Source organism: Pelodiscus sinensis, chromosome 21 (assembly GCF_052426305.1).
Source record: "Pelodiscus sinensis isolate ZL-2025 chromosome 21, ASM5242630v1, whole genome shotgun sequence".
Taxonomy (NCBI): domain Eukaryota; kingdom Metazoa; phylum Chordata; order Testudines; family Trionychidae; genus Pelodiscus; species Pelodiscus sinensis.
Genome location: NC_143072.1, coordinates 28,219,139 through 28,502,529, shown reverse-complemented (window position 1 = coordinate 28,502,529; position 283,391 = coordinate 28,219,139). Strand labels below are relative to the sequence as shown.

The window sequence follows — 283,391 nt, the reverse complement described above, 5'->3', positions numbered from 1 at the left end:
ACATCGCACCGACGGTGAACGCTTCCTATGGAAATGGAAAACAATTCTCAGCGTTAAGGCACACGCACAAAACGCAAACTACCTCAGCTTCCAAAACACGCATATGTGCAACATATCACAGGTGAATTTCCCCAGTGACATGCACCCGGTGAACCACATTTCCCAAGCAAAACGCAGACCACACATAAAAAACAAAATCCCTGATCGGGACCATACTTAACTTGCAAATCCGAAGGCAAATCCTATGCAAAGTCTTCATCTTCCAAACCAGCAAAGACACACCAAACTCTTTGCCGGTCATGGCGAAGTCTTCACATCGCACCGACGGTGAACGCTTCCTATGGAAATGGAAAACAATTCTCACACTTAAGGCACGTACAACAAACATACACACACTACGTTATGTATGTGAATTTTCCCAGTGACATGCACCCGGTGAACCACATTTCCCAAGTGAAACACACAGCGCACACAACAAACAAAACCCCTGATCGGGACCGTACTTAACTTGAGAATCTGAAACCAAATCTTCCAAACCAGCAAAGCAGAGTCAAACTCTTCTTCACTCACAGAGAAATCTTCAGACGGCACCAACACGGAACACTTCCTATGGAAATTGAACACAATTCTCAGCGTTAAGGTGCACGTGCAAAACACAAACTACCTCGGCTTCCAAAACACGCATATGTGCAACATAACACAGGTGAATTTTCCCAGTGACATGCACCCGGTGAACCACATTTCCCAAGCAAGACGCAGAGCACACACAAAAAACAAAATCCCTGATCGGGACCGTACTTAACTTGCAAATCTGAAAGCGAATCCTATGCAAACTCTTCATCTTCCAAACCAGCAAAGACACACCAAACTCTTCTCCGGTCATGGCGAAGTCTTCACATCACACCAACGGTGAACGCTTCCTATGGAAATGGAAAACAATTCTCACAGTTAAGGCACGTACAACAAATGCAAACCTTCGCTTCCAAAAAACACACGTGAATTTTCCCAGTGACATGCGCCCGGTGAACCATGTTTCCCCAAGTGAAACGCAGAGCGCATGCAACAAACAAACAAACATCCCGATCGATGGCCGTACTTAACTTGCAAAGGTGAAATCAAATCCACTTCAATGAGGGAAAAAAATTCCCCTGCTCACCAACGGCATCACTGGTTTTCCAAATTAGATATCATTGTAGGTTCTGCCTCCAGAAGATGACAAAAATTGAACATGACAAACAGCCTGTGCACTAAAGACTATTGTAAGCCAGTTACATTTATGGAAATGGCATCTATTTCAACATGACTCTGTCCCACTCCCCCACAAACCCTTAAATAACTACATCGATAATCACATGTCACGAGACCCCTCGCCACGCTAGTATCGCGATGATCCCCCCCCCCCACGCACATTTCACACAGCCCTCCTCACCATTATTCCCATGCTTCCAATAATACCGACGAATCTCCACACCTATATCACACATCTGCGATCCGTTCAAAGAAAGTGACAAAACTCGACACATTCGATCGTACGGGACAACGACCACACTGATGACCAGACGACAGCACACCACCTTAGAAGCGACGACGGGCGTGGAAAAACAGCATCCGAGTTTAATTAGCCGAGGACCCTTTCGCAATTAGCCCGCCTCACCTAACGCAGAAAAGGCCACGTTCCGTTGGTCAAGGCTGCGCTGAAAGCTCTAACTTAACACTTACCTCACAGACGCCACCAGTTATGCCGCTTCCGCTTGCGTCTCCATTGCTTCAAACCGCGAGGACTGAACAGGATTGACTTGCCATGCCTCGCTCCCTCAGCTCTGTACTCAAATCCTCCTGTGGCACATCAACAACAAATTCCGCATTATCACTAAAAGCGACGATGCTATGTTATCGCTCTCCGTTTGCTAAAATAACCAAGAGCCCGAAAGACCCCTGACACAATTGTATCTATGACAAAGATGCAACTCGATTCCTGAACATAGCCCTCCACATTTCCCACCCCGCTGCAGCCTCTCGCTAGCTAGGACGCTCGCATCTGCCTCAGAAAACCACAACTGCATATAGAACCAAAGACAGAGATAGTGGTGATCACTTGTGCAAACCCAGTGCATCTCTAGTGACATTCTTGCATAAATTGCTAACTTCGTCCCCTGCAGGCTAGTTCAATTTGGCTCAAGAAGACAGTCACGCTTGCAGGCTGGGTCCAACTCTATTTTATTGTTTGCAAACAAGTTGGGCCAAGGAGCTCGGTGCTCAAAGCAAGGTCGACCTTGAGCATTGCCTGAGCTGAAACTTTTATAGATTTCACATTCCTTCTGGTCAGCATGTCGCAACGTGATTAGTCACTGCAAGTTTACTCAGTTCCCTGGCAGAAAGTTTAGCAGCTTCTACGACATACACAATCAGCTAAACGATACCTGCTGTTTTGAGCTTAAGCAATGCAGGGGAAGAAGCACACTTAGTTTTTACTACAACATGCACATCGCTCTCTCAGGAGAAATACTCACTTCCTCCGTATAATGACCCCCCCGCTCCCATCCCTCTTCACAATAGCCATGTGTGACAGGACTTCCATTCCTAAACAATGAACCTCAGCCTCACAAATCCTTCTGACCATCCAACTCTCGGAAAGACGCTTAACTTTGATGTCCCCTCCTGCTCTCAAGGTCTTCTTTTCCTTTGTCTACAGGCCATCGCTCTCGTACGTCGTCGTCCCTCGGTCGGTGACGTCTTCCCGGACGAATGAACGAATGGTCACAATCCTCCGTGGAATGTGACGACCAGCATCCGCATCCGGTACCATTCTTGCCGATGAGCAAACTTCAACCGCCTACTGCTTCATTAACAAAAGACATTTCTTTTACAAAGTATACTCCCCATACCCCACTGCCACACCCCCTCGATCGTTTTTCAGGACACGGAAAATGGCTACACTTCTACATACTCCTGCTCATCCTCCCTCTCTCACTGCTACAGTAGCCCATCGTTAACTAAGATGCTCTCGTGCTCTGCAGAAAACCAACACCCAGAAGAGGATGAAAGAAAAAAGTAGCAGTGACCAATTATGCAAGCCCGGTGCAGTGTAACAGACAGGAAACTGAGAGTGAAGCATCTCTAGCTACAGATGGGTCACTGGCCCAGAAACACCCTTTCCTCCAGAGGAAATGCATGGTCCCTTCCTACAATGACCTTCCACCCACACGCCTTTCCTACTCCCGTTAGCAACAGTCACCATTTAGAGAGCTTCTATACCAAAATGAGAAGACGCAACCACAGGAATGCTTCTCATCATCAAACCCTTTGGCAGATACTTAACTAGGACGATTTGACGGGCGTTTCCCATCTCGATGTCTCGTTCCCCTCGGTAGTCGAGGACTCACGGACCTACGAGAAAAATGCATAAAAATATTCACGCATCTTGAAAATGACAACACCGATCCATACAAAATGGGTTTTATTTGCATTTGCAAGTATTGTCCAAACTGCAAACCTAATTGCTAACTTCAGCTATATTTTTTTCCCCCTTTTCTTTCATGTTCAGTCATCTAAAGCCCCACAAGTACAATGAATCAGAGAGAACTTGCATTACACATTACAGTAGTCTCAGAGCAGCCCCTGCCTAACCCAGCCAGAAAAGTGCTATGCTTCTGCAGCAGACACTCTAGAAATCCTATTGATGCTAATGATGTGTGTTTTGCAGAATGGCTATCAGAAACAATTCCCTGTATCATCTTCCCACATGCATTAAATACGCTACAAATAACATAAAACGCAATTAAATGACAAATCAAAAATGAGAACAGAAGAATGGTACTTTAACCAAAAATACAGCCCAGCGTTACCCAATATCAACACTCACCATGATCGTAGGAGTACCTAGCTACATCTTCTCAAAGGAACCCAAAGCTGAATGACTCCCTAGGCCTAGATGCCCAGCTTAAATGCTACCATAAGCTCCGCCCCTTAATATCCCAGCATGCCTTGCAGGCCAAAGGAAGGTATAAATGCAGACTCATCAGCCCCAGACTCCCTTTACTCCATTTCTACATTAGCAGCAGCAAGAGCAGCTCATGCTTAAGCATTTATCATCTCTTCTCCTAACAAATACTAATCTCAACAGACTCAAACTCTGTGACCAGGTGAGGCTACAGTCAACCCTCTTTCTGGGGGCAAGGTTTTCCTTTTAGGAACCTGAAATAGGGTTTCTCAGGGCGTACATAGCTACTGGGTGCTGAAATAGCTACTTTAGATGTAGTGAAGAGGGTGTTGGAACTGGAGTATATGCAGAGTGCAGGAAACATTACTTGGCTGGTGCCAGAGAGGATACACACTGCCTCATTCTCAAGATGAAGGGGGGTGGTCATTCCCTGTTATAGTGCCAGGCCACCTGATACAAACAAGAAACCCACCATGCCCCCCAGAGCCAATATGATGGCCAAATGGCAACCTGTGAGAACTTGTACTCTGATGATATGAGGTTCAACACTGGCCAACGCTTCCTTTCAGGCTCCCTCCCCCCATCTCCTCTAGACCCCACTGCCTCCCCCAATACTTAATTTTCATACACAAAGGTCTCAGACCTCAATCCTGACACAAATTAGAACATGGGTGGCCAAGTATGGAGCTGCAGCTGCAAGGAGAGTGCTCAGTTCTAAAGGCAACCCAGCCCTACACACACACACACACCCACACCCACCCCAGCACCACTGGTAAAGGACAAAGGTACCAATTACCTAGGAGCCATTCCATTTCAAATGTCCCATGGGCCCGAGACAGTGGAGGTAAACACAAAACCCTGCCCCAACCCACACACCTCAAAAATCTCACCCAGACCCAGACCCCTTACTCTTGCCCAAACCCGAGGCCCAGTCTGAGGAAACTGAGTGTACGTGCAGGACAACTAGCAACAGACACAGGACAAATTGAGTGAGCATGAATTTGCCTGTTATTTTAAAATACCTCTGGGGAATAGTTGTCTACACTGGCCAGTTTTTCTGGAAAAATCAGCCACTTTTCCAGAAAAACTTGCCAGCTGTCTATACTGGCCACTTGAATTTCCACAAAAGCACTGACTTCCTACTGTAAGAAATCAGTGCTTCTTGCAGAAATACTATTCTGCTCCCTTTTGAGCAAAAGGGCCACTGAAAACAGCTCAGATTTGTTTTCCGCAAAAGAGCCCCAAACACAAAAATGGCGATTGGGGCTTTTTTTGCAGAAAAGTGCATCTAGATTGGGACAGATGCTTTTCCACAAAACCACTTTTTGCATAAAAGCATTCTTGCCAATCTAGATGTTCTGTTCTGAAAATGCCTTTAACAGAAAATTTTTCCATTAAAAGCATTTCCGGACAATCATGCCAGTCTAGACGTAGCCTAAAGGTGCATCTAGACTGGCAAGATTTTGCGCAAAAGTGGCTGCTTTTGCACAAAATCTTGGCAGCTGTCTAAACTGGCTGCGAGAATTTGCACAAGAACACTGACGATCTACTATAAGATTGTCCATGTTCTTGTGCAAGAACAGTGATGCTCCCGCTTGGGAAAAAGCCCTCTTGTGCCAATGTACACAGTCTACACACAGCCTTAGAGAATTGTACCCGCAATACCGCAAATGGCCACCAAGTGTCACTGTGGAGGCGCTACAGAATTATACGTGCATTACCGGCAATGACCACCGAGTGTCACTGTGGAGGCGCTACAGAATTATACGTGCATTACCGGCAATGACCACCGAGTGTCACTGTGGAGGCGCTGCAGAATTATACGTGCATTACCGGCAATGACCACCGAGTGTCACTGTGGAGGCGCTACAAAATTATACGTGCATTACCGCCGGTGACCACCGAGTGTCACTGTTGCTCTGCTAAGGGCAGGTATTTCGGAATGGGGCATTTCTACCCTAATAATATTTCCTGTTTTAAATTCACATGGATTCAGTGTATATGCTCAGATGATCTTATAAAAGATTGTTATTTGAATGTAAGGCTTGTGCTGTATAACAAAGTAAGGACTCCCCACAGTCACTCAAAATGGAGTCCCAGGAAGCACTGGGGAGTAACTATCAGCACGTCTATAAGACATCACTTTAGAAAAGTGGGAACGTGAGCATCCAGAGGGGAAGCCCGTTATTTTGAACATATTTCAGAATAACAGGCTTCTTATTTTTTGTGACATGAGACTTTATTGTTCCAGAATAATGCCATTGTTGAAATTGCTATTTCTAAATAGCAATATTGTGTATGATCCACTGTCGCTATTTACAAATAGCTCCTTCCTAGGACCATTAAAGTAATTACGCTCTAGTGTTTCCTGGGGCTCTAAATCAAGGTAGCACATCCACTTTAGGAAAGCCTCCCTCAGATGGGGAAATGCTATTTCAAAATAGAGTAATTACAAGACTTCTCTATTACATTTTGGCAGGTTTTATTCTGAAATACTTGTTAAAGTATGTCTACACTACATTGACTCTTAGAATATGCTATGTAGCATGTCCTTACTAAGGGAGCCTACCTGTCACAAATTTTGATGCTTCCCTGATGTGGGAACACAGTATTTTGAAAAATATTTTCAAATACTTTATTTGAAATAACCCCCAAAATACCTTAATTCCCCAGTGTGAACATAGCCAAACATTACAGCTACACTGCAATGCTATTTCCATATACCCAAGAATCCCAAAATATCAACCCCTCATCTTCATAGCAAACTTGGTTTTTTTGGATTCATTATTCCAAAGTCCCTGTAAATATCATTCTATGAGGCGAAATGGACGTTTTCTTAGAGCACCTTATTTTGAAATTTGGCATCACGTAGACGGCGCCAAATGATGAAACAAGCCATTTTGAAATAGCATTGAGATAAGATACTCAAAATACACAATTTGAGCTATACAAATTATTTCAAGTACTCTGAGACGCTCTTTACCCCTCCTTCACCCTCAAAGGTTCTCCCTCCACCCACTTTCCTCTCCCAGATTCTTTCCCCAGCCCCTCTCCACCTACTTTGACCCCAAATAAAAAACACACCCACTTTGTTTCCAAAAAACAATGTCAGTTTTATTGTCTCTGCAAGTGAGGAGGGGGAGGATTAAGAGAGGAAAGGCAAAGAGGGGCAAGGCACAGGCCCCTAGTGGGGAGATCCTTGGGAGCGTGTCACTGGGGTCCTTGTGAGAAACTTTCCCTCAGCGGCTCCCAGATGTGCACCCCCACCTGATGAGCCTGCTGGATGGCAGCTGTGCACAGCTGTTCAAAGAGCCTGCTGACCTGGCCTGCCTTTGCTCCCCCACCCCCCGCCCAGGAGGAACACTTCCCCCTTCAGATCACAAATATTGTAGAGCACAGAACACTGGCCACTACTTGGGGGAATGTTTCATTCCCCAACATCCAGCCAGGTGACAAGACATTTCAACCTATGGGGGGAGGAATAGCTCACTGGTTTGAGCATTGATCTGCTAAACCCAGGGTTGTGAATTCAATCCTTAAGGATGGGATTTGGAGCAAATCTGTCAGGGACGGTACTTGGTCCTGCCACAAGGACAGGGGAGTGGATTCAATGACCTATCAAGGTCCCTTCCAGGTCTATGAGATAGTTATAGCTCCATATATTTAGTTAATATAAATAAATATATGGAGCTATACCTACCTCACCTTGAGACACCCAAAGGCACCCTCCACTACAGGGCAGGCCCAGCCAAGCCGGGAATTGAAGCATTCCTTGCTAGGGTCAAGGTGCCCAGTGTAAAGCTTCGTGAGCCAGGGCAACAGAATGTAGGTCACATCCCCCACAAGGCACAGTTGCATGTACACATCCCCCACCCTGATGATGAGGACAGGGAATAAACTGCCTGCCTCCAGCTTCTGGAAGACTCTGGAGTCGCAGAAGATGCAAGCGTCACATGCCTTCCTCAACCAGCCTAAGAAAATGTCAATAAACTGCCCACAGTGGTTGAGAGGGCCTGTGGGACCATGGAGAAGTAACCTCGTGGTTTATATACATAGATGCCTGGTAGTCGGCGTAGTCGGTGCTTGGACAGGGATGTGGGTGCCGTCAATAATATCACTGCCACACGGTTCCATGTTGCTGAGGTGGATGACCCTGAGCAGCTGGCTGGTGTCGATGGCCCGCATGTGACATAGTGCGGGTGCTGTCTACTTTGTAACCCGGTGTTCCCTCCTGGCTGTGTTGCTATGTGTGATTCCCAATGAGCCACTCCTCATGTGTATTACCCCAGACACCTAAGTCTCAGCCTGAGCAGATAAGGCTGTTCCCAGAGGGTGAGACAAAAGAAGAGAAGCAGGGTTAGCCATCAGGCCGGGGGGTAGGGCCTGGGAGTTGAGTTGGTCTAAAACATCCTCACTCCACCTAGCCCAGCCGAGACTAAGAAACGGGGTGAAGCCCCTTCCCCATGAGAGGACTAAGGCTGTCTGCCCTCGCTCCTGTGTTAACATCTCTCCTATGCTATGCTGTGTTGCTGAGAAGAAATAAACCCTTTAACTCTAGTGGCTGGCCGAGACACACATCTGGCTAGAGATGGGGGCCCAGGTTCGGGGGCTCCGCGACACACCATCACACCGCACCACCTGTAGCAGGAGACCAACAAACAGAGAATCACTGGGGTGCCTGAGCCCCGTGCACATCCCCCAGCTCACCCCTTCCCTGCCCACACATATCAGGAGCCACCCCCTACATAGCCTATCCCTGGCAGGGCTCTGTGAGTGTGGGACTGAAAAATTGCCTGGGAAAGGGGCTTCTCCACCACCCCCAACCACCCTTTCCCTAGGATTCCCCATTCCAGCACTTCACACCCCTCTTCCGGGACCTTAGCTGGAGAGCACCACGCCTGCATGACGTGGGCCCTGACAGTCGACTTTTGCGCAACAAACTGATTCCCGAGACATCGGTAGCTGTCCAGCGTGGTGACCTTCCACACGGCAATGGTGACCCTCTTCTGCAGAGGGGAATGTAGGTCGCATACGTGTGTCCTGTCGTGTGAGGGCAGGGGAGAGCCAGGAACACAGCTCCAGGAAGGTCTCCTTCCTCGTGCACAAATTCTGGAGCAGCTGTTGGTCATCCCAGAGCTCCATGTCGAGCCAGTCCCACCCGTCAGATCTAGTCTCCAGCGCAAGAAGCGGCGGTGCACAGCATGGTGGTTGCGTTTCTGCATGGCCAGGAGGGCAGCCTGTAGAAACTGCAGCACGATAGCTAAGGGCCGTTGAGTGCCCAGAGGCAGCTCTAGCTCCACGACTGGCAAGCTGAGGTGTCCGCAAGGGCAACCAGAGCAGTCAGAGCAAAGGCTTTGCTGTCCCTCCAGGGAAAGGAGAAGCACCCGAGAAATGGCTGTACCAGGGGCAGGGTCACTTTGCTACCTTCAGAGGGTCCCTTATCCCCCTTCTCTAACACAGGACCTAGGCCCATCCCTGAGGCAGATGGTGTGGGCAGAGGGGGGTGGGATCAAGCCCACCATTCTGTGCTCCCCAGACAAATCCCTGCCCTATCCCTGAGTTCACTGGAGATCCCACTCTGTCTCCCTGCCTTCAGTGGGTACCTTCTCCTGCCTTCCTAATGTGGGAGCCAGCTCCATCCCTGGGGGGGTCTATGTTGGCTGTTTGGCCACTCCCAGGGTGGGTGGGATGGGCCCACGAGCCTGCCCTGCCAGGTGAAAGGGTCTCAGATAGCCTCAAGCAGGAGCTCCCAGAAGTAATTGCTGACCCCAAGCCCTGCCTGAAGTGGTTCTGAGTGGCCTTAAATGCAATTCTGCATCCAATCAGTGTGGAGCTTTAGTTTGAAATCGCTAAGTGCTTTTTGAAATAAGCCTGCAGTGTAAACATACCCTAAGGGTACGTCTTCACCGCAAGTTTCGTTCGGAGAAAGCTATTCTGGAAGATATCTTCTGGAAAAGCTGATTTTGGAAATAGCACATCTACATTAGGGGAGCTTATCTCAGACTAATTTTGAGGCTTCCAGGGAGTGTGGACGCTCTATCTCGATTTAGCACCCCAGGATGCACTGGAAAGGACTAACTTTAGAATGAGGTGCTATTTTGACATAGCAGCACTGGAGCATCCAGTTGCTCACCCGCTGCAGAAAAAGCTTTTTCAGAAGAAGCGTTTTTCCAACACTGGTACACCTCATTCCCTGAGGAATAAGCCCTCCATTGTTTCAATTTTCTTTTAAAATAACGCAATTGCAGTGTGGATGCTACTGTTGTTCTGCCAGAATAATGTCCCTTATTCCAGAAAAATGGTACAGTGTAGACACACCCTTAGGGTATGTCTACACTGCAGCACTAATTGGAACTAACTTAATTCAATTTAGTTAATTCAAACTAAGCTAATTCAAATTAGTGCATCTAGACCTAAAAACTAACTTGAATTAGCATTTTGCTCATTCAAAAGAGCATATCCACATTGAGTGGACGCTGAACCAAACTTAAGGCTGGCCAGAACCAGTGCCTGCACGGCATCACGTTAGGATTTAGAGTGTGCAGCTCCTAGCCGAGGGTTGTGCTTAAAGGAACCCGACCCCCACCCCGGACAGACAGTTCTCAGGGTTCCCCACTTGCTTGTCTACCTCGATGAGGGACACCAAAGCAGTCCTGTCTTGGAGGCACATCAAAGCACTTGGCCATCAGCCCGGCTGCACTTGCCGCAGGCTGCCATCCAAGGTGATCAATTGGGAGGCTGTCAGGATCCAGGAGGCCCTGCAGGAGAGCTTCCACCCCAAGGAGCCCACAGACCCACCCCAGTCCTCCCCATCGAGGACGCATGCCCCATTCCTCCCTAACCTCCTTCCACTTACCCTTCCTGATGTAAAAAATAAATGACACGTGTGTTGTTAAATAAAGAGAATTTCTATTTTTGAAAACTGATGGGTGGGGATTAACCTCTGGGGAGACTGGGGAGAGAGGGTGGGAGAGGGGAGGTGGAAACCTGGGAGGAGGGAGCTGGAAGGGGGAAGCCAGGGGAAGGAGGAGAAGGGGAAGTATAAAACTATGGTACACCATATCTTCAGTACTGTGTACAGATGTGGCCTCCTCACCTCAAAAAAGATATTTGGGCTTTGGAAAGAGTTCAGAAAAGGGCAATTGAAATGATTAGGGATTTGGAACAGGTCCCATATGAAGAGAGGCTAGAGAGACTGGGACTTTTCAGCTTAGAAAAGAGGAGACTGACGGGGATATGATAGAAGTCTATAAAATCATGAGTGGTATGGAGAGGGTGAATAAAGAAAATTTCTTCATTAGTTCTCATAATAGAAGGACTAGAGGACACCAAATGAAATGAATGCACAGCAGGCTTAAAACTAATAAGCGAAAGTAGTTCTTCTCAAAGCACATAGTCAACCTGTGGAACTCCTTGCCACAGGAGGCTGTGAAGGCTAGAACTATAACAGAGTTTAACGAGAAGTTAGATAAATTCAGGGAGGGTGGGTCCATGGAGTAGGAACAGTGTCCCTGGACTCTGTTTGTGGGAGGCTGGAGATGGATGGCACGAGACAAATCGTTTGGTCATTGTCTTAGGTCCATCCCGTCCGGATACCTGGTGCTGTCCCCTGTCGGCAGACAAGCTACTTGGCTAGATGGACCTTTGGTCTGACCCAGTAGGGCCGTTCTTATGTTCTAAGCTCAGGGCCGGGAATCTCACTGGACCAACTTGATTTTCATGAAAACCTGCTCATGGGTTCGCATGTGACCTTTGGTGGCCAGGCTGGCAGCTATCCTGCCCTAGATGGCCATATTCCTGTGCCTAGTGTGGAGATCGTGGATGTTGGAGGCCTCCCCCCGAACCTTGATGAGGTCCACGATCTCCGCACTAGATCAGGCGGGCGCCCGCCTCTTGCGGCCCCGGGCAGGCTCCTGGGAGCCGTCAGCCTGGTTCTGGGAAGAGGCAGACGGCTGGGCGGCAGCCGGTGGCTGGCTCGTGCCGTGCCAGGTGCAGGGTCTGCTGGCTGGGTGCTGGCAGGCTTGCAACTGGCACAAGCACTGTAGCCAGACCATGGCCCTTTAAGGGCTCCGGGGCCAGGAGGAGGGCAGAAAAGTTTCCCTGGTTTGGCCCAGAGTGGCCACCAGGGCAACCTGGGAATGGCTTGCCTCCAACTAGTTCGAATTAAGTGGCTACACAGCCCTTAATTCAAACTACTTAATTCAAACTAGGTAAACCTCACTCTACGAGGAGTAACGCCTAGTTCAAATTAAGTGGTTTGTATGTATAGCCGCTATTAAAGTTAATTTCAACTAATGGCTGTTTGTTCAAATTAACTTTGTAGTGGAGACACACCGTTAGAGATTTGTGCCTGTCTATCAGCAAATGGCCACCAACGGTGCATCTAAACTACACGCCTTTTTCAACAGACGCTTTTTCTAAAGTATTTTTCAAAAAAGCCTCTCTTGAAAAAGCTTCTACATTGATTTTTTTGCTCCGCATCATGCTATCAGCTTTTTTGAAAAAGAGCGTCCAGACTGCCGGATGCTCTTTCAAAAAAAAAAAAGGCACCCAGAAGTGCTTCTGGCAGGGCACGGGGGCAGCCTTTATTTCCAGGTATTGCTGCATGCCCTTTGCAGAGACACGTGCTTAAAGGGATCCCCCGGACAGCCGTTGCTCTGCTCCTGCTTCTGGCTTGCCTACCTCCTGGACGGAAAGCAAAGCTGCTGCAGTTCTTGCTCTGGTTGCCCTGCTTCCTCGGACACCACAGCAGTTTATTTTCAGGTTCAGGGTTTTTTTCTGCTTTTCACTCTGTTGGGGAGAATTCACAGACATTTGCGTCGGGTGGTCAGGCCGAGCACGCAATGCCCGCATCTTCCAGAACTCATACCTGTACCACAGCCTGCAGGCTGGGTCATTCTTTCTGGAGTGAAACTATGCAGTCGGGGATGTGCAGATACCTACGTGCATTGTGGCTGACACGGCGAACCCCCTTATGACCTGGCTCATGAAGCCATTCACTGGACACCTGGATGCGAGCAGGGACCTCTTTAACTCTCACCTGAATCGGGCTCGCTTGGAGGTGGAGTGCGCCTTTGGCCATCTGAAGGGCAGGTTTATATGCCTTCTCCCTCAGCTGGACATGGGGGAAAACAACATCCCCGATGTGGTTGCTGCATGCTGTGTGCTGCACAACCTAGTGGAGAGAAAAGAGGAGGCCTTCCTCCCAGCGTGGGGGACACGGGCTGCTGTGGAGGGGAGGCACTTTGAGCAGCCCCAGACAGCTGCCATCCAGCAAGCCCTCCAGCTGGGATTGCGCATTCGGGAAGCCCTGAGGGAGCGATTCTCCCAAGGAGCCCAATGAGTATCCCCAGGGCCTTCCAAATGTAGGATTGCCCCATGCCTCCAGTGCCTCCCCCCCCCCCGTCCAAAGCCCCTCCCAGCCCCACATTCACACTGAGAACAGAGACAGGCTGTGACAGACCGGGCTGGGTCTGGGCACAGCTGACATCATCTGCTCTGGGCAAATTGCTCAAACTAGGGGCTCCTTACAGTCCCCAGACTGGTGACCTTCCCAAACAGGCCACAAACCAGTCCCAAAAATAAATTGTTTGTTAAAGTAAAGTGCTTCCCTTACTGACTCTCACAGATGGGAAGGGGAATGTCAAGCTGGAAGGGAGGAGGGAGGCTCACGGCTGAGGGTGCCACCTGGATGACGAACCCCTGCCACCTTGGCTGCGGAGGCCGGCTTGGAGATGGCTGCGCATGCGAGCTGCGGCTGGGCAGGAGGTGCAGCTGTACCTGAGTCTGGGATGGCAGCAGGTGAAGGGGAGGCAGGGGGGTGAGGGGAGGGGTGGGGGAGCTGGTGAGGGGGGAGGGTAGGCTGAGCAGGAGGAGCAGGAACAGACACAGGACCGGGGAAGGCCATGGCCTCCTGGATAGCAGTGCAAATAGCAGTGCGCTGTGTTGCAGAAATCTCACTCCCCTGGGGTACAGAGTCCCCAGAAAGGTCCAAGGCTGGAGGTCAAAGCAGTGAGGCAGGAGAGAAATCCAAAAGGAAAATTTTATTATGCATGCAGGCTGACAGCTACGAGACTGAGAGCAGCAGCAGCCCTGAGAGAGAGTTTCCGGGATCCTTTATACAGTATGTTCAGACAGTTTAGTTGTTGATTAATATGTTAAAGAAAACAAAGTCTCAGCAGAAGTACTCTGAGACGTTTCTGTTCACACCAGGTGTGCTACAAGTAAGTTTTACAGAACAAAGGCACATGAGAACCTGAGTGAGGAGTCTACAAGGCAAACTGTGACAAAGATAAGAGTTCACATGACAATTTGTGACAGACTAGGAGTCTCGTGAAGTTGAGATAGGCATTGTAAGGGTCTTGATTAGAGTTAAAATGATTTCTCTCTGTTACAGGGAGAGAGGCCTGGAAAACTTTTAACCCTTACAGCAGTTTTCTGTTAGAGAGTTTTGATTTCCTGCACAGTCCCTCCTTAGACACAATTGGAGTTATTTGATTTTTTCCCACAGCTGCTGCACAAACTCGTCCAGCAAGCGACTGCGCCGCTCTGTCTCTGCCTGCATCCTCTGATTACATGTCTCCTGCATCCCTTGCAGGGCCAAGATGTGCTTCCGCACCAGGTCCAAATACTTGCGCCAGTGCCGATGGGTTCCCTGCAGCCGTCTGGGAGGTGGGAGAGGTGTGGCCCCCCACCCTCCTGGACAGCTGGGCTGGATGTGGAGGACAAGAGGGAAAAGTTATCAGTCATGCATTCTCACACTTTCCCTGACAGACAGCATGCCCTCCTCAGCAGTCAGTGCCTGTCCTCTAGGATCAGCGGATGCTCATGTGGTCTCAGCAAGCAGTGGTATTCCCTGAGCAGCAGCCACGACCTCTCTGAAGCCCAGACAGTGTGCAGGCCACCATCCTGCCCCCCTCCCCCCACCCCATGGCCAAGCAACACAGACAAGTGCCAGGCCACAGTTGGGGTTCCCGCAGGTTGCTAAGAAGCCTGAAGCTGTGTGGCAATTCCCAGGGTCCCAAACCCCTGCCTGTACCTGGCATCAGTGACTGTAGGAGCAGGTGGTTCCTCGCAGCCACGCGGCTGCAGGGGTAGGACGGCCCTCCCTGAGGTCACTCTTGTGTGTGCCCCCCTCCCCCCAGGATGTGATCAGCATGACATGTCACAGTACTGCACCATCCGCTTTGCTCCCGCCTCCCCTGCCCTCTGTGTGTGGGACCCTCACAGCACTCACCTGATGTTCCCTCCCCGGTACCCAAAGTTGTCTGGCCAGGATCAATAGAGATGAAAGCTCTGGCAGGAGTGTCCACCAGGGCTTCTACCCGGAGGCCTTTATTTTCGACAAAATATCTTCCCCGCGTCCACACTTCCCTTTTTTTGACAGATCTCCGTCAAAAATAGTGTTATTCCTCGTAAAACGTAAAATGAGATTTACTGCTGTCAACAAAACTGCCGCATTCTGTTGATTTACTGTCGACAGAACGCGGCAGATGTCTAGACACAGGTAAAGATTTTTTGAACAATCCCTGTAGTCTAGACACACCCCGAGTGTCACAGTTGCTGCATTACAGAATTGTGCATGCATTGCCAAAAGTGGCCATCAAGTGTCAATGCTCTGTTGCGGCATTTTTACACTAGGCACTTAGGAGTTATGAAATAACAGACTAATGACTCCTGTTTGTGATGAGGAATAACCTCATGTAGAAATTGTTATTTTGAAATGTCTTCAGTAGATATGCTCAGCTGTTCTTATTTAGAAATAACTACTCCCCAGAGTCATTCAAAATAATTACTCCCCAGTGCTTCCTGAGACTCTAAATCAATGTAGTACGTCAACATTAGGGGAGCCTGACTCAGACTAATTTCAAGGCTTCCCTGTAGTTTGGATGTTCTATTTCAAAGTAGTTAGCTGATTCTGACATAAGTGTGTAGCGTAGACATTATTCAAAATAACTTATACCTTGAATCTTTTAAACTGCCAAACTCATTGCACTAGCTGGCTTCCAGCCCTAGTGATGGGCTCAAGGCTTTAGTCTCTGCCACAAGTCAGCCATTCTTTCATGAATCCAATGCCACTGAGAACTGAAAAGAGAATGAGAGGAGACTTGTAAACTCGACCACCACTAGTGGTCAAAACACAGACATAAACATGTGCATCACCTAACTGCTGGTCACTGGAGACCCCTTCTTTATTCCTCTCCAGCCTATCCAGGTCCTAAAATGCTCATAATTTATAAGAAACTATGACCATCTCCACTTTACCACACCCTCAGTCCACTATACCCACACCCTGCCCAGAATACTCTGGTCCTCTGAGGGACGTGATGATTGAGCAAGCAACTGGAGAACAATGTGATGATGTCCACTGACTACACGGACAGATGCTCTGTAGTTTGTCGTCCCTCCCTCCCTCCCTCCCTCCCTCCACATCGCTGTATTTAAAGGGCAGCGACCCACGTGCAGCTACTTACAGACAGGAAAGGACAATCCCAGACAATTACCAGCCACGGGCAGAGCTCTGCCTTCCCCAGGATCTGTCCCATGGAAATCACAAGCATCTCTCTGCTCGCAAGGAGGCACCTCACTGCACAGACACTGGCTGAAGATAATTTCACAAAACATACACCAGCTCCTACACCGTCACGAGAGAGCTCCTCAGCTCCACTGTCAATAGGAACAACAGGTGACTCAGACTCACTTCAGGCAGATGCCCCTCATCTAGCTGGATCTCCAGAGTGGCTCCGATTGCCTACAGCAGGCCTCTGCAAGAACAGCAAATAACCCATGGAAGAAGTATCACTGCCAAAAATGCTACAGCTGCATGAGACCGTCCAGTACCTGCCTCTCTCTCCAACCCTTTCTACAACATGGCTGTTCCGCTACAAGACACGGACTGAACACAGACGGGTCAGTTGGCTGTAGCTCCCCGCTGACATCAGGATTATGCCAAGAGACCCACTCATCTTCCATGCGCTCGAGTCCAAGACAGTAAGAATGCAAACACACCTCACATGCCGCTTCCTCTCTTTTTTCTGTTGTGTTGGCTAACACGGATTCATATGCTCTTGTGTTGCCCAAACGTCCAGTTTTGTGAGACCCCTTTTTAACTCATTCCTACCAGCTTTGGATTAGGGATGTTAAAGACGAGTCTATCCCCATAAGCAAATGCTTATGGGATAGTTGTCTGTTGACTAGTCAGGTAGTCGATTCCCCACACCTTGCTGCCTCTCTGAGATTGAAGTACTCCTTCTCCCCTGCCCCCGCTTTCTAAGTGGCAGCACTGCATGGCTGAGCTGGGGATCAGCTGTGAGGCAGCTGCCCCTTTGAAAAGCCACCTCCACACGTTTAAAGGGGCAGCCATGGACCCCGGGGTCAGCTGAGAACTCCCCAGCTGATCCCCAGCTCTGCGTAGCATTTCCCCAGCTGGCCCCAGGTTCCACACGGCATGACCTGTGGCTCCTCGTGGTATGCAGCACGGCATGGAGCCTGGGGTCAGTGGGGGACTCAGAGTCCCCAGCTGAACCCAAGCTCCATTACTTTGAAATGCACAAGAGTCCCTGCTGGGCTCTTGTACTTTTCAAAGGAAGAATGGGGAAGTGCCTATCGACTTTGATTTAGTCACTATTTATCCCTTTAGTCTCTCCTTTTTCAAGAACATTTGTGAGACGTATAATAGCAGTGGTCCAAATGCAGATCCCAAAAGCATAACACTCATTCCTACTCTCCCCGTCATAGCCACCAGGCTGCTGGTCAGTCCTCATGGTTAAGGGGTTATCCTAGCCACATATTTAGTCAGCCAATAACAATGCAGGTAGGGATTTCCAACTGGGAACAAAGGAATTTTTAACTTTTTCCTCCTCTGTCTGAGGCAGAGTGGGTTCTTCCAGGTAACAGGGAGCTGCGAGGCTGTCTCGCTCTCTCTAAGAAAAGTCTTTTCACAATATGTAAGTAGGGCAAAGTTTAATTAATCTATCAGGTTTTTAATTGTTTTATGGTTTGGGAATTTCAAATTGATGTTAAAAGTGGTTTTTTTTCTCTTTTGTAATGAAGCTTTCTAACCCACAGAATTGTCTCTGGCTACGTCTAGACTGGCATAATTTTCCGGAAATGGTTTTAACGGAAAAGTTTTCTGTTAAAAGCATTTTCGGAAAAGAGCGTCTAGATTGGCACGGACGCTTTTCTGCAAAAGCATTTTTTGCGGAAAAGCATCCATGCCAATCTAGATGTGCTTTTCCGCAAAAAAGCCCTGATCGCCATTTTTGCGATCGGGGCTTTTTTGCGGAAAACAAAGCTGAGCTGTCTATACTGGCCCTTTTGCGCAAAAGTTTTGCGCAAAAGGACTTTTGCCCGAATGGGAGCAGCATAGTTTTCCGCAAGAACACTGACAATCTTACATGAGATCGTCAGTGCTTTTCCGGAAAAGCAAGCGGCCAGTGTAGACAGCTGGCAAGTTATTCCGGAAAAGCGGCCAGTATAGACACAGCCTCTGAGTATACAAATTGGTGGCCCTTACCATCTAGCCACCTTAACTATACTTGCAACGGCAGTATTGTTTTGATAATAAAAAGTTTGTTTTCTTTTCTAATTAACCTGCTATAGGTTTATTTTGGTGTCCTAGTTTTATCTGTAAGCTCTCTGTCTGACTGGCTGGGAGTCAGCTAGCACAGACTGCAGCTTGTTTTTCTCTTTTCTTTTTCAAGCTCTGAGGGGAAAAAGAGCTTGAGATACCCCTGAGGTTTCAGGGAGGAGGTTTCCCAAGTGATCTCATCCCTAGTTTTCTTGGACTACTTGGATGGTGGCAGTGGATATTCCCTAAAATTTGGGTTTTAGGATTTTGGGGGGAAGTTTTTGTACCAAAGCCTGGAGAGATCAGGTTTTGGGGTACTTTTGCGGGCCCCTGCTCCTGCATTTGTTGTGCCAGAGTGGGTTACCCCCCCATCTTTTACGGGGAGTACCCAGCAATGTTTTTATGAGGATCTAACAATACTTCAACTGCTTGAATGTCCGTCCATTTGTTATAAAGAACGAGAGGGGCGGGGTGATTTAAGCATAATAAAGTCCATGCCCCAAAGGCAAAGCCGCATCAGCTCAAACTCTGTTGCATTTAAGAACTGCCTCTGGAGTTAGGACATGGGCTTTAAGCACACCTCATGTATGAAATCCAGGGTTTCAAACTCAGGAGGGGGGCTACTGCCCTCCTACCCCATTTCTCTACCCAATTCTACACCCATAGGACCAAGGGCACCTACCCCCCTCAAACAATGGTGCCCTTGGCCTTATGGGTGGAGAAAGGGCACGGTTAGGAGTGCACATTGCCATGGGCTGGGGGTGTTAAAAGGAAGAGAAAGGAGGGGTTGAAGGATCCACTGGATGGACGGGTGGACTGGAAGGATCAAGAGCGTGTTGGGCTGGGGGCCGTTAGGGAGGAAGAGGAGGATGGGTGAGGGGGTCCTTATGTATTGAAAGATGAATGGGGCAAAGGTAGGGTGAGGGTTGAGGTGAGCTGGGAAGGTGGCTGTGACGGACCGGGCCAGGTCTTGGCACAGCTGAGGGCGTCCGCTCAGGGCGAATTGCTCAAAACTCGGGGCTCCTTACAGCCCCAGACTTGAAGCCTTTCCCAAATAGGCCATAAACGGGTCACACTGAGTGCTTTAGCGGCCAATCTGGCCAGCCAGAAGCCTCAGGAGCAAAACCCCTCAGACACTCCAGCTCTCCCTGTGCCACAATTAGCCCCGGGCCTGCACACAGGTGAGGGGGTTGTAGAACCCAATCTCACCTTCCTCGAATGGGTCTTTCCGGTCCCAAAGAACCAGCCACAAATCCCCGGTCAGTTTACACTTTGGATCTTACCCACAAGATCACGCTGGGCCAATCCTTTAGAATCTAAAATCTAAAGGTTTATTAATAGAAGAAAGAAAAGCATGAGAGTAACGTTGTTAAGGAGAATACATTACATGCACCAGTCACCGAGTTCTCGATGCAGGCTCTCAGCAGAGATGTTATAACTGCTATCTTAAAGGTCTCTGGTGTTCATCCTATGTCAGGATGGGTCGGCTCTCTGTTCCTTGCAAGGCTGCATCTAGGGTCAGTAGTAGAATTGAAGACAAGATGGAGTCCACCTCATGGCACTTGTATATCTCCCCGGTACCTTTCAAGTGGACCAGGTCACATGGTCAAATGACTTAGCTGTTTCATATGTCAGCAGCCATTTTGCCCTGGCTGGGTTGCATGTTCCCAGACACAGTCCTCAGTTGTGTATTGGGCACCTTGAGAGCCATTATCCCTGGACCAGTGCTAATTAGCATACTCATTCAACGGACAATCCTCCTTTACAACAGGCAGTGCAGGCCAATATCAGCACAGACTCCATATTCATAACTCCACATACAGATATCATACAAGTACATGAGTAGCATATACAGAATCAGTAGAACATGAGCTTTCATTTGACATCTCGCATGGCCCCCTTTGTATAGACTTTGGGGCAAACACCTCCCCCCAATTGGTGCAGCAATGATCTGGCTGCTCCCCTTAAAATCCAGTAACGTGACACCCAGACAAAAGACCAGAGCCTCTGCTTTCCTATTCCTTTGAGGCCACTCCCTACTACCCACTGCTCGGACTTAAGGACAAAAGCAATTGTGTAACTGTTTAACTTCAAAAAGATCTCACCAAATGTAGTGATTGGGCAACAAAATAGCAAATGAAATTTGCTGTGGATAAGTATAAAGTAACGCACACTGGAAAAAAATAACCCCAACTATACATACCATATGATGAGGGCTAATTTAGCTACAACTAATCAGGAAAGATATCTTGGAGTTATCGTGGATAGTTCTCTGAAAATGCAGTATGCGGTCAAAAAAGCAAATAGGATGCTAGTAATTATTAAAAAAGGGATAGAAAATAAGATGAAGACTATCTTAATGCCCCTATATAAAACTTCTGTACACAGTGTTCAAGATGTGGGCGTACTATATGTGGTCTCCTCACCTCAAAAAAGATACTGTACTTTGGCATTAGAAAAGGTTCAGAAAAGGGCAACTAAAATGAAGTATAAAACTATGGTACGCCATATCTTCAGTACTGTGTACAGATGTGGTCTCCTCACCTCAAAAAAGATATTTTGGCCTTGGAAAGGGTTCAGAAAAGGGCAACTACAATGATTAGGGGTTTGGAACAGGTCCCATATGAAGAGAGGCTAAAGAGACTAGGACTTTTCAGCTTAGAAAAAGAGGAGACTGAGGGGGATATGACAGAGGTCTATAAAATCATGAGTGGTGTGGAGAGGGTGAATATAGAAAAGTTCTTTACTTGTTCCCATAATATAAGAACTAGAGGACACCAAATGAAATTAATGGGTAGCAGGCTTAAAACTAATAAGCGAAAGTAGTTCTTCTCACAGGACATAGTCAACCTGTGGAACTCCTTGCCAGAGGATGCTGTGAAGGCTAGGACTATAACAGAGTTTAAAAAAAAACTAGATAAATTCATGGAGGTTACGTCCATAAAAGGCTATTAGCCTGGGGAAAGGAAGAAATGGTGCCCCTGGCCTCTCTTTGTCAAAGGCTGGAGATGGATGGCAGGAGACAAATTGCTTGATCATTGTCTTCGGTCCACCCCCTCTGGGGCATCTGGCACTGGCCACTGTTGGCAGACAGGCTACTGGGCTAGATGGCCTTTTGGTCTGACCCAGTATAGCCATTCTTATGTTCTTATCAGTATCAGAAATGCACCGATGGATACGGAGCACGTAGCTCCGCGGGATCTGGTGCTTCTGGGGCGATGACTTAAAAGTCAGCTCCCCACGCACACAGGCTCTCACCTCCCCCCAGCCCTTGCTGACTCTGTATTAGAGACAGCAAGGGGGAGGGAAGCGTGTGTAGTTGTCAGGATTAACCGATAAGCCCAGGCTTATCAGTTAATCGTATACACGACTATACGCTAACATCCCATTCACCGACTGTCACTGTTAGCATTTCTGTAACGGAGTATGTGCACTGCTGGGAGCAGGTACGCCTTGAAAGGCCTCCAAGCTTACCCAGTACATGGAGAGACCTTTTCTCAAAGGCCCAGCTTCTGATGGGTTTGGTCCTCCTTCTGGGATGCCACCGGATGTGCTGAGATTTCACTGAGACTACTTGCTCCACTAGCCTTGCCTGCCTCTCCCTGTTTTGCTGACTTAGGCTCTCTGGCCTCTGGGAGCCCACGCAAGTTGGGATGCACCAAGTGTAGAAACACAGAGTCTGCAAACAGCTCTGTACAGTAAGGCTTAGCTAGAAAATCGTCCAGCACTCAATTGCAGTTCCCCTCCAGAAAGTACACCCAAAATAATATTATCTGACGCGGGAGAGAAATCACTACAATGTAAGCTCATACGTTTGCCCATCCCCTCAATGAGGAGTAACATACGCACAACTTCTCCCGCTCCCCTCCTGCTGTTAGAAATTACACAAACTACATTTGTTTTATTAAAATCTAGCTTTTACAGCTGAGAGATTGCTGTTGATTATCAAAACAAAATAAAGCACGCATACCGTGCATGGGTGTAGGCATGGATGGAGGAAGGGCAGCGTTAAGAGTGCAGGTTGCCATGGGATGTGGGTGTAGAAAGGAAGAGAAGGGGGGTGGGACCCAATGGATGGGAGCATGGATTGGAAGGGTCTGGAGAGTGGGATGGCATGGGATGGGGGCTTGTTGAGGAGGAAGAGAAGAGTGGTTGAGGGAGTCCTTACATGCGGAAGGAGGGCTGGGGGGAAGGTAGTGATGGGGGTCACATGGCAGGCGGGATGGGAGTGTGGGGGGAGTGACTCTGGGTTGGGAAGGGAAGAAACGGGGCTGAAGGGTCTTATAGATGGGGGAAAAGTAGGGATAGGGATAAAGAGTGGGATGGGGAGTGTTCTAGGGAGGAAAAAGAGGGGCTGATGGAAACATGAATGGAGGGATGCTCTGGGGGTGCAGGTTGCTCTGAGTCTGTGGAGAGAAGAAGGGAAACTGACGGACACCAGGAATAGGGGGTATGGGATAGGGAAGAGCACTGGTGGGGGTGCACGTTGTGTGAGGGGGAAGTTGAAATGTACTGCGGGAGTGGAACCTCCATTCGGACTCGCTATCCAAGCAAACATGACATCACTTCCTAGACCCGAGTGGGCCGTAAGCCGAGAGATTTCCAGACCCGACACTTATCTCCCGGTCAGCGATGGCTGCTCCGCTCCCAGCCGGACGGTTCTCGCCTCGCTTTGACCAAGCTCCCGAGCTCGCTGTTCTCGTTTCCGTTTCATCCCCAGACGGGAGGACATCGGGAGGGTTGACTTCTTATCGCTCGCTACCGAACACAGCAGAGGGGAAAAAACAAACAAACAAACTTAGCTTTTCAGTCCGCAAGGACGCAGCATCGCTTCTCCTCCCACCATCGCACCGCAGCCTCCCACCATCGGCCACCCCCTCCTGCTGCCACTCCAGGAACGCGGAGAGAACGGAGGCCTTGAATCTCTATCCACGCTCTGTTGAACCACCTACCCCCCCTTCACCAGTCCCCAAGCCACCGGGCTCCGTGCCCCAGCAGGAAGCTCTCTGCCTCAGAAGAAACATACTGCCTGGACGCTTGAAGATTTCAAAGCACGCACCTCTTACTCACACAGAGCCATGGGAAGGCCGAACGCTGAGGACCCTTCACGTGTTCCGAGAATCACGTCCAGGCAGCTCAAGTCCATCTCGGACAGTATCTTCTCAGCCCACGGCCCCGCACTGATTCCTCTGCAAGGGTGGCCGAAAAAGCCCAGCGTGAGCTCTCACTCACTAAGGTCTGTGGCTGTGGGAATTCTATCCTTTAGCCCTTTTCCCCCTCTCGCCTATGTATCGGGCCCTCTACAAGAACACTGAGTCAGTCAGCCATGACGCACCACCGCTCTCCCTTGCGCGACTGGCGTACCTGCAGAATTCCCGTTGGCTCCTGAGCCCTTAACCCTTGAAGATGCTCACCTGGAATGCCTGCAAGTGTGCTGTACAAGGACACGGCAAAAGCAGAGCAAGGACAAAGACACAGACAGAAACAGACAGACAGAACGTATTGGCCAATACGAGAGAGCAACAAGAGAGAAACACATAAGTGGCAGTCAGAAACCTTACCACCTTGCGTCTTCCTCCTCGAGCCAAGCGTCTGCTGAGAAGGACACCGTGTTCCAGAGAAACCAGCACCCCTGACAAACGGAAGCCCTGTTTCTCCCGCTACCAAGGAAGCACCTCGGGAACCTCCGCTCGGACTCGCTGTCTAAGCAAACGTGACTTCCCTTCCTAGACCCCAGTGGGCCGTAGGCCAAGAGATTTCGAGACCCGACACTTATCTCCCGGTAAGCGATGGCTGCTCCGCTCCCAGCCGGACGGTTCTCGCCTCGCTTCGAACAAGCTCCCGAGCTCCCTGTTCTCGTTTCCGTTCCATCCCCAGACGGGAGGACACCGGGAGGGTTGACTTCTTATCGCTCGCTACCGAACACAGCAGAGAGGAACAAACAACTTAGTGTTTCAGTCCGCAAGGATGCGGCATCGCTTCTCCTCCCACCATCGCACCGCAGCCTCCCACCATCGGCCACCACCTCCCGTTGCCACTACAGGAACGGGGAGTGAAAGGAGACCTTGAATCTCCATCCACGCTCTGTTGAACCGCCTACTGCCCCTTCACCAGTCCCCAAGCCACCAGGCTCCGTGCCCCAGCAGGAAGCTCTCTGCCTCAGAAGAAACATACTGCCAGGACGCTTGAAGATTTCAAAGCACGCACCTCTTACTCACACAGAGCCATGGGAAGGCCGATCGCTGGGGACCCTTCACGTGTTCAGAGAATCACGTCCAGGCAGCTCAAGTCCATCTCGGACGATTTCTTCTCCGCCCACGGCCACACACTGATTCCTCTGCAAGGGTGGCCAAAAAAGCCCAGCGTTAGCTCTCATTCACTAAGGTCTGTGGCTGTGGGAATTCTGTCCTTTAGCCCTTTCCCCCCCTCTCGCCTATGTATCGGGCCCTCTACAGGAACACTGAGTCAGTCAGCCATGACGCACCACCGCTCTCCCTTGCGCCACTGGCGTACCTGCAGAATTCCCGTTGGCTCCTGAGCCCTTAACCCTTGAAGATGCTCACCTGGAATGCCTGCAAGTGTGCTGTACAAGGACACGGCAGAAGAAGAGCAAGGACAAAGACACAGACAGAAACAGACAGACAGAACGTATTGGCCAATACGAGAGAGCAACAAGAGAGAAACACATAAGTGGCAGTCAGAAACCTTACCACCTTGCGTCTTCCTCCTCGAGCCAAGCGTCTGCTGAGAAGGACACCGTGTTCCAGAGAAACCAGCACCCCTGACAAACGGAAGCCCTGTTTCTCCCGCTACCAAGGAAGCACCTCGGGAACCTCCGCTCGGACTCGCTGTCTAAGCAAACGTGACTTCCCTTCCTAGACCCCAGTGGGCCGTAAGCCGAGAGATTTCGAGACCCGACACTTATCTCCCGGTAAGCGATGGCTGCTCCGCTCCCAGCCGGGCGGTTCTCGCCTCGCTTCGACCAAGCTCCCGAGCTCCCTGTTCTCGTTTCCGTTCCATCCCCAGACGGGAGGACACCGGGAGGGTTGACTTCTTATCGCTCGCTACCGAACACAGCAGAGGGGAACAAACAACTTAGTGTTTCAGTCCGCAAGGACGCGGCATCGCTTCTCCTCCCACCATCGCACCGCAGCCTCCCACCATCGGCCACCACCTCCCGTTGCCACTACAGGAACGGGGAGTGAAAGGAGGCCTTGAATCTCCATCCACGCTCTGTTGAACCGCCTACTGCCCCTTCACCAGTCCCCAAGCCACCAGGCTCCGTGCCCCAGCAGGAAGCTCTCTGCCTCAGAAGAAACATACTGCCAGGACGCTTGAAGATTTCAAAGCACGCACCTCTTACTCACACAGAGCCATGGGAAGGCCGATCGCTGAGGACCCTTCACGTGTTCCAAGAATCACGTCCAGGCAGCTCAAGTCCATCTCGGACGATTTCTTCTCCGCCCACGGCCACACACTGATTCCTCTGCAAGGGTGGCCAAAAAAGCCCAGCGTTAGCTCTCATTCACTAAGGTCTGTGGCTGTGGGAATTCTGTCCTTTAGCCCTTTCCCCCCCTCTCGCCTATGTATCGGGCCCTCTACAGGAACACTGAGTCAGTCAGCCATGACGCACCACCGCTCTCCCTTGCGCCACTGGCGTACCTGCAGAATTCCCGTTGGCTCCTGAGCCCTTAACCCTTGAAGATGCTCACCTGGAATGCCTGCAAGTGTGCTGTACAAGGACACGGCAGAAGAAGAGCAAGGACAAAGACACAGACAGAAACAGACAGACAGAACGTATTGGCCAATACGAGAGAGCAACAAGAGAGAAACACATAAGTGGCAGTCAGAAACCTTACCACCTTGCGTCTTCCTCCTCGAGCCAAGCGTCTGCTGAGAAGGACACCGTGTTCCAGAGAAACCAGCACCCCTGACAAACGGAAGCCCTGTTTCTCCCGCTACCAAGGAAGCACCTCGGGAACCTCCGCTCGGACTCGCTGTCTAAGCAAACGTGACTTCCCTTCCTAGACCCCAGTGGGCCGTAAGCCGAGAGATTTCGAGACCCGACACTTATCTCCCGGTAAGCGATGGCTGCTCCGCTCCCAGCCGGGCGGTTCTCGCCTCGCTTCGACCAAGCTCCCGAGCTCCCTGTTCTCGTTTCCGTTCCATCCCCAGACGGGAGGACACCGGGAGGGTTGACTTCTTATCGCTCGCTACCGAACACAGCAGAGGGGAACAAACAACTTAGTGTTTCAGTCCGCAAGGACGCGGCATCGCTTCTCCTCCCACCATCGCACCGCAGCCTCCCACCATCGGCCACCACCTCCCGTTGCCACTACAGGAACGGGGAGTGAAAGGAGGCCTTGAATCTCCATCCACGCTCTGTTGAACCGCCTACTGCCCCTTCACCAGTCCCCAAGCCACCAGGCTCCGTGCCCCAGCAGGAAGCTCTCTGCCTCAGAAGAAACATACTGCCAGGACGCTTGAAGATTTCAAAGCACGCACCTCTTACTCACACAGAGCCATGGGAAGGCCGATCGCTGAGGACCCTTCACGTGTTCCAAGAATCACGTCCAGGCAGCTCAAGTCCATCTCGGACGGCATCTTCTCCGCCCACGGCCACACACTGATTCCTCTGCAAGGGTGGCCAAAAAAGCCCAGCGTTAGCTCTCATTCACTAAGGTCTGTGGCTGTGGGAATTCTGTCCTTTAGCCCTTTCCCCCCCTCTCGCCTATGTATCGGGCCCTCTACAGGAACACTGAGTCAGTCAGCCATGACGCACCACCGCTCTCCCTTGCGCCACTGGCGTACCTGCAGAATTCCCGTTGGCTCCTGAGCCCTTAACCCTTGAAGATGCTCACCTGGAATGCCTGCAAGTGTGCTGTACAAGGACACGGCAGAAGAAGAGCAAGGACAAAGACACAGACAGAAACAGACAGACAGAACGTATTGGCCAATACGAGAGAGCAACAAGAGAGAAACACATAAGTGGCAGTCAGAAACCTTACCACCTTGCGTCTTCCTCCTCGAGCCAAGCGTCTGCTGAGAAGGACACCGTGTTCCAGAGAAACCAGCACCCCTGACAAACGGAAGCCCTGTTTCTCCCGCTACCAAGGAAGCACCTCGGGAACCTCCGCTCGGACTCGCTGTCTAAGCAAACGTGACTTCCCTTCCTAGACCCCAGTGGGCCGTAAGCCAAGAGATTTCGAGACCCGACACTTATCTCCCGGTAAGCGATGGCTGCTCCGCTCCCAGCCGGACGGTTCTCGCCTCGCTTCGACCAAGCTCCCGAGCTCCCTGTTCTCGTTTCCGTTCCATCCCCAGACGGGAGGACACCGGGAGGGTTGACTTCTTATCGCTCGCTACCGAACACAGCAGAGAGGAACAAACAACTTAGTGTTTCAGTCCGCAAGGATGCGGCATCGCTTCTCCTCCCACCATCGCACCGCAGCCTCCCACCATCGGCCACCACCTCCCGTTGCCACTACAGGAACGGGGAGTGAAAGGAGGCCTTGAATCTCCATGCACGCTCTGTTGAACCGCCTACTGCCCCTTCACCAGTCCCCAAGCCACCAGGCTCCGTGCCCCAGCAGGAAGCTCTCTGCCTCAGAAGAAACATACTGCCAGGACGCTTGAAGATTTCAAAGCACGCACCTCTTACTCACACAGAGCCATGGGAAGGCCGATCGCTGAGGACCCTTCACGTGTTCCAAGAATCACGTCCAGGCAGCTCAAGTCCATCTCGGACGGTATCTTCTCAGCCCACGGCCCCGCACTGATTCCTCTGCAAGGGTGGCCGAAAAAGCCCAGCGTGAGCTCTCACTCACTAAGGTCTGTGGCTGTGGGAATTCTATCCTTTAGCCCTTTCCCCCCCTCTCGCCTATGTATCGGGCCCTCTACAGGAACACTGAGTCAGTCAGCCATGACGCACCACCGCTCTCCCTTGCGCCACTGGCGTACCTGCAGAATTCCCGTTGGCTCCTGAGCCCTTAACCCTTGGAGATGCTCACTTGGAATGCCTGCAAGTGTGCTGTACAAGGACACGGCAAAAGCAGAGCAAGGACAAAGACACAGACAGAAACAGACAGACAGAACGTATTGGCCAATACCAGACAGCAACAAGAGAGAAACACATAAGAGGCAGTCAGAAACCTTACCACCTTGCGTCTTCCTCCTCGAGCCAAGCGTCTGCTGAGAAGGACACCGTGTTCCAGAGAAACCAGCACCCCTGACAAACGGAAGCCCTGTTTCTCCCACTACCAAGGAAGCACCTCGGGAACCTCCGCTCGGACTCGCTGTCTAAGCAAACGTGACTTCCCTTCCTAGACCCCAGTGGGCAGTAAGCTGAGAGATTTCCAGACCCGACACATATCTCCCGGTCAGCGATGGCTGCTCCGCTCCCAGCCGGACGGTTCTCGCCTCGCTTTGACCAAGCTCCCGAGCTCGCTGTTCTCGTTTCCGTTTCATCCCCAGACGGGAGGACATCGGGAGGGTTGACTTCTTATTGCTCGCTACCGAACACAGCAGAGGGGAAAAAACAAACAAACAACTTAGCTTTTCAGTCCGCAAGGACGCGGCATCGCTTCTCCTCCCACCATCGCACCGCAGCCTCCCACCATCGGCCACCCCCTCCTGCTGCCACTCCAGGAACGCGGAGAGAACGGAGGCCTTGAATCTCTATCCACGCTCTGTTGAACCACCTACCCCCCCTTCACCAGTCCCCAAGCCAGCAGGAAGCTCTCTGCCTCAGAAGAAACATACTGCCAGGACGCTTGAAGATTTCAAAGCACGCACCTCTTACTCACACAGAGCCATGGGAAGGCCGATCGCTGAGGACCCTTCACGTGTTCCGAGAATCACGTCCAGGCAGCTCAAGTCCATCTCGGACGGCATCTTCTCAGCCCACGGCCCCGCACTGATTCCTCTGCAAGGGTGGCCGAAAAAGCCCAGCGTGAGCTCTCACTCACTAAGGTCTGTGGCTGTGGGAATTCTATCCTTTAGCCCTTTCCCCCCCCCTCTCGCCTATGTATCAGGCCCTCTACAAGAACACTGAGTCAGTCAGCCATGACGCACCACCCCTCTCCCTTGCGCGACTGGCGTACCTGCAGAATTCCCGTTGGCTCCTGAGCCCTTAACCCTTGAAGATGCTCATCTGGAATGCCTGCAAGTGTGCTGTACAAGGACACGGCAAAAGCAGAGCAAGGACAAAGACACAGACAGAAACAGACAGACAGAACGTATTGGCCAATACGAGAGAGCAACAAGAGAGAAACACATAAGAGGCAGTCAGAAACCTTACCACCTTGCGTCTTCCTCCTCGAGCCAAGCGTCTGCTGAGAAGGACACCGTGTTCCAGAGAAACCAGCACCCCTGACAAACGGAAGCCCTGACAAACGGGAGCTACCAAGGAAGCACCTCGGGAACCTCCGCTCGGACTCGCTGTCTAAGCAAACGTGACTTCCCTTCCTAGACCCCAGTGGGCCGTAAGCCAAGAGATTTCGAGACCCGACACTTATCTCCCGGTAAGCGATGGCTGCTCCGCTCCCAGCCGGACGGTTCTCGCCTCGCTTCGACCAAGCTCCCGAGCTCCCTGTTCTCGTTTCCGTTCCATCCCCAGACGGGAGGACACCGGGAGGGTTGACTTCTTATCGCTCACTACCGAACACAGCAGAGGGGAACAAACAATTTAGCGTTTCAGTCTGCAAGGACGCGGCATCGCTTCTCCTCCCACCATCGCACCGCAGCCTCCCACCATCGGCCACCACCTCCCGTTGCCACTACAGGAACGGGGAGTGAAAGGAGGCCTTGAATCTCCATCCACGCTCTGTTGAACCGCCTACTGCCCCTTCACCAGTCCCCAAGCCACCAGGCTCCGTGCCCCAGCAGGAAGCTCTCTGCCTCAGAAGAAACATACTGCCAGGACGCTTGAAGATTTCAAAGCACGCACCTCTTACTCACACAGAGCCATGGGAAGGCCGATCGCTGGGGACCCTTCACGTGTTCCGAGAATCACGTCCAGGCAGCTCATGTCCATCTCGGACGATTTCTTCTCCGCCCACGGCCACACACTGATTCCTCTGCAAGGGTGGCCGAAAAAGCCCAGCGTGAGCTCTCATTCACTAAGGTCTGTGGCTGTGGGAATTCTATCCTTTAGCCCTTTCCCCCCGTCTCGCCTATGTATCGGGCCCTCTACAGGAACACTGAGTCAGTCAGCCATGACGCACCACCGCTCTCCCTTGCGCCACTGGCGTACCTGCAGAATTCCCGTTGGCTCCTGAGCCCTTAACCCTTGAAGATGCTCACCTGGAATGCCTGCAAGTGTGCTGTACAAGGACACGGCAAAAGCAGAGCAAGGACAAAGACACAGACAGAAACAGACAGACAGAACGTATTGGCCAATACGAGATAGCAACAAGAGAGAAACACATAAGAGGCAGTCAGAAACCTTATCACCTTGCGTCTTCCTCCTCGAGCCAACCGTCTGCTGAGAAGGATACCGTGTTCCAGAGAAACCAGCACCCGTGAGAAACGGAAGCTCTGTTTCTCCCACTACCAAGGAAGCACCTCGGGAACCTCCGCTCGGACTCGCTGTCTAAGCAAACGTGACTTCCCTTCCTAGACTCCAGTGGGCCGTAAGCTGAGAGATTTCCAGACCAACACTTATCTCCCTGTCAGCGATGGCTGCTCCGCTCCCAGCCGGACGGTTCTCGCCTCGCTTCGACCAAGCTCCCGAGCTCGCTGTTCTCGTTTCCGTTCCATCCCCAGACGGGAGGACACCGGGAGGGTTGACTTCTTATCACTCGCTACCGAACACAGCAGAGAGGAAAAAACAAACAAACAACTTAGCTTTTCAGTCCGCAAGGATGCGGCATCGCTTCTCCTTCCACCATCGGCCACCCCCTCCCGCTGCCACTCCAACAACGCGGAGAGAACAGAGGGCTTGAATCTCTATCCACGCTCTGTTGAACCGCCTACTGCCCCTTCACCAGTCCTCAAGCCACCAGGCTCTGTGCCCCAGCAGGAAGCTCTCTGCCTCAGAAGAAACCTACTGCCAGAACACTTAAGATTTGAAAGCACGCATCTCTTAGTCACACAGAGCCATGGGAAGGCCGAACGCTGAGGACCCTTCACGGGTCCCGAGAATCACGTCCAGGCAGCTCAAGTCCATCTCGGGCGATTTCTTCTCCGCCCACAGCCCCGCACTGATTCCTCTGCAAGGGCGGCAAAAAAAGCGCAGCGTGAGCTCTTACTTGCTAAGGTTTGTGGCTGCGGGAATTCTAGCCTTTAGCCCCATGGTCACCAACCAATAGATCACGATCTACCGGTAGATGTTGAGGCTCTAAGAGTAGCTCTTCAGCCCTCTCTGAACTGCGTGCGTGCGCAGTACATTTACATTAGATTTCCTCATATGAGGAGCAGCTACTCACCGAGCAACAACACAGGTGTGTAACTGCAAGGAATGGTGGGAGCTGGGAGGTCTGGAGGGCTGAAACACCCCAGCCAGCTGACTGTGGCTTTCAGCAGAAAGACGCTGCCCCGCGCTCCAGCTGATCGGCGGCTTCTCCTCTGCACCTGCCCACGTGGAGCTTGGTGCACCCTGGCTGAGCGCCATGACCAGCTCTCCGGGCAGCCGCTTCTCTTCACTCCAGCCTGGCTGCCCTGCGGTCAGTCCGGAGGGAGCGCGGGTCGGAGGCTTCCCTCCTTGGCTTGTGTAGGGAACTCCCTGCCCCCAACCTTGTTTCCTCTCCTCTGCCCCAAACCTGTCCCCCGCCCTCCTGGCCCCGTTCCCTCTCCCTTGCCCCCCCGACCCCGCTGTATAACCCTTCCCCACTCTGCAGAAACTTGTCCCACGGCACCCTGCCCCCCCTGCAGGAACCGGTTCCCTCTGGCACCCTGTCTCCTACTGCAGAAACCTGTCCCCCTGCCTTCCCCACTACAGAAACCTGTCCCCCCCCTCCAGCACCCTGTCCCCTGCTGCAGAAACCTGTCCTGGCACCCTGCCCCCTCTCCTCTGCCCCCACTGGCACCCTGTTCCCTGTCCCAGAACCCACTAGCACCCCTCCCCAGTATTGTGTCCCCTGCTCCCAAAGGACTTTTCTATGCGTCAGTGACCCCTGACTCAAGGCAGGTTCCCTGCCATTCTCATAAATAAAGACAATGCAGAAACTTTTTGTGCTTAACATAGTATTTTATTTAAAAATGGAGCTTGGCCAACAAACCCCCAATTGGGGCCAAGCCCCCATCTGGCCACAACCACTCCTGCACTCCCCCTTCCCCAGACCCTAGAGCTGAGCCCATCAAACACTGGAACCCCCTGCCCTGAGCCCTTCACATACTCCAACCCAAATTCCTGCATTCTCACATCCACAAGCCTGTGACTTGCTTAGTATCCCAACACCGCCCAGCCTGGAGCCCCCTCCCCGAGCCAGTGTCCCCTTCTCCACCTCCTCCTGCATCCAGATTTCCTCCCAGAGCTTGCACCTCTCACCCCTTCCCACACCCAAATCCCTCATTCCCACCGCAGAGACTACACATCCTGTCTCAACCCAGCGGGGGTCCGGCTAGACTGCAGGAGTTTTTCAGGATTCTGGAGATATCTCAGAAAAACTCTTCTGCATCCAGGGTTGCGTTTGTTCTTCCGCTTTTTTAGTGGAAGAGCAATCAGGCTCTTTCGGTCAGCCCTATATTCCTCTTTCCCCAAGGAATAAGGTGGCTTCCAAAAGAAGGGGTTTTTTTTCTGACATTTGGTCCAGTCTAGACAGGCCAAATGTTGGAAAAACCTCATTCTACAGAAGAATTGTTTTTTTTAAAGAAAAGTAGCAGTATAAGGATTGGGGACAGCAAGTGATGGAGAGGAGGAGAATAGAGAGAGCGGGGCTTCAAGGAAGGGGCAGGGCAGTAAATCTTGGCTTGGTCTGTCATTTAAAAGTGATCTTGGGTGTAAAAAGGTTGGAGACCACTGCTTTAGCCCCCCCCCCTCCTCCCGCCCCTCTGTATCGAGTCCATTACAACAATACTGAGTCAGTCTGCCATGACGCACCACTGGTCTCCCGTGCTCTCCCTTGCGCGACTGGCGTACCTGCAGAATTCCCCTTAGCTCCTGGGCCCTTAACCCGTAGAGATGCTCACCTGGAATGCCTGTACGTGTCCTGTACAAGGACATGGCAGACGCAGAGCAAGGACAAAGACACAGACAGAAACAGACAGAACGTATTGGCCAATACGAGAGAGCAACAAGAGAGAAACACATGAGAAGCAGTTTGGGTGGCAGGGGAGGGGTTGAATACACTTGGTGGTCAGGGAAGGGGGTGCAGAATGGACTGGGGGGTGGGAAAGAGGGTTGCAGATTGGGCAGGGGGTGCAGAATGGACTGGGGGTGGGGGAACAGGGTTGCAGATTGGGCAGCGGGTGTAGAATGGACTGGGGGTTAGGGAAAGGGGTGCAGATTGGGCAGGGGGTGCAGAATGGACTGCGGGGTGGGGGAAGAGGGTGGCAGATTGGGTAGGGGGTGCAGAATGGACTGGGGGGTGGGGAAAGGGGTGCAGAATGGACTGGGGGTTGGGGAAAGGGGTGCAGATTGGGCAGGGAGTGCAGAATGGACTGTGGGGTGGGGAAAGGGGTGCAGGTTGTGCAGGGGGTGCAGAATGGACTGGGGGTGGGGAAAAGGGTGCAGATTGGGCAGGGGGTGCAGAATGGACTGGGGGTGGGGAAAGGGGGTGCAGGTTGGGCAGGGGGTGCAGAATGGACTGGGCGGTTGGGGAAAGGGGGTGCAGGTTGGGCAGGGTGTGCAGAATGGACTGGGGGTGGGGAAAGGGGTGCAGGTTGGGCACGGGGTGAAGAATGGACTGGGGGGTGGGGATATGGGTGCAGATTGGGCAGGGCGTGCAGAATGGACTGGGGGTTGGGGAAGAGGGTTGCAGATTGGGCAGGGGTGCAGAATGGACTGGGCGGTGGGGAAAGGGGTGCAGATTGGACAGGGGGTGCAGAATGGACTGGGCGGTGGGGAAAGAGGTGCAGATTGGGCAGGGGGTGCAGAATGGACTGGGTGGTGGGGAAAGGGGTGCAGATTGGGCAGGGGGTGCAGAATGGACTGGGGGTGGGGAAGGGGGTGCAGGTTGGGCTGGCAGCGTGGAATGCACTGAGGTGGAGAAGGGGGTGCAGGTCGGGTGGGGGGGGGGGCTGTGCATAGGGCGCGGGCAGACGTGAGCAGGGCCTGAGTAGCGCTGCGGGGACGTCCCGAGATGCAGTCGGGGGCGGAGAGAAGCTGGAACACGCTGGGCGGGGCTATGATAGGGGCGGGGCGGACTGCGACATGCCCCGGGAGGCAGCGCTATGAGAACTACAAGTCCCAGGATGCGACAATGGCACTTGGAGTGACACGCGCGCGGGACCAACCGCGTCGCTCCCTGGTCAATAGCCGCGTTGTGATGTCACTTCCGCTGCACCCGCCCAACCGAACAGCGCCGGGCCTGCCCTGGCCCTGCAATGGCCGATGGGAGCTGCGGACAGCGGCACTCAGTTTCCCACAAGCCACGGCGGCTACTTTCCATACTCCCCCTCATCCCGCCCCGCCCCATTGCTGGGCGGGGCTCCTGCTTCAGAGACGGCAGCGTCCGCCGCTGATGCCACGCCCCCACTCGGGAGAGGAGACCCCGCGGCAACCGCTCCCCCCCCAAACTCCTCCCCGCCCCGTGCAGTCTGCTCCCCCCCCACCAAACTCCTCTCCGCCCCGTGCAGTCTGATCCCCCACCACCAACAAACTCCTCCCCACCCCGTGCAGTCTGATCCCCCACCACCAACAAACTCCTCCCCGCCCCGTGCAGTCTGATCCCCCCCACCACCAACAAACTCCTCTCCGCCCCGTGCAGTCTGATCCCCCACCACCACCAAACTCCTCCCCGCCCCGTGCAGTCTGATCCCCCACCACCACCAAACTCCTCCCCGCCCCGTGCAGTCTGATCCCCCCCCACCACCAGACTCCTCCCCGCCCCGTGCCGTCTGATCCCCCACCACCAACAAACTCCTCCCCGCCCCGTGCAGTCTGATCCCCCACCACCACCAAACTCCTCCCCGCCCCGTGCAGTCTGATCCCCCACCACCACCAGACTCCTCCCCGCCCCGTGCCGTCTGCTCCCCCCCCACCAAACTCCTCCCCGCCCCGTGCAGTCTGATCCCCCACCACCACCAAACTCCTCCCCGCCCCGTGCCGTCTGCTCCCCCCCCACCAAACTCCTCCCCGCCCCGTGCAGTCTGATCCTCCCCCCACAAACTCCTCCCCGCCCCGTGCAGTCTGATCCTCCCCACCAGACTCCTCCCCGCCCCGTGCAGTCTGATCCCCCCCACCACCAAACTCCTCCCGGCCCTGTGCAGTCTCATCCCCCCCCACCAAACTCCTCTCCGCCCCGTGCAGTCTGATCCCCCCCACCAAACTCCTCTCCGCCCCATGCAGTCTGCTCCCCCCCTGCACCAAACTCCTCTCCGCCCCATGCAGTCTGCTCCTCTCCCCCCCCCGCACCAAACTCCTCTCCGCCCCATGCAGTCTGCTCCCCCCGCCCGCCCGTCCGCACGCACGCACGCACCAAACTCCTCTCCGCCCCATGCAGTCTGCTCTCACACCCCCTCCTCCTCCGGGCCAGACACCAACAAGAGGTGGGCTGGGTGCGGGGCAACTTCGCACTCGGACCCAGGATTCGCTCGCGCCCCCGTGCGCTCCTCGGACCTTCCTGTCATGGCGGCGCCGGCCGCCCAGTCAGACAACGCCCCCCTGCGACAGCCCATTGGCCGAACCAGAGGCAGGATACCCTTTGCTGACAGCTCATTGGGCGACACTATCCTCCGCCAAGGCTGTCTTCCGAAAGCCCATTGGCTGGCACACAGCCAGGAAACACCCCTAAGTCACAGACAATTCGAGGACAGAGCAGTCCATTAAGATCCACCCCGGACAGCCTATTGGTCGAGAGCAGTGGCAGGTCGTTCCCCCTAGTCACACCGCATTCGCAGACAGAGCTGTCCGTTAAGACGCAGCCGGGTCAGCCTATTGGGTGCCTCTGATTCAGAACACGCCCCTTAGTCACAGCCCATTCGCGGACAGAAGAGTCTGTTATAATCCACCCCGGACAACCTATTGGCCGCCAGCAGCCCCAGAACACGCCTTTAGTCACCGCCCATTGGCGCACGGAGCAGTCCGTTAAGAGTCACCTCGGACAGCCTCAGATTGGGCGCCACAGATTCCGAACACGCCCTTTACTCTCAGCCCATTCGCGGACAGAACAGTCTATTATGATCAGTCTGGGACAGTCTCTTGGCCAGCCTTAGTGTAGGGATAACATATTCAAGTATTAAAAATGATTCCCCCAAGTGGAAGTGACTCCCCAGAATTTGTTCCCCACAACTAAAAGTCTAAGTAGGATAAGTTTGTTAAGTAGAAGAAGCATAGAAGTGTTTAGATTTATTCTTGTGAAAGTGTTTAGATTTAGTGTTATCAAGCTTGATAAGTGTTTAGATTTATTATTATGATTTTATTATTATTATTATTATTTGTTAGGATTGTTTAATTATAAATCTAAACATTTTTGCCCCTCTAGAATATAATTTGTTAGGAATGTAATATTAGGTCATGTAACTTCAAACTGTTAAAAATATACTACTATGTAGCCAGAAACAGCTCCCCTCTCTGTGTGCCAGGGCACGCTCAAACTTACTGTTACACAATTGACAACCGTTCTCTTCAAAGCATTGTGAAGCACTTAACCCTAATCGCAAAGTGAAGCATCGTAACTATAACAGTAACTAACTCAGCGCTCAGAGAGAGAATGTTTTAAGAAATGCCACCCAGAAACTTTTGTAACTTTTTGTAACTACAACTCTTGTATTATTATGCAAAATACTGTATGGGAAACATTAATTGGGGAATGTACGTAAGAGAGAGAGAGTGCTTGGACGATGAATGAATGGTTCTGAGAGGTGCCAGCCTGAGAATGCAGCAACAAAGGGCTGAAGAAGGTGTCAGGTGCCAGTGCAACCAAAAGGTGTCAAGTGGAGAAAACCAAGTACTGGAGATCCACCCGATGAGATCACTGACGAGCACCTGGCAGCCACCCTGGACATCAGCATGATGCAGCAATTCCCATAGACTGGCATAGGAAGAAATTCCTATAAGAACTGGACTAAAAGACTATGGAGTCAGAGTCCAGGACTTCGCTCCCTACTCCCATCACTTGTGTACAGAATACCTGGCCAGTATTCGGTCACAAGCAACTGCCAGGCTGGGAACTATAACAAATACACAGAACTTGAATGAATGGATGAATGATTGACTGAATATTTATATATATAAGTGTATAAGGGTTAAGCAGTGACAGGACTAAGTAGCTAAACAACGTTGTTTGCTTCTATCTTTTCTTTATCTTTACAATAAATGTGGCTTTTTGCCTTATCCCCCTCATAAGATCCTGCTTGCTTTTATTGGTACAACATTTGCATTAGGACACGCCCCTGAGTCACGCTCCATTGGCGCACAGAGCAGTCCGTTAAGATCCACCAGAGACAGCCTTTTGGCCGACAGCAGTGTCAGGATGCGCCCCTTAGTCACACCCCATTCGCGGACAGAGCAGTCCGTTAAGATCATTCCCGGGTCAGCTTATTGGTCTCCTCAGATAAAAGACGCGCCCTTTAATCACAGCCCATTTGCTGACAGAGCAGTCCGTTAAGACTGACTGGTTGGAGCTGGGCAGGAGCACCGGCCAGGGTGCAGTTTAGGGGGCGGGGCCGCGGCTGGTCCTGCGGGTGACGGGCGGGAGTGGCCGGCCGGGCTGAAGCGCAGCCTGGGCCCCACTGGGGAGCGAGAGGCAGGTGCCAGGTCCAGGGGAGGGGATGAGGTGATTGCAGAGGAGGAAACTGAGGCACGGGGGGGAGAGCCAGGGAAAGCAGAGCTGGTGGGGCTGAGGCCGGTCCATGTCGGTTCACAGAGCAGCCGATGGACTCCTGAATTCTCAGCGGCTACTCGGTGACGCCGCAGTCCCAGGGCCGGTGTGACGTCACAAACAGCTGCCGTCGCAATTGGCTCCCCGTAGCCGTTTCTGACACACACACGAGCCGCTCTGATTTGGCTTCTAACACTTTTAGCTGCTCATTTCTGCAAGCGCGGAGAGGAAGCCGCGTATGATAGATGGAGGTTCTCCGCGACACATTTGGCAGCCTGGACCCCCTGCCTCTGGTCCAAAGGGTCTCAACCAACCCCCGACCCCATGACCCTTGTTCTCCGTGATTCCGCCAGCTGCTTGGTGCCTTTAGTACCCGGCCCCCGCTTGCAAAGTCCCCCCCCAGCAGCGCGACCGGAGAGCAGCGCTAGAGACCTCCCACGAGCAGCGAAACCCGAGAGCGGCGCCGGAGACCCCCCTCGGCAGCATCACCCGAGAGAGGCGCCAGAGACACCCTCCATCAGAACAACCCGAGAGCAGCGCCAGAGACCCCCCAGCAGCAAAACCCGAGAGCAGCGCGAAAGAACCCCCGCGGCAGCAAGACCCAAGAGCAGCACCAGAGACCCCCCCCAGCAGCGTGACCCGAGAGCGAAGCCAGAGACCTCCCCCAGCAGAGTGACCCGAAAACGGTGCCAGAGACCCCTCCCCAGCATCAAGACCCGAGAGTGGAACCACAGACACGCCCCCAGCAGTGCGACCCGAGAGTGGCGCCAGAGACCCCCCCCAGCAGCATCACCCGAAAGCGGCGCCAGAGACCCCCCCAGCAGCCTGAGCTGAAAGTGGAGACAGAGACCCCACCCCCAAAGAGCGCGACCCGAGAGCGGCGCCGGAGACCCCCCCAGAAGCATTACCCGAGAGTGGAGACAGAAACCCCACCCCCAGCACCACTACCGGAGAGCGGCGCCAGAGACCTCCCCGAGCAGCATCACCCGAGAGCGGCGCCAGAGACCCCCCCCACAGCAGCGCGACCGGAGAGCGGAGCCAGAGACCCCCCCCAGCAGCATGATCCCAAGGAGGCGCCGGAGACCCCCCCAGCAGCGCGACTCGAGAGCGATGCCGGAGACCCCCCCCAGCAGCGTGACTCGAGAGCGGCGCCAGATTCCCTGCAGCAGCACGACCCGAGAGTGGTGACAGAGACCCCCGCCGGCAGCAGGACCCGATAGAGGCGCCAGAGTCATCCCCAGCGGCATCACCCAGCAGCATGACCAGAGAGCGGCACCAGAGACCCCCCCCCCAGCAGCACGACCCGAGAGGCGCCAAACTCCCTCCCAGCAGCGCGACCTGAGAGTGGCCCCAGAGACCCCTCCCCCCCAGCAGCGAGACCCGAGAGCGGCGCTAGAGACACCCCCAAGCTGCACCACCCGAGAGCGGCGCCAGAATCCCTCCCTGCAGCGAGACCCGAGAGCGGCGTGACTGAAGAGACCTCTCACTCACTAAGGTCTGTGGCTGTGGGAATTCTATCCGTTAGCCCTTCCCCCCCCCCCTCCCGCCTATGTATCGGGTCCTCTACAAGAACACTGAGTCAGTCAGCCATGACGCACCACCGCTCTCCCTTGTGCGACTGGCGTACCTGCAGAATTCCCGTTGGCTCCTGACCCCTTAACCCTTGAAGATGCTCACCTGGAATGCCTGCAAGTGTGCTGTACAAGGACACGGCAGAAGCAGAGCAAGGACAAAGACACAGACAGAAACAGACAGAAAGAACGTATTGGCCAATACGAGAGAGCAACAAGAGAGAAACACATAAGAGGCAGTCAGAAACCTTACCACCTTGCGTCTTCCTCCTCGAGCCAAGCGTCTGCTGAGAAGGACACCGTGTTCCAGAGAAACCAGCACTCCTGACAAACGGAAGCCCTGTTTCTCCCACTACCAAGGAAGCACCTCGGAAACCTCCGCTCGGACTCGCTGTCTAAGCAAACGTGACTTCCCTTCCTAGACCCGAGTGGGCCGTAAGCCGAGAGATTTCCAGACCCAACACTTATCTCCCTGTCAGCGATGGCTGCTCCGCTCCCAGCCGGACGGTTCTCGCCTCGCTTCGACCAAGCTCCCGAGCTCGCTGTTCTCGTTTCCGTTCCATCCCCAGACGGGAGGACACCGGGAGGGTTGACTTCTTATCGCTCGCTACCGAACACAGCAGAGGGGAAAAAACAAACAAACAACTTAGCTTTTCAGTCCGCAATGATGCGGCATCGCTTCTCCTTCCACCATCGGCTGCCGCTGCCCCTCCAACAACGCGGAGAGAACGGAGGCCTTGAATCTCTATCCACGCTCTGTTGAACCGCCTACTACCCCTTCACCAGTCCCCAAGCCACCAGGCTCCGTGCCCCAGCAGGAAGCTCTCTGCCTCAGAAGAAACCTACTGCCAGAACGCTTGAAGATTTGAAAGCACGCACCTCTTACTCACACACAGACATGGCAAGGCCGAACGCTGAGGACCCTTCACGGGTCCCGAGAATCACGTCCAGGCAGCTCAAGTCCATCTCGGGCGGTTTCTTCTCCGCCCACAGCCCCGCACTGATTCCTCTGCAAGGGCGGCAAAAAAAGCGCAGCGTGAGCTCTCACTTGCTAAGGTTTGTGGCTGCGGGAATTCTAGCCTTTAGCCCCATGGTCACCAACCAATAGATCACGATCTACCGGTAGATGTTGAGGCTCTAAGAGTAGCTCTTCAGCCCTCTCTGAACTGCGTGCGTGCGCAGTACATTTACATTAGATTTCCTCATTTGAGGAGCAGCTACTCACCGAGCAACAACACAGGTGTGTAGCTGCAAGGAATGGTGGGAGCTGGGAGGTCTGGAGGGCTGAAACACCCCAGCCAGCTGACTGTGGCTTTCAGCAGAAAGACGCTGCCCCGCGCTCCAGCTGATCGGTGGCTTCTCCTCTGCGCCTGCCCACGTGGAGCTTGGTGCACCCTGGCTGAGCGCCATGACCAGCTCTCCGGGCAGCCGCTTCTCTTCACTCCAGCCTGGCTGCCCTGCGGTCAGTCCGGAGGGAGCGCGGGTCGGAGGCTTCCCTCCTTGGCTTGTGTAGGGAACTCCCTGCCCCCAACCTTGTTTCCTCTCCTCTGCCCCAAACCTGTCCCCCGCCCTCCTGGCCCCGTTCCCTCTCCCTTGCCCCCCCGACCCCGCTGTATAACCCTTCCCCACTCTGCAGAAACTTGTCCCACGGCACCCTGCCCCCCCTGCAGGAACCGGTTCCCTCTGGCACCCTGTCTCCTACTGCAGAAACCTGTCCCCCTGCCTTCCCCACTACAGAAACCTGTCCCCTCCAGCACCCTGTCCCCTGCTGCAGAAACCTGTCCTGGCACCCTGCCCCCTCTCCTCTGCCCCCACTGGCACCCTGTTCCCTGTCCCAGAACCCACTAGCACCCCTCCCCAGTATTGTGTCCCCTGCTCCCAAAGGACTTTTCTATGCGTCAGTGACCCCTGACTCAAGGCAGGTTCCCTGCCATTCTCATAAATAAAGACAATGCAGAAACTTTTTGTGCTTAACATAGTATTTTATTTAAAAATGGAGCTTGGCCAACAAACCCCCAATTGGGGCCAAGCCCCCATCTGGCCACAACCACTCCTGCACTCCCCCTTCCCCAGACCCTAGAGCTGAGCCTATCAAACACTGGAACCCCCTGCCCTGAGCCCTTCACATACTCCAACCCAAATTCCTGCATTCTCACATCCACAAGCCTGTGACTTGCTTAGTATCCCAACACCGCCCAGCCTGGAGTCCCCTCCCCGAGCCAGTGTCCCCTTCTCCACCTCCTCCTGCATCCAGATTTCCTCCCAGAGCTTGCACCTCTCACCCCTTCCCACACCCAAATCCCTCATTCCCACCGCAGAGACTACACATCCTGTCTCAACCCAGCGGGGGTCCGGCTAGACTGCAGGAGTTTTTCAGGATTCTGGAGATATCTCAGAAAAACTCTTCTGCATCCAGGGTTGCGTTTGTTCTTCCGCTTTTTTAGTGGAAGAGCAATCAGGCTCTTTCGGTCACCCCTATATTCCTCTTTCCCCAAGGAATAAGGTGGCTTCCAAAAGAAGGGGGTTTTTTTCTGACATTTGGTCCAGTCTAGACAGGCCAAATGTTGGAAAAACCTCATTCTACAGAAGAATTGTTTTTTTTTAAAGAAAAGTAGCAGTATAAGGATTGGGGACAGCAAGTGATGGAGAGGAGGAGAATAGAGAGAGCGGGGCTTCAAGGAAGGGGCAGGGCAGTAAATCTTGGCTTGGTCTGTCATTTAAAAGTGATCTTGGGTGTAAAAAGGTTGGAGACCACTGCTTTAGCCCCCCCCCTCCTCCCGCCCCTCTGTATCGGGTCCATTACAACAATACTGAGTCAGTCTGCCATGACGCACCACTGGTCTCCCGTGCTCTCCCTTGCGCGACTGGCGTACCTGCAGAATTCCCCTTAGCTCCTGGGCCCTTAACCCGTAGAGATGCTCACCTGGAATGCCTGTACGTGTCCTGTACAAGGACATGGCAGACGCAGAGCAAGGACAAAGACACAGACAGAAACAGACAGAACGTATTGGCCAATACGAGAGAGCAACAAGAGAGAAACACATGAGAGGCAGTTTGGGTGGCAGGGGAGGGGTTGAATACACTTGGTGGTCAGGGAAGGGGGTGCAGAATGGACTGGGGGGTGGGAAAGAGGGTTGCAGATTGGGCAGGGGGTGCAGAATGGACTGGGGGTGGGGGAACAGGGTTGCAGATTGGGCAGCGGGTGTAGAATGGACTGGGGGTTAGGGAAAGGGGTGCAGATTGGGCAGGGGGTGCAGAATGGACTGCGGGGTGGGGGAAGAGGGTGGCAGATTGGGTAGGGGGTGCAGAATGGACTGGGGGGTGGGGAAAGGGGTGCAGATTGGGCAGGGGGTGCAGAATGGACTGGGGGTTGGGGAAAGGGGTGCAGATTGGGCAGGGAGTGCAGAATGGACTGTGGGGTGGGGAAAGGGGTGCAGGTTGTGCAGGGGGTGCAGAATGGACTGGGGGTGGGGAAAAGGGGTGCAGGTTGGGCAGGGGGTGCAGAATGGACTGGGCGGTTGGGGAAAGGGGGTGCAGGTTGGGCAGGGTGTGCAGAATGGACTGGGGGTGGGGAAAGGGGTGCAGGTTGGGCACGGGGTGAAGAATGGACTGGGGGGTGGGGATATGGGTGCAGATTGGGCAGGGCGTGCAGAATGGACTGGGGGTGGGGGAAGAGGGTTGCAGATTGGGCAGGGGTGCAGAATGGACTGGGCGGTGGGGAAAGGGGTGCAGATTGGACAGGGGGTGCAGAATGGACTGGGCGGTGGGGAAAGAGGTGCAGATTGGGCAGGGGGTGCAGAATGGACTGGGTGGTGGGGAAAGGGGTGCAGATTGGGCAGGGGGTGCAGAATGGACTGGGGGTGGGGAAGGGGGTGCAGATTGGGCAGGGGCTTAAGAATGGACTGGGGGTGGGGAAAGGGGGTGCAGGTTGGGCAGGGGGTTCAGAATGGACTGGGGGGTTGGGGAAAGGGGGTGCAGGTTGGGCAGGGGGTGCAGAATGGACTGGGGGTGGGGAAAGGGGGTGCAGGTTGGGCAGGGGGTGCAGAATGGACTGGGGGTTGGGGAAAGGGGGTGCAGGTTGGGCAGGGGGTGCAGAATGGACTGGAGTGGGGAAAGGGGGTGCAGGTTGGGCAGGGGGTGCAGAATGGACTGGGGGGTGGGGAAAGGGGTGCAGGTTGGGCACGGGGTGAAGAATGGACTGGGGGGTGGGGGAAGAGGGTTGCAGGTTGGGCAGGGGGTGCAGAATGGACTGGGGGTGGGGGAAGAGGGTTGCAGGTTGGGCAGGGGGTGCAGAATGGACTGGGGGTGGGGAAAGGGGGTGCAGGTTGGGTAGGGGGTGCAGAATGGACTGGGGGTGGGGAAAGGGGTGCAGGTTGAGCACGGGGTGAAGAATGGACTGGGGGTGGGGGAAGAGGGTTGCAGGTTGGGCAGGGGGTGCAGAATGGACTGGGGGGTGGGGAAAGAGGTGCAGGTTGGGCAGGGGGTTCAGAATGGACTGGGGGTGGGGAAAGGGGGTGCAGGTTGGGTAGGGGGTGCAGAATGGACTGGGGGTGGGGAAAGGGGTGCAGGTTGAGCACGGGGTGAAGAATGGACTGGGGGTGGGGGAAGAGGGTTGCAGGTTGGGCAGGGGGTGCAGAATGGACTGGGGGGTGGGGAAAGAGGTGCAGATTGGGCAGAGGGTGCAGAATGGACTGGGGGGTGGGGAAAGGGGTGCAGAATGGGCAGGGGGTGCAGAATGGACTGGGGGGTGGGGAAAGGGGTGCAGAATGGACTGGGGGGTGGGAAAGAGGGTTGCAGATTGGGCAGGGGGTGCAGAATGGACTGGGGGTGGGGGAACAGGGTTGCAGATTGGGCAGCGGGTGTAGAATGGACTGGGGGTTAGGGAAAGGGGTGCAGATTGGGCAGGGGGTGCAGAATGGACTGCGGGGTGGGGGAAGAGGGTGGCAGATTGGGTAGGGGGTGCAGAATGGACTGGGGGGTGGGGAAAGGGGTGCAGATTGGGCAGGGGGTGCAGAATGGACTGGGGGTTGGGGAAAGGGGTGCAGATTGGGCAGGGAGTGCAGAATGGACTGTGGGGTGGGGAAAGGGGTGCAGGTTGTGCAGGGGGTGCAGAATGGACTGGGGGTGGGGAAAAGGGTGCAGGTTGGGCAGGGGGTGCAGAATGGACTGGGCGGTTGGGGAAAGGGGGTGCAGGTTGGGCAGGGTGTGCAGAATGGACTGGGGGTGGGGAAAGGGGTGCAGGTTGGGCACGGGGTGAAGAATGGACTGGGGGGTGGGGATATGGGTGCAGATTGGGCAGGGCGTGCAGAATGGACTGGGGGTGGGGGAAGAGGGTTGCAGATTGGGCAGGGGTGCAGAATGGACTGGGCGGTGGGGAAAGGGGTGCAGATTGGACAGGGGGTGCAGAATGGACTGGGCGGTGGGGAAAGAGGTGCAGATTGGGCAGGGGGTGCAGAATGGACTGGGTGGTGGGGAAAGGGGTGCAGATTGGGCAGGGGGTGCAGAATGGACTGGGGGTGGGGAAGGGGGTGCAGATTGGGCAGGGGCTTAAGAATGGACTGGGGGTGGGGAAAGGGGGTGCAGGTTGGGCAGGGGGTTCAGAATGGACTGGGGGGTTGGGGAAAGGGGGTGCAGGTTGGGCAGGGGGTGCAGAATGGACTGGGGGTGGGGAAAGGGGGTGCAGGTTGGGCAGGGGGTGCAGAATGGACTGGGGGTTGGGGAAAGGGGGTGCAGGTTGGGCAGGGGGTGCAGAATGGACTGGAGTGGGGAAAGGGGGTGCAGGTTGGGCAGGGGGTGCAGAATGGACTGGGGGGTGGGGAAAGGGGTGCAGGTTGGGCACGGGGTGAAGAATGGACTGGGGGGTGGGGGAAGAGGGTTGCAGGTTGGGCAGGGGGTGCAGAATGGACTGGGGGTGGGGGAAGAGGGTTGCAGGTTGGGCAGGGGGTGCAGAATGGACTGGGGGTGGGGAAAGGGGGTGCAGGTTGGGTAGGGGGTGCAGAATGGACTGGGGGTGGGGAAAGGGGTGCAGGTTGAGCACGGGGTGAAGAATGGACTGGGGGTGGGGGAAGAGGGTTGCAGGTTGGGCAGGGGGTGCAGAATGGACTGGGGGGTGGGGAAAGAGGTGCAGGTTGGGCAGGGGGTTCAGAATGGACTGGGGGTTGGGGAAAGGGGGTGCAGGTTGGGCAGGGGGTGCAGAATGGACTGGGGGTGGGGAAAGGGGGTGCAGGTTGGGCAGGGGGTGCAGAATGGACTGGGGGTTGGGGAAAGGGGGTGCAGGTTGGGCAGGGGGTGCAGAATGGACTGGAGTGGGGAAAGGGGGTGCAGGTTGGGCAGGGGGTGCAGAATGGACTGGGGGGTGGGGAAAGGGGTGCAGGTTGGGCACGGGGTGAAGAATGGACTGGGGGGTGGGGGAAGAGGGTTGCAGGTTGGGCAGGGGGTGCAGAATGGACTGGGGGTGGGGGAAGAGGGTTGCAGGTTGGGCAGGGGGTGCAGAATGGACTGGGGGTGGGGAAAGGGGTGCAGGTTGGGTAGGGGGTGCAGAATGGACTGGGGGTGGGGAAAGGGGTGCAGGTTGAGCACGGGGTGAAGAATGGACTGGGGGTGGGGGAAGAGGGTTGCAGGTTGGGCAGGGGGTGCAGAATGGACTGGGGGGTGGGGAAAGAGGTGCAGATTGGGCAGAGGGTGCAGAATGGACTGGGGGGTGGGGAAAGGGGTGCAGAATGGGCAGGGGGTGCAGAATGGACTGGGGGGTGGGGAAAGGGGTGCAGAATGGACTGGGGGGTGGGGAAAGGGGTGCAGATTGGGCAGGGGGTGCAGAATGGACTGGGGGTGGGGAAGGGGGTGCAGGTTGGGCTGGGAGTGTGGAATGCACTGAGGTGGAGAAGGGGGTGCAGGTCGGTCGGGGGGGGGGGCTGTGCATAGGGCGCGGGCAGACGTGAGCAGGGCATGAGTAGCGCTGCGGGGACGTCCCGAGATGCAGTTGGGGGCGGAGAGAAGCTGGAACACGCTGGGCGGGGCTATGCCGGGGGGCGGGGCGGACTGCGACATGCCCCGGGAGGCAGCGCTATGAGAACTACAAGTCCCAGGATGCGACGCTGACACTTGGAGTGACACGCGCGCGGGACCAACCGCGTCGCTCCCTGGTCAATAGCCGCGTTGTGATGTCACTTCCGCTACACCCGCCCAACCGAACAGCGCCGGGCCTGCCCTGGCCCTGCAATGGCCGATGGGAGCTGCGGACAGCGGCACTCAGTTTCCCACAAGCCACGGCGGCTACTTTCCATACTCCCCCTCATCCCGCCCCGCCCCATTGCTGGGCGGGGCTCCTGCCTCAGACGGGAGCGTCCGCCGCTGATGCCCCGCCCCACTCGGGAGAGGAGACCCCGCGGCGACCCCTCCCCCCCAAACTCCTTCCCCCCCCGTGCAGTCTGCTCCCCCCCCCAAACTCCTCTCTGCCCCATGCAGTCTGATCCCCCACCACCAACAAACTCCTCTCCGCCCGGAGCAGTCTGATCCTCCCCACCAGACTCCTCTCCGCCCGGAGCAGTCTGATCCTCCCCACCAGACTCCTCTCCGCCACGTGCAGTCTGATCCCCCCACCGCCAAACTCCTCCCCACTCCGTGCAGTCTGATCCCCCCCCACCACCAAACTCCTCCCCGCCCCGTGCAGTCTGATCCCCCCACCAAACTCCTCTCCGCCCCGTGCAGTCTGATCCCCCCCACCACCAAACTCCTCTCCGCCCCGTGCAGTCTGATCCCCCCCACCACCAAACTCCTCTCCGCCCCGTGCAGTCTGCTCTCCCCCCACCAAACTCCTCTCCGTCCCATGCAGTCTGATCCCCCCCACCATACTCCTCTCCGCCCCATGCAGTCTGCTCCCCCTCCACCAAACTCCTCTCCGCCCCATGCAGTCTGCTCCCCCCCACCAAACTGCTCTCCGCCCCATGCAGTCTGCTCCCCCCCACCAAACTCCTCTCCGCCCGGAGCAGTCTGATCCTCCCCACCAGACTCCTCTCCGCCACGTGCAGTCTGATCCCCCCCACCGCCAAACTCCTCCCCACTCCGTGCAGTCTGATCCCCCCCCACCACCAAACTCCTCCCCGCCCCGTGCAGTCTGATCCCCCCACCAAACTCCTCTCCGCCCCGTGCAGTCTGATCCCCCCCACCACCAAACTCCTCTCCGCCCCGTGCAGTCTGATCCCCCCCACCACCAAACTCCTCTCCGCCCCGTGCAGTCTGCTCTCCCCCCACCAAACTCCTCTCCGTCCCATGCAGTCTGATCCCCCCCACCATACTCCTCTCCGCCCCATGCAGTCTGCTCCCCCTCCACCAAACTCCTCTCCGCCCCATGCAGTCTGCTCCCCCCCACCAAACTGCTCTCCGCCCCATGCAGTCTGCTCCCCCCCCACCAAACTCCTCTCCGCCCCATGCAGTCTGCTCCCCTCCCCCCACCAAACTCCTCTGCCCCGTGCAGTCTGATCCCCTTCCCCACCAAACTCCCCTCCTCCCCACCAAACTCCTCTCCGCCCCATGCAGACTGATCCCCCTCCATCACCAAACTCCTCTCCGCCCCATGCAGTCTGATCCCCCCCCCCCACCAAACTCCTCTCCGCCCCGTGCAGTCTGATTCCCCCCCAACACCAAATTTCCCAGCCGGCTTGTGCGGGGACGGGCAGCGGGACAGGCTGATGCTGCTGATGCCTTCAAAAGTGCAGCGGGGAGCATGAGGCGGGTGGGGGGGGAGGGGGCAGCTGCCTCTGCTGCGTCCCGTTCACAAGCTCAGAGGGGCCGCGCGAGGATTTTCCGGAGACCCCGAGGAGTTTTCTGCCGCTCACTTCTGTGTCCCAGCTGAGTTCCTGCCAGTCAGTGGCCCCATCCCCAGACCAGGCACCGCCCCTGCCATTAATGACGGAGCCTGGGACCCGTCTGTGTGCGACACAAACCCACGTGTCACTCGCCGGGGAGCCGATAGAACGTGCCCCGCGTTCCATCATTTGCATGCACCGCGCCAGGGCAATGACGTCACTAGTAGTGCACTGCTGTTCGTAGCTGGCAGTGGCAGCTTCGCACCAAGCCGGGCCATGAGGCAGCGGGCGCAGCGCTGGGGGCAGCGCTACAGGGGAGTGGCCCGGCCGGGCGGGGTGCACACTCGGGCGCCCAAGGGCTGAGATCCGGGCGGGGCACACTCACAAACGCGAATTAACACATTAACACGCCTGAGCGCCCACTCATGCCCTCGCTCAGATGCGCACACACGCATCTGCTCAATCTGCCTGCACGCAGGCACGTGCACACACACGCAAATGGACACTTGCGGACGCACACACTTGCACTCATACTTACATGCGCACGCATGCACACCAAGTAACAGTCGCCTAGAAGGACTCACCAATAATATTAAACTCAAAAGCCAAAGATTAGATCAATTAGGAGACAACTATTCCCACGAGGCCCTAATCCATGTCTGGGGCTCCTCGGTGCTGCTGGGAGACCAAGTCTTTATTTCAATCCCAGTTTTGCCAACTCTCAGCATGCGTGACGCTAGGTCAATTGGCAGCCTACTCACTTAGTTTTCCGTATGATCCTAGACACGTTAAGTATCGCCAGATTCGGGGGGCGGCGGGGGGGGGGGATTAATGACATTTTTAAAAATACAAAAATCGGTGTTCAGTTTCTGTTGTAGATAAATCTGTGTACTTCATATGACTTGACATTGTGCCTCTCCATATAACCTTGTAACTTTGTATTAATCCATATGACCTTGTAACTTTGTATTAGAACCTGAATCCATAGAACCTTGTAACTTAGTTTTCTACAAGTTTTCTATATAGGGTTCTAATACAGCGTATATAGTTAAAGAGGTAAAAATGTCATTTGCTAGGAGTAGAATAAGATCTTTCCCCCACTCTCTCCCCCCACTCTGTAATCAATTGCCCAGTTAAATGAATGAGGTGTGAATGAGTAACACTTGGGAGCCAAGCACCTCCAGAGAGCTACACCAGTTGAAAAGGGGGTGGAAGCCAGACCCAAGGTGTCAAGAGGGCTCAAGAAAGAAGAGCAGACATATTGAAGGCCTTGGGGATTAGAAGCAAGCACCTTCTTTGGAAAACACCCTCTCTTAACAGACAGCACCCACAAAGGGACCAAAGGACACAGACCCAGATTTTGAATCTGGGATATATTTGCATAAGAAGGAAGCTGCTATAAAAGTGAGTTGTCTTGCAGAGGACTCCGGGTCTCATCTTGTCACCATCGGAGCATCGATCCGGATCAGCAGAAGCCCGGCTCCACCCCTCCCCCATCTAACTCACTTGGCCAGTGAAGTTAAGGGGAGCAACAAGTTGGTAACAACAGCAAGACGGAGTGTGCTTGTGCATGAGTGTGTGTGTGTGTGTGTGTGTGTGAGTGCATGAGTGTCATAGAATAATCAATACTTATCATATGCATGTGATAAATAAATAAATTATATATATATATATATACAATGTGTGTGTGTGTGATCAATAAATGTGGCGTGTTGCCTTATCCCTCTGAAAAAGACCCCGAGTACTTCTTTTAAGTACAACACTGTGACTTTTGTACTTCGTATTTTCAAGTTCTTCCACCACAAGCCAGAGGGCCTTTTCTCAGGGACCCGTGCCACGCTCGCAAACGTCTGTGCGGCCCTCCCTCGATACTTACCTTGAGCCAATTGCTATTTGCTCTTCTTCCATAGATCGCTGTCTGGTTTCCATCTGCTGGCAGGGTCTCGGGGGGGTGGCTCCATTCGGTCTCTGCCACCACGTGGCCAGCCTCTCATCTCCTCCAAGTCTACAGGGATTGAAAAAGAGACAGAGAACGCTTAGGAGCTAGGCCACCCCAGGTGTGTGGAAAGGACAGACACGTGCGTCACCTGGCTGCTGCTCACTGGAGCCCAGTGTTGCCTCTAACATTTCCCCTCCAGGAGCGGAGTGAGTTTTGTCTCCTGCTCCAAGATCGAGGTCACGTGCCCTTCTTCGGACGCCTGCCACCCAGGCGAAGACATGTCTCGTCTGTGTTTTTAAAACGTTCTGGAAGAAAGAGTACTAACACAAGGGAGAATTAACAAGGTCATTTAAACTGTAAATATTTGTTTGATATGAAGTCAAATAAAAGGAAAATTAATACTGCAACATTTTCAGTGGCCAACCTCCTCTCCTCTCCCCTCCCCTCCCCTGCCCCCTCCAGCTGGCCTAGATGATCTCTCCGGGTCCCTTATGGTAAAGCCCGCCCCGGGACCCTGTGCTGAGGTGACAAGTTCTTCACAAGATACTGGGTATGGAAACTTTCCTCCTTTAACATACACATATCAATGTTGTCTCCTCAGGATTGTCTTGAAAAACTGTATGTTGGCAGACTCCAGCCATATGAGCTGATCTTAGCTCACATGACCACTAGATACAGGCTACATCTACACTGGCATGATTTTCCGAAAATGCTTTTAACGGAAAAGTTTTCCGTTAAAAGCATTTTCGGAAAAATCGCGTCTAGATTGGCAGGACGCTTTTCCGCAAAAGCACTTTTTGCGGCAAAGCGTATGTGGCCAATCTAGACGCGCTTTTCTGCAAAACAGCCCCAATCACCATTTTCACGATCGGGGCTTTTTTGCGGAAAAGAAACCTCTGCTGTCTACACTGGCCCTTTTACGCAGAAGTCTTTCGGAAAAAGACTTTTGCCCGAATGGGAGCAGCATAGTATTCCCGCAAAAGCACTGACAATCTTACATGAGATCGTCAGTGCTTTTGCGGAAATTCAAGCAGCCAGTGTAGACAGCTGGCAAGTTTTTCCGCAAAAGCAGATGATTAGCACACTTTCCTAGTTGAAAATCCAAGGAGAAGAAAGGGGAGAATTGCAAATCAAGACTCTCTTAAGGTGTCTGAAAGCTACTTTGGTCTGGGCCGGTACTCAGTGGTACCATGGCAGACTTTTCGGTGGCTCGGTTGTCTAATGCCACACTAGAACAAGTCTACCACACCGAACGAAAGAGCAGACAATTACATGAAAGGGAAAAAAGGTGGCTTGGCAGAGAATTTGCTTCCGGACAAAAACAAGAGACTGCGGTGGTTAAAGAAGAACGGGAGGCATACCTGTGCATAAACCAATTCACCAGAAACCTTCTGAACAACCAGTTCAGTCACATGTCCTTACAGGGACAAGCACCTTAATGACGGTCGCCCTGACATTTTATTTTGCAGACGATTCTACTTGTGGAAGGGCTGCTGGAGTGAAACTTGAGGCCCAAGCAGGAGGAAAGTTTGATTTTCTAGTACCAAATAGAAAAACAATAATAGAACAAAAAGGCTAAAAGATGCCTAAGGGCAGAGATAGGGTCCAGAATGACTTCGACAAATTGGAGGATTGGGCCACAAGAAATCTGATGAGGTTCAACAAGGACAAGTGTAGAGTCCTGCACTTGGGATGGAAGAATCCCAAGCATAGTTACAAGCTGGGGACCAACCAGTTAAGTAGTAGTTCTGCAGACAGGGACCTGGGGGTTACAGTGGATGAGAAGCTGGAGATGAGTCAACAGTGTGCCCTTGTAGCCAAGAAGGCTAATGGCATATTAGGTTGCATTAAGAGGAGCATTGCCAGTAGATCCAGAGATGTCATTATTCCCCTTTATTCAGCTTTGGTGAGGCCACATCTGGAGTACTGTGTCCAGTTCTGGGCCCCCCACTACAGAAGGGATGTGGACACATTGGAGAGGGTCCAGCAGAGGACAACCAAAACGATTAGGGGGCTGGAGCAATTGCTCTATGAAGAGGCTGAGGGATTTAGGTTTCTTTAGTCTGAAGAGGAGACCATGAGGGGGGATTTTATAGTAGCCTTCAACTTCCTTATAAGGACACAGGAACGCAAGGTAACCTGTTCTCCCAACTCTCGCTTTCAGACGGGGTGGGGAACCTTATTGGGGGGGTGGAAGGCACACACTAGTAGGGTTGCCAGATGGTTTCAGCAAAAAAAAAAAAAAAAAGCGCCAGGAACATTTTTATTGAGGAAAAAAAGCCAACCAAACAAAAAAACCCCACCAGGAACATTTTTGTTGAGCAAAATCCAGTTGTGACCCCTTTAATTAGTCAGCCAATCTCCCCGCCCCCGGTTTATTTCTGCTGGGCGCAGAGGAAAAGCAGAAAATACTGGACATTTTGTATGTCCGGTATTTTCTAAATTTATTTACCGGACAAAAAGTGCAAATACCGGGCTGTCTGGCTCAGTGCTAGAGACCTGGCAACCCTACACACAAGTGTGAAGAAAAAAAATCCCAAACCCCACCATCCGCATTAACACATGCCCCAACTGAGAAGGAGGAAGAGGCTTCCCACATTCCCCTCGCACACCGGAGCTTGTGAGAGGGCGGGGGGGGGGGGGCAGGCTAGCAGATTTTGTCTGCTCCAATCTGGAGGGGAGCTAGAGCGTTAGTGTGGGAACCTTGAGTCTCCAGGGCCACACTCACGTGAGCTGGGGTATTAGGTTCCTCACCCCTGCTTTAAAAACAAAACCTCTTACTCTTAAAAATCGATCCCCATATCTCTGGTTGGACCAGCTTCATGCAGGTCCTCGTGGATGGAAAACTGCAGCAAACTGTATGAACAGAAACAAACAGAAGCCCCAATAGCAGCTGGAGGTGGGGCGAGGCTGCCCCAGCAGGGACACAACGGGGCAGCCGCCCTCCACCAGATCAGGAAAACAACCGCGCCATTCCCCGTCCAGCAGGAAGGCGAGTGCCGCTGCAAGGCTCCGCAACGGAGGTGGGCGGCAGAGGGGTGTTTGTGCGCGGCCGCGCGCCTTTAGCGGCAACTCCCCTGGAGCCCCCTTCTCTAGTCCAGCCAGGGCTTAAAATGCTCATTGCTTAGAAGGCGGGTGGGGAACCTAAGGCCTGGGTGCTTGGGGCTCCTCCACCGTTGCCCCCTCCCCACCCCGTGGGGCTGGAGCGCACAAAGCGACTAGGCTGGGCCCTGCAATGCTCTGGCCGCCAGGGGGATGTTTCTCCCGTTCAGCTGGGGGCCAGGCAGGGAGGCTTTTCTGTCGGTTGGTTTGTCTGTCACCTGTTTGCCCCCCAATTCTCAGCCACTCCAGCCCCCTCTCCCCACACGCCCCCACCCAGGATGCTCTCGGCCTCTGCAGGAGGCACAGCCGGGCACTGGGCAGCTCTGCGGGCAGCCAGGGCCAGAGCATCCCCCCCCCCCACAGCGCTCCCCGCCGAACGCCCCCCCCCCCCGGGCACAGGGGGGATTCAGCGGGCACCCGGCCCTGCTCCCAGGCAGCGAGCAGCGCGGGGAGCAGGGCTCAGGCCACCCCGCCCCCCCGTGTGCGGGACACGTTCTGTGCGTGCCCCGCCCGCGGGAACCACCCCTCGAGGGCGCGCGGCTCCCCGGCAGGGGGGAGGGGGCACGTGACACTCCCGCGCCCCGCTGGCCTGCAGCCCCCCCTCCCAGAGACACCCACGTGGCTGGAGCCCGGGTCAGCTCCCGCGCCCCAAAGGGGGGGGGCACAGCCCCGTTCCCCCGGCACCACGTGGGGGGGGGTCACAGGGGCGGTGCTCCCCGGGGAGGCTGCAGCGCCGGGGGGGGGCAGAAATCGCCCCCCCACCTCCTCCAGGGGCCGCCCCGCCGATGTCCAGCCTGGGGCCCGGAGAGAAGCAGGCGGGGGAGGGGGGGTTCCACGTCACTGCCAGCTCCCGCCCCGCCCCTCAGCGCCCCCCGCAGTGTTTTCCCGTTCAGGGGGCGGGGTCGCGGCTGGTCCTGCGGGTGACGAGCGGGAGTGGCCGGCCGGGCTGCAGCGCAGCCTGGGCCCCGCTGGGGAGCGAGGGGCAGGTGCCGGATCCAGGGGAGGGGATGAGGTGATTGCAGAGGAGGAAACTGAGGCACGTGGGGAAGGGTGGCAGCCAGGGAAAGCAGAGCCCGTGGGGCCGGGGCCGGTCCACGTCGGTTCACGGAGCAGCCGATGGACTCCTGAATTCTCAGCGGCTACTCGATGACGCCGCAGTCCCGGGGCCGGTGTGACGTCACAAACAGCTGCCGTCGCAATTGGCTCCCCGTAGCCATTTCTGACACACACACGAGCCGCTCTGATTTGGCTTCTAACACTTTTAGCTGCTCGGTTCTGCAAGCGCGGAGAGGAAGCCGTGTCTGATAGATGGAGGTTCTCCGCGACACATTTGGCAGCCTGGACCCCCTGCCTCTTGTCCAGAGGGTCTCACCCTGCCCCCGACCCCATACCCCTTGTTCTCCGTGATTCCGCCAGCTGCTTGGTGCCTTTAGTACCCGGCCCCTGCTGTGAGATCTCTGTAGAGAGACGGGCCACAGGGGCACCTGCAGAGACCCTAGGAGACCGTCCGTCCGTTTGATCTTTGAGGCCAGCTGGAATGAGGGATGTAAAATCCTGTTTAACTGGTTAGCTAATTAACGGGGACAGGTGGACAGGCTGGCGGCTCTCTGCCTGCAGTGCAAGAGGCCCTATGACAGTGAAGCAGATCTCTGCCTATGGGGGGCGGGGTGCTGCTCCAGGCCCGCCCCCCCCCAGTTAACTGGACCCACTGGATGAGGCTCCTCAGCGAACAGGTTGGCCGAACTTGTCACACGCTGCCGAGACACTTTTCTGTCCTCTCTCAACACTTCAGCGAATGTCCATTTCCCTTCCCTCCTTAGCTATTTGTTTTCATTCCTCCGGGAGGGGCTCAGGGGCCTGCTCCTTCTCCTTCTCCCTGCTGCGGGTTTGCCAAGATCTCATCTCCCCAGGTCACTCCCAGACCATCTCCCCAGACCACTCCCAGAAGAATCACCCGAGAGAGGCGCCAGAGACCACTCCCAGAAGAATCACCCAAGAGAGACACCAGAGATCCCCCCCAGCAGCGCAACCCGAGAGCGGCGCCAGAGACCCCCCTCACAGCGCCACCCGAGAGCAGCGCCAGAGACCACCCCCCAGCAGTGCCACCCGAGAGCAGCGCCAGACACCGTCCACAACAGCGCGACCTGAGAGCGGAACCAGAGATCCCCCCCCAGCAGTGTCACCCAAGAGCAGCGCCAGAGACCCCCCCACAGTAGCATCACCCGAAAGAGGCGTCAGAGATCCACCCCAGCAGCTCCACCTGAGAGCGACACCAGAGACACCCCCCAGCAGCGTCATCCGAGAGCGGCGCCAGACACGCCCCCCCATCAGCATCACCTGAATGTGGCACCAGAGACCCCCCCCAGCAGCGTCATCCGAGAGCGGCACCAGACACGACCCCCCATCAGCATCACCTGAATGTGGCACCAGAGACCCCCCCAGCAACGCGACCCGAGAACGGAGCCAGAGACCCCCCCCAGCAGGAAGCCCCGAGAGCGGAGCCAGAGACCCGCCCACAGCGGCGCGACCCGGGAGCGGAGCCAGAGACCCCCCCCAGCAGCGAGACCCGAGAGCGGAGCCAGAGCCCCCTCCCCCAGTAGCGGAGACCCTCCCCCCCAGCAGTTCCAGGAGATTGGCGCCAGAGCCCCCCCCCCAGTAGCACAAACCGAGAGCGGTGCCAGAGACCCACCCCAGCAGCATCACCTGAAAGCGACGCCAGAGACCCCCGCTCAGCATCACCTGAATGTGGCGCCAGAGACCCCCCCAGCAGCGCAACCCGAGAGCAGCGCCACAGACCCCCCCAGCAGCGCGACCCGAGAGCAGCGCCAGACACCCCCCTCCAGCAGCGCGACCCTAGAGCAGCGCTGGAGACCCCACCCCAGCAGCGCCACCTGAGAGCGAAACGAGAACCCCCCCAGCAGCGTCACCCGAGAGTGGCTCCAGAGACCCCCCCAGCAGCGCAACCCAAGAGCGGCGCCAGAATCCCCCCCCCAGCAGCGTCACCCAGGAGCGGCGCCAGAGACCCCCCCATCTGCGTCACCTGAATTTGGCACCAGAGACCACCCCCCCCAGTATTGCGACCCGAGAGCGGCGCCAGTGTCCCACCCCAGCAGCATCACCCGAGAGCGGCGCCAGAGAACCCCTCCCCCCAGCAGCTCAACCAGCCTCGCTTTGACCAAGCTCCCGAGCTCGCTGTTCTCGTTTCCGTTCCGTCCCCAGACGGGAGGACACCGGGAGGGTTGACTTCTGATCGCTCGCTACCGAACACAGCAGAGGATGGAAAGCCACCCAAACAACTTAGCGTTTCAGTCCGCAAGGATGCGGTATCGCTTCTCCTCCCACCATCGCACCGCAGCCTCCCACCATCGGCTATCCCCCTCCCGCTGCCACTACAGGAACGCGGAGAGAAAGGAGGCCTTGAATATCTATCCACGCTCTCTTGAACCGCCTACTGCCCCTTCACCAGTCCCCAAGCCACCAGGCTCCGGGCCCCAGCAGGAAGCTCTCTGCCTCAGAAGAAACCTACTGCCAGGACGCTTGAAGATTTCAAAGCACGCATCTCTTACTCACACAGAGCCATGGGAAGGCCGAACGCTGAGGACCCTTCACGGGTCCCGAGAATCACGTCCAGGCACCTCAAGTCCATCTCGGACAGTTTTTTCTCCGCCCACGGCCCCGCACTGATTCCTCTGCAAGGACAGCAGAAAAATCCCAGCATGAGCTCTCACTTGCTAAGGTCTGTGGCTGCAAGAGTTCTATCCTTTAAGCCCTTTCCCCCCCCGCCCGCTGTATCGGGCCTGCTACAAGAACACTGAGTCAGTCAGCCATGACGCACCACCGCTCTCCCTTGCGCGACTGGCGTACCTGCAGAATTCCCATTGGCTCCTGAGCCCTTAACCCGTGGAGATGCTCACCTGAAATGCCTGCACGTGAGCTATACAAGGACACGGCAGAAGGACAGCAAGGACAAAAACACAGACAGAAAGGCTACGTCTACAGTGGCCCCTTTTCCGGAAGGGGCATGTAAATTTCACTAGTCGTCGTAGGGAAATCCGCGGGGGATTTAAATATCCCCCGCGGCATTTAAATAAAAATGTCCGCCGCTTTTTTCCGGCTTTTAAAAAAGCCGGAAAAGAGCGTCTAGACTGGCCCCGATCCTCCGGAAAAAGTGCCCTTTTCCGGAGGGTCTTATTCCTACTTTGAAGTAGGAATAAGACCCTCCGGAAAAGGGCACTTTTTCCGGAGGATCGGGGCCAGTCTAGACGCTCTTTTCCGGCTTTTTTAAAAGCCGGAAAAAAGCGGCGGACATTTTTATTTAAATGCCGCGGGGGATATTTAAATCCCGCGCGGATCTCCCTACGACGACTAGTGAAATTTACATGCCCCTTCCGGAAAAGGGGCCAGTGTAGACGTAGCCAAACAGACAGACAGAACGTATTGGCCAATACGAGAGAGCAACAAGAGAGAAACACATGAGAGGCAGCCGGAAACCTTACCACCTTGCGTCTTCCCCCTCGAGCCAAGCGTCTGCTGAGAAGGACGCCGTGTTCCAGAGAAACCAGCACCCCTGACAAACGGGAGCCCTGTTTCTCCCACCCCGAAGGAAGCACCTCGGGAACCTCCGCTCGGACTCGCTGTCTAAGCAAACGTGACTTCCCTTCCTAGAGCCGAGTGGGCCGTAAGCCGAGAGATTTCCAGACCCGACACTTATCTCCATGACAGCGATGGCTGCTCTGCTCCCAGCCGGACGGTTCTCGCCTCGCTTCGGCCAAGCTCCCGAGCTCGCTGTTCTCGTTTTCTTTCCATCCCCGGACAGGAGGACACCGGGAGGGTTGACTTCCTATCGCTCGCTACCCAACCCAGCAAAGGGGGAAACCAACCAAGCAACTTACTTTTCAGTCTCCCTGTACCAGGGAAACCAGTACACCTGACAACGTAAAAGGGAATACGTTGGCATCTCAGTCCGTAATGTCGCATAACCTCTTCTCACATCTAAATTATGCTGCTGTCTTCTACCCTCCCACTCCGCCTCTCCCTGGCACTGCAGAAATACCAGTGGAGAAGAGCGCTTTGAGCCCACATCCAAATAGTCTCCTTACAGAGCAGACCCAGCAGAATTCTTCGTACCCAAAAGGAAGCTCATGGCCTGTGATGAAACCGACTGCTAGTTGTCCTCTACTTTTTTGAAGGCTCCCAAGACCACATCTGTGGAGATGTTCACCCAGCAGTCCTGCCCATGTCCTGTGGAAGGAGACAGCAGGACTGCGAAGAATAGAGTCTCAAAGGGGCTGATCAGTGGAGAAGTTCATTTCCTATTTTGGTCTCTACGTGGGCGCATCTAGACTAGCAAGATTTTGCGCAAAAGCGGCCACTTGTGCAAAAACTTCCCAGCTGTCTACACTGGCCGCTTGAATTTGCGCAAGAGCACTGACGTTCTAATGGAAGAATTCAGTCCTTCTTGCGCAAACACTTTGACGCTCCCGCTCAGGGATAAGCCCTCTTGCGCAGGAATACTCGCACAACAAGGCCAGTGTAGACAGGCACCGTAATTTTTTCTGCAAGAAAGCCCCGATGGCTAAAATGGCTATCGGAGCTTTCTTGCGCAAAAGCGCGTCTATGCTGCGCACGGATGCTCTTGCGTAAAAGCACTTTTTGTGCAAAAGCATCCCTGCCAATCTAGACGCTCTTTTGCAGAAATACTTTTAACGGAAGAACTTTTCCGTTAAAAGTATTTCCGCAAAAACATGCCAGTCTAGACGCAGCCCCTAAGTATGACTGTCTTGAATACATGGTATTGGGGGCTGCACTGTGGAGGGGAGAGGTCTGAGGATCCCAGGGACACTGACAGTTTGGGGGATTTAGAGGCCCCAGAGTTGAAGAATAGCATGGAGGAGTGTTTGAGGGCCCTTGGTTGGCGGGCAAAGTCAACTCAGCAAGTTCATGGGGAACAATAATTGGAATTGGGGAGAGCTGGGGCTTAAGGGATCCCATGAATGGAGGGAGAACCGGTGCGGGGAGCAGATTAGGGAAGGATATGGCAGGCTGCCAGTGTTGGGAAGAAGGAGGACTGAGGGCGCGGACGAAGGAATAACAGAGGCTGACAGGTTCCAGGCCTGGCGAGACAGGGGTGTGTGGGTTGGGAAGGAAGGAAGAAGGGAGGCTGGAAGGTCGCAGACCTGGCAAGACAGGGGTGTGCGGGTTGGGAAGGAAGCCAACAGGGAGCTGAGAGGTCCCACGTATGGGGGATGGGAAGGAATAGGGCGCAGATCGGGGTGAGCTTGGGGGTGTTGCAGGGAGCAAAATGGGGGACCGATAGACCCCATGAATGGAGAAAGGGGCTAGAGGGGACATGTTGGTTTGGGCGTTGTGGAGAGGAAGGAAAGCGAGGGACCCGAAGGATAAAAATATGGTTGAAGCGAGGGAGGGTACTCATGGGGGATAAGATTGGCTTGGGGGTGTTGTAATGCACTGGGGAAGTGAGGGAAGGGAGGTGCCAATTCGGCTGCAGCACAGATAATGGGGGGGCAGGTTAGGCTGCGGTAGGAGGAGTGGGGGTGCTGTTGGACTGGGGGTGTGATGGATTGGGGGTGGAGTGAAAGGGGGTGTGGGCTGGGTGTTGGAAGCACTGGGGGCAGAGGAAGAGGGGCAGGTCGGGCTAGGGATGCAGGTTGGACTGGGAAGCGGGGGAATGGGGGTGTACGTTGGACTAGGGGTGCTGAATGGACTGGAGAGTGAGAAGAATGGGGGTGCAGGTTGGGTTGAGGTGTAGAGTGCACAAAGAGTGTGAGGAGGGTGCAGGTTGAGCTAAGGATATTGAATAGACTGAGGGTAGGGTAACGGGGGTGCAGGCTGGGCAGGGAGGTATAGAATGGACTGGGGAAGAGGGGTGCAGGTTGCGCTGGGGGTGTTGAAAGGACTGGGGGCGGGGGAGGGGGTGCAGGTTGGGTGGGGGGTGTTGAATGGACTAGGCGGAGCGGGAGGGGAGTGCAGCTGGGGCAGAGTGTGTTGCATGCACTGGGTGTGGGGGGGTATAGAATGGACTGAGGGTGGGGGAGGGGCTTGCAGGTTGGGTGGGGGGTGTAGAATGGACTGGGGGGCGGGGGAGGGGCTTGCAGGTTGAGAGGGGGGTGTTGAAAGGACTGGGGGGGTAACAGGTGCAGGTTGGGTGGGGGGTGTAGAATGGCCTGGGGAGGTAACCGGTGCAGGTAGGGTGGGGGGTGTAGAATGGCCTGGGGGGGGTAACAGGTGCAGGTTGGGTGGGGGGGTGTAGAATGGCCTGGGGGGGTAACAGGTGCAGGTTGGGTAGGGGATGTAGAATGGCCTGGGGGGGGTAACAGGTGCAGGTTGGGTGGGGGGTGTAGAATGGAGCGGGGGATGCAGGTCGGGTGGAAGGTGGGGGAGAGGGGTGCAGCTCGGGTGGGGGCTGTGCAGAGGAGGGGGGCTGAGGACCGCGGGGCGGGGGCAGACAGGGGCGGGGGCTGAGGACCGCGGGGCGGGGGCGCCCTACGATGCAGTTGAGGGCGGGGAGAGGCTGTAACACGCTGGGCGTGGCTATGACGGCCGGGAGGGGCGTGGCTATGATTGGGGCGGGGCGCACTGAGACACGCCCCGGGAGGCCGCACTGTGGGAACTACAACTCCCAGGATGCATCGCTCACGCTGGGCGTGACACCGCGCGAGACCAACCCCTGGATCAGTGGCTGGAGTGTGATGTCACTTCCGCTGCTCCCGCCCAATCGAACAGCCCATGGGAGCTGCGGATTGGGGCACGGAACGTTTCCCACAAGCCACCGCGGCTACTTTCCCTGCTCCCCTCGGCCCCCCCGCCTCAGAGACCCCCCCCCCACCAAACTGCCCAGCCGGCTTGTCCTGTGGCGTCAGGACCTGCCAACCCCCCCCAACAAACCCCCCTGTAGTCTGCCCCCAACCCCCCACTCTGCCCCCCCCGCACTCTACTCCCCCCAACCCCCCCTGCAGTCTACTCCAGCACCACCAAACCCCCCACTCTGACCCCCCACCAAACCCCCCTGTAGTCTGCCCCCAACCCACCACTCTGCCCCCCCTGCACTCTACTCCACCCCAACCCCCCCTGCAGTCTACTCCAGCACCACCAAACCCCCCTGTAGTCTGCCCCCCAACCCACCACTCTGCCCCCCCTGCACTCTACTCCACCCCAACCCCCCCTGCAGTCTACTCCAGCACCACCAAACCCCCCTGTAGTCTGCCCCCCAACCCACCACTCTGCCCCCCGCACTCTACTCCACCCATCCCCCTGCAGTCTACTCCAGCACCACCAAACCCCCCCACTCTGCCCCCCCACCAAACCCCCTGTAGTCAACCCCCCACTCTGCCCCCCCGCACTCTACTCCACCCAACCCCCCCTGCAGTCTACTCCAGCACCACCAAACCCCCCCACTCTGACCCCCCACCAAACCCCCCTGTAGTCTGCCCCCCAACCCCCCACTCTGCCCCCCCGCACTGTACTCCACCCCAACCCCCCCTGCAGTCTACTCCAGCACCACCAAACCCCCCCACTCTGACCCCCCACCAAACCCCCCTGTAGTCTGCCCCCAACCCACCACTCTGCCCCCCCTGCACTCTACTCCACCCCAACCCCCCCTGCAGTCTACTCCAGCACCACCAAACCCCCCTGTAGTCTGCCCCCCAACCCACCACTCTGCCCCCCCTGCACTCTACTCCACCCCAACCCCCCCTGCAGTCTACTCCAGCACCACCAAACCCCCCTGTAGTCTGCCCCCCAACCCACCACTCTGCCCCCCGCACTCTACTCCACCCATCCCCCTGCAGTCTACTCCAGCACCACCAAACCCCCCCACTCTGCCCCCCCACCAAACCCCCTGTAGTCAACCCCCCACTCTGCCCCCCCGCACTCTACTCCACCCAACCCCCTGCAGTCTACTCCAGCACCACCAAACCCCCCCACTCTGACCCCCCACCAAACCCCCCTGTAGTCTGCCCCCCAACCCCCCACTCTGCCCCCCCGCACTGTACTCCACCCCAACCCCCCCTGCAGTCTACTCCAGCACCACCAAACCCCCCCACTCTGCCCCCCACCAAACCCTCCTGTAGTCTGCCCCCAACCCGCCACTCTGCCCCCCCTGCACTCTACTCCACCCCAACCCCCTGCAGTCTACTCCAGCACCACCAAACCCCCCCACTCTGCTCCCCCCACCAAATCCCCCTGTAGTCTGCCCCCCAACCCCTCACTCTGCCCCCCCCGCACTCTACTCCCCCCCAACCCCCCCTGCAGTCTACTCCAGCACCACCAAACCCCCCCACTCTGCTCCCCCCACCAAACCCCCCTGTAGTCTGCCCCCCAACCCACCACTCTGCCCCCCCGCACTCTACTCCACCCATCCCCCTGCAGTCTACTCCAGCACCACCAAACCCCCCCACTCTGACCCCCACCAAACCCCCCTGTAGTCTGCCCCCCAACCCACCACTCTGCCCCCCACACTCTACTCCACCCAACCTCCCCTGCAGTCTACTCCAGCACCACCAAACCCCCCCACTCTGACCCCCCACCAAACCCCCCATAGTCTGCCCCCCAACCCCCCACTCTGCCCCCCCCGCACTCTACTCCACCCCAACCCCCCCTGCAGTCTACTCCAGCACCACCAAACCCCCCCACTCTGCCCCCCCACCAAACCCCCCTGTAGTCTGCCCCCCAACCCCCCACTCTGCCCCCCCCGCACTCTACTCCACCCCAACCCCCCCTGCAGTCTACTCCAGCACCACCAAACCCCCCCACTCGGCTCCCCCCACCAAACTCTTCATTCAGTCTGCTCCTCCCCAACCCCCCCACTCTGCTCCTCCCTACCCCCAGCAGTCAGTTCCCCCCACCAAATACCCCCCCCCCCACAGACACCCAACTGCCCAGCGGGCTTGTGTGGGACAGGCAGATGCTGCTGCTGCCTTACAAAGTGCAGCGGGGCAGCGTGAGGCGGGTTGGGGGGGGGAGGCTGCCTCGGCTGCCTCCGGTTTGAAAACACTGAGGCTGTGTCTGCACTGGCGCCATCTCGCGCCAAAGCGGCCGCTCTTGCGCGGAAACTTGCTGCCTGTCTGCACTGGCCGTGTGTGCTTGCGCAAGGAAACTGACGTTCTCCTGTGTACAACCAGGGCTCCTGGCGCAAGAACTAGGATGCTCCTGCTCAGGAAGAAGCCTCTTGCGCAAGAGCCCTTCCGGCACAGGCCAGTGCGGACAGGTAACAGGAATTTCTTGCGCAAGAAAGGCCGATGGTTAAAAGGGCAATCGGAGTTTATTGCGCAAGAGAGCGTCCACACTGGCACGGATGCTCTTGCGTAAAAGCACATGCCAGTGCAGACGCTCTCTCAGAATCCTAGAACCACAGAGCTGGAAGAGACCTCAGAAGGTCATCAAGTCCAGCCCGCTGCGCTAGGCAGGACCAATCCCAACTAAATCAACCCGGCCAGGGCTGTGTCAAGCCGACACTTAAACACCTCTAGGGATGGAGACTCCACTACCTCCCTAGGGAACCCATCCCAGTGTTTCCCCACCCGCCTAGGGAAATAGTTTTTCCTAATATCCAACCTGGACCTCTCCCACCGCAACTTGAGACCATTGCTCCTTGTTCTGCCATCTGTCACCACTGAGAACAGCCTTTCTGCAGCCTCTTTGGAACCTCCCTTCTTGTGACAAGCTGACTTAGCTGATAAAAGCTGTCTTCCCACAGGTAACGCCTCCTCCCTCCTTGCTGCCTCTGACAGACAGCGGGTGAGAGGGGAGAATGCGTGTAATCAACAGGATTTACCAATAACTTGAGGCTTATTGGTTAATCGTGTAGTCGTCTGTACGTTGACATTCCTAGAGAAAAGCACTAAATCTGGTGTGCTGAGCTTAGCCCCTAACCAGCCAGCAATACCGCTGAGCTGATAAGTGCTGGGAACAGAACAGCTAAAAAGTCAGTGATAACATCTAACTCTAAAATGGTGAGCAATAAATTAAAACAGAAGCTCTTAAATATGAATAAACTGCAACACCCGTGCAAAAGAATATGAACAGAACACCAGGCATTTAGCTTTATTTCCAAAGTAAAAGGTTTGTGTATTTCTAGGGTAAAACATACATAAAAACGTGATGTTAAACTCATGTAAGTGATTGCTGGAACATGGATTACAGCAGGGGTTCTCAACATTCGTGATACCACCACCCCCTAAAATGCTATACGAATTTGTGTGGCCACCCACCCTCACTGCCCTGGGTCGCTTCCTCCCCCCCTTCTCACCAGACTCCTTGCCCTCCTGGGGTTCCTTCATGGCACGTGCAGTCCTTAACGCCCTCCCCCCTGCAGGCTCCTTTCCCCCATCTCTTTCTCCTCTGTGCCTCTTTTCTGCTCCGCATCCACTCTCCCGCTGCCTTGCCGCCTCCTGCAGCTGAGCCACACTCCTGAAGTCCCATGGCCCCGGCCACGCTGTGCAGCTTGCTGGCAGCTGCCTTCCGCCGCCCTGCCGCTCTTCACAGCCCGGGGGAGAGGAGTCACAAGTGAAAAACCCAATCCAGCTGCAACACCCCCCCCCCCCAAGTTGCTCACGACCCCCCTGGGGTTTGCGACCCAGTTTGAGAAACGCTGGATTAGAGACTACAGTAAGAACTTCCAGTCCCCCTTAGCACTGGTGCCTGCAGGACTAACTATTTGCTAGGTGATGCTTAATTTATATCTAAGGCAATAATGCAATGAGCCTGTAAGACAGTACTCGAGCCAAATAAAGACACAAGGTGGAAAAAGCCTTAAGCATAAGTAGTAACTAAAAATAACCCTAGATAATACCGTCTTAAACACTAAGATGCTGTCATGACTGAAGGGGTGACAGGTAGCCACGGGATGCTAGTTCATAGCATCTGGAAATAAAAGAAAAACAACAACAACAAATGGTCTGGTAGCACTTTATAGACTAACAAACAATGTAGCTAGGATCATGAGCTTTCGTGGACTCATGATACCATCTACATAAGAACATAGGGACGGCCGTACTGGGTCAGACCAAAGGTCCATCTAGCCCAATAGCCTGTCTGCCGACAGTGGCCAGCACCAGGTGCCCCAGAGAAGGTGGACCGAAGACAATGATCAAGCGATTTGTCTCCTGCCATCCTTTTCCAGCCCCTGATCAACAGAGGCCAGGGACACCATTTCTATCCTGTGGCTAATAGCCTTTTATGGACCTGACCTCCATGAAATTATCTAGCTTCTCTTTAAACTCTGTTATAGTCCCAGCCTTCACAGCCTCCTCTGGCAAGGAGTTCCACAGGTTGACTACGCGCTGCATGAAACACTTTATTAGTTTTAAACCTGCTACCCGTTAATTTCATTTGGTGTTCTCTAGTTCTTCTATTATGGGAACTAATAAATAACTTTTCTTTATCTGCCCTCTCCACACCACTCATGATTTTATAGACCTCTATCATATCCCCCCTCGGTCTTCTCTTTTCTAAACTGAAAAGTCCCAGTCGCTTTAACCTCTCTTCATATGGGACCCGTTCCAAACCCCTAATCATTTTAGTTGCCCTTTTCTGGACCCTTTCCAAGGCCAAAATATCTTTTTTGAGGTGAGGAGACCACATCTGTACACAGTATTCAAGATGTGGGCGTACCATAGTTTTATACAGGGGCAGTAAGATATTCTGGGTCTTATTTTCTATCCCTTTCCTAATAATTCCTAGCATCCTATTTGCCTTTTTGACCGCCGTTGCACACCGTGTGGAAGTTTTCAAAGAACTGTCCACAATAACTCCAAGATCTCTTTCCTGATTTGTCATAGCCAAAGTAGCCCCCGTCATTCTGTACATATAGTTGGGGTTATTTTTCCCGATGTGCATTACTTTACACTTATCCACATGAAATTTCATTTGCCATTTTGTTGCCCAATCACTCCGTTTGGTGAGATCTTTTTGGAGTCTCTCTCAGTCTGCTTCTGTCATGACTATCCTAAACAGTTTGGTCTCATCTGCAAACTTTACCACCTCACTCCTTACCCCTTTCTCCAGATCATATACGAATAAGTTGAAAAAGATTGGTCCCAGGACTGACCCTTGGGGGACATCACTAGTTACCCCTCTCCATTCTGAAAATTTACCATTTCTTCCTACCCTTTGTTTCCTGCCTTTTAACCAGTTCTCAATCCAAGAAAGGACCTTCCCTCTTCTCCCATGGCCATGGAATTGACACAAGAGCCTTTGGTGAGGAACCTTGTGAGGAACCTCAGGAGGCGGGAAGGGCTCGAGACGCCTCCTGGGCATGCGTGGCTCAACAGGGGAAACTGCTATACAAAGCTCTGATCTGAGGCTCAGGGCGACCCTTCACCTACAGTGGAGCACCCACTGGGACACTACGCGGAGAACTACGACTGGATCCCCCTTGTCTGCATGTTTGTTAACCCCTTCAGAGAACACTAATAGATTAATAAGACATGATTTCTCTTTACAGAAACCATGTTGACTTTTGTCCAAGAAACTATGTTCGTCTACATGCCTCACAATTTTATTCTTTACTATTGTTTCAACTAACTTGCCTGCTACCGAAGTCAGACCCGATGGTCTAGCTATCCTCAGAACCATACTTCCCTTGGGATCTGGCTGTGACGTTACCTTGATAAGGCATATTTACTCTCCTATTTCCAACCCAATAGCAACAGAAATGAAATCCAGGACCCCTACCAGCATATCCCCTTCAAACCCTCCCCATCCAAATCCCCAGCCCGCGCTGACCGCAAGGCAAGCAGGGACGTTAGGCAGCCATGAAGTGAATAGTCCTGGAAGCGCACAAAATACTGTCAGTTCCACAACTATTCGATAGTCTCCTGAGGTGGGGCCGACAGCCAGTGCGCTCCCAGCCCCCACTCCCAGGAAGCCCCCCCCCCCAGCAGGGACTGCTTCCTTTGACGCTGCCCCGGCATCTCACACAGCTGCCTCCGTCCGCAGTGAGCCCTGGTGACCCCCACCCCGCCTGCCACTGCTGCCTGCGATAGCTGGCACATGCGGGGAGCTGGCTTGAAACTTCATGCAGGTACTGGCTTCATCTGCCCCCCTCGCCCTCCGCGCCACGCCTCTCTATCAGCAGTAAAGTGGGGGGAATGGGAGCCAGTGCCATGGAGAGCCACCTGTGCCCCCGCCCCTCCCTCCTGTGCTCACGCCCCTGCCCCTTCCTGCGGCTGGGCAGGAACTGGGCGGTGAGCGCTCCCCCGCCTGGAGGCTAGCGGCTGTGCTGGAACCTGGGGCGGTGAGTAGCTATCCCCCCCCCCCGCACCGTAAACATACCCCCAGCAAATATACCCCCGGCACAGAAAAGTCTTGTATGCTCTGCGGGTTATATTCGTGTGCGGGGTATAAAAGAGGTTTTTTTACTCAAATAGAAAAAACTGCAGGGTATATTCGGGTGCGGGATATATTCGCTAAATTACGGTCGTTGATTCAGCTCCACTGAATATCCCTAGCGTCACCCGCTGATACTCCACTGTCCATGCCGCAGGCCTGGCCAGCTGCACCCCTCCCGCCCACCAGCTATTCCTGCCTGGCCTTCCTGAGCAAAATCCTCCTGCTGTAACTCATTCAGCTAAAGCCTGAGGCACCACAGCCTCTGGAGCAGAAACCCTAAATCCACAAACCCTCTATAGTCTGATTAGCCCGTGGGCTTCTGGTATGCCGGGGGGCCCTCCCCGCCCAGCCTGGGCAACAGGGGACTCTAGCGTCAGCTCTAATGTCCCCTCCGCCCCGTGCCCGTTTCTCAGCCGGGCCAGAGCCCCCCCATGCCCATTTCTAGAGGGCCTCTCCCGCCATTGCTGCCACCTACCTGGGGCGACGGAGCAGGAGGGGAAGTCGGTGAGGGTGGCGTGAAACTGGAGCAGCGTGTAGAGCCTGCCCAGATGCACGTTTCCCATCACCTGGCTCCTGCTGAGGGGCGAGTGGATTCGGCCCTGGACAAGCAGAAAAAGAAGGAGCCGGGGGAGCCGCATCACGAGGCTGAGCTGTGACCGACCCGCTGCCCTGCCCGCCAGCTCCGCCCCACGAGCAGAGAAGCGAGCAGGGCAGGGAGGTGATGCAGCGTCCATGAGACTGAGATTGGAGACTGCAGCCTGCTTCAGGGGCCACATTTTGAAAAGCTGTTGGAAACTTAGAGACGGGGCAGCAAAGAGCAAAAAGTCTGGAGGGCTGCAGAGAAAGTCCTTCTCCTCTGCTCTTGAGCTCCGTGTGGTTGGCTTGTACAAGGAAAAGCTGAGAGGTGACGTTACTCGGGCGTCTAAGGGCCTTTCCGGAGAGAACATGTCGGGTACCAAAGGGCTGGTTCATGGTGCGGAGAAAGGCAGGACAAGAGCCAGTGGCTGGAAGGTGAAACCAGACACGTTCCTCTTGGACATAGGGCACCAATACTTCACAGGGAGGATGATTCACCACTGGCACAAACTACCAAAGCAAGTGACGGGTTCTTCATTTCTTGATGTCTGCTACTGGACATCATTGGAAGTTTTCTGACACGCTCTAAATAACCTGTCCTAAGTCTCCCTCAAAAAAAGGAAAAATTCCTTGTTTGCTCCTAAAAGAAAGTTAACTCTCTATATGACGCTCTTCCATTCTCACACGCCACATGAGAGGGCAGGTGAAAGGGCGGGGGTGGGGGAAAAGCCCCAAGGCTCCCTGCCGGATCCAGCTTACAAGGAAGAAGCGGAGCTAGAATCGGCTCTGCACACTGCTGCTTCCCTTCCTCCTCCCCCTCCCACAGCAGGGCATGGACCCGCTTCCTGGAGGATTTTCCTGCTACTCCCATTTGCCAATATCCTGCCAATGGGAGCAGCGGGAGGCTGATCCTGGGCCATGGTGCTGGCAGCACTATGAAAGAAGTTAGTGGCCCCTTCACTCTCCCAGGCTGAGACCCCGCGCCCCCAGCCTGCTCACACACACCCTCCACTGAGACCCCTCACACCCAGCCTGCTCCTACACCTCACCCCTGTCCAGACACCCCACCCCCAGCCCACTCCCCCACCTTCCCTCGTGCCCCCTCCTCCCCCGGGCCAGACACCCCTCCCCCAGCCCGTTCCCCCACCTTCCCTCGCGCCCCCTCCTCCCCCGGGCCAGACGCCCCTCCCCCAGCCCGCTTCCCCACCTTCCCTCGCGCCCCCTCCTCCCCCGGGGCCAGAAACCCCTCCCCCAGCCCACTCCCCCACCTTCCCTCGCGCCCCCTCCTCCCCCGGGCCAGACACCCCTCCCCCAGCCCGCTCTCCCACCTTCCCTCGCGCCCCCTCCTCCCCCGGGCCAGACACCCCACCCCCAGCCCGCTCCCCCACCTTCCCTCGCGCCCCCTCCTCCTCCGGGCCAGACACCCCTCCCCCAGCCCTCTCCCCCAACTTCCCTCGCGCCCCCTCCTCCCCCGGGCCAGACACCCCTCCCCCAGCCCGCTCTCCCACCTTCCCTCGCGCCCCCTCCTCCCCCGGGCCAGACACCCCTCCCCCAGCCCTCTCCCCCAACTTCCCTCGCGCCCCCTCCTCCCCCGGGCCAGACACCCCTCCCCCAGCCCGCTACCCCACCTTCCCTCGCGCCCCCTCCTCCCCCGGGCCAGACGCCCCTCCCCCAGCCCGCTACCCCACCTTCCTTCGCGCCCCCTCCTCCCCCGGGCCAGACGCCCCACCCACAGCCCGCTCCCCCACCTTCCCTCGCGCCCCCTCCTCCCCCGGGCCAGACGCCCCACCCCCAGCCCGCTCCCCCACCTTTCCTCGCGCCCCCTCCTCCCCCGGGCCAGACGCCCCACCCCCAGCCCGGGGGAGGAGGGGGCGCGAGGGAAGGTGGGGGAGCGGTGATAGGACTAAGTAGCTAAACAATGTTGTTTGCTTCTATCTTTTCTTTATTCTTTATCTTTACAATAAATGTGGCTTTTTGCCTTATCCCCCTCATAAGATCCTGCTTGCTTTTATTGGTACAACATTTGCATTAGGACACGCCCCTGAGTCACGCTCCATTGGCGGACAGAGCAGTCCGTTAAGATCCACCAGAGACAGCCTTTTGGCCGACAGCAGTGTCAGGATGCGCCCCTTAGTCACACCCCATTCGCGGACAGAGCAGTCCGTTAAGATCATTCCCGGGTCAGCTTATTGGTCGCCTCAGATAAAGGACGCGCCCTTTAATCACAGCCCATTTGCTGACAGAGCAGTCCGTTAAGATTGACTGGTTGGAGCTGGGCAGGAGCACCGGCCACGGCGCAGTTTAGGGGGCGGGGCCGCGGCTGGTCCTGCGGGTGACGGGCTGGAGTGGCCGGCCGGGCTGAAGCGCAGCCTGGGCCCCACTGGGGAGCGAGAGGCAGGTGCCAGGTCCAGGGGAGGGGATGAGGTGATTGCAGAGGAGGAAACTGAGGCACGGGGGGGAGAACCCGAGAGTGGTGCCAGAACCCCCCCCCCAGAAGCGCGACCAGAGAGCGACGCCAGAGACACCCCCAGCTGGGCAACCGGAGAGCGGCGACAGATACCGCTCCCCCCCCCCAACAGCATCACCCGAGAGCGGCGCCAGAGACCCCCCCCCAGATAGGAGACCGGAGAGCGGCACCAGAGACCCCCCCAAGCAACGCGATCCGAGAGCAAAGCCAGAGACCCCCCCCCAGCAGCGCGACTGGAGAGCGACGCTAGAGACCCCGCCCAGCAGCATCACCCATAAGTGGCGCCAGAGACCCCTCCCAGCAGCATGAGCTGAAAGTGGCGACAGAGACCCCACCCCCAAGGAGCGCGACCCGAGAGCGGCGCCGGAGACCCCCCCAGAAGCATTACCCGAGAGTGGAGACAGAGACCCCCCCACAGCAGCGCGACCGGAGAGCGGCGCCAGAGACCTCCCCGAGCAGCATCACCCGAGAGCGGTGCCAGAGACCCCCCCACAGCAGCGCGACCCAAGAGCGGCCCCAGAGACCCCCCCCAGCAGCGCGACCGGAGAGCGGCGCTAGAGACCTCCCCCGAGCAGCGAAACCCGAGAGCGGCGCCGCAGACCCCCCTCGGCAGCATCACCCGAGAGAGGCGCCAGAGACACCCTCCATCAGAACAACCCGAGAGCAGCGCCAGAGACCCCCCAGCAGCATGACCCGAGAGCGAAGCAAGAGACCCCCCCCAGCAGCAAAACCCGAGAGCAGCGCGAAAGAACCCCCCCGGCATTGCGACCCGAGCATTGCCAGAGACCTCCCCCAGCAGCAAGTCCCGAGGGCGGCGCCAGAGACCCCCCCAGCAGCAAGACCCGAGAGCAGCACCAGAGACCCCCCCCCAGCAGCGTGACCCGAGAGCGAAGCCAGAGACCTCCCCCAGCAGAGTGACCCGAAAACGGTGCCAGAGACCCCCCCAGCAGCAAGACCGGAGAGCAGCACCAGAGACCCGCCCCCAGCAGTGCGACCCGAGAGTGGCGCCAGAGACCCCCCCCAGCAGCATCACCGGAGAACGGCGACAGAGATCTCCCCCCCCCCCAGCAGCACGACCTGAGAGGGGAGCCAAAGACCCCCCCCAATAGTGCGACCGGAGAGCCGACAGATACCGCCCCCCCCAGCAGCATCACCCGAGAGTGGCGCCAGAACCCCCCCTCCAGCAGCGCGACCAGAGAGCGACGCCAGAGACACCCCCAGCTGGGCAACCGGAGAGCGGCGACAGATACCGCCCCCCCCCCAACAGCATCACCTGAGAGCGGCGCCAGAGACCCCCCCCCAGATAGGAGACCGGAGAGCGGCACCAGAGACCCCCCCAAGCAACGCGATCCGAGAGCAAAGCCAGAGACCCCCCCCCCCCCCCCCCAGCAGCGCGACTGGAGAGCGACGCTAGAGACCCCGCCCAGCAGCATCACCCAAAAGCGGCGCCAGAGACCCCCCCAGCAGCATGAGCGGAAAGTGGCGACAGAGACCCCACCCCCAAGGAGCGCGACCCGAGAGCTGCGCCGGAGACCCCCCCAGAAGCATTACCCGAGAGTGGAGACAGAAACCCCACCCCTAGCACCGCTACCGGAGAGCGGCACCAGAGACCTCCCCAAGCAGCATCACCTGAGAGTGGCGCCAGAGACCCCCCCCCCGACAGCACCGCGACCCGAGAGCGGCCCCAGACCCCCCGCAGCAGCATCACCTGCTAGCGGGGCCAGTGACACCCCCCCTCTGCAGCGCGACCGGAGAGAGGCTCCAGAGACCACCCCCAGTAGCGCGACCTGAGAGCGGCGCCAGAGACCCCCCCCAGCAGCACGACCGGAGAGCGGAGCCAGAGACCCCCCCCCAGCAGCATGATCCCAAGAAGGCACCGGAAACCCCCCCAGCAGCGCGACTCGAGAGCGACGCCGGAGACGCCCCGCAGCAGCGTGACTCGAGAGCGGCGCCAGAGATTCCCCGCAGCAGCAGGACCCGAGAGTGGTAACAGAGACCCCCGCCAGCAGCACGACCGGATAGCGGAGCCAGAGACCCCGCCCCCCAGCAGCAGGACCCGATACAGGCGCCAGACTCCCTCCCAGCAGCACGACCTGAGAGTGGCCCCAAAGACCTCTCCCCCCCAGCAGCGAGACCCAAGAGCGACGCTAGAGACACCCCCAAGATGCACGACCCGAGAGCGGCGCCAGAATCCCTCCCTGCAGCGAGACCCGAGAGCGGCGTGACTGAAGAGACCTCTCACTCACTAAGGACTGTGGCTGTGGGAATTCTATCCTTTAGCCCTTCCCCCCCCCCCCTCACCTATGTATCGGGTCCTCTACAAGAACACTGAGTCAGTCAGCCATGACGCACCACCGCTCTCCCTTGCGCGACTGGCGTACCTGCAGAATTTCCGTTGGCTCCTGAGCCCTTAACCCTTGGAGATGCTCATCTGGAATGCCTGCACGTGTGCTGTACAAAGACACCGCAAAAGCAGAGCAAGGACAAAGACACAGACAGGAACAGACAGACAGAACGTATTGGCCAATACAAGAGAGCAACAAGAGAGAAACACATGAGTAGCAGCCAGAAACCTTACCACCTTGCGTCTTCCTCCTCGAGCCAAGCATCTGCAAAAGAAACCAGCACCGCTGACAAATGGGAGCCCTGTTTCTCCCACTACCAAGGAAGCACCTCGGGAACCTCCGCTCGGACTCGCTGTCTAAGCAAACGTGACTTCCCTTCCTAGACCCGAGTGGGCCGTAAGCTGAGAGATTTCCAGACTCGACACTTATCTCCCTGTCAACGATGGCTGCTCCGCTCCCAGCCGGACGGTTCTCGCTTCGATCAAGCTCCCGAACTCGCTGTTTTCGTTTCCGTTCCATCCCCAGGAGGGAGGACACCGGGAGGGTTGACTTCTTATCGCTCGCTACTGAACACAGCAGAGGGGAAAAAACAAACAAACAACTTAGCGTTTCAGTCCGCAAGGACGCGGCATCGCTTCTCCTCCCACCATCGCACCGCAGCCTCCCACCATCGGCCACCCTCCCCGTTGCCACTACAGGAACGGGGAGTGAAAGGAGGCTTTGAATCTCTATCCACGCTCTGTTGAACCGCCTACTGCCCCTTCACCAGTCCCCAAGCCACCAGGCTCCGTGCCCCAGCAGGAAGCTCTCTGCCTCAGAAGAAACATACTGCCAGGACGCTTGAAGATTTCAAAGCACGCACCTCTTACTCACACAGAGCCATGGGAAGGCCGATCGCTTGGGACCCTTCACGTGTTCCGAGAATCACGTCCAGGCAGCTCAAGTCCATCTCGGACGGTATCTTCTCAGCCCACGGCCCCGCACTGATTCCTCTGCAAGGGTGGCCGAAAAAGCCCAGCGTTAGCTCTCACTCACTAAGGTCTGTGGCTGTGGGTATTCTATCCTTTAGCCCTTCCCCCCCCCCCTCGCCTATGTATCGGGCCCTCTACAAGAACACTGAGTCAGTCAGCCATGACGCACCACCGCTCTCCCTTGCGCGACTGGCGTACCTGCAGAATTCCCGTTGGCTCCTGAGCCCTTAACCCTTGGAGATGCTCACCTGGAATGCCTGCAAGTGTGCTGTACAAGGACACGGCAGAAGCAGAGCAAGGACAAAGACACAGACAGAGACAGAAAGACAGAACTTGCTGGCCAACACAACAGAATGAGGAGAGAGAAACACGTGGGAGGAAGGCAAACAACTCACCACTGAGCATCATCATCCTCAATCCAAGTCTCTGCTAAGGTGGACACACTGTTCCCCAAAGAAATGAGCAGCACCTACAAATGGAAACCCCATTTCTCTCATAACCAAAGTTGCTAGTCGGGAACCTCAGCTAGGGCTGGCTTCCTAAGCAAACAGCACGTCACTACCTGCATCCAGGTGGGCCATAAGCTCAGATTTCTTTAAATTAAACACTTATCTCAGTGACAGTGGTGGTAGCTCTGCTTTCAACTGGACAGTTCTTGCCTCCCATTCATCATTCTCCCAACCTTACTGCTCTCATTCATGCTGTCTTTCCTTCGCGTGATGGGAAGAGACTCGAATGGTTGACTTCTTATGCCTTGATATTGAAGTCAGCACAAGGGGGAAAGAACAAACAAGTTAGCAGCTCAGTCAGCAATGGTGCATAACCTCTTCTTCTCGCATATAAGATATCACAGACTCCTACCACCAGCCATGCCCTTTCATGGCCACTGCAGGAATACAGCTAGAGTAGAAAGACATCCAAATTAGTAACGCTAGAGTAGACTACATTGAGCCGGTATCCAAAACAGTGACTCTACAGAGTAGACTACTGTCCCTTTCCCAGCCTCAATGCCACAGGGCCCCATGCCATAAAAGAAGCTCATGGCCTGTGAAGAAATCTACTGTCAGGTGTGCCCTACTTTTTTGTGGTTCCTGAGACCACCTCTGTGGGGAATGCATTCCAAGCAAACTCCCCCCTGTTCTGTGGAGGGAGACAGCAGGACAGGAAAGGGGAGAGTCTTAGCTGGGCTGAACAATGGAGACGTTCAATAAGCAATTTAGGTTCCCCACATAAATATGTCTATCTTGAATTTATGATACAGGCAGTCTCCGAGTTACGCGGATCCGACTTATGTCGGATCCGCAGTTACGAACGGGGATTTTCTCGCCCCGGAGGACTCGAGCGGTGGGATGCCTGGTCCCGCCGCCCGCCTCCTCCGGGGCAAGAAAAACTGCTCCCCGTCTCCCTGGTCTGCTGCGGGAGCCAGCAGACCAGGGAGACGGGGAGCAAAGCGGCGGAGGACCCGGGGCCGGACCCGCGGCCGCTTCCAGATCAGCTGGGAGCGCCGCGGGTCCAGCCCCGGGTCCTGCGCCGCTTTGCTCAGCATCTCCCTGGTCAGGGAGACGCTGAGCAAAGCGGCGCAGGACCCGGGCCGGACCCGCGGCGCTCCCAGCTGATCTGGAAGGGGCCACGGGTCTGCAGACCAGGGAGACGCTGAGCAAAGCGGCGCAGGACCCGGGGCTGGACCCACGGCGCTCCCAGCTGATCTGGAAGCGGCCGCGGGTCTGGCCCCAGGTCCTGCGCCGCTTTGCTCAGCGTCTCCCTGGTCTGCTGGGGGGGACGCAGCTAGTGCCCCCCCCAGCAGACCAGGGAGATGTGGAGCAAAGCCCGGGGCCTGTGGTAGAGCAGGTGGGACGCTGCCGGTTGGTCCCGCAGCACCGCTCCTTGGCACTACTGGACCAACCCGGCAGCACCCCAGCTGCTCAGCCCCAAGAGTCCTGATTCAGCCGCTGCTGATCAGTTTCAGCAGTGGCTGAATCAGGACGCCTGGGGCAGAGCAGCTGGGGTGCTGCTGAATCTGGATGCCAGTTCCGACTTACATACAGATTCAACTTAAGAACAAACCTACAGTCCCTATCTTGTACGTAACCCGGGGACTGCCTGTATTGGCGGCTATACTGTTGCGTGGAGGGATCTAAGTACACAAGGGCACTGAGGGATTGGGGTGATTTAGAGGCTCCATGATGAAGGGCAGGGTGGAGGAGTGTTTGAGGACCCCACATTGGCAGGGAAGGTGAACTTGGCAAGGGGGAACAAGAATTGGGGAGTGTTGGGGGTTAAGGGATCCCATGAATGGAGGGATCCACTAGAGGCAGATTAGGGAAGGATATGGCAGGCTGGAGGATGTCCGGGAGGAAGAGGAGGACTGAGACGGGAAGTTCAGGGTGCTAGGAACAGAATGAATAAGGGAGGCTGACAGGTCCCATGGCTGGTAGGATAGGAGCCTGGGAGGAGGGACTGTGGTTTGGGAAAGAAGCAAATTAGACCAAGGGGGTCCTACGAACAGGGGAAACGTAGGGACAGAGCTAGGGTGCAGGTTAAGGTGAGCTGGGGGATGTCGTAGGGAGGAAAAGGGCTGATGGACCCCACAAATGGGGGCATGGACTAGGGGTGCATGTGGGGCTGGGTGTTGTGGAGAGGAAGGGAAACTGAGGGGCCCCTGGGATAAGAGTATGGACTGGAGGGAAGGACAGTGATGTGGGTGCAGGCGGGACTGGGGGTTATTAGAAATGGACTGGAGAAGAGGGGGGGATTGGGATGCAGGCTGGGCTGGGGTTGGCTAAGGAAGGGAGGGGTCGGATGGAGCCAGCCTGTGATGCAGTTTGTGGGCAGGGCTGGGCTGTCATGCTGGGTGGGGTGGGGGCTGCAACACACTAGTGACGCTCGGACCCGAGGAACCAGCATTGTCAAAACTACAACTCCCGGCATGCATCGCTCATGCAGGGAGTGACTCACGCACAACGAGACCAAGCCCCTAGCGACCCAGGCTTGGCATCAAGACTGCTGATGTCACTTCCTCTTCCGCCACCCCCTTGTCATAGCCTGGAATGGCAAAAACCTCCCCCCGCAGACTGTTACTGGAGAGGGCCCCCAAACTGCCCCCCCGAGGATGTTCAGCCCCCTCACCGCCGCGACGTGGGGCCGTGCTGTGCGGAGCTCCCGGGCGCCTAAGGGCTGAGACCCAGGCGGGGCACGGCGCGCAGAACCAGAGCCTTCACGCTAGGGGCAGGCTCGGCGCTGGCAGCATCAGGCTTTGATCCTGGCTGCGCCTTGCGCTTCTTCGACCTTCCTCCCATGGCAGCACCGCCCGCCCAGCGCCGCGTGCGCGGCCACACCCTGCTGCGCGGAGCCCCACGACGCCCATGGTGCCATGCGGCTGCAGGGGCTGACGGGATACAGGCCCAGCGGCACTACAACTCCCATGGTGCCGTGCGGCTGCAGGGGCTGACGGGATACAGGCCCAGCGGCACTACAAGTTCCATGGTGCCATGCGGCTGCAGGGGCTGACGGGATACAGGCCCAGCGGCACTACAACTCCCATGGTGCCGTGCGGCTGCAGGGGCTGACGGGATACAGGCCCAGCGGCACTACAACTCCCATGGTGCCGTGCGGCTGCAGGGGCTGACGGGATACAGGCCCAGCGGCACTACAACTCCCATGGTGCCATGGGGGCCGCAGTGGCTGACGGGCGCTTTTGGCTCAATGGGACACCAAGCGCATCTTTCACCACGCAGCGCCTCGCTCGCCCAGCTTCACCAGGGCGTGAATCTCTGGCGACCCGCTCCGTGTGACGTCATGACTCGCAACAGCGTTCGAGTGAGCACAGCGGTGCATTGTGGGAGCGGTTCCGCTTCCTTTGCCCCCAGCTGCTGTCTCTGCTCCGCACCCCACGTGGCCACCGGCTCCAGCCCCTCTCCGGGCTGAGCGCCCCAGTCTCACCCTTTGCCAGCCCTTGGCCAGCAGGCAGAGTGAGAAGCTCGTTATTCCCAAGGAAGGGGCTTGCTGTGCAGACGCGCCCTCTGCTACATTGAAATAACGCTGCTGTGCTGACATGCCCCGAGAGTCAATCCGGAGGGGGCTAGTTGCAGAAGCCAGGCGGGGCCAGCAGGGGCCATATATAAAGGGCACTGAAGAGGCATTCTCTCCCTGGCCTGTGGACTGGCTGTCTAGGAGCACTGTGGTAGGGCAGAGCAAGTCAAGGAGCATCTATCCAGACTGAGACCCTATAGGAAGGGCAGACAAAGTGCTAGAGCTACAATGGAAGAGGCCCAGGGAAAAGAGGCCACAGAAGAGGAGCAGTGAATGGCTGACAGCTATAGGGGCCCTGGGTCAAGACCCAGAGTAGCAGGTGGGCCTGGGTCCTAACCCAGGGACCCTATAGCTGGCAGAGGGGTGGGGGGCCCTTGCCACTGAAAGAAGTGGCCAGCTCAGACTGCGGTTTGCACTGGCATAAGGGACTGGACATGTGTCACTAGCAGGCCCCCAAGATGAGTGTCTGGATTCTGGGCTGCCGGCCCCTCAAAGGGTGGAGGCAACAGAGCAGGGCACACCCAGAGGGCAGTGCCGGGGGGGGGGCACTGTGGTCTGGGAAGCAACGCAGGTCACAGAGTGGGAGCAATGGCAAAGGTCCCATGGAAGGACCTGAGCTAATTCCCCAAATAACCAGCAGGAAGGGCCATGAATTTGGTAGGGTCCTAGACAGGAGTGAGCCCCTCTTTCAGTCTGACCTGCAGATGACCTAGGGCTGTCAGGGGCAGGCTGAGGTTTTCTAACAAGGCTGTTCGTTACTGGCCTGGATGGAGTCCCAGAGTTACAATTCCACTCTGGCTTCTTGTCCACCTGGCAGTTAGAGCTTGGGTCAAATCCATTCCTAGTGAAAGCAGGTTCTTCAGAACCCCTCCCCCCCCACACACAGCTTTTTGGGGGTGGGGGAGATCCTAGGGTTGGAGATGGGTCCCAGGTCTGCACAAACTCCAGCCCTCCCTCCCAAGCAGGATTAGAGTTAACCCTGGCCAGGAGCAGCCCCAGGTCAAGCTCTGGCAGCAGTTCTCAATGCCCTTCCCCTGGTACAGCACCTGGCTAGACACCAGACTCTCTGTCCCCACAGGTGCAAACCTCTTGGGCAGCCCCATCTGCCAATACGCTGAGAGCTCCTGGGCTGGTCTTCATTCTCCTCCCCTCTCCAAATCTTCACAGGCTTGTTCCCCATCCCCTTCTTCCCCATCTATTCATTGGCTCAAGCTCTCCATGATGGCCATAACTAAGCCACTGCCCTTGTTTGGCTGGGGGAAGGCACTGATGCATTCCAATCAGGTGTGGCTAAGCATCAAGGCTGAGGAACACACCTGTCCCCAGGTAGCCCAAGCATGCCCCATGGCTAGGCCATGTCAGTGTGCCTCTCAGCCAAGTAGGGGTGCCCCCCTTTGACCTAGGAGAATGTTGGGCAGCTCCTGCCTCATTGCTCTTTTTTCCTCCTCCTGCCCATGTTCCCAGTCTGGCTTGGCTACCTCCTCTCTGGGTCTCCCATGGCTTGAGACCTGCCTGAGGCCAGGATCACAGTCCTGGCACTTCTACTGGGGAGTCCTGCAAGCCCAGTGCTATTGGGGGTGCTCAGTGGAGGCAGGCAGATGATATTAGCCGGGTGGTCAGCTCTGGCTGACCCATGGCTCTGACAAGTGCCTGGTATTGCTAGCATAAGCCAGTGTCTTGTGGGTAGCTCTCAGCTTGGCTGCCATATAGAGAGCACAATGTCTTGGCCAGCTGTGACTGAAAGGGCAGCCCTTGGGCACGTAATGCCTGGCAGGAGCAGCTGCAGGGCTGGACGAGAGTGCGCATGGTGGCGGTTGCTCTGGCCGTGACTTCCCTGATGTGCGTAGTAACAAGGAATTTGATACAGAAGTCCCCCTTCCCTTTCCTGTTTCCGCTTCTGCCAGGTCCCATTTGGACTCTGCATGAAGGCAGTGCACTATCTGGTCCTTCCTCCCACCATCAGCCCTGCTAGTGCCCTGCAAAACTGACTCTCAGCCCCTGCTAGCCATGCCCTGGCTCCTCTGACCTCTTCCTATGCCTGACAAATTCCACCCACAGCCCCCTGGTAGCCCAGCAATGGCCCCTCTGACTTCTTTCTGTGCCTGGCAATCTTGACCCTCAGCCCTCTGCTAGCCTAGCCCTGGCCCCAGCGCAAGCAGCGGCCCTGCTCCACCACCGGAGATTGCTATGGACTGGGAGATAACATTTGGGGGTTGTATAACCAAAGCCAAAAACGGATTTTAGACAGACTGCCTGGCTGTGTCTAGACTGCATCCCTTTTCCATAAAAGGGATGCAAATTAGACACATCGCAATTGCAAATGAAGTAGAGATTTAAATGCCCCCCGCTTCATTTGCATAAACATGGCTGCCGCTTTTTTCCGGCTCGGAGCTTTGCCAGCAAAAAGTGCCAGTCTAGATGGGGATCTTTCGGAAAATAAAGCCTTTTTCGAAAGATCCCTTATTCCTTCTTTTAAGAGGAATAAGGGATCTTTCGGAAAAGGCTTTATTTTCCGAAAGATCCGTGTCTAGACTGGCGCTTTTTTCCGGCAAAGCGCCAAGCCGGAAAAAAGCGGCAGCCATGTTTATGCAAATGAAGCAGGGGGGATTTAAATCCCTGCTTCATTTGCAATTGCGATGTGTCTAATTTGCATCCCTTTTATGGAAAAGGGATGCAGTCTAGACACAGCCCCTGTGTATTGGTGAGTGATTAATCCTCTGACAGTAATCTCATGGGAGTGACATTACACCATATTCTTTATGGAAAATAACTTCCACAAAGTTTACTGAGTACAATTTTCCTAGTTGCATGATTAGGTCATAAGTCAGGAATATTGACTAATGTATCTTATTTCAGCTATGCTGTTTTGGGTGATGGCCACTGCTAACCTTTCAGGTGCAACAATGGAAAAGCCAGACAGGGCTGATAGCCTATCAGCAAGGATAATGAATCGTGAAAAGGTTTGGACTTCTGTAGACACTCCATACTGCCACTGACTCATGGATAATGCTACAATCAGGTGATCTAGTCACCTGACACTAACCTCCATCTTAGACTGCTGAACTCTTCCACTGGAAGGTGGGGGGAATTGAACAAGTGATTACTGCCTTCTGGAAATCCTATGTAAGGGTGGGGAGCAAAACAATCAGGGTCTTCACTTTGCTTCTCCCCCAGCTCCCACGCAAAGCGATACTTGAAATCACCTGGAGAGACAAAAGAGACAAACTGAGGGAGTAGTGGGAAAGGCTGCTGGACACAAACTAAAAAGATACCCTGAGCCTGTGAAGGAATCTATTTAAAACAGCATCTAGGGTGGGGAATTATTTCTTGTAACCAATTTGTTTAGTGAATCCAGCTTAGTTTGCATGCTTTGTATTATTTTGGTTGTAACCTGCTGTGTTCTGTTTGCTTTTTCTTTAACCACTTAAATACACCTTTGGAGCTAACAAACTTATTTCTGGTGTGTGATAGAAATTATATAAATGGGGTTATAGCTGGAAAGAGGGGGCAGGAAGTTGGCATACTTTCCTCCACACACAGAGGCAAATTTCATATAATGTTAGGTTTGCACACCCAAGGCAGGTGAACACCTGGGGCTGGGGCAAGTCCCTTAAGATGAGTCTTCCTAGAGCTGATCTCAGTGTCTATACAAGGGGTGGGCAATAATTTTTGATGGGGGGGGGCAACTCCAAGGTTTTGGAAAGTGGTCAAGAGCTGCACTCTTCCATGATATTAATGGAGGAAATGCAGAGTCTGTGAAGGAGGTTGGGTGCAAAAGAGAGACTGGGGTGCAGGAGGGAGACTGGAGTCTGGGAGGGAGTTTGAGTGAAGGAGGCAGTTGTGACTAGGGCAAGGGACTGGAGTGCAGGGGTTTGGGATGTAACCTAAGGTAGGAGGGTATTGTGATTGAGAGGGGGTATGGGTGTCAGAGAGGGACAGAGGGTTTGGGTATGTTGAGGGGGGGGTGGGAAAGGGCTGGGGTGCCAGAAGTAGGCTGTGGCCAAGAGACTTACCTGCCAGCTGCCAAACTTAGCCTGTAGAGCTAAGGCTTGCAGAGTTTAAAACCTTTCCCAGACAGACTGCTTGCTTACCTGGCCATGTGCTTCATTGAATAACTAGAGAAGGGGCGTGGTTCTTTTTGGCTGTCTGTTATTCCAACAAGCAGCTCCTATTGGCTGGTTTCTGGCCAGAAACTGACCAGTGGGATTGTGTTGGGTGCAGAGCAGCTCCTGAAACTTCCCCCTCCCCTCCAGTTTTAAAACAGAAATGGAGCCCTGCAGACATGTGTCTGCACAGCACACAGGGCTGCGAGTCAAGTAGGGGAGCCTGCCTGGGGCTCCCTGCTGCCTCCGTAGGCCAGATCTGGTGGTTTCGTAAGCCGCATCCAGCCTGCGAGCTGCATCCAGCCCGTGGGCCGTATTTAGGGTTACCAGATGGTTTAACCAAAAATACCGAACGCCTCTCTTCCCCCCCAAAAAAAACACCAGGGAAAAAATTCTGTTGAGGGGGAAAAAAAAAGGGGGAGAGAGGGAACCAAAGTTGTTGAGGAAAAAAAACCAAGAACCCTGAGAGTTACTAAGCAAAAAACAAAAAAACAAAAAAAAATATATATATATATATTTTAAAAATAGCATGGCCCCTTTAACAAATGCTTTTGAGGCTTTTTAGCCCTAACAGGCTGCTGGTGGCCACTGGCCGCCCTCCACCATCTCGTCTTCCTGCTCCAGCCCAGACAGCTCCCCTGCGGAACCAGGTAAGCACCCAGTATTTTCGCCTTCTGGCCAGGAAAAAAATCAGAAAATACCAGACATTTTAGGTGTCCGGCATTTTCTGAATTTTTTTACCAGACAGGTGGCAAAAATACTGGATTGTCCGAACCTTAGCTGTACTTTGCCCAGACCTGGTCTATACATTTCTGCAGTTGGGTGTGGCCATGCCAGGGTGCTTGGCTGCTCCTTGAGAGTTTCTGTCCAGAGGCTCTTGGAGATAGTTTATTGCTCATCCGCCCTGGCAGTCACTTCTCCCCAGTTGGTCCCAATAGGCTTTCTCCACTGCATTTTCTATCAGGTTCTTACTGGTCATTATCTCCACCGTACCTCGGTGCAGCCATCTGTTCAAACATCTTTTCAGTCCTAAAACAGTCTTGGCACCATCCCTCAGTTGTGCAATCCTTTTAAAAATTTATCCCCCTAACACACTGGTGTCTGAAACCAGACCACTTCATGGGAGGGTGTGCAAGTGACAGCCAATTCAGCTCCAGCCATGGCATCCAGGTGGGCTAGAGGGGATACAGCCATATTGTTCCCATCCTGCCTATCAGCTGCTTATAGGGAGAGAGTTCCCCTTAAGCCTCTTAGTCAATGCAGATTTTGGCCTTCACCAGCCAGATGAAGGGCTATATGGGGGAGGGGATGTCATACAGAGTATCACCAACATCAAGAGGAGCCGACACACAAAAAAGCCCAGGCATGGGTAGAAGTGTGCAGGGATAGATTGGCATTGGGGCAGCTTTAAGACATATGGTACTTAGAACGGCTATACTGGATCAGACTAATGATTGATTCAGTCTTGTATCCTGTCTTGCAGCAGTGACTAGTGCTAGATACTTCAGAGGGAATTAACAATACAGGCAGTCAATGATGCATCCCACAATCAAATCCCAGATTCTGGCAATCAAAGGGTTAGGGCCGTGGTCACCAACAGGTCAATCACGAGGCCTCGACCAGTCGATCATGAAGCATGCAGACCACCCCCCCATTTTCCTCCCACCCCCGAGGAGCCCCACTACCTACCGCCAGCGAAAATGGAGGTAGTGCCAGCTCCCCGCAGGTGGACGGAAGTCCCGCAGCTTAGCGCCACTTCCGGGGGTTCCGGAAGTTCACTGGCTGCTCTGCTGGGCACACTGTGGGAGGGGGCGTCGGCCCCGGAGGAGGAGCACAGCGACTTCCCTGCACCGGTGCAGGCGGGAGGAGTTGGCCCTGGGGCAGGCGCGCGCGGGGGTTTCGGCCCCGGGGCAGGCGTGTGCGGAGGTTTCCCTGTGCTGCAAGGGGGTTCCCTGCGCCCCAGGGCAGGCACGCGAGGGTTTCCCTGCGCCGCAGGGGGGGGGAAGGGGAGTCGGGCCCGGAGGAGGCACGTGCTGGCTTCCCTCAGGGGGAGGAATCCTGGGAGGAGGCAGATGCAGGGGACTCTCTGTCGCCACTGGCACCCTGTCCCTACTCCCCTGCCCCCGCTGGCACCCTGTCCCCACTCCCCTCTCCCCAGCCACAGAACTCTGTCCCCACTCTCTTGCCATAGAACTCTGTCCCCATTCCCCTCCCTACTCCCCAAACTCTGTCCCCACTCCTCTGTCCCGAGCCACAGAACTCTGTCCCACTGGAACTCTGTCCCCTGCTGCAGAACTGTCCTCTGTCCTCCCAGCACCCTGTTCCCTCTCCCCTACCCCCAGCCGCAGAACTCTGTCCCCACTGGCACCCTGTCCCCTGCCAAAGCACCCACTACCACCCTTCCCCAGTACTATGTCCCCTTTTCCCACCAACACAGTTGAGGCCACATTAGTGAAGCTTGGGGGGGGGGGAGTGTTGGAGGAGGTTTTCTTTGCATCTCACTTGTGTGGCCCCAACTGACTTTTCTTGGGTCAGTGACCCCTGACTCAAAACAGGTTCCCTGCCCTTCTCAGAAATAAACACAACGCAGAAAGTTTTTGTGTTTGACAGTATTTTATTTAAAAATGAAGCCTGGCCAACAAACCCCCAACTGGGGCCAAGCCCCCATTTGGCCACAGCATCATAACACTCCTGCACTCCCCCTTCCACCAGACCCCAGATCTGAGCCTATCATACACTGAAACCCCCTGCCCTGAGCCCCTCATATAACCCAAACCAAATTCCTGAACCCTTACATCCACAAGCCTGTAGCTTGCTTAGTACCCCAACCCTCCATCTGACCCCAACACTGCCCGGCCTAGAGCCCCCTCCCCAAGCCAGCGTCCCCTTCTCCACCTCCTCCTGCGTCCAGATTTCCTCCCAGAGCATGCACCTCTAACCCCTTCCCACACTCAAATCCTACACATCCTGTCTCAACCCAGCAAGTGTACGGCTAGACTGCAGGGCTACGTCTACACTGGCATGATTTTCCAGAAATGCTTTTAACGGAAGAGTTTTCCGTTAAAAGCACTTTCGGAAAAGCGCATCTAGATTGGCAGGACGCTTTTCCGAAAAAGCACTTTTTCCGGAAAAGTGTCTGTGGCCAATCTAGACGTGGTTTTGCGCAAAAAAGCCCCATTCGCCATTTTAGCCATCGGGGCTTTTTTGTGCAAAACAGTACTGTGCTGTCTACACTGGCCCTCTTGCGCAAATGATTTGTGCAAGAGGGCTTTTGCCCGAACGGGAACAGCACAGTATTTCCGCAAGAACACTGACGATCTTACATGAGATCGTCAGTGTTCTTGCGGAAATTCAAGCAGCCAGTGTAGACAGCTGGCAAGTTTTTCCGCAAAAGCAGATGATTTTGCGGAAAAACTTGCCAGTCTAGACACAGCCCAGGAGTTTTTCAGGATTCTGGAAATATCCCAGAAAAACTCTTCTGAATCCAGGGATGCATTTGTTCTTCTGCTTTTTTTAGTGGAAGAGCAAACATGCTCTTTTGGTCACCCCTATATTCCTCTTTCCACGAGGAATAAGGGAGCTTCCAAAAGAAGGGTTTTTTCTGACATTTGGTCCAGTCTAGACAGGCCAAATGTTGGAAAAACCTCTTCCTACAGAAGAATTGAAAAAAAAAGCAGCAGTATAAGGGTGGGGGATAGCAAGTGATGGAGAGGAGGAGAATAGAGAGGGCAAGGCTTCAAGGAAGGGGCAAGACGGTAGATCTTGGCTTGTTCTGTCATTTAAAAAGTGATCTTGGGTGTAAAAAGGTTGGAGACCACTGCCCAACATCATCCCACTCACACATCCAAAGAGGCTCACCAGGGCCAGGAAACCAGCGTTGCAGGGGATGGAAGGGGGATAGTGACATCACAAAGGCCTGTTGCAGGATCTCAGCCTACTGGGAGATAGTGATAGGTCGGTGGTGACCTCACAGAGAGACCCTAACCTGACATCTGCCAATCAGAAGAGAGGTACAAGGCAGGGACAAGCTCAGAGATTCTAATGGCTTTGCAGCAGCAAGGCTCCTTCTCAAGGTCTCGCATTGAGGGCGGAGAAAGAATTAGGATTAATTATGGGAGCATGAGGAGGAATCTCGTCAGAGTTTTCTCCTTCCCTACCCACGGAGTTGATGTTACCTGTTCAGAAGGTAAGAGCCGCAGAGAGGTTTGGAGCCTGTTCTGTCTGATCCACCTGAGCTCTAGGCATAGAAATCACTAAGTTAAGGTTGAGCAGGATCCTGTGGGTGGAATTGCTCTAGCGCTCATTAACCCGTTACCCCTTTACATGTCTATCTGAGAGTACTGTATTCTTATCAGTCAGTGTGTCCCGAGGGGCAGGGGTGGACTAGGGGCAGAACGCCATCCTTGCAGGAGACGGTTGGGGTGGGGGGGCGATGACATCTCAAAGGCCTGTTGTAGAATCTCAGTCTATTGGGGAAAGGCGATGGGGAGGCGGTGACCTCGTAGAGAGATCCTGACATCAGACACACGGGACAGAGGTGCAAGGTGGGGGCAACCTCAGAGACCCCGCCTTATGGCTTTGTGGGAGGCTCTCCCAAAGAGGCAGGGCTGGAATTGCTCTGAGACTGATCCCCTCAGATGGTGAGCTGGCCCATCCTTTAGGACATCTGCTGTGACCTCTCAGCCTCCGATCAAGTCTCAATGCTGATTGGGAAGACTTCTGCTCCCTGTCATTAGCCCCCTGCCCAGCCAGTTTCCCAGCTGTTACCCAGTCTGGAGCCAGCAAAGCCCTCAGGCAGGAGTGACAGCAAAGGGCTAGGACCCAGAAGCCATGCCCAGGGGTCAGTCTGGAGTGCTGTACAGAGCCCAGGACCATCCACATATCCTGTGTGGTGCAACCTGCTGAGTGGAGACAAAGGCTCAGGGCTGCTCTCATACCCTGATCAGACACTTTACTGAATGTGGTGCAGGGAAAAGGTGGACTGATGGCTCCCATGAATGGGGGTGCAGATTGGGGTGAGGAAGGGCCCCAGGATAAGAATATGGATGGGGGTGCAGGCTGGGGAGAGGAAGGGCCCCGGGATAAGAATATGGACGGGGGGGTGCAGGCTGGGGAGAGGAAGGGCCCCGGGATAAGACTATGGACAGGGTGCAGGCTGGGGTGAGGAAGCAGGAGGGGAGGGGGCTGCGCGGAGCCTGGAGTGCGGGATGAGGGGGCCGTGGGCAGGAGGGGAGAGGGCTGCGCAGAGCCTGGTGTGCGGGATGAGGGGGCCGGGGGCAGGAGGGGATAGGGCTGCACAGAGCCTGGATTGTGAGATGAGGGGGCCGTGGGCAGCAGGAGAGAGGGCTGCGCGGAGCCTGGAAATAACGAGCTTCTTACTTTGCCTGCTGTCAAAGGGCAAGACTGGGGCCACGTGGGGTGCGGAGCAGGGACAGCAGCTGGGGGCGATGGAATTATACGTGCATTACCCACAATGACCACCGAGTGGCACTGTGGAGGCGCTACGGAATTATACGTGCATTACCGGCAATGACCACCGAGTGGCACTGTGGAGGCGCTACAGAATTATACGTGCATTACCGGCAATGACCACCGAATGGCACTGTGGAGGCGCTACGGAATTACACGTGCATTACCGGCAATGACCACCGAGTGGCACTGTGGAAGCGCTACGGAATTACACGTGCATTACCGGCAATGACCACCGAATTGCACTGTGGAGGCGCTACGGAATTACACGTGCATTACCGGCAATGACCACCGAGTGGCACTGTTGCTCTGCTAAGGGCCGTTATTTCCAAATAAAAAAGATTGTTCTTAGGGTAGAAATGCCCCATTCCGAACTAAGACCCTCTGAGCATAGACACTGAATCCATGTCAAACAGGAAATGGTATTTCAATGTAAATGTTCTACAGCACAAGCCTTACAAAGTACGTACTCCCCGCAGTCACTCCAAATGGAGTCCTAGAAAACACTGGGGAGTAACTAACAGCACCTCTATAAGACGTTCAAAATAACGGGCTTGCCTTGTGGATGCTCACGTTATCACTTTTCTAAAGTGATGTATTTCAGAATAACAGGCTTCTTATTTTTTGTGAAATGAGAGTTTATTGTTCCAGAATAATGCCATTGTAGAAATTGCTCTTTTTCAATAGCAATATTGTGTGTGCTCCACTGTCGCTATTTACAAATAGCTCCTTCCTAGGGCCATTAAAGTAATTACGCTCTAGTGTTTCCTGGGGCTCTAAATCAAGGTAGCACAGCCATTTTAGGGAAGCCTGCCTCAGAGTAATTAAAACCAGCCAAAATATCGGAGAAGCCTTGTATTCTGAAATAGAATATGCTATTCTGAAATTGTAATGGGGAAATGCTAAAACAAGTGTGTAGTGTAGACATACTTTGAGTCAAAGTAGCATGTCCTTACTAAGGGAGCCTGCCTCTCACAAATTTTGATGCTTCCCTGTTGTGGGAACACACTATTTTGAAAAATATTTTCAAATACTTTAACCCCCAAAATACCTTATTTGAAATAATTCCCCAGTGTGAACATAGCCAAACATTACAGCTACAATGTAATGCTTGGCTATTTCCATAGATCCAAGAATCCCAAAATATCAATCCATGCTTTTCTTTCTTCTATTAATAAACCTTTAGATTTTAGATTCTAAAGGATTGGCCCTGCGTGATCTTGTGGGTAAGATCCAAAGTGTAAACTGACCGGGGATTTGTGGCTGGTTCTTTGGGACCGGAAAGACCCGTTCGGGGAAGGTGAGATTGGGTTCTACAACCCCCTCACCTGTGTGCAGGCCCGGGGCTAATTGTGGCACAGGGAGAGCTGGGGTGTCTGAGGGGTTTTGCTCCTGAGGCTTCTGGCTGGCCACATTGGCAGCTAAAGCACTCAGTGTGACCGGTTTATGGCCTATTTGGGAAAGGCTTCCAGTCTGGGGCTGTAAGGAGCCCCGAGTTTTGAGCAATTCGCCCTGAGCGGACGCCCTCAGCTGTGCCCAGACCTGGCCCGGTCCGTCAGAGCCACCTTCCCAGCTCACCTCAACCCTCACCCTACCTTCTCCCCAGTCATCTTTCAACACATAAGGACCCCCTCACCCACCCTCCTCTTCCTCCCTAACGGCCCCCAGCCCAACACGCTCTTGATCAAACACGTTTTTCCGATACTGATAAACCTCATTCCATGAGGAATAAGCCCTCCATTGTTTCAATTGTTTCAATTTTCTTTTGAAATAATGCAATTGCTGTGTGGATGCTACTGTTGTTCTGCCAGAATAATGTCCCTTATTCCAGAAAAATGGTACAGTGTAGACACACCCTTAGGGTATGTCTACACTGCAGCACTAATTCGAACTAAGCTAATTCGAATTAGTGCATCTAGACCTAAAAAATAATTCGAATTAGCATTTTGCTAATTGGAAATAGCGTATCCACATTGAGTGGACCCTGAACCAAAGTTAAGGCTGGCCAGAACCAGTGCCTGCAGGGCATCAGGTTAGGACTTAGAGTGTGGAGCTGCTGCCTCCGTCTAGCCGAGGGTTGTGCTTAAAGGAACCCGACCCCCACCCCGGACAGACAGTTCTCAGGGTTCCCCACTTGCTTGTCTACCTCGATAAGGGACAGCAAAGCAGTCCTGTCTTGGAGTGCCCACACTCGGCACATCAAAGCACTTGGCCATCAGCCCGGCTGCACTTGCCGCAGGCTGCCATCCAAGGGGATCAATTGGGAGGCTGTCAGGATCCAGGAGGCCCTGCAGGAGAGCTTCCACCCCGCGGAGCCCGCAGAGCCACCCCAGTCCTCCCCATCAGGGGCTCATGCCCCATTCCTCCCTAACCTCCTTCCACTTACCCTTCCCTAGCTCCCTTCCTGATGTAAAAAATAAATGACACGTGTGTTGTTAAATAAAGAGAGTTTCTATTTTTGAAAACTGAGGGGTGGGGATTAACCTCTGGGGAGACTGGTAACAAGTGGTGGGAGAGGGGAAGAGAGAGGGGAGGTGGAAACCTGGGAGGAGGGAGCTGGAAGGGGGAAGCCAGGGGAAGGAGGAGAAGGGGAAGTATAAAACTATGGTACGCCATATCTTCAGTACTGTGTACAGATGTGGTCTCCTCACCTCAAAAAAGATATTTTGGCCTTGGAAAGGGTTCAGAAAAGGGCAACTACAATGATTAGGGGTTTGGAACAGGTCCCATATGAAGAGAGGCTAAAGAGACTAGGACTTTTCAGCTTAGAAAAGAGGAGACTGAGGGGGATATGACAGAGGTCTATAAAATCATGAGTGGTGTGGAGAGGGTGAATATAGAAAAGTTCTTTACTTGTTCCCATAATATAAGAACTAGAGGACACCAAATGAAATTAATGGGTAGCAGGTTTAAACCTAATAAAAGAAAGGTCTTCACACAGTGCACAGTCAACCTGTGGAACTCCTTGCCAGAGGATGCTGTGAAGGCTAGGACTAGAACAGAGTTTAAAAAAAAAACTAGATAAATTCATGGAGGTTAGGTCCATAAAAGGCTATTAGCCTGGGGGAAGGAAGAAATGGTGCCCCTGGCCTCTGTTTGTCAAAGGCTGGAGATGGATGGCAGGAGACAAATTGCTTGATCATTGTCTTCGGTCCACCCCCTCTGGGGCATCTGGCACTGGCCACTGTTGGCAGACAGGCTACTGGGCTAGATGGCCCTTTGGTCTGACCCAGTATAGCCATTCTTATGTTCTTATCAGTATCAGAAGTGCACCGATCGATACGTAGCTCCGCGGGATCTGGTGCTTCTGGGGCGATGACTTAAAAGCCAGCTCCCCACGCGCACAGGCTCTCACCTCCCCCCAGCCCTTGCTGACTCTGTATTAGAGACAGCAAGGGGGAGGGAAGCGTGTGTAGTTGTCAGGATTAACCGATAAGCCCAGGCTTATCAGTTAATCGTATACACGACTATACGCTAATATCCCATTCACCGACTGTCACTGTTAGCATTTCTGTAACGGAGTAAGTGCATTGCCGGGAGCAGGTACGCCTTGAGAGGCCTCCAAGCTTACCCAGTACATGGAGAGACCTTTTCTCAAAGGCCCAGCTTCTGATGGGTTTGGTCCTCCTTCTGGGATGCCACCGGATGTGGTGGGATTTCACTGAGACTACTTGCTCCACTAGCCTTGCCTGCCTCTCCCTGTTTTGCTGACTTAGGCTCTCTGGCCTCTGGGAGCCCACGCAGGTTGGGAAGCACCAAGTGTAGAAACACAGAGTCTGCAAACAGCTCTCTACGGTAAGGCTTAGCTAGAAAATCGTCCAGCACTCAATTGCAGTTCCCCTCCGGAAAGTACACCCAAAATAATATTATCTGACGCGGGAGAGAAATCACTACAATGCAAGCTCATACGTTTGCCCATCCCCTCAATGAGGAGTAACATACGCACAACTTCTCCCGCTCCCCTCCTGCTGTTAGAAATTACACAAACTACATTTGTTTTATTAAAATCTAGCTTTTACAGTTGAGAGATTGCTGTTGTTTATCAAAACAAAATAAAGCACGCATACCGTGTAGGCATGGATGGAGGAAGGGCAGCGTTAGGAGTGCAGGTTGCTATGGGATGTGGGTGTAGAAAGGAAGAGAAGGGGGGTGGGACCCAATGGATGGGAGCATGGATTGGAAGGGTCTGGAGTGTGGGATGGCTTGGGATGGGGGCTTGTTGAGAAGGAAGAGGAGAGTGGTTGAGGGAGTCCTTACATGTGGAAGGAGGCCAGGGGGGAAGGTAGTGATGGGGGTCACATGGCAGGCGGGATGGGAGTGTGGGGGGAGGGACTGTGGGTTGGGAAGGAAAGAAACGGGGTTTAAGGGTCCTATAGATGGGGGAAAGGTAGGGATAGGGATAGACTGCAGGATGGGGGAGTGTTCTAGGGAGGAAAAAGAGGGGCTGATGGGCCCCGTGAAGGGAGGGATGCTCTGAGGTTGCAGGTTGCTCTGAGTCTGTGGAGAGAAGAAGGGAAACTGAGGGACACCAGGACTAGGGAGTATGGGCTAGGGAAGAGCACTGGTGGGGGTGCAGCTTGTGTGAGGGGGATGCTGAAATGTACTGCGGGAGTGGAACCTCCACTCGGACTGGCTGTCTCAGCAAACGTGACTACCCCTCCTAGACCCAAGTGGGCCGTAAGCTGAGAGATTTCCAGACCCGACACTTATCTCCGTGTCAGCGATGGCTGCTCCGCTGCCAGATGGACGGTTCTCGCCTCACTTCGACCAAGCTCCCGAGCTCGCTGTTCTCGTTTCCGTTCCATCCCCAGACGGGAGGACATCAAGAGGGTTGACTTCTTATCGCTCGCTACCGAACACAGCAGAGGGGGAACGAACAAACAAACAAACAACTTAGCGTTTCAGTCCGCAAGGACGCGGCATCGCTTCTTCTCCCACCATCGCGCCGCAGCCTCCCACCATTGGCCACCCCCTCCCGCTGCCACTACAGAAACGTGGAGAGAAAGGAGGCCTTGAATCTCTATCCACGCTCTATTGAACCGTCTACTTCCCCTTCACCAGTCCCCAAGCCACCAGGCTCCGTGCCCCACCAGGAAGCTCTCTGCCTCAGAAGAAACCTACTGCCAGGACGCTTGAAGATTTCAAAGCACGCATCTCTTACTCACACAGAGCCATGGGAAGGCCGAACGCTGAGGACCCTTCACGTGTTCCGAGAATCACGTCCAGGCAGCTCAAGTCCATCTCGGACGGTATCTTCTCAGCCCACGGCCCCGCACTGATTCCTCTGCAAGGGCGGCAGAAAAAGCCCAGCGTGAGCTCTCACTCACTAAGGTCTGTGGCTGTGGGAATTCTATCCTTTAGCCCTTTCCCCTCCTCTTGCCTATGTATCGGGCCCTCTACAAGAACATTGAGTCAGTCAGCCATGACGCACCACCACTCTCCCTTGCGCGACTGGCGTACCTGCAGAATTCCCGTTGGCTCCTGAGCCCTTAACCCTTGGAGATGCTCACCTGGAATGCCTGCAAGTGTGCTGTACAAGGACACGGCAGAAGCAGAGCAAGGACAAAAGACACAGGCAGAAACAGACAGACAGAACATATTGGCCAATACGAGAGAGCAACAAGAGAGAAACACATGAGAGGCAGCCAGAAACCTTACCACCTTGCGTCTTCCTCCTCGAGCCAAGCGTCTGCTGAAAAGGACACTGTGTTCCAGAGAAACCAGCATCCCTGACAAACGGGAGCCCTGACAAACGGGAGCTACCAAGGAAGCACCTTGGGAACCTCCGCTCGGACTGGCTGTCTAATCAAATGTGACTTCCCTTCCTAGACCCGAGTGGGCCGTAAGCCGAGAGATTTCCAGATCCGACACTTATCTCCGTGTCAGCGATGGCTGCTTCGCTCCCAGCTGGAAGGTTCTCGCCTCGCTTCAACCACGCTCTCGAGCTTGCTGTTCTCGTTTCCGTTCCATCCCCAGACGGGAGGACACCGGGAGGGTTGACTTCTTATCGCTCGCTACCGAACACAGCAGAGGGGGAACGAACAAACAAACAAACAACTTAGCGTTTCAGTCCGCAAGGAAGCGGCATCGCTTCTTCTCCCACCATCGGCCACCCCCTCCCGCTGCCACTACAGAAACGTGGAGAGAAAGGAGGCCTTGAATCTCTATCCACGCTCTGTTGAACCGCCTACTTCCCCTTCACCAGTCCCCAAGCCACCAGGCTCCGTGCCCCAGCAGGAAGCTCTCTGCCTCAGAAGAAACCTACTGCCAGGACGCTTGAAGATTTCAAAGCACGCATCTCTTACTCACACAGAGCCATGGGAAGGCCGAACGCTGAGGATCCTTCACGTGTTCCGAGAATCACGTCCAGGCAGCTCAAGTCCATCTCGGACTCTTTCTTCTCTGCCCACGGCCCCGCACTGATTCCCCTGAAAGGGCGGCAGAAAAAGCCCAGCGTGAGCTCTCACTCACTAAGGTCTATGGCTGCGGGAATTCTATCTTTTAGCCCCATGCTCACCAACCAATAGATCACGATCTACCGGTAGATGTCAGGGGCTCTAAGAGTAGCTCTTCAGCCCTCTCTGAACTGCGTGCGTGCGCAGTACATTTACATTAGATTTCCTCATTTGAGGAGCAGCTACTCACCAAGCAACAACACAGGTGAGTAGCTGGAAGGAATGGTGGGAGCTGGGAGATCTGGAGGGCTGAAACACCCCAGCCAGCTGACTGTGGCTTTCAGCAGAAAGAGGCTGCCCCGCGCTCCAGCTGATCGGCGGCTTCTCCTCTGCACCTGCCCACGTGGAGCTTGGTGCACCCTGGCTGAGCGCCATGACCAGCTCTCTGGGCAGCCGCTTCTCTTCACTCCAGCCCAGCTGCCCTGCGGTCAGTCCGGAGGGAGCGCGGGTCGGAGGCTTCCCTCTGTGGCTGGTGTAGGGAACTCCCTGCCCCCAACCTTGTTCCTCTGCCCCAAACCTGTCCCCTGCCCCCCCCCACTCTGCTGTATAACCCTTCCCCCCCTCTGCAGAAACTTGTCCCCCGGCACCCTGCCCCCCCCTGCAGAAACCAGTTTCCTCTGGAACCCTGTCTCCTACTGCAGAAAACTGTCCCCCTGCCTTCCCTACTACAGAAACCTGTCCCCCCCCCAGCACCCTGTCCCCTGCTGCAGAAACCTGTCCTGGCACCCTGCCCCCTCTCCTCTGCTCCCACTGGCACCCTGTTCCCTGTCCCAGAACCCACTAGCACCCCTCCCCAGTACTGTGTCCCCTGCTCCCAAAGAACTTTTCTATGGGTCAGTGACCCCTGACTCAAGGCAGGTTCCCTGCCATTCTCATAAATAAAGACAATGCAGAAACTTTTTGTGCTTAACGTAGTATTTTATTTAAAAATGGAGCTTGGCCAACAAACCCCCAATTGGGGCCAAGCCCCCATCTGGCCACAACCACTCCTGCACTCCCCCTTCCCCAGACCCTAGATCTGAGCCTATCAAACACTGGAACACCCTGCTCTGAGCCCTTCACATACTCCAACCCAAATTCCTGCATTCTCACATCCACAAGCCTGTGACTTGCTTAGTATCCCGACACTGCCCAGCCTGGAGCCCCCTCCCCGAGCCAGTGTGCCCTTCTCCACCTCCTCCTCCATCCAGATTTCCTCCCAGAGCTTGCACCTCTCACCCCTTCCCACACCCAAATCCCTCATTCCCACCGCAGAGAATGAGGGATTCTCAATCCAGCGGGGTACAACTAGACTGCAGGGCTGTGTCTACATTGGCACCCTTGAAAGTAGGAATAAGGGCTCTTCCAGAAAAGGGTTTATTTTCCGCAAGATCAGCGTCTAGACTGGCGCTTTTTTCCAACAAAGATCCGTGCGGAAAAAAAGCGGCAGCCATTTTTATGCTAATGAAGCGGGGGAGATTTAAATCCCCGCTTCATTAGCAATTGCGATACGTCTAATTTACATCCCTTTTCCGAAAAAAGGGAGTTTTTCAGGATTCTGGAGATAGCTCAGAAAAACTCTTCTGCATCTAGGGTTGCATTTGTTCTTCTGCTTGTTTAGTGGAAGAGCAATCAGGCTCTTTCGGTCACCCCTATATTCCTCTTTCCCCAAGGAATAAGGTGGCTTCCAAAAGAAAGGGGTTTTTTCTGACATTTGGTCCAGACTAGACAGGCCAAATGTTGGAAAAACCTCATTCTACAGAAGAATTGTTTTGGTTTTTTTTTTAAAGAAAAGCATCAGTATAAGGATTGGGGACAGCAAGTGATGGAGAGGAGGAGAATAGAGAGAGCGGGGCTTCAAGGAAGGGGCAGGGCGGTAAATCTTGGCTTGGTCTGTCATTTAAAAGTGATCTTGGGTGTAAAAAGGTTGGAGACCACTGCTTTAGACCCTCCCCCCCCCCGCCCCTCTGTATCGGGTCCATTACAACAATACTGAGTCAGTCTGCCATGACGCACCACTGGTCTCCCGTGCTCTCCTTTGCGCAACTGGCGTACCTGCAGAATTCCCCTTAGCTCCTGGGCCCTTAACCCGTAGAGATGCTCACCTGGAATGCCTGTACGTGTCCTGTACAAGGACATGGCAGAAGCAGAGCAAGGACAAAGACACAGACAGAAACGTATTGGCCAATACGAGAGAGCAACAAGAGAGAAACACATGAGAGGCAGCTTGGGTGGCAGGGGAGGGGTTGAATACACTTGGTGGTCAGGGAAGGGGGTGCAGAATGGACTGGGGGGTGGGGAAAGGGGTGCAGATTGGGAAGAGGGTGCAGAATGGACTGGGGGGTGGGGAAAGGGGTGCAGATTGGGCAGGGGGTGTAGAATGGACTGGGGGTGGGGAAGGGGGTGCAGGTTGGGCTGGGAGTGGGGAATGCACTGAGGTGGAGAAGGGGGTGCAGGTCGGGCGGGGGGCGGGGCTGTGCAGAGGGCGCGGGCAGACGTGAGCAGGGCATGAGTAGCGCTGCGAGGGCGGCCTGGGATGCAGTTGGGGGCGGGGAGAAGCTGGAACACGCTGGGCGGGGCTATGACGGGGGGGAGGGGAGGGGCTATGATAGGGGCGGGGCGGACTGAAACATGCCCCGTGAGGCTGCACTCGGAGAACTACAACTCCCAGGATGCATCGCTTACGCTGGGAGTGACTCGCGCGAGAGACCAACCCCGTCGCTCCCTGATCAAAAGCCGCATTGTGATGTCACTTCCGCTGCACCCGCCCAACCGAACAGCGCCGGGCCTGCCCTGGCCCTGCCATGGCCGATGGGAGCTGCGGACAGCGGCACTCAGTTTCCCACAAGCCACGGCGGCTACTTTCCCTACTCCCCCTCATCCCGCCCCGCCCCATTGCTGGGCGGGGCTCCTGCCTCAGAGACGGCAGCGTCCGCCGCTGATGCCCCGCCCCCACTCGGGAGAGGAGAGCCCGCGGCAACCCCTCCCCCCCAAACTCCTCCCCGCCCCGTGCAGTCTGCTCCCCCCCACCAAACTCCTCCCCGCCCCGTGCAGTCTAATCCCCCCCCACCAAACTCCTCCCCGCCCCGTGCAGTCTGCTCCCCTCCCCCCACCAAACTCCTCCCCGCCCCGTGCAGTCTGCTCCCCCCCACCAAACTCCTCCCCGCCCCGTGCAGTCTAATCCCCCCACCACCACCAAACTCCTCCCCACCCGTGCAGTCTGATCCCCCCCCACCAAACTCCTCTCCGCCCCGTGCAGTCTGCTCCCCTCCCCCCACCAAACTCCTCCCCGCCCCGTGCCGTCTGCTACCCCCCACCAAACTCCTCCCCCCCGTGCAGTCTGATCCCCCCCCACCAAACTCCTCTCCGCCCCGTGCAGTCTGCTCTCCTCCCCCCACCAAACTCCTCCCCGCCCCGTGCCGTCTGCTACCCCCCACCAAACTCCTCCCCCCCCGTGCAGTCTGATCCCCCCCCACCAAACTCCTCTCCGCCCCGTGCAGTCTGCTCCCCTCCCCCCACCAAACTCCTCCCCGCCCCGTGCAGTCTGCTCCCCCCCACCAAACTCCTCCCCCCCGTGCAGTCTGCTCCCCCCCACCAAACTCCTCTCCGCCCCGTGCAGTCTGCTCCCCCCCACCAAACTCCTCCCCCCCGTGCAGTCTGATCCCCCCCCACCAAACTCCTCCCCGCCCCGTGCAGTCTGATCCCCCCCCACCAAACTCCTCTCCGCCCCGTGCAGTCTGATCCCCCCCCACCAAACTCCTCTCCGCCCCATGCAGTCTGCTCCCCTCCCCCCCACCAAACTCCTCTCCGCCCCGTGCAGTCTGCTCCCCCCCACCAAACTCCTCTCCGCCCCGTGCAGTCTGCTCCCCCCCCACCAAACTCCTCTCCGCCCCGTGCAGTCTGCTCCCCCCCACCAAACTCCTCCCCGCCCCATGCAGTCTGATCCCCCCTCACCAAACTCCTCCCCGCCCCTGTAGTCTGCTCCCCCCCTCACCAAACTCCTCCCCGCCCCGTGCAGTCTGCTCCCCCCCACCAAACTCCTCCCCGCCCCGTGCAGTCTGCTCCCCCCCCACCAAACTCCTCCCCGCCCCGTGCAGTCTGATCCCACCCTCACCAAACTCCTCCCCGCCCCGTACAGTCTGCTCCCCCCCTCACCAAACTCCTCCCCGCCCCGTACAGTCTGATCCCCCCCTCACAAAGCTCCTGTCCGCCCCGTGCAGTCTGCTCCCCCGCCCACCAAACTCCTCCCCGCCCGGTGCAGTCTGATCCCCCCTCACCAAACTCCTGTCCGCCCCGTGTAGCCTGCTCCCCCCTCACCAAACTCCTGTCCGCCCCGTGCAGTCTGCTCCCCGCCCACCAAACTCCTCCCCGCCCCGTGCAGTCTGCTCCCCCCCACACCAAACTCCTCTCCGCCCCGTGCAGTCTGATCCCCCCCAACCACCAAACTCCTCCCCGCCCCGTGCAGTCTGATCCACCCCACCACCACCAAACACCTCCCCGCCCCGTGCAGTCTGATCCCCCCCACCATACTCCTCTCCGCCCCAGGCAGTCTGCTCCCCCCACCAAACTCCTCTCCGCCCCATGCCGTCTGCTCCCTCCACCACTAAACTCCTCTCTGCCCCATGCAGTCTGCTCCCCCCACCACCAAACTCCTCTCTGCCCCATGCAGTCTGATCCCCCAACACCACCAAACTCCTCTCCGCCCCATGCAGTCTGATCCCCACCCACACCAAACTCCTCTCCGCCCCGTGCAGTCTGATCCCCCACAACCACCAAACTCCTCTCCGCCCCGTGCAGTCTACTCCCCTCCCCCCACCAAACTCCTCCCCGCCCCGTGCAGTCTGATCCCCCCCCACCAAACTCCTCTCCGCCCCATGCAGTCTGCTCCCCTCCCCCCCACCAAACTCCTCCCCGCCCCGTGCAGTCTGCTCCCCCCCACCAAACTCCTCCCCGCCCCGTGCAGTCTGATCCCCCCACCACCACCAAACTCCTCCCCGCCCCGTGCAGTCTGCTCCCCCCCACCAAACTCCTCCCCGCCCCGTGCAGTCTGATCCCCCCACCACCACCAAACTCCTCCCCGTCCCGTGCAGTCTGCTCCCCCCCACCAAACTCCTCCCCGCCCCGTGCAGTCTAATCCCCCCACCACCACCAAACACCTCCCCGCCCCGTGCAGTCTAATCCCCCCACCACCACCAAACTCCTCCCCGCCCCGTGCCGTCTGCTCCCCCCCACCAAACTCCCCCCCCCGTGCAGTCTGATCCCCCCCCACCAAACTCCTCTCCGCCCCGTGCAGTCTGCTCCCCTCCCCCCACCAAACTCCTCCCCGCCCCGTGCAGTCTGCTCCCCCCCACCAAACTCCTCCCCCCCGTGCAGTCTGCTCCCCCCCACCAAACTCCTCTCCGCCCCATGCAGTCTGCTCCCCTCCCCCCACCAAACTCCTCCCCGCCCCGTGCAGTCTGATCCCCCCCACCAAACTCCTCTCCGCCACGTGCAGTCTGATCCCCCCCCCACCAAACTCCTCTCCGCCCCATGCAGTCTGCTCCCCTCCCCCCCACCAAACTCCTCTCCGCCCCGTGCAGTCTGCTCCCCCCCACCAAACTCCTCTCCGCCCCGTGCAGTCTGCTCTCCCCCCACCAAACTCCTCTCCGCCCCGTGCAGTCTGCTCCCCCCCACCAAACTCCTCCCCGCCCCATGCAGTCTGATCCCCCCTCACCAAACTCCTCCCCGCCCCTGTAGTCTGCTCCCCCCCTCACCAAACTCCTCCCCGCCCCGTGCAGTCTGCTCCCCCCCACCAAACTCCTCCCCGCCCCGTGCAGTCTGCTCCCCCCCCACCAAACTCCTCCCCGCCCCGTGCAGTCTGATCCCACCCTCACCAAACTCCTCCCCGCCCCGTACAGTCTGCTCCCCCCCTCACCAAACTCCTCCCCGCCCCGTACAGTCTGATCCCCCCATCACAAAGCTCCTGTCCGCCCCGTGCAGTCTGCTCCCCCGCCCACCAAACTCCTCCCCGCCCGGTGCAGTCTGATCCCCCCTCACCAAACTCCTGTCCGCCCCGTGTAGCCTGCTCCCCCCTCACCAAACTCCTGTCCGCCCCGTGCAGTCTGCTCCCCCCCCACCAAACTCCTCCCCGCCCCGTGCAGTCTGCTCCCCCCCACACCAAACTCCTCTCCGCCCCGTGCAGTCTGATCCCCCCCAACCACCAAACTCCTCCCCGCCCCGTGCAGTCTGATCCACCCCACCACCACCAAACACCTCCCCGCCCCGTGCAGTCTGTTCCCCCCCACCATACTCCTCTCCGCCCCATGCAGTCTGCTCCCCCCACCAAACTCCTCTCCGCCCCATGCCGTCTGCTCCCTCCACCACTAAACTCCTCTCTGCCCCATGCAGTCTGCTCCCCCCACCACCAAACTCCTCTCTGCCCCATGCAGTCTGATCCCCCACCACCACCAAACTCCTCTCCGCCCCATGCAGTCTGATCCCCACCCACACCAAACTCCTCTCCGCCCCGTGCAGTCTGATCCCCCACAACCACCAAACTCCTCTCCGCCCCGTGCAGTCTACTCCCCTCCCCCCACCAAACTCCTCCCCGCCCCGTGCAGTCTGATCCCCCCCCCCACCAAACTCCTCTCCGCCCCATGCAGTCTGCTCCCCTCCCCCCCACCAAACTCCTCTCCGCCCCGTGCAGTCTGCTCCCCCCCACCAAACTCCTCTCCGCCCCGTGCAGTCTGCTCCCCCCCCACCAAACTCCTCTCCGCCCCGTGCAGTCTGCTCCCCCCCACCAAACTCCTCCCCGCCCCATGCAGTCTGATCCCCCCTCACCAAACTCCTCCCCGCCCCTGTAGTCTGCTCCCCCCCTCACCAAACTCCTCCCCGCCCCGTGCAGTCTGCTCCCCCCCCACCAAACTCCTCCCTGCCCCGTGCAGTCTGATCCCACCCTCACCAAACTCCTCCCCGCCCCGTACAGTCTGCTCCCCCCCTCACCAAACTCCTCCCCGCCCCGTACAGTCTGATCCCCCCTCACAAAACTCCTGTCCGCCCCGTGCAGTCTGCTCCCCCGCCCACCAAACTCCTCCCCGCCCGGTGCAGTCTGATCCCCCCTCACCAAACTCCTGTCCGCCCCGTGTAGCCTGCTCCCCCCTCACCAAACTCCTGTCCGCCCCGTGCAGTCTGCTCCCCCCCCACCAAACTCCTCCCCGCCCCGTGCAGTCTGATCCCCCCCACACCAAACTCCTCTCCGCCCCGTGCAGTCTGATCCCCCCCAACCACCAAACTCCTCCCCGCCCCGTGCAGTCTGATCCCCCCCCACCACCACCAAACTCCTCCCCGCCCCGTGCAGTCTGATCCCCCCCACCATACTCCTCTCCGCCCCATGCAGTCTGCTCCCCCCACCAAACTCCTCTCCGCCCCATGCCGTCTGCTCCCTCCACCACTAAACTCCTCTCTGCCCCATGCAGTCTGCTCCCCCCACCACCAAACTCCTCTCTGCCCCATGCAGTCTGATCCCCCACCACCACCAAACTCCTCTCCGCCCCATGCAGTCTGATCCCCCCCCACACCAAACTCCTCTCCGCCCCGTGCAGTCTGATCCCCCACCACCAAACTCCTCTCCGCCCCATGCAGTCTGATCCCCACCATCACCAAGCTCATCTCCGCCCCATGCAGTCTGATCCCCCCCTACCAAACTCCTCTCCGCCCCATGCAGTCTGATCCCCCCCCACCACCAAACTCCTCTCCGCCCCGTGCAGTCTGATCCCCCCCACCGAACTCCTCCCCGCCCCATGCAGCCTGATCCCCCCCACCACCAAACTCCTCTCCACCCCATGCAGTCTGATCCCCCCCACCACCAAACTCCTCTCCGCCCCGTGCAGTCTGATCCCCCCCACCACCAAACTCCTCTCCACCCCGTGCAGTCTGATCCCCCCCACCACCAAACTCCTCTCCGCCCCGTGCAGTCTGATCCCCCCCACCACCAAACTCCTCTCCGCCCCATGCAGTCTGATCCCCCCCACCACCAAACTCCTCTCCGCCCCCTGCAGTCTGCTCTCCCTCCACACCAAACTCCTCTCCGCCCCATGCAGTGTGCTTCCCCACACCAAACTCCTCTTCGCCCCATGCAGCCTGATCCCCCACCACCACCAAACTCCTCCCCGCCCCATGCAGTCTGATCCCCCCCCACCAAACTCCTCTCCGCCCCATGCAGTCTGCTCCCCCCCCACCAAACTCCTCTCCGCTCCATGCAGTCTGATCCCCCACCACCACCAAACTCCTCTCTGCCCCGTGCAGTCTGCTCCCCCCCACCAAACTCTTCTCCGCCCCATGCAGTCTGTTCCCCCCCTCCACCAAACTCCTCTCCACCTCATGCAGTCTGCTCCCCCTCACCAAACTCCTCCCCGCCCCGTGCAGTCTGCTCCCCCCCCACCAAACTCCTCCCCGCCCCGTGCAGTCTGATCCCACCCTCACCAAACTCCTCCCCGCCCCGTACAGTCTGCTCCCCCCCTCACCAAACTCCTCCCCGCCCCGTACAGTCTGATCCCCCCTCACAAAACTCCTGTCCGCCCCGTGCAGTCTGCTCCCCCGCCCACCAAACTCCTCCCCGCCCGGTGCAGTCTGATCCCCCCTCACCAAACTCCTGTCCGCCCCGTGTAGCCTGCTCCCCCCTCACCAAACTCCTGTCCGCCCCGTGCAGTCTGCTCCCCCCCCACCAAACTCCTCCCCGCCCCGTGCAGTCTGATCCCCCCCACACCAAACTCCTCTCCGCCCCGTGCAGTCTGATCCCCCCCAACCACCAAACTCCTCCCCGCCCCGTGCAGTCTGATCCCCCCCCACCACCACCAAACTCCTCCCCGCCCCGTGCAGTCTGATCCCCCGCACCAAACACCTCTCCGCCCCATGCAGTCTGCTCCCGCCCACCATACTCCTCTCCGCCCCATGCAGTCTGCTCCCCCCACCAAACTCCTCTCCGCCCCATGCCGTCTGCTCCCTCCACCACTAAACTCCTCTCTGCCCCATGCAGTCTGCTCCCCCCACCACCAAACTCCTCTCTGCCCCATGCAGTCTGATCCCCCACCACCACCAAACTCCTCTCCGCCCCATGCAGTCTGATCCCCCCCCACACCAAACTCCTCTCCGCCCCGTGCAGTCTGATCCCCCACCACCAAACTCCTCTCCGCCCCATGCAGTCTGATCCCCACCACCACCAAGCTCATCTCCGCCCCATGCAGTCTGATCCCCCCCACCAAACTCCTCTCCGCCCCATGCAGTCTGATCCCCCCCCACCACCAAACTCCTCTCCGCCCCATGCAGTCTGATCCCCCCCACCAAACTCCTCTCCGCCTCATACAGTCTAAACCCCACCACCACCAAACTCCTCTCCGCCCCATGCAGTCTGATCCCCCCCACCACCAAACTCCTCTCCACCCCATGCAGTCTGATCCCCCCCACCACCAAACTCCTCTCCGCCCCGTGCAGTCTGATCCCCCCCACCACCAAACTCCTCTCCACCCCATGCAGTCTGATCCCCCCCACCACCAAACTCCTCTCCGCCCCATGCAGTCTGATCCCCCCCACCGAACTCCTCCCCGCCCCATGCAGCCTGATCCCCCCCACCACCAAACTCCTCTCCGCCCCATGCAGTCTGATCCCCCCCACCACCAAACTCCTCTCCGCCCCCTGCAGTCTGCTCTCCCTCCACACCAAACTCCTCTCCGCCCCATGCAGTCTGCTTCCCCACACCAAACTCCTCTTCGCCCCATGCAGCCTGATCCCCCCCAACCACCAAACTCCTCCCCGCCCCGTGCAGTCTGATCCCCCCCCACCACCACCAAACTCCTCCCCGCCCCGTGCAGTCTGATCCCCCCCACCAAACACCTCTCCGCCCCATGCAGTCTGCTCCCCCCCACCATACTCCTCTCCGCCCCATGCAGTCTGCTCCCCCCACCAAACTCCTCTCCGCCCCATGCCGTCTGCTCCCTCCACCACTAAACTCCTCTCTGCCCCATGCAGTCTGCTCCCCCCACCACCAAACTCCTCTCTGCCCCATGCAGTCTGATCCCCCACCACCACCAAACTCCTCTCCGCCCCATGCAGTCTGATCCCCCCCCACACCAAACTCCTCTCCGCCCCGTGCAGTCTGATCCCCCACCACCAAACTCCTCTCCGCCCCATGCAGTCTGATCCCCACCACCACCAAGCTCATCTCCGCCCCATGCAGTCTGATCCCCCCCTACCAAACTCCTCTCCGCCCCATGCAGTCTGATCCCCCCCCACCACCAAACTCCTCTCCGCCCCATGCAGTCTGATCCCCCCCCCACCAAACTCCTCTCCGCCTCATACAGTCTAAACCCCACCACCACCAAACTCCTCTCCGCCCCATGCAGTCTGATCCCCCCCACCACCAAACTCCTCTCCACCCCATGCAGTCTGATCCCCCCCACCACCAAACTCCTCTCCGCCCCGTGCAGTCTGATCCCCCCCACCGAACTCCTCCCCGCCCCATGCAGCCTGATCCCCCCCACCACCAAACTCCTCTCCACCCCATGCAGTCTGATCCCCCCCACCACCAAACTCCTCTCCGCCCCGTGCAGTCTGATCCCCCCCACCACCAAACTCCTCTCCACCCCATGCAGTCTGATCCCCCCCACCACCAAACTCCTCTCCGCCCCGTGCAGTCTGATCCCCCCCACCGAACTCCTCCCCGCCCCATGCAGCCTGATCCCCCCCACCACCAAACTCCTCTCCGCCCCATGCAGTCTGATCCCCCCCACCACCAAACTCCTCTCCGCCCCCTGCAGTCTGCTCTCCCTCCACACCAAACTCCTCTCCGCCCCATGCAGTCTGCTTCCCCACACCAAACTCCTCTTCGCCCCATGCAGCCTGATCCCCCACCACCACCAAACTCCTCCCCGCCCCGTGCAGTCTGATCCCCCCCCACCAAACTCCTCTCCGCCCCATGCAGTCTGCTCCCCCCCACCAAACTCCTCTCCGCCCCATGCAGTCTGATCCCCCACCACCACCAAACTCCTCTCTGCCCCGTGCAGTCTGCTCCCCCCCACCAAACTCTTCTCCGCCCCATGCAGTCTGTTCCCCCCCTCCACCAAACTCCTCTCCACCTCATGCAGTCTGCTCCCCCTCACCAAACTCCTCCCCGCCCCGTGCAGTCTGCTCCCCCCCCACCAAACTCCTCCCCGCCCCGTGCAGTCTGATCCCACCCTCACCAAACTCCTCCCCGCCCCGTACAGTCTGCTCCCCCCCTCACCAAACTCCTCCCCGCCCCGTACAGTCTGATCCCCCCTCACAAAACTCCTGTCCGCCCCGTGCAGTCTGCTCCCCCGCCCACCAAACTCCTCCCCGCCCGGTGCAGTCTGATCCCCCCTCACCAAACTCCTGTCCGCCCCGTGTAGCCTGCTCCCCCCTCACCAAACTCCTGTCCGCCCCGTGCAGTCTGCTCCCCCCCACCAAACTCCTCCCCGCCCCGTGCAGTCTGATCCCCCCCACACCAAACTCCTCTCCGCCCCGTGCAGTCTGATCCCCCCCAACCACCAAACTCCTCCCCGCCCCGTGCAGTCTGATCCCCCCCCACCACCACCAAACTCCTCCCCGCCCCGTGCAGTCTGATTCCCCCCACCAAACACCTCTCCGCCCCATGCAGTCTGCTCCCCCCCACCATACTCCTCTCCGCCCCATGCAGTCTGCTCCCCCCACCAAACTCCTCTCCGCCCCATGCCGTCTGCTCCCTCCACCACTAAACTCCTCTCTGCCCCATGCAGTCTGCTCCCCCCACCACCAAACTCCTCTCTGCCCCATGCAGTCTGATCCCCCACCACCACCAAACTCCTCTCCGCCCCATGCAGTCTGATCCCCCCCCACACCAAACTCCTCTCCGCCCCGTGCAGTCTGATCCCCCACCACCAAACTCCTCTCCGCCCCATGCAGTCTGATCCCCACCACCACCAAGCTCATCTCCGCCCCATGCAGTCTGATCCCCCCCACCAAACTCCTCTCCGCCCCATGCAGTCTGATCCCCCCCCACCACCAAACTCCTCTCCGCCCCATGCAGTCTGATCCCCCCCACCAAACTCCTCTCCGCCTCATACAGTCTGATCCCCCCCACCACCAAACTCCTCTCCACCCCATGCAGTCTGATCCCCCCCACCACCAAACTCCTCTCCGCCCCGTGCAGTTTGATCCCCCCCACCGAACTCCTCCCCGCCCCATGCAGCCTGATCCCCCCCACCACCAAACTCCTCTCCACCCCATGCAGTCTGATCCCCCCCACCACCAAACTCCTCCCCGCCCCGTGCAGTCTGATCCCCCCCACCATACTCCTCTCCGCCCCATGCAGTCTGCTCCCCCCACCAAACTCCTCTCCGCCCCATGCCGTCTGCTCCCTCCACCACTAAACTCCTCTCTGCCCCATGCAGTCTGCTCCCCCCACCACCAAACTCCTCTCTGCCCCATGCAGTCTGATCCCCCACCACCACCAAACTCCTCTCCGCCCCATGCAGTCTGATCCCCCCCCACACCAAACTCCTCTCCGCCCCGTGCAGTCTGATCCCCCACCACCAAACTCCTCTCCGCCCCATGCAGTCTGATCCCCACCATCACCAAGCTCATCTCCGCCCCATGCAGTCTGATCCCCCCCTACCAAACTCCTCTCCGCCCCATGCAGTCTGATCCCCCCCCACCACCAAACTCCTCTCCGCCCCGTGCAGTCTGATCCCCCCCACCGAACTCCTCCCCGCCCCATGCAGCCTGATCCCCCCCACCACCAAACTCCTCTCCACCCCATGCAGTCTGATCCCCCCCACCACCAAACTCCTCTCCGCCCCGTGCAGTCTGATCCCCCCCACCACCAAACTCCTCTCCACCCCGTGCAGTCTGATCCCCCCCACCACCAAACTCCTCTCCGCCCCGTGCAGTCTGATCCCCCCCACCACCAAACTCCTCTCCGCCCCATGCAGTCTGATCCCCCCCACCACCAAACTCCTCTCCGCCCCCTGCAGTCTGCTCTCCCTCCACACCAAACTCCTCTCCGCCCCATGCAGTGTGCTTCCCCACACCAAACTCCTCTTCGCCCCATGCAGCCTGATCCCCCACCACCACCAAACTCCTCCCCGCCCCATGCAGTCTGATCCCCCCCCACCAAACTCCTCTCCGCCCCATGCAGTCTGCTCCCCCCCCACCAAACTCCTCTCCGCTCCATGCAGTCTGATCCCCCACCACCACCAAACTCCTCTCTGCCCCGTGCAGTCTGCTCCCCCCCACCAAACTCTTCTCCGCCCCATGCAGTCTGTTCCCCCCCTCCACCAAACTCCTCTCCACCTCATGCAGTCTGCTCCCCCTCACCAAACTCCTCCCCGCCCCGTGCAGTCTGCTCCCCCCCCACCAAACTCCTCCCCGCCCCGTGCAGTCTGATCCCACCCTCACCAAACTCCTCCCCGCCCCGTACAGTCTGCTCCCCCCCTCACCAAACTCCTCCCCGCCCCGTACAGTCTGATCCCCCCTCACAAAACTCCTGTCCGCCCCGTGCAGTCTGCTCCCCCGCCCACCAAACTCCTCCCCGCCCGGTGCAGTCTGATCCCCCCTCACCAAACTCCTGTCCGCCCCGTGTAGCCTGCTCCCCCCTCACCAAACTCCTGTCCGCCCCGTGCAGTCTGCTCCCCCCCCACCAAACTCCTCCCCGCCCCGTGCAGTCTGATCCCCCCCCACACCAAACTCCTCTCCGCCCCGTGCAGTCTGATCCCCCCCAACCACCAAACTCCTCCCCGCCCCGTGCAGTCTGATCCCCCCCCACCACCACCAAACTCCTCCCCGCCCCGTGCAGTCTGATCCCCCGCACCAAACACCTCTCCGCCCCATGCAGTCTGCTCCCGCCCACCATACTCCTCTCCGCCCCATGCAGTCTGCTCCCCCCACCAAACTCCTCTCCGCCCCATGCCGTCTGCTCCCTCCACCACTAAACTCCTCTCTGCCCCATGCAGTCTGCTCCCCCCACCACCAAACTCCTCTCTGCCCCATGCAGTCTGATCCCCCACCACCACCAAACTCCTCTCCGCCCCATGCAGTCTGATCCCCCCCCACACCAAACTCCTCTCCGCCCCGTGCAGTCTGATCCCCCACCACCAAACTCCTCTCCGCCCCATGCAGTCTGATCCCCACCACCACCAAGCTCATCTCCGCCCCATGCAGTCTGATCCCCCCCACCAAACTCCTCTCCGCCCCATGCAGTCTGATCCCCCCCCACCACCAAACTCCTCTCCGCCCCATGCAGTCTGATCCCCCCCACCAAACTCCTCTCCGCCTCATACAGTCTAAACCCCACCACCACCAAACTCCTCTCCGCCCCATGCAGTCTGATCCCCCCCACCACCAAACTCCTCTCCACCCCATGCAGTCTGATCCCCCCCACCACCAAACTCCTCTCCGCCCCGTGCAGTCTGATCCCCCCCACCACCAAACTCCTCTCCACCCCATGCAGTCTGATCCCCCCCACCACCAAACTCCTCTCCGCCCCATGCAGTCTGATCCCCCCCACCGAACTCCTCCCCGCCCCATGCAGCCTGATCCCCCCCACCACCAAACTCCTCTCCGCCCCATGCAGTCTGATCCCCCCCACCACCAAACTCCTCTCCGCCCCCTGCAGTCTGCTCTCCCTCCACACCAAACTCCTCTCCGCCCCATGCAGTCTGCTTCCCCACACCAAACTCCTCTTCGCCCCATGCAGCCTGATCCCCCCCAACCACCAAACTCCTCCCCGCCCCGTGCAGTCTGATCCCCCCCCACCACCACCAAACTCCTCCCCGCCCCGTGCAGTCTGATCCCCCCCACCAAACACCTCTCCGCCCCATGCAGTCTGCTCCCCCCCACCATACTCCTCTCCGCCCCATGCAGTCTGCTCCCCCCACCAAACTCCTCTCCGCCCCATGCCGTCTGCTCCCTCCACCACTAAACTCCTCTCTGCCCCATGCAGTCTGCTCCCCCCACCACCAAACTCCTCTCTGCCCCATGCAGTCTGATCCCCCACCACCACCAAACTCCTCTCCGCCCCATGCAGTCTGATCCCCCCCCACACCAAACTCCTCTCCGCCCCGTGCAGTCTGATCCCCCACCACCAAACTCCTCTCCGCCCCATGCAGTCTGATCCCCACCACCACCAAGCTCATCTCCGCCCCATGCAGTCTGATCCCCCCCTACCAAACTCCTCTCCGCCCCATGCAGTCTGATCCCCCCCCACCACCAAACTCCTCTCCGCCCCATGCAGTCTGATCCCCCCCCCACCAAACTCCTCTCCGCCTCATACAGTCTAAACCCCACCACCACCAAACTCCTCTCCGCCCCATGCAGTCTGATCCCCCCCACCACCAAACTCCTCTCCACCCCATGCAGTCTGATCCCCCCCACCACCAAACTCCTCTCCGCCCCGTGCAGTCTGATCCCCCCCACCGAACTCCTCCCCGCCCCATGCAGCCTGATCCCCCCCACCACCAAACTCCTCTCCACCCCATGCAGTCTGATCCCCCCCACCACCAAACTCCTCTCCGCCCCGTGCAGTCTGATCCCCCCCACCACCAAACTCCTCTCCACCCCATGCAGTCTGATCCCCCCCACCACCAAACTCCTCTCCGCCCCGTGCAGTCTGATCCCCCCCACCGAACTCCTCCCCGCCCCATGCAGCCTGATCCCCCCCACCACCAAACTCCTCTCCGCCCCATGCAGTCTGATCCCCCCCACCACCAAACTCCTCTCCGCCCCCTGCAGTCTGCTCTCCCTCCACACCAAACTCCTCTCCGCCCCATGCAGTCTGCTTCCCCACACCAAACTCCTCTTCGCCCCATGCAGCCTGATCCCCCACCACCACCAAACTCCTCCCCGCCCCGTGCAGTCTGATCCCCCCCCACCAAACTCCTCTCCGCCCCATGCAGTCTGCTCCCCCCCACCAAACTCCTCTCCGCCCCATGCAGTCTGATCCCCCACCACCACCAAACTCCTCTCTGCCCCGTGCAGTCTGCTCCCCCCCACCAAACTCTTCTCCGCCCCATGCAGTCTGTTCCCCCCCTCCACCAAACTCCTCTCCACCTCATGCAGTCTGCTCCCCCTCACCAAACTCCTCCCCGCCCCGTGCAGTCTGCTCCCCCCCCACCAAACTCCTCCCCGCCCCGTGCAGTCTGATCCCACCCTCACCAAACTCCTCCCCGCCCCGTACAGTCTGCTCCCCCCCTCACCAAACTCCTCCCCGCCCCGTACAGTCTGATCCCCCCCTCACAAAACTCCTGTCCGCCCCGTGCAGTCTGCTCCCCCGCCCACCAAACTCCTCCCCGCCCGGTGCAGTCTGATCCCCCCTCACCAAACTCCTGTCCGCCCCGTGTAGCCTGCTCCCCCCTCACCAAACTCCTGTCCGCCCCGTGCAGTCTGCTCCCCCCCACCAAACTCCTCCCCGCCCCGTGCAGTCTGATCCCCCCCACACCAAACTCCTCTCCGCCCCGTGCAGTCTGATCCCCCCCAACCACCAAACTCCTCCCCGCCCCGTGCAGTCTGATCCCCCCCCACCACCACCAAACTCCTCCCCGCCCCGTGCAGTCTGATTCCCCCCACCAAACACCTCTCCGCCCCATGCAGTCTGCTCCCCCCCACCATACTCCTCTCCGCCCCATGCAGTCTGCTCCCCCCACCAAACTCCTCTCCGCCCCATGCCGTCTGCTCCCTCCACCACTAAACTCCTCTCTGCCCCATGCAGTCTGCTCCCCCCACCACCAAACTCCTCTCTGCCCCATGCAGTCTGATCCCCCACCACCACCAAACTCCTCTCCGCCCCATGCAGTCTGATCCCCCCCCACACCAAACTCCTCTCCGCCCCGTGCAGTCTGATCCCCCACCACCAAACTCCTCTCCGCCCCATGCAGTCTGATCCCCACCACCACCAAGCTCATCTCCGCCCCATGCAGTCTGATCCCCCCCACCAAACTCCTCTCCGCCCCATGCAGTCTGATCCCCCCCCACCACCAAACTCCTCTCCGCCCCATGCAGTCTGATCCCCCCCACCAAACTCCTCTCCGCCTCATACAGTCTGATCCCCCCCACCACCAAACTCCTCTCCACCCCATGCAGTCTGATCCCCCCCACCACCAAACTCCTCTCCGCCCCGTGCAGTTTGATCCCCCCCACCGAACTCCTCCCCGCCCCATGCAGCCTGATCCCCCCCACCACCAAACTCCTCTCCACCCCATGCAGTCTGATCCCCCCCACCACCAAACTCCTCTCCGCCCCATGCAGTCTGATCCCCCCCACCACCAAACTCCTCTCCACCCCATGCAGTCTGATCCCCCCCACCACCAAACTCCTCTCCGCCCCGTGCAGTCTGATCCCCCCCACCGAACTCCTCCCCGCCCCATGCAGCCTGATCCCCCCCACCACCAAACTCCTCTCCGCCCCATGCAGTCTGATCCCCCCCACCACCAAACTCCTCTCCGCCCCCTGCAGTCTGCTCTCCCTCCACACCAAACTCCTCTCCGCCCCATGCAGTCTGCTTCCCCACACCAAACTCCTCTTCGCCCCATGCAGCCTGATCCCCCACCACCACCAAACTCCTCCCCGCCCCATGCAGTCTGATCCCCCCCCACCAAACTCCTCTCCGCCCCATGCAGTCTGCTCCCCCCCACCAAACTCCTCTCCGCCCCATGCAGTCTGATCCCCCCCCACCACCAAACTCCTCTCTGCCCCGTGCAGTCTGCTCCCCCCACCAAACTCTTCTCCGCCCCATGCAGTCTGTTCCCCCCCTCCACCAAACTCCTCTCCACCTCATGCAGTCTGCTCCCCCTCACCAAACTCCTCTCCGTCCCGTGCAGTCTTATCCCCCCCACCAAACTCCTCTCCGCCCCTTGCAGTCTGATCCCCCTCACCAAACTCCTCTCCGCCCCTTGCAGTCTGATCCCCCTCACCAAACTCCTCTCCGCCCCAAGCAGTCTGCTCCCCCCCACCACCAAACTCCTCTCCATCCCATGCAGTCTGATCCCCCCCACCACCAAACTCCTCTCCGCCCCATGCAGTCTGCTCCCCCCACCAAACTCCTCTCCGCCCCGTGTAGTCTGCTCCCCCCCCACCAAACTCCTCTCCGCCCCGTGCAGTCTGATCCCCCACCCCACCAAACTCCTCTCCGCCCCATGCAGTCTGCTCCCCCTCTCCCACACCAAACACCTCTCCGCCCCATGCAGTCTGCTCCCCCCCACCATACTCCTCTCCGCCCCATGCAGTCTGCTCCCCCCACCAAACTCCTCTCCGCCCCATGCCGTCTGCTCCCTCCACCACTAAACTCCTCTCTGCCCCATGCAGTCTGCTCCCCCCACCACCAAACTCCTCTCTGCCCCATGCAGTCTGATCCCCCACCACCACCAAACTCCTCTCCGCCCCATGCAGTCTGATCCCCCCCCACACCAAACTCCTCTCCGCCCCGTGCAGTCTGCTCCCCCTCACCAAACTCCTCTCCGTCCCGTGCAGTCTTATCCCCCCCACCAAACTCCTCTCCGCCCCTTGCAGTCTGATCCCCCTCACCAAACTCCTCTCCGCCCCTTGCAGTCTGATCCCCCTCACCAAACTCCTCTCCGCCCCAAGCAGTCTGCTCCCCCCCACCACCAAACTCCTCTCCATCCCATGCAGTCTGATCCCCCCCACCACCAAACTCCTCTCCGCCCCGTGCAGTCTGATCCCCCCCAACCACCAAACTCCTCCCCGCCCCGTGCAGTCTGATCCCCCCCCACCACCACCAAACTCCTCCCCGCCCCGTGCAGTCTGATCCCCCCCACCAAACACCTCTCCGCCCCATGCAGTCTGCTCCCGCCCACCATACTCCTCTCCGCCCCATGCAGTCTGCTCCCCCCACCAAACTCCTCTCCGCCCCATGCCGTCTGCTCCCTCCACCACTAAACTCCTCTCTGCCCTATGCAGTCTGCTCCCCCCACCACCAAACTCCTCTCTGCCCCATGCAGTCTGATCCCCCACCACCACCAAACTCCTCTCCGCCCCATGCAGTCTGATCCCCCCCCACACCAAACTCCTCTCCGCCCCGTGCAGTCTGATCCCCCACCACCAAACTCCTCTCCGCCCCATGCAGTCTGATCCCCACCACCACCAAGCTCATCTCCGCCCCATGCAGTCTGATCCCCCCCACCAAACTCCTCTCCGCCCCATGCAGTCTGATCCCCCCCCACCACCAAACTCCTCTCCGCCCCATGCAGTCTGATCCCCCCCACCAAACTCCTCTCCGCCTCATACAGTCTAAACCCCACCACCACCAAACTCCTCTCCGCCCCATGCAGTCTGATCCCCCCCACCACCAAACTCCTCTCCACCCCATGCAGTCTGATCCCCCCCACCACCAAACTCCTCTCCGCCCCGTGCAGTCTGATCCCCCCCACCGAACTCCTCCCCGCCCCATGCAGCCTGATCCCCCCCACCACCAAACTCCTCTCCACCCCATGCAGTCTGATCCCCCCCACCACCAAACTCCTCTCCGCCCCGTGCAGTCTGATCCCCCCCACCACCAAACTCCTCTCCACCCCATGCAGTCTGATCCCCCCCACCACCAAACTCCTCTCCGCCCCGTGCAGTCTGATCCCCCCCACCGAACTCCTCCCCGCCCCATGCAGCCTGATCCCCCCCACCACCAAACTCCTCTCCGCCCCATGCAGTCTGATCCCCCCCACCACCAAACTCCTCTCCGCCCCCTGCAGTCTGCTCTCCCTCCACACCAAACTCCTCTCCGCCCCATGCAGTCTGCTTCCCCACACCAAACTCCTCTTCGCCCCATGCAGCCTGATCCCCCACCACCACCAAACTCCTCTCCGCCCCGTGCAGTCTGATCCCCCCCAACCACCAAACTCCTCCCCGCCCCGTGCAGTCTGATCCCCCCCACCACCACCAAACTCCTCCCCGCCCCGTGCAGTCTGATCCCCCCCACCAAACACCTCTCCGCCCCATGCAGTCTGCTCCCCCCCACCATACTCCTCTCCGCCCCATGCAGTCTGCTCCCCCCACCAAACTCCTCTCCGCCCCATGCCGTCTGCTCCCTCCACCACTAAACTCCTCTCTGCCCCATGCAGTCTGCTCCCCCCACCACCAAACTCCTCTCTGCCCCATGCAGTCTGATCCCCCACCACCACCAAACTCCTCTCCGCCCCATGCAGTCTGATCCCCCCCCACACCAAACTCCTCTCCGCCCCGTGCAGTCTGATCCCCCACCACCAAACTCCTCTCCGCCCCATGCAGTCTGATCCCCACCACCACCAAGCTCATCTCCGCCCCATGCAGTCTGATCCCCCCCTACCAAACTCCTCTCCGCCCCATGCAGTCTGATCCCCCCCCACCACCAAACTCCTCTCCGCCCCATGCAGTCTGATCCCCCCCCCACCAAACTCCTCTCCGCCTCATACAGTCTAAACCCCACCACCACCAAACTCCTCTCCGCCCCATGCAGTCTGATCCCCCCCACCACCAAACTCCTCTCCACCCCATGCAGTCTGATCCCCCCCACCACCAAACTCCTCTCCGCCCCGTGCAGTCTGATCCCCCCCACCGAACTCCTCCCCGCCCCATGCAGCCTGATCCCCCCCACCACCAAACTCCTCTCCACCCCATGCAGTCTGATCCCCCCCACCACCAAACTCCTCTCCGCCCCGTGCAGTCTGATCCCCCCCACCACCAAACTCCTCTCCACCCCATGCAGTCTGATCCCCCCCACCACCAAACTCCTCTCCGCCCCGTGCAGTCTGATCCCCCCCACCGAACTCCTCCCCGCCCCATGCAGCCTGATCCCCCCCACCACCAAACTCCTCTCCGCCCCATGCAGTCTGATCCCCCCCACCACCAAACTCCTCTCCGCCCCCTGCAGTCTGCTCTCCCTCCACACCAAACTCCTCTCCGCCCCATGCAGTCTGCTTCCCCACACCAAACTCCTCTTCGCCCCATGCAGCCTGATCCCCCACCACCACCAAACTCCTCCCCGCCCCGTGCAGTCTGATCCCCCCCCACCAAACTCCTCTCCGCCCCATGCAGTCTGCTCCCCCCCACCAAACTCCTCTCCGCCCCATGCAGTCTGATCCCCCACCACCACCAAACTCCTCTCTGCCCCGTGCAGTCTGCTCCCCCCCACCGAACTCTTCTCCGCCCCATGCAGTCTGTTCCCCCCCTCCACCAAACTCCTCTCCACCTCATGCAGTCTGCTCCCCCTCACCAAACTCCTCCCCGCCCCGTGCAGTCTGCTCCCCCCCCACCAAACTCCTCCCCGCCCCGTGCAGTCTGATCCCACCCTCACCAAACTCCTCCCCGCCCCGTACAGTCTGCTCCCCCCCTCACCAAACTCCTCCCCGCCCCGTACAGTCTGATCCCCCCTCACAAAACTCCTGTCCGCCCCGTGCAGTCTGCTCCCCCGCCCACCAAACTCCTCCCCGCCCGGTGCAGTCTGATCCCCCCTCACCAAACTCCTGTCCGCCCCGTGTAGCCTGCTCCCCCCTCACCAAACTCCTGTCCGCCCCTTGCAGTCTGCTCCCCCCCACCAATCTCCTCCCCGCCCCGTGCAGTCTGATCCCCCCCACACCAAACTCCTCTCCGCCCCGTGCAGTCTGATCCCCCCCAACCACCAAACTCCTCCCCGCCCCGTGCAGTCTGATCCCCCCCACCACCACCAAACTCCTCCCCGCCCCGTGCAGTCTGATCCCCCCCACCAAACACCTCTCCGCCCCATGCAGTCTGCTCCCCCCCACCATACTCCTCTCCGCCCCATGCAGTCTGCTCCCCCCACCAAACTCCTCTCCGCCCCATGCCGTCTGCTCCCTCCACCACTAAACTCCTCTCTGCCCCATGCAGTCTGCTCCCCCCACCACCAAACTCCTCTCTGCCCCATGCAGTCTGATCCCCCACCACCACCAAACTCCTCTCCGCCCCATGCAGTCTGATCCCCCCCCACACCAAACTCCTCTCCGCCCCGTGCAGTCTGATCCCCCACCACCAAACTCCTCTCCGCCCCATGCAGTCTGATCCCCACCACCACCAAGCTCATCTCCGCCCCATGCAGTCTGATCCCCCCCACCAAACTCCTCTCCGCCCCATGCAGTCTGATCCCCCCCCACCACCAAACTCCTCTCCGCCCCATGCAGTCTGATCCCCCCCCACCAAACTCCTCTCCGCCTCATACAGTCTAAACCCCACCACCACCAAACTCCTCTCCGCCCCATGCAGTCTGATCCCCCCCACCACCAAACTCCTCTCCACCCCATGCAGTCTGATCCCCCCCACCACCAAACTCCTCTCCGCCCCGTGCAGTTTGATCCCCCCCACCGAACTCCTCCCCGCCCCATGCAGCCTGATCCCCCCCACCACCAAACTCCTCTCCACCCCATGCAGTCTGATCCCCCCCACCACCAAACTCCTCTCCGCCCCGTGCAGTCTGATCCCCCCCACCACCAAACTCCTCTCCACCCCATGCAGTCTGATCCCCCCCACCACCAAACTCCTCTCCGCCCCGTGCAGTCTGATCCCCCCCACCGAACTCCTCCCCGCCCCATGCAGCCTGATCCCCCCCACCACCAAACTCCTCTCCGCCCCATGCAGTCTGATCCCCCCCACCACCAAACTCCTCTCCGCCCCCTGCAGTCTGCTCTCCCTCCACACCAAACTCCTCTCCGCCCCATGCAGTCTGCTTCCCCACACCAAACTCCTCTTCGCCCCATGCAGCCTGATCCCCCACCACCACCAAACTCCTCCCCGCCCCATGCAGTCTGATCCCCCCCCACCAAACTCCTCTCCGCCCCATGCAGTCTGCTCCCCCCCACCAAACTCCTCTCCGCCCCATGCAGTCTGATCCCCCCCCACCACCAAACTCCTCTCTGCCCCGTGCAGTCTGCTCCCCCCACCAAACTCTTCTCCGCCCCATGCAGTCTGTTCCCCCCCTCCACCAAACTCCTCTCCACCTCATGCAGTCTGCTCCCCCTCACCAAACTCCTCTCCGTCCCGTGCAGTCTTATCCCCCCCACCAAACTCCTCTCCGCCCCTTGCAGTCTGATCCCCCTCACCAAACTCCTCTCCGCCCCTTGCAGTCTGATCCCCCTCACCAAACTCCTCTCCGCCCCAAGCAGTCTGCTCCCCCCCACCACCAAACTCCTCTCCATCCCATGCAGTCTGATCCCCCCCACCACCAAACTCCTCTCCGCCCCATGCAGTCTGCTCCCCCCCCAAACTCCTCTCCGCCCCGTGTAGTCTGCTCCCCCCCACACCAAACTCCTCTCCGCCCCGTGCAGTCTGATCCCCCTCTCCCACACCAAACACCTCTCCGCCCCATGCAGTCTGCTCCCCCCCACCATACTCCTCTCCGCCCCATGCAGTCTGCTCCCCCCACCAAACTCCTCTCCGCCCCATGCCGTCTGCTCCCTCCACCACTAAACTCCTCTCTGCCCCATGCAGTCTGCTCCCCCCACCACCAAACTCCTCTCTGCCCCATGCAGTCTGATCCCCCACCACCACCAAACTCCTCTCCGCCCCATGCAGTCTGATCCCCCCCCACACCAAACTCCTCTCCGCCCCGTGCAGTCTGCTCCCCCTCACCAAACTCCTCTCCGTCCCGTGCAGTCTTATCCCCCCCACCAAACTCCTCTCCGCCCCTTGCAGTCTGATCCCCCTCACCAAACTCCTCTCCGCCCCTTGCAGTCTGATCCCCCTCACCAAACTCCTCTCCGCCCCAAGCAGTCTGCTCCCCCCCACCACCAAACTCCTCTCCATCCCATGCAGTCTGATCCCCCCCACCACCAAACTCCTCTCCGCCCCATGCAGTCTGCTCCCCCCACCAAACTCCTCTCCGCCCCGTGTAGTCTGCTCCCCCCCACACCAAACTCCTCTCCGCCCCGTGCAGTCTGATCCCCCACCCCACCAAACTCCTCTCCGCCCCATGCAGTCTGCTCCCCCTCTCCCACACCAAACACCTCTCCGCCCCATGCAGTCTGCTCCCCCCCACCATACTCCTCTCCGCCCCATGCAGTCTGCTCCCCCCACCAAACTCCTCTCCGCCCCATGCCGTCTGCTCCCTCCACCACTAAACTCCTCTCTGCCCCATGCAGTCTGCTCCCCCCACCACCAAACTCCTCTCTGCCCCATGCAGTCTGATCCCCCACCACCACCAAACTCCTCTCCGCCCCGTGCAGTCTGATCCCCCCCCACACCAAACTCCTCTCCGCCCCGTGCAGTCTACTCACCTCCCCCCCACCAAACTCCTCTCCGCCCCATGCAGTCTGATCCCCCCCCCACCAAACTCCTTTCCGCCCCATACAGTCTAAACCCCCCAGCACCAAACTCCTCTCCGCCCCGTGCAGTCTGATCCCCCACCACCAAACTCCTCTCCGCCCCATGCAGTCTGATCCCCACCACCACCAAGCTCATCTCCGCCCCATGCATTCTGATCCACCCCTACCAAACTCCTCTCCGCCCCATGCAGTCTGATCCCCCCCACACCAAACTCCTCTCCGCCCCGTGCAGTCTGATCCCCCACAACCACCAAACTCCTCTCCGCCCCGTGCAGTCTACTCCCCTCCCCCCACCACACTCCTCTCCGCCCCGTGCAGTCTGATCCCCCCCCAAAACTCCTCTCCGCCCCATGAAGTCTGATCCCCCACCACCACCAAACCCCTCTCCGCCCCATGCAGTCTGATCCCCCCCCACCAAACTCCTCTCTGCCTCATACAGTCTAAACCCCCCCACCACCAAACTCCTCTCCGCCCCATGCAGTCTGATCCCCACCGCCACCAAACTCCTCTCCGCCCCGTGCAGTCTGATCCCCCCCACCACCAAACTCCTCTCCACCCCATGCAGTCTGATCCCCCCCACCACCAAACTCCTCTCCGCCCCGTGCAGTCTGATCCCCCCCACCGAACTCCTCCCCTCCCCATGCAGCCTGATCCCCCCCACAGCCAAACTCCTCTCCGCCCCATGCAGTCTGATCCCCCCACCACCAAACTCCTCTCCGCCCCATACAGTCTAATCCCCCCCACCACCAAACTCCTCTCCGCCCCCTGCAGTCTGCTCTCCCTCCACACCAAACTCCTCTCCACCCCATGCAGTCTGCTTCCCCCACCAAACTCCTTTTCGCCCCATGCAGCCTGATCCCCCACCACCACCAAACTCCTCTCCGCCCCATGCAGTCTGCTCCCCCCCCACTAAACTCCTCTCCGCCCCGTGCAGTCTGATCCCCCCCCACCAAACTCCTCCCCGCCCCGTGCAGTCTGCTCCCCCCAACACCAAACTCCTCTCCGCCCCGTGCAGTCTGATCCCCCCCCCAACACCAAACTCCTCTCCGCCCCGTGCAGTCTTCTCCCCCCAACACCAAATTTCCCAGCCGGCTTGTGCGGGGACGGGCAGCGGGACAGGCTGATGCTGCTGTTGCCTTTGAAAGTGCTGCGGGGAGCGTGAGGCGGGTGGGGGGGAGGGGGGCGGCTGCCTCTGCTGCGTCCGGTTCACAAGCCCAGAGGGGCCGCGCGAGGATTTTCCGGAGACCCCGAGGAGTTTTCTGCTGCTCACTTCTGTGTCCCAGCTGAGTTCCTGCCAGTCAGTGGCCCCGCCCCTGCCATTAATGACGGAGCCTGGGACCCGTCTGTGTGCCACACCAACCCACGTGTCACTCGCCAGGGAGCCGATAGAACGTGCATGCACCGCGCCAGGGCAATGACGTCACTAGCAGTGCGCTGCTGTTCGTAGCTGGCAGTGGCAGCTTCGCACCAAGCCGGGCCACAAGGCAGCGGGCGCAGCGCTGGGGGCGGAGCTACAGGGGAGCGGCCCGGCCGGGCGGGGCTCAGCGCTGGGGGCGGAGCTACAGGGGAGCGGCCCGGCCGGGCGGGGCTCAGCGCTGGGGGCGGAGCTACAGGGGAGCGGCCCGGCTGGGCGGGGCTCAGCGCTGGGGGCGGAGCTACAGGGGAGCGGCCCGGCCGGGCGGGGCTCCGCGCTGGGGGCGGAGCTACAGGGGAGCGGCCCGGCCGGGCGGGGTGCACACTCGGGCGCCCAAGGGCTGAGATCCGGGCGGGGCAGCGTCACGCTCTGACCTCGCTGCCGCCTCCCGCCGCCGCTCCCTTGGGGCCGGGTGGCGCGGACCGGAAGCCGCTGCACTGCCCGGATTTCCTGGGGAACACGCTCCCTGTGACGTCAGGACCTGCCCCAGAGGCAGGGCGCCACCCCGGCCAAGCAAGGAGCAGAGCTAGGGTTGCCAGATGGTTTCACCAAAAATACCAGACACACCTGACATGACATCACAATCTGCATTCCATCTGATTTAGAAAATACCAGACATTTATCAGAGAAGTAGCCGCGTTAGTCTGAATCTGCAAAAGCAGCGAGGAGTCCTGTGGCACAGAACTCCTTGCCGCTTTCGCGGACATTTATATTTTCTCAATTTGTTTCCCGAAGAAAAAGCTGAAACCCTGGACCGTCCAGTTCAAAACCGGACACCTGGCAACCATAAGCAGAGTGGTGCCTTGTCGGAGCGGTTCCAGCCTCCACTCTGCTGTCCTTCCTCTGCCCCACGTACCATGGGAGCTGGTGGCCTACGCTGGCTGCACCGCCGCAGGAAACCTCCAACCCCAGTCGCTGTCCCAGCCAGGCACCCCGTGTCTGAACCCGTCCTGCCTGGCCCCGTGTCTCCTGCCTACCACTCGCTGACCTGGCACCAGCTGAGCGCTCGTACCTGGGCACCTTCCGGTCACGGTTGCCAGTCGGTTGCTGTCAGGCTGTGGACCGAGCAAACGTCACTTCCGGTCCGTGGGACTGAATGCACGTGGCGCCGGCATGATGCGAGGCCGCTCCTTGTTGCCCCACGTCGGATACAAAAGGAGCAGCTACCGCGCGGCAGTTAGAGCCTCGTGCTGAAACGCGCTGCAGCAGTTCTACTCTTCCCTGCTCCTCTCATCCCAGTTGCATGCTCCAGATGGGAGGGGAGGGGTGTCGCTTTCCAGGAGCTACTGCTGCCAGGGCACCGTCTGACTGGCACACGTCGGACGCACACGCCCGTGCAACAGCCACTCACCCTGCCAAATGCTCACACGCAGGGATGTGTGTACACACTCACAAACGCGAATTAACAGATTAACACGCCTGGGCGCCCACTCATGCCCTCGCTCAGATGCCCACACACGCATCTGGTCAATCTGCCCGCACGCAGGCACGTGCACACACACGCAAATGGACACTTGCGGACGCACACACTTGCACTCATACTTACGTGCGCACGCATGCACACCAAGTAACAGTCGCCTAGAAGGACTCACCAATAATATTAAACTCAAAAGCCAAAGATTAGATCAATTAGGAGACAACTATTCCCACGAGGCCCTAATCCATGTCTGGGGCTCCTCAGTGCTGCTGGGAGACCAAGTCTTTATTTCAATCCCAGTTTTGCCAACTCTCAGCATGCGTGACGCTAGGTCAATTGGCAGCCTACTCACTTAGTTTTCCGTATGATCCTAGACACGTTAAGTATCGCCAGATTCGGGGGGTGGCGGGGGGGGGGGATTAATGACATTTTTAAAAATACAAAAATCGGTGTTCAGTTTCTGTTGTAGATAAATCTGTGTACTTCATATGACTTGACACTGTGCCTCTCCATATAACCTTGTAACTTGTATTAATCCATATGACCTTGTAACTTTGTATTAGAACCTGAATCCATAGAACCTTGTAACTTAGTTTTCTACATAGGGTTCTAATACAGAGTATATAGTTAAAGAGGTAAAAATGTCATTTGCTAGGAGTAGAATAAGATCTTTCCCCCACTCTCTCCCCCCACTCTGTAATCAATTGCCCAGTTGAATGAACGAGGTGTGAATGAGTAACACTTGGGAGCCAAGCACCTCCAGAGAGCTACACCAGTTGAAAAGGGGGTGGAAGCCAGACCCAAGGTGTCAAGAGGGCTCAAGAAAGAAGAGCAGACATATTGAAGGCCTTAGGGATTAGAAGCAAGCACCTTCTTTGGAAAACACCCTCTCTTAACAGACAGCACCCACAAAGGAACCAAAGGACACAGACCCAGATTTTGAATCTGGGATATATTTGCATAAGAGGGAAGCTGCTATAAAAGTGAGTTGTCCTGCAGAGGACTCCGGGTCTCATCTTGTCACCATCGGAGCATCGATCCGGATCAGCAGAAGCCCGGCTCCACCCCTCCCCCATCTAACTCACTTGGCCAGTGAAGTTAAGGGGAGCAACAAGTTGGTAACAACAGCAAGACGGAGTGTGCTTGTGCATGTTTGTGTGTGTGTGTGTGTGTGTGTGTGTGTGTATGAGTGACATAGAATAATCAATACTTATCATATGCATGTGATAAATAAATAAATTATATATATATATATACAATGTGTGTGTGTGTGATCAATAAATGTGGCGTGTTGCCTTATCCCTCTGAAAAAGACCCCGAGTACTTCTTTTAAGTACAACACTGTGACTTTTGTACTTCGTATTTTCAAGTTCTTCCACCACAAGCCAGAGGGCCTTTTCTCAGGGACCCGTGCCACGCTCGCAAACGTCTGTGCGGCCCTCCCTCGATACTTACCTTGAGCCAATTGCTATTTGCTCTTCTTCCATAGATCGCTGTCTGGTTTCCATCTGCCGGCAGGGTCTCGGGGGGGTGGCTCCATTCGGTCTCTGCCACCACGTGGCCAGCCTCTCATCTCCTCCAAGTCTACAGGGACCGAAAAAGAGACATAGAACGCTTAGGAGCTAGGCCACCCCAGGTGTGTGGAAAGGACAGACACGTGCGTCACCTGGCTGCTGCTCACTGGAGCCCAGTGTTGCCTCTAACATTTCCCCTCCAGGAGCGGAGTGAGTTTTGTCTCGTGCTCCAAGATCGAGGTCACGTGCCCTTCTTCGGACGCCTGCCACCCAGGCAAAGACATGTCTCGTCTGTGTTTTTAAAACGTTCTGGAAGAAAGAGTACTAACACAAGGGAGAATTAATAAGGTCATTTAAACTGTAAATATTTGTTTGATATGAAGTCAAATAAAAGGAAAATTAATACTGCAACATTTTTAGTGGCCAACCTCCTCTCCTCTCCCCTCCCCTCCCCTGCCCCCTTCAGCTGGCCTAGATGATCTCTCCGGGTCCCTTATGGTAAAGCCCGCCCCGGGACCCTGTGCTGAGGTGACAAGTTCTTCACAAGATACTGGGTATGTAAACTTTCTTCCTTTAACATACACATATCAATGTTGTCTCCTCAGGATTGTCTTGAAAAACTGTATGTTTGCAGACTCCAGCCATATGAGCTGATCTTAGCTCACATGACCACTAGATACAGGCTACATCTACACTGGCATGATTTTCCGAAAATGCTTTTAACGGAAAAGTTTTCCGTTAAAAGCATTTTCGGAAAAATCGCGTCTAGATTGGCAGGACACTTTTCCGCAAAAGCACTTTTTGCGGCAAAGCGTATGTGGCCAATCTAGACGCGCTTTTCTGCAAAAAAGCCCCAATCGCCATTTTCGCGATCGGGGCTTTTTTGCGGAAAAGAAATCTCTGCTGTCTACACTGGCCCTTTTACGCAGAAGTCTTTCGGAAAAAGACTTTTGCCCGAACGGGAGCAGCATAGTATTCCCGCAAAAGCACTGACAATCTTACATGAGATCGTCAGTGCTTTTGCGGAAATTCAAGCGGCCAGTGTAGACAGCTGGCAAGTTTTTCCGCAAAAGCAGATGATTATCACACTTTCCTAGTTGAAAATCCAAGGAGAAGAAAGGGGAGAATTGCAAATTAAGACTCTCTTAAGGTGTCTGAAAGCTACTTTGGTCTGGGCCGGTACTCAGTGGTACCAAGGCAGACTTTTCTGTGGCTCGGTTGTCTAATGCCACACTAGAACAAGTCTACCACACCGAAGGAAGGAGCAGACAATTACATGAAAGGGAAAAAAGGTGGCTTGGCAGAGAATTTGCTTCCGGACAAAAACAAGAGACTGCGGTGGTTAAAGAAGAACGGGAGGCATACCTGTGCATAAACCAATTCACCAGAAACCTTCTGAACAACCAGTTCAGTCACATGTCCTTACAGGGACAAGCACCTTAATGACGGTAGCCCTGACATTTTATTTTGCAGACGATTCTACTTGTGGAAGGGCTGCTGGAGTGAAACTTGAGGCCCAAGCAGGAGGAAAGTTTGATTTTCTAATACCAAATAGAAAAACAATAATAGAACAAAAAGGCTAAAAGATGCCTAAGGGCAGAGATAGGGTCCAGAATGACTTCGACAAATTGGAGGATTGGGTCACAAGAAATCTGATGAGGTTCAACAAGGACAAGTGTAGAGTCCTGCACTTGGGATGGAAGAATCCCAAGCATAGTTACAAGCTGGGGACCAACCAGTTAAGTAGTAGTTCTGCAGACAGGGACCTGGGGGTTACAGTGGATGAGAAGCTGGAGATGAATCAACAGTGTGCCCTTGTAGCCAAGAGGGCTAATGGCATATTAGGTTGCATTAAGAGGAGCATTGCCAGTAGATCCAGAGATGTCATTATTCCCCTTTATTCGGCTTTGGTGAGGCCACATCTGGAGTACTGTGTCCAGTTCTGGGCCCCCCACTACAGAAGGGATGTGGACACATTGGAGAGGGTCCAGCAGAGGACAACCAAAACGATTAGGGGGCTGGAGCAATTGCTCTATGAAGAGGCTGAGGGATTTAGGTTTCTTTAGTCTGAAGAGGAGACCATGAGGGGGGATTTTATAGTAGCCTTCAACTTCCTTATAAGGACACAGGAACGCAAGGTAACCTGTTCTCCCAACTCTCGCTTTCAGACGGGATGGGGAACCTTATTGGGGGGGTGGAAGGCACACACTAGTAGGGTTGCCAGATGGTTTCAGCAAAAAAAAAAAAGCGCCAGGAAAATTTTTGTTGAGGAAAAAAAGCCAACCAAACAAAAAAACCCCACCAGGAACATTTTTGTTGAACAAAATCCAGTTGTCACCCCTTTAATTAGTCAGCCAATCTCCCCGCCCCCGGTTTATTTCTGCTGGGCGCAGAGGAAAAGCAGAAAATACTGGACATTTTGTATGTCCGGTACTTTCTAAATGTATTTACCGGACAAAAAGTGCAAATACCGGGCTGTCTGGCTCAGTGCTAGACACCTGGCAACCCTACACACAAGTGTGAAGAAAAAAAAATCCCAAACCCCACCATCCGCATTAACACATGCCCCAACTGAGAAGGAGGAAGAAGCTTCCCACATTCCCCTCGCACACCGGAGCTTGTGGGGGGGGGCAGGCTAGCAGATTTTGTCTGCTCCAATCTGGAGGGGAGCTAGAGCGTTAGTGTGGGAACCTTGAGTCTCCAGGGCCACACTCACGTGAGCTGGGGTATTAGGTTCCTCACCCCTGCTTTAAAAACAAAACCTCTTACTCTTAAAAATCGATCCCCATATTTCTGGTTGGACCAGCTTCATGCAGGTCCTCGTGGATGGAAAACTGCAGCAAACTGTATGAACAGAAACAAACAGAAGCCCCAATAGCAGCTGGAGGTGGGGCGAGGCTGCCCCAGCAGGGACACAACGGGGCAGCCGCCCTCCACCAGATCAGGAAAACAACCACGCCATTCCCCGTCCAGCAGGAAGGCGAGTGCCGCTGCAAGGCTCCGCAACGGAGGTGGGCGGCAGAGGGGTGTTTGTGGGCGGCCGCGCGCCTTCAGCGGCAACTCCCCTGGTGCCCCCTTCTCTAGTCCAGCCAGGGCCTAAAATGCTCATTGCTTAGAAGGTGGGTGGGGAACCTAAGGCCTGGGTGCTTGGGGCTCCTCCACCGTTGCCCCCTCCCCACTCCGTGGGGCTGGAGCGCACAAAGCGACTAGGCTGGGCCCTGCAATGCTCTGGCCGCCAGGGGGACGTTTCTCCGCTCAGCTGGGGGCCAGGCAGGGAGTCTTTTCTGTCGGTTGGTTTGTCTGTCACCTGTTTGCCCCCCAATTCTCAGCCACTCCAGCCCCCTCTCCCCACACGCCCCCACCCAGGATGCTCTCGGCCTCTGCAGGAGGCACAGCCGGGCACTGGGCAGCACTGCGGGCAGCCAGGGCCAGAGCATCCCCCCCCCCACAGCGCTCCCCGCCGAACGGCCCCCCCCCCGGGCACAGGGGGGATTCAGCGGGCACCCGGCCCTGCTCCCAGGCAGCGAGCAGCGCGGGGAGCAGGGCTCAGGCCACCCCGCCCCCCCGTGTGCGGGACACGTTCTGTGCGTGCCCCGCCCGCGGGAACCACCCCTCGAGGGCGCGCGGCTCCTCGGCGGGGGGAGGGGGCACGTGACACTCCCGCGCCCCGCTGGCCTGCAACCCCCCCGAGACACCCACGTGACTGGAGCCCGAGTCGGTTCCCGCGCTCCAAAGGGGGGGCCACAGCCCCGTTCCCCCGGCACCACGTGGGGAGAGACATGCGGCGGGGGGGGGATCACAGGGGCGCTGCTCCCCGGGGAGGCTGCAGCGCCGGGGAGGGGCAGAAACTGCCCCCCCCAGCTCCTCCAGGGGCCACCCCGCCAATGTCCAGCCTGGGGCCCGGAGACAAGCAGGTGGCGGCTGCTCCCCCTCCCCCCAGTACCCCGCAGCGTTTTCCCGCCCGCCGCGGTGGCCCCGCCCCCCAGTGCCAAGCACCCCCCGGCCTCTCCCCCTCCTGCCCCTTGTTACACTGAGGGAAGCTTAAACCTAAATTTGCATCTGATTACTATTAATTAAACCTCAGTGGAAGTTGCAGATAACACCAAACCTCATCTATCATAGGTGTTTGTTGATTAACTTGCCGCAGAGAAATAAAAACGTTTCACAATGTAAAGGGGCCAGACCATATATTGTAAAAATGTAAAGGTACAACAAGACAGACAGGTAAACAGCAATATTTCCCAACCCCAGAAAGATAAGGTGATAGAAAAGTTGCCCACAAACTCAAGGTATAGAGGAACAATAGTTACAGAATTCCAGGTGTCGACGATGGACAGAAGCTCCTGTCTCTCAAACCTTTGGCTAATTGAAAGCCTCTGGTGAAAGACAAGGAGGAGATCCCTCGCAGCGGTGACCCTCTGCGGTGCTCTCGACCTCAAGCCTTGGGCTCCTTCCGAGCCCTCAGCCAGGAACAGAGAGGCGATCCTTCGGAGACCCTGGGGACGGGTGTGGTGCAGGCAGGTGGTGATGATCCTCGTCTGGGGCCTTCCGCTCGTAGGCAGGAATCACCGGTGGAGACTTGCCTGGCGCTGGTCGTCTGGTGGCTTCTGCTCTTCAGCAGGAACCGATGATTGACAGCTACCTATCCCTAACACCTGGAAACGAAACCTGACTAGCTAACACGACGCTCCCGTCACGGACAAGAACCCGGCCGCTGGTGCGGTGAACAGATGCACTAATCCCGACGGACACACTCGATGACGAGATCTAGCTAACCCTGACTAACTACAGACTGACATAGACAGACAGGAGACAGCAGGAACAAGGGTGGCAGGAACCAACACAGACAACTGCTAGCCAGGCCTTACATGCACCCTCGTCATAAATATTCATGATCTTTAACTTTAAATCATTGGACCCTGCACAGGAAAACAAGGGTCCCTGATTGGGTGCTTTGATAGACAAGGTGTAACAGCCTGGATCAGTATCCCGCACAGTGTGACATGTGCAGCTACTTGCATGCCGTGTGCAACACTCCTAGAAACTTCTATATTAACATTCCTAACAGCTACTACATATTCATAACAAATCATACATATTAATGATTGCTTAGACATATTAATGAGGTGTCAAAAATGAGCAGGCTACACCCCCCAGTGCCAAGCACCCCCCGGCCCCTCACCCCCTCCTGCCCCCCCAGTGCCAAGCACCCCCTCAGCCCCTCACCCCCTTCTGCCCCCCCAGTGCCAAGCACCCGCCAGCCCCTCACCCCCTCCTGCCCCCCAGTGCCAAGCACCCCCGGCCCCTCATCCTCTCCTGCCCCCCCAGTTCCAAGCACCCCCCCGGCCCCTCACCCCCTCCTGCCCCCCCAGTGCCAAGCACCCCCCCGGCCCCTCACCCCCTCCTGCCCCCCCAGTGCCAAGCACCCCCCAGCCCCTCACCCCCTCGTGCCCCCCCAGTGCCAAGCACCCCCCTGCCCCTCACCCCCTCCTTCCCCCCCAGTGCCAAGCACCCCCTGGCCCCTCACCCCCTCCTGCCCCCCCAGTGCCAAGCACCCCCCGGCCCCTCACACCCTCCTGCCCCCCCAGTGCCAAGCACCCCCCAGCCCCTCACCTCCCCCTGCCCAACTGACAAGCCCCAGCCAGCGCTGACTGCTAGGCAAGCAGGGACGTTAGGCAGCCATTAAGTGAATAGTCCTGTAACCATACAAATATTATCGGTTACACAACTATTCGATAGTCTCCTGAGGTGGGGCCGGCAGCCAGTGCACTCCCAGCCCCCACTCCCAGGAAGCCCCCCCCCCAGCACGGACTGCTTCCTTTGACACTGCCCCGGCATCTCACGCAGCTGCCTCCATCCGCAGTGAGCCCTGCCTGCCACCGCTGCCGCTGATAGCTGACACGTGCCGGGAGCTGGCTTGAAAGCTTCGTGCAGGTACCGGCTCCGTCTGCCCCCCTCACGCTCCGCGCTGTGCCTCTCTATCGGAGGAGTGCACAGGAGGGAGGGGCGGGGGGACAGGTGGCTCTCCACGGCACTGGCTCCCCTTCCCCCCACATTGCTGCTAACGAGGCGGCGGGTGGGTGGGAGACACGTGACATCCTGTGTCCCTGCTCTATGTATTGCTTGTCCCCTTCCAGCCAAATAACTGAACCCAAGTAAATTAGTTTTGCAAAAAAGTCTGCACTCTTCTGCAATTTCTTTCTCACCAGGAAGGAGCGTGTTTTGGACCATGCGCCGCACATGCTGACGGTAATTCAAAGCACTCCATTTGGGAATGAGAAATGTCAGTCACAGGTTTTGCATATACTCTGGTAGCTGACATGGAGGCAGCTCGCAAACCCCTCCCCACAAAGCGCCACTTTCATCACCCACCGATACTCTACCTTCCATGCCCAAGGCCTGGCTGGCTGCACCCCTCCCGCCCACCAGCTATTCCTGCCTGGCCTTCCTGAGCAAAACCCTCCTGCTGTAACTTATTCAGCTAAAGCCTGAGGCACCATGGCCTCTCTGGGGGAGAAACCCTGAATCCACAAACCCTCTATAGTCTGCTCATCCCGTGGGCTGCTAGTGCGACGGGGGGCCCTCCCCGCCCAGCCTGGGCAACAGGGGACTCTAGCATCAGCTCTAATGTCCCTTCCGCCCCATGCCCATTTCTCAGCCGGGCCAGAGCCCCCCTCCATGCCCATTTCTAGAGGGCCTCTCCTGCCATCGCTGCCACCTACCCGGGGCGACGGAGCAGGAGGGGAAGTCGGCAAGGCTGGCGCAGAACTGGAGCAGTGTGTAGAGCCCGCCCGGCTGCACATTTCCCATCACCTGGCTCCTGCTGATGTGTGAGTGGATTCGGCCCTGGTCAAGCGGAAAAAGAAGGAGCCGCGTCACTGACCCTGCGAGGCTGAGCTGTGGCTTCCACGCTGCCCTGCCCGCCAGCTCCGCCCCATGAGCAGAGAAGCGAGCAGGGCAGGGAGGTGACGCGTCCACGAGACTGAGATTGGAGACTGCAGCCTGCTTCAGAGGCCACATTTTGAAAAGTTGTCTTTAAGATGGGGCAGCAAAGAGCCAAAAGTCTGGAGGGCTGCAGAGAAAGTCCTTCTGCTCAGCTCTTGAGCTCCATGGGTTTGGCTTCTACAAGGAAAACTGAGAGGCAACATTACCTGGACGTCTAAGGGCCTTTCTGGAGAGAACATGTCGGGTACCAAAGGGCCGGTTCATGGTGCAGAGAAAGGCAGGACAAGAGCCAGTGGCTGGAAGGTGAAACCAGACACGTTCCTCTTGGATATAGGGCACCAATACTTCACTGGGAGGATGATTCCCCACTGGCACAAACTACCAAAGCAAGTGACGGGTTCTTCATTTCTTGAGGTCTGCTAGCGGAGACTAGCTGCCTCTCTGCTGTGTGCTTGGATCCAAAAGGAGCTACTGTGGTATGCAGGGGTCAGATTTGCTGCCCTAATGATCTCATCCAACCTCAACATCTATTAAACTCTGCGAGGCCTAGAGAGCAGCCTCTGGGGTTTACCTCACGGCCAGCTTGGTCCTCAACTCAGCTGTCCTTGAGGTGTGGCTAGAATTGCTCCCCCTCTGGTGGTGATGAGGGCCATCCTTTAGGACAGGGGTGGGGAACCTCAGGCCGGGGGGGGGTCACTTGCCTGGATCTGGCCCTTAAGGCTCAGGGACCCTCCTGAATTGGGGAGCCTGTGTGGGTGCTTCAGCTCCCTGCTGCCCTACCACGGGTCTAGCGTGCTCACAATCTACTAGGCTAGCCCCCGCCCCTCAGCATGCGATGCGAATGTGGGGAGTGTCTTTCTCCTTCTCAGTCAGGCGCCACATCAGTGAGGGCTTTTTGTGTGCGGCCAGAAACTTTTGGCCACATTGGACCTCAGGGTCATTGGGAAATGCCCAAGTGCAGCCTTTCTCCAGGTGAGGCTCCCTATAAGTCCAGGCACCTATAAATCCAGGCACCGGAGGCTGATGCCTTGTCCATTGGGCTCCTGGGGATCCCCAACTTCCTCATCTTCAGGCGATGCCCTTAGCCTCCCTAATCTTCAGCTGATGCCAGCCCCAGCCTCGGGGGTAGCTGGAGGTGGTAGCCAATAGCTAGCTCTCCTGCCCTGGCTGCAGCCCAGCCCCAGGGAGGCTGGAGATGGTGGCTGCCCTGACTGCAGGGCTGGGGCAGGACTCAAACCCAAAAACCCAGGCCCAGAGGCTGATGCCTTACCCATTAGTCTGGCTGCTTCTGGGCATGCACCAGAGCCCAGCTCCAGCTCTGGCACACAGGAGCACTGTGGCCCTCAGCCCCTTGTGGGTGGGGGGAGAAGAGAGGGTCAGTCTCTAACAAGATATTTCGTTCTGTCTAGTCCATTGTCCGAGTTATCTTTTCTGTGCTAACTGCCATTTTACTAACAGAAGCTAGGCATTGCAAGTAGACTGGTACCTTACTAAGGCAACTGTGTCCCTTTCCCCACGGGAAACAGCTGTGGAGTTCTTGCACATGGGGAGTGAATGAGTGAGGAACGTGAGTGTTTGGAAAGTGAACAACTTGAAGGCTCAGCAGTCTTAGAGTTCAGATAGTCAAAGAAGCCAGAAGACTCAGGGGTGCCAAGGTACCATCAATCGGGCCCAATGTAAAGCAGATGAGTGCAGGACACAGGGATGGCCTTGGAATTAAGAGCAAGCACCCCTTTACAGAGCAACCCTGGGAAGCAGGCACTGACATACTGATGCCAGATGATCAAGAAAAACAACTTCCAGATAAATAGATGTGAAGCAGAACAGATGGTGACTGATGAAGAGCTGACAAAGCAAGCTAGAGAGACCTGAACAGGAGAAGAATCCTACAAAAGACTGGTCTCGTCAAGATTGGCGCGCCGGTCTAGACCAAGGGAGGCCTCCGCTCCCCAACGCCAGCATTTAGCGGGCGTGGCCAGTGAGTGGATGTGAGCAACGAACAGGTCATTTGAAGCAGCAACAAGACGACACGCGCGTGAACACTGACCTACAGCCTCCAGCTTCCATCCTAGACACGTCACCCGAGCATTGTTTACCTCCAGCCCTAAGAGACAACCGGATTTGTGCCAGGCCCACAGACACAGACCTACAGGATCTGTCTGGCATCTGTAAAAGTTCAATGCTCACCCGTGGAAGTTGAAAAACAGACTGACAGAGCTGGACAAGTGCCCGGGCATCAGCTTCAAGACAGGCCCAGAAAAACAACAGAATCCCGCTAGTCATCACCTACAGGCCTCAACCGAAACCCTTCCAGTGCATCAATAATAATCTACAACTTACCTTGGAAAACAATCCCTCGCTCTCACAGGCCTTGGGACACAGGCTGGTCCTCGCTCACAGACACCCCCCTACCCTGAAACTAATTCTTTCCAGAAACCACACATCCCACCTCAAAGACACTCACCCAGGAAGCCACCCCCGCAAGAAACTCCAGTGCCAGCCCTGTCCACACATCTGCACACGCGACGTCATCGCAGGACCTAACCACATCAGCGGCTCATACAACAGCACATCCAAGGCGATCTGTGCCACCCCCTGCCAGCTGGGCCCCTCGGCCACGTGTGTTGGCCACACTGGACAGACCCTGCGACAAAGGAGTCAGGGACACAAATCAGATATTCAAAACGGTAGCACACGTACCTGCCGGGGAACACGGTAATTGGCCCAAGCACTCGATGGATTTCTAAGTGGCTCTCCTCTTACAAAGCCATTTCAGGAACCAACTAGAGCAGGGCTCAGCAAGCTGTGGCACCCGAGCCAAATAGGCTCTTTTGCAGCACGAGCTCAGCCCCCTGCCTCACTGCCTCCACAGCAGGGAGCCATCTGGGGCTCCAGCCTCTCAGCCCCCACAAAGATGGAGCACCGGCTTCCTGCGGAGGTGAGGGGGGAAGGACGGGCAGAGAAGCCCCAAGGCTCCCTGCCGGATCCAGCTTGCAGGGAAGAAGAGGAACTAGAAATGGCTCCACACACTGCTGCTTCCCTTCCCCCTCCACAGCAGGGCATGGACCTGCTTCCTGGAGTATTTCCCTGCTTCTCCCATTTGCCAAAATCTTGCCAATGGGAGCAGCGGGAGGCCAATCCTGGGCTGTGATGCTGGCAGCACTGTGAAAGCAAGTTAGTGCCCCCCATTCTCCCAGGCTGAGACCCCATGCCCCCAGCCTACCCACAGACACCCTCCACTGAGACCCCTCATGCCCAGCCCACTCTTGCACCTCACCCCTAGCCAGACACCCCACTCCCAGCCTGCTCCCACACCTTCCCTTGCACCTGCCTCCTCCCCCTGGCCAGACACCTCGCCCCCAGCCTGCTCCTGCACCTCACCTCCCACCCTCACCCAACTGTACCCCCGTCCTTGTCCCACCCACTGGCAGTCCCGTCCCGCACACTGGTACCCTCCATTGTGGCTGCAACCGGAGCTCAGGGGCCACAAAACCCACTGGCTCTAGTACCCCAGAGGAGCGAATCCGGTTTGAAGAAGCTTAAACCTTGCTCCCTCCTGTCCTCCCCCCGCAGGGGAGCAAGATGTTTTGGGAGGTGCACATCGGCGTGGGGGTTTTGCTACTGTTGAGTGCCCCCCCAATGATTGTTCTGTGGGTCAGCGACCCCCGCCCAAGGCAGGTTCCCGCCCCAGCTGTAAACACTGACAAGGCGGGAACCTGTCGCGCGGGACACGGAGCCCAGCTGATAAGAGGCAGGCTTGGTGCAGGACAGCCTCGCGCTTGGACCCAAGATCCGCTCGTGGCCCCACATGCAGTGCGCTCTTCGGACCAACAACAGCCAATTGGCCGACAGGGCAGCGCGTAATGGGCACCCTTGCTGACAGCCCATTGGCCGACACAGTCCTCCTCCAACGCTGTCTTCTGAAAACCCATTGGCTAGCACACAGCCAAGAAACGCCCTAAGTCGCAGCCCATTTGCGGACAGACCAGTCCGTTAAGATCCACCCCGGACAGCCTATTGGCCACCAGTATTGTTAGTGACAGAGATTTTTAATCCGAGGGTTCGGATGGTGTCAGCCGACAGTCGGGTTAGTGAGTGGGGTGTGTGTGAGTTCTATTATACACCCGAGACTTCAATTGCTAGGACACAGGGTCTCTTCGCAGTAGGCAGCCCAGAGAGGCTGATAGGTGCCTGTGATGGGGCGCCCTTGCCCCGCACTGCAGCCCCTGCCGAGCAGGCTTTGTTCGGCACCAGGAGGGATGAGCCCCGGCGGTGCATTGTTTGCACCCACACCATTCGGTGGCTAACCAGGCCGAACAGCCCGCGGGCGGCGCTGCAGGGGCACGGAGTTGGGGGAGAGGGGATGGTGCGGAGACGTTCCCCACCCTCCCCCGTAAGCCAGGGCAGAGCGGAGGCGGCACAGTGCAGGGAAGTGCGTATGCTATAGCAACCCGCAAGGGGAGGGGAGCTGGCGTGGGTGTGCAACAGCCCTGCCCCTTGATGTCGGGAGGGGCGGAAATGGCACGGCGTTTAAAAGCACCGCTGCCATACCCAGTGGAGGGGGGCACGGAGAGGACAGCCAGGGCTGTGGCGCACGAGGAGCTAGGCCTGGGACAGCTCGGGTGAACCGGCGCTAAGGGGCTGGAGACTCTGGTCAACCGCCCCCCCCCCCCCCCCCGTTGGCATCCTGTCAGCCAAAGAGAAGGTGAGCCTTGGAGCAGAGGGGAGCCGCAGGGGAAAGGAAGCAGCCCAGGGCAGAACCCAGAAGGGTTGGCGGGCTGACAAGTTATGGCGGGATGCCCCGTCAGCCGGACCAGATCCTAGCAGATCTGAGTCCTTAGGGCCCTGGGCTGGGGCCCATGAGTGAGGGTGGGCCCGGGCCCCCCTTTCCCCTCCCCAGTCGCCACGAGGAGTGCGGTAATCTGTCAGCGACACTGAAGGTGGGTCTGCCATTGCAGGGGTTGGCCAAGCGACCGCAAGAGACAGGAGGCTGCCTCCAAGTGGGGTCTGAACGACAATAACCTCCAAGGAGGGAGGTGAATGGGACAGCTGGATAGGGCTGTCACAAGGTGGTGGAGAACGTGGGCACTGTGAAGGGTCCCCATCCCTGAACAGAAGGGGGGAGCACTCCCAAGGGGAGTGGGATACAGTCTGTCTTTCCTGTTAGAGGACAAAAGTGGAGGCGAGCCATTCACGTCTCCAGGAAAGGAGCGGGGAGATGGATCCGGCCCAGTTCCTGGAATGGATAAAAGAATCCCAGAGACAGAGTCAGCAACAGCAGACCCTGCTGATCCAACAACTGTTGTTGCAACACCAGGAGCAGCAGAGACAGCTGATAAAGCATCTGGCCGAGCAATTTAAAAACCAGCAGGACCAGTGGAGGCGCCAAACCCAGATGTTGGCGCCATTGGGGCTAGGACCTGCTGGCCAAGGGGAGGAGGTATGTGAGGAAGATGGTGGGGAGCCTTGACCGACTGTCAGACTGACCAAGATGGGGTCCTTAGGTGACCCCGAGGCGTACTTGATGACATTTGAATGGGTAGCCACCGCAGCCAGATGGCCGGAGGCACATTGGGCCACGTTATTGGCCCCCTATCTAATGGGACCTGAGCAACTGGCGTTCTGAAGCCTAAGTTACTGGGACGCATTGCACTATTATAAACTGAAAGAAGCTATCTTAGACCAGATGGGTATTACGCCTGAAGCAGGAGGCAGAGTTGGTAGTGTTGGAGCAGTTTATAAACATCTTGCCCAGCGGCGGGCAACGCTGGGTACGCCAACATCACCCCTCTGTGTGAGTCGGTGGAATTGATGAACGACTATGAGGCCGCCAAGGGAATTGAGGGCACGAATCAGATAGGTTGGCCACTCCCACCCGTGCGAATCGAACCAGGAAGAGGACCCCGCGCCAAGGGGAGCCCAGAGAAGGACAGCAAGTGGGGGGCCGGAAGAGGGGTGACACGTTGACCGTTGGCGCCTGCCTGGTCCATCCCGTCCCGGGAAACACCTCGAAACACGGCAGGACGCCTGCCCAACACCGGATGCAACCTCACGAAGACCAGTGTACCCAGGGGGACCTCCTTCCGCTGTGGACAGGAAGGACATTTTGTTAAGGACTGTCCCTATATGGATTGCTCATATGCTCAGGCGTTATCTGGCAATGGAGTACTCCCGGAGGAGGGTGAAGGTAAGATTATGCGGCCTGTGGTGATTGGGGACAATCGAGTGGTAGCCCTCCTCGATTCAAGCTGTAGTCAGACCATAGTGTGGGCGGACTTAATTGCACCGAAGGGCCTGTGGGGTCCACCCATACACTTACTGTGTGTCTACTGAGATTTGCACCAGTACGCCACCACATGGGTGCAGATCAGGGATGGAGTCCAAACTAGTTGGTACTAGTGGTCGTAGCTTCCAGGATGGCGTACCCAGTCTTGCTGGGCCGGGACTGGATGGAGTTCCGAAGAGCCGTGGGCGACTGGCAAGCCGGAGGGATACCTGGGGTAACAGAAAGCCAGCTGGGAGCTTTGGGGGAACCCCCGGGAGGTACAGCAGCGCAGACCCCACCAACGGGAGGCCAGGACCCAAAGGAACACCTCCCCCTTGAACTAGCAGAGGGTGACTTCCTCCAGGAACAACGGAAAGACCCCACGCTGTGGCATGACTGGACCACGGCCTGAGAGAGGGGTGACGAGGAGGAGTCACCAGTGGAAGGGCCAGCGGGCCCCCATTTTGAGGTACACTTAGACCGTTTATATCGGGTCAACGAAGGGAGGGAGGAACAGACCGCTCACCGACAACTCCTTGTGCCCTGGCGATACCGCCGCCGCCTTATGGAAGTGGCACATGCTAACCCCTGGTCAGGTCACTTGGGGTATGAAAAAACAGTAAAACGGATATTACAGCGCTTTTATTGGCCAGGGGTGTACCGGACTTCTGCAGGTCATGCCCAGAATGCCAAAAGGTGGCACTGCGCAGTGTACCTAAAGCCTCCCTCATCCTTCTCCTGATAATAGAAGTGCCCTTTGAAAGAATAGTGATGGATATAGTAGGGCCACTAGAAAGGTCAAGAACAGAGTACCAATACATCCTGGTTGTATTGGACTATGCCACATGGTACCCGGAGGCGGTGCCACTCTGTAACACAAACGCCTCAAGCTTGGCGATGGAGTTAATGAAGATGTTTGACTGCGTGGGATTGCCCAAGGAGATACTTACTGATCAAGGTACAAACTTTACATCTCGCTTAATGGGGGAGCTATGCCGCTTGTTATGAATCAAAAGCCTGTGGACCTCTGTATATCATCCGCAGACCGATGGCCTCATAGAGCGGTTTAATCAGACGCTCAAAGGGATGATGCAGAAGTTCACGAGAGAAGACGGCCTTTTCAACCCCGTTTGGACTGTACCATTTTGTCCGCATGCCCTTCGGTCTCTACGGAGCAGCCGCCACCTTCCAGAGGTTTATGGACCAGGTACTGAAAAAGCATGGCCAATATGCCGCAGCTTACATTGATGACATAGTCATCTAAAGTAGAATGTTGGCCAAACACTTACAGTGAGTCGCAGCAGTACTACAGGCACTCCAAGACGCAGGGCTCACAGCAACCCCAGGAAGTGCCATTTTGGAGAAAGGGAGGTAACCTATTTGGGCTATACCGTGGGTCGGGGCCAGTTATGACCCTGGTAGAGAAAATAGAGGCGTTGAGAAGTTATCAGCCCCCAATAACCAAGAGATAGGTCCGCCAGTTTTTGGGGCTAGCAAGCTACTATCGCCGCTTTGTGCCCAATTTGGCAGCAATAGCCGCCCCTTTGACAGACTTAACCCGAGGGGCTATGCCCCAGAAGGTGAGGTGGTCCCCGGAATGTGAAGAAGCCTTCTAGACGTTAAAAGACTGCCTAATTCAGGCTCCGGTATTAGCACAACCCGACTTTGACCGCCCCTTCACTGTAGAAATGGACGCCTCTGAAAGCAGAATAGCGGCCGTCCTGTCACAGGGAGATGGGGACGAGGAACACCCAGTAGTTTGTGTTAGTCGTAAACGATTCCTGCGAGAACGCAGGTACTCGACAATAGAGAAAGAAGCACTGGCTATGAAATGGGCGATTGACCTGCTGTGATACTATCTATTAGGTAATCGCTTCGGGTGGTAACGGACCAGGCCCCCTGTGATGGCTACCGACGATGAACGACTCGAATGCGCGGGTGATGCGCTGGTACCTGGCCTTGCAGCCCTATGCACTCGACATAGCCCTCAGGGCCGGCGCAAACCACCAGAATGCCGACTTTTTCTCAAGGCGGCATGAAAGGGATGAGAGGGAGGAACAAGGAGCAATGACCAATTTAAAGGGGGGGGTGTGACAGAGGGATGAGCCCCGGCGGTGCGCCATTTGCTCCCACGCCACTCGGTGGCTTACCGGGCCAAACAGTCGCTTGTGCTGCTTGCTTCCGCACAGCGGCCCAGCTGAGCAGCACAGAACTCAGCCGAGTGCCACAGTGGGAGGTGAAGGGCGTGACAGAGGCTCCAGGTCCCGCCCTCTGGCCATGTACGTCACCGCACCATCCCCCTTCGCCTCCCGCCGTGGCACTCGGCTGCGTTTTGCGCCACTCAGCTAGGCCGCCGCATGGGAGCAAGAGATACAAATGACCATTTGGACTCCGTGAGTGAGAGGCAGGAGGGGGAGGAGAAGAGAAAGAGAGAGTGAGAGGCAGGAGGGGGAGAAGAGAAAGAGAGAGAGGCAGAAGGCAGAGGAGAGCTGAGGCAGGAGGCGGAGGAGAGAGAGGCAGGAAGCGGAAGAGAGCTGAGAAAGAGAGACCCCAAAATCCCATCTTATGACGGGCTATTGGCTAGTTTTTTTTAATAATGAACATTTAATATTGATATGTGAAACATGTGTAATGAAGTAATGTGAATACGCAACGGGTGACAGATTGAAACTGATTTGCGCACGCGCTACCTGTTGGCTGTGGCCATGGCACATGCACCATGTCACTCACTCTGTTTTTTACAGATAAATAACAATTTTCTAAGTGTAAATTCGCCAACAACCTCAAATTATAAAATGACTAGCAGAGTGAGAGACGCAGGTAGAAAATATTTGACGGGAAGCCAGAAATTAAAGAAAAAAAGAAAACTTGAAGAATGTAATCTCAGTCTAAAAGGTACTATGGAAAAATTGAAACTAATAAAGAATTACTTAAGATCTACTATGAGCCAGGAGCATTTTGTAGGTCTTTCGATTATATCAATTGAAAACGATCTGTGTAAAGAAATGGACTTTAATGACATAATTGAAGAATGTGCTGCCAAAAGAGCTAGACAGCTATAATAGACTTAAATACAAATGAAAATTTTTAATTATTAATGCAGAATTTTGTTTGAGTGACTTACAATATAATTAAAATAAAAATTATCCAACTAAATTAAGTTTCTATCGAATTTACCCAAATCACATTTAATATGAAAATAGACTTCAATTTCCGCATTCAATGCCTTTTTTCTATTTTTTCTCCAAAGGGGAGTCCCATGAAAGTGTGCTGCCCTGGGCCCCGCAAAACTCTCATCTGCCCCTGCCTCCAGTGCTCTAGCCTGCAAAGGGAATGTATTTCTCCCTCTCCGTTGGGGGCCACGTCAGGGAGGGCTTTTTTCATTGGTTTGTGTGTCACTTGTTTGTGACCTCCCAAACTGATTTTGGCCTGACTCCCAAAAGATTCCTCACCCATGAATTATAAAAAACTGCAGCCCCCCCAGATCTCTCCACATGCCTGCCCACCCAGGATGTGCTCTGTTCCTCTGAAGAAAGGCATAGCTGAACATTGGACAATACTGTGGGCACCCCAGAAACTAGGAGCATCTCTCCTTGCATGCAGGTCACTCTCCTTCATAATCACAGCGCTACCAAGCCAAATTGCCTGCAGCCAAGGACCACACCCCACCTCAAGGGAGCAAAATGCCTCTCAGCCCAAAGGACATACAGGGCAGGAAGAGATTCATCCATGCTGTAGCCAGACATTAACCTATTTCAAAGGAAAGTCGACAGGGAAGGCTGCTGCTGTCTCAGCAGATACATCCGCTGCACCCCTGACCACAAACATAGAAGGAACAGCTCAGCTTGCAGAGCTAGCAGCAATCAAACCAGCCTGTGAGGCAGGTGCCAGTACCATTTACACCCGTGGTCCCCAACACGGTGCCCGCGGGCGCCATGGCGCCCCGGGGGCATTTCTCTGCCCCCGCCAAGTGCTCAGGGCTGGCCTGGCCCTGGGCACGTGGCGCATGCGTGGTGCCGGAGCCGGCCCCGGGAGCGTGGCGCACGGTGAGCACCGGCCCCAGGAGCGCCGCGGATTCACACCCTGTGGTGCATGGGGGGGGAGAAAGCGCTAGCGCCGGCCCCGGACGCGCGGCGCTTGGGGAGAGAGCACTAGCGCCGGCCCCGGGCGCGCGGCGCTTGGGGAGAGAGCACTAGCGCCAGCCCCGGGCGCGCGGTGCTTGGGGAAGGGGGGGGAGAGAGCGCTGGCCCCGGGCGTGCGGCGCTTGGGGGAAGGGGGGAGAGAGCGCCGGCCCCTGGCGCGCGGCTCTTGAGGGGAGAGCGCCGGCCCCGGAATGCGGCTATGGGGGGGCCCCGCCCCCCCGGGCGCCCGGCGGGCGAATGGCCACGCCCCCTGGCGCCCGGCAACCCCAAATGGTTGGGGACCACTGATTTACACTAACTCCTATGCTATCTGGGCTGGAGCCACCCAGTGGATAACTAACTGGAAGAATAATAACTGAGAAATAGGTGGAAAGCCTGTTTGGAGATTGGAATACTGGAAATGGATGTACCAGCATGCAACCCAACATGCCTTAAGCATAAGTCATGTGCCCAAAAGAATAACACACCAACTGCACAGCTAAATAATCTAGCAGATGCAGCAGCACAAATGTTTTGCTGCCCAGGTGGATTGGGAACGCCTGTACATTTGGCTACATGAAACCTTGGGACACACAGGAAGCGATGAGCTGGTGCGGCAGGCACATGCCAGGGGGTGGCCTATCACCCACAAACAAGCCAGAGATCTGGTACAAGCTTGCACCCTATGTGCTGAACTCAAGGACACATATAACAGAAGGGCAACGGTTTGCCAGGCTAAGAGGTGGAAAAATACTATGGGCAACCTGGCAAGTAGATTATATTGGTCCACCGCCCACCAGAAAGCAAGGGTGGAAGTATGTTTTAACTGGAGTAGAAATTGTTTCAAGAATTGGTTTTGCTTCCCCAACCCAATGGACAACAGGGTGTGACAGATCGGGCCGTGTCTGGGCACAGTTGAGGGCACCCGCTCAGGGCGAATTGCTCAAATCCGGGGCTCCTTACAGCCCCCAGACTGGTGACCTCTCCACACAGGCCACAAACCAGTCCCACAGAGCGCTTCAGCTGCCTGCCTGAAGCCTCATGAGCAAAACCCCTCCGACACCCCAGCAATATCCGTGCCCCAGATGGCCCCGGGCCTCATACACAGGTGGGGGGGTCCTAGCACCCAATCCCACCTACCCCGAACAAGTTCTGTCCGGTTCCAAGAAACCAGCCACAGATCCCTGGTCAATTTACCCTCTGGACCTTACCCACAAATCACGCTGGGCCAATCCTTTAGAATATATATCTAAAGGTTTATTATTACAATAAAGAAAAGCATGAGAGTAAGGTTATTAAAGTACAGTACGTTACATGCACCGAATCTCCCAGTTCTCGATGCAGGCTCTAGCAGAGATGTTGCAGCTGCTGGTTTAAAAGTTCTTATTGCACATCCTACGATCAGGATGGGTTCACAGGTCTTCTGGGCTCTTCGATCCCTGCAGTGCTGCCTCTGGGATGAAGTGCTGAGCTGAGAACAAAATGGCATCGACCACATGGTCTCTTTATACCTCCTTCCTGGCCTCTTCTTGTATGCAGCAAGTCACCTGGTCAGAGGCCAATCTCTATGTTCCCTGCTGGCTGCTCTCAGCTGACAGCCCCCATTCTTTGGGTGTGTCCATAGCCCATTGAGAGCCATTGTTCCACAGGGCTTCACTACTCAGCCTGTCCATAGCAATGCTTAACCACATTCAGAGAAATATTCAGCTTCCACACAGATTACAGATTCCTACCTACACACACAGACATTATATACTCACATAAATAGCGTACATAAGATCAACAAACGATAAGCTCCCATTCAATACTCCACATGGCTCCCTTTTATACCAATTTCTGGGGCCAACACCCCCACCTAGGGGTGCAGCAGCGATCTGGCTGCTTCCCTCCAATTCGGTAATGTGACACAGGGTTGTCTACGATCATGGGACTAAACCACTTAATAGCCCTTGTCCCAATACCCCAGTTTGGGGACACAAACCCATTTACTGCACTCCTATAAGGGAAAAGGAGTCTAGACCACTGCAGATGCTGGGCTAACACCAATAACCATTACTGAGGCTTGGATTGTATCCAAGACCGGCAAACCTTATGTTTTATTACAGGAAACTGAGGCAATAGCCCTGAACAGTGCTCCAGTGGGATGGTTCCCTCCCCATGCTGGTGTGGATCCGGGAAACCACCATGAACTTTTTGTATATATATACACCGCTTGCTGTTGTAGTGCTTGCAACCACTGTTGTTAGTTACAGACTATTAAAATGAGACATGGTACTCCAACTCACCATGGTCTTCTTCCTCATCCCAACTGCTACTGATGTACCAGAACACCTTACCTGACTCCTCTACTGGACTGGGAATCAAGTTTGTCCCTCTCAGCCCCAATGACTAGTGAAACAAGAGTGACATCTTCCGATGGGGACCGGTATAGTTCGATGACAGCAACTACCGCAATCCTCTAAATAACTCTGGGGGGAGGTCAAGAGGGGAGGCAAGGGAAGTGGCAATGAACGGTATGGGATAAGACATGCTGTAACTAAGAATGTAAAGCCTCATGGCTAGATTGGCTAGCCCAACACCTAGGATTTTCGTTAACTCCATTCCTTCACTCTATTGTAAATACTATATTAACCATTTTACTTGTTGTAATTGCTTGCTGCATGCTTCTATGTATTGTTAGGCCTTTTGTGGACACTGCTACCTCCTCTGCACAAATCCAGTATATGACGTTGGGAAGCGATCCTAATCAATGAGAATTGATTGAGAGAAGGATTGAGAGAAAGACGCTGGCCACGCCAAGTCTGGAACGCAGGGGTGAGAATTGTACCTGCAATGTGTTTCTTTATGTGTACGCTTTAATTGTCACTCTGTTATAAGTTTAGTTACTTTATTATAGTTTCTTAAGGCAAACTGCTTCATTTCTATTGTAAACTGCCTTTGGTAAGGTGATTTAGCTATAAACTTTGGGAATAAGTGGGGTGCCCTCATTTATTTTTATATATATATATATATATATATATATATATATATATATATATATATATATATATATATATATATATATATACTGAACCAAGTTTCTTTATTTTATTTTCTCTTTCTTTCTCCTATAAATAAGCCAGTGCGTGTCAAGCTTCTGACTTGAACCCGTGCTGCTGTACCCGAACCGAACACAAAACAAAAGAACTTCAGCCGGTCAAAGGGGACAGGTATAGGGAGAGCTTGGGTGTTTTGGATTGTGTCACTCCCAGGTGGCAGATCCATTGGGGCACCTCTCAGTCTTTCCCTAAGGCTGTCCGCTGCGAGGAATCTTGGATTCTAGCAGCTAAAATCTGAGGTGTTATAAGCTCTCCCTGTAAACTTATTGGGGCACCCGTCAACCTCCTCCAGGTTGCCCGCTGCAAGGGACCCCGGTCTCAGCAGTTGAAGTCAAGGGTGTATAGCGCACACACACACCGGGGCGTCTGAGAGCCTGTTGGCTGCCCTCTGCGACGGGACCCCGGTCCTAGCAGTAAAGTCACAGACGTTAAACTATTTTCCGGGGCGTCCTCCAGCCTCCTAGGCTGCCCACTGCAACGAGACTTTGCATCTCAGCAGTTGAAGACTTGGGTGTAACACACACGCACACACTGCCCTGACCATTTCGGCTGACACATGCACATAACGAGCCCTGCCAAACTGGGAGTGTGGCCCCTATTCCCACCCACAGGACACATCCACGGAGAAGCTGGCTAGGCAGTGAGGAGCCTAGGAAGCACGGGCTCAGGCATGCTTTCCACCTCACCATGGGGCTGGCCTCTGACCCTCATGGTCTCCTCGGGCGCCATGTTCCCTCTCGCCTGACCCACCCATGTGCAGAACACTTTTTGTACGTGCACCAAGGCCTGCGTGACTGTGTACCACCCAGTCGCCAATGTGACATGGCCGTGAAAAAGGCTAATACGCTCTTGGGATGCATTAGGCGACGTATTTCCAGTAGAGATAAGGAGTGTTAGTGCCGTTATATAAGGCATTGGTGAGACCTCATTTGGAATACTGTGTGCAGTTCTGGTCTCCCATGTTTAAGAAGGATGAATTCAAACTGGAACAGGTACAAAGAAGGGCCACTAGGATGATCCGAGGAATGGAAAACCTGTCTTATGAAAAGAGACTCAAGGAGCTTGGCTTGTTTACCTTAACCAAAAAAGGCTGAGGGGAGACATGGTTGCTCTCTTTAAATATATTAGAGGAATAAATACCAGGGAGGGAGAGGAATTATTTAAGCTCAATATCAATGTGGACACAAGAACAAATGGATATAAACTGGCTATCAGGAAGTTTAGACTCAAAATTAGACGAAGGTTTCTAACCATTAGGGGAGTGAAGTTCTATTACAGCCTTCCAAGGGAAGTAGTGGGGGCAGAAGACCTATCTGGCTTTAAGATTAAGCTAGATGGGTTTATGAAGGGGATGGTTTGATGGGATAAGTTTTTGGCAACTAATTGACCTTTTGCTATCGGTAGTAAATAGGCCAATGGTGGGATGATAGGAGTTGCTATAGGGAACTTTTCCTGGGTATCTGGCTGGTGAGTCTTGCCCACATGCTCAGGGTTCAGCTGATCACCATATTTGGGGGTCGGGAAGGAATTTTCCTCCAGGGCAGCTTGGCTGAGGCCCTGGAGGTTTTTCGCCTTCCTCTGTAGCATGGGGCACGGATCACTTGCTGGAGGATTCTCTGCATCTTGGGGTCTTTAAACCATTATTTGAGGACTTCAATATCTGAGATATAGGTGAGAGGATTATTCCAGGAGTGGGTGGGTGAGATTCTGTGGCCTGCATTGTGCAGGGGGTCAGACTAGATTATCATAATCAGGGCTCGACAAATACACTCGCCCGCTCACCCATGGCAAGTAGATTTTACCAGCTGGCAGGTAGAGGGGTGGACTGGCCCAGTGGGCCGTTGTGACAGGCTGGCTGAAGCCTGCACTACGGGTGGCATGGCCCTATCTGATCCGCCAGCTGGCGGAGGAGCAGAGCACTGCGGGGGGGGGGGGGCGAAGTGAAGCAATTTTTGCCACCGGGGTGCCTGCATTAGCTCTGGTGTGAGGAGGCAGGGCGCAAGCCAGAGGGTGGGACGCCAGCAGACACCAGGACGCTGATGTGACTGTAGAAGCTGTAGAAACCATTTTCATATTTAGCTAGAAGCCATCTTGTATATCAGAAACCATTTCAGCTTTTCTCTCAAGCACGTAGACCAGAGTGAACTTTCTGTCACCCCGTGAGAAGAGGCCTACAGGATGGGCTATTGGTATGTGTTAATTGGGCTGGTTGGGACAGGAGATGTACTCCCTCGCACCTGTCCGCCATCTTGTTGATAAGGCTTTGTTTTTCCAAATTTAATTGAGGATTTCTGTAATTGGATGCCCTGACGTCAGACTGTTTGGTTAAGGGTATAAATATACTAGGATTGATTGTATTAGTAGCCTTACTGGGTCTGGCTCTGCTGTGACCACGTTTGGCTCATGCTGTGCTTTATTAATTAATAAAGCTGTTTGTTAGCTGCCTAAACACAGAGGAGCATGTTTTTGCTTCGACATGACCTGGCCCCGCCGATTTTAAAGGGCTGCGGCAGCTCGGCTCTGGCCACGTGTCTCCGGGAGCTGGCTGCGGTGCGTGGCACAGCCAGGCCCCGCCCTGCCCCGCCGGCTCCAGTCCTGCCACATCCCCAGCCCCCCCGTTGGCGAGAGACCGCTCCCTGCCAGCCGCCCAGCTCACTGCGCCAGCCTTGCGCCCCTTCGTCTCCGCGGTGCCTGTTTCTCACGCCGCCCCTATCATAGAATCATAGGACTGGAAGGGACCTCGAGAGGTCATCGAGTCCAGCCCCCCGCCCTCAAGGCAGGACCAAGCTCCGTCTACACCATCCCTGACAGATGTCTATCTAACCTGTTCTTAAATATCTCTAGAGAGGGAGATTCCATTACCTCCCTTGGCAATTTATTCCAATATTTGACCACCCTGACAGTTAGGAATTTTTTCCTAATGTCCAATCTAAACCTCCCCTGCTGTACTTTAAGCCCATTACTCCTTGTCCTGTCCTCAGAAACCAAGAGGAACAAATTTTCTCCTTCCTCCTTGTGACACCCTTTTAGATATTTGAAAACCGCTATCATGTCCCCCCTTAATCTTCTTTTTTCCAAACTAAACAAGCCCAGTTCATGAAGCCTGGCTTCATAGGTCATGTTCTCTAAACCTTTAATCATTCTTGTCGCTCTTCTCTGTACCCTTTCCAATTTCTCCACATCTTTCTTGAAATGTGGCACCCAGAACTGGACACAGTACTCCAGCTGAGGCCTAACTAGTGCAGAGTAGAGCGGCAGAATGACTTCACGAGTTTTGCTTACAACACACCTGTTGATACAACCTAGAATCATATTTGCTTTTTTTGCAACAGCATCACACTGTTGACTCATATTCAACTTGTGGTCCACTATGACCCCTAGATCCCTTTCCGCCATGCTCCTTCCTAGACAGTCGCTTCCCATCTTGTATGTATGGAACTGATTGTTCCTTCCTAAGTGGAGCACTTTGCATTTCTCTTTATTAAACTTCATCCTGTTTACCTCTGACCATTTCTCTAACTTGCTAAGGTCATTTTGAATTATGTCCCTATCCTCCAAAGAAGTTGCAACCCCACCCAGTTTAGTATCATCTGCAAACTTAATAAGCGTACTCTCTATCCCAATATCTACATCATTGATGAAGATATTGAACAGTACGGGTCCCAAAACAGACCCTTGAGGAACTCCAGTTGTTATCCCTTTCCAGCAGGATTTAGCACCGTTAACAACAACTCTCTGACTACGGTTATCCAGCCAATTATGCACCCACCTTATCGTGGCCCTATCTAAGTTATATTTGCCTAGTTTATCAATAAGAATATCATGCGAGACCGTATCAAATGCCTTACTAAAGTCTAGGTATATGACATCCACCGCTTCTCCCTTATCCACAAGGCTCGTTATCTTATCAAAGAAAGCTATCAGATTAGTTTGGCATGACTTGTTCTTCACAAACCCATGCTGGCTATTCCCTATCACTTTATTACCTTCCAAGTGTTTGCATATGATTTCCTTAATTACCTGCTCCCACCGGTAATTACCCTGATCCCCTGCACCCCGGATCCCCTGCTCTCCCTCTTCCCTGCAACTCTCTGGCTCTGCACCACCCTTGCACCCCGCACCCTGCTCCCCCTGATCCCTGCCCCCCCAGCTCTGTGCAGCCCGTTCCCTGCACTGCCCCTAGCCCCCAATCCCTCTGCCCCTCTTGTTCCCTGCGTCCCATTCTCCGTGCCATCACCACACCCCGCACTCGTCTCCCCCCATCCCTGCATCCCTCTGTGCCTTACCCGTGCCACCCTGTACACCCTCACTGTTCCCTGCACCCCTCTGGCTCTGTGCTGTCCCTGCACTCTGCTCCCGCTGTGGGTCAGGAGTGAGGGGTGCTTGTCCATAGGGAGGGGCTGGACAGGGCAGGGAAAAGGCTGCTGTGACCCAGCAGCAAGTGAAAGGGGGAATTCACTTAAAGCGCCTTTGCCTTTATGGAAAAAAAAAAAACGAATGAAAATGCTATTTGCTATTTATAGGGCTAAAATGCTGGGACAAAAATGAAAACAAACAAACAAACAAAAAACCATTGCAAAATGCAAACGTGTAAAAGACAACAAAAAAGGGGGGGGCGGCCAAAAATGTTTTGTTTGGGGCAGCAAAAAAACCTAGAACTGGCTCTGGGGGAGGGGAAGGGGCTGGGCTGAGCTGTGGGGAGGGGAGAGGAGAGGAGGGGAAAAATATGGGGAAGGGGCTTGTGCTGAGGGCAGGGGAGGGGAGGAGGTCAGGAGAAGAAAAAGAAAGGGGAAGGCACCAAGGGACAGGGGTGCAGGAGAGACAAATCCCAGGGGGCCAAGTGCAGACAGTGAGGTAAAGGGCAGGAGGGGAGGTGTCAGCGGGAGGGGGAACAGGGTGATGATGGGAGAGGAAAGGGTAAGGGCACTGGGGGCTAGAGGGGGGAGGGGAAGGTGCTGGGAGAAGGCTTGAAAGAAAGGGTGGGCATGAGGAAGGCGGGGATGGAGCAAGGAATGTGTGAGGGCACAGGGGCATGAGGGGAATGGGGGCAGAGGGTGGTGAGGGGATGGGTATCAGGGAAAAAGAGGGCAAAGGGGACAGAGGCAGTGAGGGAAGGGGGAGGCACCAGGAGGGTGCAGATGCCAGGGGATTCTGGAGGTGAAGCAGAAGGGCAGACACCTGCAGGGGAGGGACCAGCACCAGAGGAGAGAGGCAGGGAGGTGTTAGGGGAGGGGATGAGGAGGGGTAACTCACATGAGTAGAGTGGGGCTACTGGAGGAGTGGGCACAGGGAGGAGAGAAGGGCTGGTGGAGGGGGGCAGGTCTCAGGAAGGCTGAGGGCAGTGAGAAGAGCTGGAGTCAGGACAGCAGAGGAGGGTAAGGGGTTGGGGGGCAGCAGGCACCAGGGGAGCTGATGGAGCAAGGGGAGGAGACATGGCAGCAGAGGGAAAAGGTAGAGGTTTGTAAGATATTATTATCTTCTTATCCCCCAGAGTCAGGCAGCCCAGCGCTACTCCAAACCAAATCCCCCTCCCCAAGAGCCAGGCACCCCCAGCGTCCCCCAAACCAAATCCCCCTCTTGAAGAGCTAGGCACCCCTAGCACCTCCCCAACCAAATTCCCCTCTCCCAGAGCCAGGTACCCCACAGCATCTCCCTCCCCCCCAAATCATGCTCCCACAGAGCCAGGCACTGGAGGAACCGGAGGGGTACATTAATCTTATTTTTAAAATGCCCGCTCCTGCTGCCAGCAACTCGCAGTGTGTACAGGGAGGCAGCATGTGACCCAGCTCCCGGCTCTCTGCTCTAAGCATCAGGTGCGCCCGTCAGGCGTGCGCTCCACTCCCAACCCAGCCCAGCCCGGCGCCCCCAGCCAAATGACTCTGTTTGTGGCAAAGTAATTGTATTTATAGCAGAGTATTATTAATGACAAATTTACAACCTCTTGCTCCACTATACCAAGCCTCCCACCACTCTGATGCCAGCAAACACCCTACAACATAAAGACCTAAAGGGAAGCAACATTAATATGAAGCAAGATGTTGCCTAGAGCAATGTTTCTCAACCTTTTTTTATAAAGTACAGGCAGTCCCCGGGTTACGTACAAGATAGGGACTGTAGGTTTGTTCTTAAGTTGAATCTTTATGTAAGTCGGAACTGGCATCCAGATTCAGCCGCTGCAGGCCAGGGAGAAGGGGAGCAAAGCAGAGCAAAGCCGCGTCTGGGCTGTCCGCTGCCCGCGTGTTCCGCCGCTTTGCTCCCCGTCCCCCTGGTCTGCAGACCAGGGAGACGGGGAGCAAAGCAGAGCAAAGCCGCGGAGCACGCGAGCAGCGGACAGCCCAGATGTGTCTGGGCTGTCCGCTGCCCGCGTGTTCCGCCGCTTTGCTCCCCGTCCCCCTGGTCCACAGACCAGGGAAACGGGGAGCAAAGCAGAGCAAAGCCGCGGAGCACGCGGGCAGCCCAGACGCGTCTGGGCTGTCCGCTGCCCACGTGTTCCGCCGCTTTGCTCCCCGTCTCCCTGGTCTGCAGACCAGGGAGACGGGGAGCAAAGCAGAGCAAAGCCGTGGAGCACACGGGCAGCGGACAGCCCAGACGTGTCTGGGCTGTCCGCTGCCCGCGTGCTCCGCCGCTTTGCTTCCTCTCCCTGGTCTGCTGGATACCAGGGAGACGGGCCCCGTTCGTAACTGCGGATCTGACATAAGTCGGATCTGCATAACTCGGGGACTGCCTGTACTCCTTTTTTTTTAAAAAAAATTATAAGTACCCCCAGGACTTACAGTTTTCAGACACACAAGAATTTTTTCTACCATTGCAAAACATTTATAGAGACTTAGAATCCTAGAATACTAGGAGTGGAAGGGACCTTGAGAGGCCATTAAGTCCAGTCCCCTGCCCTCATGGCAGGACCCAGTACTGTCTACACCATCCCTGATAGGCATTTATTTAACCTACTCTTAAATATCTCCAGAGATGGAGATTCCACAATTTATTCCAGTGTTTAACCACCCTGACAGTTGGGAACTTTTTCCTAATGTCCAATCTAAACCTCCCTGGCTGCAGTTTAAGCCCATTGCTTCTTGTTCTGTCCTCGGAGGCCAGGAAGAACAAGTTATCTTCCTCCTCTTTGTGACACCCTTTTAGATACTTGAAAACTGCTATCATGTCCCCTCTCAATGTTCTCTTTTCCAAACTAAACAAGCCCAATTCTTTCAGTCTTCCCTCAGAGCTCATGTTCTCTAGACCTTTAATCATTCTTGTTGCTCTTCTCTGGACCTTCCCCAATTTCTCCACATCTTTCTTGAAATGTGGTGCCCAGAACTGGACACAATACTCTAAGGCTATGTCTACACTGCAGGCTTTTTGCGCAAGAACTTGCAGGGCGTCTACATTGCACACACATTCTTGCACAAGTAAATTTACAGTAAAGCGTCAGAAAACAGGGCTTCTTGCACAAGAGTTATTCCTCTCCCCATGAGGAATGAGCTCTCTTGCGCAAGAGCTCTTCCACAAGAAGACAGTGTAGACAGGAAATAGGGGTTTCTTGCACAAGAAAGCCCTATGGCTAAAATTGCTATCAGAGCTTTCTTGTGCAAGAGAGCATCCACACTGCCACGGACGCTCTTGCGCAAAAGCACATCTCTTCCACAAAAGCACATGGCAGTGTGGACACACTCTTGTGGAAGACCTTTTGCACAAGAACTCTTGTGTAAAACAGTTCTTGCTCAAGAAGCCTGCAGTGTAGAAGTAGCCCAACTGAGGCCTAATCAGCACAGCGTAGAGCGGAAGAATGACTTCTCCTGTCTTGCTCACAAAACACCTGTTAATGCAGCCCAGAATCATGTTTACATTTTTTGCAACAGTGTCACACTGTTGACCCATATTTAGCTTGTGGTCCATTATAACCCCTAGATCCCTTTCTGCCGTACTCCTTCCTAGACAGTCGCTTCCCATTCTGTAAACTGATTGTACCTTCCTAAGTGGAACACTTTGCATTTGTCCTTATTAAATTTCAGCCTGTTGACCTCAGACCATTTCTCCTATCCTAGCCTCCAAAGCAGTTGCAATCCCTCCCAGCTTGGTATCATCTGCAAACTCTATGCCGATATCTACATTGTTGATGAAGATATTGAACAGAACCGGTTCCAAAACAGACCCCTATAGAACCCCACTTCTTATACCTTTCCAGCAGGATTGTGAACCATTAATAACTACGCTCTGGGAACGGATATCCAGTCAGTTATGCACCCACCTTATAGCAGCCCCATCTAAGTTGTATTTGCCTAGTTTATTGATAAGATCATGCGATAGCATATCAAATGCCTTACTAAAGTCTAGGTATACCACATCCACCACTTCTCCGTTATCCATAAGACTCGTTATCCTATCAAAGAAATCTATCAGATTGGTTTGACATGATTTGTTCTTTACAAATCCATGCTGGCTGTTCCCTATCACCTTATTATCTTCCAAGTGTTTGCAGATTAATTCCTTAATTACTTGCTCCATTTATCTTTCCTGGCACAGAAGTTAAACTGACTGGTCTGTAGTTTTCTGGGTTGTTTTTATTTCCCTTTTTATAGATGGGCACTATATTTGCTCTTTTCCAATCTTCTGGAATCTCTCCCGTCTTCCATGATATTTCAAAGATGATAGCTAAAGGCTCAGATACCTCCTCTATCAGTTCCTTCTAGGATGCATTTCATCAGGCCCTGGTGACTTGCAGACATCTAACTTTTCTAAGTGATTTTCAACTTTTCTTTTTTTATTTAAACAATTTCATTGTAGCCGGGCGGGCAATGAAATGTTTGGGTGTAAAAAGTACAAAAATAATAAAGCGCTGTAAAACTTAATAGCAAAAATTCAGTTTTCTCCACGTTTCAGTGGTATTGATGTACCCCCTCCCAGACTTCTCTCGAGTACCCTAAAGGGGACTCGTACCACTGCTTGTCAGCTGGCCAAAAGGACCCGGGGTGGGGCTATGGCAAAGCAGAGAAAGTGCAACTGCAATAGGAAAAGTCATAATCCACCAAGGAGAAAACCTGACTCCCCTGGGAAATCAAACCAGCTCCAGATTGCCTGGGCTTCCCAGAAATTTGGGGTTGGCACAGGAATTCTCCCCCTCCCTGGCCTGTTCATTGTCTGGCAGTCTCCAGAGAAGATCAAACCAGACCAGAGAGGCCGTTTGTCTCCTTTGCCTTGTAGTAGTCCTGTCAGAGTTCCTTGATAGTGGCTCTGCATTGTACGGTGTCTAACTCATGCCCCTTGGCACACAGGGCTTGAGAAATGCAACCATTCGTGTCCCAGTTCTTTTGGGTCACTTGCAGCTCCAAATTAACTGAATCTTTGCTCCACACACTGATTAGATCCAACAGCTCTGCATTGCTCCGAGCAGGGGAGTGTTTGGATCAGCCACCATGCAACGTGCCACAGACACAGGAAAGGAATTTAAATGTCTTCGGATTTGCAGGTGGGAGGGGAGCATCTCTTTACCGGTGAGCAGCCCAAGGCGGCGTCCATAGTGGGCACTGGGCACTGCCGGACACATGCTCGATGCAACACTCAGCAGCGCCTACCAGAGCGCGCGGGCCCTTGGTAGCCGGACAGGGCGGGCGCTCCCGGCTTTCTCCGCAGGCCGGTGAGGGGGGCGCGTGGCCCCGGGACTGCGAGGCGCCCCTAGCGGGAGAGCCCCCAGCGCTGGAGCCCGCAACTTCCGCCCGTCTGGGATCCAGCGGCCCCGGGACCCGCGTGTGCGGGGGGAAGAGACCCCGGCCCCCCCTCGCGCCCGGCCGTTACACCCTGCGTCGCTCCGCCCTGACGTCACTGCCGACGGCAGCCAATGGGGACGGCGCGCCGCGTTCAAACCGAGGGGTCTCAGCAGTGCGGAGCAAGCGGCTGCCTGGGGGCCATGGAGGCGGTGAGTGCGCGCGCCTGCCCCTCCTCCCCGGGAGAGCCGCGTGCTCCGCATGTGGTCCCCGCCCCCGTGTGAACGCGAGTCCAGGCCCCGCTCCGGCCCCCGAGCTGGCTGGGGGCGAGAGGCCAGGGAAGGGCGGGCCCCGCAAGTCCAAACCCTGCTCCTGCTGCCCCCCCCCGTGGGGTGCCTCGGCCAAGAGCCCTAACACGCTCCCCCCCCCTGCTCTGGGCCCCGAGCTGGCTGGGCCGCGCGTGACATGGGGAGAGGGGCCGGGGCTGAGCGGGGAGGCGCTTGGTGTCTTGCTGGGGACTCGGGCCCCAGCTGGATATCACCCATTGTTTTATGTCCACGGCTATTCTCTACATTAAAGGGCAACCCAAGAACGACCTGTCCAGCTCGCTCCCCCTCGTCCCCCGTTCACTGTCACCCAGCAGGGGGAGTTGAGTAACCAATAAACAAAAGCGTATCCGTTACTGCTATAGTAACAGGGCTTGACAATTAGTGTAATTACTCGCCCATGGCGAGTAGATTACAAGCCCGCGCAGTGTGCCGAACCGTGTGGCTGGCGAGCAGGGCTTGCCGCTGCTTGGTAAGCCCTGGCTATAGACTCTGTGCATTTCCCTCTTCCCCTCTCTCTGCCAGTACATTTTTGCTCAGTACTGGCTTGCAATGTGTCTAGGACCTACTCTTGCTGTAGCTCTGCATTTAAAGTGTATTAGGAGCCAGGTGGGCAGGCATCCTGTCTCAGTTCTGGCTCACATTGGGTCTGGGTGCTCAGACCCTCCCTAGACAGGGCCTGCTGTCACCCCTCACTACTGCCTCTTTCTCAGAAGCAGCAGCACAGGGTGACAGGCAGCAGGTGTGTGAGGAGAGCTGGTTTTTAAACTGGCTCCCCTCGCAGACCAGCTCCCAGCTGGCACCCAGCATTGGTGTCTCTGATACAGTGGCTGCCAGCCCTGCCTCCAAGGACTACAGAATAGTTGACTAACCAATTAAAATGTAACAAGGTTACTTGACTCTTCAATTAACTGATATTTAACATCTCTAGTAGGAGGTTGGGCATGTGGAGTGCTAGCTCTGAGGGGATTCAGGGCTGGTGCAAGAGGGGTTTGGGTGCAGGTTCTGCTGTGTTAGGGTAGTAAGAGTTGCTGCTCCTTCCTGCCAGGGATATGAATGATGGAAGGCCCACATCCCAGCCACCCTTTGATTGGTTAACTGGTTAAAAAAGTATGTTAACTGGTTAACCAATTAAATGGGCTTTTACATCCTTACTCCCTTCAGGGAAAGCTTCTGAGCAGAACACCTTCCAGACATAAGCCTCCTCTTCAGTCCAACCTGCTGGTGCCAGGTCCCCCGGGGATATTCAGGGCACTGCTATGTCTTTCCCTCTCCTTCAGGACAGCCAGGCTGTTGGGAGGCTGCAGAGAACCTCTGAGATTGGTACCAGCCACATTATACCCATCTTCTGGATGACCCCACTGGAGTGGCTGGAGAAAAACATGCACATCTCTGTGTCGGAGTCCTTGAGGCAAAGCCTACCGCTGCCAGCTCTGCAGCAAGATGCAGGCACAAATGTTACCCCTGTCCTTAGCCGCTCTGCAGGCACCTGGATGACTCCCCCAGCACTGCTGGAGAAAAGTACGAACACCTCTGCGGAATGGTCTGTCTGCGCAAAGGATAGTGCAGCAGAAACAGATTCCCTGCTCTGGCAGTAAGTGTCCCTATTATAAGAGCCCTGCATGGAAATAAAACTTGTATCCACAGAAATGAGCTGTGGATTCTGCAGATTCAGATACCTGTGGATATCTGGATTTGCTGGGCTCTACCTGTTAGCTGCAGAAACTTCTGTTACCCAAACACTATGGCAGCGGTTCCCAACCTTTTCCAGATGTGGACCCATTTTGACAATTCTGGAAGACTTGGTAACCCAAGGTAATTAAAAAATGGGGGGAGGAGGGAGGGCAGAGCCACCTGGTGAGACGCTTGGAGACCCTTTTGAAATATAATGGCGACCCATATTTAGGTCCCAACCCATAGGTTGAGAGAACCTGCTCTAGGGGCACCCACCTCTACTAAATTCCTAGGGCTCAAGGCATTCGAATGGCCATACTGGTTCAGACTAAAGGTCCGTCCAGTATCCTGTCTGCTGACAGTGATCAATGCCAGGTGCCCCAGAGGGAGTGAACCTAACAGCTAATGATCAAGCGATCTCTCACCTGCCATCCACCTCCACCCTCTGACAGACAGAGGCTAGGGACACCATTCCTTACCCATAGGCTATGTCTACACTGGCATGATTTTCCAGAAATGCTTTTAACAGAAAAGTTTTCCGTTAAAAGCATTTTCGAAAAAGTGCATCTAGATTGGCATGGATGCTTTTCCGCAAAAGCACTTTTTGTGGAAAAGCGTCCGTGCCAATCTAGACACGGTTTTGCGCAAAAAAGCCCCGATCGCCATTTTAGCCATCTGGGCTTTTTTGCGCAAAACAGCACTGTGCTGTCTACACTGGCCCTCTTGCGCAAATCATTTGTGCAAGAGGGCTTTTGCCCAAACGGGAGCAGCACAGTATTTCTGCAAGAACACTGACAATCTTACATGAGATCGTCAGTGCTCTTGCGGAAATTCAAGCGGCCAGTGTAGACAGCTGGCAAGTTTTTTCCGCAAAAGCACCTGCTTTTGCAGAAAAACTAGCCAGTCTAGACACAGCCATACTGGATAATAGTCAGGGATTGACAAACAATGTAATCTACTCACCTGTGGCAAGTAGATTACACCCCGGAAGAGCCGGCACAGAGCGATCTGCGCATGCGCAGAGCACAGAACTCTGCGGCTGGCGAGTTGAGTTTGCTGCCACTTGGCGAGACCTGCTAATAGCCATTAATATACTTAACCTCCATGAATTTATCTAGTTCTCTTTTAAACCCTGTTAGGCTACGTCTACACTCACGGCTTCTTGCGCAAGTAATATGCAAATGAGGCTAAGCGAGGACTATCACCTAGCCTCATTTGCATGCCTAATGAGCCACCATTTTTTTTCAAAAGAGGCTCTTGAGCAAGAAGGAGCATCTACACTGCCCCTTGCGCAAGAAGGAGCATCTACACTGCCCCTTGCGCAAGAAGGAGCATCTACACTGCCCCTTGTGCAAGAAAAACCCTCTTGCGCAATGCCATTATACCTATTACTTTTCAGGAAGAACGGCATTGCGCAAGAGGGTTTTTCTTGCACAAGAAGGGGCAGTGTAGACGCTCCTTGCGCAAGAGCCTCTTTTGAAAAAAATGGTGGCTCATTAGGTATGCAAATGAGGCTAGGTGATATTCCACGCTTAGCCTCATTTGCATATTACTTGCACAAGAAACCGCGAGTGTAGACATAGCCTTAGGCTGTGTCTACATTGGCATCCCTTTCCGGAAAAGGGATGCTAATGAGACACTTCGGAATTGCAAATCCGCGGGGGATTTAAATATTCCCTGCGGCATTTGCATTTACATGGCTGCCGCTTTTTTCCGGCTCGGGGTTTTTGCCGGAGAAAAGCGCCAGTGTAGACGCGATTTTCCAGAAAATAAGCCCTTTTCCAGAAGATCCCTTAAGTAGGAATAAGGGATCTTCCGGAAAAAGGGTTTATTTTCCGGAAAATCGCAAAAAACCCGTTCCAAACCCCTAATCATTTTACTTGCGTTTCTGTGAACCTTTTCTAATGCCAGTATATCTTTTTTGAGATGAGACCACATCTGTACGCAGTATTCCAGATGTGGGTGTACGATGGATTTATATAAGAGCAATAAGATATTCTCTGTCTTATTCTCTATCGCTTTTTTAATGATTCCGAATATCCTGTTTGCTTTTTTGACTGCTGCTGCACACTGTGTGGATATCTTCAGAGAACTATCCACGATGACTCCAAGATCGCTTTCCTGATTAGTTGTAGCTAAATTAGCCTTCATATGCTCCCTGTGTTGTGGGGCTGGTACATTCCATTACTCCTTAGAGTGGGGTGAAGAGGTGCACCACAACTGAGTTTGAAGGGCTGCCCTGCATCTCGAGACGGGGTGGCCCAGTGGACAGAGTCAGCTCTACTGATAAACATGGTCACCATCCTGGTGGGGGTGGTGGCCAAGATAAGGGAACCCAGGCCTGCCCTCTCCACCAAGTCCTGACCCAATTGGAAGGGTTACCTGACACCAGGTCAGTAGGGATCCTACCAAAATACATCAAGATCCTGTGTGCTTATAAGCATAACACTTATTCATGTTTTTCCTGCTGATCTCCTTCTTAGACCCCAGTTTATACAGTTAAACTTGAGTCCTGCTTAGTTATACCTTAGTGCTTAGCCAATCATTTTACTAACTTTTTACAATGCTAACTATAACAAAATTCTCTAACCAATCAATTTATAATTTACTTTACACTTAGCAAAATTATTATGTAACAGACAGAAACAAAGAATGAGACAGATCGTAAAGACAATACGGAAACGAGGACTTCAAACCACAACTATTGATAAGTTGTTTCTTGCTAGATTAATTACTTTCAAACTCAGTTTTCTCTAACCATCTTTCAACCTTTTTCTGTATTTGCTAATGGTGGGTGCTATTAGCACAGGGTTACCTCTTTTTAACAACCTGATAAGTTTTAATGTAATCTAGATGGAATGTGGGGATATGACGTTGGGCTTCTACATATGGTTGCAGGGCAAGACCTGATCCTTACATGCTCAGGTACTGGGGGTTAGTCAGTGTTCCTAAGTTGTGAGCTATTTCTCTAGTTCGTGGACTCTGTGCTCCTGAAGCCCCTCACAAGTATCTTCTTTCACTAGCTGTTCACGGGAGCACCTGAGTGTCCTGTCCCGAGCAGAACTGGAGGGGCGGCTGGAGAGCACACTTATCATCATTGAAGCCCTCTCATGCCAGCTACGGGATTGGCAGCAGAGCCAGGGGCCAGTTCCTCATCTGGGACCGGCAGAGCAAAGAGATGTGCTCACGCAGACGGACATCGCCCATCCCAAAGTAGTAAGAGATGATCACCTGTGTTTGAGATTGCAGTGGGATGCTCCCAAGCAGATGCCAATGGGAGGTGTAGCCATGAGCTGTGCCTGCCTCCCCTCTGGCTGAGTAGGTCAAACTCTCCCTGATGCCATTGCACTAGATAGTGAAACCTACGACTGCAGCCAGGCAAAAGGGTGCTTGGCTGCCCCTCCTTCCCCATCCCACTCCCACACACAAATGCAGTGCCAGGCAAGATGAGCAGAAGGGAATTAGCTGGACTTTCTGTATGATCTTTGGCAAGTCAATCTCTCCATGCTTCAGATTTCTACCTGTCATAGGGACAGCAGCCCTGCCGGCCTCCCAGTAGAGACACTCTAAGGCTTCATCTACACTGGCAGCTTCTTGCGCAAGAACTCTTGCGGAAGAGTTCTTGTGCAAAAAATCTTCCACAAGAGAGTGTCTACACTGCCATGTGCTTTTGCGCAAGAGCATCCATGGCAGTGTAGATGTTCTCTTGCGCAAGAAAGCTCTGCCATTTTAACCATAGGGGCTTTTTGCGCAAGAAATTCATGTTGCCTGTCTACACTGTCCTTTTGTGGAAGAGCTCTTGCGCAAGAGGGCCTAATCCTCGTGGGGAGAGGAATAACTATTGTGCAAGAAGCCCTGTTTTACAACGCTATACTGTAAACTTACTAGCGGAAGAATGCTCGTGCAGTGTAGACAGCAAGCAAGTTTTTGCGCAAGGACAGCTGTTCTTGCGCAAGAAACTGCCAGTGTAGATGTAGCCTAAAAGTTTTGAGATGCTCAGACGCTGCAGAGGTAGGGGCTGTACGAATCCCTTTGCTCACTAATGGCTCTGCAGGACTGTGGGGCATGTCCAGATCCCCTGCTAGGTCTGCAGGCGAGCAGTGCTAAGCTCCCAAATTCTCAATTGCTCCCTAGTCAATGCTGGCAGGACTCCTGCACTACAGCTAGCACATGGTGTCAGAGTGTGGGAGAGTCACCAGGCCCTGCACCCCCATCCTCAGCCAGGCATGACTCTCAGCCAGCAAGTAGAACAGAAGGTTTATTCATTGACAAGGACACAGTGTAGCACAGATTCGTTGTTACAGGAACCATGAGCATTCAGTACAATTTATCTTGGAGGTCAGGAGGCCTAGAGCCAGGGCTCTGGGCCCCGGGCCCCTACCCAGCCTCCCAAGTCAGCTAGACGAGTGTTTCTCAACCCTTTTTATTTTTTTAAAAAAATTTATTTTATTATAAAGTACCCTTGGTACCTACAGTTTTCAGACACAAATTTTTTTCTATCATTGCAACACATTTGTTTAAACAACTTAATTGTAGCCAGGTGGGTGATTATTATTTTTGTACTTTCTACATCCAAAATTTAAGTGCTGTAAAACTTAAAACAAAAATTCAGTTTTCTCCACATTTTAATTGTGTTGATGTATGCCCTGTTCCCCCCCCCTCCTCCCCCGGCGCGATTTCTCTCAAGTACTCGTACCACCGATTGGGAAACTCTGAGCTAGACTCCCTCCCTAAGCCAGCTGAAAAACACACTCAGCAACTGGTCCAGCCCTGCCCCATCCTTTGTCCAGCTTCGGGGGGAGGGAGGGAGAAGCAACAAGGTTTTATCTGACTATCACTGGTTGCATCTCCCCCTTAGGGTCAGGTGATAGGCTAGCCTGGGCCATTCCCTAGTGCCTTCTGTCAGGAGGTCTCCCCCAAATATCCCATTCCCAGCTGGGCACCACCCAGAGTCACTGCAGAGCAGCACAGGACAGTAGGAATCACATGCAGCATAACAAAGGAAACAGTGAATGCAGTCCCCACTACGAGACTGAACTGAGCAGGATCACTCAGGCCCCTCTCTCCACACCAGATCAATGAACCAGGGCTTGGCACTGTCCTTAATACAGGCCATCTCCATGTCACAGTCCTGCAGGAGCAGCCTCCATTTCAGCAGCTTGGTGCACATACTCTGGAGCTGTCTGGCTACTCCCAGCTGGGACAGGATCCAGCTCCTTGGGGGAATCATTCTCTCCCAGCTGGGTCATTAGCTGGGCTTTGCTGAACCCTCTGATTTTCATTCCTCTCTCCTGGCACAGCTCAACAACCCCCCAAGCCAGCTAGATTTCCTCCTCCCTAAGCCAGCCAAAAAACTCCCTCACACACTCAGCAACTGGTCCCAGCTGTCAAAGCAGCCCTGCCCACTCCTTTGTCTCACTTCGAGGAGGGCCCAAGGTGTTATCCAGGGTGGGCAATAATTTTTGACTGGGAGTGGGGGGGCACTCCAAGATTTTGGAAGGTGATCGAAGGCTGCACTCTTTCAGGATATTAATGGAGGAATTCCAGGGTCTGGGATGGAGGTTGGGTGTGGAAGGGAGCTTAGGAAAAGGGATTGAGCTGTAGGAGAGAGAACGGAGTCTGGGAGGGAGTTTGGGTGAAGGAGTCAACTGTGACCTTGGGCAGGGAACTGGGATGCAGGATTTTGGGGCGTGACTGAAGGAAGGAGGGGATTGTGATCTGGGACAAGAGATTGGGGTGCCAGATCTGGGAGGGGGTATGGATACAGGAGGGGGCAGAGGGTTGGGGAAGGGAGGAATTAGGGTGCCAGAGGCAGGCTGTTGCTGGGAGGCGCTTGCCAGCAGAAACTTGAAGCAGACTGACTGCTTCAGGCTGTTTGCTGCTCCATGTGGCTCCTCTCTGGGCATGAGCGGAAGGGGAGGGGTCAAGGAGGGAGGGAGGGAGAAGGCTTCCTACACTGCCCCTGCTCCCAGCAAAAATTCTCAGCTCCTGTTGGCTGGAAACTAAGAGATTGGCCACTGGGAGCTAAGAGATTTTGCTGGGGGTAGGAACAGCATGAGATGTCTCCCTCTTCAGCAGTTAGGAACTGCGAACAGCTGGCTTTTTAAAGCTCCACCTGATCCCTGCCTTACAGTTCTGGCAAGGCAGCTGTAGGCCAGATCCAGTGGCTTGGCAGCCGGAACCAGCCCGTTGCCAGCCTCTTGCCCATCCCTGGTGTTATCTGACTTTTGCTGGTTGCATCTCTCCTGCTAGGGTCAGGTGACAGGCTGGCCTGGGCCATTCCCTACGTGCCTTCCTTCAGGAGTTCTCCCACAAAGATCCCATCCCCCACTGGATTCCCCCCCCCCCCCCTCACACAGTCACTGCAGAGCAGCACAAGACAGTAGGAATCTCATACAGCATAACAAAGCAAGCAGTGAACACTATTCCCACTACGTCACATACGGCCTCCAGCCTTCCCAATCAGCAGGCCACCCAAGGTCTCATTGGAGGGAAGTGGACTGGAAGTGATGTGGGCTGAGCGAGGATTGTTGAGGTCAGAGCTGATGCAACCTGGTTCCGTGATTGCCTGCTGCTATAGCCCTGGCTAATTGAATCATGCGCATGGGCTGATTTGGAGGTGCAGCAGCCTTTGCCTTTCCTGGCCTTCTGATTACACTTGGCTGACTGAACCACTGACCACCAGCTCTTCAAGGAAGGAAGGTGCAAGTGAGCATATCAGTAGCCAGTGATTAGGAGAGGGTAGCTGCATCCCTTGGCATGGGGATCTGGGGAGGGGCAGCACCTGAGGGAAGCTGTTGGGACTAATGGTGATTCATCTGTCAAGGGAACTGCTTAAATCTAGCCCTCCTGGGCAGAGATGCTGCCCTTCTCAGGCTCAGCCTGGTACCCATGTCCCTGGAGGAATAAGAAGACATGCTTTGCCTGGCTGGCTCTGCTGAGAAGAGTTGGCTCAAGCCCAGTCCACCTCTTCCTGGGAGAGGCAATTCTCCTAATTCTGGGAGTGATGGCTTGGGGATGGACTGTCTTCCAGGAGGAGCAGCTTTATCATGATTTGTACCTGGCAGCCAGAGAGAGACTCATGGCCTTGCAGCGGAACCGGGAGGATGAGCAGGCTCTGCAACAGGAGCTGGAAGAGGCCAGGGAGGTAGTGGTAGGTCCTGGAGGGGCTTGTGTACAGGGAGGGTAGAGGACCCTTAAGGCCAAGGCTGACTGTCCAGGTGTGGCTTCCAGGGACCCAGCTGGAGCTGATTGAATGTGCAAGGCCATCTCTTGAGAGCTCCTGACTCCTCTTTAACAAGTCCTGCACTTAAAGGAGGCAATGGTGGTTCACAAGTGGAATGTTCTCTTCCCCATCCCAGATGTTGTGACAAGCTGGCCCCTGCTTGGGGGAATCAATCCAATGTCCTCTGCAAATGGTCACTCTAGGGACATGGCTTGTCTGCTTATCTGCATTTTCAGATACTTTGGCCTGTCTCCACAGGCAGGAGGATGCCTAACAAAGGTTGTCACTTATACATGTTCCTTTGCTACCACTGGCAGCAATTTAGTTACACCACCAGATCTCTAGTGGATCCAGGACTCTGTCAGTGTATGCATATCCCCTCTGAGAAGGGTGTGTGTGTGTGTATGTGTGGAGGGGTGTCACTGGGGTGTATGGACACAGCTATTACTACTTTCTGTTTGCTGGTGACCCAAGTCAGTCCATGACCCCAGGATAGTGTGGCTTAGTGGCTAGTACTGAGGGGTTGCTAGCAGGAGGAGGTGGGGTGATTAGCCCTGGTGGGGGTGGCCCAAACCCACCCAACTTTACTGGGCCCTCACTCGGGGTCCTGGCAGTGGTTGAATGATCTACCACTAGCTTAGCAGGGAATCACACTGAGTACACTGGGAGAAATCATAACATTTGTGAACCCTCCCTGGGTCACTTCCTTCCATCTCTGGCATCAGGGCTATCCATGAAGCTTTGGCCTCCTTCGGCTCCACAGTGCAAGTCACTGTCTGGAGGTTCCATCAGCTCTGGAGGTTCAGTCCAGTCTTCTGGGCCTCTTGTTGCCAGAATCTGTGGCTGGTCTGCCTCTAGAGCTCCTACTGCAGGTTTTCTACTCCTGCATCCAGCCCTTTTATGCTAACCCAGCACTTGGAGCATGCCCAGTATGACTGGAGGGTGGAACTTCCTCCACCCACAGAGTATTAACTCCTTCCAGCCCAGTGTGGGATATCCACACTCTCTCTCAGGGTATGTCTACACTACCCTCCTAGTTCGAACTAGGAGGGTAATGTATGCATACCGCACTTGCTAATGAAGCCCGGGATTTGAATTTCCCGGGCTTCATTAGCATAAGCGGGGAGCCGCCATTTTTAAATCCCCGCTGCTTCGAACCCCGTGCAGCGTGGCTACACGGGGCTCGAACTAGGTAGTTCGGACTAGGGTGCCTATTCCGAACTACCGGTACACCTCGTTTCACGAGGAGTAACGATAGTTCGGAATAGGAACCTAGTCCGAACTACCTAGTTCGAGCCCCGTGTAGCCACGCTGCACGGGGTTCGAAGCAGCGGGGATTTAAAAATGGCGGCTCCCCGCTTAAGCTAATGAAGCCCGGGAAATTCAAATCCCGGGCTTCATTAGCAAGTGCGGTATGCATACATTACCCCGCTAGTTCGAACTAGCGGGGTAGTGTAGACATACCCTCAGAGATTTTTGGCTGGTCCTAAGCCGCAGTGGGGGCTTTTCAATAGGGTTCCCATAGTCAGATCTGTGGCATGAATGCGCTTCTTGTCTTGCAGAAATCCTGGAGTGTGGAGTCACAGTCACTCTTAGACTCTGCAAATGTTTCCCTGAAGAATCTTCAGGAAGACAGACAGGCCCTAAAACAACAGGTGAGACTTATATAGGGCACACTGTTTGCAGCGGGCTCTGCTTTGCTCTGTGGCTGAAACTCTGAGTTGTAGTATGCATCTGTCAGACCTCAGAATGGGTCTTCAATTCTGGAGAGGGCTGGACCTGCCTGGCAGTGCCCTGGGTTCACTGCCCGGGCTGGGTGAGCTGCACCTCTGGAGGAGCATGCAGCAGACTTGTGTCATGTCTGGAGCTACTGGGAATCCTCAAGGACTCCAGGCTGTGCTCATGGGTGTGCTCTCCTCCTCCTCCTCTTTTAGCAAGACCAAATGAGGGCCCTGCTCTCCCTGGACCAGAGCGTGCTGGACAGAGTGGCGACCAAACTGAAGAGCTGCCTGGCGGAGCGGGATGAGATGCGGAGCAGGGCTGCTGAGGCACTCGAGGCTAAAGATGTGGTAACAGACTCAGAACCCTGTGGGAGACTGTTTCAAAGGGCAGGACAGAGGTGTGGTGGTGCTGGGCCCAGAGTGGGCCTTGCCCCTGGAGTGGGGTAGGAGTGCGAGCAGCACACATGATTGGTGAGCCTGGGGATTGGGGCTCTGAGTCACAGGCTGGCTTGAGCCCCATTCTCACTGCTAGCTCTGTACTGCTGGAGGTACTGCCAGTGTCTGGAGTGAGGGGCCTCTCGCAGTTCAGCAGCACCCATGCATGCCACGTGCCCAGCTGAACCTCCCACGTGTGGGTCCTGCAGTTAACGTGTGCTGAGGCTGCACCATCCCTTGGCAGTGGGGCTGCCGAGGCTTCCTGGGGCACTTGGCAGTGGCTGGAGTTCAGTGAATGCTGAGAGCAAGTTCAGTACCTCCTTCCTCCAGGGGGGCTGTGTGTGCAGAGCCATGCTAAGCAGCCAATGACTGCTGCCAGGAGTCCTGTCCCCCAGATGTATGGTGCAGACCCAAATGTGCCAAGAAGCCGATGAGTGAGGCACAGGAAATGTTTGCCATCCAGAGGGCAGAACAGATGTGGGCAATAATTTTTGATGGGAGGCCACTCCCAAGATTTTCGAAAATTGTCAAGGGCTACACTCTTCCATGATATTCATGGAAGAAGTGCAGGGTCTGGGATGGAGGTTGGGTGCAGAAGGGACCTTGGGGTGCAGGAGGGAGTGTGGGATATGGGAGGGAGTTTTGGTGAAGGAGGTGATTGTGACTTGGGGCACTGGACTAGGGTTCAGGGTTTGGGTTGTGACCTAAAGCAGGGTACTGGGGTGCAGGGGTTTGGGATGTGACCTAGGGCAGAAGGGGATTATGATCTGGGGCAGGAGACTGGGATGCCAGATCTGGGAGGGAATATGAGTGCAGGAGGGGGGCAGAAGGTTTGGGTATGCGGGGGGGAGAGGGTTGGGGAAGGAAAGAATTGGGGTGCACTTAACTGGGTGACTCCTGGCCAGCATCCCAGCATGTTTCACACCCAGCCACTCTGCCTGCCTGCTTTGCCCCCACACAGGCTGCAGGGTCATGTGCATGTGTGAATAACTGAGACAGAGGTGAGGGGGCATGGTTCTTCGTGGCTGCTAGTTATTCAAACTGGCAGCTCCCATTGGTCGGTTTCTCTGGCCAGAAACCGGCCAGTGGGATTGTGCTGGGGGTGGGGGCAGTGCCAGAAGCCTGCTCCCCTCCTCTGGTCTTGCAGTTTTGAAAGAGAAACAGCATGGAAGCTGCTTTTCTGAGTGTCGTGTGGGTGGGGTGGGGTGGGGTGAGACGAGGCAAGCAGGGAGCCTTCCTGGGGTTCCCTGCTGCATCTACAAGCTGGATCCAGTGTTTTGGAAGGCCAGAAGTGGCCTGCATGCTGTATTTTGCCCAGGCTTGGGTCAGAATATGGCCCCTTTCCCAGCATCGGTCTGGTGGGGAACTGCTGCCCTGCCTCCTCCTGTGACTTTGGGAGGACGTTAGAAATCCTGAGCACTTCCCCTCCTTTGGGATATGGAGGCCAGCAGACTCCCTTTGGGAGAACCCCAAAGAGGCAGGACTGAGCAATGAGCCAGGTGCCATGTGTGACAGGTTGGGACCTCAGCACCTGTTGTGCCAAGACCCCACCAAACCTGTTTGCCCTTCCAGCCTTGGCCCCCACTGCCCTTCTTGAGTCACACATTAGCCTGCTGCAGCACACACCCAGGGTCTGGGCCTTGCCCCCAGAGCTGTAGGCCTTAACTGAAAACAGGCCAGCAAGATACCTGTCTCCAGCACACAGATACCCAGCCTCTCTGGGAGCTGAACTCCAAATCAATCTGTCTTGCGCCGTATGGAATTCCAACCAGACTAAACTCATTAATCTAAGCCTGTGTTCTCAGTGGAAAGAGAGGTGCACAGACTCTTTGCTCTCTCCCTCCCCCCAGGAAACAATTATTTACACTAGGCTTATTAAACACAAGTAATTTTATAAAGTACTAGGAAATTGACACAGCATTGTTCGGGTCATTAAGGAAGGAGTCAGGGCAGGAGCTGGAGGTGGTGGGGGCTCACGGCTTGGGAGCAGGAGGCAGGAGTCAAGTGGGCAGTGCAGGAAACAGAGCAGGGGATGTGGTGAGGGCCATGCTACTGGCCAGCAGCTGCTCCCTGAGGCTAGGGTGCTTTCTGTCCGCTTGTGGTCATTCTGGGATATAACTATCCCTGCTACCACACCCCTGTTTTTCCATTTGGTGAGAAACAGTCATATTCTAGGCACATCCCATTGTCCTGGCACAACCAAACTCTGACCTTGATTTAAGTTAGGATAAGAGAACATAAGAATGGCCGTACTGGGTCAGACCAAAGGTCCATCTAGCCCAGTATCCTGTCTGCCGACAGTGGCCAGCACCAGGTACCCCAGAGAGGGTGGGCCAAAGACAATGATGAAGCGATTTGTCTCCTGCCATCCCTCTCCAGCCTCTGACAAACAGAGGCCAAGGACACCATTTTATCCCCAGGCTAACAGCCTTTTATGGACTTAACCTCCATGAAATTATCTAGCTTCTCTTTAAACTCTGTTATAGTCCTAGCCTTCACAGCCTCCTCTGGCAAGGAGTTCCACAGGTTGACTACACACTGTGTGAAGAAGAACTTCCTTTTATTAGTTTTAAACCTGCTACCCATTAATTTCATTTGATGTCCTCTAGTTCTTCTATTTAGGGAACTAATAAATAACTTTTCTTTATCTGCCCTCTCCACACCACTCATGATTTTATAGACCTCTATCATATCCCCCCTCAGTCTCCTCTTTTCTAAACTGAAAAGTCCCAGTCGCTTTAACCTCTCCTCATATGGGACCCGTTCCAAACCCCTAATCATTTTAGTTGCCCTTTTCTGAACCCTTTCCAAGGCCAAAATATCTTTTTTGAAGTGAGGAGACCACATCTGTACACAGTATTCAAGATGTGGGCATACCATAGTTTTATACAGGGGCAGTAAGATATTCTGGGTCTTATTTTCTATCCTTTTCTTAATAATTCCTAGCATCCTATTTGCCTTTTTGACCGCCGCTGCACACTGTGTGGAAGTTTTCAGAGAACTGTCCACGATAACTCCAAGATCTCTTTCCTGATTTGTCGTAGCCAAATTAGCCCCCATCATACTGTACGTATAGTTGGGGTTATTTTTCCCGATGTGCATTACTTTACACTTATCTGCATTAAATTTCATTTGCCATTTTGTTGCCCAATCACTCCGTTTGGTGAGATCTTCTTGGAGTCCCTCACAGTCTGCTTCTGTCTTGACTATCCTAAACAGTTTTGTATCATCTGCAAACTTTACTACCTCACTGCTTACCCCTTTCTCCAGATCATTTATGAATAAGTCGAAAAGGATTGGTCCCAGGACTGACCCTTGGGGGACACCACTAGTTACCACTCTCCATTCTGAAAATTTACCATTTCTTCCTACCCTTTGTTTTCTGTCTTTTAACCAGTTCTCAATCCAAGAAAAGACCTTCCCTCTTATCCCATGGCCATGTAATTTACACAAGAGCCTTTGGTGAGGGACCTTGTCAAAGGCTTTCTGAAAATCTAAGTACAGGCAGTCCCCGACTTACGCAGATCCGACTTACGTCGGATCCGCACTTACGAACGGGGCTTTCTCGCCCCGGAGGTCGAGGTAGCGGATTGCTACCTGCGAGCTCCGGGGCGAGAGAGCCCCGTTCGTAAGCTGCTCCGGTGCCCCTGGTCTGCTGGAGACCGTCTCCAGCAGACCAGGGGCACCGGGCGGGTTCCCGCGCTTCTGAGGCTTTGCCAGAGCAAAGCCTCAGAAGCGCGGGAACCCGCCGCTGCTGCCACTGCAGTCGCGGTGCCTGTGGTCTGCTGGGGACGGTCCCCAGCAGACCACAGGCACGGGGACTGAAGCGGCAGCAGCTGCGGTTCCCCGCGCTTCTGAGACTTTGCCAAAGCAGAGCTGCGGCTCTGCTCCCGTATCCCTGGTCTGCTGGGGGGGGCGCGGCTAGTGTGCCCCCCCCCCCCCCCAGCAGACCAGGCTTTTGTTTTGGACCCTGGAGCAGAGCAGCTGGGGCGCTGCCGATTGGTCCTGCAGCGCCCTCTGGGCACTACTGGACCAACCCGGCAGCACCCCAGCTGCTCTGCCCCAGGTCCTGATTCAGCCGCTGCTGGTCAGTTTCAGCAGTGGCTGAATCAGGACGCCTGGGGCAGAGTAGCTGGGGTGCTGCTGGGTTGGTCCAGTAGCGCTGAGGAGCGGTGCTACTGGAGCAACCCAGCAGCACCCCAGCTGCTCTGCCCCAGGCGTCCCCAAGTCAGCCGCTGCTGAAACTGACCAGCGCTGTCTACAGGAAGCCCGAGGCAGAGTTGCTCTGCCCCAGGCTTCCTGGAATCAGCTGCTGATCAGTTTCAGCAGCAGCTGACTTGGGGAAGCTTGGGGTTCTTAAGTTGAATCTGTATGTAAGTCAGAACTGGCGGTCAGTTTCAGCAGCGGCTGAATCTGGACGCCAGTTCCGACTTACATACAGATTCAACTTAAGAACAAACCTACAGTCCCTATCTTGTACGTAACCCGGGGACTGCCTGTATACTATATCTACTGGATCCCCCTTATCCACATGTTTGTTAACCTCTTCAAAGAACTCTAACAGATTAGTAAGACAGGATTTCCCTTTACAGAAATCATGTTGACTTTTGTCCAACAAATTATGTTCTTCTACATGCTTCACAATTTTATTCTTTACTATTGTTTTGACTAATTTGCCCGGTACTGAAGTTAGACTTACCGGTCTGTAATTGCCAGCATTGCCTCGAGAGCCCTTTTAAAATATTGGTGTCACGTTGGCTACCTTCCAGTCATCAGGTACAGAAGCCAATTTAAAGGATAGGTTACAAACCACAGATAATAGCTCAGCAATTTCCCATTTGAGTTCTTTTAGAACCCTTGGATGAATGCCATCCGGTCCCGGAGATTTGTTAACATTAAATTTTTCTATTTGTTCCAAAACCTCCTCCAATGACACTTCAGTCTGGGACAGTTCCTCAGATTCATCACCCACAAAGGACGGTGCAGATTTGGGAATCTCCCCAATGTCCTCAGCCGTGAAGACTGAAGCAAAGAAATCATTTAGTTTCTCCGCAATGGCATTATCGTCCTTGATTGCTCCTTTTACAGCTCAATCATCTAGGGGACCCACAGGTTTTTTTAGCAGGCTTCCTGCTTCTAATGTACTTAAACATTTTATTTCTTTTTGAGTTTTTGGCTAGCTGTTCCTCAGAATCTTTTTTTGCTTTTCTTATTACATTTTTACACTTGATTTGACAGTGTTTATGTTCCTTTCTATTTATCTCACTAGAGGAAGCTGCATACCAAAATTGGTGGTCCTAGTTTTTACTGTTTAGGAGGAGTTCTTAAACAGATACACAGACACACACACACACTCTAAAACCCTACCTTTTATCTACTATATATTTAAGTGATCATGAGAGAGTATACAGAACAAAGTAGGTTACTGATCAAAATAAAGCAGAACACGCAAGCTATAAGCTTAATACACTAAAACCATGGTATCCAACCAGTTCTGAAGCAGTAGCCACTATAATGGCTACTGCTATAGCATGCTAGCCACATTGTTCAAGCCAACTAGTCACATGTGGCTAGTATGTTGGACATCACAGCACTAAAACTAGTTACATGTAATATCTCACCCTTAAAGTTGTTCTATTAATCATTTTCAGAGACCAGACATCCTTCCAGCCTATCCCAGTTCCTTCCTCCAGTTCAGTCTTAGTTGTTTCCAAGAGGCATCTTGGATGGAATAGCCAGGGACAACTGCACACCTGGATTACCTCTCCCCACACTTAAATAGGTTTTGCAAAAGGCAGGAATCCTTCATGTTCAGTCCAAACTTTCCCTCTGTTTTTGTGGAAAAATACAGCATTCAAGGTGGATCCCAGCCACAGGTGACCTGTCCACATGTTAATCTTCCTAACTGGCTCTACAAAAATACTACATGCATATAAATGGGATAAGTATATTCAATAGGTTATCTTGCATAAAGGGTGCTCCAGTGATTGTCATAAGAACAGCCATACTGGGTCGGGCCAAAGGTCCATCTAATCCTGTATCCTATCTGCTGACACTGGCCAATGCCAGATGCCCCAGAGAGAGTGAACACAACAGGTAATCCTCACGTGATCCCTCTCCTGTCATCCAGTTCCAGACAGGGTCTAGGGATACCATTCCTACCCATCCTGGGTAACAGCCATTGATGGACCTACCCTCCATGAATTTATCTGGCTGTTTTTTTGAATCCTGCTAAAGTCCTAGTCTTCACAACATCCTTTGGCAAGGAGTTCCACAGGTTGACTGCATTGAGTGAAGAAAAACTTCCTTTGGTTTGTTTTAAACCTACTGCCTAGTAATTTCATTTGTTGACCCCTAGTTCTTATATCATGAGGAAAAAGTAAATAACTTTTCCTTATTCACTTTTTTCACACCAGTCATGATTTTATAGACCTCTATCATAGCCCCCCCTCCCCCCAGTCTCCTCTTTTCTAAGATAAACAGTCCAATTATTTTTAATCTCTTCATATGGGACCCATTCCAAACCCTAATCATTTGGAACGGGTCCCTTTTCTGAACCTTTTCCATTGCCAGTATCTCTTTTTTGAGATGAGGCGACCACATCTGCACACAGTATTCCAGATGTGGGCGTCCCATGGTTTTATATAAGGGCAATAAGATATTCTCCATCTTATTCTCTCTCCCTTTTTTAATGATTCCCAACATCATTTGCTTTTTTCACTGCTGCTGCACAGTGAGTGGATATTTTCAGAGAACTATCCTCAATGACTCCAAGATTTCTCTTGAGTGGTTGTAGCTAAATTAGCCCCCATCATATCATGTGCATAGTTGGGATTATTTTTCCAATGAGCATTACTTTACATTTAGCAGCGTTAAATTTCCTTTGCCATTGTGTTGCCCGATCACTTAGTTTGGTGAGATCTTTTTTTACGCTCTTGGCAGTCTGCTTTAGGGATATTAAATTTTGAGTAACTGACTAATCGACTAGTCCCCAGGTGATCCCGGGCTCCACTCGGCGCTGCCACTTTGAAACGTCACGTGCAGCCTGGGGACACCCCAGTTGGCCCCAGCTTCCAGGCAGTGTTTCAAAGCAGCAGCACCACATTGACTCCGGGCTCTGGTTCCAGGCTCCACGTAGCGTTGCCACTTTGAAGTGCCCTTGTCTTTCTCCCCTTCTGCTGCCTCTTTCTGATCGAGGCAGCAAGGTGGGAGGGAAGCGACTAGACAACTAGTCGTTCACATCCGTAGTCTGCTTTGGTCTTAACTATCTTGAGCAGTGTGGTATCATCTGCACATTTTCCCATCTCACTTTATACTCCTTTCTCCATTTATAAATAAATTGAATAGGATTGGTCCCAGGTAAGACCCTTAGGGGACACCACTAGTTACCTCTCTCCATTCAGAAAACTTACCATTTATTCCTACCCGTTATTCCCTGTTTTTAGCCAATTATCAATCCATAAGAGGACTTTCCCTCTCCTTTCATGACAACTTACTTTATTTAAGAGCCTTTGGTGAAGGACTTTGTCAAAGGCTTTCTGCAAATCTAAGTACACTGATTCCCCCTTGTCCACATGTTTGTTTGACCCCCCCCCCTTAAAGAATTCTAGTAGATTAGTAGTAAGGCATGATTTCCCTTTACAGAAACCATGTTGACTTTCCCCCAACAAATTATGTTCATTTATGTGTCTGACAATTTTATTCTTTACTATAGTTTTCAACTAATTTGCCAGTACTGACATTAGACTTACCAGCCTGTAGTTGCCAGGATCACCTCTAGAGTGCTTTTTAAATATTGGCGTCACATTAGCTATCTTCCAGTCATTAGGTATGGAAGCTTATTTGAAGGATAGGTTACAAACCACAGTTAACAATTCTGCAATTTCACGTTTGAGTTCTTTCATACGCCAAAAACGAGTCTGGAATGCCCTATCACACCGTGCTCTGTTGCAGGCGAGCACAGAGCTGGAGCTGATTTCTGGCAAGCTGAAGGAAGTGACAGCTGAGCTGCAGGACTCTTTGGCCCAGGTGGATCAGCTGACTGTGGCAAACTCCAGGCTGGGAGCAGGTATGGCTGTGCAGAGGCCCTAGAGGCAGAGTTTCCCGTAAGATGTGTGAGCGCGCAAAGGGGCATGAGGTGAATGGGGGCAGAAGGTGGTGAGGGGGTGGACACCAGAGAGGAAGAGGGCAAGGGGGGCAGGTGTTGGGAAGGCAGGAGCAGTGAGGGATGAGGGAGACCGCGGGAAGGTTCAGGTGCCAGGAAGAATGTGGGGGTGAAGCAGAAGAGCAGACATGTGGAGGGGAGGGATGGGCACCAGAGAGCAGAGGAGAGAGGCAGGGCAGGTGGGTAGAGGGAGGTGTTAAGAAAGGGGATAGGAAGGGGGTTTAGAGGAGGTGGGCACAGGGGGAAGGGAAGGGCTGGTGCAGGATTAGAAAGGATGGGGTAGGGGCAAGTCCCAGGAGGGCTGAGGGGAGTGAGATGGGCAGGAGCCAGGACAGCAGAGGAGGGTGGGCAGCAGTAGCAGGCATCAGGGGAGCAGATGAGGAGCAGGTGGGAGACATGGCAGCAGAGGGGAAAGGGAGAAGTTTATAACTTGGGTGCCACAGTGGCACACGTGCAGTCCGAACAAGCACCCATGGCCTTGATATGGGTGCACAAGACAAAACTCACTCTGCTCGTGGATGGAAAATCTTAGCGGGACCCTGCCTAGAGGGGGCAGCATCTGAGAGATGGAGACACTCGTGCAGGGCACACAAAGCCCAGGCCATCTCTTGCTATGCCGAGGACAGAGCTGAGCCTCTTGAGTTGGCTGGAGGGCATCTCCTGTAGAAGTAGCTGCCTGTTCTGCTGGGATGTCAGTGTCCTGCAGAGCTCTTGGAGGGCTCCCTGCTGACAGCTCCCCCTGCTGGGTAAGTCTGATGTCCTGCACATCAGGATCAAGGCTGCTCTGGGGATGGGCAGGCAGGGCTGCTCTACCTTGTCAGTTTAGCACAGAGGGATCTGGGGATGCCAGCTGTGCAGCTTACCCTGCTGTGCCCTGTGCCCTAGAGCTCAGCACGCTGTTGAGAGACCTGGCCAGCCTGCAGTGCGAGCGGGATGAGCTGCAAGAGAACCATGCAGCCCTGGCGGAAGAGATGGCGCAGTGAGTCTCCCACCCCGAGCGTTGTAGGGGAGCTGTGCAGGCCAGGGACTGAATCACATGTGATGCCCTAAGGGGACTCTGACAACTCCGGTTCTGTTTCCCTTCCCTTGAAAGTCACTTCTGGCCTGCTTGAATCTCCTGGGCAGATCCTGCCAGCTGCCCTACCCAGGCCCAGAGCCTGCAGCTGGCATTTGAACTGCACTCCAACAGCTTCCTTCCCACCTCAGGCTGGCCAGGGAGCAGGCACTCCTCCGGCAGGAGCATGACAGGGTGCGACAGGAGCTGCGTGAGATGACGGAGTGCCGCGAGGTAGAGTCCTGGGGGCTGGGCTAACCCTTCTGCTGTGGGCACAGGACACTCGCTGTGCTGGGGGTGCATGCTCCATCCCACTGCACAGACCATGATGGTAACCCCTAGCCTAGGACAAGTTAACATCGCCACCTCCTCCCTGCATGTTAGCCCAGAACTGGAGCTGCCAGGCCTCACTCTAATGTCCTTCCAAAAACCTCCTGCCCCATAAAGCTGCACAGAGGGACAGAGAGAGAGCTGGGCACCCTAACTGTGTGGATGCAAATCCTACTAGCCCAGGACTTGTTATAAGTAGTGTCCTACCTGTGCTGGTGCCATAAAACCTGTCAGCCAAGGGGCCACTTGGAGGCTAAATCTCTCCACAAAACTGCCTCCTCCCCATTGACGTGCTGTGAAAGCCCATCCCTCTGACTGCCACCCTGCCCTTCTACTGCTCCTTCTGGCATCCAATACCCTAAAGGCTTCATTAGAGACTGATGCTCTTGTGTCCTGGGGAGGCTGCAATCCCAAGGGGAGTCCTACTCTGGCAGTTCTTGCAAAAGCTGTGGCTGAAGTCCCGGAAGAACCGGTTGAGTGCAGAGTAGGACGGCGTTTCCCAAGCTGCGAGGGCTGAACAAGGTTATAAATGCCATGGAGAGCAGTTGCATATTACTGACCCCAGGCTCAGTATTCTGATCGCTGTGGTCAGCACTCAGGTGAGAAGGGGAAAGGCTACAGATCTGTTTTGCTTGGCTATGAGACCTGTTAGAGGAAAGATTCCCTGATATGCAGGGCCAGAGCCTCAGCTTGGGCACCTGCAGGAAGGTAGAGTGGGAATTGAGCGACTTTTCCCCAGCTTCTGGTATGAATGTGGCCCTCCTTAGCCCTTCCTGATCTGCATGCACTGAGGATCCCATGCTGTACCAGCTCCCTGTCCTTACTAGTGAATGCTCATGGGCTGTCTCTTCCCTCCACCCCAGTTCATTGACCAGGAGAACCGGGTGTGCCGGGAGCAGCTGACAGAGACGGAAAGGGAGCTGAAAGCCACCCTGGCAGTCCTGCGGGAGCGCAGCATGCAGTTTGAGGATCAAAAGGATGCCTACCAGCACCTCCAGTGAGTCAGCAGTTGCTCTATGCCGCTCCGAGCCCTTTGTGGGCCTTCCCACCCAGCTTGCTGCTGTGTCTGGCCTGGTGTGCTGAAAGCCTGTGTCTGCGGGAAGGGAGAGGGGCTTATTTCTGTTCAGCCCCTGTTGGGCAGGGTCCCCTTCCAACCTTCCCCAGGTCTGGGAGGCAAAGAGTTCCAGAGAATGAGCCCACTAGTGCACCCTGGTACATGCTTGAGTGCACCAGTTCCTCTGGGAAGCCCTTGGGTGCTCTGGCTGGGCACAGCTGGTCTCATCCTCTGCTTATTCACATGCCACCTCCAAGTATCCCCCTCTGCTCTGGCCACCGAGTCCAGGAGCTCAATCACTGCCAGGCCACGCAGCTGCCCTGACGTAGCTCCCGTCTCTCTGGATGAGGTGTGGGTGAGCCCTGAGTGAGCTCTGATTCCCCCGTGCTTCCCAGGAAAGAGCGGGACACCCTCTGTGAGGCGCTGGACTGCAGCAAGGTAGAAGCCCTGGGCCTGCAGCTCAACAGGGACAAACTCCTGAAGTCCGCCCTGGAGCTTGCTCAGACCAAGGGGAGGCTGCTGGACCTCACGGATGTTCTCCAGGCTGCCTTGCAAGGAGAGGTAGGAGCGCAGACCCCACAGCTGTCGCTCACAGACTGCCCTGGAGAAGCAGAGCAATCTGTTTGCTGCCTTGGCATCAGTGAGGTACAGTCCTTCTGACCCTCTCTTATCATTGAAGGCTGCTGCTGCTGCTACTTCAAGGAGCATAGCACGTACCCCTCACAGCATGCCTGGCTCCTTCGTGGGCAGCGTCTTGAAAGCTGTGGCAGGAAAAGGTAGGATGAGGCTGTCAGAAATTGCTTATTGTCTCCTCCTGCCCGGACTTGCAGCTCCAGAAACACTGCCTACGTGGCAGCTGCTGGGTTACTGCTTCACAGACAAGGGGCATGAAGTGGTCTGTACACCTGCCACCCCCCATGTAGTGCGGGGCCCTCCCTCTGCTCTGCAGCCCTTGGTATTGGAGATGCAGCCACTGGGGTCAGTGGCACACCCCTTCCCATAATGCTTTGCTCTGCTGCATGCTCAGGAGTCAAAAGAACATGGTGCCACTGAAGCAACATCTCCCCTCAATGGAGGTGGAGGCTGTTCCCATGACTGGGAAAGCACTCTCCAGCTCCCATCATCCTCTGCTCTGCTCGCCCTTCCTGTGGCAGGCAGCAAGGGAGTCCAGTCCAGGAAAGTTAGCAACCCAATCTCAATAGGTCTAAAGAGGGTGCAGCCTAGCACCCCCACCCCAGAAGTGGTTCTAGTGCCACTGGGCCCCTCAATGCCCAGGGCTTCATCTGCATTAAGTCTGCTTCCCATGATGCCTGCTCATGGGGGTGGCTCCTTCCGCTGCAAGGGTCATAGCTGCCATGAGATGGCCTAGTCCGGGCATGGTGAAAGGGCTTTGAACAAGGCCTCAGCACCAGTTTCTTCTCGCGGGGCCTGAGCCCAGGGACTGGCAGAGAAGGGAAGTTCCTGGGTTTGTGCAGGCACCGTGGCCTAGGAGTGGTTCAGGGCTATGGACGGGTAACCAGTGCCAGTCCCCTCTGATCTGCTTTGTTACAGGCACTGATGAAGAAGCTGCTGGAGGCTGGTGCACAAGTGCTGAGATATCAGCAGGTAACTGGGTCTGCCCTCTCTTCCAGGCCTAGCCACTTGCTCCCTTGTCAGTAAATCTGCCCTGGCTGGGCCCCAGTGTAAAGGGGCCCTGGTCTGATGAGAGAACATGTCCTGGAGCAGGGTAGTGCAAACTCCTGAGGGCATGAGGTTTTCCCAGGGAGCCAGGCCTGTGCCTTTCCTCCAGGTGTGACTCAACAGCTGGTTTCCTCTTGTAACTGCTCGGCACCAAGAGGCAAAGGAGTGGGGGTCTTAGCTATGCAGGCAGGCTAAAGCTACTCACTGTTCCAGGCACAGAATCGAGATGACTGGAGCAGCCCACAGCAGGTGGGGAGCTGTTCTAGTCTGCACCAGTTACCCTGAACCGGTCAGTCTCCCCTATTAAGGGTGATACTTACCAGTTACCCTTTCACATCCCTGCCCCAGAGATCGAAGAGAGCCTGTGGGAGACTGCCTTGGAGCTGCGAGCTGCTGTGTCTCAACTCGTCACTGTGAGCTCCCAGAGCCAGAAGGCGAATCACAATGAGGTTCAGGAGCTGCAGGCCCAAATGTGAGTTCTGCATCTGGCTTGGAGTCAAAGGAGACATGATGGGAGTACCCAGCAGCCTGCTCCTTGCTGGTCTGTCACTCCCCACTGCCCACTCCTGCCACTGTGTCCCCTGGAGCCCACCCTGTCAGCCTCCAGCCAGCACACACCATTACCCCTGGTGCTGATTCCATGCACGTAGGGTCCAGTCCCAGCCCAGCTGATACCCCTCGGCAGCACTGGATGGGCTCCTTGCCATGCCTTTGATGGGCGATGCATCACTCTCTCTCCATGGATGGTCCTGAAACTGGGTACTAGTGGGAGTGTGACAGAGCCCAGTGTCTCAGACTCAGAGGTGTGTCGCCCTGGTGAGGCTGAGAGCAGTGTGTGGCTTCCCCTGAGAGCGCGGCTGTGCAGCCCTTATTGGATCCGCTCTGTGCCCTATGAAGGCACTGTCTGGCTCTTTCCCTCCTAGCTCTGAGCACCAGCACCAGCTGGAGAGCCTGGAGTCCAGGCTCCAGGCCGAGATTGATGCTCGCGATGCAAACATTGCCAAGCTGAACAAGACATTGCAAGTCAGCTTTCAGGTGAGCAGGCTCCAGAAGTGGGTTAGGCAAGAGCTCCAGAGCAGAGCTGGTCTGGGCCAAGGAGCAGGCAGGCTCTGATTCTAGGACACAGGAGAATCTAGGTAACTGTTTTTTTCCACATCTTGCAGCTGCTTGCTCACCTGACTGAATGCGGCACTTGTGAGGCTCCCCAGTGCTCTAGACTGAGCCTCTCCTGTGTCCTGGGCCAGGACTTTGCAGAGCGGGGGGAGCCTGGTGCAGGACTGCCCCCCTCTAGCTGGGCAGATCCATCGGCGCAGGCCAGGGTCCTACCCCTCACTGTCTGGGGAGGTCGGGGCCCCATCACTGCATGCAGTCTGATGGCCTGGCAGTAGGGAATGGTGCTAGGACTCACCTGCCTGAAGCTGCTGGGGAACTAGGCTTGTGCCCAGCCCACTGCCTCTCCGCTCTGTCCATGATGCACTGAGTGTCTGTGAGCAGTGTCTGTCTCGCTGATTGCAATGGACAAACCCCCCTGGGCCCAGACACCTGTGCCCATTTCTTTCCTTGGAGAGCAGCGTTTCTGTAGCTCTGCTCCAAGGGAGGTGCCTCTCTGGGAGAGCCTGTCCTAACACAGTGCCCTCTCTCTCCTCAGGCAGAGAAGGAGCTGCAGGACATCATGCGGCAACAAGAGAAGCAGATGTTGCAGCTCATTGACCGGAGCGGGGAAGTCACGGTACCCACCTCTGTGGGCTGGGTGGGGTTAGATCCTGAATCACCTCAGCCCTGCTGCCCACTGTACTGTCCTATACTGGCAGCACACCAAGGAGCAGCCCGGGGGGTCCTCACGCCGGGGACAGAGTCCTTTGCCCCACTTCCCAGCGTCTCACTGGCTTCTCTCCCTTTAGCATTTGAAGGCCGAGGTCTCTCACCTGCAGCACCTGCTCCGGCGGGTGGAGACAGAGGCTCGTGTGCTGTGGGAGGAGGTGAGGGGACGGGAGCCTAGCGTGACGACGCTGGATGCTGAGGCTGTCCAGGAGAAAGTCTTGCTACGGCAGGAGGTGAAGCCAGCAGTGCCCGGATGGGAACAGGAGGGAGGGACTGGATGACCGGGGGGGTCACTCATGGCTGGGGGTTAGGGTTAGGGGTGTCCCTGGGCTGCCAGGAGAGGAGCTGTTCTTGCTACGTTGTGGCTCCTTTCTAGTAGGGCCCCGTGCACTGCACTCAGGGTCACCTAGCCCAGCTGTGGCCAACCTGTGGCTCGCGACCTGCATGTAGCTCCTTTCCCCCTCCCCGCCCCGGCTCATAAAGCCGCCCCTTGCCCCCGAAAACACCCTCTCCTTCCCTCAACAGCTTTGTTCTAGCTCTCTGCGCTGGATCCATTGATATCTTGGCTCTTTTCCCAGAATGGCAGAGGGTCCAAAGAGAAGCCACAGCCCTGCTGGTGACTCGGTAGTGGGTTACGTGGTGGGGGGTGAGTGCTGTGCATGGCTAGGCCTGGAAGAGCCGCCATGCTGGGAATGAGAGAGGGCAGCTCTTTCAGAGCTGGTGGGGTCTGCTCCCCTCTTGCCTGAGTCAGGCTCCAGGGTATCCAGCTGCACCCTGCCTGGACGCCGATCCTTGTCCTGTCTTGCAGGTGAACAAGCTGAGGGAGCTGCTCCTGGAGACGCAGAGAGACAACCAAGAGCAAGTAAGGCATGGGGCTGGGGAGTGGCTGCTCCCCCTCCCTGCCTGGGGGCTAAGCAGTGAAAATGCCAGCTCTGGGGATTGCCTGCTTCCCTCCTCCCCTCCATCTGCACAGCTCTGTGCTTTCCTTTGCAGAGGAGAATCCAGGAGGGGAAACTCCACCAGACACAGACACTGCTGAGGAGCCATGAGGCAATGCAAGAGAAGATCAAAGAGGTGAGGCTGCTGGGGGAAGTGGGCTCTCCCTACAGATGTGTATTGCTGACAGAGCACCTGACACACAGCTCAGCCTGGCCCCACTACGGCCCAGAGCCCTGGAAAGAGCAGTGCACCTGGGGCGTGGCTTGGCCCTTTCCCACCTGAAACCATTGCAGGGGAGGCAGCCTCCAGCAGGGCCTGTTCTAGCTGCAGGGGTCTGGGAAGGACACGGACTGTGGCCACGAGAACAGCAATGTGACTGCTGTTAGGGCTGGGGCCCAGAGGCACGATGGGATGGGAACCCAGGAAAGGTCCCTCCATCCCATCTGGCTGCTGTCCCTGAGGGTCCCCCCACCTGCTGCCCCATGCTGAGGGCAGTTAAGTGACTTGTCTGCTGTCATTGAAATAATCACTTCTCTCCCCCCCTGCTGCTTCCTCTCAGGAAGGCTCAAGGTCCTGCCAAGGCCTAGGCACTGCCCCTAACTGGCAGGCCAGAGCCCTTCACACAGCTGCTTGGGCCTCAGGCTCAGGGCTACTGGTGGAAACCCTTGCTCTGCCTGTCCTATTCCCAGCTGCTAGAGCCATACTCCCACCTCCGGCTTGGCTCCTAACTCTTCCTCCTCCTTTCCCAGGCTCTTTCTTCCATCCCTGCTGCGGTGACAGCCGGCTCCCGGGAGCTCCAGAACCTGCTGCAGTACTTTGGGCTGAAGCTGAGGGAGGGCGCTAGAGACTCGGGAGATGCTCTGTAGCTGTGATGCGCCCCCGGCCCAACTTCCTCCTGTGTGTTTATTTATTAAAGTTTTGGCACCCTGTGCTGCTCTCCTCACCCCAGAGCACTCATGGGGGGGGGGGGGGAGGCTCACTAACAGGATACCTGCCCAAGAAGGTACTAGACTCTCCCCCTGCCTGGCTGGAGCTCAGTCTTGGGGTTCTCTCCTGCCTGCTAGGGCCCATTCATAGCAACTGTCTGAGAGCACGTGACTGAACAGCCCCTGCCCCTGTTCAGAGCAGCCTGGCTCCCCAGTCCCATTCCTTCAGGCTTAACACAGGGGAGGCAACTGCTCATCCAGGAGAGGAAGTGGAATCCCTGGTGGAGCAGGGCCTGTTGCCTTCCCACCACTGCCTGCTGTGCCAGAGCTAGCACCCACCCACCCTGCCTTAGGGCCGCTAATGGCACATGCTGGGCTGACCTAGTTTGGCCTTAGAGGCAGTTGCTGCTCTTAAGTGTCCTTAAGTTCCTCAAGGGTCTGTTTTGGGACCCGTACTATTCAATATCTTCATCAATGATGTAGATATTGGGATAGAGAGTACTCTTATTAAGTTTGCAGATGATACCAAACTGGGTGGGGTTGCGACTTCTTTGGAGGATAGAGACATAATTCAAAATGACCTTAGCAAGTTAGAGAAATGGTCAGAGGTAAACAGGATGAGGTTTAATAAAGAGAAATGCAAAGTGCTCCACTTAGGAAAGAACAATCAGTTCCATACATACAAGATGGGAAGCGACTGTCTAGGAAGGAGCATGGCGGAAAGGGATCTAGGGGTCATAGTGGACCACAAGTTGAATATGAGTCAACAGTGTGATGCTGTTGCAAAAAAAGCAAATATGATTCTAGGTTGTATCAACAGGTGTGTTGTAAGCAAAACTCGTGAAGTCATTCTGCCGCTCTATTCTGCACTAGTTAGGCCTCAGCTGGAGTACTGTGTCCAGTTCTGGGCGCCACATTTCAAGAAAGATGTGGAGAAATTGGAAAGGGTGCAGAGAAGAGCGACAAGAATGATTAAAGGTTTAGAGAACATGACCTATGAAGCCAGGCTTCATGAACTGGGCTTGTTTAGTTTGGAAAAAAGAAGATTAAGGGGGGACATGATAGCGGTTTTCAAATATCTAAAAGGGTGTCACAAGGAGGAAGGCGAAAATTTGTTCCTCTTGGTTTCTGAGGACAGGACAAGGAGTAATGGGCTTAAAGTGCAGCAGGGGAAGTTTAGATTGGACATTAGGAAAAAATTCCTAACTGTCAGGGTGGTCAAATATTGGAATAAATTGCCAAGGGAGGTGGTGGAATCTCCCTGTCTGGAGATATTTAAGAACAGGTTAGATAGACATCTGTCAGGGATGGTGTAGACGGAGCTTGATCCTGCCTTGAGGGCGGGGGGCTGGACTCGATGACCTCTCGAGGTCCCTTCCAGTCCTATTATTCTATGATTCTATGATAGATCCTCAGTTCCTTGTCTTCAGATCTGTCTGATCCCTCCTGAGGGTGGGAGCCTCTTGCAGAGGCAGTAGCCTGAGGGTTCTGTCTCCTGGGGACCTCAACTCTTGGGGCAGCGTGAGTTGCCAGGGCCAAGCAGGGGTGGGGTGGGGTGGAAGTTCCACTGGAGCCTAGGGGAGAAGGGAACTCTCCAGCTGTCAGGTGGTGCAGTGTGCATGCTGCAGAGATGGACTTATGCAACCTGTTGGGCCACCGCGCTGGGACTCATCTTTGTCACTCTGGCCAGCAAATAGCCACACAACTTTCAGGACTGGTAAGGGCTTGGCTGGGCTGTCCTGTGAGGGGAGAAGGCTCATTAGAGGAGCCTTCCCTGAGCACAGATCTCCAAGAAGGGCCTTGTTGAAAACTTGTTTCACTCGGACTGAGATTCCTTCCCACTCCCCCCTACCCCTTCATCAACCCTTGGCAGGGGCTTCCTCCCTTGACAGCTTGCTGGAAAACCTGAGTTGAAATCTTAGGGTTGTGCTGGCTCCCTTGGGCCATGCTCTGCCCTGCTTGTAGCTGCATGGGGCTACTGATTGCTCCCATGGCAGAGAGGCTGTCAGGACAGCACTTGCCTGTGACCACACTTACCGCAGTGAGCCTAAAAGCAACTGTGGAAACAAACAAATGCTCTGTGGGGTTTTTAATGGCTTCCCCCCTTTGGTGCTGTCCCAGCTCTTGGCCTTCTGCGCAGTGGAGTGGCTGCTCAATCTGCCAGCAGCTGAGGTGATTAGTGTGTGAGGTGCAGGGAAACTCACTTCCCTATCCTGCCCCTACTGCAGTCAGCTGACTGGATCAGTCTTAGGAACAGGAACCTCTGAGTAGCTGGGGTCCCATCTACCACAGTGCCTAGACACCCTAAATTGGGCTGCTGCAAGCAGCTACCCCGTGCTGCTACTCATCCCACGGTCCTTGAAACCTAGCCCTGCTATTGGGTATGTCTGCTGTGCAGTGCAAAGTATAGACCCTCCCAGATGCCACCACAGGCCCTAGCACGGCAGCCAGAGAGACGCCTTTTCAGCTTAGAGTCTAGGAGCTGCTAGAGGTCAGGGGCTGCTGTTCTAGAAGAAGGAGAGCCCCCATGCTGCATGTGATGCCCTCCTGGCTGATTGCTAGCTCCTCACTAAGGCCTCCAGCGGCAGAAGCTGAACTGAGGAGGGGAAGAGCCCTTTCCCCACACTGCGCCATGCTGCCTGGCAGGGCCTACAGCTCTAAATGTCCCGTTAGCTAAGAAGCCATTCAGTGCTGCACAAAGGAACAATGAATGGAGCAGGCCTGGCAACCAGTTCCTGGTGTGGGGAAAGCATGCTGTGGGTGCAGCTGGCAAGCTGCCGCAGGGGTCACGCAGGGAGCTGCAGGGGTTGACTGCTTGGGGTCTAGCCCAAGAGCAGCAGGGGGAAGGGGGAGAAATCCATGCAAACGCAGGTGATGCCTGATAGCATGTGGGGGATGGTGCAGCTCCCCCCCCAGATCAACATGTTAATTGCTAAATGGGGTTCTCCCTCATGCCCCTCCCTGTTCCTCTGGGTAGCCCTCCCTGCAACCCCTCCCCTGCCGATGCATGTAAGTGCCAGGGCCCTTCACGTCTGAGGGACTCAGGCCTCCCCATGGGTGCTCTATGGTTGGGGGGTGGGGGGCGGAGAATGGAAGCCAGGCTCCCGGCTCCCTCTGCTTCTCCAGACTGGTTCATGTGCTTTGTCTGGGCACTGCAGTCCACCAGCGCGCTCCATTCACGCCCTGACTCCCAGTGCATGCGGGGGTAAGACTCTGCTCATCGGGCCATGGCACAGGCAGCAGGGCTGGGCTCCCACCTGCCCTGCCACTGCTCAGGAGCTTGGTTTGCCCCTGGCTCTTCCCCTGCCCCATTTGTTGAGGTTGCTGGATGGGCAAGGTCCGCATGTGCAGTACGACCCCACCCCTACTGCTCAGCACTGGGCAAGGGGGCTCAGTTCCCTGTGGGGGGGACCCAGCTATCCCCAGGGAGCGTGGGAATTCCCTTCTTCTGGGAAACAGCCCCATGGCGCCTTGGGAACTGCACATACCCCCCCCCCCCGCTACCCCTCCCCAGCAACTGCCCCATGGCGCCTTGGGAACTGCACATACCTCCCCCCGCTGCCCCTCCCCGGCAACTGCCCCATGGCGCCTTGGGAACTGCACATACCCCCCCGCTACCCCTCCCCAGCAACTGCCCCATAGCGCCTTGGGAACTGCACATACCCCCCTCCCCCGCTACCCCTCCCCGGCAACTGCCCCATGGCGCTTTGGGAACTGCACATACCCCCCCCTGCTACCCCTCCCCAGCAACTGCCCCATGGCGCCTTGGGAACTGCACATACCCCCCCCCCCCGCTACCCCTCCCCAGCAACTGCCCCATAGCGCCTTGGGAACTGCACATACCCCCCCCCCGCTACCCCTCTCCAGCAACTGCCCCATGGCGCCTTGGGAACTGCACAAACCCCCCCCCCCGCTACCCCTCCCCAGCAACTGCCCCATGGCCCCTTGGGAACTGCACATACCCCCCCCCGCTACCCTCCCCAGCAACTGCCCCATGGCGCCTTGGGAACTGCACATACCCCCCCCGCTACCCCTCCCCAGCAACTGCCCCATGGCGCCTTGGGAACTGCACATACCCCGCCCCCGCTACCCCTCCCCAGCAACTGCCCCATGGCGCCTTGGGAACTGCACATAACCCCCCTCCCGATGCCCCTCCCCAGCAACTGCCCCATGGCGCCTTGGGAACTGCACATAACCCCCCCCCATGCCCCTCCCCAGCAACTGCCCCATGGTGCCTTGGGAACTGCACATACCCCCCCCCCCCGCTACTCCTCCCCAGCAACTGCCCCATGGCCCCTTGGGAACTGCACATACCCCCCCCCGCTACCCCTCCCCAGCAACTGCCCCATGGCGCCTTGGGAACTGCACATACCCCCCCCCCCCCCCCGCTACCCTCCCCAGCAACTGCCCCATGGCGCCTTGGGAACTGCACATACCCCCCCCCCCGCTACCCCTCCCCAGCAACTGCCCCATGGCGCCTTGGGAACTGCACATACCCCGCCCCCCCCCGCTACCCCTCCCCAGCAACTGCCCCATGGCGCCTTGGGAACTGCACATAACCCCCCTCCCGATGCCCCTCCCCAGCAACTGCCCCATGGCGCCTTGGGAACTGCACATAACCCCCCCCCATGCCCCTCCCCAGCAACTGCCCCATGGCGCCTTGGGAACTGCACATAACCCCCCCCCCCATGCCCCTCCCCAGCAACTGCCCCATGGCGCCTTAGGAACTGCACGTACCTCCCCCCGCTGCCCCTCCCTGGCAACTGCCCCATGGCGCCCGCTTCTCCCCCTTGGAGCCAGCCACCCTCTGTTCCCCGCCCGGGTCGCGCCCTGCGGGGGAGGCTGGGAGGAGTCAGCGGCTCCGCCCGTCGGAGTCACGTAGCTCTGCGGCATCGGCTCCAGCCTCATTCCCCGGCGCTCCAGCCTCCCGCCCCGCAGAGCTGCAGCGCCAGCGCCGGAGAGCCGAGCCCAGCCTAGCCCAGCCCGGCGAGTCTCCCGGTGAGGACCCCGCTTCCCGCAGACTCGGGGGGGAGCCCGAGGGCCCGGCCCAGAACCTGGCCTGGGGGCGCCGGGCTGAAGGGCGCAGCAAGGTCACGGCCCCGGCTCCGGCTCGTGGGAAAGGCAGGCGGTGGGGCGGGCGCTGGAGGCTTGTTGAGGAGAAAGTGGGAAATTGGAGCAGAGAAGGGGTGCGGGGGAGGGATGCGGGGAGACTGGGGAAGTGATGGGGTGGATGCGGGGAGACTGGGGAAGTGATGGGGGAAGTGATGGGGGGATGCGGGGAGACTGGGGAAGGGATGGGGGGATGCGGGGAGACTGGGGAAGTGATGGGGGGATGCGGGGAGACTGCGGAAGTGATGGGGGAAGTGATGGGGGGGATGCGGGGAGACTGGGGAAGTGAAGGGGGATGCGGGGAGACTGGGGAAGTGAAGGGGGGGATGCGGGGAGACTGGGGAAGTTATGGGGGGTGCGGGGGGGATGCGGGGAGACTGGGGAAGTGATGGGGAGGTGCGGGGAGACTGGGGAAGTGATGGGGGGATGCGGGGAGACTGGGGAAGTGATGGGGGGAATGCGGGGGGATGCGGGGAGACTGGGGAAGTGATGGGGGGATGCGGGGAGACTGGGGAAGTGATGGGGGGATGCGGGGGGATGCGGGGAGACTGGGGAAGTGATGGGGGGCTGGTGTGAGGGAGGGATGCGGGGAGACTGGGGAAGTGATGGGGGGCTGGTGTGAGGGAGGGATGCGGGGAGACTGGGGAAGTGATGGGGGGCTGGTGCGGGGGAGGGATGCGGGGAGACTGGGGAAGTCATGGGGGGCCGGTGCAGGGGAGGGATGCGGGGAGACTGGGGAAGTGATGGGGGGATGCAGGGGAGGGATGCTAGGGGGTGGCTGTTTGCCCAGAGGTCATGTGCTGTCTCTAGCTGAGCACACCCAGATGATCATACAGCATCAGGGTCCATTATGACCCCCAAGTGCCTGAGTCATATTTTGGCATGTTCTGGCCCCTTGGCAAATCTTGGCCAGGACCTGCTAGGCAGGCTCAGGGGACAGGCTGGGCTGGGGACCCTGGCTCAGACCTTCCCTTGATGGGGTCTGTCTGTTTCCAGTCACGGGAGGGCGTTAGGGGTCGGCCCCACTTGGCTGCAGAATGGTGGTCTCAGCACCAGCTTTGGGTCAGGGCCATTCCCTTCCAAGAGCTGCCTGCTGCATCAGCCAGTTGGGCTGGGAGCAGTGCAGGATGGAGCCCAGCTGACAAGTCTGGCTGGGTCTTGGAGCTCTCATGCCCATCATGAAGCCCTCAGGTAGCCTTAGTGCTGTGCGGGAGCAGCTAGGCTTGTGGAATTTCCCTGCCTTACGTGGTGCATTGCAGGCTTGTTCTGACCAGCTACTCCCTGCTAGCCGGGTTCCTAGCTGCTCCCCTCAGGCTTCATGGGAGCCAACCAAGGCTGCTCTCTGCTGGAGCAGCATCACTGTGTTGTCTGGAACGGAAGGCGGGTGCATGCACTGGGCTTCTGGCTCTGCCTCAGTCTTGCTTTGTGTATCAGAGCGAATAACCGTCCTTGGCTGCTTCCCACTGTGAAAGGGGGCTGATGTGCTGCCCCTTCCCCTGCCTGGGGGCACAGGAGATGGTGCTAGCAGATAGCCCCTCTTGTCTAGCTAGGGGGGTTCCCACACCTGGGCTGATTGGGGTACCAACTGGAGGAGTCCCAAGATTCCTCCCCACTTCTTGTAGCAGAGGCTGGGCAGCTTGTGGCAGGATGTGCTGGGAGCACCATGCACTGTTTCTAGTCCTGTCTCGGTTTGCGCAGCAGAGCACTGAGATGGCTGGCAGGGGGAGGGGCAGGCTGGGCCTGGCACACGAGGCTGGGCTCGTGCCTGTGCGGTTGCAGCCTGCATGTTATGTAACGGCCCATGATGGGTGAGGACAGTTAAATGGATGAGTCTGGCTCTTTGTCTCAGGGACAGTTCAGAGAAGCCTCTGGCCAGAGGGTGGCTGACAGAGACAGGGTGGAAAGCGGCTGCACCCCCATGCTTGTCGCATGGACACAGCCCTGGACAGATAAGTTGGAACTTGCCGATCTCCCCCGCCCCAACCTCAGGATGCCAGACTGGGGTCTTGGCTGGTTTGGGGAGCTCTGATGGGCTTAATTCTTTTGTTGTGGGGGGGACAGGGTAGCTGAGGAGTCATTGCAGCTGTGGTCCTGTGGTTTCCTGCCTATTGCAGGGGTCACCGGGTTTAGCAAATGACCTTGAAGTTTACTGCAGTGTCTGGTTGGTAACCACCTGCAGTGGTCTGAGATGGAGGGGGCAGGTGCTTCCTCCGCCCCACCCAGCACACTAGTCACTCCTGCAGTAAACTGTGTGCCTGGACAGCCACCCAGGAGAGATTCCAGCACCACTCGGCTGATGAGCAGAGCACCACGGCTGGCAGCGTGTGTTTCTACCCGTGCACAGAACAAAATTTCTTTAGCTTATGGAAAAAGTGAGAGGGACATTGCACGCCTGCGCTGTACATGCTGCCTGCGGGGGAAGGTTGGGACTAGCACAACCACAACCACCATCATGGAGAGCCAGGGGCTGGAGCAGTGAGCTGCCACACCGCCTCCTGGGGGGCAAGCGGGAGTATTACCCTAGTGAAGCTACTGCAGCCAGTCATGGCACATACTGACAAGTAGGGAAGACAAGTGCTCATTAGTGCTGGGGTTAGGGTTAGGGTGGGAGAAGTAACCAGGACTCAGCTTTAGTGGCAGAAGTGAAGACATTCATCTGTCCCTGCTCCCTAATTGTCTCTCTTGCTTCCTCCCAGTTCAGGAGACTCCTGCTGTCCGGAGTGATGACGCACCAGTATCCCGCGCTCTCAGCTGAACAAAAGAAGGAACTGTCTGATATCGCGCTACGAATCGTGGCCCCGGGCAAGGGGATCCTGGCAGCAGATGAGTCCGTAGGTTGGTCTGAGTCCTTCACTGTTGGGGAGAGTGGGGCTCCTGCTCTTTCCCTGTAATCCCCAGTGCTGTCTCGGGTCTGGCGGAGAATGTGGCACCAAGGGTCTCAAAACGGCACAGAACAGGCGAGTCACTGTTGGTGTCTTAGGCTCCAGCTCTGCTGGCTCAGTAGCTGGCTGGAATGAAAAGCAGTGTCAGGTAACATGGGATGCTGTCTTTAGAGGCCTCCCTCTGTGTAGCTCTTGATGCAGCCTCCGGCCCCAATGACATTCATGATCCTAGGTATCAGGGTGGCTGGTGCCTAGTAGCTCGGTGGCAAATCTTATGTTCCTCAGGGCTTCCTGGGCTCCTCTTTCCCCCAGGGAAACATGTGCCATGCATCATTCATGCTCCCCTCTGTCCTGCCAGGAAGCATGGCCAAGCGCCTGAACCAGATTGGGGTGGAGAACACGGAGGAGAACCGCCGGCTCTACCGCCAGATCCTGTTCAGTGCTGACAACCGGGTGAAGAAGTGCATTGGAGGTGTCATCTTTTTCCACGAGACGATGTACCAGAAGGGGGATGATGGCACCCCCTTTGTCAGGATGATCAAAGACAAGGGCATCGTGGTGGGCATCAAGGTGTGTGGCTAAGAGCTGCCAAGCGTGGCTCTGCTTGTGGTGCAGGGGCACTGGGACTCCCTGGTGCCAGTGTTGTGGTGCAGTGGTCACCAGCCAGTGGATCAGGCTCTTCTAGTAGATCTTGGAGCCTTTGACAGGTGATGCTGACAGCTTTGGCCAGGAGGCTGCCAAGTGCTGGCACTTCATTTGCCCCTCTAAGCACTGCTGTGTTGCTCCTGCCCTCTGCCTTGGAGCTGCCCAGCTGGAGCCTTCATTCCAAACCTCAGTCCCAGTCCTGAACCCTCTGCCCTCGCCCTAAGTCCCCCTGCACCCTGAACTCCCTCCTGCACAGTAACTCCCTGCCCCAGGGTCAGCTCAGAATCCCGCCCCCTCTTCAAATCCTTTAGCCCAAGATTAGAGTCCGCATCCCTCTGCCCCCAGCCTAATAAAAGTGAGTGAGAATGGAGAGAGAAGGGGCAGGAAGGAGGCGGGGCCAAAGTGTTTGGGTTGGAGGTAGATCCTGGATTGCATTTAAATTCACAAAGTGATCTTGTGCTTAAGAAGGTTGCAGACCCTGCTGTATTGCATCAGGCCTTGTGCATGGAGCTGCACTTGGGGGTGGCGGGAGTGGCTCAGCAGGGAGGCACCCCAGCTGCTCCACCTGACGGCACACCAGGCTCCGCTTTGCTCCTGTTGCTATGGCTGCCTGTTCATTGCCATGGCTCCACTCCACTCAGGCAGGGGCTGCTATTCCAGACACTGAGGCTCCTGACCTATTTCCATGCCCTGAGTTCCTGTGTTTCCAGCCAGTTCCTGGAAAGGGATGCCAGGGCCCTCTCTGTGGTCTCCACCCAGCCTCACCTGTGCCCTGCTGTTCTGTTTACAGGTGGACAAGGGTGTTGTGCCTCTGGCTGGGACAGATGGAGAAACCACAACTCAAGGTATGAGCCGGCTGCTCTGTGCGTGGGTGGACACTGGGGAGCCGAGATCTATAACCCTGAGCAAACCCCTCACGCCTCTCAGCAGTTCTCTGCATTGGTGGGTGAAGTTGGGGCCATTGCTGTGTGCCTGCAGCATGGGGATTCCTGCCCAGGCAGTAGCTGGCTCTGGGGGGCAGGTGGATGTTTGCAGCTGAGCCTGGCTGAGGGTAGCTGTGTGTTGGGGCAGGTCTGGACGGGCTGTCCGAGCGCTGTGCCCAGTACAAGAAGGACGGGGCCGACTTTGCCAAGTGGCGCTGCGTGCTGAAGATCAGTGAAAACACCCCCTCGGCCCTGGCCATCCTTGAGAACGCCAATGTCCTGGCACGCTACGCCAGCATCTGCCAGCAGGTGAGAGGGCAGCCTGGTGGGGTGCCAGGCTGAGATACTGGAGCTTGGCACCACTATGACTGCACTGGCGGTGGGCACTGTGTCTGCTATCCCAGGCAGCTTCCACCACACTGGCCCCATCCAGAATGCCGTTCCTGAGCCCAGTGGAGTTCCCCCACACGATGTTCTACTCGATGCAGCCCCGGGGCAAGGTCCTAGCCCAGGGCAGCCAGGAGGCCTCTGGCTGGCAGGGCCAGGTGCTCAGTCCCTACATCAGCAGCTCTCACCCATTGCAGGCGACCATACCCCTTTCAAGAGTCTGACTTGTCTTGTGATCCCCCAAGGGTCGCTTCACTTGAAAAAGTATTAAATCAGACACAACACCACAGACACGTCACAATATACCAGGGCTGACAGATTGCTGACTCTCGTGGTGGTACCATGGCCTCATTAAACAAATCCATTGGGATATAAATATTGTACTTGCGTTTCAGAGTATAGTTCATGGAGCAGTATGAACAAGTCATGGAAGCGTTAGTTTGTACTGTCTTCGCTAGGGGGCTGTGTCTACACTGCACCCCTTTTCTGGAAAAGGGATGCAGATGAGACAAGTCGGAATTGCAAATGAAGCGGGGGATTTAAATATCCCCGCTTCATTTGTATAAACATGGCTGCCGCTTTTTTCCAGCTCGGGGCTTTGCCAGAGAAAAGCGCCAGTCTAGACGGGATCTTTCGGAAAATAAAGCCTCTTCCGAAAGATCCCTTATTCCTCTTAAAATCAGGAATAAGGGACCTTTCGGAAAAGGGGTGCAGTGTAGACACAGCCGGGCTGTTTATGTAGCCTGTTGTAAAACTGGGCAATTCTCTAACTGAGTTGTACTCCTGGAGACCTCGGCGTGCCATCAGGGCTACATGCACCCTGCTTGAGAACCGCTGCCCTGGCACAGTGAAGTGCCCCCATTGCCAGGTGGGTGGTGACTTTGGATGGCACCTTTGACACAGACCCCAGGGCCTCAGTTTCATTGTGTGTTCCATGGCTCTGCTACCCCAGCTGCAGACCTCCTCTCTGAAAAGGGAATGTGTGTGCTGGGGCTGGGGACTGAAAGCTTGAGGGGGTGAACCTGCTCTCCCTGGTTGGGTGAGGAGGGCTGTCTGGCATGTATCCCCCACTCTGCCATGTGGGTTGCTACAGCTAACCTCTCCTTATTTTCCCAATTGCAGAATGGCATTGTGCCCATTGTGGAACCAGAGATCCTGCCTGATGGAGACCATGACCTGAAGCGCTGCCAATATGTGACTGAGAAGGTGAGTCCTAACCCAGCAGGGCCATGGGGGCAGTGTGCACAAGGATACCAGGGGCTGATATTTCAGTAGAGCTGCCTAAAGAAATGTGCCCACCCCAGCTGCCACTGTGCCCCATTGTCCCCCAGGCAGATTGGCAGGCACTCGGAGGAGCCTGCAGTCTTAACCCCTGATGGGCAGAAGGCGCTCTGCTGGGGTGACACCTTTGCACCACAGGCCCTGCTGGGCACATGGACCCTCCCAGCAGCTTCCTGGGCTCTGAGAAGGGACCCTTTAGTCTCCTGGGGAGATCTCGGGGCTGGCTCTCTGGAGCAGAAAGCAGCCATGGGAGCTCAGCTCTCGTTGCCTTGCTTTCAGGTGCTGGCAGCTGTGTATAAGGCCCTGAGTGACCATCACATCTACCTGGAGGGCACGCTACTGAAACCCAACATGGTGACCCCAGGGCATGCCTGCCCGACCAAATACAGCGCTGAGGAGATTGCCATGGCTACGGTGACAGCGCTGCGCCGCACTGTGCCTCCTGCAGTCCCAGGTAGCCAGGGCATGAAGCAGCTGCTTTTCAGCTCCTACACCCCTGGATGCTGGAGCATAGCTGGGCTGATCAGTCGCTTGGTCCTGCAGCCCTGCCACTGCTGGCAGAGCCACAATCAAGTTGTAACACCCTCAAGTGAAAAGGGGGGAGAAGGATCGACAGGGGGCTCCTGTTGCTATAGTAAATTGTCCTCTTTAGGTCGTGGCTCGATTGATGGAGGAACCTTTGTGCTCTGGGCATGCCACTGGCACAGCTGTGAGCAGCATCGCTGGATCAGTTTTGATTTGCAGTGTGGGCAGGGTCTGGCAGAGCTGAGCTTGTTCCCAGCTGAGCCAGGCAGAGCCCAGCCCCCACAGCCTGTGGGGTTGCTGTAATTTGCTCTTGCAGTGGGTGGTTGTGTGGAAGGCAGGAGTAGGGGGCTCTGGGTGTCCACACAGCTAACCTCTCCTTATTTTCAGGCATCACCTTTCTTTCTGGGGGGCAGAGTGAGGAGGAAGCTTCCGTTAACCTGAACGCCATCAACAACTGCCCCCTGGCCCGGCCCTGGGCTCTGACCTTCTCCTATGGACGTGCCCTGCAAGCGTCGGCGCTCAGCGCCTGGCGTGGCCAGCAGGAGAATGAGAGCGCTGCCACGGAGGAGTTTGTGAAGCGGGCCGAGGTACTGAGCTGCAGGTTGTGGTGTGCTGTGAAAAGTCCTTTCCCCTGTTCTCTGTCCTGCAAACTCCTGGACAGCAAGGGTCAGAAGGTGCCTTGCCTCGAGCTCCTGATCTCAGGAAGTGCGCACCTGAGGGCATCCTGGTGAAATCTGCTTAGCCACTTTCAGTCCAGTGCTTGCTAGAATTGCCCATTCAAGCTGCTGTGCTAGTCCAGGGGTGGGCTGAGCCCAGTGCAGCATGGTAGGGAGTATGTTGCATGTCTGGAATGGCCATTGTGAGTTTAAAACAAGTCTGGTGTAGGTAACAGTGAAACTGCAAATTGGAGGGGAGAGGGGAAGGCTGCTCTTCCCAAGTAAGCATGGCATATGGCACAACTGGATTCCCAGCCAGGCTCTGGTCCAACCTGGGGGTTGCAGCAGCCAGTGCCATGGCTGGGGGTGCTAACTGCTTTCTCCCTTTCTTAGGTGAACAGTCTGGCTGCTCTTGGCAAGTACGAGGGCAGTGGAGATGACTCGGGTGCTGCTGGGCGGTCCCTCTATGTTGCTAACCATGCCTACTGAGACTCGGGTGGGCTTTCTAGCCACACTGACCAACCAATCTCCCACTCCGCTACGTTCCGTATCAGCCACCAGTTACCCCCAGCTTTCTACTGTAGCTACCACCAGGAGTCAAGTAGCCACCTCCGGTGTGGGGGAGAGAAAGGGAAGAGCGAGCCCCACCTGGACGTACAGCCCCAGTCTTGTGTTTTCTTTTAACTGCTACTGATTTTTGTGCCTGTGAAAGAGGAGGGGGAGGTCCCTGATAGAGGTCTTCCGGTAGGGACTGGCCAGACAGTGCAGGCTGTAGCCTGTCTCACTCTCCCTGTAGCTTTCCAGTTCTCCTTTCCCACGATTGTTGAGGTGGGAGGGAAGCTAGGCTGGCAGGGTGTGGGGAGGGGAGAACTCCTCAGTTTCCATGCCCAGCTCTCTGGCAGAAGGCCCTGTTCACAAGGGGTGTTTGTGGGCAGGAAGTGTACTGTCTTGGTGCTCCGGTGCCCGTTCTCCACCTGCCCTGTGTGGCCTCCGCGCTCTGGCCGTGTGGGACCCCACACTGCATTCGACTGCACTTTGGTGTGAAGCTGTAGCTTTGCCATTCTGAATGTGTGCTCTCCACCCCGTAGTACAGGGCTGCTGCTGCCATCGCTCTGTGGCTGGCAGAGTTGGGTGTGAGCAGCTGCTAGTAGGGGAGCCAGGTCCTGACATGTGTTGTGTTCCCCATATGCACCTGATGTACCAAATAGTGTAACAAATAAAGTCTAGAGACAGTGACAAGTGACTGCTGCTTTCCTGTGGAAGGTAGGAATGGGGACTCTCTCCAGGGAGGTGGTGGCCTACTTAACATGGGTATTCTGAGTTGGGTGAGGGAGACAAAGTAGCTGCTTCCAGCTACACCCTCTGGAGCAACACACCCACATGGATACTGCTTCCAAATCCAGCTCTTCCTCTCAGTAGTCCAGGTCTCTGCTGGCCATTATCACCTCCTCTCCTCTGTTTCAGCTGGACACTGGTGCTGAACTCAGCAGCTGCCAAGTTCCACCTCTGATGGCTATACTTCAGTGGCAGGTGGAGCTACTGAGGGCTAAAGCTGAAATAAGCTACGCAGCTTGAGCTATATCTATTGCATAACTTAAGTTGAAATAGGTAGACAGCGCCAAAACCAAAATAAGCTGTCTGACAGAGGTAGAGCACTCTTCCTCCAACTTCCCTTGCTCCTCGTAAAATGCGGGTTACAGGAATCAGAGTAAGAAGTCCTCAAGCTCCTCATTGTTTTGACATTATGTTGAAATAACTGTTTGGAGTGTAGATGCAGACTTAATTGGGAATAACACTGTTGTGTAGACATACTGTCATGTGGTTGGATTCATTTTAGATCTGAGGAAAACCAGGACGCTTGAATAGTGATAGAAATGTAGCCGTGTTAGTCTGGCATAGCTGAAACAAAAAACAGGACTATGTAGCACTTTAAAGACTAACAAGATGGTTTATTAGGTGATGAGCTTTCCTGGGCCAGACCCACTTCCTCAGATCAAATAGTGGAAGAGAATTGTCACAACCATATATACCAAAGGATACAATTAAAAAAAATGAACACATATGAAAAGGACAAATCACATTTCAGAACAGAAGGGGAGTGGGCGGGGGGGGGGGGGCTAAATGTCTGAGTTAATATTAGAGGTGATAATTGGGGAAGCTATCTTTGTAATGGGTAAGATGATTAATGTCTTTGTTTAAGCTTAGGTGTAAAGTGTCGAATTTAAGCATGAATGACAGTTCAGAGGATTCTCTTTCAAGTGTAGTCTTAAAAGGTCTTTGAAGCAGGATACAGGTAATCACGTTGTTGAGACAATGTCCTTTCTAGTTGAAATGGCAAGAAACTTTTCTTTGTGATCCTGTCTAAAATCTGTTTTGTGGGCATTGATTCTTTAGCGAAGTGTCTGAGACGTTTGTCCAATGTACATAGCAGACAGACACTTTCGGCACCTGATAGCATGTCATGCTTAAATTCGACACTTTACACCCAAGCTTAAACAGAGACATTAATCATCTTACCCATTACAAAGATAGCTTCCCCAATTATCACCTCAAATATCATTAACTCAAACATTTACCTTCCCCCCCATCCTCCTTCTGTTCTGAAATTTGATTTGTCCTTTTCATGTGTGTTCTTTTTTTTTTTTTTTTATTTAATTGTATCCTTTGGTATATATGGTTTTACCATTTTCTTCCACTATTTGATCTGAGGAAGTGGGTCTGGCCCACGAAAGCGCATCACCTAATAAACCATCTTGTTACTCTTTAAAGTGCTACATAGTCCTGTTTTTTGTTTCAGGACACTTGAGAGAGACTTACCACTTGCTTATTTATTGCAAGCTTTAAACAGTTAATATAGTTAAGTTTTATAAGCCTTAAACAGTTATACAATTTAAACCTTATATTCTAAAGCAATTAATTGAAAATCCATGTAATACCATAAAGCCTAGTTTACTTACACTTCACCATCTGTTACCTACAGTACTAGGCAGGAGGTTGTGGTCCCTTTGATTCTCACCTGTCAGGCTGCCATGCACGGCTGTCACCCGTGTAAAGGGTCTATTTACAACGAGCAGGAGCTGTGAGCCAATTCTGCTCATTCCCTCCCATCAATTCTTCTAGCTAAGCTCATTTTATAGTAAAGTGAGACTTGGTCATTCTAATAATGTTTACCAATTAATTACGTATTATGTAAGATGCCTGATGCCCCTATTTGAGGTACATCCTGCTACTCAGGATGTTTCAAAAACTATGTGCATAATTAAACAGTTTTATGGCTGCATTTTTATTTTATTTTATTTTGCTTATCAGAAACAGAAGTACCAGTACAAGGTTGACTGTCGTGTTCTTGACGGGGTCTCACTGTACCATACTTAATCTGCATTAATAGCATGTTATAGACTAACAAAACATGTAGATGGTATCATGATACCATCTACATGTTTTGTTCGTCTATAAACTGCTACCCGAGCATTTGTGGGTTTTTTTCCTGTAACAGAGTAACTCGGGTACCCCCTGAAGCTTCTTATCTGCATTGTTATGCAAAACATTCCTGCCTCTCAAAGCTTCCCCCATATGCCATGCCTACATGCACCAGACTTGAGACAGGCCTGGGTTTTGCTTGTTAAGAGACCCACACTGTAGTCAAGGCAGGCGCCCCCACACGTACCTTGAGAGAGGAGCTATACCATTTTCTGGCCATGTGCTCAATTCAGTAGAGTGCCTCCATCTCTGTACAAGGATAGTGGCTGTCCTCCAACAGCGGAGAGCTTAGCCTACTCCAGTACTGTAGTAAAACAAGATGCATGCTCTGTTCTCTCTGCTGCACCTAAGATTTCTCTTGAACTGTTCTGGTGAGGTGTGCTCCATCCCTATTACTGCTACCTGGACTACCTGTTGCATGGACTCCAGGCGCAGCCCTCCATGGCACTGTAAAATATACATTACAAGTAGTAGAGCTAGGGGTCTGGTCTAGGGATGTGAGCAGGTAACAGTTAACTGGTACCTAGGGAACAGCCCCCTGCCTGTGGCCTGCTATGAGTAGAGGGGGGGGAGAGAGGGGTGCAGTGCCCGGAAGATGGAGTGCAGTGCCTGGGGCCAGGGAGCCTGACCGGGGGGGCGGGGAGAGAGGGGTGCAGTGCCCGGAAGATGGAGTGCAGTGCCTGGGGCCGGGGAGCCTGACGAGGGGGGAGAGAGGGGTGCAGTGCCCGGAAGATGGAGTGCAGTGCCTGGGGCCGGGGAGCCTGACGGGGGGGGGGGAGAGAGGGGTGCAGTGCCCGGAAGATGGAGTGCAGTGCCTGGGACCGGGGAGCCTGACGGGGGGGGGGAGAGAAGGGTGCAGTGCCCGGAAGATGGAGTGCAGTGCCTGGGACCGGGGAGCCTGATGGGGGGGGGGAGAGAGGGGTGCAGTGCCCGGAAGATGGAGTGCAGTGCCTGGGACCGGAGAGCCTGACGGGGGGGGGGAGAGAGGGGTGCAGTGCCCGGAAGATGGAGTGCAGTGCCTGGGACCGGGGAGCCTGACGGGGGGGGGGGAGAGAGGGGTGCAGTGCCCGGAAGATGGAGTGCAGTGCCTGGGACCGGGGAGCCTGACGGGGGGGGAGAGAGGGGTGCAGTGCCCGGAAGATGGAGTGCAGTGCCTGGGACCGGGGAGCCTGACGGGGGGAGAGAGAGGGGTGCAGTGCCTGGGGCCGGGGAGCCTGACGGGGGGGGAGAGAGGGGTGCAGTGTCCGGAAGATGGAGTGCAGTGCCTGGGACCGGGGAGCCTGACGGGGGGGAGAGGGGTGCAGTGCCCGGAAGATGGAGTGCAGTGCCTGGGACCGGGGAGCCTGACGGGGGGGAGAGGGGTGCAGTGCCTGGAAGATGGAGTGCAGTGCCTGGGACCGGGGAGCCTGACGGGGGGGAGAGGGGTGCAGTGCCCGGAAGATGGAGTGCAGTGCCTGGGACCGGGGAGCCTGACGGGGGGAGAGAGAGGGGTGCAGTGCCCGGAAGATGGAGTGCAGTGCCTGGGGCCGGGGAGCCTGACTGGGGGGGAGAGAGGGGTGCAGTGCCCGGAAGATGGAGTGCAGTGCCTGGGACCGGGGAGCCTGACTGGGGGGAGAGAGAGGGGTGCAGTGCCCGGAAGATGGAGTGCAGTGCCTGGGACCGGGGAGCCTGACGGGGGGGGGGGGGGGAGAAGGGTGCAGTGCCCGGAAGATGGAGTGCAGTGCCTGGGACCGGGGAGCCTAATGGGGGGGGAGAAGGGGTGCAGTGCCCGGAAGATGGAGTGCAGTGCCCGGAAGATGGAGTGCAGTGCCTGGGACCGGGGAGCCTGACGGGGGGAGAGAGAGGGGTGCAGTGCCCGGAAGATGGAGTGCAGTGACTGGGGCCAGGGAGCCTGACGGGGGGGGGGGAGAGAGGGGTGCAGTGCCCGGAAGATGGAGTGCAGTGCCTGGGGCCGGGGAGCCTGATGGGGGGGAGAGGGGTGCAGTGCCCGGAAGATGGAGTGCAGTGCCTGGGACCGGAGAGCCTGACGGGGGGGGGAGAGAGGGGTGCAGTGCCCGGAAGATGGAGTGCAGTGCCTGGGGCCGGGGAGCCTGACGGGGGGGGGAGAGAGGGGTGCAGTGCCTGGAAGATGGAGTGCAGTGCCTGGGGCCGGGGAGCCTGACGGGGGGGGGAGAGAGGGGTGCAGTGCCCGGAAGATGGAGTGCAGTGCCTGGGACCGGAGAGCCTGATGGGGGGGGGAGAGAGAGGGGTGCAGTGCCCGGAAGATGGAGTGCAGTGCCTGGGACCGGGGAGCCTGACGGGGGGGGAGAGAGGGGTGCAGTGCCCGGAAGATGGAGTGCAGTGCCTGGGACCGGGGAGCCTGATGGGGGGGGGAGAGGGGTGCAGTGCCCGGAAGATGGAGTGCAGTGCCTGGGGCCGGGGAGCCTGACGGGGGGGGAGAGAGGGGTGCAGTGCCCGGAAGATGGAGTGCAGTGCCTGGGGCCGGGGAGCCTGACGGGGGGGAGAGGGGTGCAGTGCCCGGAAGATGGAGTGCAGTGCCTGGGGCCGGGGAGCCTGACGGGGGGGGGAGAGGGGTGCAGTGCCCGGAAGATGGAGTGCAGTGCCTGGGGCCGGGGAGCCTGACGGGGGGGGGAGAGGGGTGCAGTGCCCGGAAGATGGGGTGCAGTGCCTGGGGCCGGGGAGCCTGATGGGGGGGGGAGAGAGGGGTGCAGTGCCCGGAAGATGGAGTGCAGTGCCTGGGGCCGGGGAGCCTGACGGGGGGGGGGGAGAGGGGTGCAGTGCCCGGAAGATGGAGTGCAGTGCCTGGGACCGGAGAGCCTGACGGGGGGGGGGAGGGAGAGAGGGGTGCAGTGCCCGGAAGATGGAGTGCAGTGCCTGGGGCCGGGGAGCCTGACGGGGGGGGGGGAGAGAGGGGTGCAGTGCCCGGAAGATGGAGTGCAGTGCCTGGGGCCGGGGAGCCTGACGGGGGGGGGAGAGGGGTGCAGTGCCTGGGGCCGGGGAGCCTGATGGGGGGGGGGGGAGAGAGGGGTGCAGTGCCCGGAAGATGGGGTGCAGTGCCTGGGGCCGGGGAGCCTGATGGGGGGGGGGGAGAGAGGGGTGCAGTGCCCGGAAGATGGGGTGCAGTGCCTGGGGCCGGGGAGCCTGATGGGGGGGGGGGAGAGAGGGGTGCAGTGCCCGGAAGATGGAGTGCAGTGCCTGGGGCCGGGGAGCCTGATGGGGGGGGGGGGAGAGAGGGGTGCAGTGCCCGGAAGATGGAGTGCAGTGCCTGGGGCCGGGGAGCCTGACGGGGGGGGAGAGGGGTGCAGTGCCTGGGGCCGGGGAGCCTGACGCGGGGGGATCCAGTGCCCCGAGGACGGGGAGCCCGATGGGGGGGTGCAGTGCCTGGGGCCGGGCGGTCCCATGGGGGGGGGCAGTCGGTGCCCGGCGATGCGCACTGCGGCCGACAAGACCCGCGGGGCGGGGCGGGGCGGCCGGTCTCGCCTGGACCCGCCCACCTCCCTTCCCTTCGCCCCTGTGGCGGGCGGGATAACCGCTTCGGCGTGTCCCTCTGCGGGACCCGTACCTGGGCTTCAGCGCTTAGTCAGCGTTGATTGGTCCAGGCTGCCGCCCGCCCGCCCTCCCCGCTCCTCGCCCTGCGTCAATTGGTCGCCGGCTGGTTCCCCCGTTTTTGAGTGGCTGGGCTCTGCAGGCCCCGCCTCTGGAGGTCTGGGAGCGGAGAGCGAGAGGATGGCGGCTGACGAGGCGGGTGCGGAGCCGGTGCGGGAGGGGGGAGCTCTGACTCTGACTCTGCCGGCTGGCGGGGCTGGAGGGGGGAGCTCTGACTCTGCCGGCTGGAGGGGGGAGCTCTGACTCTGCCGGCTGGCGGGGGGGGGCTGGAGGGGGGGGGGGGGGGGGGCTCTGACTCTGCCGGCTGGGGAGGGGGGTCTGGAGGGGGGGGCTCTGACTCTGCCGGCTGGCGGGGGGGGGGGGGAGGGGGGGGCTCTGACTCTGCCGGCTGGGGAGGGGGTCTGGAGGGGGGGGGGGGCTCTGACTCTGCCGGCTGGAGGGGGGGGCTCTGACTCTGCCGGCTGGAGGGGGGGCTCTGACTCTGCCGGCTGGTGGGGGGGGCTGGAGGGGGGGGCTCTGACTCTGCCGGCTGGAGGGGGGGGCTCTGACTCTGCCGGCTGGTGGGGGGGGGCTGGAGGGGGGGGCTCTGACTCTGCCGGCTGGGGAGGGGGTCTGGAGGGGGGGGGGGGGGCTCTGACTCTGCCGGCTGGGGAGGGGGTCTGGAGGGGGGGGGGGGCTCTGACTCTGCCGGCTGGCGGGGGGGGCTGGAGGGGGGGGCTCTGACTCTGCCGGCTGGGGAGGGGGGGCTGCAGGGGGGGGGGGCTCTGACTCTGCCGGCTGGCGGGGGGGGGGCTGGAGGGGGGGGCTCTGACTCTGCCGGCTGGCGGGGGGGGCTGCAGGGGGGGGGCTCTGACTCTGCCGGCTGGCGGGGGGGGGGCCCTTGTCTGGCCTGTCTGAGGGGCCGCTGGTGATGCTCCCTGGTGGGCGGGGCCAGCGCCCCACCACCTAGGCCATGGGGGCTCGGGGGGGTCGGGCCCGGGCCCTGGGCATCAGGCCTTTGCATTGCCGCCTGTCTGCCCGCCCGCAGAGAAGGCGCGGGGGACGCGCGCTGCCCTCTCCTTCGCCGCCGTGGCCCTGGCGCTGGGGCTGCCGCTCTGGTGGAAGACAACGGAGACGTACCGAGCTTCGCTGCCCTACGGGGGGATCAGTGCACTGGGCTCCCTCCGGGTAGGTGCTGGGCCCTGTGGCGAGCGATAGAGGGTTGCCTGGCTGGCTGGTGGGCTATGGCTGGCCTCCCTGGGAAGGGGGCAGGAGTCCTGCGCTAGATGGGGTGGAGCAGCATGGAGCCTCTGGCAGGGAGCCAGCTGTCCCACTCTTATCCAAGCCTTGTTGCAGCCTGCTTTGCCTCTGGCTTCAGGAGTGACCTGCGGTCACCCCCCCACTCTGGGGAAAAAGCCAGCCCAAGGCTGACTTCACTTTGTTCCTCTCGCAGTCTAGGCCCCTTCTCACCCCAGTCCTCACGCAGCTGAGCGCAGTGCTAAGCCCTGCAGCATGTTCTCCCTAGACTGGAAGTTGGTTGGCCTGTAACACCCACAGGCCTCCAGGAGCCCTGGCTGTTGTTTGCCCTTCTTTCCAGCCGTGGCAGTGAGTGGTGCTTGTTGGGGCCCTATTTTCAGTCCTCCCAGGGCCCAGCACTGCCCTTATATACAGGCCCCTCTACTGGGCAATGGTTTTGGGATCAGGAGCAGAGTGGTAAGCAGAGAACTGTGCCATTTGAATGCACCTGTCTTGCTTTGCTAGCCCTCTGCCTGTGCTAGGGACTGGCTCATCTGGGCAGGAGTTTGTTGCCCTGCAGTGGCCACTCCTCATTAAATGTCATGTATTTGTCTGTGCTCTTTGGCATGGACTCCTGATACAGACACGGGAGTTTCCAGTTGGTGGCAGCAGCAATTCAGCGGTCTCCCTTCCCAGGGTTCAGATATTACTGAAGTTCTAGTGGGCTTCAGGGACTCTGAGTAGGCTGGGGGTGATGCAGGGTGTCCCTGGGGTCCCAGAAGGGCTGTGAGGATGGTGTGGGGGGTTGCCAGAAGCTGGGATGATAGTGAGGGGCTGGTTTGCACTGCCAGGTAATGCTGCTCTTTGCTCAGTTCCAGTTGACTGTGCCCATCTCCGTGGTTTTTGCCAAGGGAGCTCTGTCCGGAGCTCAACAGAGGAGACTGCCTTTTTCAGACACAAAGGAGGAGGAGAACCTGTTAAACTGTAAGAACCTCTGATTGCCGGGTATTTGCGTAAATATGTAACCTCTTGAAATTTTAGAAGTTTCATGTTTACATGCGGGTGGGGGGAGGGAGAGTAGCACTGGCTCCGGCCCCCCACCCGGCTGCCTCTGATAAAAAGGCAGCACTGAGGGGGTGGGGGGCAGGCGGCTCCATAGGAGCCACTATGCATGGAGAGCTGGCTTGAAAGCCATTTCCCATATGTATCAGCTTCTTCCTGCTCCTCCATGTGCCCCCCCCCCCTTGGGCTGCAGACATAGGACTCTCTCCTGGGCTGGGGCCGGCTGTATGGGGTAGTTCCAACATTTTAGGTGAGTTAAAAGCTTTTAGGCTCCTTTTAAATACTGAAACAAAAGGCCTAGCTCATGACATTTGCACGGTCAAATTTCAAACAAAGTTTACATAGATGTTAATGGCTTAAGGTAAGAAAGGAGAGGATTCTTTTAACTTTTTTTTGTGTTGTATATGTTTGCAAACTCTGATCTTAATGTTGTTGTTTTTTTTAATCCTGTGTGTCTAGTTAATATATGGTAAATTGTTAAAACTGGAAGAACTTTACCATGAATCCTGTTTAATTTGTTTTGGCTTTCAATTGGAGTTGGATTCTGGAGGCTTCTACTCTTTGAGTTAGTGATACACACACGGTGAAAATTTCAAACCAGAACTTTTATCTGTTTTACAGATCTCTGTTTCATTTGGCTAGCATGGATCCTAAACATTCCCCAGAGAAAGTGTATAAGCCTGAGTGAATGCCTTTCACTCTCCTTTCCAGTATCAGTAAATACTGTATTAATATTTTCAAGGAGAGCATGACTATTTCTAGATGACTCATAATTTGTTTAGCAGCTTAAAGTTTTGCATATTTTTTAGATTTAATGGCTATGTCTTTGATTTATTTATATAGCTATTTGCAGTATGCCCCATTTTGGTGTGTTTGTTAGCTTTTGAGTTGTTAGAAAGGACAATAATACATGCACTCTAAGAGTAGTGTTAGTTTTCTTTATTTGATTTCATATTAAATAAACATCTTAAGCATTACTCCTTGTTACTTATCCCTTGTTTTAATATATTGTCTTCCGTACCTATTTACTGTTTAAAATATATATTCATACCTAGTTTTTTGTTTGTACTAGGACATGCTGCACATCCTCATACAACCTCAATATTGGTGGTGCACATAAGAAATGTGAACCTGCCAAGGATGGATAATGTTAGAGGGAACGCTGCTTGTGACCCCAGAGCAATTAGGCACTGGGCTAGAGAGAGACAGGCTTGTGGGGTTAAGGGCAGGAAGCATGGTCTGCTTCCTGCTTTTGCCCTCAGAACTGCTCCTCCCCAGGTATCCCAGCCTGCAGGCTTGGAGTAAGAAAGACTGAACGCCCTGGGCTGGAGGGAAGGTTCGGAGAGCTGAGTGTAGCTTGGAACACAGGGCTCCTGAGTGTCTGGGGATACACCGTGTGGTAGGAGGAGAACAAGAATTGGAGTAAAACAAAGGGAAGGAAAAGAAGCTCCTTGCCAGTGGGGTGGGTCATCCTGAATTTCTCTCCCCAGAGAGGGGAACCCCATTATTTGTGACACATCAGTCTGGGCCAACCCCAGGGAACACAGATTAGTGTCCTGCCTATGGGGATGGACCATCTGGGCAGTGAGACTTTGCCCAACTCTGGGAGCGGAGACTTAAGGCAAATGCCCAGCTAGGAGAAGGTACTGTTCCCCATTCGTCCCTGGTTCCTTATTAGGATTGCCAGCGCTGGGCCCTGATGCTGGAGAGCACACACACAGGGCCAGGTGGCCTCACCGGCTCTCTCCCTTCTCTGCAGCAAAAGCAAGCGTTACGTCCTGCTATGCGATGACTTATCGGAGTGCAACCGTCACAGAGCAGGCAGCCTTGGCCGTGGCCACTGTGGAAGGTACAGGTTTATGCTGGTTCTGTAGGATGCACTGGGCTGCCTTTGGTAGAGTTGGTGAAGAGCAGGGAGTCCTGACTCTCCCATGCCATCCAGTTGCTAGGCCTGAGCGAGATGCAGGTGGTGGGTGGTAATTTGGCAGCTGGGGAAGCTGCTGCTGTGCTGCCCAGAAACACTGCTGGTTATGAGGAGCAAAGGGCCTGCAAGGATTGCTACTGATCAGCTCCATGTGGAGCTCTTGGGGCACAGGAATGGGTGCTCCGGGGTTGGTTCCAGGAGCCTGGGGGGGTGGGTGCAGGGATCTGATTGTGACTGTGGAGATAGACTTGTGTTGTAGTGGGGGTTGTGAGGGAGCCAGGTAATCCCTGCCTCTATGGGCTGGGAGTGGGGGAGGGGTTCTCCTCTCTGGATTATTTCCTTTGGACAGCTGATAACTTCTGCTCCATCCCCCATGGATGCTACCATGATACCTGGAATGTGCGATGTGGAGTGAGGATCCCAACAATGCTAACTCTTTTCTTTGCCCCAGAGGCAGACGTTGCACTGCACCCACTGCAGGAGGACTTGTTGGGTGCTCTGACTGTATACGTGATCCCAGAAACCTCCCCTCTACTGCCTCAGGTACAGCATCCATCCACGTTGGGACTAGGAATGGGGCTCAGAGCATTCTGGGGCTGCCTGCTGCTACCCATGAGAGAAAGCGATGTCCCTGGAGAAAGAGAGCAGTTTGATTGCCCCCCAGAGGGATTGTGCACTACAGGGACCTGCCCAGAAAAATGCCCGATTTTCCTGTCGCCCTCTTTCCTCCAGGCATAATACAAGGGCCACGTGGTGGGGTCTGGGAAATGGATGATCTAAGAGGGAAGAGGCATTAATGGAAGGGTACCCCTCTGCATAAACAGAAAAGCTTCCCATGGTTCATGGTGTGTGCCCCATAGGCAGGAAAGGGCATGGCTAGCCTGTGTATTTTGTGGTGTCTCCGCTGTCCTCCGACATTAGTGGTCCATCTCCTGTCCCAATCCAGGTGTCTGCCAGTGGGGTCCAAGACCCTCTTTGCCTGAGGGCTGAGGCTGCTGTCCAGACCTAGGAAGGGGTTGGTGTGGGGCACCCCAGCTAGGGGCTATGCAGGCTGCCCGGGGTGCACTGAGCCCTGTATGCTCTGTTCCCAGGAGCAAGACTGGGTCACACATCCTGCCCTGATTTACTTCCCTGCCTTCTCTGCAGGGTGTTGGCGTGTACGTCGGGAATCACCGGAGTGCTGTGATGCGGTGTACGCCAGGCTCAGGGGATGTTCTGGCTGCTGTTAGTGCCCGGGTGCAGCAGATTGTGCAGGCCATGTCCTTCACCATTGACTCTATCGCCACTGCCTTGTCTGACCGCATGCCCACGGACACAAGGCACCCGTTCAAATCCAGCCTGGGTAGGACGCTGTGGGCACCTGACATAAGAAGCTGTTTCCATGGTTTTCTGCAGCATGCTGTCTTCCCTGGGCAGGACTGGGGGCACCACTGAGCCCACGTGGGCCACATTCCTCTCCCTTACCCTGGGATTCCCAGCCACCCCCCCTCCCTTTGATTAACAAACACCCCTGTGTGTCCTGGCAAGCCACCCTGATAGTGCTTTGTGCCACTGCTTGGGAGCTGCTTAGCTTAGGAGTGTGAGGCTGGATCCCACAGGTATTCTTTGGAGTGTAGCTCTGTTCTCTCTCTCCCATGTGGCATCTGCTCAGATCTGGAATTGTGCTCAGGCATTCCTGCCCTGGGCATGGCCAGACTGAGCCTGGTTTGTGGGCAGGTACTGCCCTGGCATGTGCTGCTGCAGTGGGATGTTGATGCAGCCTCTGCTCTCCCAGGATACGAAATCACCTTCAGCTTATTGAACCCGGACCCCAAGTCCCATGATGTGCACTGGGACATCGAGGCAGCTGTCAGCAGCTATGTGCAGCCTTTCCTCAACAAGCTGGGCTCTGTGGCCAACTTCTCTGTGGACTCCCAGGTGAGAGGCTGGGTGGGAGTGAGAAGGTGCCTCCACCCAGGCTGGCCACAGAGATGGTCTCCTTCCCACAACATTCATCTACTTGGTGATCCCCTCAGATCCTGTACTATGCCGTCCTGGGGGTCTCACCCCGCTTTGACAAGGCCTCCTCCAGCTTCATCCTGAGCGCACACAGTCTCCCCCACGTCATTAATCCGGTAGAAGCCAGGCTGGGTAAGTGCCACCCTGTGTCCTTACTGTGGCTGCTTTCACAGAATCCTAGGGCTGGCAGAGACCTCAGGAGGTGGAGTCCAGTTCCCTGCCCAAAGCAGCTTTGAGTGTTCGGTGCTGCTGAGGGGAAAGGCTGGCAGGCAAAGTCCTCTCCCCAGCCCTGCGCTGAGACCAGCAGAATTCGTGCTGTTTGCGACTCACGTAGGATCTCAACATATGGGCAATATTGAAAGAACCGATGTAACCCTCAGGCCACACACCTCTTCTCAGGAACAGGTTGAGAGGTGGGGAGGTCCCGTTCTGCCCCACAGGAACATTCCAGGTGGTGAGCTCTGCAAGCAGCTTCCCTATTGGACTGCCCCACAAAAGCTATGGGGGTCACTTTGTGTTGCTACAGGTTCTAGTGCCACTTCGCTCTACCCCGTATTGAACTTCCTGCTGTATGTGCCAGAGCGTGTCCATTCCCCCCTCTACATCCAGGACAAAGACGGTGCTCCTGTGGGAACTAATGCCTTTCACAGCCCCCGCTGGGGTGGGATCATGGTAAGGAGAAGGGGCTGGGCTTGGCCCGGCCCAGCCCTGCCATGCCCTGCATGAGCAAAGCCTCGCTCTGCTCCCGTGGGAGGGCCTATGCCGTCCCTTTGGTCCCCTGCCTCCATCCTGGGGGCTGTGACTGGCAGGAGCTGGCCAGCTGGAGCCCTGTGCTGTGCTTGAGAGCTCCTCCAGGCCCAGCAGTGTCCTGCCATGGCTCAGCAATGCTCACACCCTATCAGCTTATTCCACTTGGCATCAGTTTCTTGACCCTTCCTATGATAGGAGATAGTTGGGCTGGGCCTGGGCCTAGGCCCTCTGTCAATAGCCTGAATAAGACAGCTGCTCAGCACTGCAGGGTGACTGAGAGCTGTGGACAACGGCTGGGGGACCCTGTGTGGTGGGGCAGAGGCTGCCTCTTGCTGTCTTGGTAGGTGTACAACATTGACCAGCCAGCTCCTGAAAAGGCCTCTCTCCCGCTGCGGGTAGACGTGGACATGGTGCAAGTGATGGAGGTGTTCCTGGCCCAGCTACGGTAAGGACGTTGCTCCCTGCATTCTCGGTATTCATTATGTTCTGTCCCACCAGATCAGCATGGCCCCCTCAGGCTGAGATGCTGCCTCCATGTCGCCCCCTTCTCTGGCAGCTCTGTGCTTTTCCTAGGCCCTCTGGCAACGTGAGGATAAACGTCATTGGGTCACTGGCTGGCTTGGGGCTCCTCTCACCCCCTAGGGAGTTGCCCTGGCTGATGGCTGTTCAGTAGTGTTGGTGGTTGAACTCGCTCCAGGAAAGGAAGTTGAGAGCTGTGCCCATTCCATGCCTCTGCTGCAGGGCGTGCGAGCCATTGAAGAGCTGGCCTGGTGACCTGATCTGCCCTTCTCTGCCACAGGTTGTTGTTTGGCATCTCCCGGGAGCCACTCCCAGAGGACTTCCTGTTGGTGAGCCCTGGGAGCGAGGGGCTGGCTGACTGGGAGCTGGACCGCCTGCTTTGGACCCGGACAATTGAGAACATTGCCACAGTGTCCACCACTCTCACCTCTCTGGCCCAGCTGCTAGACAAGATCGGGAACATTGTCATCAAGGATGATGTTGCTTCTGAGGTGGGTGGCTGTTGGGAGGGTCCCACATGGCAGGCAGGTGGCTTTCAGCCTCACACAAAAGCCCTACATGTTGCTGCTGCCAGAGTCCTTGTCTCCCCAATCTTCTGTAATCATTTTCCCTCTTGGGGAGGGGGAAGGCAACGATTGTCAGAGTCCATTAACCTAAAGCAGCGGTTCCCAACCACTAGTCTGCGGGCTAGTGCCAGTTTGTGAACTGCTGGCTACCAGGCCCTGCTGGCTCTGGGAGTCGGGGCTGGGATGCACCGCCCAACTCTCTTCCCCCCCTTCCTGCTGTGTCTGTTGGGAGAGGCATGTCCTGCCCCACCTCTCAGCCATCCAGGGGTGGGGGGATCTCCTGGATGTGGAAGAGCAGTTCACTGTGTGACAGAGCCCAGCATGGCAGCCTTAGCGCAGCTGTGACTTGGGCAGCAGCATTCAGCTGGTGGCTGAGAAGCAGCGCAGGTCTAGTTGGGGGGCAGGAGGGGGCAGGCACTGGGAGTTCCAGGGGCAGGGCTAGTGCTGGGGGGGGGTCAAGAGGCAGGGGACTGGCAATGGGGAGCTCTGGGGTGAAGCTAATACTGGGGTGCTCTGGGGGCAGGGCAAGTATTAGGGAACTCTAAGAGGTGGTGGGCTGACACTGGGGAGTTTTGGAAGTGGGGCTAGTAGTGATGGGTTATGGGGGCAGGGCTGGCACTGGAGGGCTCTGGGGATGGGGCTAATAACGGGGCCAAGCATTGGGAGGAGGCTCTGGGGCGTTTAGGTGCAGTGGGGCTCTACAGACAGGAGGCTAATACTGGGGCGGGGGGGGTGGCACTGAGGCATTTGGTGATGGGGGGCTGGCACTGGGGGGCTCTGAGGACAGCAGGCTGGCACTGGGGGGGGTCAGTGGCTGGGCCCAGTGGTTAGTGGAGGGATGGGGGCTCTAGGGGTTAGGGGTCCAGGGTGCACCCTGGCCCCCAGACCTGCAGCAGCCACCTGCCACTGTCCTAGAGGGCTGAATCAGGCCTAGCAGCTTGAGTCACTAGAGCAGCGGCAACCTTTTTTATGCCGTGGACTGGCAAACCCATTCACAAACTTTTGTTGGACTGGTAACATCTTATTTGCATATTCATGTTTCCTGTCCCCCTAAGCTCTACCCAGCCCCTTGCTCCCCAGTGCCTCCTTAGCATCCTTTGACCCATTAACCTCTGACCTGTACAGTCCATGCCAACACCCTCCTGCTCTGTGACCCCACCTCCGCACTCCCCAGAGAAAGAGGCTACCCTCTCTAGGGAGCATGGCCATTACTTCCATGCGGGCAGAGGGAGCAACCATTGGTGTCGTGTGCTCCCTCCTCCTTTGCACTCTCTCCCTCCTCAAGCATGTCTTGCACCCCCATGGGGGGTGGGGGGAGTGTGGAGCCCCATCTGGGCCGCCAATACCAAGGTGGGAGGGAGGCACTTTCTGCTGCTGCCTCAGTGCCGCAGGCGGCAAAATTAGCTGCGTGTGGGAGGGGGGCAGCTGGACTGCTATTGCTGAGGGGAGGGGGAAGGAGGCACTTCATGCTCCAGCTCCTGCCACTGCCTCAGTCCCAATGCAAAAATCAGCCACCACGGCTGCCAGAGCTGAGCCACCGCACGTGTGCCTGGAAGTGCTTGGACCAGACAAGGAGCTGCTCTGTGCTGACTCTGTGTGCTCCCATCCAGGTATACCGTGCAGTAGCATCAGCGCAGATTGCTCTGCTAGAGCTGGCCTCAGGCCACCTGGGCACCGCATTCCAGGCCAGCAAAGAGGCAGTCACCTCCTCCGAGCGGGCCTTCTTTGACCCTTCGCTGCTGCATCTCCTCTACTTCCCCGATGATCAGAAATTTGCCATCTACATCCCACTCTTCCTGCCCATGGCGGTGCCCATTCTGCTGTCCCTGGTGAAGATCCTCCGGGAAGCCACACAGAGCAAGAAGGAGCCCATGAAAACTGACTGAGCCTGTCTGCAGCTACCCCATAGGGCAGGGGAGCTCAGAGCTAGCTCATAACAGCCTGTCTGTGTAGCAACAGCCAGGACCCAGTTCAAGGGCCTGGACTCAGATGATTTGTTATGAATCCTGGCAGTGGGGATAGTCTGGCAGAAATAGGGTGCTGGGACAGAAACTGAGGCTTTGAACCAGCATGGCCACTTCCCAATGTGGACCTCTGGGTTTGCCTTTGACACCTGCAGCTGGCCCAGGCCAGTTGACTCAGGCTAAGGGGCTGTGTTGTGGTGGTGTGGATCCTTAGCCAGGAGCCTGGACTCTAGGACCCTTTCACCTCACAGGGTCCTAGAGTTGTGGGCTCCAACCCAAGCCCAAATATCTGCATGAAAGAGCTCCTTGGCAGGAACCCCACAAGACCAAGTCAGAAGCACCTGTGGGATTTGGAGTGCAGCATGGCTACAGCTGCCTGTGACTGGCCATCTGAGCAAAATGCTTCTGCCAGTTGGGTCCAAGGTGTGTGAGCTTGGGCTGCTTCGACTTTTTCTAGTTCCTATAGCTGACTGTACCACCAGACAGCAGAACGGGGATTGCTGGGGCTCCCTGCCCGCTTGCGCGCTCACCCTGGGGCTCTCCTGTGAGTCTGAAGGCTTGGTGCTAGCTTCTGGAAGATGCTCTGGAGTCTCTGTCTCCTGTGAGTGCTCCCATCTAGCCCAGCCTCCAGCTGGCCTGCCCCTGGGGTTGCCTTGCTTAGCAGGGTGAGACATGGAGAGCTGAGGGCACCTTCCTTTTACTCCTGTTGAGAGCTTTGGTCTTGGCAGAACCCCACCTGCATGTGCTGGACTCAGCTTCTTCCCCCTAGTATAGGGGGCATGGATAGGTCAGCCTGTGCCTGCATGTGGGGTAGGGCTTCCTTGAAGGGACTGGAGCAGGAGAGTGCTGCTCATGCTTCAGGGATGCTCCGAAAGTGCCTCTTGGGTTTCTTAGCTGGCAGCCTGCTGGTCCCAGCGGAGGGCCCCGGGCTGCCAAGGGGACAAACATGAGAGTGATGCACTGATGAATGGTGGGCAAAACAGTTTCTTTTCAATAAAACTAAAAACTAGACTGTGCTGAGAGGGATTGCCTTACCTGGGAATGTGAGCAGCCTGTACCCCACTGGCCTGGGAGAGATTCTGCCCTTCAGGGCAGCCCAAGCCAGTGCTGCTCTTCTGTGGGATGGCGTGTGTGTTTTGGATGGGATGGGTTCTGGGCCATCAGGTTCTCAGGCAGTGGGGACGTGCTGCTCACTGGCCAGTTGCCTCGATCCAGTCTCCTGTCCAGTATGTTTGTTTGCCCTTCTGGAGGGGAAGAAGCTTACTGCTCTGCTGTGGGTGAAGAGGGCTGCAGGCAACTGTCCAGTTCTGGGCCAGTGAAGTGGAACAGAGGGGAAACTGTTCGCTGGGTGTTGGGCTGGCTGAGGAGAAGTGGGATGAGAGGGCCTGCGAGTTTCTACTCTGTGTGCTGGTTTCTAAGGAGCTGCAGCCAGTGGTTCTAGGAACTCCACAACAGAGCGGGCCTGGTCTGTGGGCTATTAAACCGGGGTGAAAGAACACCCCATGACCTACCACAGAGCACCAGATGCCAAGCTGAGTAGGCCATGGAGCACTGTGGGACAAGAGGAGTCTGACTCAGTTCTCCACACTCTGGTAGGCAGTGGCAAACTACTCCCCATGGCCAATTGGGCTGGAACGTGCTCAGCAATGGATTCCCTGGTGCCCAAAGACTGCTTAGTTCCTCCCAAGTATGACTGAACTGTGTGGTGGCATCCCATTCTGCATAAATACTTCACTGCGCTTGGCTGCCCTCTGCCTGGAGTCCCCTTCGATACTTCTGACATAGAATCATAGAATAATAGGACTGGAAGGGACCTCGAGAGGTCATCGAGTCCAGCCCCCCGCCCTCAAGGCAGGACCAAGCTCTGTCTACACCATCCCTGACAGATGTCTGTCTAACCTGTTCTTAAATATCTCCAGAGAGGGAGATTCCACCACCTCCCTTGGCAATTTATTCCAATATTTGACCACCCTGACAGTTAGGAATTTTTTCCTAATGTCCAATCTAAACCTCCCCTGCTGCACTTTAAGCCCATTACTCCTTGTCCTGTCCTCAGAAACCAAGAGGAACAAATTTTCTCCTTCCTCCTTGTGACATCCTTTTAGATATTTGAAAACCGCTATCATGTCCCCCCTTAATCTTCTTTTTTCCAAACTAAACAAGCCCAGTTCATGAAGCCTGGCTTCATAGGTCATGTTCTCTAAACCTTTAATCATTCTTGTCGCTCTTCTCTGTACCCTTTCCAATTTCTCCACATCTTTCTTGAAATGTGGTGCCCAGAACTGGACACAGTACTCCAGCTGAGGCCTAACTAGTGCAGAGTAGAGTGGCAGAATGACTTCACGAGTTTTGCTTACAACACACCTGTTGATACAACCTAAAATCATATTTGCTTTTTTTGCAACAGCATCACACTGTTGACTCATATTCAACTTGTGGTCCACTATGACCCCTAGATCCCTTTCCGCCATGCTCCTTCCTAGACAGTCGCTTCCCATCTTGTATGTATGGAACTGATTGTTCCTTCCTAAGTGGAGCACTTTGCATTTCTCTTTATTAAACCTCATCCTGTTTACCTCTGACCATTTCTCTAACTTGCTAAGGTCATTTTGAATTATGTCCCTATCCTCCAAAGAAGTTGCAACCCCGCCCAGTTTGGTATCATCTGCAAACTTAATAAGCGTACTCTCTATCCCAATATCTACATCATTGATGAAGATATTGAACAGTACAGGTCCCAAAACAGACCCTTGAGGAACTCCACTTGCTATCCCTTTCCAGCAGGATTTAGAACCGTTAACAACAACTCTCTGACTACGGTTATCCAGCCAATTATGCACCCACCTTATCGTGGCCCTATCTAAGTTATATTTGCCTAGTTTATCAATAAGAATATCATGCGAGACCGTATCAAATGCCTTACTAAAGTCTAGGTATATGACATCCACCGCTTCTCCCTTATCCACAAGGCTTATCCATGTAACCCTTTGCATCCTTGCTAAGCTCTCGGGTAGGTTTGCGAACTTCATGGCTATGTCTACACTATGGCTGTGTCTAGACTGGCCAGTTTTTCTAGAAAATCAGCCGTTTTTCTGGAAAAACTTGCCAGCTGTCTACACTGGCTGCTTGAATTGCCGCATAAGCACTTACTTCCTACTGTAAGAAATCAGTGCTTCTTGCGGAAATACTATTCTGCTCCCATTCAGGCAAAAGTCCCTTTTGCGTAAAGCTTTTGTGCAATAGGGCCAATGTAGATGGCTCAGATTTGTTTTCCGCAAAAAAGTCCCGATTGCGAAAATGGCGATCGGGGCTTTTTTGCGGAAAAGCGCGTCTGGATTGGCACGGACGCTTTTCCGCAAAAAGTGCTTTTGCGGAAAAGCATCTGTGCCAATCTAGTCGCTCTGTTCCGAAAATGCTTTTCACAGAAAACTTTTCCGTTAAAAGCATTTCCGGAAAATCATGCCAATCTAGACGCAGCCTAAGAGTTTTGCCAGAAGAGGCAATGCAAATGAAGCATGTATTAGCATTTTCTCATGCTTCATTTGCATAATCTCTTCCAGTCACTTTTTGTGCAAAAACAAGCAGTGTGGATGGGTCCGTTTTGCGCAAGATCCTTATGTATGTCTGCACTAAGTCTCAGCTGTCTCTCCTTGTCCGTGCTCTGCTGTGCCCCAGGCATAGCATCTGTTAGCATCGACATCTGTTGGGAAACCTATACGGCAGTACACAGGCAATCCAGGAAGTTTTTGGAGAATGTTGGGGATAACTACTTGACGCAAGTGCTGAAGGATCCGACCAGGGGCCGTGCGCAGCTTGACCTGCTCACAAACAGGGAAGAACTAATAGGGGAAGGGGAGGTGGGTGACAACCTGGGAAGCAGTGATCATGAGATGGTAGATTTCAGGATTCTGACCAAAGGAAGAAAAGAGAGTAGTAAAATACACACCTTGGACTTCAAAAAAGCAGATTTTGACTCCCTCAGAGATCTGATGGGCAGAATCCCTTGGGATGCTAACATGAAGGGGAAAGGAGTCCAAGAGACCTGGCAGTATTTTAAAGAAGCCTTATTGAAGGCACAGAAAGAAACCATCCCGACGCGTAGCAAGAGAGGCAAACGTGGTAGGAGACCGGATTGGCTTACAGGGGAAATCCTTGGTGAACTTAAGCACAAAAAGGAAGCTTACAAAAAGTGGAAACTTGGACAAATGACCAGGGAGGAGTTTAAATGTCTAGCTCGAGAATGCCGGGGGGTTATCAGGAAGGCAAAAGCGCAAACGGAATTGTGATTGGCTAAGGATGGGAAGGATAACAAGAAAGGTTTCTACAGGCATGTTAAGAAGAAGAAGGTGATCAGAGAGAGTGTGGGGCCCCTACTGGATGAAGGAGGTAACCTAGTGACAGATGATGTGGGGAAAGCTGAAGTACTCAATGCTTTCTTTGCCTCTGTATTCATGGACAAGGTTGGCTCCTGGACTTCTGCGCTAAGTGACGCAAGATGGGATGAAGATGGACAGCCCTTGGTGGGTAAAGAACAGGTTAGGAACTATTTAGAAAAGCTAAACATACACAAATCCATGGGCCCAGATTTAATGCATCCGAGGGTACTGAGGGGTTTGGCAAATGTCATTGCGGAGCCTTTGGCCATTATCTTTGAAAAGTCGTGGAGATCGGGAGAAATCCCGGATTCGAAAAAGGCAAATGTAGTGCCCATCTTCAAAAAAAGGAAGAAGGACAATCCAGGGAACTATAGGCCGGTCAGTCTTACCTCGGTTCCTGGAAAAATCATGGAAGGGATCCTTAAGGAATCCATATTGTGGCACTTGGATGAGAGGAAAGTGATTAGGAATAGTTGGCATGGATTTACAAAGGGCAAGTCGTGCCTGACCAATCTGATTAGCTTCAATGATGAGGTAACTGGCTCGGTGGACATGGGGAAGTCAGTGGATGTGATATACCTTGCCTTTAGCAAGGCTTTTGATACAGTCTCCCACAATATTGCCAGCAAGTTAAGGGAATGTGGATTGGATAAATGGACGGTAAAATGGATAGAAAGATGGATAGAAGGCCTGGCCCAGCGGGTAGTAATCAACGGCTCGATGTCAGGATGGTGGTTAGTTTCTAGCGGAGTGCTCCAAGGTTCGGTTCTAGGACCGGTTTTGTTCAATATCTTTATTAATGACCTGGATGAGGGGATGGATTGCACCCTCAGCAAGTTTGCGGATGACACTAAGCTGCGGGGAGAGGTAGATACACTTAAGGGCAGAGATAGGGTCCAGAATGACTTAGACAAATTGGAAGATTGGGCCGCAAGAAATCTGATGAGGTTCAACAAGGACAAGTGTAGAGTCCTGCACTTGGGACGGAAGAATCCCAAGCATAGTTATAAGCTGGGGACCAACCAGTTAAGTAGTAGTTCTGCAGAAAAGGACCTGGGGGTTACTGTGGATGAGAAGCTGGATATGAGTCACCAGTGTGCCCTTGTAGCCAAGAAGGCTAATGGCATATTAGGTTGCATTAAGAGGAGCATTGCCGGAAGATCCAGAGATGTCTTTATTCCCCTTTATTCGGCTTTGGCGAGGCCACATCTGGAGTATTGTGTCCAGTTCTGGGCCCCCCACTACAAAAAGGATGTGGACACACTGGAGAGGGTCCAGCGGAGGGCAACCAAAATGATGAGGGGGCTGGAGCATATGACTTATGAGGAGAGGCTGAGGGAGTTGGGTCTGTTTAGTCTGCAGAAGAGAAGAGTGAGGGGGGATTTGATAGCAGCCTTCAACTTCCTGAAGGGAGGTTCCAAAGAGGATGGAGAGAGGCTGTTCTCAGTAGTGACAGATGGCAGAACAAGGAGCAATGGTCTCAAGTTGTGGTGGGAGAGGTCCAGGTTGGATTTTAGGAAAAACTATTTCACTAGGAGGGTGGTGAAGCACTGGAATGGGTTACCTAGGGAAGTAGTGGAGTCTCCATCCCTAGAGATGTTTAAGTCTCGGCTTGACAAAGCCCTGGCAGGTTGATTTAGTTGGAATTGGTCCCGCATAGAGCAGGGGGCTGGACTTGATGACCTTCTGAGGTCTCTTCCAGCTCTATGATTCTAGGCTGCAAGCTGTCCTCCCTAACTGAGCTGCCTTGAAATGAACAATCAAAGCAGACAGGTCTGAGGCACCAAGCAGTGCTCTTGGCTAGAATCTTATCCTGTGTGGTTTGTAGCATGCAGTCCTCTTGATTGGTCAGTAACTAGATCCATCTCATAACCACTGATTCTGATACCCACTGTGGCCTGCTTCCTTTATCCAGCAGTCTTACCCGAAAAGGGCAGTTGTAGCAGGCAAGATGTCTCAAAACACAGCTGTGGAATCAGAGCCGTCTGGGCTGTTTCCTACCTACGCTACACCAGTGAGGTGTAATGAGGCACCAGGGCTTCAGTCATGGGCAGCAGCTCCTACTGCCCTCTTACCTCCCCTCCCCCATTCCACTACCCCCACCTCAATCCAGCTCCTGCTGTTTCATCCTGATCCCCTTGCCGGCTATGTCTAGACTGGTATGATTTTCTGCAAATGCTTTTAACGGAAAAGTTTTCCGTTAAAAGCATTTGTGGAAAAGAGCATCTAGATTGGCACGGACACTTTTCCGTAAAAGCACTTTTTGCGGAAAAGCGTCCATGCCAATCTAGATGCAGTTTTGCACAAGAAAGCCCTGATCGCCATTTTCGCAGTTGGGGCTTTTTTACGCAAAACAATACCGCATTGTCTACACTGGCCCTCTTGCGCAAATGCTTTTGCGCAAGAGGGCTTTTGCCCGAATGGGAGCAGCATAGCATTTCCGCAAGAACACAGACAATCTTACATGAGATCGTCAGTGTTCTTGCGGAAATTCAAGCGGCCAGTATAGACAGCTGGCAAGACTTGCCAGTCTAGACGCAACCACCTAGTATTGTTAGCATAACTTGACCTGCTGTACTTACTATTCCTACTGCATGGGGCCTGAAACTCCTAACAGAGTGAAGTTTCAGCTGTCCATTATGTTCCAGGTACAGCCAGTGTTACTTTGAATGAGAAGCAGTGTTGCTGAAAGCCAGCCCCACTTCTGTTTTGGTAATGGAGAAGGCTGGAAGAGGCTGAGAGTTGGATCAGGATGCAGTTGGGTGTATTTCCATTAGTTTGCAGCATTGGGTAGAACTGAACTAACTTCTGCCTGGATTGGCCTAGCAGCAGGATTTGAATGGACTCCTAGCTTCTTGATTCAATTTTGCTGCTGAAAATGAGGATACAGCATGACCTATCACACACTTCAGTGTAGACTGCTAGCAAGTGCTCTTTGAATTGCAACTTGATGCTGCGTGGCCTACACCGTTCCTGAAGTTGCATTATCCAACTCCAGGCACATCCAGTGCAAGGCTAGCTGAACTGGTAAGGTAACCTGTGTGTGCGTGCGCAAACATTGAAGTAGTGTGAAATAAACCTGCAACTGCCTTTGCTTTTCTCTTTAAAATGTGCATTTGCTACTAGTCTGGATTGACAGTAGCCACCTTAATTATGTCTATTAAATCTCCTTAGGAAATGCCTTTCAGTTTGCTATATCTCATTTAAAATAAGGATGTGAGCCAGCATCCTGATGGGTCTAAACAGCTACTTTTCAGAAATAGAAGCATAAGAAATTTCTGGATTAAAAATTCCAGCAGCTCCACACTGCTTAAAGTATTTGGGAAGAGGAGAGGGGTCAGGCAGTGACTGCAAGCTCTATACCAACAACAGGCAGCATAGGCTCTTCATCTCAGTTGGCCACAAGACTTATAATCAAGGTGGTCTTCTGGGGTGGGGTAGTTTTGCTAACTGGAATTTGTGGGGTGTGCCAATTGAACTGGAACAGCACTTTGGATGCAGAGAGCACAGAACTCTCACAGTCAGTGTTGCGTGTGACCAGCCCTCCCTTCCTATGCCCTTGTCACTTTAGTAATAGTGGTAGGGGAAAAAATGACAGAGACAGAAACTAGCATAATCTGACCCTCCGGATGTGGACACTGGTGAATGAAATGTCTCTTAAGCCACACACAGAACCCTGACGGGCTGCATATGGCCCATGGCCTGCAGGTTGCTCACCACTGCTCTAGCCTTTGTCTTGCTCCTGCAGCTGAGTCACAGTCCTCTGAAAACTGGCTTACAGAAGAAGGGGCTATATAGAGGATGGCTGTGAACTGCAGAAAGCCCTTGAACCTCCCGTGTGTATCATCTGCACTTTAGACTGATTCGCAGGCTTCCCCTCTAGCAACCTGACCAGAAAGCCCCTTCCCCACACCCTCTGCCATTTCTGCCCTAGAAGAGTTGGGATGAGGGCAGGCAGTGGGGCGCTGAGTGGAGGGGACTTACAGACTGGCCTGCGGGAAGGCAACCGAGCATGTCTTTCCCTGGCCGCGGTAGCCGGTTTCTGCTGGCTTGGAGGGAAGGCAGCCAGCATCTGGCCGCAGCCCGGCGGGGGCATTGACAGCACCGCGGCTGGGCTGGAGACGGGGCAGACAGGCAGGGTCGGTGGAACTCCCGGCCACTGAGGGCGGGGAGGGGCCGCGTGGCCCCACCCGCCGCGGGCGGAGCTAGGCCCGGGCGGATCGGCGGCAGCTGGGCTCTGCCGGCAAAGACGCCGAAGCCGCGGGCGGGGGATGAGTGAGCCCGCCCTGCGCGCCGAGAGTCGCGCGGGCCGGCCGGACAGCGCGGCCATGCGGGTGAAGCGGGGCGGCGGGGCGGCGGGCCCCGAGGAGCAGGAGCTGCTGCGCAAGCCGCTCATCGGCCCCGAGGACGTGCTGGGCTTGCAGAAAATCACGGGCGGTGAGTGCTCGGCCCGGCCTGCCCCTGCAGAGGGGCCCGCCCCCGTGGGCCCGGCCTGCCCCTTCGCTTCCCCTTCCTCGGGGGTGCCAGTCCCTGCAGGGGGAGGTGTGCCCACCCTGCAGCGGGCTGGCTGGGGCCCTGGGCTTGCATAGGGCTCCTGCCTTGTTTCCAGTCCCTGCAGGGGGAGGTGTGCCCACCCTGCAGCGGGCTGGCTGGGGCCCTGGGCTTGCATAGGGCTCCTGCCTTGTTACCAGTCCCTGCAGGGGGAGGTGTGCCCACCCTCCAGCGGGCTGGCTGGGGCCCTGGGGCACGGGGCTTGCATAGGGCTCCTGCCTTGTTTCCAGTCCCTGCAGGGGGAGGTGTGCCCACCCTGAAGCGGGCTGGCTGGGGCCCTGGGGCACGGGGCTTGCATAGGGCTCCTGCCTTGTTACCAGTCCCTGCAGGGGGAGGTGTGCCCACCCTGCAGCGGGCTGGCTGGGGCCCTGGGCTTGCATAGGGCTCCTGCCTTGTTTCCAGTCCCCATTTGGCTGGAGTGACCCCTTGTTCCCTAAGGCCTCTGCTAGCCTGGCCCGGCCCTTCCCTCCTGTCTGTGTGCCCAGCAGTCTGTGCCAGGGCAGAGGCCCTGCTTTGCCCAGTTGGGCAAGGGCGGAGGTGGGGAGTACGTCGGAGACCTGCTGAATTTTGTCTGTCCTCTCGCTCCATCTCCCGAAGGCCAGCCCTGCCACTGGGTATTTACTGCATGTGGGCTGTGTCTCTGGGGGCTGCCTGAGGACAAAGGGGTGGCACAGGACAGCACCTTCCCCCGAAGAGGGGGGCATTGATGGTGTAGGCTGAGGAGCTGGTGCTTAAACCCTGAAAATGCAGGGCCAACTAAGTCTCCGAATTCAGAAGCACGCAGCTCCTTCAGCCTTTAGCTTTGTTGTTAGAGGGGACAGCTTCAGTGGGACACAATGTTTCTCTGTCCGTGTGGACAGACTATGGGACAGCTTGAGGTGGTGGCTTTGTGCTGCATGTTCCCTAGCTGATGCCCAGAGACACCTGCCCTGGTCTGAAGTTCAATCTGCAGTTTCAGTGGCCTGGTTTCCTGTGTTTGCAAGACAGCTATGCATGAGCCAGCCCTGTGGGCAGAGCCCTGGGTGCTGGGGGCAGCACTGAATGGTGATGGCACTTCTTGCCATTGTGCCTGGCTGTGGAGTTGGGGGTGAACAGCATCAACGTAACTCACTGGATGGGGGGAGCTGCAGTGACTTTCCCACCTTCCACTTGGCTTGGGGTGGGGAAGAGGATCAGGGAGAAAAACCATGGTTTGCTAAGCTTGTAACCCAGGATTGTTCCTTAAAATAGTTTCGCGTGGGGTTTTCTGTGCCTTCTAAATCGCTTTGTGATTCTGCCATAGTCTGTTCTTAAACTCCTCTTCTGTTCAGCTGGCTTTGCTGAGAGCCCACATGCCCTATGTTGGTCACTGCTGCAAGAGGAGGGGCAGGTTATGGCTGTGGAAGAGAGTCTTTGCTCTCTGAGCTTCTCTTCCTCCATGCACAAAGTATCCATGGAGCTGCTGGTCTCTACTGGGGACTTTGCGCAGAGGGCAGGAGAATGCCTCCAGGTGACCCCTTGTGCTGTGTAGGTTCAAAGGGGGAACCAGTCCTTTGGAGGCTAGTCACTGTGGGGTAACACATCTGAGTTATTAGCCCTGCTGATTGATGAGGAACAGGCTGTTGTGCTTTCCAGCCGTGTGCCTCTAGCATGTTGCAATGGGACTTGGGGGTTCAAGTCTTTCTGGCCTCTGCTGATCACAGAAGTACCAAGAACGTAAGAACGGCCAGGTTGGGTCAGATCACCTGTCCATCTAGCCCAGTATCCTGTTGGCCAACAGCGGCCAATACCAGATGCCCCAGAGGGAGGGAACACCACAGGTAATCCTCACGTGATTCCTCCCATGTCACCCATCTCCTGAGAAACAGAGGCGAGGGACACCATCCCTACCCTTCCTGGCTAATAGCCATTGATGGACCCAACCTCCATGAGGGATTGATTTTTATAATGCAGACACCATTAGGCGTAGGACTAGGCCATCCCTGGGCTTGTGCCTAGAATGCCGGGTGGATGCAGTGGGGCTGATCCTGAGTGAAAGGGATGCTGTATCCCAGCTCGGGCAGGCTTCACTCTCTGTGCAAGAAATGAAAACAATTGTTTCTTTCCATCATGACATTGCTACTGATTCGTGGGTAGGATTCTGCCACTTTCCATTGCAGATGGCAGCTCTTGGAGCAGAGAGAAAGAAAGGGGTTGCTAGTAGAGCTCAAAGCTCTGAAGAAGTGGCATTCCTGGTCTGGTGGCTAGCCAGGGTCCCAAAGAGGCCCTGCTAAAGCCCAGGCCAGCTCTGCTCCTAAGCCTTGTGCAGTTGGGGCCTCACAGTGGCAGGGCTCTGCAGATACAGGAGAGGGGGTTACTCCTGGTACTCCCCTCTGAGCCTCATGCCTGGCTGGTGGTGTTTGGAACAGGAGCCCCAAAGAGTCTGGTGCTAAAATGCACCTGAGTGATGTTGGTGGCTCTGAGGAAGTAGGGCTTGGAAGGCTGAGCAGGGGATGGGTATCCCCTGTGAGTGCTCCCTGGACAGCTGTGTGTGAAGGATCTAGGGGCAGGGAGAGGTCCCACCCAGATCTTCTGTTCTTGGGGAGCAGCAGCATGGGTCTCTGAAGAGTGGCTGTTAACACTCAATGGCTCTGGGGGAAAGAGTCCTCCCCAACGCCCAGCTAAGATACTTGGGATGTGTGCTGTCGGTGACTCCGGTCTCATACGCTGTGCATGGAGGACATGGGTCTCATGTCCCATGGTTAGAGCGGAGGTACGTTGTTTGTCGTTGGGCAAACACTGGTATAGTTGCCGCAGGTCACTGAAACTGGTGATTAAACAAGCGTTTTAAGTGTTTCAACAAGCATTGTACACCAATCCATGTAACTGGCAGTGGTGCTTGGCAGCCATGTCTGGGGTTAGAGTTCATCTAATGATTGATATGTCGGTGTGCGCTCTCAGTAGAGTTTTTAAGGGAACACACAAGTATAGATTGCCGTCTGACACTAACACATCCTTCCCGTTGTGGCGCTTGTAAAGCATTCTTCTCGCCCAGATCTAGCAGCCTGATGCAAAGTTGAGAAGCTTACATTTGTTGCTCCAAATTGCATATCTGGCTGGGAGCAAACTGTTGAGCCTTCTCCAGGACGGGACTCCCAGAAACAAAGCAAGCATTAGTTACCTCCCTTGTTTTGATCTGAGGAAGTGGGTCTGGCCCACGAAAGCTCATCATCTAATAAACCATCTTGTTAGTCTTTAAAGTGCTACATTGTCCTGCATTTTGCTTCAACTACCCCAGACTAACACGGCTACATTTCTATCACTTACCTCCCTTGGTGCTGCTTGAGCAGGTGCCTGAGAGACCCTGAGAGCTTGGTTCTTGTAGGGAGCCCACTCTCACTCCAGGGGCCTTGGTTCTTTGTCACTAGGCTGTGCAGAATGACTCAGTTTGTGTGACTGCTCCACTTGATCTCAAGTGGGACTAGTATTGTATTTGGCTGGTGCCAAGCCTTCCCACGGGCACTTAAGGAGTGTGCCGGGCAGGGGCTGTAGCAAAGGCACATGTGGAATTCAATGGTTTGCAGATGCAGCCTGTCCCCCCACATGCAGTTGGTGGAGCTCAAGAGATGCATGAGGTCTGCATCAAATCCTGGTGCATTGATCCTCCCTATGGTATCTATCACTGGCACCCTGGAAGTGCAAAAGGATATTTTTTGAAGAGTGCTCTTCAGTGCCATTCCTCTTTTGGACAGCATTCGCCTGAGAGCCTAAGGCTCCTTTTTCATTCCTATTGTGTAAATAATTGAAATCTATAGAATGTCAGATAGTTGGCACCTGGCTGCTCAGTGCCACCTAGAGTACTGAAAACATCCAGCCATTCTTGCAGTCCTTCCTCTCCTCATGCAAGGTGCTGCAGGGATGGGAAGGCTGGCTTCAGTGGGGAGGCTTATAGCCCTTCCAGTCTCATCCCTTTCCTGCTGCTGGGGCACAACGGGTGATTGAGGTGTGCCAGTCTGGCAGGGAAATGTACTCTAGCCTCCTCTGGCACTTGGAGGAGATGTGTGAAATGCAAGTGCACACAATTGTTCTCTTGCCAACTGTTCTCAAATTCAGCTCCCCTACGCCCTGTGGACCAACCTAGTTGCTTTAGGCAATTTTCCCAGCCCAGAGCTGACTCTAAACACTGCATGAGGTCTCCATGGTTTTAGTGTAGCACTCAGAAAATCCCAAACTGAACACTGGCCATTTCATGGGTTTCCTCTCACAGGTCCAGTGCATGCAGCAGGAGCCAGATTGGATCTGATTAGGGATCCGTATCCTCCAATGTCCTATTACCCACAGTCACTAGATGCCCCAGAGGAAGGTGCAAGCCCCGCCCCCTTCACTCTCAGCAGGGAGATGTGGGATAATCTGCCCTGTGAAGGTCATAGTGTAACCCCTAAGAGTTGAGACAGACTTAGCCTTGCATTTCAGGACAGATTTCACACCCTGTATTCTGTTACAATCCTGCAGATAAGGTGACTTGACCTTGGGGAGATTTGCTTGTCTCCTGTGCTGAGGGATCCTGGCTATGGCTGAGCAGGGCTAAGGAGTCTTCTGCTCACCTGGTTCTAATGGGTTGGGGCCCAGCATGGGCCGGGCTGACTTAGGTGCTGACACAAGCTTTGGGTCTTTGGAACTCTGCTCTCCTTGCCCTTTGTCCTCTGAGTGTTCTTATCCCCTGGCCACTCTGCTTTGTGCAGCCACTCGCCAGGTTTCCTGAGGCACTGGTGAAATTTGCCAACCATGACAAAAGCTGGAAGAGCTAGTTCCCCAGGGTCTTGACTGTTAATGTCCTGTGATGGGCAGGAAGGAGACCCAGGACTTCTCTCAGTGACTGTTTCTTGGTGTGTTGAACTTGGAATCAGTCGCCCCTGGTTGGGGAAAACATCATTCTGAATGCAGGATGCATATTGCTGCTCTTCAGAGTCCTTGGACTTGAGTGCCCTTTGGGCTAGCACTGAACTGCTCCCTCTCTCCATGCCTCCCTGACAGAGCTGGGCTGGTGGAACTGGAAGAGCTCTGTCTAAAATGCTGTGGGCTTATGTAAGAGGAACAGCTGCTCTCTCCAACACCCTAGCTGGTTACTGAGCAATTACCAGAGTAATACCCACTGACAATAAAAACCAGCTTAGTGCTGAGCCATCCATGCATGTACTGTGTGAGCCCTGTTATGAACCCATAAGTGGATGGAAGGAGGTCTCTGGTCCTTAAGGAGCCACTGAAAAATCCTCACAAGGCATCTGCCTTTAGATTGCTCAGGGCAGCTGGCAGGGTGAGCTCTTTGGCAAAAGAACACTTGCATCCCATTTGGAAGCTCCTTCTGTTTGCTGAAGTATGCAGCCAGCTGAGCTGTGTTCTCAAGATTTCCCTGTCCCTAATAAGCTTGAGGTGGGAGGTGTCCAAGTAATGATACTGAGTGTGTTGTGTCCTCTTCATGCAAAACTCTCCCTCAGTTCCACTGCACTGACCTGCACCAGACCTGTCCAGAGCTGGCTCTGTGAAGAACGCAGGGCTGCTGTTACTGAAGCACTATGTCTCCTCCACAAACTCACCTCTGGCAGTGCTCCAGATAGATTAAATGGAAGGCGAGTGTACCGTTTGATTTGCTATTAGTAGGATTGATCACTTGCTCTTATAGCCACACTCACAAGAGGAAAATCTTACAGCCTGATTAACTTGGGATTACTGGAGAGAGGGCTAATTTCAGAATGCAGTTAATTACCAAGGCATCTGGAGGGGAAGAAATGTCCCTCTGTCAGTCTAGGGCTGGCACATGCTCTGAACACATGACTGCGTGACCAACGCCTACATGCCATGCAGCCCAAGAGAGCACTGACCTTCCAATGCTGCCTGCCCAGAAAGGTGTCCTTGCCTGTGGGAGACCCCTGCTGACAATAATGAAGACTAGTAGATACATAGGTTGCAAGACCTACTGTGTACCCAGGCATGGTACAGGTCCACGGTGGTACAGAAAGGATTTTTCATCTTTTCTGGGTGAAGGTCTAAGACACTGTCTTGAGGGATCATCCACTGGTAGCTACCATGGTGCGAACCCCAAGTTTGAGGAGGTGAGTCATTGGAGGAGTCCTGTCAGAAGCTAGCCATCAGTGGCTCAATTGGGGCTAGTGGCAAGCAGAGGCAAAGCCCAAGTGAGTTGATCTGCTCCTAGTCGGCCATGATTCCCATGCCCCACCTGCAGTCTGAGCAGCTGGATATGTCTGCACAACAATTGGCAAAACTGCCTCAAATTCCCATGTCATTTCTTTGGCTTCAATTAATCCCCCTCGTAAGATGAGTCAGTGGGGCTGCTCACCCCTGTGAGATGGGGTGCTCTTTCTCTGGGGTTTCCAAGGAGCATGCAACCCTGCCTCTAGGCTAGGGTCTGGATGGAGGAATCTTGCCAGGAAGTTTCCATTGGTGGGGTTGGTGGTCTAGAGGGCAGGTCTAGTGCAGAGAAGACTCCTGCAATCTTGCAAGGCTAGAATGGCTCCATTCTCTGAGAGGCATCTGACAGGCTGAACACCAGAATGTGAAAAATGCTTAAATTCTCCTGAAATGATGGGGCCACCATTGCATTAATGTAGTGAATACATGGGCACAAGGAGAGAGCTGTTCATGTGAGCCTGACACTGCCCATCGCCGAACAGCATTAAAACAACTTTGGGTTTGTAACTCACAAAGAAACCTTGGCCTGCTTGTGCCATGGCAAACATGTTGCCTTCCATTAAAGATAGAGAAAAGAAGGAAAAAGCCCTTGGAATATAAAGCATTAAGCAAGGCTGTTATTGTAACATCCCTTTTCCTTTAGCTGGAGGATCGAACAATCCCTCACTAGACCATCTGTTAGATGGTATTAAAGGTGATAATAGCTGTCCTTGTGGAGAAAAGAGAAGAATTGAGTTCAGATGTTGCTGCCTTTATTAGTCTGATCCAAAGCAAACTAAGCTAAATGTCCACACGAGGCAGAGAGAGCTCATCTTCTTGCTCTGGGACTGCTTTTTACTTGAAACCTCGCTGCTGAAAACCACAAGATCGCAACTTGTACCATCATCAGGTTGGTTAGCTTGCTGCTTGTAGCTGCTCTCTCCCCACTGGCTGATAGCAGTGTTGCAAGATATTGAAGGTGTGGCTGGCTGCACCACATTCCTGTTAAGCAGGAGGAAAAAGGAGAAGGCTAGGAAAAAGAAGAAATAAGGTGGGAAGGTAAAGGGCACATTTGGGTGTTTGAGGGAGACAATCTCACATCCCAGGTGGTGGCAGGGATATAGCCAAAGCTGGAGAGGTAGTGCTGTCATTTGGGTTCCTCTTTGGGCCCCATCTGGTCAGAGTTCAGATGAAGAAAGTCTGAGGTCCCAGAAGACAGTGGAGTGGTAGCCATGATGGTGAAGCCCAGTACATCTCTTGCTTTTCAGCCAGCTAGTGTGGTAGCTGGCTTTCATAGACCCCTAGGGTTTGAAGAGACCTCAGGAGTCAGAGTCCAACCCCCTGCTAAAAGCAGGACCAATCCTAACTCAATCATCCCAGCTAGGGCTTTGTCAAGTCTGCATGTAAAAACCTCTAGGGATGGAGATTCCATCCCCTCCGTAGGGGTATGTCTACACAGCAGGGCAGAAGTTGAGTTAAGATATGCAAATTCAGCTATGTCAATTGCATAGCTTAAGTTGAAATACAGTAGCTTAATTTGGTTTTTGGCGCTGTCTACACAGCAGGAAGTTGAGGGAAGAGCACTCTTCCTTTGACTTCCCTTACTCCTTGTGAAATGAGGGTTACCATGAGTCAGAATAAGAAATCCTCCAGCTTGATATTATTTTGAAAGAAAGGCTTGTAGTGTACATGCACACTGTGCTATTTTGGAATAATGTCAGTTATTCCAAAATAACGCTGCTGTGTAGATGTACCATAGGTAACCCATTCCAGCGCTTCGCCACCCTCCAGTGTAGACCTCTCCCACTGCAACTTGAGGCCATTGCTTCTTGTTCTGTCATCTGTCTCAGAGACTGTTTCCCTTCATAGGACCCCAAAAAGAATAGCTCATTTCATTATTTTGTCCACCAAATGGGCCTAGTTTTCAATTCAGCAATTTTAATTCGTTGACTCTTATTTACCAGGCATGATTTTCAGTCTTTCTATTCTATCAGGAGCCATTTTGTTTATACTAATTCAATTTTTCTGGTTCCTTTTGCACCGTTTCCCATCCTCTTTTATTGTTAGAGACCGTGTGACAGTTGATGAACATTTTCTCACTTCTTCCAGTAGAGTTCCCAGACAGGGTAAAATCATAGGTCTAATTATGACACAGCTATCAAAGAAGTGCTGGGGAGCTGGAGGCCAAATAGTGCCTGAGCCCAATCTGAACCCCTCTCAGCAAGAGGGGCTTTAGGGAAAGGACAGCAAACTTATCTCTCTGCCTGCCTGGTCTCTTCTGGCAGGTTTATGGTCTGTGTAACAAACCTAGATGCCCAGGATAAGTGAATTGGGCTGGCTGAATGCAGCTCTGACGGGTACTTGGAAGGCTACCCAACTCTTTAGTTCAGTAAAATGGATTCTCTGTCATGTTCATAGAATATTGTCCCCTCCATTCTTGCATCACATGGGAGGCTGTTTGGGCTGCTTCTGCACTGTATTTTGCAGTGACTCTTCTGGCAGCTGGCAGTAGGGTTAGGTTGGACTTCCAGCATGATGAGTCGCTAGAATTGTTTTCATATTATTTGGTTGTGCTATTAACTGATCTTCCTTCCTAATAATCTGTAAGGGGCTTGTGGTCTAGCCCAGTTCAGAGCCTGTAACCAAAGCTTACCTCCGTGTGGGGAGCAGCTAATATAGGCAGTGACATCAGGCTAGTCTACAATTTGCAGTGGAGGCTGATTTGCCAGAGAGGCACTTTTGCAGTGACTGGGGCACTCTGGGATAGCCCTAGGAGGACTGCCATACCTTGTTTGGACTGGCATGAGTTTGAACTCTCCACAGCGTCAAATGCCGTAACTGTGGGGCCGCTCTGGGGAAGCTGAGCAGAATGGGTAGGATTCGGTGTGTGACTGACACAATCTAAGGCAGTGTGTCTCAGTGCTGTCTGCGAAACCACTTTGAGAAATCACCAGTGTGTTTATTTACTGGCTCCAGGGCCACAGAGTCTCATGGCTCCCATTGGCTCCAGTTTGCCATTTGCAGTCAAGGGGAGCCGCGGGAAGTGGCAGCCCTGCCCATGCTGTTTCCTGGGGCTCCCCTTAGCTGCAAAAGGTGAACCGGAGCCAATGGGAGCCGTGAGGCTCTGAGGCCCTGGAGCTGGTAAATAAACATACTGGAGTGACCAGTTAGCAGATTTCTCAAAGTGATTTCATGGACAGCATTGAGAAACACTGATCTAAGGAATTGCTGGGCTGCGAGGGGTGGGTTAGTCCCTGTTTCTCTAGTGAAGATGAGCCCTAAGAGGAGAAGGGCAGGCTTGCAGCGGAACTGGCAGCGCTTCCACCTTTGAAGTTTAGCAAGATCAGGGCTCTTGCTACATTTGAAAAGCAAAGTGCTGCAGGGCCAGCAGGGGACTGTTTGAGTCTCCCGCTGGCCCCCGCGCTCCCTGCAGCGCTTCCGCCTTTGAAATGTATTAAGAGCCAGCAGGGCTCTTCTACATTTCAAAGGCGGAGGCGTCCTTATCGACTAATCGAATAGTTGATGCAAATTACATTGACTATTCAATTAGTTGATTAATCTAAATGTAACATCCTTAGTGTGCAGCCTTGGTTTGTGGGGACAGGGAGAGGAGGCAATGCCAGGTGGGGCTCTCTTGCATGTGCTTTACTCTAGTAATTTAGGGCTTGTCTGTTCTCTAGCTTGGAAGACTCCATGGAAGCTGGTAGGACTAAGATATGACAGGTCTCAAGCTGTGAATCCCAGGGAAGGGATTTTTTTTCAGACAGTTATAAACTTTAACAAATATTGAACATAACATCCAAGGAAGGGGGTGTGAGGCTTGGCTCTATGGTGTGTAGTGTGTCTGTGACGTAGTGGAGGTACCTGGCTGGTTTCTATGCTGCTGGCTCTGGGGTAACCCCCACTGGCTGCCGTGGGTACCACGACCCAGCAAAACAGGATGAGTCACTATGCAAAGGGACCTCTCAACCGGTATGGCCAGACACCCCCCCATGGAGAGGAACAAAGGAAGGTGGATGCTGCCCTGGCTGGGGGGCAGGGCTGGAAGAGTGTGTGTTAGTTGCTGTCTGGGAGCATGGAGGAGACAGCCTAGGGAAAGGGGCTGGAGTTTAGGGGCCCAGTCTCCCCCCCATCGCAAGGGGGCCTGAGGCATCCTAGCCCAGCTCTGTGACCAGATTACATCTGTGCTGTGCTGTATCCTGGAGAGGCAATAAACTTCCTCTATTCCACCGGCTGGTGCAGTCTGTTTGTGCCATTTCGGGGTGCAGGAGACGGGGGACCCCCAACGCGCCGTCACAGTGTTCATGTGCACTGGTGTGTCTTCCCTCACAAGCCCTTCCCTAGGCCCATTTTCCCTCCACCTGTTGGGCGCTAGTGCACTGCCTCGCCTATGGCTTCTCACAAAGTATTTTTGGTAGCCTCAAAGTACAGCCATCAACTCTTGCTGGTGGCATTAACTTTAGGAGAATAAAATAAATATGCGTGCACAGGCACCCAAGCCATTGCAATTTATGTAGGATGTTTTCTGCAGACTCAGTAATAAAAATAATGCTTTGAAAAGTGGTGTGTGTGTGTGTGTGTGTGTGTGTGTGTGTGTGTGTGTGTTAATCACATTTCACGGGACACTTGGTAGCTTCGTGGGAGGCTGTGAAAATTGATATTAACAAACATCCCTATATCATATTTCACAGCCTCCCAGCTAGCTTAAGAGTCTGCTGTGAGAAGTGATGCTCGCATGTCTGTGAATATCACTTTTCTCAGCAAGCCCCAGGACAAATTGAGCCCTGGATGGAGAGGTGAGAGGGGAGGCAATGGGAGCCCGGAGCCATGGTGGGATGGATATGGGCCAGGAAGGCAGAGTCTGGCCTGGGACTGACCACAGGGCTGGGAGAGATGGCAGAAGCCAGAGGTGATAGCGGTGGGTAGGGAGCCCTGCCATAGCATGGCCAGAGCTGGTGTTGGCACCCTCTGTCACATGGCTGGGGCTCAGTGGGCAGAGCCCAGAGCAGGATCTGCACAGCTGGAGTTGGAGGGGCCAGTGCCCATGGTCAGAGCCTGAGGCAAGAGTGGTATGGCCAGAGCTGGGGTTTGCTACATTGGCAAAGCCCAGGGCTTTTGGGCAGAGCCCGGGGCAGCGTCTGGTGCATGTTGCTGTGTGGCCAGGACAGGAATTTGTATCCTGGGCCAGACCCTGCTGCCATGCAGCTGGGGGTCATGCTGCTGAGGCTGTGTAGCCAAAGCCAGGAGTTGGTGCCAAAGTCCACTGCCATGCAGCCAGGGCTTGGGATTGGTATCTGGGGCTCAGCACCCGCCGCGGCCCCATGGGTGGAGCTTGGGGTCAGAACCAAAAGCACTGCGACTGGAGCCCAGATGCCAGTGTTTGGTCAGAACCTCTGTGGGGGCCATGTGGTCAGGATCCTGAAGTCCAACTACATCAAGGTTGGAGACCAGTGCTCCCCAAGGTGGGCTGAGAACTCACCTTGCTCCTTCAGCTTTGTGCCACACATGTCTCCAGAAGTGATGCAGGGCAGCACATCCAGGGGGAAGGGCTGGGGCTGATGCTTTGCTTCCTCCTCTCTCTTTTCTCTTTCTCCCCCCCCCCCCCCCCGGCCCACAACCCAGAAGCCATCATGGCTGCATGAAAAGCTCCTGATGATTGCAAGTGAGAAATGCTGGTCTACACAAAGCCTTGGTGCTTAAATGATTTGACTAGAAATGTCACAATCCATACATCTGTGGCTTCCATTGAAACTAGCTAGGTGAGATTGACACATCCTGATGTGTCCACAGTCCGATATGTGTAGCTCTAAGGTTGGTGAAGACTTTTACAGAGATCAGAATGCAGGGGCCTCTTGGGCTGCTGTTATATGTTGCATAAGAACAACCATATTCGATTAGTCAGACAGAAAGTCCCTCTAGCCCAGTATCCTGTCTTCTGACAGTGGCCAGTTCCAAGTGACCCAGAGGGAATCAAGTGATCCATCTCTTGTCACCCATTCCCAGACTCTGGCAAAGAGGCTAGGGACACCATCCCTGCCCATCCTGGCTAGTAGCCATTGACAGACCTATCCTCCATGAATTTATCTAGCTCTTTTTGAACCCTGATGAAGTCCTGGCCTTCACAACATCCTCTGGCAGGGAATTCCACAGATTAACTGTATGTTGTATGTTTATACCTGTTGCATATTAATTTCATTTGGTGACCCTTAGTCCTTGTGTTATGTGAGCAAGTAAATAACTTTTTCTTATTAATTTTCTCTGCACCAGTCATGTTGGATCTCTATCATAGCCCCCTTTAGTCTCTTTTCCAAGCTGAAAAATCCCAGTCTTATTAATCTATCATCATATGGCAGCCGTTCCAATCATGTTTGCTGCTCTTGTCTGAACGTTTTTCAATTCCAGTATATTTCTCTTGAGATGGGGCAGCCATCTCTGCACACAAGGGCTCATCAGAGCCCTGGGGGGACTGAGCCTAGCAGGAACATGGGAAATGAGGCCCAAGAGCACCACAAACATGCAGCCACAGGAAGCCTGCAGCAGCTGCTCTGCTCTGATGGAGCTGGGTGAGGATTTGGTCCCTCTGGGGAACCATGAAGCCACCTCCTTACCATGGTGCTAGCTGAGATGCATCACTGGTTCCCCTTCCTCTCAAAAGGCTCCTGTTGAGCAGCTCAGTTGCTTCCCCTTTCCTAACTCAAAAACATCTGAGTTATCCTTCCCTCACACTCCCCTCCCCTGCAAGATTGACAGCCCCTCCCTGGGCTGCTGTGAGTTTGGAGTAGGTGGAAGGCAAGATACCCCTACATAGCAGTGTTTGCACATTTGTCTGAGACAACAAACTCAAGAGGAATCAAGTGGCAGGGCAGCCTTCAGCTCAGAGCAAGAAGCTTTGGAAACACCTAGGACCCGCTACTGTGCTCCAGTGCTTGGTGCTTTGTTGGAATCCTGCTTCTTGGTCTCCCCTGCCCTTTTCTCTAGGAAGTTTTACTGTTGCTGCATCTGGCGAGTCGTCTTTCCTCTTCCTTTTGCTGCATTGCTCCGGATGACAAGAGTAATACCCCAGTGCTCCAAGTCGCCCCCTTCCCACAGGGCTATATACGAAGCCAGGGAGACTGAAAGTGCCCTTCCCTGCATCACCAGCTTGCATGTTTAGTTGCCCCCCTCCTCCTAGGAATCTCCAGTCGGATAATCTGTTAATCGCTAGGAGCTGAGCGTCAGTGTCTGCGTCTTACACCTGGCTTAACTCTCTGGAGCAGGGTTCAAAATAGCAGCTGACCTGGATTCTTAAAGCATGTTAGGAAACAGCCATGTGCTCCCTAGAGGGTTCTTTTCTCTATTCGGGTTTCCTGTTCAACTTGCGTTGGCAAGATGCATTGTCCTCCAGTGAGTGCTGTTGTCTCCCTCATTTGTATGGCCAAGGGCTGATTTCAGAGTGTGAGATCCTCCTCCCCCTTTTGGCACTTTGCTGCCTCTCCCCATCACAATTAAAGGTTTAAAATCAGCCAGATATGAGCTCAGCTACCCTAATGTTGAGATGCCTACTAGGGATGTCCAGTCAAGTAGTCGACTACCCGATTAAGCTTAGGCTTATCGTGTAGTCAAGTCACTACTTGATGACTCACTTCCCCCCTACCATCGTCTCTGTGATGTGTGGGGGTGGGTGGGGAGGCAGAGCTGCAGCACTACTGGAGCTGGAGCAAGCAGTCCTGGGAGCTACCCCACTGTGGCTCTGCATTTTAAATGTAGTAGGAGCCAGGCTGCCTATGTGCCCGGTCGTCCTCCCCCCCCCCCCCCAAGTTGACTAATCGAGTAGTCGATGGAAATTCCATCAACTACTCTATTAACTAATTAATCACTACTTAACATCCCTAATGCCTACCACTAAGGGTTGGTGGGGCTAGAGGTTTTTCCTCTTTACCCCCTTGAAGGGTGCTGTAAATTCATGTGCTGGAACTGGAGGCCTCTGATCTTTCCATCTCCCATTAATTCCTTGAAGCTGCCCCAATGAAAGGTGCTCTGGCCAGGCTCATGTGGAAATCCTGGTTGGCCTGTCCCTGGCCTGGGAGTAGAGGGGTACTAGTGTGCTCTGCAGAACTTTTTCGGAGAATCACATCCGCTTGGCTGCCTTTCAGGCCCCAGGCTGGTTCTCTGCTCTCCCCAGCTCTTGGCACTGAATGCTGTGTTAGCCCATCCCGTTCCCACTGCAGAACTGGCCAGCCCCAACCAAGGCCATGTGGCGTAGAGGAAATGCACTCTGCAAGGGGAGCTGGGGCCTTTCATGCTAATTTATGGCACTCACTTGATTAAACTGGGTAGTTACTGAAGGAACAAATCTCTTAGGGTATGGCTCACTACCAAGTTTTGTTGACCAAACTTGTGCCAACACCCAAAAGTCGACTAAACAAAACTTGCCAGAGGGTGTTCATACTTGCTCCCTCGGTTGACAAATCATGTCCCCACTAGGGGTACCATCAGCGACAGTGTGAGCAATGCCCATGGGTGTGTATCCCATAGTTTTGTGTTGTGGGAAGGCAGAGCTGATCGTTGGACTTCTTGAGATTTCCTGTGTCTCCCACAGCATCTTCAACTCCTGGCGGTGGCAACATGAGTAGCTCTGTGAGCTCTCTGTGCTGAGGAATATCCAAGCAGTCTCTCGGGCCTTCTCCCTGCAGCAGCAGCCTGCCTGCTGCTGTGTTCCTAGCAGGGCAGAAGAAGAGCATTCCAGTGACTTGCTCTTTGTTCGTCAAACAGACCAACTGTCAGACACTTCATGAAAGAGGAGGTAACTAGTGGTGTTCCCCAAAGGTCAGTCCTAGGACTAATCCTATTCAACATATTCATAAATGATCTGGAGAAAGGGGTAAACAGTGAGGTGGTAAAGTTTGCAGATGATACTAAACTGCTCAAGGTAGTCAAGACCAAAGTAGACCGTGAACAACTTCAAAAAGATCTCACCAAACTAAGTGACTGGGCAACAAAATGGCAAATGAAATTTAATGTGGATAAATGTAAAGTAATGCACATTGGGGAAAAATAACCCCAACTATGCATATAATATGATGGGGGCTAATTTAGCAATAACTAATCAGGAAAGCGATCTTGAAGTCATCGTGGATAGTTCTCTGAAGATGTCCATGCAGTGTGCAGCAGCAGTCAAAAAAGCAAACAATGTTAGGAATCATTTAAAAAAGGGATCGAGAATAAGATGGAGAATATCTTATTGCCCTTATATAAATCCATGGGACGCCCATATCTGGAATACTGCATACAGATGTGGTCTCATCTTAAAAAAAAGATACTGGCATTAGAAAAAGTTCAGAGAATGGCAACTAAAATGATTAGGGGTTTGGAATGGGTTCCCTATGAGGAGAGATTAAAGAGACAGGGACTTTTCAGCTTGGAAAAGAGGAGACTGAGGGGGGATATGCTAGAGGTATATAAAATCATGAGTGGTGTGGAGAAAGTGCAATGGGAACAAGTAAATAACTTTTCCTTAAATAGAAGAACTAGGCACCACCAAATGAAACTAATGGGCAGCAGGTTTAAAACAAATAAAAGGAAGTTCTTCATACAGCGCATAGTCAATCTGTGGAACTCCTTGCCTGAGGAGGTTGTGAAGGCTAGGACTATAACAGGGTTTAAAAGAGAACTAGATAACTTCCATGAATTTAAATCCATTAATGGCTATTAGCCAATATGGGTAAGGAATGGTGTCCCTAGTCTCTGTTTGTCAGAGGGTGGAGATGGATGGCAGGAGAGAGGTGGCTTGATCATTACCTGCTTGATTCTCTCCCTCTGGGGCACCTGGCATTGGCCACTGTTGGCAGACAGGTTACTGGGCTGGATGGACCTTTGATCTGACCCAGTATGGCCTTTCTTATGTTCTTAGTGCAGGTCTTCTGGGCAGCAGAAATCACAAAACACTGAGTGCAGCCATCAGGACAGGCATTGTGGGATACTGGCAGAGGTCAGTTCTGTCAACAAAACAGCAGTGTCCACACTAGGGATGTAATAGGTAGTAGATTAACCGATAAGCAAAAGCTTTTAAGTTAATGCTATAGACTACATGCATTCCCTCTCCTGCCCCCCCCCCCCCCCCCACTTGCCAGTAAACTTTTTAGCAGATTGGCCATCAGCCTGGCTTAGCCCTGGCTTGTGATGGGTCTGGGGCCTACCCCTGCTGAGGCTCTACATTTAAAGTGTATTAGGAGCCAGGCGGACAGGCAGCTCCGCTCAGTTCTGGCTCATGCTGGGTCCAGACCACCCTCTAGACAGGGGATGCTGCCACCTCGTGCCACTACCTGTTTGTTAGGGGTAGCAGCACAGGGCAACAGGCAGCCAGTCCGCAAGGGGAGCTGTTTTTTAAACGGTCTCCCCTCATAGACCAGCTCCCACCTGGCACCCTGTGCTGCAGTCTCTGATAAGGGCAGCAGTGTGGCATGGCAGGGGGCTTCTTGGGAGTGAGGCTGGAAGAATAGTCGACTAACGGATAAGAATTTGTGAGGTTACTTGACTATTCAATTAACTGATATTTAACATCCCTAGTCCACACTGGCTCTTTGTCAACAATAAAGGGAGGGGAAAAGAGAAACGTCTCCCAGTGGTGAAAGTTTTTTGTTGTTGTTGCCAAAATGGGGTGTTTTTTCCAGACAAAAGTCGCATTGCAGTGTGAATACTCATTGCTTTGTTGCCAAAAGGAGCCCTTGTCAGGGCTCTTAGTGTATCTCTTGAAATGAGACTAGGAGCAAGTTTGCCATTGTCCAGGGAAGGTGAGAACAGGCATGTGCTAGCTTGTGAAGGGGAAATCTCGCTCCCCTGGGGTACAGAGCCCCCAGAAGGGTTCGAGGCTGGAGGTCAAATCAAATCAGTGAGGCAGGAGAGAAACCTAGAAGAGAAAACTTTATTATACATGCATGCAGGCTGGCAGCCATAGCAGTCAGCCCTGAGTTACAGGGTTTTTGATCCTTTATACAGAATGCTTAGACAGTTCAGTTGTGGATTGTTATTCTTTAACATATCAAAGTCTCAGCAGAAGTACTCTGAGACTTCTGTTCACCCCAGGAGTGCTAGAAGTAAGTTTTACAAAACAAAGGCACATGAGAATGTGGAGTGAGTGGTCTTACAAGGCAAACTGACAAAGATAAGAGTTTACATGATAATTTGTGACAGACTAGGAGTATCCATGAATTTGAGATGGGCATTTGTAAGAGTCTTTGATTAGAGTTAATTTGATTTCACTCTGATACAGGGATAGAAATGTAGCCGTGTTAGTCTGGGGTAGTTGAAGCAAAATGCAGGACAATGTAGCACTTTAAAGACTAACAAGATGGTTTATTAGATGATGAGCTTTCGTGGGCCAGACCCACTTCCTCAGATCTGAGGAAGTGGGTCTGGCCCACGAAAGCTCATCATCTAATAAACCATCTTGTTAGTCTTTAAAGTGCTACATTGTCCTGCATTTTGCTTCTGATACAGGGAGAGAGATCTGGAAAACTTTTAACCCTTACAGCAGTTTTCTTTAGAGAGTTTTGATTTCTGCACAGTCCCCCCTTTGACACAATTGGAGTTATTGGATTTTCCCCACACTTGTCTAATGCCAGTTTGTTCACAGCTACTTAGGGGTAGGAGGAAGTAGTACCTGGCTGTGGCATCTGGCAGGGCTGAGGCTACCCCTCTGATGCGGCCAAGTGAGAGTGGTCAGCGTTCCCAAGCAGATTCTCTGGCCACCTGCTTATTTTTCTTTTCCTGCTTTTTGCTTCTGCCTGGGGTTGTTTCATTGAAGCACCTTCCCTGCAGCTCTAAGGCCTCTCTAGCATCAGTCACTGGGATGTGTGGACATGCCAGGTAACGTGTCCTCTGTGCCCTATGCTCAGCCACTGCCTTTTCTGCCACCAAGCCACTTAATGGGATGCTGCTCCAAGGCGTGTGTGATGATGGGAGCTATGTTCAGTGGGTAGCAGGAGGCCATCATCACTGTCTTGGTGCAATGAGATACTATGTTGTCAGTCTTGCACATGCACCATTTGGGGAATTGAGTCCCTCTGAAGAAATAGGAGGAAAACCGCATACGCTCAAGGGTTGGCAGTCCCCTAGGGCTGACAGTGTCTGCTGGTGAGATGGAGTAGGAATAAGTAGTTCCCTTCCTTGGGACGGGCAGCCAGCGACGTGTCCTCCTCCTCCACTTGCAGCTGTGTCTTGGCTGCATGGGGTGCAGAAGCCGTGCCCTGCTTCGCTTCACAATGTGTGTGCGCTTCGTGGAACTGCCATTGTAAAACCGGCTTATCGTTTCTCTGCCAAATCTGGTTGGCACCAACCTTGGTTGTTCTAGGGGTTTTCCAAATCCAGGCAGGCTTCTCACCTGAGAGCAGCTCTGGTGTGCAGAGTAGCATTAGAGACACAAGTGAATGCTGCCTCTCTTGCTGCTGGCTCACATGCCAGCCTTGGGCTTTCCTGCACAGCCCCCTTTTCTAGCATCTTCTACACAGGGTGAACTCTGGCTCACAAGTGCTTTGTGCTTCTCCCTTCCTTATGCCAGAGTTAGCCAGTGACTGAGGCTGAACTGCTATTGTCCTGCAGGTCTCCTCAGTGCTGACCAAACCAACCATGTGGTGGCTCTGTAGTCGTAAACATTCACTGGGGATTGAGATCCCCAAACTTATCTCATTTGTGATCTGTGCAGGGTTTTAATAACTCGGGCCCTGAGGGGTGACACTTGTGTGGACCGGTGGGTGCCATAGGATTGGGGCTGGAAGGGGCACCAGACACCCTTCGTTCAGGTCAGGGTCTTGTTTTGCTTCCCTTCTCTCAGCATTCGTGTTGTTAGATATGACTTGACAGCAAGGTCTGTGTGTGACTGCTGCTCATGCTCTGCTTGCATTTCCTAAGTAAGGCAGAAAGCCATTCTGCAGTGCTCCCCTGCTCCTGAAGGAAGGGGAAGTATTGCAAAAGCCACTGAACTTCTCTTTTGGTGACTGATTTATTTGCTAATCTGTAAAGGAAGTGAGGGGCTTGCAGCTGACCATTTGGTGATCGGTGGGCTGCCTTAGCAAAGGCTTACAGAATTGTCTTGCATGTTAGATTGGAGACTCTTATCGGTTACTTTGATACTGAGCAGTCGCCTCCTTCTGTGTGTTATCTTACCTGCATTTATTTCTAACCTATTATAATTTTGTGGCTTTGAGCTTAACTACTTCTTATGAAACCTGCAGCGCTTGTATAAGGTATTGTAGAGAAAGGAGCTTGCAAATTCTGCTGGTGACAGCCTTGGGATCTGTAAGCCTCACAAGCTGACAAGGTCAGGATTTATCCTCTTTCAGAAAGAAAGCTGGGAATTTAGTTGCAAACACCTCCTAATGCAATGTTAAGTGTGTACAGTTAGAATGGAAATATAGTGAGCAGCGTTAGCCCAGCTATGCTGCACATGTGTACTGGTTGATTTTTTTTCTTGTTAAATGTACAGCTCAATATATTGGGGTCATATAACGTCTTCCACAAAATGTAGGTCCTGAAACGTGGCCAAGTTCTCAGTGCTGCTGGGGCCTTAACACTTTTCTTGTTATCTGCAACCTTAGGGCTGTAGTGTATAGTGTTTTTGCTGTGTGTGCATATGCAAGTGCTTGGAGTTGTGATCTGTTTCCCTAGGGCTTTGTGTGAAAAGGGCCATCTTCTGATAAACAGCTGTGGCCGCCTGGCGTATCAACACTGATGAAGGAATGAAAACCCAGGGAAGTGCCACTGCTGACGCAGGACTGTGTTGTCATGGGGGTGGGAGAGAGAGTTCCCTCTTTAGGCTTAGACAAAAGGTGTTCAGTGCAGAGGAGCATGAATTAGGTCCTCTGTTCTATTCCAAATAACGGACCATACCAGAGAGGGGTGGGATACACGGACAGTTGGGGCGCACTGAAACAGCTGACTAGATAGTTGGAGTCTGAAGTTTGTGAGGAGCTCTGCGAAGAGTTCCTGGATTTCGGCTCTTCCTGCCTGACAAGATGGGACTCTGTTCTAGAGACCCTGATGCTAGGTGGATTACGGTCGAAGAGAATCACAGAATCCTAGAGCTGGAAGAGGCCTCAGGAGTCATTGAGTCCAGCCCCCTGCCCAAAGCAGGACCAACCCAGCCAGGGCTTGGTCAAGCTGAGACTTAAACACCTCTAGAGATGGAGATTCCACCCCCTCCCTAGGGAACCCATCCCAGTGCTTCCCCACCCGCCTAGTGAAATCATTTATCCTAATATCCAACCTAGACCTCCCCCACGTAATTTGAGCCCATTGCTCCTCGTTCAGTCATCCATCACTACTGAGTACAGCCTCTCTCCATCGTCTCTGGAACCTCCCTTCAGGAAGTTGAAGGCTGCTATCAAATCCCCCCTCACTCTTCGCTTCTGCAGACTAAACAAACCCAGATCCCTCAGCCTCTCCTCATAAGTCGTGTGCTTCGGCCCCCTAAACATTTTTGTTGCCCTCCACTGGACCCTCTCCAGTGCGTCCACATCCTTTCTATAGTGGGCGGGGAGGGAGGGGGGCAAGAACTGGACAGAATACTCCAGGTGTGGCCTCACCAGAGCCAAATAAAAGGGAATAATCACTTCTCTAGATCTGCTGCCAGTGCTTCTCCTAATGCACCCCAATATTCCATTCGCTTTCTTGGCTACAAGGGCACACTGTTGACTCCTATCCAGCTTCTCATCCACTGTAACCCCCAGGTCCTTTTCTGCAGAACTGCTACTTAGCCATTCAGTCCCCAGCCTGTAACCATACTTGGGATTCTTCTGTCTCAAGTGCAGGACTCTACACTTGTCCTTGTTAAACCTCATCAGATTTCTTTTGGCCCAGTCCTCTAATCTGTCTAGGTCACTCTGGACCGTATCCCTGCCCCCCAACATATCTACCTCTCCCCCTACCTTAGTGTCATCTGCAAACTTGCTGAGGGTGCAATCCATCCCCTCAGCCAGGTCATTAGTAAAGATGTTGAACAAAACCAGCCATAGAACCAGTCCTTGGGGCACTTTGCTAGAAACCAACTGCCAACCTGACATCAAGCCATTAATCACTACCCATTGGACCCGACAGTCTAGCCAGCTTTTTATTCACATTACAGTCCATTTATCCAATCCATACTTCCTTAATTTGCTGGCAAGAATATTGTGGGAGACCATATCAAAAACTTTGCTCACATCCACTGACTTTCCCATATCTATGGAGCCAGTTACCTCCTCATAGAAGCTAATCATATTGGTTAGGCATGACTTGCCCTTGGTGAATCTATGTTGACTATTCCTGATCACTTTTCCTTCTTCCAAGTGCTTCAAAATAGATTCCTTGAGGAGCCCCTCCATGATTTTTCCAGGGACTAAGGTAACTGGTCTGACTGGTCTGTAGTTCCCTGGATTGTCTTCCTTCCCTTTTTAAATGATGGGCACTGCATTTGCCTTTTTCCAGTTATCCAGGATCTCTCCTGATCTCCATGAGTTTTCAAAGATAATGACCAAAGGTTCTGCAATGACATTTGCTAACTCCCTCAGTACCCACAGATGCATTAAATCTGGGCCCATGGATTTGTGTATCTCTAGCTTTTCTAAATAGTTCCTAACCTGTTCTTTCTCCACCGAGAGCTGCCCATCTCCTTCCCATATTGTGTTGCTGTAGCGGGGTTTCCGCTCCACCACAGCGCCCCTGCCGTCTGCTCAGGGAATTATATCTGCCGGCAGGTGGCGCGGTCTCTTCGGGACACTGCCCTCCGGCAATGTCCACAATAGCCTGAGCTTTTCCCCCCCTTCCGGGGGATGGTTCGTTATAGGCCAGCCGGCCTTTAGGAGGCGGATCCTCCGCCTTGGTACACTGGATGGCTAGTCCGTCCTATGGCCCTACCGTGCCTTAGAGTAGTCCGAGCCCTGGCCCTTTAAAAGGTCCGATCCGGGTGCTGGCCGGGTGCCAAAACCCTTATACGGATGCCCAGGCCCTCGAGCAGGGCAGGGCAGCAACTGCTGGCCAGACCCCAACGCAAGGCGGGCCGCAAACAAACCCACAGGTCTGTAGGAGCTCCTAGTTCAAGAGCGGGGCCGGCAGTGCAGCTGTCGCAGTGGCAAGGGGGGTGGGAGACTGCCACCCGGTTAGTGGGTGGCAGGGGGCGCAGGCCCACCCACTCCACTGCGCCCCGGCCCAGGGGCCCTGGATGCAGCCGTTCCGCTGCTACAGGCTCAGCAGGGGCTCCAGCCCGCAACTTGCTGGCCTAGGGCTGTTTTCAGCCCATGCTACCCCCTGGGCCTCTCCTTGTCTCCCCCCCCCTTCTCCAGTACCTGTAGCCTCAGCGGCCTGTTGGGGAGTTGAGGCCCACGTCGTCTCCGCAGGGGCTGGCGGCCCAACCCAGGGGTTAAGAGGTCGGAGCTTTGTAGTGTCCCGTGGGGCTTGTCCAGCCCGGCGTTCCCGTACCCACCGGGGGTCCAGCTGGTCCAGCGGTGCGGTCCCGTCCTCTGGGCCCGCGAGTGGTTCAGCTGACGGGCCGGGCCAGGCCTTAGTAGCCGGGGCAGGGAGTCTCTGGCCCGCCTCTGGGAAGGTGGCTGAGGGCAGCCTAGCCCGGGTCTTAGCCTCCTCAGGCAGGAGCTCCAGCCAGGCCTCTGGCTCCCTCGGAGGCTCGCCCCTGACTGAGCTCCCAGGCAGCCTTCTTATAGTCCTAGCCCCGCCCTTTGACTTCCGGTCAGGTGAGAGGGCGGAGCTAGGCTGGCCCCAAAATGGCTCCCAGAGGGTTTCTTCTGCTTCCGGCTCAGAGGGCGGCCATTCCACCCCTCTACACTTGCCTAGTGCAGGAGTCTGGGAACTGCCCTCGTCTATGAAGACAGAGGCAAAGAAAGCATTGAGTACTTCAGCTTTTCCCACATCATCCGTCACTGTGTTACCTCCCTCCTCCAGTAAGGGCCCTACACCTTTTCTGATCACCTCTTATTGCTAACATGACTGTAGAAACCTTTCTTGTTACCCTTCACATCCCTTGCTAGCTGCAATTCCAGTTGTGCTTTTGCCTTCCTGATTACTCCCCTGCATTCTTGAACAATATATTTATACTCCTCCATAGTCATCTGCCCAACTTTTGTGTTTAAGCTCACCAAGGATGTCTCCGGTAAGCCAATCTGGTCACCTACCATATTTGATTTTCTTACTGCGCATTGGGATGGCTTCTTCTTGTGCCTTTAATAAAGCTTCCTTAAAATACTGCCAGCTTTCCTGGACTCCTTTCCCCTTCATGTTAGTTAGCATCCTAGGGAATCCTGCCCATTAGCTCTCTGAGGGAGTCATTCTGCTTTTCTGAAGTCCGGGGTATGTGTTTTGCTGCTCTCCTTTCTTCCTTTTGTAAGGATCCTGAAATCTACCATCTCATGATCACTGCTTCCCAGGTTGCCACCCACATCTACTTCCCCTACTAGTTCCTCCTTGTTTGTGAGCACCAGGTCAAGCTGATCATGGCCCCTGGTTGGTTCCTTCAGCACTTGTACCAAGAAGTTATCCCCAACATTCTCCAAAAACTTCCTGGATTGTCTGTGTACTGGTCTCCAAACAGATGTCAGTGTGATTAAAGTCCCCCATGAGAACCAGGGCCTGTGATCTGGAAGCTTCTCTCAGTTGTCCGAAGAAAGCTTCATCTACCTCATCCACCTGATCCGGCGGTCTATAGCAGACACCAACCACAACATCACCCCTGTTGCTTCCACCTCTAAACTTAACCCATAGACTCTCAACAGGCTTTTCTCCCTCTATATACTGGAGCTCTGAGCAATAATACTGCTCTCTCACATACAGTGCAACTCTTCCTCTTTTTCTCCCCCACCTGTCCTTCCTGAACAGTTTATGCCCTTCCATGACCGTGATGTGAGTCATCCCAATAAGTCTCCGATATTCTAATCAAATCACAGTTCTTTGACTGGGCCAAGGCTTCTAATTCTTCCTGTTTGTTTCCCAGGCTTCTTGCATTTGTGTACAAATTCCTTAGATAACCATTTGATTACCCTACCTTCCCCATTCCAGTCAAGGGTTCCTCTTTTGTTGCTCCTTCCTCCTTGTGTTTCTTCCCGGTATCTGACTTCCCCGCTTAGGTCACCGTTCCCCAACAAACCTAGTTTAAAGCCTCTGGTTGCCAGTGTTTCTGCACTGTCTTTCCAGGCCCCTCATGGGTGGGCTTTGGAGCAGCAAAGTTGTGAATGAGAAATATTTCTGTTTTACCTAAATTAGTATACAACTTATTTCTTTTATAAAACCTCCATGTGGGGAAGCCTAGCCTGCTGGAGACTGTCCCTTTCCTTTCATCCCTTGTTTGGGGCTTTCGTGCTGGCTCAGCACCAAGCCCCTTCTTGCCCTGAGACGAGGGGCTTTGGGATGCGAGTACTTCGTTCTGCTCACTGAAGGAATGGCTCTTCCCTCCCGCCAGGCCAGGCCCTTGCTTCAACCATGCTGAGGGTTTGAGCTTAGGGATGTAAAACGTTGGTTAAAAATGTAGCTGTGTAGCTGGTCAAAATCCTAGTGGTTACATGGGCTTTGAAGTATAAAGTTGGCTGGCTGAAGCAGCCTCTGCCTTTGCTGGGCTCCAAGAGGCTGGAGCAGTCCCCTGCCTGGGGCGGACGGGGAACTGCTCCAGTCCTTACTGGTTAATCGTTTACATCCCTAGTTGAGCTGTCATTCTGGTGAGGATGACAGCACTGCTGGCCCCTGGGCTGCCTATGTTTCTACACCATGGCCTTGTACTCTGAGCATGGTTCTAGCTGGGGTCCTTTGGCCTTAGCTTGTGGGCAGTGCTCAGCAGTGAGACTGCAGGTGTTTCTCTGACTGTGTCTATAAATGGAAGCAGAATCAAAGACTGACCAGAATGTGATGGAGCTGGTAGATGTGACTATAGGTAGCTGAGATTCAGCACCTACGGGCTGGGTGGCAGACGGCAGGCCAGATGCAGCACAGTGTTCTGCAAAGTTGCCTGGGGCCACTTCTCCCCCTTGACTGTGAAGGTGCAGCCACCTTGTGAATATGGAGAAGACCGGGTTAGAGCCTGGAGTCTCCAGTTGTACCTTTATGGAGAGGAGGCTGGTGTTCATCTGCTTTGTCATAGGCTAGTTAGAGATGACTGCCTTCTGGCACCCAACTCATCTGCTTGCAGGACGTGGCTTCTACTGGTGTGTGGGAATATTTATGTGTAGAGCAGGTCTGTGGGTTGGGTAGGGTCTCACCAATAGTTTACAGGAGGTGCTGGTTTCCTTCCCTGCCAACACTGGGTTTTTCAATGTCCGAGACACAGATTGCTCAGCCTTCTGCACGTAGCTCAGCTCTGCTCTTTGGGATGAGCCACTGACACTGTTACTATAGCAACCACTGCTGCCACGGATGGGGATAACTGTTGCTAGGTGCTAGCTGGGGAAGAATTCTGCAGAAGAAAAATGGCTAATTATTAACTTGTGGACCAACGTGACCTGCCCAGATGCAACCCTTTCCTCCCCCCCCCCCCCCCCCACCACATTGTGACTGTTACCATGTAGTTCACTTGTCTGGAGCATGTGGTCTGATCATGTTGCTGACAGTGGCTCTGACACCTCTCAGAAGTGGCTGCCCCTGAGTGCCCAGTTGCCTCATCATGGCCTTTGATAGCGGGCAGCAGCCTCTGGAAGTGATACTGTGTGCTTGTGCGTTACAAATTAACTTATGTATTACCTAGAGCAGCGGTTCCCAACCTTTTCCAGATGGGGACCCATTTTGACAATTCAGGAAGACTTGGTGCCCCAGGGCAATTCAAAAAATGTGTGAATGGCTCCTTAAGAGCCTCCTGGGGAGATACCTGGCAACCCTTTTGAAATGTAATGGTGACCCATAGGTTGGGAAACCCTGACCTAGAGCCTTCCAGTCAGATCAGACTAGCAGTTTGACCTGGCCCTGCGTTGTGCCTTAACCTGCACGTATCTTCACATGACACCATCTCCCTACACGTGATCAGGGTTTTCTTGTTGAAGTCACGTGATGAATCCAAAACTGGTCATCTGAAGAAGTGGGCTGTGCTCTCGAAAGCTCATGATTCCATCTTCATGTTTAGTTAGTCTATAAAGAGCTACCAGATCAGTTCTCAAACTAAATGTTCATGGTCGTAACCAGACACATGTCTTAATCTCTATTCTAGAGTGCTGGGGTCTGGTTCCTGTGATTGCAGATTGCAGCCTGAGGGCTTTGCGGTCTGCTTCCTGGTACAGTTCATTGTGCAGAGAACACAGGGTATCTTTTTCTCTGTCGTGCTAGTCACGTGCAGAGTTTAGGACACATTCTTATTGTACTGGGGCAGCCCTGAATCACACTGAGGTATCTTTCTAAGGGTTTCTATACCCAACACCATAGTTACCATAAGCCCTTCATTTGTGCTCCCTTTAAGGCATGCTCTTCCTATCTGGAACTTAGGGTAATTCCCTCACACGTGTTAGGCTTGGGATACACTACGCTGAAGGTTGAACCTCTCTAGTCCGGCATCCTTGGGACCTGACGGGTGCCGAACCAGAAAATTTGCCAAATCACAATATTGTCTAGCAGCATTACGAACACTTCCACTGCTTACTGGGCTCTTAGAAGACATTTAGAGGTAAATTAGAATTAAATAACAGCACAGAACATTGAGGCTATGTCTGTACTGTCTCCATTTTATGCAAAAAATATGCAAGTGAGGCGAAGTGTGGAATATCACCACACCTCATTTGAATAATTAATGAGGTTCCGTTTTTGTGCAAAAAACCCCTCTTCCGCAAGAGCCGTTCTTCCTTAAAAAATGCAGAACAGCTCTTGAGCAAGAGGGGGGTTTTGCGCAAAAGGGAGCCGTGTAAACAGCTCCTTTTTGCAAAAAAGCCTCTTGCGCAAAAATGGAGCCTCATTAATTATGCACATGAGATGCAGCGATAGTCCATGCTTCACCTCATTTGCATATTTCTTGCTCAAGAGGCTATAGTGTATAGCCTGAGACCCATAAAAAAAACTTTATAGAACTGTAGGAAATTTGGTCAAACCCATGATAAGTGGACATCAGGCTAACTCAAATCATGCTAGAGCAGAAAGTGCTGGACTAGAGAGGTTCAGTCTGTACAAACATATGTCAGGATAACTGCATCCACAGCCCTCTGTGACGTTGTTACACTGGACCAAAGCAGGTGCAGAAGGTGGAATGTCTTCTCCGTTGAAATAGATTTTTGCCTGTCCAGGAGGTACAGTATTTAATGTCAACAGGAGGGGCTCTCCCAGCTGCATAGATATAATCTCCCCTGTGCACTAGAGCAGTGCAGCTGCACCACTGAAAGTGTAGACAAGCCCTTATTTGAATTGACACTTCCTACGCCCTTGGAAGGTGGGTCTGATCCCAAGTTTAGGGATGAGGAATCGGGCACAGGCATTAAGTGATTGACAAAGCCCTGGCAGGGATGATTTAGTTGGGATTGGTCCTGCTTTGAGCAGGGGGTTGGACTCAGTGACCTCCTGAGGCCTCTTCCAACTCTATGGTTCTAGGGCCCTAGCCTTGGGTCAGTCTGGGACTTAAAGACCTCCAGGGATGGCATTTCTACCACCTCCCTAGGTAACCCATCCCAGAGCTTCACCATCCTCCTAGGGAAATAGCTTGTCCTAATATCCACCTAGACCTCCCTTGCTGTGACTTGAGCCCATTGCTCCTCGTTCTGCCACCCGTCACTACTGAGAACAGCCTCTCTCCATCCTCTTTGGAACTTCCCTTCAGGTAGCTGAAGGCTGCTATCAAAGCCCCTTCACTCTTCGCTTCTGTAGATTAAATAAGCCCAAATCCCTCCGCCTCTCCTAAGTCATTTGCGCCAGCACCATAATAATTTTGGTTGCTCTCTGCTGGACTTTCTTCAATGCGTCCACATCCCTTCTATAATGGGGTGCCCAGAATTGAATGCAATACTCCAGATGTGGCTTCACTAATGCCGAATAAAGGGAAATAATCACTTATCTAGGTCTCCTACTAATGGACCCAGTATGCCATTAGCCTTCTTGGCTACAAGGGCACATTGTTGATTCATAAAATACCAAATTCATAGTCCATTTTGGTTAATTTCACAGTTGGGGATTTTAAAAATAATAAATGTCATTATTTCAGCTATTCAAATCTGAAATTTTTCTGAAACTTTGGAATGGGGAGAACATCACAAGGTTGTTGTAGAGGGATTGTACTGCTACTCTTACTCCTCTGCTGCTGCTTGCAGGGTGCTGCTTTCAAAGCTGGGCATCCAGCTACTGCTCTGTGGCCTCCATCCTCCCAACTCTGATGGCAGCATAGAAATAACCATTTGACTCCCCACAGCTCCCTTTCGGATCAGGAACTCCAATTTGAGAAACACTGGACTCCACCGTGAAATCTGTGTCATAGAGTAAAACCACACAAAACCTCAAATTTCACAGTCCATGATGAGTTTTGCATGGCTGTGAATTTGGTAAGACCATAGTCCAAAGCATGGTAATTAGTGGCAGAGGATGAGATGGTATTAGAATTCAGGAGTTCTGATTCCAGTAGTTCCCAAACTTCTCCTGCAGTTCTCCCCCTTACCACGCACGCATGTAATAAATCTGTCCTCACCCCACTCCATTACTGCATAGCTGGTTCAGCAGAGATGCGTGGGCTGAAGGCAGAGCTGGGAATGGAGAAGGAATTGGAGCTCTGAGGGGATGAGGGTAAAGCTGCTGATAGAGGTTGAACAGAGGGGAGCTAGAATTGCACCTGGGGTCAGAGCTGGGCAGAATGGAGCTGAACAAGGGGTAGAGCAAGGTTGGGGTGGTCCCTCCCCTATCCTGTGGGGGCTGACCTTGGCCCCTCCACATGGTCCCAGGTTGAGAAGTACTGCTGTAGTGCAAGTGTCTCTGAAATGCCAGGCACACTGTTCTTCGTTTATGTATTTGGTGATGTAAAAATGTGTTTAGCGGTTACATGGTTCTATTTTTAAAGATCATAGTGGTTACACACACTGCAGTATAAAGTGTATTTCGTGGCCCAAATTAATTTTAATGCTGCCACCATAAGATAAGTTTTCACAGCTGCTTTTAATCTGTGCCTCTAACATGGAGAGTACCCAGAAGGAACCATTGATCTCTGTCCCACCCTGCACAAAGGTAAAACCTGGTGGGAGGGAACTGGAATTGGTCCCAAAACAAGGCAGGACCAGGGTTGGAAAGAGTGGTATTCATCCAGAAGAACTGAGCAGGGATTGAGTCAGGAAAGGGCACCATTAGCAGCCCACCTCTAGTTAAAAATTAGGGATGTAAAAATTGATTTAAAAATGTAATGGTGTAACTGCTAAAATCATAGCGGTTACACACGTTGCAGGCTCTGCAATAGAAAGCTTCAGTAATCTGTACTGCAGAGCCCACAGCAAAGCTTCCCCAGAACAGGGCCGGCAGCCTTAGCGGCCCCTGTGGGCCTCGCTCCTCGGGGAGCCAGCATGTGGATTGCAGCAGCGGAGAGGGAGCTGGGCTGGGCCCACTACAGTCAGGTGCAGGCGGGGAACTGCTCCAGCACCTGCTGGTTAACCAGGTGATCATTTACATCCCTATCAAAAATAGCTGTGGGCAGGTTGCTAGGGTTGCCAGGTGTCTGGTATTGACCCAGACAGTCTGGTATTTTCGCCTCCTGTCTGGTTTAAAAAAAAAAAATCAGAAAATACCGGACACCTAAAATGTCTGGTATTTTCTGACGGTTTTTTCCCTGCCAGGAGGCGAAAATACTGGACAGGTGGCAACCCTACACATGCTCAGCAACTGGCCCCAGCCTCTTCCCCTATCTCTCCCCTGGACCCTCCGCTTACCTGGTTCCGCAGGGAAGCTGCCTTCTGGCTCTGATCAAGAAAACCAGATGGCCACTGGCGAAAAGCCTAAAGACTCTTCTTAAAGGGGCCATGCTGTTTTAATGCTGTGCTGGGTTTTTTTGGTTGTTTGTTCCCCCTCCCCCCCCTTTTTCCCCTCAACAACTTTGGTCTCCCCCCCCCTTTTCCCCCCCTCAACAGGATTTTTTCCCCAGTGTGGGTGTGTGGTTGTGGGGAGTTTTTTTGGTGTTGGTTTTTTTTTTTTTTTTTTTTGCTGGAGGCGGGGGGTGTTTGGTATTTATGGTTGAACCATCTGGCAACCCTACAGGTTGCTATTATATGCTTTGGTGAAAAGATGATACAATTCCCCCCTCCTCCCAGCCTAGTGTAAATGGAGGAGGCGGTGGCAGCATTGTGTCCTAGGGTTCTGGTTCTGTTTGGGTGAAGTCGGCGTAGTGCCTGCAAAGCAGCTTACCGTTTGCAGCCTGCCAGAGGGCGTGTTTAAAAAAACAAAGCACAACTTCTTAAATTGACACAGTCAGAGCTTGTTCGAATGTTGGCTGCTCTTCAGTGCCCTGGATGAAAGTGGATCCAGAAGGTGCAGGGTTAGGGTCAGGGCATGGTGAGGACTCTTCCATGCCTTGGGAGAAGGTATTTTTCCATCTTTTCATCTTTCTGTTTGGATCAGCATGGAGCACTGCAAGCTGGGAATTGTGGCCCCTATAAGCGGTAACGTTCTACTATCAAGAAGGGGTTTTGGGGGGGTGCCTTTGTCCCCCCTTTCTGCTGGTTGTGGTCCCAGAGACCAGGCTGAGGTCCAAGCCAGTGCCACGCACCCTTTCCTTACTGAATTTTCTTTCCTTCCACAGATTATTTATGCACTCCTGAAGAAAACGTGTACAAAATAGATTTCACCAGGTTTAAAATCCGAGACATGGAGTCTGGCACGGTACTGTTTGAAATCACGAAACCACCTGCCTCGGGTGAGTGCAGAGAATGTTGTCACCAATAAACAAATACCACTTCACACGTCCCTTCTTAATAAAAAACATTTGCCTTTCTCCAGCACCTTTCACACCAAGCACTTTCCAACAGCAAGGGGATACTGTCAGCATGAAATTGGTGTTCCCTCTAATATTTTATGTTCACATGCAGAATGAATTGTATGTGCACCAATATGGAGATGAGATGCTACATGTCCCCTCCATATGGGTGCATGTAACAAAATTCATTCGGCACATGGATGACCAGTAGCAGGGACGGGGCTGAGGGCTTTGGAGTGTGGGAAAGAGTTCTGGGTTGTGGTGCAGGGGGACTGAGGGCTCTGGAGGGGAATGTAGGCTCTGGGGTGGGATTGTGGATGAGGAGTTTGGGGCAAAGGAGGGGTCATAGAATCATAGAATAATAGGACTGGAAGGGACCTCAAGAGGTCATCGAGTCCAGCCCCCCGCCCTCAAGGCAGGACCAAGCTCCGTCTACACCATCCCTGACAGATGTCTATCCAACCTGTTCTTAAATATCTCCAGAGAGGGAGATTCCACCACCTCCCTTGGCAATTTATTCCAATATTTGACCACCCTAACAGTTAGGAATTTTTTCCTAATGTCCAATCTAAACCTCCCCTGCTGCACTTTAAGCCCATTACTCCTTGTCCTGTCCTCAGAAACCAAGAGGAACAAATGGCTGAGATGAGGGGCTTCAACTACAGGCTCCCCCGGAGAGAGGCCTCCCCTCAGTCCTCTCACCACAGCAGCTGTGGGCCAGGTGAGAGGTGCCTCACTGCCAGCCATGGCAACCCTGGTGGGGCAGAATTGGGCTTGGGGAGGGACGCGCCTCTCCTGGCTGTGGAAATCTGTGCTGCGGCTGGCAGGGGTAGAAGGTGCCTCTCCCTGGGCTGCAGCAGCTTTGTGCTGGCAGAGACGCAGCTCTCTTTGTGGCAGCCTTGAACTCCTTTGAGTGGCTTGTTACGAAGTTGCATGGCCACACAGCTCGAGGGGACCTAGCCTGAAGTCTAGTCACTTTAAAAACAATGGGTTGGACCTCGCCGGTCCAGCACCCAGGGCCTGGCTGACCCGAACAAGGGGATTTTCCGGACCAGGGAAGGTCCCTCCCCTCATGGCTCATGTTGCCACTGGGCTAGGGCTCCAGCCTGCCCCCACTGCTGCCAGTGGCCCCTGTCCTCCCCCCCCCCCCCCATCCTCCAGGGGCGCTTTAGATGCGGCCTGCTGTGCTGTTGCTGTGCAGCTGCCTGGCTCAGTGGCTGGGGCTGGAGCTCCACAGCCCAGGCAGAAGGATGAGGCCAGAGCTCCATGGCTGCTGCCAGGCTAGAGCTGCCTGCTCTCTGGGGTCAGAGAGCTCTGCTGGGGCTGGAACTTCCTGTCAGGCCATCTCCCCCCATCTGCTCCTGGGGACAGCGCTGCCAGGCACAGGTGTGTGCGTGGCACCAATGGAAGCCCAGGCTGCTCCAGGCCCCTCTCCTGCCCATTGGATCCCAGTGTGGCCAGACACATCCCTTCCCAGCTTGTCCGTGGGACAGGCAGGAAGCATGGGCCCCTGTCCAGGCCACACGTGGCCTTTCTCCCGGGACATCACCGTCTTCTGGCCCGGGAACTGTTGCTCTCGGCTCACTGCTGAGGGTAATGCCCCAGGGACAGCGTCTCCAGGGATGACTGACCCCCTCTCTCTATGCTCCCCAGCTGGACCAGCTGTGACTATGGGGCAATCACTAGCAGATGAGCCAGCTGAGGCCTAATCAATGCAGAGTCGAGCGGCAGAATGGCTTCTCGTGTCTTGCTTGCAACACACCTGTTAACGCTTCCCAGAACCATGTTAGCTTTTTTTGCAACAGAGTCACACTGTTGACTCATGTTTAACTTGTCATCCACTATGCCCCCAAGTCCATTTCAGCAATACTCCTTCCTAGACAGTCGCTTCCCATTCTGTGTGTGTGAAACGGATTGTTCCTTCCTAAATGGAGCACTTTGCATTTGTTCTGATTAAACTTCATGCTATTTGCCTCGGACCATTTATCTAGTTTGTCCAGATCATTTTGAATTTTGATTCTATCCTCCAGATCACTTACAACCTTTCTCAACTTGGTATCATCTGCCAGTTTAATAAGAGTACTCTCTATGCCATCATCTAAAACATTAATGAAGCTATTGAACAGAACCAGCCCCCAAACAGTTCCCTGCAGAACCCCACTTATGCCCTTCCAGCATGATTGTGAATTGTTAATAACTACTCTCGGAGAACGGTTATCCAGCCAGTAATGCACCCACCTTAAAGTAGTCCTATCTAAGTTGTATTTGCCTAGTTTATTGATAAGATCATGCAAGACCATATCAAATGCCTTACTACAGTCTAGGTATGCCACATCCACCGCTTTTCCCTTATCCACAAGACTTGATATCCTATCAAAGAAAGCTATCGGATTGGTTTGACATGATTTGTTCTTTACAAATCCATGCTGGCTGTTACCTATCACCTTATTTTCTTCCAGATGTTTGCAAATGTATTCCTTAATTACTTGCTCCATTATCTTCCCTGGCACAGAAGTTAAGATGACTGCTCTGTAGTGTCTGGGGTTGTTCTTATTTCCCTTTTTTATAGATGGGTACTATATTTTTCCTTTTCCAGTCTTCTGGAATCTCTCCCGACTTCCATGATTTTTCAAAGATTTTTAACTTGTTTTATTTTAACTTCTAAACCTACCCCATTTCCACTAGCATTCGCTCTGTTAGGCATACCGTCACCATTCATCATCTTGACGAAAACCAAAACAAAGAAGTCAGTAAGCACCTCTGCCATTTCCCAGTTTCCTGTTATTGTTTCTCCCCCTTCACTGAGCAGTGGGCCTACCTTGTCCTTGGTCTTCCTCTTGCTTCAAATATGCTTGTAGAACATCTTGTTACCCTCTATGCCTCTAAGCTAAGCTTAACTCTTTTTGTACCTTTGCCTTTCTAATCTTGCCCCTGTAAACCTGTGGTTTGCTTATATTTATCCTTTGTAATTTGACCTAATTTCCACTTTTTATATGACTTCTTTTTGATTTTTAGATCATATAAGATCTCCTGGTTGATCCAAGGTGGTCTCCTGCCATACACTTTATCTTTCCTATGCAGTGGAATAGTTTGTTTTTGGGCCCTTAATAATGTCCCTTTAAAAAACTGCCAACTCTCTTCAGTTGTTTTTTCTCCTCGTCTTGCTTCCTATGGGACCTTACCTACCAGCTCTCTGAGTTTACTAAAATCTGCCTTCCTGAAATTGTCTCTGTTTTGCTCTATTTTCCATTCCTTGGAATCATGAACTCTGATTTCATGGTTACTTCCTGTCAAACTGCCTTCCACTTTCAAACTTTCAACCAGTTCCTCCCTATTTGTTAAAATCAAATCAAGAACAGCTTCCTCCCTAGCAGCTTTCTTAACCTTCTGAAATAAAAAAAGTTGTCTCCAATGCAGTCCAAGAACTTATTGGATAATTTGTGCCCTGCTGTGTTAGTTTCCCAACTTATGTCTGGATAGTTGAAGTCCCCCATCACCACCAAATCCTGCACTTTGGATGATTTTGTTAGTTTAAAAAATGCTTCATCTGCCTCTTCTGCCTGGGTAGGTAGTCTATAGTAGACCCCTAGGATGACATCACCCTTGTTTTTTATCCCTTTTAATCTAACCCAGAGACTCTCAACAATTCTGTCTTGTATGTCCATCTCCACCTCAGCCCAAGTGTATTCATTTTTAATATATAAGGCAACACCTCCCTTCTTTCCCTGCTTATCCTTTCTGAGCAAGCTGTACCCTTCTATACCAATATTTCAGTTGTGTATTATCCCACCAAGTCTCTGTGATACCAACGATGTCATACCTGTGTTTGATTACTAGCACTTCAAGTTCTTCCTGCTTAGTCCCCATCCTTCTTGTATTTGAATGTAGGCATTTAAGATGCTGATTTGATTTAGTTCCTCCTGTTCTGCCTTCTCCCTCCTTTATCTCTACTATTATAGTCCATGCTCCCTCCCATTTCTGACCCATCTCCCAGGTCTCCATGTTTTTCACTTACCTGTGGGCTTTGGTTACCTGCCTCTGTCAAACCTAGCTTAAAGCCCTACTCACTAGGTTAGCCAGTCTGCATTCAAATACAGGAGGAGGTCTTCCCCTCCTCGATAGATGAACCCCATCCCTGCTTAGCATTCCTTCTTAGAATAGCATCCAGTGGTCAAGGAAGCCAAAGCCTTCCTGGGACACCATCTTCTCCTGTCTCTACGTGGGCCCCTACCTTAGACAGGAAGGACTGAAGAGAACACCAGCTGTGCTCCAAACTCCTTCACCCATATGCCCAGAGCCCATCTGCTCAGGGTCACACACTGTAGTATTATTAGTGCCCACATGGATGAGTAGCATGGGGTAGTAGTCAGAGGACCAGATATTCCTCAACATAGCCTCCATAACATCTTGGATGAGGGCCCCTGGCAGGCAGCACCTCCCGAGATGACATGTTAGGATGACAGATGTGCGCCTCCGACCCCCTCAGAAGAGAGCCTCCAACCACCACTCCCTACGTTTCCTCCTAGCAGTGGTGGCAGCAGACCTCCCAGTCTTGGAAGTACTAGGCTTCTCCTCCTCAGCTGTAGGGGGTGATTCCTTATCTCCTGTATCCAGAATAGCATAATGGTTCTCCAAGACCACGGTGGGAGGGTTGGGAGCAGGAGTAGAGCACTGCCTTCTGCCAGAAGTGACCAGCTGCCAGTATCTGCCCTGAGCCAGAACCGCCATCTCCACCACCAGTGGTGTCAGCCATCTTTTTTAATGAGGTAGCATGCTCAATCTTAGCCGTCCCCACATGGATACTCTCCAGAAATTCCTCATGGATTTGGATGCTCCTCAGTTTAGCCATCTCCTACTGTAGCCCTTCCACCTGCTTCCTGAGAGACTTCACCAGCAGGCACCTTTCACACTGGATGGTTCCCCCCAGCCTGGATATCAGTAAGTGGGAATTGCAAGCCACAGTCCCTGCAAAACTGCACCAGAATCTGGATAGAGGCATGCATGGTCAGGTGGTCTGTCTGGCTACAGGTGCAGGCAGAGGTGTTACTGGTCTTTCTAACTGCCACCTCCTTTTAAACTCCCTCTCAGACTCCCCTTTCTACAGCCCCCTGTCCGCTTGTCTCCCCAGGTCACTCTGCCTCTGTTTTTTAAAGCCCTCTCACCGAGGTCAGGCCTACCCCCTCGTTACACAAGGAGGCTGATCCCAAGGTCAAGTGAGGCTGATCAAAAGTAATCAAGGGAACAAAAGATCAAACACTCCCAGTCACACAATCCCAACTGTCACAGTACCTGAAATTACCTGTAACAGAACAGAAACAAAATGCAAACAGTCGAGCATACTCATTCACTCACTTGCTCCGAAGCTAGTCCGCTCTCCTGGCAGCTTGTTCAGCAATAGGATCTCTTGTGCTTCCTCTGAAACACCTTGTCTGCAGCCCCCTGTCTGCTTCTGTCTGCGTGGGACCTCAGGTTGCTAGGTGAGGTGGACTGGCTCTGGTGTGGCTATACTTCTGTTCTGCGGGAGACTGCCTAGTGACTCCAAACACTCTCAGATCCTTACTAGCACAGAAGGGCCAGAATTGGGGTGCTAACTGGGTAGCAGCATGACTTTACAGGGGGGATATCAACGTTTGCATTTGAAGAACAAATTCTTTATATTTCAGTCATATAAATAACTTGTTCTTTGAATGTAAAACTCTTGCCTACTCAAGTGGTAGAAAATGAAAGTAGCCCGTAAACCATTTCCTCAGCAACCAGTGCAGAGGGAGAGGTGTAGAAGTAGCAGGAGAGCCTATTTTCTGTGCTCTGCACTGCAGAAGCAGCGAGTCTGTGCCAGAAGTCCCACTAGGATAGAAAATAGGTGTTGGGAAATCTAGCATTTCTGGACTTTTCTGCATGTCAGCTCCAGTATGACATGATCCTCTCCTCCCTGCCAAAAATGTTACTGAATTGGATATCTTGGAAAGTAATAAGGTTATGATGTATGGCTCTAGTCGAGGATATTGCGGGTAGATGCTGTGCAAGTTTCCCATGTGCATCTTTGCTCACACACTTGCAGCACCAGTTGCCCTTCTGGTTCTGGGCCTTATTTTCCACTGTTACATCACCTGACTCCTCACCTTTAATTCTCTTGTTAGTTCAGCTGCAAGTCTCATGGAGTGAAGGTTGCCAGTCATTCCAAACTGTGTGGCTGTCTTATACTTGTGAGCCAGCTCCTGAGATACAGAGAGAGGGAACAGAAGAACGGCCAGGCTGGATCAGACCAAAGGGTCCTCTAGCCCAGTATGTTCTCTGCCAACAGTGGCCAGTGCCAGGTACTCAGTGGGAAACTGGTGGCATGGCCTCAATTGTCCAGTTCTTCTGCAAACATTATATTTGTGTAACTTCTCGGTTTCTTCTGTGTTTATAGAGCTGGAATCCAGTGTGTACATTATCCCCTTCTGCTGTGGGTGCTTTCCTCATGAAATGGCATGAGGAGGAGAGCAGAGCTGTAGAGCTAGACTTGATGGCTCTGAAGCAGCTCTACCGCCCCATGCTCGTTTGAGGAGACCCAGAGAGAGTCCCACAGCATTCTCTACTGCCCCAACTGACTTGCTGCTGCACAGTTGGATCATGCTGTGTCTCACACTACATTTTCCCTGTAGAAACAGGTGGTAAATCTGTCTTCAGTTTTCTGGAAATATTCATGGGATAGAAACTTAAGCAAATAGATTAGCTGATAGAGCATCAGTGATCTGGAACTGCTTGGGGTAGATGTGTTCTGCCTTGATAGCCTCTTCCACTGGAGGATTGCCAAGCCCTTTCCAGACCATATATAGCATAGGACCCTTAGTAGGTAAGTAAACATGAGACACTTTCTGCAGAGAATTAACTTCTCAGTGTCTGAGGCTATTTCTAAACTACATCCCTCTTTTGAAAGATGTAAATTAGGCAGATTGAAAGTGCAAATGTATGGGATATTTAAATCCCCGCTTCTTCATTTGCATAATTGCATCACAGTGTTCTTTCAAGAAAGGGTATTTCGAAAGTGAAACCATCATCTAGATGCGGTTTTTTCGGGTGGGGGTGGGGGAGAAAAACCCTTTTTCAAAAGATCCTGTACTAAGAACCCTTTCCAGATGGTGGTTTCACTTTCGAAATACCCTTTTTTGAAAATGCTGTGATGCGATTATACAAATGAAGCGCGGGATATTTAAATTCCCGCTTCATTTGCACTTTCAATCTGCCTAATTTACATCCCTCTCTCAAAAGAGGGAAGTAGTTTAGACATGCCCTGAGTTTGCCTGACTTGCCCTCAAACATCTTGTGCAGTCTTTGGCTGGGCTTTCGGACTAAGGAGAGGGATGGAAGATCTTTGAGGGGAAGGGGGGGCTTCAAGGAATCAGTTAACAGTCCTTCCCTTCGGTTTCCATGTTTCAGAGCACAATGATGATTTGATTTGTGCCATTCCAGAACGTGAACATGCTGATAAAAAGGATGTTGATCCTAATGCTGGGCGATTTGTGCGCTATCAGTTCACTCCAGCTTTCTTGAGACTCCGGCAAGTTGGAGCCACGTAAGTACCTGGGATGCTGTGTTTTGGGTGCAACTCTCTGTAGCTTCTGTCAGTAACACGTAGTTCAGTTTATTAGGGGCTTTCAGTTGATTGTGAAGAGGATCTCCTGAACATTCTGCTGCCTAGTGCTTGTACTGTATGGAGCAATCGAGTTGAAGAGGTCCCCATGTAGTGCTGTAAAACCAAAAGGCAACACACATGCCTCCCAGAAGTGTGGCTTGGCAGTTGCTCTCCAAGTTGCCCATTTTTTGAAAGAGAGCTCGTGAGCAGAATCATGATTTGCCCCTTTGTGTTACTTTTGGTGTGTCTGGTATTAATATCTGGTGCATGTCAACAAATGATGCTAAAGTGAAACACCAAACCCCCAGATTTTTCTGTAAAACTCATTCCATGAATATTGCAATTTTAAATTGTAAAATGCAGGTGTGCTTATGTGTGGAGGGGAAAATCCTAAAACGTGGGAAAATTAACTGGTTCAGGGAATTAGTGGTCTATTAATTTATTCTTAGTTTAACTCACTCAAATGTGTCCTTCCCTTCCAGGTAGTAATGTATGGTGGAGTATTGTGGGTAGAGAGATGCAAATTTTGGTTGAGATGCCAACACCTTCCCTTTCTGCTGTTCTCAGAGATTCCCTTTAGGATAATGGATCAGGCTGGGTCTGGTTGTTGTTTTTTCGCCCTCCACGTTCACTTATGTATAAATTAGTCAACCAGATTGTGTTTCATGCCCGCCAGTACAACAGTATCACAGCCACAATACCTCAATTAAATGAACATCAGCTGCTCTTTCAGTACCAATCCCACGGTTCAGGTTTGTAGAAGTTACTAGACTGTATTTGTGTCAGACGGTTTCAGTTTCAAAGCAGGGCTGTTCCTAAAAAGAGGTTTGCAGTAGTCTAGCTTTTAAAGAAGACAGCAAAAATGCTGTTTTACCGTGTCTGATTAAATCCCAATTAACAATTGAATTTTAAAGAACGAGAACTTGTAGGCAGAATGTTTAGGGAAAAAAATGAAGATTTTTGTGTCTAGTTAGTCTTCCAACCAAAGCACAAATTTAAAGGTGCTTGTTTTGAGTCCACATCATTACTGTTTGGGGGGGGGGGGGGACCAAAGTTGCATGCAACCTCTTCATTCCGTTGCCTGCTCCTCTGTTTAAGCAATGCATATTCACTGTCCTTTAAGGCGGGGGACATTCTTATTGGCATACTTCTTCTTTTGTGTGGTGCATCTAAGTCAACCATGTCAAACTTGAAGCCTACTGAGGACCGCACAAAGGAAAACTGATAGCTTCCAGGGCCACCAAAGAAAATGTACTTCTATTGGAAAGTCATATCTATTTACAGGCAGTCCCCGAGTTACGCGGATCCGACTTATGTCGGATCCGCAGTTACGAACGGGGCACTTCCTCTCCCTGGTCTCGAGCAGACCAGGGAGAGGAAGCAAAGCGGCGGCGGAACGCGCGGCCAGCTCTGCTTCCCCCCCCCCCCCCCCCGTCTGCAGACCAGGGGGAGGGGGAGGGGGAGCGGAGCGGAGCAGAGCAGCGGAACGCGCAGCCAGCTGACAGCCCAGACGCGTCTGGGCTGTCAGCTGGCCGCGCATTCCGCCGCTCTGCTGTACTCCGCTCTGCTCCCCCTCCCCCTGGTCTGCAGACGGGGGGGGGGGAAGCAGAGCGGAGCGCGCGGCCAGCTGACAGCCCAGATGCGTCTGGGCTGTCAGCTGGCCGCGCGTTCTGCCGCTCTGCTCTGCTCTGCTCCCCCCCCCCGGTCTGCAAACCATGGGGGGGGGGGGGGAGTCGCGGAGCCCAAGGGCAGCAGGATAGCCACGGCGCGTCTGGGCTGTCCCGCTGCCCGCGTGTTCCGCTGCTTTGCTCCCCGTCCCCCTGGTCTGCAGACCAGGGGGACGGGGAGCAAAGCAGAGCAAAGCCACGGAGCCCAAGGGCAGCAGGATAGCCACGGCGCGTCTGGGCTGTCCCGCTGCCCCCGTGCTCCGCGGCTTTGCTCCAGACGCCTGTGGTACAGCAGCTGGGGCGCTGCTGGTTGGTCCCGTAGCGCCGCTCTGGGTGCCACTGAACCAACCCAGCAGCACCCCAGCTGCTCTGTTCCAGGTGTCCCCTAGTCAGCAGCTGCTGAAAATGACCAGTGGCTGACTACAGGAAGCCCCTGCCCCGGGCTTCCTGGAATCAGCCGCTGATCAGTTTCAGCAGCAGCTGACTTGGGGATGCCTGGGGTTCTTAAGTTGAATCTGTATGTAAGTCAGAACTGGCGTCCAGATTCAGCCACTGTTGAAACTGATCAGTTTCAGCAGCGGCTGAATCTGGACGCCAGTTCCGACTTACATACAGATTCAACTTAAGAACAAACCTACAGTCCCTATCTTGTACGTAACCCGGGGACTGCCTGTATTATAGATTGTGTTAGGTCTATTTTATAATTGTCAGGTCTTGTTTTAATATAATACAATAATTTGATGTGTACAATTATTTGCCCATATAAAGTAATTTTTAATTTAAATATAAATTTATAATTTTTATATGATACATAACTTGTTTCGTTGAAATAAAAACAAGTATAGACGGTGGTTAATCAAATAGAAGAGGCTTCTGTGAATTTCAGATACTTTGTAAGTTTGAGATTGTACATAAACCTATAATATTCGTGCAATTGAAAAAAATTGACATATTTATTGAGATAAAATTAATATACATGTTGTGTTTTTATTTGGGAATAAATACATAAACCAAAATGTTAACAATCTCCTCCTCCTCTCCCCCAGAGCCAGGCACTCCCCCAGAACACCCCCTCCCCCCACTCTAACCCAATGCCTCTCTCCTCCCCCAGAGCCAGGGTCCCGGCTCTAACCCAATGCCTCTCTCCTCCCCCAGAGCCACACCCCTCCCCCACCCCACACACATTTCTTCCTCAGGTGCTGGGGCAGCGTGAGCACAGCAGCCAGCTGTGAGCAGGCGCTTGATGCCTGTGCAGAGCGGCCGGCTGGCTGTGAACACATGCTGGGGCGCCCAGTGCAGAGCGGCCCAGCCGGCCATGAGCAGTCACTGTGGTGCTGTGCTCCGAGCAGCCAGCGGGCCGCACTTTATTCTTTTATAAAAATGTAATGGTGGGCTGCAAAAAATTTCGATCGGGCTGCATGTGGCCTGGCAGAGGCCTGTCTGACATGTCTGGTCTAAGTCTACCTAAATATTTCCCTTCCAAACCCAAGTGGTCATACCTCCGAATAGGTTACAAGAACAGAAGTGAGTCTTGATCAGAAGCTTGTCCTGCTTCTCTCTCTTTTGTGGCCTGTGTTATAGGCAGAGGATGTTGGTTTCTAAGCTAAAGCTCTTCAGCGGGCACTAAGGATGTTAAGATGGGATTCTCTGGGTAATTGTATAGTCGATAAGCGCTGCTATGTAGCTGCAGGAGCTGGCTCCAGAGCCACCCGTGCTGCGGCTCTGCATTGTAAATATAGTAAGAGCTGCTGGGCTCTTACTACATTTAAACTGCAGAGGCGCATTGATCAGCGCATGCCAGGACTGCTTGGTCCCAGCTTGTGTGGAGTCCAGCAGCCCCTGTTTGTGGCGAACAGAGGCTAATGCCGGACCAGCCCCTGTTCAGAGTGGACAAGGCTGGCCCGTCCATGGCCAGCCCTGGCTGCCACGAACAGGAGATGGTGGCGGAGCAGTGTCTGTTCATGGCTGCCACGTACAGAGACTACTCCAGCGCCAGCCCCTATTGGCGACAGCCAGGGCTGGCTACAGACAAGGGCTGCTTGGTGGCAATAGCTCCCCACTGGGACTTCCCAGCAGCATCCCCTATTTCCCCCCACCTCTGATAGAAGCAGCAGGCAGCACCCTGGAGGCTAGTGCTGGGGGGAACCGGCTTTTAAGCTGTCTCCCCCCAGCACTGGCTCCTGCCCCCCAGGCAGCAAAGCGGGGGACACCACAGAGAGCACAAGGTGAGCAGGGACTGCTTGAATCCTTGCTCACCCAGTAGTGATCCCTGTGGCTCTTGTACATTTCAAAAGCATAAGCACCGACAGTGGGGACTGAAGCAGTCCCTGTTCGCACCGTTTCCCTGCTGTGCCTCTGCCTGTCCTGCCCCCCATGGAGATGGTGCTGGGGGGAACCAGCTTAAAGCCGGTTCCCGCAGCACCAGCTCATGCTCCTCCCTCCATTGCTGCCTCTCTCTGATAGAGGCAGCAAGTGGGGGAGGGAAGCGACTAGTCGAGTGGCTACTTGACTCTCTGATAAGCGAATGCTAGTCGACAACATCCCTAACAGGCACCATTAACAAGTATTAAAATCGCTTTTGAAAAATTCCATCCATACCAAGGGAAGCACTGCTTAATGCTCCCGCTGTTTAGGCTGCATATTTGAGCAGCTTTTCCTCTACTGATGGTGATTTAAACTGGTGAAATTCACTTTTGTAATTCATTTTTGCACAGGAAAAATAGTTGTGTGTTATGTAATCCTGATTGCTTTGCTTTGTTTCCTGCCTGGTTTGTAACATTATAGTGAGTACTTTCATAAAAGCGCATTTTAGGAACAATTGCTGTAGATTTTCAGCATTGTTTAAATGGACTTAGTTGTGTGTGATGAGCAGCAAACTTTTGGCCAGGCACAAAACTCCATTTCAATCTTCCTTTCTTCTCCATTGCAGGGTAGAGTTCACAGTAGGGGACAAGCCCATTAATAACTTCCGCATGATTGAGAGGCACTACTTCCGGGATCAGCTGCTCAAAAGCTTTGATTTTGAATTTGGGTTCTGCATCCCCAGCAGTAAAAACACTTGCGAACACATCTATGAATTCCCACAGCTCTCGGAGGATCTCAGTAAGTTCTTGCAGTCTGAGTTGCCAGCGAGGGACAATAAACTGAGGTATTTTAGAAGACTCAGTCCCAAAAGGAGCGATGTATTAAGTGGGAATGGGAGAATACAAAAGCATCTTTGTTAATAGAGAAATCACATTCTTGTTCCACAATCACTGGTGAAATGGATGGGCTTGTCTTTCTTATCCATAGAAGTTGGTCCAATGATAAATATTACCTCACCCACCTTATGCCTTTACTTTAGGGTTGATGCAGCTACATTTCATTTTGTGCTGCATTTTTAGAATTATTCCCATCAAACTGTGAAGACCTAAGTGGATCATTCAACATTGCTGTATAACTCAGTGAAACTTAGCTTCATTAATCAAGATTGTTGGAAACTAGGTGTATATGATTTGGCCCCAGTCCTGAGGGCTTTAGCTATCAGCAGAAGAGTAACTCTGTGCTGATAAGAGGTTGTATCTTTGAGGGAAATAATAGTTTGCAGCTAAAGGAATAAATCACAGACGTTCATGAGGGACTCAGTGGCTGATTTATACAAAGGGATGCAGCAGTGATTTTTTGCTGACTGCATATCATGCCAATCAGAGAATCATAGAATACTGGAACTAGAAGGGACTTCGAGGAGTCAAGTCCAGTTCCCTGAACTCATGGCAGGACCAAGCACCATCTGACAGATGTTTGTCTGACCTGCTCTTAAGTATCTCCAGAGACGGAGATTCCACATCCTCCCTGGGCAACTTATTCCAGTGTTTAACCATCTGACAGTTAGGAAGTTTTTCCTCATGTCCAACCTAAACCTCCCTTGCTGCAGTGTAATCACAACTACACTCATGACGCTGCCATGAACTTTCTTTAACAAATTTCTCAGCACTCTATGTATGAGCTGCTTAGATATTATGAGCATGGGGGTGGGGGAGGACACAGCTAAGTACCTAAATAGGACAATTTCTCTTGCTTTGGGATGACCATTAGTTGTGACCTGGACAACCATGTAAACTGTCCCTTTACACATCCTGGTATAACTGCTGAGGAAAACACCAGATGTACAGTCTCTCTTGATAATTTTTTGTGTTTTCTTCACATAATGTACAACTTCTTTTGCAGTTCGAGAGATGATCCTTCACCCCTATGAGACGCAGTCGGACAGTTTCTACTTTGTAGACAACAAGCTGGTGATGCACAACAAGGCAGATTATTCATACAGTGGAGGACCATGAGTACCGAGTGGACAGCAGAGCTGTGTTGGCCTTTCCTTTCCTGTAGAAATTGTCAGGGATTCTTCCACCTTCCTGCTTTTGACTTCCAAGGTCAGCTGAGCACAGGTCCATGATCCAAGGACTCTTTGTTGTAGTAGGAGTTTCATGACTAAACTTGTTGAAGTCTTTCATCTTCCCTGAGCTTTGAAGCAGAACCCTGTTCTTCAAGAATGCTAAATACAATCCCACATGAATGAGTGATCTTTGGTCACTGGAGTCTAAGGCTTTTTAAATAGCTCTGCGTAAAAATGGCCTGATACATCATCTAGTTAATACCAAACTAGGAATTCTGTGCCCAAATTCTCCAGATTTGTGTTTCCATTATTAAGCATATCTTTGCACGATTGCTCTATCTTAGAATGTGGTGTGGGAGAGCCTGTGAACAGGCAGAAGTCTAATGCAAATACAGAGATGCATATCTCTATCTGATCTTGTGTATGAATGCTTCAAAGGGCACAGTTGTAACCTTAACTTGATTCGTACATCCACCTAAAATTTGGATCCTGTCTTTCCTCCTGAGAAGCAAAATGTAAGTAGGATTTAGAGAGAGCTTCTCTATATCTATAACTCAGCAAATGTGTTTTCCCTCCACAGAGCATTTCCTGTTGGAAACAATGAAACTCACACTGAAGGACAGTAATTCAATGATGGGCCTGTTTTCAACTGCCCTTTTTTCTGCCTCTGTTAGCAATCTAGTCTTGAGGGTCTGCAAGTCCCCAGAAACGTTGTCCTCTTTCATTTCAGCTTGTGTGTTGTTTTTGCTGATTCATCCAGTCAAGAAGTAGATATGTTTTTTAGTTTAGCTTGTCATTATCAGTTAATGTTCAGTCTATGCCTAATGTAAGCTTTTCTGAGTCTAATTTCTTCTTTAGCTGCCTGTATAGAAGTGTACTGAGATAAGATGCTTCAGTATGGGTTGTCTTAGGAAAGTAGTTTCATTTGTCCAAGGTTATCAGAGTGAATGGGCTTTCTGGTTTCTTGTTTTGTGTGTAAATTTAAAGCATTTTATGGTAATATGTTTGTTTTTTTCTTTTGTCCCAAATTTTTGGGACCAGCTATTAATTCCTAATAGGCAGTAAGTTTGAAAGTATGGATCCTACACAGTCACTGTACAAAACAGTTTATCCAAAATGATGGTTCCGCTTCCAGTCCTGCATAAGGAGTTTAAGAACTGTTTTGCACAAGTTTCTAATGGGTATGCTGCTCTTTGGAGCTAGGAAGTAGAAAGGAGAGGCAAAAGCAAACTAACAAATCACAGAGAGTGTCTGCTGTATTATAACAATAAAATCTGCTGTACTGTACACTGATGAAAATCTGTGAAAAGATCCAACAAAGACAAAAGCTTTCTTCCTTTTGGAGGTGATTTGTAGTCATGAAACCCTCATAAAAAAGTTTGGTTCACTGGTATCAGAAAAATAAAGAATTGCAGTTTATAGCTATTTCTATGAATACTTTGTTTTCATGTCTATTTTTGAGAGTTAAATGGAGCTTTATGCATTAGCCACCAATACTGTAATAACTTTTAAAAATATACCATTTTTAGTTCCTAACACCTTTTCTCCAGTGAGTCTAATCAAAGGAGGAGAATTGCAAACCATTTCAAATGCAGCCATCTGCCCTCGGGAAGCGAGGCCTTGTCTGAGAGCTGCCATCAGTGAGATTGTCAGCAAGGGTCACAACACAAATCATTGTTAATTTAAAAAAAACACCTTACAACTGTACCCAAAAGTGTGTGTTCACATTCACTGCTAGAACAAATAGTAAATACTACCCCTATTGTCATCACCCCTTCTTTGTGCTGTATCAGACTGCAAAATCGGCCCGGAGCTGACTTGTTTGTTTTAAGATGGTTACAAGTTTTCCCAATTATTTTTCTATTAGAGACTGTTCAGTCATGTATAAATCATCAGAAAATTAAAAATAGTTTACAAAAAAGTCAGACAAATTAATTTTTGTATAGCTGGGCTTTTAAACTGTCTTGCAAATCAAGAGAATTTCCAAACTTATGCAAATACTGAACAGTTTATGAAACAGTCAGTATGTACTAATATATAAGAAAATACATGTTATAATTTCCATTTACTCATATCTTCCTTCACTCATTCATTGTTCATATTAACCTCTTTTGTGCTTAATAATAATACCAGGTACATGCAGCAAGTGTGCCCACCCAGCATTGCCAAACACATGTTCCAGGAGCAGTGAGTTAAAATGTCGCATATTATAAACATCTCAGTCCACTGCTGTAAAAGTATCAGTTCCCTGTCACCTTTTATCCCATCTTTTCACTTATTGGGCTGCCATTGCAATAATCCTTTTAGTATGTGATATTGTAATGAGACATTTGGAAAAACTCAAATTTCATCAATCTCCTGCTTTTTACACTCTTTATGCTACCTTGTGTTGCTGTTTTTAAATATTCCCTTGAAATGTTGTTTGATAGGTTTAAAAATGACAGATCTTTTGAAATAGTTAAACAAAATATGCTGTGGTTTTGCCTGCCTTTATCAAATTCTAGGAACAAAAATCTGGAGAAAGGTGATTGGTTCCCAGCAGTGCAATAAGTTATAGAATGAGCTTCTTGGTATGTTGCGTTTTATTGCAAATGGGAGATTAAGTGTAAAAAAGAATGAAATATTCATGACAGTTCTGGGACTGAATTCTGGCAAACTGTGAACACAACTCAAATTCAGGGGGTTATAGTTTCAGGCTAGAAAAATCCAATCATGATTTCTATATAAAAGTTTAACAGGCAGTCTGTTTCCCCAGGCCTATAAATAATAATGCTGATATCCTTTAAAAGAGAGGAGAAAATTTCCCAACCAATTAATCGAGTAAATTACTTGAGCACCTTTTGGCTTTGGGCTTATGTTGGCTGCTTTGTAAGTAGAGCCCTATCAAATTCACAGTTCATTTTGGTCAATTTTATAGTCGTAGGATTTAAAAAAAATACATTTCATTATATCAGCCATTTTAATCTGAAATTTCCCAGTGTTGTAATTGCAAAAAAGAAGTTGGGGGCAGGGATTTGCAAGGTTTTTGTAGGGAGATTATGGTACTGCCACCCTTACTTCTGTGCTGCTGCTGGCAGCAACAGATGGGCAGCTAGAGAATGATGGCTGCTGGCCTGGAGCCCAGCTTGGAAGGCTGTGCTGCTGCTTCTGGCAGTGCACTACCTTCAGTGCTGTGCAGCCAGCTGCTGTCACTCTCTGGCTGCCCAGCTCTGCAGATAGCTAAAGCTGGCAATAGTGGGACCTCCCAGCAACTCCCTTTTGGGTCAGGATCCCCAATTTAGGAAATGCTGGTCTCCCCCATGAAATCTGTACCGTATAGTCAGGGCCGGATTAAGGGGGGGGGCTAGCTGGGCACCCCTTACAGCTACCAGCAGGCGCCGCATGCCCAGGGCCGGGGACCACGCATACGCCATGCACTGGAGGGCGGGGGCTGTGCATGCGTCACGCGCCTGCTGCCCGGGGCGCAGGAATGGCTCGAGCCGGCCCTGAGTATAGGATAAAGTACACAAAAGACCAGATTTCATGGGAGAGACCAAATTTCAGTCCTTAACATATTTTTCATGGCCGTGAATTTGGTAATGCCCTATTTGTAAGTTGTTGGGTTTGTTTTTTTTAATCGAAGGGGGGAGGGAGGGAGTCAAAGGGACAAGACAGCCTGTGATACACTTATGAACTCTTTAGACCAGTATGATGCTTTCTGGAGAAGTATAACAAAGGCAGAATTTTCCAGTTGACTGGAATAAATATTCTGTAAGTGCAAACTGTTTTTTATTTAGAGAGCTGTATACTGTCAAATTGTTTCCAACTTTTACATCTAAGATTAATACAAAAAGAAAAAGGCCTTAGATAATGGACAGATTCCATTTCTGCTCTGGCTGCTCATGCAGAAGTATGCTGTGTAATGCACGTGATATCTGTGAAATATACATGGAAAAATGTCTGGAAGCTTTCCAATACATTCATTGTGTTAGTGTCATTTTATGAGGAAACTTATTTATTTGTCTTCAGATGAGAGGAAAAATTTGTTTAAGAAATTTGTTACAAAATAAGCCCCAGAAGGACATCACTTTTTTGAGATGTGAAGGAAATAATCTGGGCGTAGGAGATTATTTTAAAACTAAATGTTTATAAGATGCTGCGTGCCTTCTACTACTAGTGGCTTGAATAGGAATTAAAAGTACTTGGCACCTTTCTAGAATTAGGCCCATGACTTCTTTTTAAAATTGATACCTTATTTTTGGCAAAAAGTAGAATTGCAATTAAAAACATTTTTTCATTGTTCCTAGAATGCTCTTTAGTAGTCTTTCCATGCAGCTGTCACTCTGTGTATTTAATATTAATCCATGTTGGGCTTTCCTTTTTGTACAGTCTCTGAATCCTAGCTTTCCAAATGTGTACTGCATTCACTTTAACTCAACAGGACAAGACAGTTCACCTTCAAATTGTACCCGCTTCCCCACTTCCACTGTATTGAGAACTCTATGTATGACAGTACTGTTTGGGACCCTAGTTTGCAATGGTATAAAGGATTATCTCTAACTTCATGTCAGAAGTGAAGTGAGGATAAAAGAGCAAGAGAGGTAATCAAGATGACCAGCTTTTAGAGATTAGATGTTCCTTATTACAAATATATCATGGCTTTTATTATTTGTTGAATTAATTTTGTAAACCTCTTTTTACTCTCTGGGATCACACATTAATATTTTACCTCCACTGTTGTTCACTTAAGTGAAGATTAAGCTGGTCAGAGTCCCTGCTCTGGCTAACATTCATAGACTTTAAGGCCAGAAGGGACCCTCGTGATTACCTAGTCTGCCCTCCATTGACATAACTCTTCTTGTAGTAAATTATGTCTCAATTTAGTTATTCTAAGTGGACAAAATATTGGACTTTATCTCTTTTCTAGGTCTTGATAATGTAAGTTCCTTGGAACTATAGGGATGTTCTCAAATAGTTAATTCAACTGCAATAGTAACAAATTAACATCTATACTATATGGTCCAATATTTAATAGATTGCTAGACTAGAAATGTATTATTACACTGGACAAATGCTTTCAAGACCATTGAACCAATAACCATAAAGAGATAAGATTTCTGCAAATTCACTATATATCCTTTGTGCATTAATTGAATATTCCATGTCGTCATTGACTGGGGAAATTTTTTGAGCCTGATTAAATGTAGGCAGTCTCTTGATTTAAAGATTAAAGACAAACAACTGGTATGTTAATGTTCTTGCTTACAATCTCTCTTGTATTACAGCTTTCTTGTATAAGCAGATCAGTAGGATGGAACTGGTTGGCTTCTCTGTCAGCCATTTGGGTCCCATTGAAAATGTTCATATATGGTAGCAAAATTGCAACCTGCAACTGCACATATCTTTAATATAGCAATGCAGGCTAAATATCCTGACAGACTTCATCTTAGTCCATACTATCTACACATGCATCAAGGAGGGAGCACAGTTTATCAGAACCTGGTCTCCACGGTTAAACATTTGTTAAAGTAGGAAGCAAATGCAACGTGCTCCATTTTATGCCAGTGAGATACAACCATAGGGCTTAGGGAAGTGGCCGATGCTGTTGTAAAGCTTGAACACCTTGAGCTACAGGTTGAACCTCTCTAGTTTGGTACTCTGTGGTCCGGCAACATCCTTGGTCCAGCATGATTTGAATTAGCCAGATGTCCACTTACCAAGGGTGTGGTCAAGTTTCTCATTGTCCTGTTAAGTTTGTTTACAGCCACCAGTCCTGGCTCTCAGTGTTCTGTGCTGTTGTTTAGCTCGAATTTACCCCCAAAATGTCTCCTAAGATCCCAGTAAGCAGTGGCAGTGTTGGCAATGCTGCTAGACAATATTGATCTCCTGTGGTTCAGCAAATTTTCTGGCTTGGCACTGGTCAGGTTCAGAATTAGGGAGATTTAACCTGTATTATAAAAGACTGTGTGTGGGTGTGTGGGCTTTTCTGTTGAACTATCCTTAGATTGTGAACAGTTGGGGGTAGGAACTCTGTTTAAACAGCATCTATCGTTTAATTCATACTCCTGTACTAGAAATGACATTCAACTCCATGCTTCACACGTATTGTAAGACTAACATGTTAATAAATATTTGTAATCTGTGTGAGTAATTGAATTGGTAAATAGCTCCAGTTAACCAGGTCTGACTAGGAACTGGATTCCAGGAACCGGAGCTACCTACCACTTGAAAGAAACAGAAGTTGAACAGCTGAGAAACTACATGGTAGATTTTGGTTAACTGGGGCTAAGAACTTGTAAGGTCCTGACAGCTTTAAATAATTTTCTGTTAAATGAAGAAAACTTTGGCTTATGGCTTATGTTAGCGATTGTTTTTCTAAACCCCAAATGTAAGTACTGTGAAGTTTGCATACATGTTTTAATTTTAAATCAGGTTTTTACTTACATTCTCTAATTGTTCTGTGTCAACATGCCAACAGCATTATCTTCTGAATCATGGCGTAGTCCAGCCATGGCCAACCCGCAGCTCACAAAGCCGCTCCTGCACGTCCTGTCCCATCCCCCCTAACCCCCGCCCTCCACCGGCCCTCGGCTCCCCTGTGCTCACTGGGTCGGCGATTCAAAATGGCACCCAAGATGGCCTAGGCCTAAGCTTGCTTGTTCCTTAGGAGCAACCTCCTTTTTTTCCCCTTGATATTTCTGGTGCGGCTCTTAGCATTTTTTCCGACACTGTTTCGGCTCTCTTTGTTAAAAGGGTTGGCTACCCCTGGCATAGTCTAAACAGATGGTACTGTGTGTAGAGTCCATTTATATGGTTTAGTGAACACTGCCCTAGAATCACTGTGCTAATGCCTACTGTAATGTCTGATTTTATTTTAATGCTACACTGAATGCCTGCCTAAATGTGATTTTTGCATAAAATCAGTTTGGATTGTCTGTATTAAAATACGTATTTATAAAATAAAAATATATTTTTGGTGGAAGGAAAGTAAGAATCGAGGCATAATTCTGTTGGAATAATGTTAGCAACATTTTTATTGTTTGTTTTATATATATGTTTATTGTTGTCTAACTTAAGTTTCTAGTAAGCACATCCACTGTTGCTCCCTTAGTGGAAACACTGCATTGCTATGCAGAGAATCTGGGATTGGAAGAATTAGGATTGTTTTTCTTCTGGAACTGATGGAAACTGAGCATGTTGCCATGAAGAATATAAACCCTGGCATTAAATACACCTGACTGGCATTGGTTTCAGCACTTAGTTTGCTTTGTTTGTAGATACCGCAGGCAAGGGCTCGGGAGGATGAGAATAATTCAGAATAAAGAAAATTAGAATACGATTTTAAGATCTCCCTATAAAGGTAGGAGTCTAGCAATGAATACAAGGAGTACAAATAGTGAGTACAGACACTCACTCAAAACTATTTAATATGGTCAGGCCAGCCATCAATATTTATAGGCTAGGGAACATGCTTAAATATTTCCATTATTTTGGAAAAGGGATTAAAATGTATATCTTTCATTAGCAAATGTTTCTTTTCCTGTAACAAACGTCAAAATGTTAAAAAAATTAAAAGTAAATTATTGATCCTAAAAATGGTGGTGATTGGTTCTTTGCATTGAACATTGGTGTTCTGTGAGATTACCTAGAGATTTACGTAATGTTGCTTGGGTCTTTAACTCAAATAAGTTTTGGTTTTTTCTTCATTTATGGGACTGGAGATGAGGCGTTGCGTATGCAGGCTGCCCGGGGGGAAGAGAGGACAACCTCAGTACTTTCTCACTGCAGCAGCTTGGGGCCAGGTGAGAAAAGCATTTGTACATGGCTGCAGCGGCAGGCACTGCCAGGGGAGTGGTGCATGTCCCTGAGCTAGAGGACAGACACACAAACAAATATATAGGAAATATCTGTCCTTTACTCCACCCCTGCCCCCTGCTGGCCCAATGGAGTTACAGCTGTCCTAGTCCCCATCTCTGGCCCCTTGCTGCCACTCCTCCCCCCGCCCCCGTGTCTGTCCTACCAGATCCCTTTGTTTCCTTTTTATGAGAAACAATCAAATTCCATGCACATCCCATTGTCCTAGTACAATCAAACCCTGACCTTGCTGTAAGAGAAAGCTGCATACCAAATTTGGTGGTCCTAGCTCCTTCCATTTAGGAATTCTTGGACAACCGGACTCACAGACAGATGCATATTTGTAAAATATATAGTAAGATGTATGGAAGTATGTTTTACCGCAAACTGTCCACTAGAAATACTACTAGAATGTTAAACCAATGATGGAAGCATAACAAAGCACGAAAAGTACAGTGAAAGGTAAATTATTAAAACTCAGTTTTTAAATCTTAGGTGGTGGTCAGTAAAGATGCTGGCTTTTTAAACTTGATCATTTTAAAATATTACAACATTGCTTCAATATTTAGTCTCTTTATTAAATCCTCCAGCATTAGAATTAACCTTGGGACCTGTTGTTTGCCTATTCATGTGTGCTTTTGATACAAAGGGAAGTAGGTCAGACACCAGTACACTACCCTTCTACTTTATCACACAGCACACACTTGCTATAACAGGGGTTCCACTGGCATGGAGTCTCAGGATATGTCTACACTTCGTGGCTATTGTGGGATGGCTTCCTCGTCTTAACCAGCTGGCCCTTATTTCAAAATATTTTTCAAAATAACAGGCGTGCTATTTCCGTAACCCTTGTTTCATGAGGGTTAAGGGATGTCTCGAAATAGTGCATTATTTTGAAATTTGGCATTTAGATGTGCCAAATTTCAAATAAGCTATATCGAAATGAGATATGCAATTTGTGTAGCGCAAATTGCATATCTTATTTCGAGTTTAAGGTGCTATGTAGATGCACCCTTACTCATTTCACAGTGAAAAGAGGAGCGATTTTGAACAACAGGTTCAAGTATAGATTAATGTTATCAATAAGAAGTGTAAAGGCAAACTGTGTGGCAAATAAGATTTGAATGATTAACTATCTGAGGAAATGGGTCATATATGTGAATGGCTTAAAAAAGCAAAAAACTTCCTCTATAGTTTGCCTGTTTTTTGGTCTTTTTGTGAAGTGTTTTTGGAAGGGACATAGTTACTTTTACTTTTAACCCACTTTTTGAAATGGATATTGAAACTTGTAATTGGAAGACTGTATTAGTTTTGGAAATATTTAGAGGAAAAGATTTTATTTTCCAAGCATTTGGTTCAAGATCTGAAGACAAATTTAAATTTACAGGAAAAAGAGAAGAAATTTGAAATAAAATGTGGTAACTGGAAAAAAAGGTGGTAACCTCTATAAACTAGTGACCTGGAAAATGACTCAGATACAGGTTGAACCTCTCTACTCCAGAACTCTAGTCTGGAAACCTCCATTGTCCAGAATGATTTGTTAGCTAGATGTCCACTTTTGATGGGCGTGGCCAAGTTTCCTGTGGTCCCTTAAAGTTTGTTTACAGCCATCAGTTCTAGCTCTGTTATTTATCTCTAGTTTACCCCTAAATGTCCTCTAACAGCCCAGTAAGCAGTGGAAGTGTTAAGCTGCTAGACAATATTGACCTCTCATGCTCCAGAAAATTCTCTGGTTTGAAACCAGTTAGGTCCAGAGGGTGCTGCACTAGAAAGGTTCAACCTGTATCAGGATGGTGGAATTATTTTGGGACATAAACTGTGTGGCTACGTCTACACTGGCCCCTTTTCCGGAAGGGGCATGTAAATTTCTCTAGTCGTCGTAGGGAAATCCGCGGGGGATTTAAATATCCCCCGCGGCATTTAAATAAAAATGTCCGCCGCTTTTTTCCGGCTTTTAAAAAAGCCGGAAAAGAGCGTCTAGACTGGCCCCGATCCTCCGGAAAAAGTGCCCTTTTCCGGAGGCTCTTATTCCTACTTCGAAGTAGGAATAAGAGCCTCCGGAAAAGGGCACTTTTTCCGGAGGATCGGGGCCAGTCTAGACGCTCTTTTCCGGCTTTTTTAAAAGCCGGAAAAAAGCGGCGGACATTTTTATTTAAATGCCGCGGGGGATATTTAAATCCCCCGCGGATTTCCCTACGACGACTAGAGAAATTTACATGCCCCTTCCGGAAAAGGGGCCAGTGTAGACGTAGCCGGTATGTATTAAACAGAACTGGAGCTGCTCTCCTGTGCAATCTGTAATGCTTACCCCGTAGAATCAAATTCAGAATGTAAGTACAGTACACAGGTGTAACCTCTGTCTGTTCTGTGGATTGAAATGTAAGTATACAGGGTTAAGACTGGTGCAACACAAATTAATATGAGGAATAATCTAATCTCAGTTCTTGGTACTTCTGGTTATGTTAATCCTAGCATTACTGGGGAACAATGTTGCTCATTAATTTGTCATTAAACTCAGTGAAGCTGAGTAATGCTGGTGGCAGTTAAATTAAAACGAGGGATGTTAAGGTCTAGTCAACTATCCAATAAGCAAATGCTTATCCGATAGTCGAGGTGAATAGTTGGTCCCCCCCCTTGCTGTCTATCACAGGCAGAAATGAGGGGAAGAAGGGATACTTCAAAGGGGCAAATCAGCTGTGTGGCTGCCCCTTTGAAATAGCGAGGCCCCAGCCTCTTCCCTGCCTTCAAGGAAGAAGGGACAACCACAGCTGGGCAAGCCCCAGAACGCCTTCCCTGCAATAGGCTGGCTGCAGCAAGAGCAGTGTCTGGTAGCCCTAGTGAGCCACACGCTGCCAGCAGTGCCTCCTTGACAGTTAAGGAGGCATGTGGGGCCTGAGGGAAGGGAGGGAGGGGGAAATCCCTTGCAGGAGTGGGAGGGGAAGGGAAGCACCCCCTCCCACTCCCTTCCCTGCATGGGGAGCCTTTAGGGAGGAAGGAAGGGGTGGCCACAGCCACGTGAGCTCCAAAACCCCTTCCCAGTATGGGGAGCTGGGAAAAGTGAGGTGCATTTTTAGCACATCAAGGGGTTTTGTGGATTTTTTGAAAGAGGGTGCTGTGTACTTTTTTTTTGTGCTTCTTACTTTTGGCCCCCAATCGATATCTCTGTGGGTTAACAGTCCCCCAGACACACACAAAAGTTCCCCACCCCTGCTCCAAAACAAAGGAATCTATTAAAATGTCTGTAGGCTGGGTTACCAATTCTAATGATAAGAATAAAGACACTGATTGGTTGGCAGATTGCAAAGCCAATTTCTCCTTCCTTTAACATCAAGTTATGTATGGGACACATCCAGCCTGCTTAATTAGCCTCATTAACACAGGTCCTCCAATTGACAGATACTTCTGCTGTTATAATATATGGAGATAGAGAGGTATCGCTCATAGAGCTGGAAGGGCAAGTCCAGTCTCCCGCCTTCACAGCAGAACTAAGTACCATCCCTGACAGATATGCCCCCGATCTCTAAATGGTCCCCTTGAGGACTGAGCTCACAACCCTGGGTTTAGCAGATCACTGCTCAAACCACTGAGCTATTCCTCCTCCTTACATACCTCTCTTGGTTTCTGTTATTACTACTCTGATTCATCTGATGAAGTGGGTTTTGTCCACCAAAACTCATGATTCTATATATATTTTAGTTAGTCTCTAAGGGTACGTCTAGATTACATGCCTCTGCCGACAGAGGCATGTAAAATAGGCTACCCAACATAGTCAATGAAGTGGGGATTTAAATATCCCCAGCTTCATTAACATAAAAATGGCTGCTGTGCTGGCTCAGCTGATTGGCAGCACAGCGCGCGAGTCAAGATGCAGCTCGCTCGACAAGGGAAGTCTTTGTCGACCGCTCCTGTAAACCTCATTTCACAAGGGATAAGGGATCGGACAACAAAGGCTTCCCTTGTCGAGCGATTCGCGTCTTGACTCGCGTGCTGTGCTGCCAATCAGCTGAGCCAGCACAGCGTGGTGGCCATTTTTATTGAAGCCGGGGATATTTAAATCCCCGGTTCATTGACTATGTCAGGTAGCATGTAATCCAGACGTACCCTAAGGTGCTACAGAGCTACTTATTGTTATAAGAATACAACATGGCTATATTTCCAGAACTCTATCAGTGGTGGCTCCTTTCTTAAGACATTCGGCTTATCAGTTACAACCTCCTTATAGGAGAGGGGCCTGCAGGGAGTGTAGGGATGTAAAATTCCATTTAACTAGTTGACTAGTTAAATGTAATGTGTAACCAGTTACCCGATTAAAGGGAGGGCGTGTGGGGCGGGGGGCACCGAGACCAGCCTGGAGCAGCCCCATAACCTCAGGCAGGAGCTGCTCCAGCCCCTACTGGTTAACCTTTCACATCCCTATGTGGTGGTGCTTTTCACTTGTCAGTTGACTTATCTTAAAGCCCACATGAGCACAATTTACCAGCTGCTAAAACAGTCTCCCTGCAGCAATGTGGCTGCTCTCTCCACGTCTGTCTCCACTTTGCGCTGAGGTGAGCTCCCTGCTCAGGGAGACACCCTTGTGCTAAGGCTCATTGAGCTAGCACGCCAGCAATAGTAGAGCCACAGCAGCAGCATGGGCAAGAGGAGCTCACCGCAACAAGTGCACGCCCGTCAGACACACTAGCGTAGGAGTCTCCAACCTTTTTACACCCAAGATCACTTTTTAAAGGTCAGGGCAAGCCAAGATCTAACCCTAACCCTTCCCCAAGACCCTGCTGCTTGCTTGAGGCCCCGCCCTCTCCATCACTTGCTGTCCCCAGCCCTTACTCACTCTCACTGGGTTGAGACAGGATGTGTAGGCTCTGGGGTGGGAATGAGGGATGTGGATGTGGGAAGGGGTGAGAGGTGCAAGCTCTGGGAGGGAATTTGGGTGCAAGAGGAGGTGGAGAAGGGGCTGCTGGCTCAGGGAGGGGACTCCAGGCTGGAGCATGTTGGTCAGGGTGGATGGTTGGGGTGCTGAGCAAGCCACAGGTTTGTGGATGTGAGGGTGCAAGAGTTTGGGTTGGGGTATATGAGGGGCTCGGGGTGGGGGGGTTGGGAGTATGATGGGCTCAAGAGACAGATTTGTGGTGTGTGGATGGTGCAGGAGTGTTGTGGCACAAGACTGGGGATGTGGGTGGTGCAGGAGTTTGGGGTGTGATGGGGCTCAGAACAGAGGGTTCAGGTGCATGATGGGTTCCAGGCTGGAGAGTGTGTGGGGTGCAGGAGTGTTATGATGCTGCATCCAGATGGAGGCTTGGCCCCAATTGGGGGCTTGTTGGCCAGGCTTCATTTTTAAATAACATATTACGTCCAACACAAAAGGTTTCAGCATTGTCTGTATTTATGGGCGGGGCAGGGAACCTGGTTTGGGTCAGGGGCCCCATCGAAAAATCAGCTGGGGAGTGATGCAAAAAAAAAAAGTCTCCAAAAAGCCCCCAAGCCTCCCTGATGTGGCTCCAACTGAGACACCTCAGTCCTTTGGTGCTCCAGCCCCATGGAGAGGGTAGGCAGGACTGCGGGTCAAGACCTCAGGCCAGATCCGGTTGGAGCCTCAGGGCTTTCTCCTCCACCCTCTGCAGAAAGCTGGTGCTAGTGCTTTAATCTTGCAAGGAGGGGGGGGGGCATGAGGCTGGAGCACCAGGCAGGCGGTGGTTCCCTACTGGGTCATCCCGTGTTGGGCCCCAGACCCAGAAGTGGAAGCAGAGCCGGAGGTAGCTGCCACTGCCCCCCTGGCTCTCCTGCAGCAGAACTAGGGGCCATTGTGGAGCCCAAGGAGCCCCAAAGAGGGGCTGTGGGAGCTCCAAGCCATGGCTGCCACTTCTGTTTCTGCAGAGGCGGGGGGGAGGGGGGGAGAAGGTGACAGAGGGTACGTCTACACTACAGCGCTAGTTCGAACTAAGCTAATTCGAACTAACGCGTCTAGAACTAAAAACTAGTTTGAATTAGCATTTTGCTAATTCGAACTAGCAAGTCCACATTGAGTGGACTCTGAACAGGGCTTAAGGATGGCCGGAAGCAGTGCTGGCAGGGCATAAGAGGAGGACTTAGAGCGTGGAGATGCTGTCTCAGGCTAGCCGAGGGCTGCGCTTAAAGGGTCCCGACCCCCACCCCGGACAGAGAGTTCTCAGGGGTGCCCTGCTTGCACAGAAGTTCTGGCTTGGAGTGCCCGGAGTACCCACACTGGGCAGATCACACCACTCGGCCATCAGCCCGGCTGCACTTGCCGCAGGCTGCCATCTGGGGAGAGGGAGCAATTGGGGGGCTGCAGGAGAGCTTCCACCCCCAGAAGCCCGCAGAGCCAGCCCAGTCCTCCCCCGATCACTCGGTGGGCGCACAGAAATGGCCCGGTGGGCACCATGGCGCCTGCGGGCACCGCATTAGGGACCACTGCTTTAAGGTGCTACTAGACTGTTGTTTTTTAAGTGTTTTCTGGTACAGACTAACTCGGCTCCCTCTGAAGCTTCTAAATAGATGTAGGTAAATAAGCTGAACGCAAAATGCTGGTTTTTTGTGGGCGGGGCAATTAAAGTGTGACACTAGGACCCATTTTGGACAATTTCATGTTCATGGGATTTTAAAAGTAGTAAAATGTCACAGTTTCACCTATTGAAATCTGATCCCTTTCATAATTGTAGGGCTCCTGATCAGAAGAAGTTTGGGGTGGGGGGTCATCACACTTATTATAGGGGGTGGTTGTACTGCTCTCTTACTGCTCCACTGCTGCAGGACAACCACTGCCTTCACCTGCTGGCAAGGAGCTCAGCTCAAAAAGCAGAATCACCACCTGCAGCAGCACAGAAGGCTGGCATGGGATGGTATCCCCACCCTTTCTTCTATGCTTTTGCCTGCAGAGCTGGGCCCTCGGGCTATGTCTACACTACACTGTTCTTCTGGAAAACGCTATGCAAACTGTAATTTGCATAGCTTTTCCCACTTCTTTTTTCGGAAGAGGCTTTTCTGACACTGGGCGAAATGTCAAAAAAGAAAACCTTTTTCAGAACATCCCTTCTGCCTCGGAAAACGTCTGCTCTTCTGAAAATGTTTTTGGAAGAGCAGACGCGTTCCCTGGATGCAGCAGAGTTTTTCTGGGATACTGTCGTGTAGACATAGCTTCTGTCTGCATTGACAGGGGCATGAAGAGAAATAAGAGGGAAATGCCCCTGAAAAAAATGTCTACAAGGGCTAAAGAATATGCAAAGCTGTCAGCTAGTTATCAACACAAACACAGCTCATCTGCAGACCTGGGTTTCTCCAGTGCCATGTTGGAGCTTGTAGAGAAGAAAGGAGACTAAAAGTGCTGACCTTCTGACATCCCTCCTATGACTATGAAGCTATCTGCCTGGAAGCAGGCCATCCTAATGGTTAGAGACATAGCTGATGAATTAACTAAGAGAAACAAAGTGGTGATACTACAAAAAGGTCAGTTCTAAACCCATAGAACCCCATCCAAAGACCCATTAGAATAAAGAAAATGACTATCAAGAAGAAAAATAAATGAAATAGTCTCCTAACTTGGGAAATATGGATACACAAAGCATAAACTTTGCATCAAATTATTGCCACCGAAGACAGGTTTTCTAGCTGCTTTCAATGCGAGGGAGTTTTATTTTGGTTTGTATGTAATTATTGTACTGTATTCCTATACTGCATAGCACATGGATATTTGTTGTGGTTTCCCAAATACGTTCAGTTTGTTAGCTCATTTTTTTTCTATTGCAGTTTTAGAACAGCTAAAAGAAGTGTTGTATCAATACAGAGGGAGCTGAAACTGACCATTCTTCCTCCCTTTAATACCAGGAGTTATTTATTTCAATCCCCCATTATTAGTGGGAGAATTCAAACTGCTAGGCCTTAACCATATCAGATTTTCAACTAACAATATAAACATCTAGAATTGACAGTGTTTACACCAGTGCAGCACAATTTGCGCTTGAGGTGTTTAACTTAGGGTAAGTATTGCACAAATCACATTGCATCCATGTAAACCTATGTTAGGAGTTTGCACTGGAGCAGTTACATCACTGGAAGAAATGTCGGTATAAAGTTTACTGAACACAGACCTAGGGGAATATGGCTTAATCTTATTTTTGTAAAGTTCTTATGTTTCTATAAGTGTATCATTCTATGTTCAAATGTGCTTAACAGCCTTGTGTGTCAATTTTATGGATGCTGAATGTGAAACGAATTATCTAAGCATAAATATTTTGGTGCAAATATGTATTTACTAGTATAGGAAAACAAGGGCGAGTGAGAAAGTAAATAGCACTCAGTAATAAAAATAAATATATACTAAAACTTTCTTTGCTAACCAGCCAATAGATCAAAGGGCCAATGAAAGTTCTTCCATTCTCAGTTTAGGGCCAAATTCTAATACCCTTAATCATGATAATTAGTACCATAATAGACAAGGTACCTGTCCCACTAAATTTAGTGCTATTCCTTTTGGAGTTAGATTCTAAATGTTTAATAAAACAGGTTACATCATTATAGAATTCTTTCCCGTTCCTATTCAAATCAGAGATGGGGATCTTTATTTGAAGAAGACATAGTTTCAGCTCCTTCAAAGCCTGGCCCCATTCTAACATGTGCTATGCAAGGCAATTAAGATACTTAACTAATCTTTTCCATCCACATGCAGAGTATTTTTGTGTGCATGTGCACCACCAGTAGAAACAAAAACCTAGTTGTGGGTGCTCTACTAATCAACGGGGCGACATTTGAATCTCTTCTGAGCGGCCACACAAGGGAACACTGCTTAAAACTCAATCCTGCAACCTCTACTTACGGGAGTAACTGCAGGATCCAGCACTTTTGGTAGATGAGCTGTCCACTTGATTGGAGGTCAGGGTTGGTATTTCAACTAAGTGTATTAGCAGACATGTAGCACTATGTTACTCACTTTCTTAATTTTTGAAAAGTGTTCCTGAGTGGAACAATACTTAGTCTGCTGATGAAACATATCGTGTCAGTTTTGGAACTCGTGCATACTAGTTTTATTTGTTCAATATGGAATTGTTCACTCCTCATTCCTTGATCAAAGTTCTTGTCAATGCATCAAATGTTGACACATCTTCCACCATCATCCTAAAACTTTGTGAAGAAATAATCCTGTCTCTTTCTCCATATGGCAAGAAGTGTCTAAGTTAAAATTGTATGTGTTTAGCTGCCTTCACAGAAGAATCCATTAGTTTGGTGTAAAACTTCAGTCTTCCAATTATATTACCGAGTTCAGGGAAGCAGGGAAAAGACAAGCAGTTTGTTTCTCTCTTGAGCTTGTAAACAGCTTCTTTTTGTTTGTCCTAAGGTTGGAAATGTCAGAAAGTCAGTAAACACTTATTAAATAGCATTTTTGGTATGTAGTAGCCTAAGTAAAATGTTTGAGCACAGGTATAAAATAACTTTATTCAAGTATTACAAAAATATGGAAACATTAAAACTGAATCAAATACTTATGTGGTAGGATTTGATTGGTAGTTTCTGAAAGCACCTACAAACAAATTATGCTTTTGATTGTCAAGGACTGTGTTCAGAGAAAAATGTCCAAGATACGTAACACGAAATTATCTTACCAGTTTAAAACTTTGCTGTTTCCATAATATATGTTTACCATATACCGTGGTTTATATAGAGTACAGGTATTTAAATGAGGTGCAAAGACTGTTAATTGAAAATACCTTGCAAGATAGATACTGACAATAAAACAAGTGAATTTTCCTCAGATAAGATTTATGGATGATAAAAGGGAAATGTATGCGTGGCATCCTTCTTTATCCATAATTCTTACCACAAGAAAAGCTCAGAGCATTTTGTAAAATCAAAAAAAATGTTGTTAGTACCAAAACAAACACATTTAGAGAGATTATGAAATGTAAATTGAGCATTTAAAAAAAGACAGTTTTAAAAACATACTAAACTTTTATAGGAAAAGGTTATACAATTGGATGAAGAAATGGTGAACAAAAATCCTTTTGTTTTCTAGTCCACTCTTTGTGATGCTGAGTACACTGAGATTTCTAGAAGTATACTTTTTTTCACTAAAAATTGGACCTTTATAGTGCAGACTTCCATCACCTGGCAACATTTGTGATGTTCCCAGGCTGGAGCACTCGTGGGGAAAAGCCAGGCCCTGCTCTCAGCAATTCCTCCCTTGCCTTCCTAGTGCTTCCATAGCATCACAATTAGTTCATTTGCAGCACTCAAGCTTAGAGAGGAAGAGGGAGGAATTGCTGAGGGCAGGGAGGATGCTTGGGGAAAGAGGCAGGTTGGCTTCGGAGCCCCTTGGCTGGCTGTGAGGACCAGGAGCGCAGCCCTGCAGCCACACGGCTCCCAGGGAGCTACACTCTTAGCCCTTGCCCGCAGGGCTCTGCAGCAACCCTAGTCTCTTCCTTGAACATCTACCCCATCTTTGCTTAGTCAATGCTAGCCCCTCTGCAGCTGGCAGCAGCATTGACTGTCTGGCATTGACCGGCTGGCATTGACCTTTTCTGGTGCAGCAAATTCCTTAGCTTGGGACTGGTCAGGGTGCTGGATCAAGGAGCTGCAACTTGTAACTGCAAAATACAGGTTGAGAAGTGAGCCAACACCGCTAGTCGTAGGCAGGAGAATTTATATTGTCCCCTTAACTCCCCACCCCCTTTTACATAATTCCCTAGAAAATGTGTTTACAGAAGACTCCAAAGTAGAATTGTCATCTTTGCAAAATCTTAGGTCCACATAAGGCATGTCATATGATGTGGTTCAGTCATTAAATGTTTGATGAAAAGAGTCTACTTATACCGAGCTGCATCACATTAAAGGAAATATTTTTAAAAAGTTTAAAATCAAGTAGTACTGAGATGGGAACTAAACCTTATCTGACTTTTAAACTTTTTAAAATGCTCTACATTTCCATTATATAATATCAGTGTGCGAGGAGAGCGTCCCATGTCAAGGGAACTTTCCCAGCTACCAGAGTCACAAACTCTACACTAAAGCAAAACTGTAAGACCTTTAGATATGTGTTGGAAGAGTGGTCAATTTAAAATTAGTTTGCAGTCTTCCCCCACCCCAAATTACTCTGTTTAATATAAGAAAAAAATTGTAATCAATTGTAATTTTTCATAATGTCCAACCATTTTAACACTGAAATACATTGGATAAAATATTAAGATGCTTACAATAAATAAATATTTATATAAACAGATGATAGCAAAGAGAACTTACTTTATTGCATTCATAATGCATCAAAGTAGTCATTACACAAAAATGCATACAGAAAACATGAAATTTAGCTGTTTTTTTCTTTTTCTTTTAATCTACCTATTTATTCTTGGGAGAATTTAATCTATCACCAAGAAAATATAGAATATTGCTAGATTTACAAGCAAACCACTGAATATATTGCAGCAACAAATACAATAGCCATGTGGACTTAATACATTGGGAGAAACTCCACTCTCATTTTACTTGTGAATTAGAGAAGAGAATTTAGTTTATTAAATCCCAAACTAACAGTTCATAATATGTGGGTGAATTGATGCACCTGCATGTTGAAAAGTTTAACATAGAAATTGAACTTAGTTTTTCTGTTTCTAAATCTTTACCATGTTTGAATTTGGAGCCTTTACAGATGATCTTTAATGCACTGCTACATTTTTATTTAAATTATTCTTTTCATATGAAGTGTTTTGGGATTTTTTTGATCACGAATTGATTTTTATTGCAATTTTGTCTTGTTCCTACACAGAATGACAGAGCTATACTTCTAGAACCTTTGTTGTTTGT

General features: G+C 53.8%; 4 protein-coding genes and 2 long non-coding RNA genes across 13 annotated transcripts; 4 read left to right on the top strand and 2 right to left on the bottom strand.

Annotated features, from left to right (window-relative positions):
- Positions 1-15,890: 15,890 nt before the first annotated feature.
- On the bottom strand, positions 15,891-24,228 carry LOC142823580 (uncharacterized). Of its 2 annotated transcripts, XR_016347671.1 has the most exons (4): positions 23,569-24,228; positions 19,897-23,267; positions 16,641-16,704; positions 15,891-16,024 (listed from the first exon to the last, which is right to left on the bottom strand). It is a non-coding gene; the product is annotated as an uncharacterized LOC142823580 (long non-coding RNA). The 2 variants fall into 2 exon arrangements; XR_016347670.1 differs by lacking the exon at positions 15,891-16,024 and having other exon boundaries at positions 16,426-16,704.
- A 2,891-nt stretch (positions 24,229-27,119) lies between these two features.
- Positions 27,120-29,165, bottom strand: LOC149521929 (uncharacterized). Its single transcript, XR_016347675.1, has 3 exons — positions 28,667-29,165; positions 28,164-28,293; positions 27,120-27,871 (listed from the first exon to the last, which is right to left on the bottom strand). It is a non-coding gene; the product is annotated as an uncharacterized LOC149521929 (long non-coding RNA).
- A 123,864-nt stretch (positions 29,166-153,029) lies between these two features.
- Positions 153,030-180,692, top strand: SPAG5 (sperm associated antigen 5). Of its 4 annotated transcripts, none has more exons than XM_075904424.2 (20): positions 153,030-153,552; positions 154,947-155,260; positions 158,364-158,556; positions 162,374-162,487; positions 164,128-164,220; positions 164,500-164,634; positions 172,675-172,789; positions 173,771-173,864; positions 174,092-174,173; positions 175,133-175,266; positions 175,719-175,884; positions 176,003-176,099; positions 176,875-176,928; positions 177,352-177,475; positions 177,927-178,038; positions 178,652-178,732; positions 178,905-179,057; positions 179,633-179,686; positions 179,818-179,898; positions 180,513-180,692. In XM_075904424.2, the coding sequence occupies exons 1-20, from the start codon at positions 153,475-153,477 to the stop codon at positions 180,627-180,629; spliced, it is 2,391 nt and encodes a 796-aa protein (XP_075760539.2). In that variant the 5' UTR covers positions 153,030-153,474; the 3' UTR covers positions 180,630-180,692. The 4 variants fall into 4 exon arrangements, with proteins under 4 accessions (XP_075760539.2, XP_075760538.2, XP_075760540.2 ...); XM_075904423.2 differs by having other exon boundaries at positions 162,374-162,493; XM_075904425.2 differs by lacking the exon at positions 162,374-162,487.
- Positions 180,693-185,524: 4,832 nt separating this feature from the next.
- ALDOC (aldolase, fructose-bisphosphate C) lies at positions 185,525-194,336 on the top strand. 2 transcript variants are annotated; one of them, XM_075904427.2, is made up of 9 exons: positions 185,525-185,687; positions 188,495-188,633; positions 189,039-189,250; positions 190,116-190,170; positions 190,397-190,557; positions 191,758-191,841; positions 192,196-192,370; positions 192,829-193,028; positions 193,491-194,336. In XM_075904427.2, the coding sequence occupies exons 2-9, from the start codon at positions 188,522-188,524 to the stop codon at positions 193,584-193,586; spliced, it is 1,095 nt and encodes a 364-aa protein (XP_075760542.1). In that variant the 5' UTR covers positions 185,525-185,687; positions 188,495-188,521; the 3' UTR covers positions 193,587-194,336. The 2 variants fall into 2 exon arrangements, with proteins under 2 accessions (XP_075760542.1, XP_075760543.1); XM_075904428.2 differs by having other exon boundaries at positions 185,532-185,687; positions 188,500-188,633.
- A 5,871-nt stretch (positions 194,337-200,207) lies between these two features.
- On the top strand, positions 200,208-211,192 carry PIGS (phosphatidylinositol glycan anchor biosynthesis class S). Its single transcript, XM_075904429.2, has 12 exons — positions 200,208-200,322; positions 201,211-201,350; positions 202,271-202,382; positions 204,220-204,309; positions 204,836-204,927; positions 205,531-205,726; positions 206,159-206,301; positions 206,400-206,514; positions 206,909-207,054; positions 207,477-207,577; positions 207,932-208,142; positions 209,828-211,192. Exons 1-12 carry the CDS (start codon positions 200,304-200,306, stop codon positions 210,101-210,103), a joined length of 1,641 nt encoding a protein of 546 aa, XP_075760544.2. The 5' UTR covers positions 200,208-200,303; the 3' UTR covers positions 210,104-211,192.
- A 7,516-nt stretch (positions 211,193-218,708) lies between these two features.
- UNC119 (unc-119 lipid binding chaperone) lies at positions 218,709-265,181 on the top strand. Of its 3 annotated transcripts, none has more exons than XM_025188645.3 (5): positions 218,709-218,994; positions 249,929-250,042; positions 257,522-257,657; positions 262,314-262,532; positions 263,591-265,181. In XM_025188645.3, the coding sequence occupies exons 1-5, from the start codon at positions 218,829-218,831 to the stop codon at positions 263,616-263,618; spliced, it is 663 nt and encodes a 220-aa protein (XP_025044430.2). In that variant the 5' UTR covers positions 218,709-218,828; the 3' UTR covers positions 263,619-265,181. The 3 variants fall into 3 exon arrangements, with proteins under 3 accessions (XP_025044430.2, XP_025044428.2, XP_025044429.2); XM_025188643.3 differs by having other exon boundaries at positions 218,740-218,994; positions 262,314-262,486; XM_025188644.3 differs by having other exon boundaries at positions 218,749-218,994; positions 257,555-257,657; positions 262,314-262,486.
- The last annotated feature ends 18,210 nt before the right edge of the window (positions 265,182-283,391 follow it).

Excerpts from the sequence above, each read along its gene's own strand:
- SPAG5 (XM_075904423.2), top strand. The coding sequence starts at position 153,475 with ATGGGGACGGCGCGCCGCGTTCAAACCGAGGGGTCTCAGCAGTGCGGA. Across the intron at positions 172,790-173,770 it reads AAACTCCAGGCTGGGAGCAG|AGCTCAGCACGCTGTTGAGA; the intron begins GTATGGCTGTGC and ends CCTGTGCCCTAG. Across the intron at positions 179,899-180,512 it reads TGCAAGAGAAGATCAAAGAG|GCTCTTTCTTCCATCCCTGC; the intron begins GTGAGGCTGCTG and ends CTCCTTTCCCAG.
- ALDOC (XM_075904427.2), top strand. The coding sequence starts at position 188,522 with ATGACGCACCAGTATCCCGCGCTCTCAGCTGAACAAAAGAAGGAACTG. Across the intron at positions 190,171-190,396 it reads TGGAGAAACCACAACTCAAG|GTCTGGACGGGCTGTCCGAG; the intron begins GTATGAGCCGGC and ends GTGTTGGGGCAG. Across the intron at positions 192,371-192,828 it reads TGTGCCTCCTGCAGTCCCAG|GCATCACCTTTCTTTCTGGG; the intron begins GTAGCCAGGGCA and ends CCTTATTTTCAG.
- PIGS (XM_075904429.2), top strand. Across the intron at positions 201,351-202,270 it reads GTGCACTGGGCTCCCTCCGG|TTCCAGTTGACTGTGCCCAT; the intron begins GTAGGTGCTGGG and ends CTCTTTGCTCAG. Across the intron at positions 207,578-207,931 it reads GTGTTCCTGGCCCAGCTACG|GTTGTTGTTTGGCATCTCCC; the intron begins GTAAGGACGTTG and ends TCTCTGCCACAG.
- UNC119 (XM_025188643.3), top strand. The coding sequence starts at position 218,829 with ATGAGTGAGCCCGCCCTGCGCGCCGAGAGTCGCGCGGGCCGGCCGGAC. Across the intron at positions 218,995-249,928 it reads CTTGCAGAAAATCACGGGCG|ATTATTTATGCACTCCTGAA; the intron begins GTGAGTGCTCGG and ends TTCCTTCCACAG. Across the intron at positions 250,043-257,521 it reads CACGAAACCACCTGCCTCGG|AGCACAATGATGATTTGATT; the intron begins GTGAGTGCAGAG and ends TCCATGTTTCAG.